At 36.1% G+C, this 288,358-nt stretch overlaps 1 protein-coding gene and 1 non-coding gene across 4 annotated transcripts; both read right to left on the reverse strand.

Moving 5' to 3' along the window:
- Window positions 1–17,532: 17,532 nt before the first annotated feature.
- SEMA3D (semaphorin 3D) lies at window positions 17,533–213,575 on the reverse strand. 3 transcript variants are annotated; one of them, XM_036105527.2, is made up of 18 exons: window positions 213,167–213,575; window positions 146,569–146,754; window positions 125,892–126,052; window positions 104,088–104,150; window positions 94,791–94,910; window positions 89,787–89,880; window positions 86,879–87,007; window positions 76,988–77,130; window positions 63,011–63,125; window positions 61,544–61,613; window positions 57,996–58,140; window positions 45,010–45,232; window positions 42,561–42,649; window positions 40,684–40,725; window positions 37,732–37,889; window positions 35,239–35,303; window positions 28,000–28,139; window positions 17,533–20,042 (listed from the first exon to the last, which is right to left on the reverse strand). In XM_036105527.2, exons 2-18 carry the CDS (start codon window positions 146,717–146,719, stop codon window positions 19,617–19,619), a joined length of 2,334 nt encoding a protein of 777 aa, XP_035961420.2. In that variant the 5' UTR covers window positions 146,720–146,754; window positions 213,167–213,575; the 3' UTR covers window positions 17,533–19,616. The 3 variants fall into 3 exon arrangements, with proteins under 3 accessions (XP_035961420.2, XP_035961419.2, XP_077916225.1); XM_036105526.2 differs by lacking the exon at window positions 213,167–213,575 and adding an exon at window positions 212,489–212,591; XM_078060099.1 differs by lacking the exons at window positions 125,892–126,052; window positions 146,569–146,754; window positions 213,167–213,575 and adding exons at window positions 95,890–95,940; window positions 97,440–97,533 and having other exon boundaries at window positions 104,088–104,141.
- A 38,177-nt stretch (window positions 213,576–251,752) lies between these two features.
- On the reverse strand, window positions 251,753–251,855 carry LOC118544036 (U6 spliceosomal RNA). The gene has a single exon (XR_004921375.1). It is a non-coding gene; the product is annotated as a U6 spliceosomal RNA (small nuclear RNA).
- Window positions 251,856–288,358: the final 36,503 nt, after the last annotated feature.

Consider the following 288,358-nt stretch of genomic DNA (forward strand, 5'->3'; position numbering starts at 1 on the left):
CATCAGTAGAAATTAATCTAATGTTATACTTCAAATTGTCTTCCTCCTCTCACCCAGAAAATCCTTATCACTGACCCTTGACCCCAGTGAATGTGGAGTAAAGGAATGAAAGCATTGTGATGCTGTGCTCAGAAAAATATATTTTACAAGTAAAATTACAGTCCATACTTTCTGCATCCATCAATGTCTGGTAAAAACAAAATACTTTAATGTCCTTATTTTTGCCATTGCTCACTAGTTTAGATGAGATGGATAAAGACTGATTTCTTTTTAACTGGCATGTTATTTAAATGCTTTCTGAGCTACAATTATGGACCTTAAAAAATGAGAAAGACTTTGGAAAGTATCTATCTTCTAAATGTGTATAAAACTGACATGAAAAATGTGATCCAAGTTCAATTAACCTTGTTAAACACATTGTCCCCCCGCAGAAAAGTAAATTGCAGCCTTAATTTATTTACAAATATGCACTCTGAATTTTCAAGATAGGATACTAAAAAAAACAAACAGTATTTCCCAAACATATGTGATCAATCAACCCCTTTTCAATGACATATCTGTTAAATTTCTAGAGGAATATTTCAAAAAGCACTATTTGAGAAACATATCTATACCAACTTTATCATTTTCATGAAAGAAATCTGGCAGAGATAATGTGATGTGTCCATAATCTGTTAGTGTCAATTTCCAGAATAGTACCCAAGACTCTGGTTTCCAGGCTTATTTTCCTGCTACATTGCATACTTCAAATATGTGTATGTACCACCACATGACAATCATCATTAAACACACTTCACTGTATAAAATTGTACTGTCTATTATTTTAGAAAATATTAAGGAGTTGTTTCATTGTTTGATGAATTTATAGTCAAGTGTATAATCCTAAACTATCAAAGTTGCTGTGTTTTATTCTTTGTTTATATTTAACTATCTTGCCAAATACATATGTATACTTTTAGTATAAATCAAATGATACAAGACTGATAGGAATCAATATAAGTTGAATGATTTTGTTTAAATCTTTGGTTATAGCCAGCAAAATATAGTCAAGTAGCTCAAGTTGGCCTATCATGTTTCCCTTCATTGACATGACAGCAAATTCAATCTGAATCTAATGTTTATGTATCTACGGCATACTCTGAATAAAGAATTGATTGAAGTTCCTTTTATAAATACACAGCTTTGTTATTAATCAAGTTAAACATTTCAATAATACACAAAATTGTTATTTTCTTGGAAGAAGGTATCAGTGGTGAAGCCTATTATAGGAGTACTTAGCTCAGTAAATAAGAGTAGGGTGGAATTATAACTTTTAAGGATTGAGTCAGAGGGAAAAATAATACTGTTTTTATGTGAAGGACTTTTGGAACCCTCTGGAGGTCTTGAAAACTATGTGGTAAATTGAATAGAAAGAATACTTTTACCAAGCTGAAGATAACTTAGAAAGTAAAATCTGATTATTGCCATTACTAAGAACTGTTATTTTTAAACCAAGATAAAATTTGGTTTAATTTACCCATCTTGTACAATAATTACATTGCTATCATATTTTCACAGGGAATGCAGTAATGACTGTTTATTATAGAAATATTTTTGATTCTAGTATCACAAACATTTATTCTAGAAAAAAATATATCAAATTCTAATGGAACTTTAGCTGTACATGAAAGGAACCTACTTATTTTTCTTTCTTGTGATTCAGAGGTATGGGTTTCTGGGTCCTTGAAAAACCTGGTAGCATGCAGTATAGTAGGGAACAGAAGCTTTTTCTTCCATATTTCTACAGGTATGTTGCTCCTCAACATGTGTTTTCCTTCTACATTGTCAAGATCTTTCTTTCTTCAAGTTCTTTTAACTGTCCCAACTAAGTATAATTTAAAAATAGCCTTAGCCCTTACAGATCCCCTTTCTCTGGAATCAGACTAAAGAATGCGACAACAAGATACTACTATACACCCATGAGAATGGCCAAAATCTGGAACACAGACAACACCAAATACTGGTGAAGACGTGGGGCAACAGGAACTCTCACTCATTATTGCTGGGAAAGCAAAATGGTACAACCACTTTGGAGGACAGTTTGGTGGTTTCTTACAAAACTAAACTTTTTTTAAAAAGATTTTATTTATTTATTTGAGAGAAAGACTGAGAGAGAGCATGAGAGGGGAGACGGTCAGAGGGAGAAGCAGACTCCCCACTGAGCAGGGAGCCCGATGTGGGACTTGATCCTGGGACTCCAGGATCATGACCTGAGCCAAAGGCAGTAGCTTAACCAACTCAGCCATCCAGGTGCCCCAAAACTAAACTTATTTTTATCATACAATCCAGCAATTGTACTCCTCGGTATTTACCCAAAGGAGTTGGGTAAACTCATAGCCACACAAAAATCTGCACACAGATATTTATAGCAACTTTGTACATAATTGCAAAAATGTGAGCTCAACCAAGATGTCCTTCAGTAGGTGAACAAATAAATAAACTATGGTACATCCAGACAATGGAATATTATTCAGCACTAAAAAAAAAAGTAGCTATTAAGCCATGACATACATGGAGAAAACTTAAGTGCATGTTATTAAGTGAAAAAAGCCAATCTGAGAAGGCTATATACTGTATGATTCCAACTAGATGACATTCTGGAAAAGGCAAAACTATGGAGACAGTAAAAAGATCAGTGGTTGCCAGGGGGTAGTAGGTGGTGGGGGGAAGAGAAGAATAGGAAGAACACATAAAATTTTTAGGGCAAAGAAATTGTTCATTTGTCCAAACCCATAGAATGTATATGACCAAAAGTGAACCCTAAGGTAAACTACAGACTTCGGATGATTATGATGTAGGTTCATCCTTGGTGAACAATACACCATTCTGATGAGTGATGTTGATAATGGAGGAGGCTGTGCCTATGTAAGGGCAGGTAGTACATGGGAGATCTCTGTACCTTCCTCTTCATTTTGTTATAAACCTACAACTGCTCTAAAAATTAAGGTCTTTAATAAAAAATTATATCAGAAATACCTAATGTTGTGAGTTTCCATTCTGACTCCACATATATTTATAAAAACATTTGTAGTGTAAGTTATTTTGAGACGTGACACAGGGATCTTTGAAGAGAAGGACAATATCAGATTCATATTTGTGTCCTCAAGAACTGACCAGTGTCTGCCAACTAATTGGAGTTTGACAGTTAGAGTTTTAATGAACAATAGATGAACACTAAATTAACACTGTCTTAATTTGCAAATCCAGTATGCTTCAAGATATATAATTTGTACACAGGGTGACCAAACATCCTGGTTTGCCTAGCATTAAGGGGTTTCCCATGAGGTAGGGCTTTCTGTGCTAAAACCAGGACAGTCCTAGACATAGAATGGTTTGTCAACATATCTGTACATAGGAAATTTGAGACAGTGAAGGGAAACTGGAAACCCTCACTAGATCTGAAGGAAGGTAAGGTCTGCTTCTGTAGCCTCCCATGTAACCCTTCTGTTCTTAGTTACTCCTTGTCAAGTTCCCCCTGACTAGGGGCTCTTGACTCAAGCTACATCCTACCTCGCCACTTCTCCTCTTTCACTGACCCTACGCCCCTTCCTAGGACACAGAAATCCAGATGGCAGTGCCCTAGCCAGCTCTCCCTCCAATAATATTTTTCTTCTTTCTGTTCATTGAAACTCACCTAATTTATTCTATTTCTTCAGAAATTATACTCGTATTACAATAAATAATGCTGCCATATATTTTAATCCCTGCATACATATGTTTGCATGTTACTCATTCAACAAATATTTATGAGGTACCAACTTTGTGTCAAGAGTTATTCAAGACCCTATAGACACAATATGAAAAGACAGAATAACAGCCCTCAAAACATTACATATGGACATGCAAACAAATAAATATACAGTTGATTCTCATTATTGGCTGTAATAATGTTTTATAAAGTCACTGGTCAGTGCGAACATGAAATCACAAATACTAAGCCATTGCTCCCATGGGAAACACACAGGGTTAGTTTCCTGTCAGTTCCCAGTCACATTTTCAAAAACCAATCAATACATAACTTTGTTTTATGTGTGTTTCTGTTTAAAAACACTTCATTTAAATATATCATTGATTCACTGAACTCAAGACCAACAGCACTAGCACTCATGCTTGTATGAAGATTATCCACATGTCTGCAAATGACTGTGAGAGTACTGTATGACTTCAGGGTTACAAGTTAATTTTAGTAAGAAGGCATATTCTCAAAAACAGAATCCCAAATGATAAGGATCAATTATAATTCAATAAATGGAGCTATTCTGAGAGAAGAAAAGAAAGCATATAAGGATGACGGCTAGATTCAGGGCTGGATTCACCGAGAAAACACTGTTTAATCTGAGACCCTATAGATGTGTGTTTGCCAGGCAGACACAGAAAATTGGCAGTCTCAATGGAGGGCACAGAATATGTGGGTGCACAGAAGGGAACCTGCATGTACTGTCTGAGCATAAAGAACGGGGCAAAGGACTAGTAGAAGATGAGCTCAAATGGCAGGAAGGGGCCAACTAGGTAGGATTTACTGTAACATGAAATGTTTGTGAATCATAATGAAGTACTGGAGAATTCTGAGGGAAAGCAATGGAGTTATCAGAATTCCCCTTTAAAGAAACTTCACTGGAATCCAGTGGATAGACTGAAGAAGCTTGGCACAAGAGTCAGGGAAACCAGAAAGTGACAACAATTTGGCAATCATTCAGGGGACAAGTGGAGGTGCTGATATTAAGGCAAAACTGAGATAATGAGAAGATAAACATAGAAAGTGTTTAGGTTCTCTTCTGAGTTAGTAAACAAGAGTTAACCAGAATAAATGAATGACAGTTAATGTCAGATTTGGGACCAAAATGGGGAGAGGGAAAATTTTGGATGTTGCTATCCACCCAAATAAACAATATGAGGTCACATGTTCAGATTTGCTTCTGTTGCTTTGAAATGAATGGTAAATCCTGAAAGTGACAGCTAACAGAAATTTTAGCCTAAGAGTTTAGGAGAAGAGTCTTAGTACAAGATGCCTATTTGGGAATCTTTAGAGTTGAAACGGCAGGTAAAGCTGAAGGCATAAAATGAATTGCCCATGGAAAATGATAGTTACAGTGAATACTTACATTGCATTATATTATGATATTGGTGTTTTCCTCAATTTACAGGTGGGCCACAGAAAGGATACATAACCTTCCTCAAGTCAAATAGTTCTCAAACAGTACATGGATTTGAACCAAAGGGATATGGCTTCAGATAACTGATAGTCTTCCCTGGGGTATGTCATAATTTAAGAACTAGACAAGGAAAGAAGAAGCTGAAAAAAGACTTTAAGGAGAACAGCACAGTAAAAGGAAAAAGCAAAAGAGACTCATGTAATAGAAGCAAAGATGAAATTAATTTGATGTCAATCATCAGTGCCAGAGGTAGTAGAGAGATCAAATAGGAGAAGAGTAAAAAGTATTGTCACCTTTGAGTCACTGGTTATCTTAGCAAAACTCCAATTCTTAGTGATTTGCGAAATATGGGAAAAGAGAAGATATAGATGTAGAAATTGTACTAACTTTACCTTTAAGCCTAACTGTAAAACAAAAGAGATTGGAAGAGATAGGAGAATATAGTTGAGGAAGAAGTGATGTTGAAATAGAAAAAAAAAAAAAAATGATGTAATGAGTTCTTGGTGAAGATAGAAATGGATGAGATCCAAGAGTACAGGTGGACAGGTTACCTTCAAATTCTAAGGTACAGTTAAAGAGATAAGAATAGGTGCAGGTGTAATATAGATAAGAAGGAGGTTGAAGAAATTTGGACCTTAGAGATTTTTCTTTGAGAAATAAAAGATAAATATATTTTCATTTGAGTTTTTTTCCAAAGGAGATAAATGGCCTTATACTTAACAAAAAACAAAACTTACATTTCTAAGAGTAAAAATGTTAAACATCATGGCAGATGAATGGAAGGAATGGTTCTTTGGTCAGAGGGGAGTTTGTAATACACTGTATCACGTTGTCAAGATGATTGTCAACTACACCTGGAAAGGAGTAGAATCTTGACTAGAACTTAAGTTATTTTGAAAAAAAAAGATCAGCGCTAGGAAGATTTCCTAGGGATGTCTCACTTTGGTTATCTTAAAACAGAGAGTCCCAATCTTACAGTGATGAAGGAGGGACGAATGAGGTCTCCATTCGTCCACATGGCTTTAGTCCCAACCTTCATCCTTTCTTGCCTTCAACATAATCCCCCTAGCCTCTGTCACCTGGATGTAAGAAATATCATCATTTGCTTTACTTACTGGCTTTCATTCCATTTTCACTAGGGTCCCTCTAGCTGACGATTATTTCTTCCCCTGGAGTAAAAGTCTTTGCGGACCCTAACTCCACCATAGTTCATATAATGCTCCCTATCTGTCTAAAACCCCAGATTCAGATGTTTATATTACTTCCAAATAAATCTCAGAAATTGAGTGTCACCTTTTGAGCCTCTTTCTTTGCTTTCTTTCAGGACTTTCACTCAGCTTCTCATCCAGGTTTTATTCCCTGTTAATTTTCTAGCTGTAATCTCTACTACCATTTGGCTTACCAATTCAACCTTCCTTTTTCTCCTATCCTAGTCTCCTTGGTCTGTTCACCAGCCTTCACTTCTTCACTTTGCTTCTCTTAATTCTCAATGGATCACAATCTCATAACATCTGTTAGATGTAGACACACTATGTGTGTATATAAATGGGTATAATGCACAACTAAACATGTACTTGATACCCACTCCACATTGCATGTGTTCACACCTACCCAGGAAGGGTATGTATTAAGTCAAATGAGTATATGATTGAACATTTTTGACAGGCTAAACTGTGGAGACACATCCAGGAAGCATATTTTTAAAGTTTTCTTAGGCTAAAAGAAACTATAGAAATCATATAGGACATGATTCCAGGAAGAGCAAGAGACAAATCTCTGTCAAACTCCTAGCATACTGAGATCCTCATAAACAACAACAACAACAACAAAAAAAAAACCCCACACTTTTCCATTCATTGTTTGCTTCTTTTTCCCTAGCCAGATTAATTTCTTACCTCACATATCTTCAAAGCAGAAAAAGTCAGAATGGTGAGTAAAGGTTGCCTACACACACACACACACACACACACACACACACACACACACATCTGAAGACTTTAGATCCTGCTTCTAAAGAGATTATTGTTCTAATGGAATATGTCTGATCCTATTGGTTTAGGGATCTCTGCACTTCAATAATGACATGGAAACTTCCACAAAGAAGTCTGAGGGGAAAGAAAGGATACAGTTTAATAAACCCGTGTTGCTTTACTCTTTCTTAAAATTTTGGAGGATTATTTAGTATATATTAATCCACAATGTGTTCATATAATAAATCTTTCTTAAATAAAAAAAAATTGAATAGGACACAATTTGAGATAAATAATAAAGTATTGGTGGAGTACTGCCAGGCTCCCACTCACCAGAAACTTATAAATTGGAATATTATTAATCACTTCTCCCTTTACCTTTTACTTATTTTTTCTATTTTTGCTCCTAGTCTGTCAAAGTCTTAACAAAAGTATTCACTGCTGTACATTGTTTTTATAAATACCCATTAGAGTAATTGCCTGCAACTTCCTTTTGGAATCTATTCTTCGGTGTGTAATGAGTCCTGCACCTTGGTCAGCAGAGAATATACAAATGCTGTTCTGGAATGAACACAGCCTGCTCCTCTTGATAGTGTTACCTGACGTATGTCCTGATTACGAACTTGGCTCCCTGGAGAGAAAGCAATCTGTGCCAAGGGGAAAAAATGGAATTGAGTTCTCCAAGCCTCCAGCAGAGGCTTTCTCTCTAATATGCTTTCTAAAATGGAGCCATAAGTCACTTCAGTTCTGCAGACACGATCATTCTTTACTTCTATGCAGAAGAGCAATAACTTCTGACCAAAAGACCCTCTCAGTCTTTACAAAGAGCCTTAACTTGAGATTGATCTGATACTCTGGAAACCACAATTGTTTTAGCTGAAAGGCTAATGCTAAAACACAAAAGCAACTAAATATCTACGAAAGGGAGGGCTTCAATTTCATAAATGTGAAAGAATAACTAGAATGCTATTTAACTGAATTTATGAGCATAATAAATAATTTAATTCGATGCCACAACTACCACCCAGTTCATTCCACACCATCTTCTAACTCCATGATTGCGTTTTCTAAGTCTACGGGAATATATGAATTTAGAAAATCATAGGAATGAGACATCATCTCAGGAGAAAGAGAACAAATCCAGTTAATAATGCTTATGCGGCCACATGGAAAATTACTATAACTATTCTATTTTTGTCATCCAAAAGTCATCCTAAAGTATAATTTCTTGACTGTGATAATGTAATATGTATTGCTGTTCCTAGAACAGAGTTTAAGGGTTGAGCTTGATAATCAGTATTTGCTTTTATCAATTTGCAGCTATAAGACAACACAGAATGATTCAAGGCCAACCAACTTGGGTTCAAATACAGTCTCTGTCCGCATGTGCCTCAGGCAAGTTATTTATTCTCATGGTGCCCCAGTTTCCTCATTTGTAAAATCTGGGTGAAAACAGTACTGGCTTCACAGGAAGCTGTGGGAATTAAATGAGTTAATATTTCTAAAACATTTAGAACTGGCACAAAGTATGTCTATGTTAGTACGTGTAAAATAAAATATTGGAAAGTTCATTTAATCTCTGGAATTCTGTGTTTTTTCATTAGGAAATGTAAATTAAAGAAGTATTTACTTTATTAGGTTGTTAATAAAATTTAATACAGATTGCATTACATAAACACTAACTTCCATAATGATTAGCTTTTAATAAAAAGAAAATGAGAACACTTATAGACATTTCCAATTTACAAGTGGGCCAAGAGTCAGTATTTTTATTGTTAAGAACTTGGAACTTAGAATCAAACAGCTGGGGTGCGAATCTCAGTTCTGCCCCTTACCAGCTTTATAATATCTGTAATGACATTAGGTCACACATTTATTCTCTGCCCAGTCTTAGCTTCTTCTTCTGAAAAATGTGGACAATAATTCCTATGTCTAAGTGTTGCTGTGAGCATTAACTGAGATCATGTCTGCAAAAGAGCTGATGCATTGGAGGCATGCAATACTTGGCAGGTATTAGTAACTTTCATTTGTGTTGTGTTCCAAAGTTTGAAACTCAAATCACATTTTCCCCAGGAAGCTGTATTTCAAATTGTGGCCAATATCTTGGGAAAGTCCATTTAAGAATATTACACTCAAAAATTAACTAAAATAAAAGCAATATTACAGTGAAAACATAGCAACCTAAAAGTAGCCATTAGGAAATCTGGACTATGGCTACCTTCCAAGGAGGGAGGCCCTCTTGTTACAGGAATATCCATGGTGAGATGTTTCTCCATGAAAAGGGAGATGTGCCCATGGACCAGAAGTTCAGTAGCTGCTGTGTTCTGCTGGTCTGCTCAAATGCAACACTCTTTCTCTCCCTTGGTAATCTCAGCTACAGAGGCTTGAGCTGATTACAGTTCATAATTCAAAACACACTATTATCTTTGGTTCATGCAAGTCCACTCTCTTTGTTTACTTTGTCCCCGAATCTAGGCTAGTCCGTTACATTTGCAGACCTGGAACAAGAGTGTAAATGGATGCCTCAGGCATCAGGCCGATGACTCACTCTATCTGCTTCCCGAACTTCAAGGGGCCTCCAGTATGTGCATGTGAAAACTTCAGCTACACATCTGTATTCCATCCTCCACCAACTACCCTCCTTCTTGGGCCGTGGGATGTCAAACTGACAAAGACTCTTTCCTTCACCAGTCTTTACTTAGGCTCCCCTAAGCCCTCTTCTCAACTAGACTTTGATCTTAGGCTTCAGTGTCCATCCTGTAAAACGTGCTGCATGGCCCAGTTTCATAAGAATCTTGTCAAGTCAGTTTATCCAGAATGCCCTACCCTCAATATCTGATCACCCCTGATATCCCATCATTTCCTCAACCTTCACCGTCTCTAAATGTTACCTGACTACCTTGGCCTTCCTTCCTCGAGAACCCTGTTAAGTTGGTTTAACCAGAATCCTCTCTTACCCCTGACATTTCCTCTTCGTAATTTTCTCGCCACTGACACTCACCGGCTTGCACATGTTAATTTGGGATTGAGTCCAGTTTGGTGGGTTTTTTTTTTTTTTTTTTTTAATTTCAATAGAGGTGTCTTTAACTTAAGACATATAATCCTACTAATTCACTGTTACTGATTCCTTACACTTATCTATATCCCCCCACCAGTAAGAGAAGAATAGAGCACACTTTTATTTCCCTTTGGTCCCCATCACCCCTCACACCATTATATCAATACTAAGAGGGATGAACTGGAACCTTATCCAATTTGCCATCTTGGCAAGAGATACCACAAACCACTTCTCCATATTAGTCACTCTCCTGGTAAGATAAAGTGGAAAACAAAGGAGAGTTGTCTAAATTTGTGCGGTGTGGAGTTCCTTTTTAGATTCCTCAGATGCACATCTATATCGTGTAAATCTCAGACAACTCTCTACTTTCTCTAAAATAATTACTTTTATATTTTTTTACTTAGATCATTTGTATACTTGATATGTAAAATACTGTTGTATAAATACATTCACAAATAGTTTTAATTTATATTGTGTGTGAGAGGAATGTAATTTGTTTTGTTTTTACATAATCACAAAGAAAGCAAATAGTTCTAAACGTTACTACAGCTTAGGAATGTTTGTTTTTCAGGCATGGGAACTTGAAGAGCTGATTTCTGCAAATTACATACATCACCCTGTGTTCAAATTAAAATCAAAACTCTGTATGTCAGTATTTCACTTTTAAAACATATAATGCTCCTTAAGTAATGCACCTTAATAGTTCCAAGTGACAGAAATTTACTTCACTGTTTAAGAGATAAAATCTGTAAATGTAACCAATATACCTAATCCAATCACATTTTTAGGTTTGAAAATGGATAAAGAAACAGTGTTATAACTTTGGTTTGCTTTTATTTAGCACTTGGCTTTAAAGGTCTAGTAGAATGTTTTTCCAAGAAGATTTCATTTAACACTTATGCGCTCTTACATGTAAATCAAACAGGAAAATACTACCACAAAAATAAAATATTAGTTACCAAAGAATATCTGTCAGAGAAATCTATATTATTGACTATGCTATGAATTTAAATCTTTCAAGTTTTCTTTAAAGACCTTTTCAAAGTCCTGTGCTTAAACAAACCATCCATTACAAATTATATGGACCTTCTTTCTATCAGTTTAAATCTTGTTGTTTGTGGCACTGAGTCCACCTGAATCAGAGGAAAACCCCAACACCAGTTTGTAACTGTTGTTTAAAACAGACGAACATTCAAAATGAAAATAGACCTTCATCAATTTACCAATTTAATTTAAAAAGAAGCACATGGGGTAGGAATTTTTAAAAATGCTTCCACTTGGTGGAATTTTTTTCTTACTAGTTCCCTAAATAAAGAATCACAATAATTTTGAGGGAAACTCTTTTATTCTAAGTGCTGCTAGATATTAAGAATAGAGATTTATTTCTCAAGCAATTTAGCTTCTGGTGGAAGAAATAAGGCAAATTCATAATTTTGTAAGCTTTTTGGTACCTAAGAAATATCTCATTAAAGTACAGAGAAATTAATGATAACTTACATCAGGATACACACTAATTTAGGCTCCAAATTGACCACCCAGTTCTGCTTATGTTCACTGCATTCCCTATTACATTGCTTCTGTCATCTATGCCCGTGACCACAAAATAATTCCAGCTCTCATTTCTCCTGAGCACCAAGCCCATATTTCAAATTGCCTACCAGACACTCTTCAAATCATCCCCAACTCAGTATTTAATGTTGAAACTGTGATCTCCCACCCTAACCCTTTCAGTAATCCCCCCTTATCAGTGAAAGATACGTTCCAAGACCCCCAGTGGACACCTGAAAATGCAGATAGTACTGAATCCCATATATACTATGCTTCTCTTTTCTTTCTTTTTTAAGATTTTATTTATTTATTTGACAGAGAGAGAGAGAGACACAGCGAGAGAGGGAACACAAGCAGGGGGAGTGGGAGAGGGAGAAGCAGGCTTCCCGCTGAGCAGGGAGCCCGATGCGGGGCTCGATCCCACGACCCTGGGATCATGACCTGAGCCGAAGGCAGACGCTTAACGACTGAGCCACCGAGGCGCCCTTATGCTTCTCTTTTCTATACATACATACCTATGATAAAATTTAGTTTATAAATTAGGCACGGTAAGAGATGAAAAGCAATAATTAATAATAAAATAGAGCAATTATAACAATATGCTGTAATAAAAGTTACGTGAATGTGGTCTCTCTCAAAGTATCTGATTGGACCGTACTCACCCTTCTTGCGACGATGTGAGATGGTAGAATGCTGGCGGAAGAGATGAAGGAGGTGAATGACGGACGCAGGCGACGTAGGCACTGTGCCCTAGCGTTTGGCTAGGAATGAACTGCCGGTTGGTCAGCGGAAGGATCATGTGCTTCCGGGTCATGGTTGATCAGGATAACTAAGACCAGGGAAAGTGAAACTGCCCGTAAGGGGAGACTGCTGCATTTCTTTCTTTCTTTCTTTTTCTTATCTTTTTTCTTTTTTAACTGTCATCTACCCAGTTGCAAAACATGGAAATAGGTCATTTATCACTTTATGTTTATTTCTCATATGCAAATTCGAGGAAAATCTCATTCTGTCATTTCTCTGCTAAAAAATACCAAAATGTCCTCCTCTGTCTACAGGATTAAATCTCTATCTAGTCTGAATCATAAAGTTCCTAATTATCAGACCCTTGGCTTCTTGTCCAGCTTTCTATGATTTTCACACAGGAGTTAAGTTACGGTAATTCTCATTCTAAACTGCTTGTGGTCACTGAAACCTAAGACCGCTTCCAAATGTCTGTTAAGACTAACTACAGCAACAGCACAAATTACAACAGGCGATTCTATGGTTTTGTTTATTTGTTTTTCAATAGTAAAAATAACCTGTATGAAAGGACTACAATTAAAACACAATTCAGTAATTGAAGATAATTACCCAATCATACTTGTTTCAATATATTAAAAGCTTAGAGGGATATGGCCCATTAAATAATCCTTTTCCTGATTCTAAATGATAACTTCCCATCCCGTAAATTGGTTTCATTTGCTTCTTTTCCAGTTTATGTACTTAAATTAAGACTCTCTGAGTATGCCCCCCCCATACTCCTGCAATACATATTTAAACACATTAGCCCCTCACTAACAGGACTCAATAAAATTGAGAATTTGTAAAGGGCAAAAATGTTGGGCTACATTTTGGCCCATCTCTACACATAAACAAAACATCCATAGTAATTAAAAGGGCAAATTGTATTGATATAAAATCTTTCCTACAGAAAATAATGATTTGTGGGATCATTTAAAGACATTTTGCAAGTTATAAACATTTTCTTCCTTCTTCAGTTACCTAAAGAGCGTAAGTCGGTTTATAATTTTGATATGTAAGCCAGAAAGAAGAAACTGTATATTTTAAATATCAACCTTGAACAGTGTTCAGTACAAGAAAGGCCAACTCAGCTGTTTGGAGTCTTTTTGGCATATTAAGCACATAGTTCCATATCCCAGATGCCTTAGGCATTTCCATAACAATAAGGTGTTGCTTTGAAAACTAGACATTATCCTAGGGTCCCTGAGGCCAACCAAGGTCCTAGCTGTCACGTTTTTTAAAAATAATCAGGGTGTCCAGGAAAGTACATAATGTAAGAGTAACTGGAAGTGGAAGGCTGCATCTATTATGATGGCTGAATATCTAGTATTTCTATATGCTATTCTCTCTTTCCCTCTCTCTTTCGAATTTATTATTGAGTAATTTGTTCTGTGAGATTTAGATCCTTAATTTACGCTTTATTGTGAAATATCTGAAGCACACAGAACTGTATTGAGAGTAATATATTTAAATTGCAATCCAATGCCCAACTTTGTCAACTATTAACATTTAAATATACCAGTTCCCACAAATATATGCAATATGATATAAGTATAACATTGGGTTTAGATATGTTTTTTAAGAAAATAAAGTATTATTAAAACACTAGTAGCTCCCTATATCCTCATTCTCTTTTTTCTTGAGGAAAATTTATTTGAATTTGGTGCTTAACTTTTCCAGAAGTGTTTTTTATATGTTTACTACTTACATATGAATGTTATCTATCCATAAGCAGTATCATTTGCTTCTTTAAACTTGATATACCCAGTATAATTCTGTTTGCATTCCTACACTCCTTGATTTTACTCATTTGACATTGTTTCTGAGATTTTTCTATATTGATGCACACAGATCTTTTTTGTTTCATTTAAACTTCTGTATCCATTTAGTGACTATACTTCAATTTATCCATTCTCCTTTTGTAGAACATACAAATTGTTCTCTTTTTTCTATTATAATTAATCCTATAATAACTATTTTTGAAAATGTTTATTATTGCACATGTGAAGAAGGTTCTCAAGGGTATGCACTTAATTGTGAAAAGCTGGTTCTTGGAATATGTGCATTTTAAACTTCATTGGGTATGCCAAATCAGTCTCCAAGATGTATGTTTGTACCAATATACACACAAAGGAAAAGTATATGATCTTCTGAAAGAAACAGTAAAGTTATCTGCAGCTTCATCTTCCTGGGCAAGACTTCCCTGGGCTAGGAAAATTGTTAACGCAGGTAATAAATTGTGTGGTTATAGATGCTTTTAATTCTCAACCTAAATGTTAAAGTCTTGTTTCTTTTGTCTTGAGAATTACTCATGTACTTTTCTACATTCAAACAAATACAATTGGAATTTTCTCCATTATTAATCTTGTGTTATGTTTTATTTACAGTAATGACTTGGACATGATCTTACTAAGGTTCTACTAAGAGTGCCCCATATTAAATTATTTTTTCTTTTAAAGATTATACATTACTATAAACTCTCATGTTTAAAGATTGTCAGAGCACCCACAAAACTTGACATACTTCTGTACAATATCTCTACAAGCTATTTCATAACCAGGTTGGGGGGGTTGTTATATATTACCTATTGCAAATATAAAATATCCTTCACGGGAATATGCCAAATTGGCAAGAAATATAATTTTCTCTAAAAGAAATTTCTTTCTAAAACAAAGACCTCAGCTAACTTCTTTAATAAATTATGCTCATATAGCTAAACATACAGATGAGTACTTTCAGATCTCACTTATAGGATGATCATTGGAAATCTTAAAAGTAGTTACTTGCAATAGTAATATTTATGTCAGTTTGCCAAAGTCTAAATTTAGATCACAATAAAGTGTAGCTATATAATTGTATTGATTGGGGAGACACATATATTCCTTTCTTTCATAAGAGAAATTACTGCATACTTAAAGTGCAAAACATATTTACTGAATGTTTTCAGGAAATATTTTCTTAGGTATTTGATTTAGTGCAATTCCATGTCAAAAATCTGGTTACCACGTTTAGGGTTTGAAAACAAAACTTGCACACAAACGAACATTCTGTTTATAACCATAGAACACTAATGTTTGTGTTTTATTATAAGACAACCAAAATATACATTTGACAATTTTCGATTATTTTAGATTACAAGACTACATTTCTTTTAAAATAGCAAAACTGTAATTCAAAATTGATTGGTAGCCACTTATAATATCGGAATTAAATTACATGATTAACTGATAGATTGTTGCCCTTCCCCCAAAAAATCATCTATCTCAAACTTACCATAAATACACTATACTACAAAATATTTAAATGAGAGGTATAAATCATGTGCATGTTCCTGTCTTTGCACTGTCAATATGTAGAATGTTGGCATTTTAGATCTTATTTTTTAACCTCACATGTAAGCCAAGTTATTTAAATATTTTGGTTATTTCCTGTGAGAAAAAATATATTTTTCTATAAAAACACTTCAAATATCTTTTTTCTAAACTGTCCATTCCCAATAAGACTAATCCATTTTCCAACATGTTGTCTAAGACAAATGTAGCATTCTAAAGAGAAGCTGTTTCAGTTTTAATTTCCCTTTGTATTTATGATATATATGAAATATAGCTTATATTTAAGTTTAAAATATCAGTGTTTAATTAATGCTATTGTTCAGCTTAATATTTTGTGGACATCTGGATAATAGAAAATCGTCTTTGAAAGCTTACTTTTGATAATGTTGAAAAACAGGCACTGGCCACTGTAAACTTATTTTTTAATCGAGTCTATACAATTCAGCAGGAACAAAACTTAATAGCATAAAAGAACTGAAATATAGACAAAAGCAGAATTCAAGAGTAATACCATTTTGTAGGCAGCATATTGTAAATGAACATCAGTTAGCCAACCGATTGATGAGATTTGGTGTAGATTATAATTCTGTTGTAGCTTTTGCAAATTTCTGAATTTCTCTATGACTATTTTTCCATCTCTTAGGTAATTTGGTTGGTTTTCAGAAATGTTTATTCAGTAATATGAATGTAGTGTGTTGAGTTCTTTGGAGGGAAAAAAAAAGGTTCTACATAAATTAATTACGTAGACTCTTCATTTCCAAGCAAACTCTTAAAATTCCCAATAAAGTGAATGTAAATGTATGCAGAAAGGCAGGATTCCATTTAGCAGCATAAATAGCTGGAATGAAATGCAGGCGAGAATATGCAAGTTAAAGACGTATGTATTCAAAACAGGGGAGAAAAATATGAAACCAAGAATAGGCAGACATTTTAAGACCTCTCCATAGATAGCTAGTTTCTTAACAAACATATCTGAAACTATTAACTATAATTTTATTTTTCATTATTTCAAGGAAAATTTGGTAAAAGCTTCAGTGGTGAGGAAGTATATATCGTGTCTCATCTCTAGACTTAATATATTCATACTGTCCTTGTAAGTGTTCTAGGCAATTAAAAGGTTAAAAAATTAAATGTAGCCTAGATGTCCTCTATCTTTATAAATACACATAAATCTTTGCCCATATGTTTTTTTATTATATGACATTTTGTTTTACTCAATATTTACTCAATATTTCAAATATATTTAAGCAATTATCATAAATTAATGTTTTAGATCCAAAGCAGCCAAAATATTAGCTGTAAAGTAAAAAAAGTTTCCCAAACTTTATCTAAATAATTAAGATTAGAAAGGAGTAATTTAAAAATGGCTTGAACATTCATATTTTGATGAAAACCAAATTTATTACACATCAATCTTAACATTTGAGCTTCATGTAATTTTCCCAAAGTCACCTATACTTTGATCATGACTGTTTGACATACAAATCTTAGGAAATCTTAAAAATGAAACATGCTCCCATTTATTTACTTTGAGCTTGTCATGAGTTCCTGGAACAATTAAACCTGGCAAGTCAATAATTACAAACACTCTCCTTATGATATTCAATTAGCAGCCTGATCCCGCCCCCTCCCCCCCCGCCCCCCCGCCACAGCTATTCTTCTGCATTACTTTTTTAAGAGTGATTGTTTCTGGTTCACTTTAAAAAACAAAAAACAAAACAGACAAAACAACAACAACAACAACAACAAAAAACCTTCAAGTTTTCCATCTAGTGAAACATCTACAAATATTTACGGGTATCATTTCAAAAAAGGGGTACCTAACCTCATACAGTCGTGTGACTACTTTGAGATAGGTAAGGAAGGCAAAGAAAATGAACGTAAGATTGAATGTTCCCAACATAAAGGCAGTCACAGACATGATACCGAAACTCTTCATAAGGCACCCTCTAACCACACAGGTTCTCACAGGCTCTTCTTTCAAGACATGCAGAATGCATGCTAGATGAGCAATGTCTGCTATTCAGTTTTCTGAAAGGCTGCCTTCCATGTGAGGAAGTGACTAATTTTTCATTTCACACTAAAAAGGGCGTGAAGAGGCAAAACAGAAGAAGGCAAAGGGTTTTGTGTTCCAAGAAGGAAAGGTGAGTTCTGCTCCAACAGGCAGGAAACATACCATACGTCTGCAGAGGGAAAGTCAAATTGGAAACATTTGAAAGTGCTAACAAAATATGAAAAATGTTTATGTTAATGCTGTGAGTTTGGTTTCTTTACATGCATTAGGCTTATTTATTGTTAAATTACTAAAACAATGCTACTTGAATTACAGCATACAATCTTGGGAAATGCAAAAATACCGTGTGAAGAAAAGATGTCAAAGAGTTAATTTAACCCTTTCCGTTGTCAACATTTTTGCATTTGTTCTATTACTCAACAAATATATATCCCCGCTCCCCACCTCTGTTGTCTACCTAATTCTATCTCTCTCTATATGTATATATTGTTATTTTCCTATTCACTCAAATAAAATCCAATAATCCAATATTCAGGAGAGAATAAAGACAGTAAATGGAAATAATTTACAGAGTATAATGAAATTTTAGAAAAAGAGAGAGGAAGTACTACTGAAGTCCCATTGGTTGTAAATAAATTTGTGTTCATTCTTCCCATGATCTTTTAGAAAATTTACTTTTCCTCAGACTTTCGCTAGCAGTTTGTTATAAGGTAGAATTTTTTTAACAGATGGATTACAAATTGGCAGCTACTCATACTCTAGTGAATAAAGCTACATAACATTTTGCCCACTTTATTTGTGATCGTTCTTCCTTTTTATGGGGATATGAGTTTTCCCCAAAGCCAAAATTTATGGCTTTCTTTCTTTCTGTCTCTTAACAAATTCCATCTGCATGCCTTCCCATTAGGACGCAGTATACATCATGGTGTTTCCCTTATTAAAATGTTTTCTCATATATTATTAAAATATTTATGAAACGTTCTGTCCCTGTAAAGCTCAGCATATATTCTAAAAAACACATAACCGAGCACCAACTTCTCTCTGTGAACCTGTTACTCTTGACAAGGCATAAGGAATCCCGGGAGGACCATTTACATCCTTCAGTATATCACACCGCAGTACACCGAATGTAACCTCTGGGGTCTGAAATAACGCACCTCTCCAAATTCCTAAACCCTGCACCAAGAGTGAAGGGCTCCCTGGGAAAGTTCCTGCTGATAGCGTGAGCTGTATGAATTTGTGTCTTCCCTCCAATTCCTACCACAAGGTAGCCAGTTCTAGAGTGGAATGATGTATCTGTTCCTAAGAACACATATATAGCACAACTGCATGGTCAAGTCCATGCTTAATGGCCATACAAGGGAAATAAAGCACCTTATTGCAATATCAAATTTGATGCTCGCTCAGCTCAATTATTTACATGACATAATAAATTCAAAAACTCAGCACATCAAACATTTACAAATGTAAAGCCCCGATTTTGAGGATAATTCTGATACTTTGCAGGTACGTGTTTAGTTCTTGGAAAACTGGTCCAGCTGAATTATTTGCCCTTACTATGCCATATTGACCATATATAGTCTTATTCAGATCACTGTTCTTGTGTTCTTTGCCTTAGCAAAACTCCATGGAAAGCTCTTATGAGTTAGTATACGGGGTGTACAAAACAGAAGACGGTATTTTTGCAGGTAAAGAATTCCTTTCTTTAAATTAAACAGACAGCTACGTGTCCATGGCTCTAGGAAGCTCGTCCAGGTCTCTGTGATGTCTTCGGTTTCGTTTCTTCTTCATTTCCTGCATGTGCTTCCACTTGGGGCCGCCCTTGTTTCGCTGTCTCCGCTTCTCCCGGTACCACATCTGTTCACAGTACTGGTCGAGGCTGAAGTTTGGGCTGCTAAGGATTTGGATGTAGTCTTTGTATCTCAACCGTGACTCTGCCAACAGATCCTTGACCTGCCCCTCCTCGTGCTCTGCCCTCTGGGTGTTTTCCATCTGTTCATTCTCAATGACATTCAAAGTCAGCTTCACTATGGTGTGGATAAAAGTGTGTTCCTGTGCTTTGCAGTAATACGTCCCAGCGTCCTTCTTCTGCAGACTTCGAATCAGTAGCCCATACTCTGTTTTGATGATCCTTTCATCAGGTTTCAACTGCAGAATTGGAAAAATGTAGGTAATAAATGAAAAACAGAGAGGGCCGTGAGCAAAGGAACAGAGGCCACATAGTTTTACTTAGATGAACCTAAGAGATCAATCCCCATCTCTGTCATTGAGCACAATATTATCAGCCATAGATGAAGAGAGTAAAAAAAAAAAAAAAATTCCACTAAAGTAATAGCCCCCAAACATGCATGTTTGCCTCTCATTATTATCTAACTAAACCTCTGGAATATAGTTAATTTTTCTCCCAGTCTACAGATAGGAATGAAAAGCTAGAAAAACCACTGAAGTAAAACTGGAAACTATCAACTAACTGTCTTTACAGAGATTTCAGATACCAAGTAGTATACTAAGAACACTAATTGGTATTTAAATTTCAGAGCTAGAACTGGACATGGACAGCCTTTGTGCAGAAAAAGAGCTTTTAGGGCACGCTACTACCTGTAATGGAGAAATAGAACTACGATCGCAAAAGGAATTTACTCTCTTTTCTGGATATCACCCAATAAGCGAGCTGAATATCATTTGGAGACTGTTAAGTGGTGACTTGTTAAAAGTCTAATGGAAAAGCATGGATACAGCTTTCTGGATGTTTGAGCTGTAACTGAGTAGGACCATAGTCCGAAGGTTAGCAACATTTAAAGCTGAATTTCCCTTTTTACTATGGATTGAATGCTGATACTGTGTGTACGTGTGATACTCGAGATTATGACATTTGTGGAAATATTTGCCATACCTCGGTATACTATAACGTAGTAATGTGATTTCAAGTGTGAGAAAACTCAGTGAACAAAAAGAACCCCTCCTGAAATGTGATGCTCTTTACCCTTTGAAGCAAGAGTACTGAAAGACAATTCAAACATTTGAGCTTGCCTGGCCCACAGGCTGGTGTGAAGAGCAAACCTATCTTCCATAAAGCTGGAGGCCTGTTTCGCCACATCAGAGCCCTGTTTCATGTGGGATATTGTTGAGTGTCTCGGCATTAAGTAGAATAACAACAACAACAACAAAGAAGTCTGGAAGATTTCCCAGTTTACACATCTGCCCCTGTATTGTAGACTTTCAGCCGATGGAAATCAAGGAGGCATAAAGACAGCTAAATTCAATTTATTCACAGTGGGTGGACTCGACTCCGCATCTTTATGTGAAAAATATGTAGGAAAAAATCCCTCCAATTCTGGAAATATGAGAAAAGGAAAAGAAACATCTCTGGCTACCGGCCCAGTTAACTAACCACCCTCTATGCCAGAGAAATGCAGCTGGTGGGGTACCACTCGAGGCCGAGGCAGGTCACAGCGCAGATCCCTGGTTAATGAGGCTGAATGGTCTCAGCCTGCTTTCCTCCTAGGCTGAATCCACACCATCGGGGTTTTGTTTGTTTGTTTCCCTTAACTTTCCCCATTTGGTGATTTGGGTGTGTACTATTTTTTTTTTTTTCAGAATGGATTTATTCTAAAGGCCCAAGCATTTTAAAATCCTGTTGTAATACACGCTAATGTTGAATTCACTTACATTCTCAGAGATTTGGGGACCCTCATGCCTAAAGTAAATGTGAACTTGAATTGGGAGGATTCTCAAGGGCCAATCTTAAACAGAAATATCAAACTCAAATTTAACACACTACATATACCTTTTCCTTTAAATAATTTTATTGTATGAATTATTCTTTAAATTTTAAATACATCTTAGATCACAAAACTCTGACTCCACAGACGAGGATCTGGTCTTTATCGGCAGACTCTGCTTCCTATGATTACTCATTTATCTTCCCTGATTGGTCTTCCATTTATCAAGTTGGTGACATAGCATATGGTGTAATTGGGGGGTTAAAAGTAAAGCTCTTTGAAGGTTAAAGTGTGAAGTATTATTAGCAACATTATAGACGACTGCCATGTTACGGGAGAGCTGGAGAGGTGATGTTCTGAAGCCTTTATTTTTTATTTATTTATTTTTTTCAGTTCTTTATTTTTTTTATTTTATTTTTTAAATTTTATTTTATTATGTTATGTTAATCACCATACATTACATCATCAGTTTTTGATGTAGTGTTCCATGATTCATTGAAGCCTTTATTTTTGTAAGTCTCCTAATAGAAAATGGCGCGTGGTTATTAGCATGACAATCAAAGTGGGTGACTTCAGTTCCAGTTCATCTCTAGATTTCCTTTCCATCACTGGGACTCTCGCTAATGCTTAAACTGCACTTCATGTGGCTTTTAGAGATTGTCACAGCTCAGACTCACTACTTTTTATTGTTTTCTTTAATCTCCTGACAGGAAGAAATTATGACTTTGATTTTGCACACATTATGTAACACTTCATCATTATCTTTGCTATTCTCTTTCTGTATCCTGTTTATCTGTTTTACTCTGAAGTCCGGCTCCCCTTCCCTCCTTCCCAGACTATGTCCATCGCTACAGGACTCAGAGTTTCATAAACACCTAGCATCTCCTTACTCCCCTGCGGTCCTTCCCTTTTCCTTTCTTCCGTGGAACACTTAGTTTTTCTTTGTCTTTGGACCCATAGATATAAAACTTGCTTTAATAAATTTCTTTCTGGATTTATCTAATGTTTATTTGATCACTTCAGTGTTTTTTCTTTCTGAATCTTCAAAAACAGGTGTTGACTGAAATCATATCTCTAATAAAATACAGTTGGGATTGATATATTTTCCTAGGATTTTTATTTTTGCGATTTAGAGACAGGAATCTGCACCGCCCAAATTAAGCACTGATTAATGTTGGCCTACTTTACATTCCCATTCTCTGTGCTGCTTTCATTCCATGCTGGAAGAGGATGCATTACGCAGACTGTATCTGGACAGTGACATCTCAGCACAGTCCATTTAGAAAATTCAGCTCCTTTACAAAGAGATAATGTAATCTCTGGCCACTGATTTAAACTCATGGAATTTTCTCCACTCTAAAAGTGATAAGTAAAAACCGCTCAGCTAAATCAAAACCATGCTTGAACTGGGGTCGACTATTCATTTGCCTAATGTGAACAAGAATAACATATTTGGCATTACTAAATGTAGATCTTCAGTGAAGGGCAATTCATTTAAAATGAAAAGAGTAACGTGGAGAGGGACAAAGGACATTTAGGTACTAAGCAGCAGGTAAAGGTCGGGGACTCTGCTCTCCGATAATAGCAGCCTAATGGTAATTCCTTTGCAGATAATTCACCTGTCAGTTCCCTCATAGCTAAAGCATTGCATGTGTCTTGGAAGTGACTAGGCCTTCAAGAATATCTCTTCTCTGCAACAAACATAGAAGGAAGACTTATTTAAAAGTAGTGCAGAGGCAACTCCTTATTTAAAAGAAAAGAAAAAGTGAATATATACATATTTAACCCCTAGATTAATTTGGTATCCTCAAGTAAGTGTAAAGAGAAAATGTAAACTGCAATGGTAATAATAACATCATAAAGTAACTAGAAAAATACACATTTGCTGTTTCATCCAGGAAGGAGTTTCTAAGCATAATAAGTGAGAAATCATAGGGATATAAATCTATAGATTTGTCTATATAAAATATAAAACTCTTTTTTGTGAGGAACAAAAAAATTTAGAGACATAAAACATAATAAGTTACTTCCAATATGTATAACATTAGATTGTTGACATCGATAATATATAAAAGGCTTGGGAAAATCATTTTTAAATGAATACTTCAATGTAAACTAAGCAAACGATGGGTAAAGCACTTCACTAAACACAACTGAAATCAACAGCCAAGAAACATGACAAGGTAAATTCACATCCACTAATTTTCAAAGAAATAGATATTTACAGGGGCACTTGGGTGGCACAGTTGGTTAAGCGTCCAACTCTTGTTCTGGGTCAGGTCGTGAGCTGAGAGTTGTGAGATGGAGCCGTGTCGGGCCCCGCACTCAGCACGGAGTCTGCTTAAGACACTCTCTCTCCCTCTGCCCTCCCCCTCCCCCTGCTCAAATAAATAAATGGATCTTTAAAAAAAATATTTACATAACATGTTTGCATAATACGACATTTTTCATATCAAACTAGTAAGGATGTTCTTAAATTGTAATACGCCATTTTGCCTCAGGAGTTCAGAAAAAATACGAATGTGGTGATTTTGATGAGAAATTAGCAACATATAGTTGTTTATCAAAAGCCATAAAGATAATTAAAGACTTTCACTCAGTTATTTTACTTCAAAAGATTTATCCTAAGAAAGCATATAGGAGAGCAGAGGAAGATTTAGATATCAAGAAGTTGACTACTTTTTTTTAAGAGGAAACCTGTTATTTAAATAACATGGAATAATCATGGATGACTGTGGCATCAGGGTAGTGAGTGTAAGGGACAGGAAAAATATGGTATTACAATTGAATGATAAGGAAAATGCTCACAGTGTAATGGTTAGTGGAAAAAAAGCTGGAATAGACATCATTAGAGGCCTCATAATCCTTTACGTGTCACTATATTTTCAAAACTATTTATATTGCTTTTATAATAGAAAAAACAACAATAAAACAAGGACCTACAGAGAGAAAAATACAAATATTTGAAGATGTTTTAAAAATAATTGTTAAAAGCCACACACACACACAAATACTACCGCAATGGCATAAGGTATTGCCTCTTCTAGTCATTCAGACCCCAAAAGTACAACAGAAGCTCAGGGACTGCCGATTAACTCGCTACTTACAGCATAAACACCATCAATTTCAAGAATAGCTTTATAAGGAAGTCAGCAGATAAGTGACTCATGACCTCTCCAATAGCACCCAACTGTGAAACAGCTCAGTAAGGAAATGTTCTCCTCCTGGCAGAGAATAAGCTGGTGACAGGCTCTGTGCCACAGGAGATTCTAGTCCCTCCCACAGGCTTTTTTTCAGTGGGGGAAAGATTCCAAACTGTGACCTTCTTGGTAAGGAGCAGAAGGTAGCCTGCTGGGAAAAGTGCTTCAAATCTAGTCTGGATCTTGCCCCTTTCCTCAGCTCAGGAAGCAGGATCGCATATCCTGGACAATGTGTAACTACCTACTTACAAAGGTAGATGAAAATACCAGTTGGAATATTATAGCTAGGATGCTTTGAAGTAAAATACACGATTTCTGCTCCATTAAAATTCATGGAGCATGGTACCACCATGACTGGGTGATACACTCTTAAAAGGTACATTAAAGTAATTCATTGCCTTTTCAGGAAGATAAAAGATGTGAACGCAAACATGAATAGGCAAATGTATACACCTATAACTTGGGGTAAGAGATTATCCCAAGCAGAGTACCATATTTTTTTTAAAAGTCATTAAATTTGCCATGGAAGAAACATAATTATTAAAGAATAATGTTTAGCTGAGGAGAGGTTATCAAAATTTATTGACTATAAAATTAAAATACTAGTTTGGGACGTTTAAAAGTAAAATATTGCAATGTAACTAAATATTTGCATGTTAAAAAAATTCAGAAAACATTCCTCCTGTATTTCTTTGATAAAACGTTAATGCTTTATGTTTCAAAGTTACATAATTACTTCCAGGTCATATAATACTTTAATATACACTGGGAAAAAAGGGGCCCGTAAAATAAATCCATATTTAGCATAAATATGGATATGCCATAATCTCAGAATTTATGGATGTCAGTAATGATGAAGAATCAAGTTTTATTGGAGAAATCTGACATAACGAACACTGGAGTATTCCCTTGGTATTAACTATGTAGAGTCAATATTTTATTTTATTATTATTATTTTCAAAAAGACTTTATTTATTTATTTGACAGAGAGAGACACAGTGAGAGAGGGAACACAAGCAGGGGGAGTGGGAGAGGGAGAAGCAGGTTTCCCGCTGAGCAGGGAGCCGGATGCGGGGCTCGATCCCAGGACCCTGGGATCATGACCTAAGCCGACGGCAGACGCTTAACGACTGAGCCACCCAGGTGCCCCAGGAGTCAATATTTTAATTAAAAAAATTGTTCTCGGGATGCCTGGGTGGCTCAGTTGGTTAAGCGACTGCCTTCGGCTCAGGTCATGATCCTGGAGTCCCGGGATCGAGTCCCGCATCGGGCTCCCTGCTCAGCAGGGAGTCTGCTTCTCCCTCTGACCCTCCCCCCTCTCATGTGTGCACTCTCTCTCTCATTCACTCTCTCTCAAATAAATAAATAAATAAAATCTTTAAAAAAAATTGTTCTCAAAGATTTCAGATGAAAAGAAAGATCTTACCACCTTAATGTAATGGTGGAACACATCTTTACATCAATTTCTTATGATAAAATTTGGTCCTTCTACTGCAAGGCTTCTCAACCTCAGCACTACTGAGATTTGGGGCAAGAGAATTCTTTATTGTGAGGGATTGTGAACTGAAGAATGTTTAGCATCATCCCTGACCTCTACCCACGAGATGCCAAGAGCACCCTCCACCTCCCCCCACCCCAGTTGTGATAACCAAGAATGTCTCTAGATATTGCCAGATGTGGACGGTGTAGCAGCAAAATCTCCTACGGTTGAAAACCACTATTTTATACTAATGTCTGACTGCTTGCATAAATTATTTTATTTTTTTTAAAGATTTTATTTGTTTATTCAAGAGAAGAAAGACAGAGAGCGAGAGCATGAGCGGGGATGGCAGGGGAGGAACAGAGGGAGAGGGAAAAGCAGATTCCCCGCTGAGCAGGGAGCGTAAAGCGGCGCTCCATCCCAGGACCCCAAGATCACAACCTGAACTGAAGGAAGACACTTAACTGGCTGAGCCACCCAGGTATCCCTTAAATGTTTATAGACTTATCAAGGAGGTTGTATTTTAGAGCATTCGGTTGGCCTGTTTATATGACAGAGAAACTGAGTGTTAGAGAAGTTACAACCTGCTCATAAATCCTCAGACATCAACTGAACATGTGATCAGTGCTAATTCGTATTTCACACATCTTCCTGATAGAGAGTATCTACAATTTTATATACGTATTTTACATTTGTGAATAATCCTCTGCTTTGAAATTCACATTCTCCTCTGTATTTTCTCATTTTATTTTCATAGTAACTTTTGTATTTATTTTGTTCACGTTATTTAATTCTGGCCCATGCAGACTCAGTGATATTATCAAAGGACCTAGGACAGGGATTCAATCGAACATCTAATTCTGAATCCTGAGTTCATTGCATAACTCATTACAGTGTCTTCAGTTTAATATTGGGAATATTAGAACTCTATACTGAGTTTCGCTGGTTTCTCTTAGGCACTGAAAGAGAAAAATAAAAACCCTGCCAATTACCCTTTGTTTCATGGCACTCAAATAATAAATACAGGATTTCTCAGGCTACCCAAAATTGTCCCATTAAGTTCAGTAACATACTTAACCTATCTACCTCACAAAATTTCTGTGATTGTTTCAACCCCTATGTATGTCCTAGAAAGACTGAAACAGAAAAAGTCAAAAGATAAAGGGAACATCCACGTTACTTTTCCCTCTGTTGATTTAATTTTAATACATAAGAGTGAAAAGGTACATGTCCAGCTAGTTATCCAACTTGTTCATATTATATGATAAAGATAGATCTTTCTGTTGATATACGTATTCAACCTGTTTTATGATATAAGTTAAACACAATATGAGTTAAAATTTAGTCCTTATCCTACTGTGGGGGAAAATACTGTGTTCTTATTTTTAATCAGGGAATTGTTCTAAAATATAGACAATCTATGAGAATGAAAATTTGAAAAAAATTATGTAAATTTCTTATAAAAATTCAATCTGCTTTTAAATATACTTTATTAATGTATCTGTAATAAGTTGTCCTATTTTTATCTCAAATGCATTAAGTTTCATGTTAGTGAGTATAAATTGTTATTTTCCTTTTTATCAAATAGTGGTGAGAGCACTGTATGGCACTGAACATTGGACATCTCTCTCAACCAAAACTTGATTTAACTTTAACAACACTATTTCCCTCAAGGTGGTCATTCTTTGATGACTATAACTCACCTCCTCTCGATGCTCATCTCCTGACCGCTGGATATACCACTTAATAGATGCTTGTTGGGATTTAGGTATACATTCCAGAAAGGTTGAATTAAATTCAATGCCAAAAATCACCTTTTCATCAGCAGTTTCATGACTAATGCCTGAAACGCAAACATGGAATAGAAGATTAACCTTGACCTTATTTTAAAAGCAATGGGAAAATAGACTGATTTAGAACAGATGCTATGGGGGAAAGATTCATTTTACATTATTAAAGAGAGAGGAAATTCATGATATGATATTGTTACCTAAGAGTCAAATATTATCTAATAGATTGACTTTTAAAACTCTATCCCTGCATTGCAATTTTTACCCTTTCATGAATATATTAACTATTTGCAACTGTTTTTTTTTTTTAAATAAGAATTCATAAGACCTAACTCTAAACATTGAATCTCTTTCTCTGAGCTGAACTGAATAAAATTTTAGTGTCTTTTAATGCTTCACACGTTTTAATTTGTATAAAATATAACCAATTTAGTGGATAGTTCCAGAAGAGGAGTTTACTTCATCTTTTAAGAGAAATTCTATCATGAATTGATCCACAGGGCTGACCATATAACATTAAGACATTTTAATACCAACAAAGTAAGTACAATGGTCTGTACTTGATAAACTTCTATAAAGATGATATTGAGCTAGATGCTCTAATACTCTGAATGTGGACGTTATCTGTATTATCTACCAAAAAACGGTTCTCTTTTATTCAAAGAGGGGTACTTAAGGCCAACATGCATTTGCTATAAGATAGTTAATGGGATGCTAAAGGAACAGTGTCTCAGACACCTTATTCTCGTAAATCAACTGCAGCATCTGAAATACATTCCATTCAGAGTAGCCAAAGGCTGTGTCCCATGTGTGATCTAAGATCTGTAGCTCAAATTTGATCAAATAAAAAATGACGGCTGTTCAGCCTGGCCCAAACATGCACTTTTTCATCATATATTCAGATGTCTCAATTCTGCAGATGGGCCTACTTAGCATTTTAGGCATAAACGAAGAGTAAGGCTTAAGGGACCTTTGTGAATCCTAAATGTAAGCACACAAAATTATCAGCAAATGGCATGAATGCACATTTATCCAATAGTTAGACTTTCCTTTGAAGAAACTTCTTTTGAACTTGTTTGTGTTTTACCAGCAATGATTAAGTCAGGCGTGCTGACACCATTATGAATTAACCTCATCTAACTTTCAAAATGTGTGAATTCCATTTGAAACTTGTAAGATATCCACTATCCCTGCCAATTTAACAGATTATATCTATGATTTTCACAGTTAATAAATTCCTAACACATAGAAAGATCGCCAGTGCCAATCATGGAAGAGAAAGACACGCATTATTTCATAGTAACAGATGCCATTCTCCTGAGAAAAAGGAGTTTGTGAACAAAGCAGGGAGCTTGCAGGCTGATTGTCAGGTGATGGGGCAAGGGCTGGGGAGAAGCTAAATTAGACTGATTCAACCAAAGAATCGGTCAAGTTAGTAAAAGATAAATTAGCAAAATCAACAAGAAAAGTGAAATAGCTGATTGTACAGAATCCTTTTTCAAATCAGTAAAAACAGTGACCCTTCGACACAAAGTCATTCCTATGTCAGTTTGACAGGAAATTCCTTTATTGTTGTCACCAATAATTTTTGTTTCATTTCTGAGTTTTAAATTTCCTATTTTTTAACTTCTCATTTACACTTGTATCAAAACTTAACTAAGGAGGCGAAACACCTGCACACTAAGAACTATAAGGAATTCATGAAAGAAACTGAATAAGGCACAAGTAAATGAAAAGGTATTTCATGCTCATGGATTAAAAGACTTAATATTGTCAAATGTCCGTACTACTCAAAGCAATCTACAGATTCAATGCAATCACGATCAAAATTCCAATGACATTTTTCACAGAAAAATAAACAATCCTAAAATTTGTATGGAACCATAAAAGACTCCAAATAGCCAAAGCAATCTTTAAGAAAGAAGAACAAAGTTGGAGGCATCACATTCCCTGATTTCAAACCATATTATAAAACTATAGTAATTAAAACAGTATGGTATTGGCATAAAAATAGACACAGATCAATGGAACATAATAGAGAGCCCAGGAATCAACCCACACATAGATAGTCAATTATTTCACAACAAAGGAGTCAAGATTATACAATAGGGAAAGGACAGTCTCTTTCACAAATGGTGTTGGGAAAACTGGACAGCCACATGTCAAAAAACGAAACTGGACCACTATCTTACACCATACACAAAAATTAACTCAAAATGGATTTTAGTCTTAAATGTAAGACTTGAAACCATAAAACTCCTAGAAGAAAACACAGGCAGTAACCTCCTTGACATCGATCTTACTGATGATATTTTTAATTTGATGCCAGAGCACAAGCAACACAAACAAAAATAAACACGTAGGACTACATCAAACTAAAAAGCTTTTGCACAACAAAGAATGTTATTAACAAAATGAAATGTCAACCGACTAAGTGGGAGAAGATACTTGCAAATCATATAAGCGCTTAATATCAAAAACATATAAACAATTCATACAACTCAATAGCAAAACTCCCTAAGTAATCCAATCACAAAATGAGCAGGGGAACTGAATAAACATTTTTCCAAAGAAAACATAACAGATGGCTAACAGGTACATGAAAAGATACTCAACATCACTCGTCATCAGGGAAATGCAAATCAAAATCACAGTGAGATATCACCTCATATCTGTCAGACTGGCTATTGTCTAAAAGACAAGAAATAACAAGTGTTGGCGAGGATGTGGAGAAAAGGAAACACTTGTGCACTGTTGGTGGGAAGGTAAATTAGTGCACCCACTATGGAAAGCAGATTAGATGTTCCTCAAAAAATTATAAATGTAACTAACATATGATCTAGCAATTCCATTTCTAGGTGTTAACCTGAAAAAAAAATAAAAACACTAACTTGAAAAGCTATATCGCCCCACGTTCACTGCAGCATTTTTTACTATAGCCAAGATATGAAAACAACCGAAGGTGCCATCAAGGATGAATGGATAAAAAAGATGTGGTATATATCTACACAATGGAATATTTTTCTGTCATGAAAAAGAAGAAAATCTTGCTTTTTTGTGACAACATGGATGGGTCTTGAGGACATTAGGCTAAGTGAAGTAAGTCACAGAGAGAAAAATACCACATGATCTCCCTTATATGCAGAATCTTAAAAAAAGCAAAAAAAAAGAAAAAGAAAAGCTCATAAATCCAGAGAACAGATTGGTGGATACCCAAGGTGGGAGGTGGAAGGTGGGTAAAATGGGTGAAGGGGGTCAAAAGGTACAAACTTCCAGTTATAAATAAGTCCCAGAGATGTAATATACAGCATGAGGACTGTAGTTAATTATACAGTATTGCACATTTGAAAGTTGCGAAGAGAGTACCTCTTAAAGGTTCTCATCACAAGAAAACATTTTTTTTTGCAACTCTGTGTTGTGATGTATGCTAACTATACCTACTGTGATTGTTTCACAATGTATACAAATATCGAATCATTATTGTTACATACTTAAAACTAATATAATGTTATATGTCAATTATAACTTAACAAAAAAATTCCTTAAGATTGCAAATACTTTAGTTTGTAAATACCCTCATAACTTCTACCTGAATCCCCAGAGTTGATTCTCTGTCTCTGGCTTCTCCTATACAGGGGTCAATTCTATTTTTTAAACAATGATTTATCTTAGAAATATGAAATAACTCCTTATAACCTGCAGGACAAACATAAACTCACAAACTTAGCCCAACGTATGTGAGGTCTTTCTGATTTCAATTATTGGTGCTTCATCTACTTTAAAATTTGTCTTTCCTCTCTTAGTGCAGCTCGAATGCCGTCCAGCTAAGTATCCTTCCCTTTACCCACGCATTACACAAACATTCTTGTGTGCCTACAACACAGTATACATTCCAGTGACAGAGACAAAGTCCTCAAGTGAATGAAATAGATAAAGAATATAGTATTTGGCACTGCTGTGCACTACAAATAAGAATAAAGCCGATTAGAGAGTAAGAGGTAGAACGGGGAGAAAGGTATTTCAGATAGGATGGTGAAAAGAGGTGTCTCTGAGAAATTAACATGTTAAACATAAAATTAAATGGCGTGAAGATGGAGCTGCTTGCAGGAAAGCGTTCTTTAGGTACAGAGGAAACAAACAGAAACCTAACTGCCACAGGAACCAGCCTGGGGCTTTTGAAAAAGAGAAAGCCAGTGAGTGAGCCATGTGACTGTGACGAGAGAGAGGCTCAGAGCATGTACCAGATCAAGCAGAGTCTGTAGGCCATGGTAAATGCTGTGGATTTTTTTCTAACTGTTCTCAGAAGCTAGTGACAGATTTTGAGTATGGGAATGATGTGATCTAGCTGAAGTTTTTGAAAAGGTTATTCAGGCTACCAAGTGGGATAGAGATTGACCAGGGACAAGCATGGAAGCAGGAGAACCAGATAAACAGCTCCTGGAGAGGTATGGTGGTGGCTTCAGTTAAGTGGACGTGTACGGAGGGGATAAGAAGTAGGTGCAGTTGCGACCATAAGGACTTATTGAGAGGTTGGTACTAGGATGTGAAAGGAAGAGAAAAATAAAAAGATGACACCTAGCTGCTTTTTTCCCCTAAACAGTTGGGTGAATGGGGGTGCTATTTATTAATATGGGAAAGCCTGCAGAACAATGAAGTCTGCAGGAAAAGACACCACAAATTCTTTCTCAGATATAATTTGGGATGCTTATTAGGTATCTAAGAGGAGCTCTTGGCTGCCCATACAAGTCATACAAATCTGGCACACAGGAGAGGGTTTGGAACTGGCCTCAGAGCTGGGGAGCGAATTGCCTCTGATCATATTGAAATTGATGGTGTTAGGCAGTGAAGAGGCAGAGGTTTTCTGTTTAGACGGTGGGATGAAAAGGACAGATGAAGAACACTCAGAAGGAGCAGCCAATAAAGTAAAGCCTGAAGGATGTGGGGCCATGAAGCCCACGGGTGTTGGGACACCCACTCTTTGAAAACAAAAAGCCCTGATTTGTAGTGCTTGCTCATTTTCCTGGTGTAAAAACTCCCACTATGGCTGAAATCAAGCCACCGATGGTTTAAAACAAGCTCACAAAATTCCTAAATAATAAGCAATCAGCTCTCATGGGACCATAAGAACTGGGACAAACGAAGAATGTGTTTCAAGGAGGAGGGAGTTAGACATTTTAGAAGTAAAAAGGAGAACTGAAAATTGGCCATTGGATCCAGCAAGGAGGAAACTGCTGGAGACCTTGACAAAAAATGGATTGGGGCAGTGATGCTGATGATGAGCAAAGCTGGGTGTGGTGGGTCGTAGCAGGAACAGGATATGGCGAGTAGCTCTCTCCACCCGATGCAGGAATTGTTTTGTGTCACTTTCTTTACAACACTTATCACTATCTGACAGAGAATATATATATATTTTTTTAATTAATTTTTTTTGATGTGGTGTTCCATGATTCATTGTTTGTGTATAACACCCAGTGCTCCATTCAGTACATGTCCTCCTTAATACCCATCACCAGGCTAACCCATCCCCCCACCCTCTCCCCTCTAGAACCCTCAGTTTGTTTCTCAGAGTCCATCCTCTCTCATGGTTTGTCTCCCCCTCCGATTCCCCCCCCTTCATTTTTCCCTTCCTGCTGTCTTCTTCTTCTTCTTCTTTTTTTTAACATATAATGTATTATTTGTTTCAGAGGTACAGGTCTGTGATTCAACAGTCTTACACAATTCACAGTGCTCACCATAGCACATACCCTCCCCGATGTCTATCACCCAGCCACCCCATCCCTCCCACCCCCTACCACTCATATCAGTGAGATCATATGATACATGTCTTTCTCTGATTGACTTATTTCGCTTAGCATAATAGAGAATATATTTTACTGTTTTTTAAGTTCACCGCCTGCTCCCTCCCCTAACACAACTTGAACAGAAGTTCCACGGATGCGCGGGTTGTTTTCTTTATTTATTGCGGGTGTATCCGCAATACCTATAATGGTTCCTGATAAATCTCACGTGCACGAATGAAGAACCGTATCAGAGCACACGGTTACAATTGCTAAATAAAACCCTGGACGTGACAGGGAGTCTCCCACACATTAAAACGGGGAGTCAAACATACAATGTTGGACCCGAGCTTATTTTCCAGAAGAGTGAAATTATGAATGATAAATAATTGATTTTAAACTACAAAACTTTTAGGCCACCAGTTACAGACTATGAAGTTTGGGTTGTTTATTCAGTGCGGGGCCGTCACTAACAGTGTGATAAGGCAGTTTCCTTCCTCCAGTTGAGTGCGCGCGTGTGCGCACATGTGTGTGTGTGTGTGTGTGTGTGTGTGTGCGCGCGCCCGCGCACACACGCAGGCAGGCACATACACTTTCTGTCTGAAGGTAGAGCTTGACAGTGGAACGCAACCAAAGCTTTGGAATATATACTCTTACAGGTTCTTTTCTCTGTTATCAGACTCGACAGAAGTCCTCTCTATTCTCCACTCTGTCCCGTTCGTACTCAGGCTCTCAAAATCTTCTATGAAATTTTCTCTGAACAATGCAGCCTCTGGTGATCACTCTCTTTGTTAAACTCCCATTTCACTAATTGTGCTTTATGACATCTCCCCAAAGAATCTTAAGCTCTCGAAGGAGTTGCTTCGTCCCAAAGTGTCCCCAGGACAATTATATGCACATGGAAATCACTTACTAAACATTTACTGATTGAATGAAACCATGAATTAATACACGAATTCAAATAATGCATAGGCTAACTTTCTAACAAGTGCCTACACGCTCATCAGACTTTTCTGGGAGGGTCTCCGAGTTTACCCTAAATGTCCATATGTTTTGGACTATATCCTGTTTTATCTTTATTAGCAGTTTTTAAACTTTACAAGAATGGATAAGGCAGTAAAAAGTACAAAAAAAAAAAGGACAGGAATTTTAAAAGACGTATGAAACAAATAATGATATAACAAAGGATTATTCACTTAGGCATGTAGACAGGGGGTTGATTTATAAAATCTCCTGTTGCTTTTCCAGAACATACACATTATATCAAATAAGAGCTTCCTATATAATAGATATTTTAAGTCATATAATAAAAAGACACACAAAGAATAGGCTTAAAATTTTAAATGGGAAAAAAGCATATTAAAGCTATACTTACTGTCTTCTATGTCCCAGCACTGGGTGATTGGGTCTCCATACTTTACATCTTGCCGTCTAGCTCGCCTATGGAAAAGGGATTAAATGGTTTAGAACATCAGGCATGAGAGCCGGATTATATAAACTCTGCCTCTAACACTGATAACAGTGGCAGAAGCAGAACGATGTTTGTCTTACTGCTCAGCTTAAATACAGGGCAATATTCCCATCACTCTAACCTTAATTCAAATACTACTAACAATAGAGTCCTAACAGAGTGAATCCTGTTTTGGAAATAAGTTGACTTGAATTTTATTTAACTCCTCTGACTTTTGACAAATGATTCAGTAGAACAGGTTGACTATAAACAGAATCCTGGTTTCAGATCCATCCAACAGGGACAACTCTCCCTACCCTCTTTTTTTTCAATCAGTCAGTGGGAAAGTAATAAGATATAAGGGCTTTAGTTAGTGGGTAGGAAAGTAAACATAAATACACAACTCCTCACCATAGGAAGATTCATTATTACATAGATTTGATTAAGCAACAAGTTAAATATTGTCACCACAAATGGAAGTACAAGTTTGATATGGCAGGAATGGCTCAAAGTCACTCCTTGTGCTTTATGACATCTCCCCAAAGAATCTTAAGCTCTCGAAGGAGTTGCTTCGTCCCAAAGTGTCCCCAGGACAATTATATGCACATGGAAATCACTTACTAAACATTTACTGATTGAATGAAACCATGAATTGTCACCAGTTAAATATTGTCACCAGTTAAATATTGTCACTGTCTCATTGTCACATTGTCTCACTGCTGAGAGCTTGTTCACATTGTTTTTCCGAGAGTAGAGACAATGATAATAATAAATAATGGTGGTGTGCATTATTGTTACATCTGTTCCTTAAGAGAAAACAGTAGCTATTGCTTAAAAAAAAAGCTGCTAGATCAAAATTAAAGAAGTCTTAATCTCTTATAGCATATTCTCATTAGCTTTAGCTATTTTATGTTGGCACTTCAGCAACTATAAAAGTCACAGTAAACTCTGCAATATCTAGGGTGTTCCTTAAGGGCAGTGCTGACCAGGTGATAACCCCATACAAGATTCATCTATCATATACATTTTTTGGCTCACGTGCACGTTATGTTAAGGTAAGGGAAAATATCACCGTGGCATGTCTGCAAGATCAGAGATACAGTCTTGGGAAATATAAGAAGAAAAATTATGATGGTATAAAGTGCATAAGGTCAAGAATGTTTTTAAATCTTGGCTTCTTGAGAAACAGGGTCAATTCGTCAAACTGAAGGTTCATTACCAACTAATGAGCACTCTTGTTTTTTAGCTCTAGAAAAGAAAAATATTCCCCAAGGACTCACTATCATAAGTATATTCTTAGCCAAAAACTATAATAAAATATTGGGGTTTTTTACTTTCGACTTGTAATAATAGTATCTCTCCATTCATATCTAATGAAGAAATTTCAGGGAATATAGAATATCTCCTAATTTTAAGCAGTATCTGCTGTTGTACTCTACATTCAATCTGTGATTCCTGGAATTTGAAATTTGACTGATTTGTCAAACAAGAAACAAGTGTTGTATGCACTAGTGGGACTAAACTATATATTCACCTGTTACCATCGTATTTTGTTAATACAGACCTAAAGATTAAAAAAAAAATACCATATACAATTTGCTGACATTTTACCTAGAGGAAAAACACACTTTGAACAATACTATAGGAAAAAAAAGTTACTAAAATACACATTTAAAAAATTATTATCATTATATATTTAGCCAGTATCAGTCATATTGATGGCATTCAGGTTCTTTCCAATTATTTCGCTATTGAAAACAGTGCTGAAACTGGATCAGTGCTTGAATGACTTTGTGATGCTTTTGCCCATGTGTGTCTAGAAGAAATTTCTAGCTGGGTGTTGTTGGCTCAAAATAGGATGATTTTTAAGAGCACATAAAGCAATGAACAGCAAACAGCAGGGCAACATTTTGACATTTAAAGTATATCTGAGTGGCAGAAGCTGACCAAGTTAGAGTTACTGTAGTAAAAATAAAATTGTACCCAGTCACTGGGATGTGCTGTGGGCTGTATATAATCCACACTTTCACAAACACATATATTCATACATTGTTTGCAAAACAGTAAGGCAAAGTATATACATATTTAAAAATAAGGGAAGAAGGGAGGAATGAAAGCAAGGGCAAAGTACTCGAGGAAAACAAACCTGTAATAGTATTTAACATAGATGAGGGAAAAGAATATAAACAATTTATCCGAACTTTTAAAGTTCCCCATTTCAGAGCTTCAGAACACTCTATTTTATCCTCCTTCAACACTGAGTTTTATGCACACGTGTGAAACAACACTGAATTGTAATAGTCTTAAAGCAGACCATGGTTTGCAATCTATTTTCTCTTTAAACTCTGACAAGGTATTCGTGTGAGATATTCACTGTGTAGAAAAGAAGGCTATCCCTTAACTCACTGCGCCTCTTACCTCTTTGAAGTGGGTGCGTATCGAGAGCATGCATTTCCATCCCAGGCACAGTAGGGGTCTCTGGCCAGACAACAGTCTGCACAAGCTTTCCCATACGTGTCGCATCTGTGCAAGGAGAGCTGAACCAACCCATCGCGGGAGCCAATGTACAATTGTTGCTACAAATCAGGCAAGACAAATGAATTGGAAGCATCTTTCAGACTAGTCTTAAAAACTTCCCTTTCTTGAATACCACACCACAGACCTCAATCTGTCTCGTCAAGTGTCCCTTATACAGAACACAAGCACTTGTGCAGAAACATAACAAAGAGTAAGGTAAGTCAATCACTTCTACTCCTGGCAGGATGGGGGTTGGATGATGTTGACACTGGAATGGACAGTGCTCTAGAGCTAGAATAACCTTGGCTGTAATTTAAGAAGGTCAAAAACCAGCTGTTAGACTGAGGAATTAAGACGTCAAATTCTTTCTCAATGGTTGAAAATACGCTTTGGTAGATTATATCAAGCACAGATGCTTTAGGCAACACTGATGGTCTTCCTCTGCTGTGGCTTCCTCCATGAGAGATGACTGAAAAAGGATTTATAAAACTTTCTTGTGGTTTGAACCATCTCACTTGCTAATGAAGTATTTGCTGATCCCTGAAGGAAAATGGGTTATAAGAGGGAGAGAAAATATTTAGTATTGCCGTGAAGAAAGTATTAAGGAGGCTTGAAAGATGCCGTATCACAAATGAAAGGCTGCAGGATAGCACATAAAATCCCATTTTGAAAATAAGTCCTGAAAATGATGCACTGCTCTTTAGATGCATTCACTTAAGTGTATGTGCTGGAGGACGTAGGGAGAGGGATGATATAGTTAAATAAGCCAGAGTCTGTGCCTTGGGGGAACTCATGGTCAACACTCCTGGACCATGTCAAACATTTAACAAAGGGGAAAACTTGAGAAATAAATATTGACATAAACATCATACATGTACTCAGCCTGCAGAAATCTGTCTTATACCTCTCCAGCCCATGACAATGTCAGTTAGGACTTCCCGGTTGCTAAATGCAATGCCCCCTGTTCAGTATTTGTTTTACTTAAATTCTCTGTGGTGTTTGACGCCAAGAATGACATCTTCTTTGAAACTCTCTTCACTTTTCCTTGTGCTCCGTCTTTATTCCTGCCTAAGACTTTGGTCTCCTTTGATGATTCCTTTCTTCGCATTAAATGTTAGGTGTCCCCTCTTTTCTATCCTCATTCCTTTGCCTTTCTTATTCTCCAAAGAGTCAGTGGCATCTTGAAAACAACACTGAGGTGGACATACTGATTGCCCTCAATCTAGCCCTGCTACCCTGCCTTGGTGAGATGCACGTCCCCAGTCACCCAGGACACAAAGGGGGCAGTTGTCCCTGAGTCCCCTCTCTCTCAGTTGGCCACCATATCTATTCCTTTCTCTTACACAGAGCTCTTGACTTCCTTCTCTTCCTCTCCACTGCTTCTGCCACTGTCACCACCTTAGTCTTAATCATTTCTGTCCTGGATTACTTATAAGTGTCCTAGTATTTCCACTGGCTTCAGTCTTGTTTTCAACCCCAGGACTCAGCCCATCCTGCCACACTGCCACACCACATCGACCTTCCTAAGAGGAAAATCTTATCACAACACATTCCTGCTGAAAATATTTAAAAGTTTTCATTGTCCTTAGATAAAATTTTTAAACCTCTTAGGAGGACATAGAAGAATGCACCTAATCTTGCTCTGTCTTATAATCCCAGATTCATTTCTAGTCTCCTTGCCTCCTGCATACACATAAGCCCTTCGCTCTAAGTGTTCACAAACTTACTAGAAGAAGCCATGGTCTCTCGCTCTTCACACCTTTCCAAATGTTCTCCTCCTCCCCTTGACATAGGCTTCCTCATCCCACCCTCTTTGAATTTATCTGGTTAACTGAAACATCCTTCATAGTTTGGGTACATGGTCTTCTTTGTGCTGTCTTCCCCTGCTCCACCTGGCTCCCTCTTAGACTCCCCTGTGTCCCCCCAGTATGTGCTTCCACTATCGCTCTGCATTGTCAGTGTGCTCCCTCTTCATCTCCTGGTTCCACTGTGAGCTTCTGGAAGTTAAGGGCTATGCCATTCATTCATTTCTGTACCCTCCAAGGGCAGTAGTAGACCTTCAAGAACTAAATGTTGAGTGGAGAAATTAATGGAAAAGACCAAAGAAGAAACCTGTTTAGATCTTTTCCCTAATAATCTCTGTATCATTACTAGGCATAGTAGATTAAGACAGTGTTGGCAACACCTTATGGTTCAACACATTGTCCCATAACTTTCTTAGCCTCATGCAAGTCTGAACCTCTTGAATCAACTAGGATTTGGAGTATCATATCTGAGAACTGTGGAATCTAATAAATATTATTATTAGCTACCATTTACTTTACACTCACAATGTACCAACTCTCTGTCTAGAATTTTGCATGCAGCATCCATTTATTAGGAGGTGGATTTTATTTCCCTAACTTCACCGTTAAGGAAATTGATTCCAGGAGTCAGATACTAAGTGGAAGGATGGAGGTTGACTCTTGGGCTCTTCGCCACCACAGTCCATAGTCTCACTTCTAGATTCCCTGGTTAAAAATCATTTTTAGTGATTAGGGCTGGTATTCTACATGAATTTCTTATGGCCTTGACAGAAACACATCCTCAAGAGACAAAGAAAGTGAGCTCAGTTTTCAAGAGCCAAGGGAAGGGGAGAATATATCATTCACTTAATGGTACTTGGTTCTACTTCTCCTAAAACAAGATTGCCACAGTGGCCTCTAATAGGTTATAAAAGAAACAAATAATTTAGAGCTTTTTATATTATTTAAAATTTAACTTCCAACTTCAATAGATTTTTCCTAAATTGAACTTGAATTCGAGGAACTTGTTGCTTTGGTAGCTAATATTTACACAAAAATTAGAAAGTACCTGCTTCAGAGACAACTCCATGTTCAAGATGATTGATGAGTGCTGAAAAAAGAAGTCAAATGTTAATAAAGATAACCATTAACAGTCTTTTATAGTAGCCAATATGTTGTTTCGTCATGTGCCAAAGATCACTGAAGTAAACTTCAAGGGTCTGTTACACAGGAGGGGAAAAGGATCTTAATGTTTGCTATTTCCTTCCAATGTGTTGTAATTCTACCTTAATAGAAATTATCAAAATAGTTATTTTAAAGTATCTTATTACAGAAAAATTACCTAAATGTATGAAGAAAGACTCTGCATTGAAAATCACTCCCAGTTACCCACAAGGCTTCTCCTTCTAAATCTGCTTATCTTAACTGCTTCCATATAATTCAAACTAGTGTTGACAAGAACATCTCCATAATTATTTATTACCTCGTCCTGCTCTTACTTAGATCAGTAGTTCAAAAACTTGTTCAAGTAGCAGAGTTCTGAAAAGTTATAGTGCTCCTTGTGGATGAGCATATTCTTTATGGAACACTGCAAGCTACTGATGCACATGATTTTGTGATATGCACTAAGGCTAGCTTTATTTGTAGAAATTATGGCTTTGTGCATGCAATATAAAATTAGAAATATGAACACAAAAGCTACCAAACTAAAGGATGGCATGCTTTAAAATTTTTTCATCTACTTATCATCTACCTATTTACTATTCATTCATTTCTCACTGGCCAATATTTTCAAACCAATAAACAGAAGCAGATATCAAAAGTTTAAGAAAATACATAAAAAAGGAAAGGAAGATGTTAAAATGAGAAAGTTCTATCCAGTAACTTTTTTTTTTTTAAATGAAGAAAACAGATTCATTATTTAATCTTAACAGTGGAATCTGAACAATTCCTCTTGATCACTAACAGTCAATAAGTAAACCTTATTCTAATGTGCCCTAGGTATTGTGGGAGTTTTATTTTTGGCTTCTGGGTTCACACGTATATTTGACATCGGCTTCTCCCTCAGGAACCACCCAAGACTGTTTTTGGTAGATGCCAGATAGCAGATCTTGTTCTAGTTAACTCCTTGACCACTATTATCATCACAATGTAAACAGGATCCTGGGGAACTCAGCTAGTTAATTACCTTGCTTTCCTCCCCATGGAGGGCTCTACTCCATTTTAAGGCAATAGATGTTCACAGGGAAACAGCCCATTTTAACGAACCATCTCAACAAAAATGTTACGAAAGGAACAACATATTTTTTAAAGGCTCCTCTCAGAAATACAATTTTATTTCTAATGTTATTCCCAGAAAATAATTTTAAACTAAATGTCACTGAGCATCTACAAAGAACACCACAATTCAAATGTACTGTTAAAAGTCAGACATTCCCCAAATCCGGAAAACTATTATTTTAGATCTAGTAACTCTTTAAGGGAATGTAGCATACATAAAGAATGAAGACTTACGTATCATACAACCTTTAAAAAAAAATTCCTTACAAAAAAGCAGGGACGTGTGATTTATACACTCTTCCAGTTTTCTCAAATTCAATTGAGGAAAAATTGAAAAGTAGAATTTATAAAGTAGAAAAGCATCTGGATAGTCAAAGAGACCCCAGGCTTTCATCTACTGTGGTGATTTGTCTGACCATATGCTTAGAGAATAAAGTAATGAGGGGCAATCCCAGGAGCCCTGAATTTAGTGGTATTCTACAGGGAAAGGGGAGTCCCATTCTCAGTTGCTTTTAAAACTTTTTTTCCGTTGCCTAAGGAGAAGGAAAGTAAAGGAGCTAAGTGCACAGACATCTCCAGGAAAAGTGATAATGTATTTAAATATACTGTTCTATACCAAGAGCTGTTAAGTTTCACCATCTCTTCTGTAACTATGGACTGTCTTACCTTGAATATCTGCAACTCCTCCAATACTACTTCTTCCATATTCCACTTCTCCTTTGAAATGCTGACCACTTTGAGGACTGTCCCAATGTCTGAAAAAATACATGACCTATGATCCTGCTGTTTCTACTTCAGTGTTTGGCTGTAAGTATATGCTTAGCAACACTTACATTGTTCCCCTCATTTTTCTTTCAATGCCTCTCAAGAATCAGATTAAATAAAGCATGCAAGAAGGGAAGCTTAGTGGACTGGATTCTCTCCTTCCAAAACATGATAGTTTTTAGCTCATAAAACATATTTATAAAGAAAATATTAAAAGACATGTAGTTGAAGTACATTGCTAGCAAAAGGAATATATAGGTCTCATTTAAATATTGGTTGAAACTATAACTAAAGTGGAATGACCTTTTTGTAACTTAATTTGAAAGGCGAAAATATACTAAAATATATTTTTTTCTCTCTCTCAGTATAAGAAATATTTAGTTAGTACTTATATCCAACTTACCACGAAAGGTAGGATATATACCTTTTTAAATCATGTTAACAAATGATAGAGAAATCACTGAAGCCATCTACATGGGGAAAATTGTAGTGCACTCATCAAACATATTTTATTTACAGAAACCTTATTAATGGGCTAGAAACTGAAGTTTTGTTTAAAATTATTTTAGTTTAATTTAAAAGAGTAACCCAAATTTGAAAGACTATAAACCAAAAATTGGCATTTAGTAAAGATGCCTTAAATACAGGATCTTCTATTGCAGTTTCCAAGGTGGCATGCTATTGCAGAAAGACAATCAAAAGAACGTTTTAGAAAAAACAAAAAACAAACAAAAAAGCCTCATTTGGAAATTAACTTATACAAAATAGATGCTTTTAAATTCTGGCACTGTGGTTGAAGAATATTCACATGTATGGTAATGATCCTATTTGCACAAAATAGTCTGAATTATTTAACTCTGTTTTTAAATGATTCTAGGATTTTTGAAAAATATTAAATATACATTTTCCAAATGTCATAATTGAAAATCTATCCATCTTATTTACCTTATAATTTTCTCAGCAAGAGTTAGGTAGTACCACCTAGTGGCTGAATAGCATTTACAGCACTGGAAATGACCTAGGAATGCTTTGGGTGGCTCTGCAAATCAAGGGGCAAACTCCTTAGAATTCATGAGAGATTAATTATTTCAAATTTTGTCACTTCAGTAGTAATCTCTACAGTCTTGAAAGCATCACTTCCTTTCCTGGGTCTTGGTATTGCCATCTGCGACATCATCAGGCTTGACAACGAGTATTCCAGAAAGCCCTCTAAGTGTGTGACACACACACTCCCTGATAAACCCTACGTTTGTAAAACTACGTTTAAAAATAAATAAATAAAACTGTTCTGTAGTTCTGAAAACCTATTTCAATAAAAATGTCCATTTCTTGAAAACCCATTAATTTCTATTTCTTTTTTTTTTTTTTTTTTAAGATTTTATTTATTTGCGAGAGAGAGAATGAGAGACAGAGAGCATGAGAGGGAAGAGGGGCAGAGGGAGAAGCAGACTCCCTGCCGAGCTGGGAGCCCGATGTGGGACTCGATCCCGGGACTCCAGGATCAGGACCTGAGCCGAAGGCAGTCGCTTAACCAACTGAGCCACCCAGGTGCCCCATTAATTTCTATTTCTTTATGCAAGGCCTGATTCACTAAATCATACAACATTTATCCACGATGAAGTACTTTTGTCTAAATGATGCATGTTAACTCTACTGCCATTAGAATTCACATGGTATTATTAAATGATACCTTTTTTTTTTCTTTTTCCTGTTTTTTGAGACAGACTATATAAGCAATATTTCTTTTTCTGGAAAAATATTTTTTAATCATTTTATAATTACTGAGTTGACAGACAAAAAAATTAAGTAAAATGGGCTCTAATAATGAAAGTTATACTTAATCCACAAAATTCAAAGACAGGAAAAATGATTTCCAACAAGTTTCTACTTAAAGATTTTTACAAACTGTTGCTTAATTTTTTGAAAAGCATCTTAACTCAGTCAGCGATTCTCAAAATTGGGTGAAGGGATCCTATGAGGGGGCTTATCAAAAATCTCCCTAGAGAGAGGAAAATGTGAAGTTTGAAAAGAAACATTGCTTTGCCATACTTGTTTAATTTTAGTCCATAGTCAATCAACAAATATGTGTTGAGCACCTAATCTAAGCAGGTATTTTGTAGTCATAACATACAAATATATTTTGAAACCTCAAATAATACCAAAGGAGGTGGGGAGATATTTATAACTGTCACTTAAAAGCATGTGTTATGTAATGGTAAGAAATACTGACTAGATATTAGCTAATAATTACTCAGCTTGATTTTTACCAACAATCTTTTTGAAGTTTTGCTTTCTTTGCCTAATAGTGAAAAATTCTTTTGGAAGAAAGCATAATCTGGTTCCAGCATACCTGTTCCAAGGAACATTACATCGTATTGACCATCTTCTGCAACAACATGATCCACCACGATCTGGGTCAGTCTGTAATCCACATTGATCCTCTTGAATGTTGGTCCTCCCGCAACTGGGTATACTGATTTAAACATCACAGGGTGCCGCTTGATGAAACTGATGACATCATCCGGAAAATCTCGGGTGGATTTAATTAGTGGATCATAGGTTTTGCTTGGACACTGAAAAGAAATGTGAAGAGGAGTAAAGACATTGTTCATGCACCTGAGGAATTTATACTTACTTATAATAAGGTTTTTAAGACTTACCATTGATAATATTAAAGGAATGGTCAACAGGATCAATATAGAATCACATGTCCTTGTAAATAAAAGCAGTTTACCTTGAATATATTTAAATCCAGTTTTCTCTCTCAAAAATACTTTAATTATTAAAATGGAATATTATTCAGCCATAAAAAAGGAACGGAATTTTGTCATTTGAGACAACAAGTATGGACCCGGGGGCATTATGCTATGTGAGATGAGGCAGACAGAGAAAGGTAAATACTGTATGATCTCACTTACATGTGGCATCTTAAAAACAAAAACACCAAATTGATAGATACAAAAAACAGATTGGTGCTTACCAGAAGCAGGGAGTGGGAGGATTGGCAAAATGGGTGAAGGGGGTCAAAAGGTACAAATTTCCAGTTTTAAAATAATCACATCATGGGAATATAGTGGATAGAATGGTGACTAAAGTTAATAACACTGTATTGCATATTTGGAAGTTGCTAAGAGAATATACTTAAAAGTTCTCATCACAAGAAAAAGAATTTTGTAACTATGTATGGTGATGTATGTTAACTGGACTTATTGCATGTTTTTCAAGATATACAAATATCAAATCATCACTTTGCACATCTGAAACTAGTATGTCAATTATACCTCAATTCAAAATTGTATATATTTTAAGTCCTTTATCTATGCCTATTTGGGATTTTGCTTTTGAAACACTCTTTTCAGTTACACTAGCACGAGTGAAAATTTATAATTTCAATTCCAAGGCAATTGTCTTTCCTTCCAAAAATTCTGACCTCAGAAAGCTGACTATAAAACCCCATGCTACATGTTTCTGTTGTCTTTTGAACTGTTCTCTTCTTGAATTAACTTTGCATCCCCAAAGACAGCTGTCTCTGTTTGTTGGCAGGTGAAATGGCTAATGGTCATCAAAGAGAACCTAGTAAAACAGATTATCCTTGCTTATTCAGGCTTCGCAAGTTTCTCAAAAACTTTCTAAGTTATACATATTTTTCTATATTTTCTAAAGTTCCCACAGTGAATTTGTTAGGAAGATTACTGTTTCCTGAGAGGATACATGAAATTTGAGTTGAAATAATTATGAAGAAAGTGATCTATAAACATGGGAATATATGAGAAACCATTATTTTCAATTTCTTTTCATTCATTTATGATTGCAGTTTTAAATTAACCCATGATTATTAAAAATTAAATGGACCAAATCACCACATCATAAAAATTACTTATAAAAGAGCTTTAATAGTTTTACACTGTAATTAGTTTTTTTTATAACTGGCGTGAAAATTATGCTGTGAACAATTCAACAGCTCTTTCCCTGAAGGATCTGTGCAGAAACCATTCAGGGAATTTTTCACTTCTGTCTGAAATTGCCTCTCGTGTGCTTTTTGTGTTCACTAATTCAATAGTTAGCATACCCTGCCCCCTGGTGGTAAAACACAAAAGTTCAAACTAGTACAAATTAAATGAATTTGATGTGCCTTTATCCAAAGAACATGAATACAAAGAGAATTCTTTCATAATTTGATTTTTTTACCAAATATTTACCCTTCCACATACCAAACCTATTTTATTATTTCAAAATATTATAATTCAGAACGTTAATTCAGAACAATTCTGTCATCACATTTGAATTCTTAATGGACTAATACATAATCTTGTGGAATGGAAAACTTTGGCTCTATGTTGCAGGTGTAGAGAAGAAAATGAGTGACACTAAGGAAAGTCTATAAGAAAGCTCTGCTTTCTCCCTGTTTTCATATTTAGACAAGTTGGAAACATAATCTCCCCTGAACTGAGCCATTTATACCAGGCTCTAACTGGAATTTTGTCAAGGCTTCAAACTTACTTCTCAGATCCTTGAACTCAAGAGGATCATTCTCAGGGAATTAAATATACTGGAATTAGTCACAATATATGACCCTGAGATCCAATTTTATAGGAATAAAATCATAATGGGTCACTAAATTAGAAGAAATCTCAAAGAAGTTGTACTAAAAACTGTTAATGATTTTCCATTTGTAATTTGAGAATATTTCTATCTTTTACAGAAATCTCACATGTCTGGTCTTAAAAAGAACTAAGCTTTTCCTGATATCTATTTATTTGTCCCAGGTCTGCACCAAAGAGGTACAGAATATTAGCTATTTGGTAATTACTTAGCATATTCTTAACTGGCTGCTGGTCTAAAGATCTAAGTGTCTTTAGTCATTGTTTCTAGCACTTCGCCTCCAGCCAAGTGGAATCTGTCAACTCGATAATGGAAGGAACCCTATATTAAAATAGATTAAGCTACAACTCAAAAGGATGTGGAGCTCAAATGATACAAAGCTCTTGCCCAATTACAGGCTGCACGTTTGATGCTCCGTCAAAGGCGACTCATAGTGGGCTTATGGCTTATACTGCCTGAGGTACAATCTGGTTGGTCTATCATTAAAATCAAAGCAAAAGCATGATTTTGCTTGCATTACATTTTTGAAATAGCCCTCCAGTTTAAGAAAATTTTTTTTCTTTTGACTTTGCAGCTCTAGTTATGCAAGTAACCAATTTCCAAAAGAAATATCATGACATTCAAGCCACAGTTTTTGATACCAAAGTTTTCAATAATTAGGAATTTTAATATGTGTAAAGTATAGAGGAATGAAGACATGAACAATTTAGCAAAGAAGCAAACATGACCATTTTCCTCCTTGCTCACCTCTGACAAGAAGGGTGAAGGGTAATAAAATCTAAGAAAAAAAGAAGAGAAGGAAAACCTGGTTTCTATTGACTATTATAAAATGATCTTTGGAAATGTATTTTTTTGTATGGCAGCTTTTCCATCTGGCATGCTGCCAGTGTTTGGATAAGATCTTTATCCTTTAGGTTGCTGTGCGTGATCTCTGAGGTCCGCGTCTCCACTCTGCTTTCACAAACGAAAGTGATTTGGTAGAGTTGCTCCCTGAGGTTTAAGATAGTACCGTTTGAACTAAATATTGTTATTTTAGCACATTGAAAACAGTAGAATTTCCTTTGATTTCATACAGCTGTGTAGCACACAGATCTAAAAATAACGAGATGCCAAGCAACCTAAGCAGGTAAGACAGTAAAGAAGGAAAGAAAAATCCCATAAAGGAAAAAGAAAGTGTGGGCAAGCGGTGCCTGGGTGGCTCAGTCATGTGAGCATCTGACTCTTGGTTTCGGCTCAGGTTACCATCTCAGGGTCGAGAGATCGAGGCCTGCGTTGGGCTCTGTACTCAGTGAGGAGTCTGCTTGAGGTTCATTCTCTCCTCCCTCTGCACTTCTCACCACTCGTGCTCTCTCTAAATAAAATCTTTAAAAAGAAGAAGTGTGGGAAAATGTACATCTGAAGTAAATGATCCTATTAGTTTCCTCCGAAAACCCTAGGAAATGTTCCTATTGAAGCTCTACATCTCAGGTATTAAAAATGTCGTGAATTTTTTGTCTGTATGTCCTCTTAATTTCTACCTAGTAACACAGTCCATCTGACTCTATGGTAGAGAATCATTTATTTGCGGCGCCAGCTTTCTTAACATTTGCCTGAGTTCTACCACTTCAGTTCCTGTAGGAAATAAATCAGGGAACTTATCTGTGTCTCCACCTACTGTGTTGAAAAACTCTTAAGATAGTTTAAATTTTGAGAAGGAAAGAAAAAATCTATACCAAAATTTGAAAATGTGAGTGTCTTGCTGGAAACAATAGCAGCACAAGAGTGTTCCAGAAAAGGGACCTGCCCAGGCACACCGTGAGAGGAAAGGGGGGAGCCCACCAGCAGCCAGCCCTGGTTCGGCACCTATCTTCCAGGGCTGGCTGCACGCACGGCTGGTGCCGTGTGACCGTGTTATGCTTGGCAGATCTGCCTGTTTGTATAGTGCCTTTAGCAGTGCGGTGGGAAGCGACGGATAAGAGGAGAAAAATAGGTTTTATCCAATGAGAGAACTTTGCCCCTTGGCAAGGCACCAGACAGCTGTTAAAAGTTTTCTCCCCCTGCTGCTTCAGGCTGTTCTCTACAGGTTGCACTTTTCCTTTTAAACAAATCAGAGGATTGACTCATGTGAGGGAAGAAAGACGTGGCACATGGGAAGACTAAACCAGGCTTTCATTTTCAGCAAGCTGAGAAAACTAAGCTACATATGCAAAGGAAGTCTGATTTTTATTTATATATATATAAAAAAAAGGCGATTTCATAGGTGCCGTCCTATCCCCTTGCTGATTCATCTAAAAGTCAGTTTATAACACGGATGGGGAAAGATCCTGTATTTAATGTCAGAGGCAGAAAGGCCAGGGCTGCAAATACACAGGTACATTTGTCTCTTTCTCTATTTTGTTTTTGCAATTAAAAACCAGCTTTATTGTTGTTATATCTGAACCTTGAATATTCTGCTATGTTTAAAAGGTTAAAAAAAAAATCTCAAGTTTCCTCTTTATTGTTCAGTGTCTAATAAAGCAATTATGTTTTCTAGCATTTGAAGAAATGAATTTCCTATCTGCAAATATCCATTCAAAATTTTATTTAGTACCAGCAAATGAATTTTAACCTCTGGACCTAAAAATGTAATAGTAAGCTCCCCAGCTTAAACGAAGGTTGGATTCTGTCTACCCTAACTGGGTAGTAATTTAAAGATGACAATTAAGCCAACAATTTTGGATCATTTACTTTCTAAGTTAAATAGTTTTAAGCTGAATTTAATCTTGCGAGACATTTAACAAAATACGGCTGTAGCTCTTTCTCTTTTTTAAAGTTTCCTTTCTTTTAGAGGGATTTCTATACGAGAAAAAGGAAAACACTATTGAACATAGTAAGTGGCTTGGGATTTGGACAACTTCATTTTAAAAGAGAATGTTGGCTCCATGGAAAAGAAAGCTGAACGCCGGCTGAAAAGAGTAATTGAGAAATGTTAGAAATCGGTTGTCTCTCAGGGTTTCAGAGAAACACAGCCTGTTTACGGTTAATGGAAAATGAGTGATGTTTTGTCATACGCCCTTGGTTAAGTGTAGTCAAGATTTGGGAACTTGAGGCCCAGATTGTACACCTGCCTCTGCTGCTCTCTTCTGGAATCAAAAAGCTGAAGGGATAGAATTAAAGATAGCCCTGGTAATTTAGGGGTGGTGACAAAGTAACAGTTTGTTATCCAATAAGAGGAAGGCCACACAGTGAACAGATGTTGGGAAGAAAATAAAACTGTGAATTTAATATAATTGAGGCTTCTACAAGCTAGCGGTGCATAAAATGAGATTTTCCCAAAGTTTCCCACAGATTTTTAATGAATTAGGAAAGCCTTACTTAAAACAAAACAAACAACAACAAAATGTTACCCATATTGCGCAGGGGCCTAAATGGGAAGCTAGCGTGAGATGCCGTGAGGGAATTCTTCCATTATTTTTCAGTCCCATTTGATAAGACTATCACAGTCTAACACTATATAAACCAAAAGGAAGTTTAGGATACTATTTTTTAATTAAATTTTTAATTTTAATTCCAGTATAGTTAACATAGAGTGTTATATTAGTTTCAGGTGTACAATATAGTGATTCAACAATTCTATAACTTACTCAGTGTTCATCATGATAAGTGTGCTCTTAATTCACATCACCTATTTCACCCATTCCCCTACCCACCCTCTGGTAACCATCTGTTTGTTCTCTACAGTTAAGAGTCTGTTTTTTTATCTGTTTCTATCTTTTTTTCCTTTGTTCATTTGTTTTGTTTCTTAAATTCCACATAGGGGTGAAATCATGTGGTATGTCTTTCTCTGATTTATTCTGCTTAGCATTATACTGTGTAGCTCCATCCTTGTTGTTGTAAATGGAAAGCTTTCATTCTTTATTATGGCTGAATAATATTCCATTGTTTGTATGTATGTGTGTGTATATATATATATATAAAATGGAAGCACCCCAAGTGTCCATAAATAGATGAACGGATAAAGAAGATATGTGTATATATATGAATATATATACATATACATATATACATATACACATATACATATATACATACATATGTGTGTATGTATATATATATATATATATATATATATATATATATATATATACACATGTCTTCTTAGCCCAGGTGGATATGCCAGGACCCACGATTGGTCCGTGGCAGCATATTTGATAAGACAGTGTTTCCAGAGGACCTGGAATCAAAAGAACTTTGTAACTTTTCAATGTCTTTTATAGTGTTAGAAAGTTTAATAATTTGGTGGAAATAAATAAGGACTGTTATACATATGCACACTCACCTGGTGAGTGTAGGAGGTTTTATCTGATAGCAGAGAAGAGAGACAATAAGGGGCATTGGGGTGGGAAACGTTTAAGCTTTACCTTTGATTTACTCTAGAGAAAAGCCCATATGAGGAGTTGTACACGATGGGGCTTCTTGTTCAAAGATTTGAAATATTATAGAAAGGGAGAGATTTCATTATTTTACATTTGGTGGTGGTAGTTGAAAAATTACTTGACATTAAAACAACATTAATGTTGACATTTTGTAGTGGGTTGGTTAAATGAAATAGCTAGTTGATTAATCCATGGATAAAAGGAAAAAAAGATGTTAAATTTTTCTAAAGATCTAAATTCCTAAAATAGAATTGAAGAGGGGGGATATGTTTACTCAGGGATTATTTGAGATTTAACAATTCTTAGTCAAGTTTTTATAGGCTATGAGGGCCAATAAATAGGAACAAGGAGGTTAGCTTAGTTGATTTGATATTTCATTTGACTTAAATGCATCCATAGTATAATCAAATTATGGAATTAAAAGAGTGCCATAACAACCCCTTTTTGCTCCCTACCAAAGAATGGAAACTTAGTTGGGAAAATCATGTGTAAATTTCGATCTTTGAAAGTAAAGCTAAAACATTTTATAGTAAAAGCAGTAAGTATTTAGGGGGAAGTGGAATTTAAAAATGAAGTTCGTTTTACAAAATTAGAGGTTTAGAAATTGTCAAAAACTGTGGCAAAATGATTTGAGAATAGTGAAACAGACATTTCTTAAATATTTGAACTTCAAAAACAAGTCCTTTCCACATTTTGGCTACTGTCCATAGTGCTGCAATGAACATGGGAATGCTAATCTCTTTTCAAGACCCTGATTTCAATTCGTTTGGATAAATTTCCAGAAGTGAGATTGCCGGATCATACGCCAGTCCTGTTTTTCATATTTTGAGTACCCTTCATACTGTAGGTGGAAACACTCTAAAGGTCCATCAACTGATGAATGGGTTAAAAAAATGTAATATATACACACAAAAGAATATTATTCAATCTTAAAAAGGAGATCCTTCAATATGTGCCGTGTAGATGAATTTAGAGCACATTTTGATAAGTGAAGTAAGTTAGTCCAGAAGGTAAAAAAAAGACCCTGCATACTTCCGTTTACATACATAGTCAAACTCATAAAAGCAAAGGATAAAACTGGTTGCCTGGGGCCGCAGGGAGTAGAAAGTGGGACGTCACTCATGAATACGTATACAACTTCAGTTACTCAACATGAATAAGTTCCAGAGATCTGTTGCACATCATTATCTACAGGCTACTGTGTATTGTGCACTTAAAAATCTGTTCAAAGTATAGATCTCACAGTAACTGTTCTTACCACAATAAAAAAAAATTTAAAATACTCTCTTCACACCTTTTTTGATAAGGGAATGATTTACAAACTGAAACTCACTTTCAAGTAAACATTTGTTAACATTTTACGCTCCGGCATAGATTATAAAATTCCTCATCAACAGAGAATAAAACTACCAAGTAAATCTTTTACAATAAATCAAATATCAAAAATGAAATTTTCTGCCTTTAAAAATCTTCCTGATTCTGAGTTTTCAAGCAGGCTGCTACTGTTGGCCTGACCTCAGTTTGGTTTCCATTTCTGACCTGTGCCGTTCATTGTGGATTCTTCCATATTTTATTTCACGTGGAACTTATGGTCAAGGCCTAAAATTCAATAATGACTGAAAAAGTCCATCTGAACAAAATACAGTTTGTTCAGGGATTCAGTTTGGACACCAGAGGGCAGGAGAATCCCTGGAAGTGAAGGAATGGATCCTTGTCGTTGGTGAGTTTCCAGGCTGGCTGACGTTGTAATGATGTCATGGTAAGGCCAGGAGTTTAGGTTTGACTTTTTGTCACAGGAAGTACAGAACTCTGTCAAAACTAGAAAACAAAAGTGGCACATGGAGAGTCGTAGTGTTTATTTCCCTCGCTGATAATGTCAGCAGAAGGCCCAGTGGGAGCACAACTTATGAAGCAACCTTGATGAGAACAAGAGTGGGAAATGTAAATGCAAAGGAGGTTTTTAAAATAATCTATTTTAGGGCGCCTGGGTGGCTCAGTCGTTAAGCGTCTGCCTTCGGCTCAGGTCATGATCCCAGGGTCCTGGGATCGAGTCCCACATCGGGCTCCCTGCTCTGCGGAGAGCCTGCTTCTCCCTCTCCCACTCCCCCTGCTTGTGTTCCTGCTCTCGCTATGTCTCTCTCTGTCAAATAAATAAATAAAATCTTTAAAAAAAAATAATAAAATAAAATAAAATAATCTATTTTAAAAATTTTAAGTTCAGTGTAAAATGGCGTTCAGTGGAGATTCGGACATTTAGTAGAAAGCAAATTAAAGTAAGATGTGTGCCCCAGAATTAGAAGAAAAGAAATGACAAGCACAAGAAGGTTTCAAAACTGCATTATTATTTGTGCAGAGAACAGATCAACCCTTGGGGAAACAATGTGGGGTTCTGTTTGGTTGTTCACTTTGATCTCATTGAAGGTAGAGTGGTGCAGAGATTAAGAGCATTTGATTTGGAGTCAAGTAGAGTTAAATTTAATCCCTGTCTTACCACTTCAGAACAACAAGAAAGAACCCTACCTTTAACCAAAAGTGTAAAGCAAAAATAAACAACTTCTGATGGTAACTAGGATTGTCATTTTTATGTCTCTAAATTCTATAAAAAGGACATAATCTTCCTGATCAAAGAGAGTGCTGTTCTGCTGGAGTTTTTCTGGAGTCTCTTTCTGTCTCCATTAGCAATACTGGCCCGAGCTCGGGCTATGAATAAAAGTTTACAGATCTTTCTCGACTTACAGTGGGGTTACGTCCCAGTAGACCCATTCTAAGTTGAAAATATCGTAGGTCGCAAGTGCATTCACTACACCTAACTGGTCAACATGATAGCTTGGCCTAGCCAAACTTAACCATGCTAGGAACACTGACATTATTAGTCTATAGTTGGGCAAACTCCTCTAACACAAAGCCTGTTTTATAATAAACTGTTGAGTATCTCATGTAATGTATTGAATACTGTACTAAAGTGAAAAATACAATGATTTTAAGTGCATGGATTGTTTACCCTTGTGATGGTGTGGCCGACTAAGAGCTACGGCTTGGTACCCTGCCCAGCTTCACCGGATTCTCGTACTACATATAACTAGCCCAGGAAAAGATCAAATTCAAAATTCTAGGTACAGTTCCCACTGGCTATGTATTGCTTTCTCACCATCATAAAGTCAAAAAATCAGAAGTCAAAACTTCATCAGTTGGGGACCATCTCTAGTAACAAGGCATAATTATCAAACCTTAGCTACAGATTTGAATGTGCTTACACATGTAAAAAAACATGGGGATTTCTTGAGAAATACTGATGTTTAGAAAGGATAAAGGAATAACTGTTAAATGACACTTTCTTATGCCTGATATTTTTCCTTTTCTAAATTTTTAAAAAGAAAAAAAAGGCTAAGTATCTCTGTGATAGTGTGGATCCAGCCTATTCCCTGGATAATTTCAAACTCTAAGAAAATATGTACAGTGTAAACACTGTATATTTTGAGTACTAAGGAGCAAAAACTGGTGTGTTTACTGCGATGGGGCGCTTCTTTTCTCATTGATGAAAAACTCTCCTCACTGACTCTTATGCATGACTCTTGGTAGGGAAAGGTCACCTATTCACATTTCAGAGAAGTGGCTGTGTTCTTGTGAGGACAGTATTGTGACACGTGATTTGTCTTTTTTTTTAAAGATTTTATTTATTTATGAGAGAGAGAGAGGCAGCAGGGAGGAGCAAGGCACAAGCAGATTCCACACTGAGCGCAGAGTCCGACGCACCGCTCAATCTCACAACCCTGAGGTCATGACCTGAGCCAAAACCAAGAGTCAGATGCTTAATGGACTGTGACACCCAGGCGCCCCGACACGTGATTCATCTTTAAGCCTCCCATGGCATTTCACAGCTCTTCAGGCAGGAGGAAGGAAATGGTGACAACCCCCTCGGCGGCACCTCTAACCTACACTGTATTTGGAAAAATATAGGTAATCTGGATGCATTGGCATGTGATCATTTCATGATCAATTTCAATTTTTTAGTATAAGAATCAGCTACTATATATATGCATGTAAATTGTTTTCTGTAGGGGCGCCTGCACGGCTCAGTTGGTCAAGGGTCCCACTCTTGATTTTGGCTCAGGTCATGATCTCAGAGTCGTGAGATTGAGCCCTGCATGGACCCTGCTTATGATTCTCTCCCTCTCCTTCTGCCCCTCCCCCCTCAAAAAAAACAATTTTCTGCAGTTAAAATGTAGATGGTTTCAGTCCCAAATTCTCCAGTAACGTCTAGATGATGGATAGTATTTTTTTTTAATGGCCTAAATGGTCATAGTATTTTTAAAAATAAACTCATGTAGAAGCAGCTCCAAATGTGATAGTCCATGATACTTAACCCCATAATCCTAGTGTGGTGAAATTTCCCCAACTAGAGTTCCCTCTGAATTTTAACTATCCTCCTCAAAAAAGCCCCAAATATATATAATGTAAGTTGAAATTCTATGTATATTCATTATATATATATATGTACACTACAGTTCAGTATACACATATAGAATATATATTCAGTAAAAGGTATTCTATCAAAGGGGAAAATAAACATAAATTAACATAAAATAATTTTAACATAGATAATAGTACAAAGACTAAAGGCTTGGATTCTGCTTGGACTCTGCTGCCAGAGTATCTGGATTTAAAACGCAGGTGCACCACTCACGAGCTTTGTGACCTTAGGCAATTTACTGCACCTCTCTGTGTCGGAGATTGCTCACCTGTAAAACGGCATTAATAACAATAGCACTTGCTTCTTAGAATCATTATGAAGCTAAGATTTGTAAAACCTTTAGAAGATTACCTGCACACCCTAACCTACACCTTACGTTACTGTTAAATAAATAAATAAGACAAGTAAGTACAACTTTGATGTTCAAAGATAATAAAAAAGTGAATCCCATAAAGAAGATGTGGTATATATACAATGGAATACTACTCAGCCATCAAAAAGAATGAAATCTTGCCATTCACAAGGACATGGATACAACTAGAGGGTATTTTGCTAAACAAAATAGGTCAATCAGAGAAAGACAAATACCATATGATTTCACTCATATGTGGAATTCAAGAAACAAAACAGATGAACAAAGGGGAGGGGAAGGAAAAATAAAATAAGATGAAAACAGAGAGGGAAGCAAACCATAAGAGACTCTTAACTATAGGAAACAAACTGAGGGTTGCTGGAGGGGAGGTAGGTGGGGGGATGGGGTAACTGGGTGATGTGCATTAAGGGCACTTAAGGTAATGAGGAGAAGGTGTTGTATACAACTGATGAATCACAAAATTCTACCTTTGAAACTAATAATACAGTATATGTTAATAAAATTGAATTTAAATAAAAAAATCTTTAAAAAGTGAATCCTGAAAATCATATTATTGGCAATTTTTTTCCCATGGAAGTGTGATCACCTTATAAATCAGTCCAGAAAACATACTTGAGACATATTTCTATTGAGGAGTTACGAAAGGGAAAATAGACATTGTTGTAAAGTGTGTTTCCCACATTTAATTAGGTTATGTAACAGGAAGATGAAAAGAGAATTCAGAAAGCCTGGCTACCAACTGTTTCCTGTTTAAGAACAAACATATGAAAAGAAAAAATTCAGTAGAATTGGATGGATTAAGTTAATAATTTTTCTCAGACATTTTGATGATTACTTTAGACCTCCTGGTAGAAATATTCATATTGAAACTTAAGGGAAAAAAAAGGCATTTATTATGTCAATTAGCCCATCCTAAAATATTTAAATAACTTAAACTGTTTTAATCACATCAATGAAAACAAAACAACACAAAAACTTTCTATTTAAAATGCAAATACAGATTTTACACAGCAAAGTGTTTTTTTTTTTAACAGATGTAACATAATAAGGAAATAAATGAACCATTGTAACTGATGTAGTCATTGAAAAGTAGAAATGAGGACCTGAAGACTCTAGTTATATACAGAGCTGTACGTGGGAAATAAATATTTATTTGACATTTTCATTTAACTTGGAATATTTGTCATTCTAGATATCAAATCATCTTGATGATTCGGTAGACTTACTGAAGATTGGCACTATATTTTCAGCAGAGCCTGCTCCTTATTATATAATCCATTGTTTCCTGTTAGTACTTAAAGCTCTTACTCAAAAGAAAAAAAAATGTCAAGTTCCAGGGAAGTATGGAAATGCTAATACATCACCGTGAATAAATAATAGGTATTTTAAAAACCACAGTATATGTTGCTGTGGTAAATAGCATAGTTTATTATAATAGAATTAAGAAGAGGATATGGGCTTCAGAAAATAATTTGATTATGAAATTGGATACATACTGTGCCAGGTCGGGGATAAGGAATTCTTCCATCATACTGCACCCAACGATGGTCTGCACTTTCCTTATGAGCATATGGACCATTGAAAACTGCTCTGACGTCAGCCATGCTGTACACACAAACAGCTGAGCCTTTGAAGATGGAGCTGTAAAAAAGCAACATGATCCAATCATTCCCCGTACAACAGTCACTGTACACTTATTTATTGAGCACATATTATAACCAGGTGTGTGGACAAACTTGGGCAGCACATTCCATCCGATAGGTGCTGCAGACGAAATGTGTGGATGTGCTTAAGGAGCTTATAACCAAGTAATCCTGAAAAAGGTGTGATAGCAGTTACATTACAGATAATTACAGTAACAAGCGAAGCAAGCATGCAGATGGGTCCCCAGTACAGGGCTGTCTGGTAAGTTTTCAGAGAGTAGGTGGTGTCTACATTGACACCTGATGGATACATGGGAAATACCTAGAAAAACTGAAGGACAGAAGGAAATATGCAGAAAAGAGTATCAAATTTATATACATGCTTTTGAATTTTATTTGAAGTTCTTACAGCATAGTGCCTTCTAAAGAACTTATAAAAAAGTTACATTACCTATTTTTTTATAGAGGAACACTTTAGGTATATAAATAATAAATATCTCATTTAGGTTTTCTTTTTTTTTTTTTTTTTTAAGATTTTATTTATTTATTTGACAGCGAGAGATAGCAAGAGCAGGAACACAAGCAGGGGGAGTGGGAGAGAGAGAAGCAGGCTTTCCGCTGAGCAGGAAGCCTGATGTGGGGCTCAATCCCAGGACCCTGGGATCATGACCTAAGCTGAAGGCAGACGCTTAACAACTGAGCCACCCAGGCACCCCTCATTTAGGTTTTCTTAAAGTGAGTGAATGTCCATAAACATTGGCTATTAATAATTTCCTCATTCAATTTTTATTAACTCGAAAAAAATGTTGAAATTCTTTTGTGCTTCTCCCCAAATTTTCGAATTTCTTCTTGAATTTATGTATGTAACCTATGTGATACTTAAAATTAATCTTAATTACACAGGACTGGAGGACACATAATCAAGAAGCAGAAAAGCGCCATGGGAATTTCACAAGTTTTTGCAATTTAGTGGTGAAAACTGTTAACACTATCACCAGATGTCTCATTTTTTTTTATTTTTTTTTTATTTTTATTTATTTATTTATTTATTTTTTTTTTTAAAGATTTTGTTTATTTATTTGACAGAGAGAGACGGAGTGAGAGAGGGAACACAAGCAGGGGGAGGGGAGAGGGAGAAGCAGGCTGCCCGCTGAGCAGGGAGCCCGATGCGGGGCTCGATCCCAGGACCCTGGGACCATGACCTGAGCCGAAGGCAGACGCTTAACGACTGAGCCACCCAGGCGCCCCTCATTTTTTTTTAAATTTCTGGAAAATAAAAGACATTTTCTCTGCATCCAAAATTTTCAGTGATTTTTGTTCATAAAAATGAGATCACCCTTTATGACCTAAGAGACATATCATCTCAGCACTACACAAGTGAGCCAAGGATTCTCTAGCATGGGAAACTGAATCATTAATATTCTTGGAATGAGGGGAGCCTGGGTGGCACAGTCAGTTGGGTCTGCCTTAGGCTCAAGTCATGGTCCCAGAGTCCCGGAGTCCCAGGATCCAGCCCCGCATCGAGCTCCCTGCTCAGCGGGGAGTCTGCTTCTCACCCTGCTCTCTTGCTCTCTCTCACTTTCTCTCTCAAATAAATAAATAAAATCTTAAAAAAATATAATCTTGGAATGACATTAATGGGAAGCAACGGGAGCTGATGACAAACAGGCAGCTGGAAGAAAACTCTGCTAAGAAGGGAGGTGATGCCCCCATAAAGATCACATCCTCTGCCTAGGATATTTTAAAGGAATGATACATCACACTTTATGGTGTTTCTATTGTTGCAGATTAATTACATCTTCTTATTGGACAAAGGATGTGACACTGCTTCCCAGTATTACCTCAGTCCTTGGGGCGGCATTAAAAATAGAATAATAAAGTACACCAAGAGCAAAGAGTTGACTTGTAACTTCACACTCTGGGTGGGCAGAGTACTTGGTAGGAGAAAAAAACATAACTATCTTGGGGCTGTATTTCCCTGGCACATGTCTATGCCTTGTGTTGGAACACACAGTGACTTCAAAGACAGTTCTGTGAATGGAAAGATGCCAAGAGAACTAGCTCTGAGATACTTAACTTGAGTAACTACAGGCACTTGCTTTTCTTGCATCTTTTTAGTTAAGATATAAATTAGCCGGAAAATGGGGTCCAAATAGCAGCATTCTTAGGGTATCTTCTTTATTTTCACTGTAAATATTCACATTCTCTATCTTACAATGAACCAAGGAGCATTTTGTTTTCTGATATCGTCCGAACCACACTATTGGTACAAGGTGTAAGGTGAACTGAATGAAGGTAATGTCACATAAAAGAAATTATAATTTGCCTACAGATTACTTTAATAATTTATTCAAAAGGAGGCAGTAAGACCATTTCTCTAATACTAATACCAATACTGCCAATTCTTCCAATACTAATATCAATATAAACAACGGTGATAGCAGAGCTGTGGAAAAAGTAAAAAAGTAGTTCAAAGAAGGTGTTGCAGGGAGTAATATGTAACAGGAATAAAGCTGTCCCATGTTCAAATGTAAGTTTCTGAATTAAATGAAATTAATATTACATAAAATTATGTAAGGTCCATATATTCTTTGAGAAAGCTTCACAGATGATAGGACAACTTTTAAGGAAGTCACAGAGTCTCGGTGACAAGTACAGGACAGTATTACACAGAATGAAGACAAAAACACAGGGGTGAAAATTAAGAAAACACCTTTGGTTCTAGTCCCATTTTTACTACAACTTGGCCCATCTTCTTGGCGCAAGTCATACAAACCTCCTTTGCCTAAGTTAGCAGAGCAATAATGATATGCTGGTAACAGCCAAACTCCCATCTTTGTAGGGTAACGGAAGGGTATCTAAGATTGTACATGATGACACTTTAGAAGTCAAGAGTGTCGCATCTTATGACTGCAACCTAAGCAATGACTAAGGCATGTATTTCTTTCATACTACTTCTATGTCATGCAGCTTAACCTATTTATTATGGTGAGTATATGCATACACCTTTGCATCCTGTAACTTTAGTCTGGGAATTTAACTCACAGAAGTACTTGCTTACTTGCTCACACAGAGAAATAGCCATATGTACAAGGTCAGTCACTGAAGCGTTATGCGTACCAACGAAGACCTGGAAACAATGGAGATGTTATGTATAGGAAACTGGCTAAATGAATTGTGGTAACTGATATAGGAGTGCTCTGCTGGCATAAAAAGAACAAAGGACATTTTATGTCTTGATATTAAAAGAGTTCTAGGAAACACTATGTGAAAAAATAAAATGAAAAACGGGTATTTTTTTTTCACACAAAAGGAAGGGACAAAAAAACATATATTTCTTCTATAGAAGAATTACAAGTGTTGTTTTTGTTTTGTTTTGTTTTGTTTGTTTTTTAACTTACCTGGTTGTGGTAAAGACTCCATAGACTACAGGATTTCTTTCATCTCTTGTGGGGAGTAAGTAAATATCCTCTATTAATGGGAAAAAAATAACAATTCAATATATTTTTATATTTCAGTATTACATATTTGCCTTTTCTTTAAGAAATACAGTAGTTCTGAGACACTAATAGTATATAAAATTAACAGTGAAAGTCGTTACATTATGACATAAGAAATTAAGGGTAAAAGACGGGTTTTCTCACTAGTCATGTGACACTGAACTGGATATCTAACCTTTCAGGTGTCTACTTCAATCACCTGTAAATGGGATGATTCGCTTGATAATCTCCATGACTATTTCCAGTCAGAGGTATGTGATTTCTTACAGAATAGAAATTAAAAACATAGGGTGTTTTTACCTTCCAATGTAAAAAAAGTCTTGTCCTGTAATTGTGTCAACTTACTAATAATTCAATTATCTATTTGCTAACAATATAAAAATAGCTACACAATTAATTACTTGTGCAGTATTACTTGTGTAACTTGCTCAGTATTTTGTAACTACTTGAGCAGTATTGACACCAAAGTATGTGTAAATAATATTCATTAAAAGATCATTTAAGATGTGAGCATGCTTATATACAACATGAGGAATCACCCATGAATATTGAATATATACTTTAAATACTGTATGGCAAAATCATTCAGTGATAAAATCATTTTTACACTGCAAGGCAAAAACAAATTCAAAAGATAAGATTTGATGATGCTAACTTCATATTTAACTGAAAAAATTCCTTCTAGAATTAGCTTTGAGGGGGTAAAGAGGGGAAATGAAAGAGAATAATCCGTCTAACACTTTTCTGAGTATTCTTTTTCTTAACAAGTCGGAGGGAGCGAGTTCACCCAATCTCTCGTGCTCTCCAGCAGAGGGCAGTCTCAGAATAAAGAACCCAAGTTCTTGCTACCTATAGACTGTTACGCATGTTTGGAGTTAATTTCCAATTTGCATACTTTGTTTAGAATTTGGGAGAAATTTTTTGAAAGATAATTGTCAAATTATTGGAAATTTGTTATAATGGATAAAACACTGTCATATAAAATTCATATTCACCTCTTACATCAATTAGACACATTGTTGCACATGATTTGACTTACGTTAATTTTGTTTCAATAATTAAAACAATGGTAAAACTTAAAAAAAAAAGTAAAAGGCCACATGGAGAGTGGATGGGTTCTTGCTAGTAGCTTTTTGTCTCTTGCTGCAGCTTTATTTCCTCATAACTATGAGGATGCTTACAAAGAGACGAATTGCTTCATTACAATGTGCTCTGAAACCTAGAGCACCTCCATGTTCTTTGTGTGTGTGAATTTAGTAATAACACTCCTGCAAGCTGTCCTGGGTATATTGGGGGCTAAAATAAAACAAATGCTGAATTTATTAGGCAGTAAGTAATTTTTAAGAAAAAAAGGAGCATGCAACTTACGAAGCTCATCAAAATGAGTATCTGCCCCATCATTTCCAGGAATGGAGCAAATCAATCTGGCTTTAAGAAAAGTCGTCCATTTGTTTATCAGGCTGCGTTGTCCTCCTACATCATTCTGGAAAGAAAAAAAAAAAAGGAAAATAACAAAGATACAGATTTAACGCAATGGTTTACAAAGACAGGAAACCTACATGTTTAAGGCCTTGAACTTTCAAATAAGGGAAAAGGCAGTTTGGTCCCTTAAGATTACATGCTTTTCTAATGGTTGAATGAACGCAATGTCTACAACATGGCTCTACCTAATGAGCAGATGCAGACAGGGCTATCCAGTAAATGAGTGAGGCCTGGAATCAAATCTCACCTCTGTCACTTTTTGCTCCATGGCCTACAAAAGGCTATTTAACTCTCCAAGTCCCTGTTTCCTCATTGAAAAAAATACGATTAATGCCTTGAAATTGATTATTTTTTTTTAAAGATTTTTTATTTATTTATTTGAGAGAGAGAGAATGAGAGGGAGGAGAGTCAGAGGGAGAAGCAGACTCCCTGCTGAGCAGGGAGCCCGATGCGGGACTCGATCCAGGGACTCCAGGATCATGACCTGAGCCGAAGGCAGTCGCTTAACCAACTGAGCCACCCAGGCGCCCTTGAAATTGATTATTTTGATAATTAAATGGAAAAATTTGTGTACAGTGCTTAGCACAGGGGCGGACAACTTACGTTCAATAAATACTAGCACTGACTTGTATATTATACACATGATGAAGATCGTGATTTACAGCCTTTACAAATATGCTATAGACTTAAAAAAAAACAGTCTTTTTCCAAAATTAGTGCCCTACTAATTAAGCAATAAGGCAACATAAACATACATATAAAACCAATCTTGTTTTAAATGCTAATTGATGTTTTTCCATACTTTATTTGACTCTGAAATATTTCACTAAAATGTTCTTTAGACACTTACCAAACACAGGCATTTAAATCCATTCAGTAAAATAAATTCAAAAACTCACCGTAAAAAGATCTGTTTCTTATTTTTAATTTAATATGTCCCTGTGAACACTAAATTCATACAATTTGTTATCTGACTGGACTAGATCAGCTATGTTTGTAATAAGTAAGATGAGATTGTTTCATGGCATAAATAACTGTAAGTACTTAAACCAAAGTTTCAAAAATTACTTTTGGAGTTACTATTTCCATTAATGTACTTACATCTAAATGTAAATTATATGAAAATTTTTATCCTTCATGCAATCTATGTTTTATAAAATTAATAAAGAGTTCACTATCAAATACTAACTCTGAATATTTAGGAACTGTATTCCCTGTGCTTCTTTTATCTCTGAAAATTAAATGAAATTAGAGAAAAGTATCTAAATGACTTCTCCAAACAGGGGAATTCAAAGTCAGAGAAATAGCTGCTATTCTTCAAGAAAGGGGGGAGGAAGAAAGGGAAGGGGATGCAAGACAGAGATCCCTTTGAGTATTATCTTGGGTGATATGGAAACCCAAATTCCAGATGATATAATCTTAGTAACAGAGCAAAATCTCAGAAGGCTATAGATTTGTAGGAAAGCTCAGAAGGCAATGAGGTCCTTGAGACCAGGGACTGGAGCCATCTTTATAGCCTTAGCACCTAGCACCAGGGGAGTACCAGGGCACCCAGAGTGATGAATCCCATTTTATTTTGCTTTGCTTAAAGATTTATTTATTTATTTGAGAGACAGAGAGAGAGCATTGAGGGGAGGGACAGAGGGAGAGGGAGAGAGAGAGTCTCAAGCAGACTCCCAGCTGAGCACGGACCCAGACGCAGGGCTCGATGCCACGACCCTGAGATCATGACCTGAGTCAAAATCAAGAGTCGGACGCTTAACCAACTAAGCCACACAGGCACTGGTGAATCCCATTTTATATCCCCCTCTGCTAAACACGAGAATACTTTTCAGTAATAGCTCTGTATACATAAGTAATCATTTTTTATTTTCTTGATTTGTTCTTTAGGTTTATAACAATGTAAAAAGAAAAAAATTGAAATTTAAAGACATTTACATTCAATAAAATATTTCATATATGAACTAAAATTTGCACTTGAACAAAATATCGCACCTCACAGTTTGCACTACATCTCGCTGTTTTAAATTTTAAATGATCCAAATCAATGTGCACTTAGTCTTGGAACACATGTGTAACTGAGTTCATGTGTGCTGGCAAATACAGAATATAAACTTCATGATAAGTACAGCAATTGTTTGGAAACTGGACCAACAAAAGACCTTTCTGGCAATAGTATTTTGACACTGATACTGTTTAGAATTGCTGACACATGGTGATAATACAAAGCAAAAAAACATTTAGTTGATTTTCTCATAATTTTTCATTCTTCCCAGAAAATGCACTCCCTATTCCTTTCATCCAACACCTACTGTATGTATGTCACTAATGCTCTGCTTATCAGGTGTTTAATTAGTACATTTTTGATTATTAGTAACTAAAAATACAAGATAAAATTGATAAATGCCCTTTGAAAGTATAGCTAAATGCCAAAGAATTTAAGTCTCCTCTGAAATGTCTTTGTAGTGGAAATAATGAGGACAGGCATTGCTGTAGAGTTAGATTCAATATTGTTCTTAAAACGAGAGGTGAGTTCAGACATGCAGAGATTGGAATACTCAGGAAATATTCTAGGTGCTAGAAATTAGAGGGAAAGGACAATAGGTGAAACACTTCAGAACATGTATGGAGAACCAGGACAAATTTGGTTTAGATGAAGACTGGGATAAATGAAAATAGTGGAGGAAAATGTTATAAAAGGAAATTTGAGTACAATCCAGGAAGGCTTTAATACCAGACCAAAGCATTTATATGTCATTTAGTAATACGTCATTTAGTATAAAGAATTACTACAAAGATGTGAAAGAAAATGAATACATGATATCTTTCATATACTAACCCTCTAGAAACAAATGTGTCTATAGTTGCTATAGAATTTATGTTTTGTATGTGGTGCTTCTATTGTTGCAGTATCATTGCTCAATAATAAAAATAATCAATATTTCAGCTAGCTATTGGATGATTAATGATGGCTGCAGCTGTGAAGACAGATTTATCTAGACATGACCTTTATTTTTACTGCTAACATCCTCAGATCATTCAATAAATATAAATCCAGATGTTAATATGAATAGGCAAAAACACGGATACTTCCTTCTATTAATGATGAACTCTGTGCTAATGTTTATTAGGATTCCAGTGAGAAAATATGTTATCTGGGATCACTCAGAAAGAAAGAGATTTTTAAATAAATTTAAAAATAAAAAGTAAGATATCTTCTCATCTTTCTCATGAACCCTGATTCACATATGTGTTCTTTTATATTTTTATTATAGCAGAGCCTACTTGTATAAGCCAAGCTCTAGTTAAAACCTTTCAATCTTAATGCGCTCTTACATATTTATAATATTTAAAATTTTTCATTGCCCATATTCACATATTTTGAGTCAGCAATGAATACTAAAAATAATGTTGATTCAATATACATGAGGAAATACATCAGCTATTGTGAATTTAATGCCAGGAACTATGTTTGGTTTACTGCTTTACTCCTAGCAGTGTAGGTGCTTAAATTATTTTGTGAATTGAATAAACAGATATATCAAATATTTGCTCCACGACATTCCTTTAACAGGTGTATACATCACTACTTCATAAAAATTAGCAATCACATTCCCTTTTAAACATTTTATGACAAAAAAATAACAATAAATGTCCCTTTTCAAACAGCATCCCCCTTTCTATTTGTGATTATCATCCATATTCAAGACAAACCATGAAACAATTCTAACTATTCTACTAGGTTCAAATTTGTTGGACAGGAAAGAGACTTATACTGTAGCCTTGCATATATATATATATATATAAACCTGACAAATGGAAATTACAATCCTTTGAACAAAAGAATCCTTAAATGTTCTTGCGAATCCATCAAGCAGCCTTTCCTGGCCCCTCAAGGAATAAAAAGATAAAAAACAAGCAAAAAAAAAAAAAAACAAAATCCAGGTCAAAGATGAAAGCCACCTGCTGTCAGCAGGGAAAAGAGTATAATTTCTGGGATAATGGTTCTCAGGGATGGATTATAAGCATTTAATGACTGGATAGTAACTCTTACAGACATCCAGAAGCATGACCTGGCATGGCAAAGTTCAATTCACAAGAAGTTGTATTTCTCCTGTAGGTAAGTGTCAGTTGACTGACTGTTGACCGGCTCTCAGTCCCTGGATTTGTTTGCAAATCCACAAAATCCCCCCTGAGAACTTTAAGCCCAGAGGAGGGCTGAAAGGGAGATAACCATATTTGTACTAAATTGTCACCTCCTTGCTTATTTTTGTGAAGTTCTAAGGAACAGAACTATCTCACTAACACAATAGATTTATTATTGAGATGTCAGAATCAGCAGCTTTTAGTCACCGGTCACTTCTATGCCTCCACTCTATCACAGCTTCTTTGTGGTCAGATTGCCAAAAGCCTTGACATTCTCTACACAAAGAAGCAGATGAAAGTAACAAAGAAATTAAATGTAAATAAGCCAGACTGCGTGGGTTCCATCTGGGTGGTGAACGCACAGGGTGACTGTTTTTTTATTCTCTGTAGCTTTGTATATGTTTGTGACAGTTCTTAATTTTAAAAACAGAAAAGACAAAAGACGAAACAAAGCACAATTTAGAATCTTTCAGCAGCTTTAAAATAAACTCTCTCTGAGTCAGGTGGTTGAGTGATGGCTGCATATTATGAAATAGTATGATTTCCACTCATAGGCTTCTAATGGGTAGATGAGTCGGAAGGCAGGTTAATGGGGATTCCATTTTGCTTCTACTGTCCCAGCAGATTCAAGTCCTTATAAATCTTACATAGACATGTAGAGTAGCTACAAACTGTCACACGTGAACTTTTATTGAGTATGTCTTTTGACCTTTGGGTCACTATGCTGGATTCATCTGCTAAACACAATTTTATCTGTACACATCGTCCTCTTCAAGGATCTCTTAGCACTTCATAAATACGGTCCTTTTCACCTATATCTTGGGAAACAGAAGCTCTTGGAAAATATAAGAATTGACTTTCAGCTCCTATGCTCTTGACGCCTGAAGACTTTATAAATCAACAAATCACCAAGACATCTTTGAACATGTTGTATTCCACTGAAATATGGATTTAAGTTTAAGGTGAAAGACACCAGGCTTTTTGAATCAACAAACACTGAAGAATGACACATCTTAAGCACTTAGAAAAAAGAAAAAGAAAAAAAAAAAAAGGTTTGCTGCAGGAGTCAGACTGGTTCATAAATTCTTCTTTGCTTAAAATTAGTTCTTTTGCCTAATGCTATTCTGCATCCTCATGCAGGCAAAAGAATGGAATTCCCTGAAACACTGTGAAAACTATCATCTGTGCATCTTTTATGCATACTTCTCCCCAGTTCTAGCGATTAATGACATTTAACCTCAGAGATTTCAGTTTGAATTAATACAACCTACTTCTTTTGAACTGTAATCTAAACACTACAATATTGTAAACCAATAAACATATTTTTTTCCATAACTGAAACTGAGGTAAACACACAGGCTTCTCATTGACCCTTTTTACACAGTCAGTATAAGATTAGGGCAATTTAATACTTTGGCGTTTTCAATGTAATGCCTGTTGTATTTCAATACATCATTCATATTCTTTATCTGATCTGTCATTTATGGTAACAGCTGTCCCTTGTGGGTTTTAAACAGTCTCGTGCTGAGATATGCCTCTGAATCGCTGAAGACCCATTACACCAGCAAATGCTGGAGATAGGACCCCAGCAACTGACCTTTCAGAGCAACTGTCCAACGTACTTCTCCCTGTGCTGCCTCAAGCTTCACACAGTTATTTCTAGGGATGGATTTTAGAATCTTTGTAAACTTATTACAGATGGTCTGTATGGGGCTGTGTAAGCAAATAAAAATGATAAGGATAATCCAAACACAGAATGGCCTATTTAGAAGCTGGAAACTATGATCATGATGTGATAGAAACAAAAAGTAAAATCTGGAATAAGAAGTTCCAAGAGCCTCACTAGGAAAGCATGCCATATACACTAAAATACAGTGTTATACTGAGAGCAAGAGCTTAAATGGGGACATTTTTAATACATTAAATAAACTAATGGAAGACAGTGAAGTTACATGGACCAAATCAAATGAGAGAACTATGTCATTGTGCTTTCCATTTTAGTCTGGATCTTCCTTTGCAATGTGTTGTAATCACGTTTCATCTAACTGTTTCATTGAGATAAAAAAAAAAATAGTAATAAGGTTATGACCACTAAGAAATAAAAACAAAATAAGAAAATAAGGAGTCTTCTACTTCATCTACAAATAATCTTGAAATCCCTTAATGGTAAAAGAAACAAAACTATGCAAACTCAAACATCTCAGACAAAGGGGAGAGGAGAACAAAATAAACAGAAAAACTTGTGTGGCAGGTGTTAAGCACAGTGATTTTTAAGGGATCTATTCTGAAGAGGCTTTCAAGACAACCAATATTTTTTTTTTTCCTAAAAGGGACTCTCACGTTAGAGATGACTGTTTTCGATTTGCTATTGGAGAATCAAAATGGATAACATGTTTTTCTAACTACTCCAAAAACTTGTAAAAATTACTGGAAACACAGAACCTGATAATACACTATACTAAAAAGTTCAGTTTCTAAGATTTAATAGGTTAAAATTAGGTAAATCTAGGCATGGTAAGCAGTTTTTGTTTTGTTTTGTTTTTGTTTTTCAGGTAGGATCAGAGCTCAGTAAATTAAAAAAAAAAAAAAAAAAAAAAAAGCTACAGCCAACAGTGTAAATCCTTGCTTAGGAATTTCGGACAGGAAAACAGATGGAAGTGAAGCAAAAGCACATCTGTAACTTGTGGCTCTAAATCTCTCATTTAGGTTGTAAGTGACACGTTGAAAGTAAGCAAAAAAACCCCCCACAACTTGGGGGAGATCAATAAATACGGAAAGTGTCATCAGCCTAAAAACACAAATCTTCAAAGGCAGTAATTGTCCAAATAGGACCATATATCAAGGTAGACAATGCAAGTGGAATCGAGGCAAAGGACTATTAATTAGACCCCCAGGCGAGTTATGTGAAAGGACCATCCAAACGGAATTCCTGGCATGGACCAAAGGAAATACTGCAGAACAAAAAAGAGAACTGGCACAACCTACAGCTGGAATTCAGAGTGGGCTAGCCTAAGGAAGCTAATGGACAATGCTTCCAAAAATGAATAGAATCCAAAAGTAATGGGAAACAGCCTTGAGGCGAAAAGTTGCAAGCCAGCCTCCCTGAAGTGACTGGTATTTCCACACTGTAACTTACAAGGGTGGGTCTTGAAGGGACACACACACACACACACACACGTGTGTGGTAATAAACACCACACAGACATCAATAATAGTATCTGAAAGGACTATTCAGAAGGTTTATTTCAGGCTGTCTCACCTGTTCTTTCAGTTAGCATTTATTACCTCGCCATGGAGATCTGTGTAATTTACCATTTATGAGAGCCGCCCGGGGTGTAAGGTGTGCCATTTGGTGCTTGAAAATATTGACTATATGACAGAATAAAGAATTATAAAGTCTGACAAGGCTTTAGAAATCATCTAGGTTAAGCATCTTATTTTAAATATGAGAAAAATGGAGTAAGAAGTTTGACCGACAAGTAGGGATACCACTGAAAAATAATTCATGAGTAAATGTGTTCTGCCGTATACAAAGATAAACATAACTGAGTGTGAAAGCGATTCTTTAGATGAAGGTACTTATTCTCCTGAGGCTGTCATTGAGCAATACCGTCCTATGAAATGATACTCTAATTCAGCTTCTTTACTGCTTTTAGTGTCTCTCCCTGTCCACACCTCTTGTCTAAAGTTCGCATTGTTCAAATTGTTCACAAAATCTCCACCAAACATGTCTCCAAATTCTTTTGACTATGTTCAGAAATAAGATCCACCCTCCCAGCACAAATATTGCTAAAAATGAAGGCAAAATAATAACCATAATTTCAAACATTAAAACGAGTTAAGTATCATCGCTTCCCATTAACTTTTAGTAACTGACCTATCTCTAACCAACCCCTGTCCCTAATACACACACACTACCACTCTTGCACTCCCAAGCACAGTTAGTTGATCTGGCTCCAAAAGTGTGAGTGTGTATGCATGATACGTTGTGTGTGTGTGTGTGATTTTTGACATTTAACTCTCTGTTGTATGACAAGGAACTTACATTATTCACATGTCACTCTTCTACATTGTTGACTGCTTGAAAATAGAGACCCATTTAAGTCACTCTTGTTTTCCAGTACCTTCCTCAGTATCTGCCACATCCAGATTCATATATCTCATTTAAGTCTTTCATTTGCTCGGTAACATCATCATGGGAGAGACAGGCACCCTCATTTCCTAATTTAAGAAGCTGAGCTAGGGGGTGCCTGGGTGGCTCAGTTGGTTAAGTATCTGCCTTCTGCTCGGGTCATGTTCCCAGGGTCCTGGGATCTAGCCCCACGTCAGGCTCCCTGGTCAGTGGGGAGCCTGCTTCTCCCTCTCCCTCTGCAGGTCCCCCTGCTTGTGCTCTCTGTGTGTCAAATAAATAAATAAAATCTTAAAAAAAAAAGAAGCAGCAGCTGAGCTAGGAAGTACATGTGTAGAGCAGAGATGTAAGCCTAGATCTACTTTCACATTGAATATTCCTATCATTTGAGCAAAAGTTATTGGTGATATCCTTACTGCCAAATTGAACACCTGATTTTTAATCATAATCTTATCTGACTTCCTTTTGGTGTATGACATTACTAACAACTGCTTTCTTCTTGAAACAGCTTTTGTCCTTTGAGATGCCACTCTCATCCAGTTCCCCACCTAACTATCAACCTATTTCTTCTCAATTGTCATTTTCCTCTGTTTTTTTTTTTTTTTTTCTTAAATAAATATCATTGTCCCTCGGGATTGTGTCCTTGGTCATTGATCTCACACTACCTATTTACTTGGGCGATTTCACACACTTCCATGACTTCAAGAACCACCAATATATTGGTGATTTCCAAATTCATGATTCAACTGGCTGTTTTGGCAACATATCCTAGAGCCAGGTCAAGTTCAACATGTCCAAGTATAAAATCTATGCCCATACACCATTTCTGGTATTTTTTTGTCTCAAATATCGGAAGATATCTCTTTGTGAATTTTCCTAATCTCTGGTTATCTTCTGGAAATCACAATTACTAAGAATATAGGAGTCCATGTCTACGGGCAAGTATTAAAGTCTCTGGGACAGGAGTAAGGAAGAACTAAAATGCATCGAGGATCCAATAGGACAGGAACCTGTTGCAGCCTTTCATATACATCATGATGTCAATATCTGCAATATCAGTCAGTCCTAAATACAAACGGGGAAGATAAGAGTTCTTAAGAATCTTGAAATTTCATGTATGTTTTAAAGGGGAACCAATCACTATCCTATTAATTTTCCATGTACTTGTTATGCTCCCATCAGAGCAAAGCTCTTTCGAGATCATTTTTTCTTTTTTAAGATTTTATTTATTTGAGAGAGAGAAAGTGAGAAAGAGAGAGAGAGAACACGAGTGGGGATGGGGGAGAGGGAAAAGCAGGCTTCGCACTGAGCAGGGAGCCTGACGCGGGGCTCGATCCCAGGACCCTGAGATCATGACCTGAGCGGAAGGCAGACACTTAACCAACTGAGCCACCCAGGCACCCCTTCGATTTCTTTTTTTTTTAAAATATTTTATTTATTTATTTGACAGAGAGAGAGACAGCGAGAGAGGGAACACAAGCAGGGGGAGTGGGAGAGGGAGAAGCCCCCTTCGATTTCTTAAATGCTTTTCCTACCTCCGAGATTTCACATATGCTTTTCTTCCTGCCTGGAAGATTCTTCCCTATCCCTGTCATCTTTGCCCTGAAACTTCCTAAACATTTTCAATATCTGGTTCAAAAGTTACTTTTTCAGACAAATCTTCCACAGTCAATCTAAAACCCACCTATTTTCCTAACCACACCCTGTGGTTTTTTTTCCCCATTTTAGCACTCACCACACTTTCCAATTATGTATTAATCTGTGTGTTTTCTTGTTTAATGCATATATCATTTATTAGGTTGCAAGCTCAGTAAATACAAGAATCACTTTTTTCTTTTTATTTTCTATAAAACTACTGTTTATTTAGCATAGTGTTGTGCACACGGTTGTTAAGTAAATGAGTACTTTGATAGTCTATATTTATACTGTAGCCACTAGCCATGTGATACTACTTACTTATTTTTATTATTTTAAGTTTTTATTTTAGTTCCAGTTAGTTAACAATACACATGATACTATTTAAATTAAAATTCATTAAAATTAAATAACATTAAAAATTCAGTTCCTCTGTCATACTAATCAAATGTTAATACTAATAGCTACATGGCTCTATGTTGGAGAGTGTGCAAATGGAACATTCCTATCATCACATAAAGTTCTATTGGACAGACTAGTCTACAGTAAGCAATTAATAAAGGAGTAGTAATAAATTAAGGACTTACTAGACATCTATATCTAGATTCTATGCATTCTATTCTATTCATTCCTATTTTCTTTAAGGAGCCACCTAACAGGTCCCTAGTCACAAATATTTCTCAATCCAGATGGTTCCTCAAATTATTGCTAAGTATATCTACCCATCAAGTCACTTCTTTTCTAAAAAACATTGATAACTTCTCATTGCCTACAGGATAGAGTTTGAACTCCTTAATATGGAAACAAGACTTCTTATCTTCCAATTTATCACCCCAATCTTGAATGACATTGCCCCCCACATACGCCCCTCCAGTTCCACTTACAACAAGATTTCACCCTTCTGTAAACCAAATATACTGTCTCAATGCTGCCTGAAAGAGCTATCTTTTCCTTTCCTTTCCTCCTCCCTCTGTAGGACTCAATTTTTGAGCTTCGCCAAATATGCAGCATTCTCAGCTCTTACCTCTGTCACATTATATTGTGATTATCTGTTTATATCTCTATTTCCGTCACTGTATTATGAGATTTCAAAGAAAAGGGACAGTGGTTTACTTACCTCCCAGTGTCCAGTATATTGCATTTTGTACAGAACTTATATTTTGTTATTATTGAAACAATGAAATGATATAATAGTGAGTAGTTACAGAATTGAAAAGACTCACTCTTATTCTATAAACAATTCTTTACTAATTTTTGTGAATTTTTGCCTATTTCAAAAACCTTCTCCCCACCAATCACGATACACTACTCAGTCTAATAGTATTATCTTTGACAGGTCAATAAAATGGCTTTTACTTTAGTTTAGTAGCTGAAGATGTAGGGAACTCTTAAATTGTCAGCAGTTTGGGGTCTGAAGCTCATCAATTACAAATGGAAACAAATAAAAACAGCAAAACCAGAATATTTCTAAGCAAATGAGGCTTTAGGAATATCCTGGTAGAATAAAGACTATAAAGGACTCCCACATTACAAAAAGGTTTTGTAAACTCAGTAAAGTGTACACAGTTCACTCTTAATCTTCTCTAACATAATCTCTCACTTCTTGGATACTATGCTTATATCTATCGAACTCAATTTTGTTTCATAGCATAGACACACATTTGTTATTATTTCTTGAAAATTGAAAAACAATATTATAATAATCCCAGGGGGGTAAAAAAAAAAAAAAAAAGAACCAACAGAGAGGAATATGTTCTGAATAATGTCAGAAGAACATTTTTATGTGAAAATAATATATAACAGCAACAATGATGATGCTGAACAGTTTTTTTAATTAAACTTGTTATTGTTTTGACATATTTTTTAAAAGATTTCAAGTCATTTTAAATCTTGTCCGTGAAATTTCCACTTATACGTGCTCACTTTTTGCCACACCTTAATCCTAAATTATTAAGTAAAGTTCAAAACTGTCAGGGCATGCTGCGATTAAGAAATTTTAAAGATGTATGCAGAATCAAGTATTGTAAACATTTGACTAATGGATCATATGTGTAGTGGGAAATTCTGAAGATGGTACTAACTAGAAACAGTGATTGAGTAAAGAGATGTAAGAAGGACCTCCATTATATCTTTTTTTTTTTTTCCTAAGGAAATTCATCCATCACATGTCCTTATTTGATCTCACAATTTGTTAGCTTTTTATCCAAACACAATGGCATTACAAATCTTGCTGTGTGGCCTTCGAGTTTTTTGTGGTGGGAAGATTCCTGTACTACAATTCTTTCAGCCTTTTCAATTCTATAGGAGTTTGTTCATAATTAAAACAAAATATCCCAGGGCTGATACTTAAGAGTCTACATTATATTTTTAATATATAAGTTTCTAAATGGAGCAACTATATTTTTAATATGTTCTTCCACCTCTAACTTAGCTTTCAGTATATTTAACAATAGGGTAAAAATAGTGTTTTGTAACAAATGATTTTCTATCAAATGCATTAGACCTATGAAGAAATGAGTATTGAAGTCGTTCACAAAACACTCACTTGTTATATATGTTCATCAGAAAGTGACTTGTAAATCGTTTTTGACATATTTAATGTAGCTCATTTATGTAAATGATGTCAATCCACAGCCCAGCTTTTCAGGGTCAGGATACTGTTGTTATAAAGCATGCTTCAGTACTAACACACCACGACTACTCCAAGCAATGGCCATTCATCTCTAGGCAAGAGGCTTCAAGAGAAATTACTGTGAATTCTTGGACTCTGAAAGAATGAGGATGCTTTTTAGAGAATTCTGTCCCCTGGGGGTGAAGGGATCAGTGGGAGACGGCATCATTGGCAAGGACACTAGGTAAAGAATGATGTGTGCTCACAAGCTGGCCTCATTCAAAAGCCATGTTTTCGTTAGCACTTTTAAGTGCTGTGATGGTTTGTATTTCTGTCCCTGGAAGTGTTCAAAAGCCTGAGGGTACAGATTGAGAAAAAAAGTGATAGGCTCAAATGGAAGAAAATGAAAAGTTTGTACAAGACCAAAAAAAAAGCTTCCTATTGAGAGTATTTATTAACTTAACAGCAATTCTTCCTAATAACAGAGTTTATGCGGAAGGTGTGTGGCTATTTAAGAAAAGTTATTTCAAGGAAGATAAATCCAACTAAAAAAAATAATATATTGAAGTCAAAAGTGTGATTCCAGAAGCATTATTGTTCTATAAAGCTTGTATTCACTCAAATAAGAACTTGAATGGAACAAAATGGAAATGTTTCATAGAATTCTGTTTTCCTGTAACTTATATAAGATGGCAATCTTAAAAAATGAATTGCAGTGTTCTTCACAACAAATTTTTCACATTTTGGTTTATTTTTTTCTTCTTCTTATCTCATTTATTCTCAAAACCTAACCTAGATAAATGCCCTAGAAAATATTTACGACAGTATTACTATAACCATATTTTCAACTTATTTGATTCCTATAAAGATACATAATTTTACATGTGTGATGTGTTTTCATAAAAATACCAGATCTGATTCTGTTAGTGTTCAAGTTACTCCAGTGATTATATTACTTTCAACTTCAAAATCAAATTTAACGTACAAAAGCATTTTAATTTCCATGGACCAGGACAATGCAGTGATCTTACTGGGAATAGTGAAAATGGGCAAAGGGATAACCCTTTGGCAAGCTGCCAAAGAGATCTAACTCAAACCTGGGTAACAGTTCACACTGGGAAAAAAACAAAAAAAAACAAAAACAACCAAAAAACCCCTAATACTGGAAAAATTTGTATCTTTTTTTTTTTCACTTTTGGATCTTAAAAATTATTCATGTAAGATAGTGTGAATTTATCCTACCACTTATGAATGATGGACATTAATTTTTACTTCAAGATTATATAATTAATTGTTCATACATATACATACATGCCACTTAAGTAAGATAAGTATATCTTGCCTTACAAACTCTTCCAACTCGAGAAAGGATGGTCTTATCAGAAGTAGTGCCTTCTTGAGATGATTCACGAAAGAAGAAATATATTTTATCGTCATCTGGATTATAGGTGTCTGGTATAGGGAAAGTTCCAATAAATTTTGCTCCTGTTTGAAAGAAAAGAAGCTATAGATTAAAATACTGAGACAATTCAGCCAGGATAGCATTGGTGTCTTTGAATGTGAAACAGTTATCAGCAGAATAAAAAAAAAAAAAAAAAAGAACCATTAACTGAATGTGTGAAATGAGACATACACAAATAAATATGACACGAGGTAGAAACATGTATTAGCATGCAGAAGTCTCGAACAAGTTCTCTAGGAACTTCAGAGAGCCAGTGAAAACATTATTGGCTGATATTCACAATTGTTACAACTCAACCAAATTACTTAGAAAGTACTTTCAAACCTGGAGAATCTACGATTTTATATTTTCCTTTTATTTGATGGAGTCACTGTTTTTTAAATCACAATGTATAGAATGAAGAGCTTAGGGAAAACTATAAACATGTCCCAAATTTTGATATGTTATTTGCTGCATTTTGTGTAATTGCTAAAGGGAAAAAGGAAATTAAAACAACTAATTAACAGAGCTTGGGTTGACTCCAGTGAAGGCTCTGGAGACAGTCTTTGCAGGTGTATATCCTATCTCTCCCACTTACTACAAGGGTGACCTTACGTGAATTTTTGCCTTCTCTATGCCTCAATTTTCTCATGCCTAATATGAGGCTACCAATCATCTACCTAGTAGGATAACTGATATGATAACCAAGTGAATTAATATGTGTAAAGCACTGCTATCTGGTAGTGCCTGACACATAATAAGTGTTCAATAAATGTTATTTATCATTAAATAAATCTTCAGGATGATAATCATTATTACGACCACTAACAAGAGAATGATAGAAAATTTAGCACATCCACACACTTGATCGAATAACAGGTAGCTGATAAAAACGAAGAACACAGTTCCAAATGTACTGGCATGGAAAGATGCCCATAATACATGTCAAATGAAAAAAATATTAGCAACTCAACTAACCCCTTTGCACTGCACCAATGACAAGCCAGTTTGGGTTACTAATTCCTTCTTTAAAAAGTATTGGGCCTTTTTAAGTTTAGGTTTTATAGAATTGTGAATGAACCAGGTAACAGATCTGTAATGAGGTGATACTAATTCGGAAATAATTCTTTTGATTAAGGCAAACTAGAGACAGTGGTTATTGAAGAAAGAAGGAAGAACCCCAATGAAGTAGAAAATATGAGATGCCTGGAGGGAAGCACAGAGCCATCTTTAGGAAGTAGAAGCAGGAAACAAGAGAAGACAAAAAAGTTTCAAACCACAATCACCAGCACATAACAAAAACAAAACAGAGAGTTAAGAGGTAGGTGAAAAAGATCAATATTGCCTTATTGTCATGTACCCCAGGAGTCCTGAAAATCATCCCCCTGCTAAAGTAGAGCAGTAGGTCAATAGCCCAGTAAACAGGATTTCCTAATAGCTTCCTTCAATAAACAAAAGTTAATGTTTGATTCCAAAGTGATGGGTAGTTCAGTCTTCATTATCCCAGCCAGGCTGGGTCAACCAGGGTCTCTTATCCAATTTCTTCTCTGCTTAAATGGGAAACTTTGAGAGGAAAAGTGAGGGGGAATTATGTGCATGAACTTTCTCCCCTTTGTTCTTTATTATTTCCCTGTTCTTTCCCTGAAGTTCAGAACTCCAACGGATTCTTATGCTCTTGATAATCTCACTTTGATATAGTCCTAGGTTACATAAAAAAAAAAAAAAATTAGAAAACCATGTAAGGTTTTGGGAGGTGCCTGGGTGGCTCAGTTGGTTAAGCGTCTGCCTTCCACTCAGGTCATGATCCTGGAGTCCTGGGATCGAGCCCCGAGTCTGGTTCTACGCTCAGCAGGGAATCTGCTTCTCCTTCTCCCTTGCCCCTTCCCCGGCTTGTGCGCTCTCTCTCTCGCTCACACTCTCTCAAATAAATAAACAAAATCTTAAAAAAAAAAGAAAGAAAGAAAACCATGTAGGGTTTTGGGGCCCCTGGGTGGCTCATTCCGTCAAGCGTCCGACTCTTGATTTTGGCTCATGATCTCAGGGTCCTGTAATTGAGCCCCCAAATGGCCTCTACACTCAGCAGGGAGTCTGCTTAAGGATTCTCTCCCTCTCCCTCTGCCCCTCCTGAGTAGGAGTAGGACACAAAAGGGATAAAACTGAAAATATACATAAGTTATAGGAATATGATTGGCTTGTTTTATCTTAACAAATATTTGAACTTAAAAAGGGGGTTCACACAAGTAGAATTTATCATAGCCCTCAAATATAATTTAAATAAAAGTTCTACATGAAGCATGTCACCCTTGTAACATTTAAATCCTATCACTTTAATGATTGAGTTGAATTTATAATTTAAAAAATAACATTGTGGTACAAAATTTAGTCTTCTCTCTCTAGAGAGGACATGAGAATTCAGTGATGTGAAACTGATAATCATTACAGATAAAAGGAATTCAAGGGTGAGAGACAGAGTGGCTTGTAAAGCTTTCCTCAGATACTCAGATGGGTGAAGTGGTCCAGAGGAGCCAACTGTTAGGTTTTCACTTGTTTACCGAGTTCAACAAAAAAAAATCAATTCTACGACAACGCAGAATGTAGATGGTCTGCAAGGAGTCCAAATAAATATGACAAATCCTATTATCCTATTGCAGAAATACACAGAAAAACCTACTTTGGATATTGAAAATACTATCCAAGTGCAGGTATCACCATTTGAAATGGTCAAAGGTAGAATACGACACTAGTCTACATTCCAGGAATTTTATCTATGACATCAGTGGGAGAAAATAGAGTAGATACTTTCCCAATTTATATTTCTTTCACCTTTCAACTAATATATAACACAGATGATCAACAGACCCTAGATGCTCATAGATGAACAATCACTTATATTCAGCGACTGTTGATTTTATTAGATTCTGTTTTAAATGTTGGTTCTCTTTGAAGTACTACAAGACAACCATTTTGGAGTACTATAAGAAAATTGAATGATAGGGGTTTTTAAGCCAAATGTTTATTATAGGAAGAAATCTAATTATGAAAAATGAGTTAGTATCAAATAGTACTCTATTGTGTGATTTAAAGAATAAGCATACTCAAGAGGTAAAAATAAATACATTTCAAGAATACAAAATATCTTTCTTGCAGATTCAACTGAGGTCCTGTCTAAGAATATTGATGCTAGTATTTTAATATAGAAACTCTTTCCTGAGTTGCTGCCAAGTTTGAGTAAAAATAGTTATCATTTAATCAGTGTATGACATGAACAATTGTTGCACTAAATAATTTAAAATCATAACAACAGACACCTGGGCTTTATTATAATAGCACATTTTTCTCCTTCAGCATTTAAAAGACATGCTCTAATAGGGATAGAGTTTGAAATCATGCATTTTCACAAATGAGCTATTAGCATGACACTAAGAGGCAGTGCCTAATGAAAATGGCATCAACCCACAGAGCCGAGCCTGCAATATGCATCATGAACCTCTTTGCACCCGGATGAGCACAGCTACACCATGATTTAGCAAATAGTGACTTCCTTACTTTCGTTCACTTCTTCTTGCAATATCTTCTCGCTACCACTTTTTAAAAATCTTACCCTTTCGAGTAGAAAGAGAATTTGGAGACAACAGAACTTACCAGGAGAAACTTCAAATGAAAACTGCCTCCATATGTTAAAAATAAAAATTTAAAACAAAAGTTCTCATCTACTCCAGGAAAGAAAACAAAAACATACGCATTTGAAGCATCATTGTTTGTTTTCATTTTCCAAATGGTCATACTTCTAAGCTTTATCCTAAAATTCTCACAAAAACTCAACTCAACAAAAACTCAAGGAATTTGAGTAACCACTCTGACTTCTACCTACATTCCTATTTCCTGATGGTTCTAAGATTAAGTTGATAAAGAAAAGTGAAAAAGAGAAGTGTGGGACCATCTAAGACTTCATCCAGAACTGCCCGTGGTATTGCATCTTTGCAATTTTTCATCCTCCTGGTGAGGTATTTAACAGAAGGATTAGTCTCTCTAAGAAGGAGTCGGGATTCATACTTCTTAAGGCTACTGAAGCTGGATTAGATAAAGTCCTGAGAAATTCTGACAAGGATCCTTGGATTTGTAAGTGAAGAGGATAGCTGATCTTGCTCTGGCTAATTCCAGGCAGGGCAAAGAACAAAATATGGCATACACACAAGCATCAAGGAATTTATGGACCTAAAAAAGATTCACATAGGATCATATTTTTTAAAAGGTTAATTATTTAAACACACTCAATTGTAAATTCAATTTAATTCTTGTATTTCACTTATTCTAAATGTAATATCAATTTACATTTATAAGAGTTTAATCACAAACATGTAAAAAATAGGATTTTAAACTAAAAGTGAAAGTATAGAGAGCAAAATTTAACAGGAAAAAACTTTGAAACTTGTCTAACCAGAAATAAATAACACTATGATGTTACAATATATAGAAGAAACTGATTAGACATTGACATCGACTCCATCATTTGAAATATCAAATATCTGTCAGTTCTTTCTTTCTTTTTTTTTTTTTTTGAGATTTTATTTATTTATTTGACAGAGACACAGAGAGAGAGGGAACACAAGCGGGGGAGTGGGAGAGGGAGAAGCAGACTCCCTGCTGAGCAGGGAGCCCGATGTGGGGCTCGATCCCAGGACCCTGGGATCATGACCTGAGCTGAAGGCAGATGCTTAATGACTGAGCCACCCAGGTGCCCTGTCAGTTCTTTCAACCTGGCAACAATTTTATGAAACTGAGGCGTGAGTTTCACATCTAAATGCTAAGTGAACAGTAAAGAAAATTTAGACTTGTGTTGCATTATTTGATTGTGAGCTACTGCACATAATTAATAAATAAGTACACTTTAGACCAGCACTGTCTAATACAAAACGCTGTGATGATGGACATGTTTTATATCTGTGCTGTTCAATAGTCCTTAGCCCATGCGGCTAGTGAGCACTTGAACTATGTCCACTATGACTAAGGAACCAAATTTTAAATGCATTTAATTTTAATCAATTTAAATGTACACGTGGCTAGTGTCTACTATATTAGTGCCGCTTTCGAGCAAATAGCCTATGTCAGTAACTGCTACATCAGGTCCAGTGTTAAGGCAAAAACAGCCTCTATTCCCGTAACTGTCACCGAAAGGGCAGTCAAACTTGTGATTCCAGAGACAGGAGACACTATTGCCTTTCAGAAGTTTGGTACTGGAATGGAATGACAGGCTTGGGGGCTAACAGACCTGGACACACCTTCTTCATGCCGTCTTAATTTATGGAATATAAGGTTGAATAAGATCATGTCTATGATAACCTTATTTGCAGTAATCTTCACAGTTCCTCTTTCACTGTATTTCGTTTCCATGCATTCCCGACTCCAGCCAGATGATCCACTGACCTCTGTCTTTGGACCCCAGGTTGATTCTATCTGGAAAATGGCCACTTCTCAGAATGGAAAACAGAAATGCTCCCTAAGCAAGTCAATCTTTTGCCTTAGCCAATCAAGTACTTCCTCATTACAAGAATCTCATATAGTTTCTATAATTTCTCCCTTGCTGTGCCCTAGTTTCCAGGGGCTGAGAAGCTCCTCGGCTGAATGGGTCTCCTGAAGCATCGTGTTCTTCTAATTCTGGCCTACCTGTCCATCAGCAAACATCTGATCTGATGGCCGCACTAACCCTGACTTCAGAGATTCTGCCGAGGTCTTCCACATCACTTACCTAACCGCACGTTCTCTCTGGGCTCTAGTGCCTACGACCAAACCCACATCCTCAGTTTGCTATTGCACAACATAGCATGTAGGCATGGCCTCTGTCTGAAAATGAGGCTCCAAAAGCAGGGAATGTGCAGTCAGAAGAGCAGAATTTAGGTTGATCATAAAATACATCATAAAATGTCAAGAAAAAAAGTGTCTAGAGCAAAAAAGACATCCCTGAGTTTCAGTCTCCCATCTACTAGCTATCTATAAACAATATATCTGACTTCTAATCTAGCCCCCAAATGTAAAGTGGGATTAGTAATTCTCTCAGGATTATATCAGTAAATAAAATAATACTTTAAAAGTGCCTAAAATAGTGACCGACGTGGATGCTATATAAAATAAATTTGAAGCAGAAGAGATCAGCGATAGGAAAATGAATTAACAAACAATAAAACAGTGGCAAGAACCCAGAGATCAAGTGATGAAGACCTATAGAAAGATGGCCATGGAAACAACAAGGTCGATAGATATTTTGACGGAAGTAAAAGCCCCTAGTGACAGATAAGATAAAGGGGGTGGGGGAGAGGAAGGAATCCAAGATAACTTCAAGGTAACTGGGTGGATAATGTTTAGAAAGTTAAGATAGATAGAACTCAGGAAACTGGTATTGAAGGGCAGGTTAGAAAGGGAAAACAAGATAATTTTAGATTTTAGATTTTTAGATCCAATTAGTCTTTTATGTATCTCTAACTATATCTGTATCTGCATATATTTAAAGAAACTCAAGCAAAGGATCACAACTTAAACAACTTGTAAAAAAAAATCAAAGCACCTTAGTGGCACAATCAGGGTGAAGGCTTAGATATCTTTATTTGCATACAAAACAATCAGCTTCTTTCTTGTGATCTGGGATGAAAATGTAAGACACCCAAATAAATATTCTTAAGGGCTCTGAGTTGCAGAAAAAAAGGCTTGGAAATGTAGTTTCAGGAAATACTGGAGCACAGGAAACAGTTGGAAATCTGAGAGTGGATGAACTCACAGAATTATGAAATGCAGAGAGAGAGAAAGAAAAGGTGGTCAATAGTTACAAATGCTAAATAGATGTCAGTGAACCACAGAGACTTTGGTGTTTTAGTCCCACCTCCTGCCTTTTTCACCTTCAAGAATAAGGACAATGATGTGATGAAAGCACTGACAACTGAACTGCTCTTAAAATTGTCTTCCGGGGGGGCCTGGGTGGCTCAGTTGGTTAAGCGACTGCCTTCGGCTCAGGTCATGATCCTGGAGTCCCTGGATCGAGTCCCGCATCGGGCTCCCTGCTTGGCAGGGAGTCTGCTTCTCCCTCTGACCCTCCCCCCTCTCATGTACTCGCTCTCTCTCATTCTCTCTCTCTCAAATAAATAAATAAAAATCTTTAAAAAAAAAAAATAATAAAATAAAATAAAATAAAATTGTCTTCCGTCAGGCTTCCCAATATGATCTTCCCTATATGATCTAATTTAATCCTTAAGAACACCCTGTGAATAAATACTATTATTATGCCAAATTTTTTACAAAAAAATGTAGACGCACAGAAAGGTTTGACCAAGGTCACAAATAAGTGATATTCAGGATTTAAACCTACGGAATTAAATTCCACAGAAACAGAGCTGTGATTCTTGTCTAAACTAGGACGCTTTTGAGAGCTACAGAAAATTAGAGGGACTGGAAATGTCCAGGGCAAACCGGGTTTTATGGTCCCCTGGCCATTAATCAATAAGCATTCTGCCTTGAATGTCTTAGAACCATAAACATTAGTTCTAATTCTTAGTCATCTGCCTGCATTCAGTCCATTGAGACTTTCCAAATGTGTATCCTTTCTCCCTTCTTCCTTTCCACTGACTTCTCTAATCACAAAGTTTTCTCAGTATCTAAAATGTTCTCTTGAATTCCATCCTCAGATCCTTGGATTCTTCTATTCCCAAATATCTTCTATTTCAAATATTTGTTGCTGTATATTCTCACATCCGTCTCAACTGCCAATACCTCTGTTCTTGTCCCACATTTTCCTGATTCCTTGCTATGGCTTCTTTCTCTATCCTCATTCTCTTTTAGTCTTCTCTTCATACTACTGTCAGTTACTTTATAAAAAACAAAGATCCGATTCCCTAATTAAGATCAGGTTATGGATGAAGGGGGTGAAAAGGTACAAACTTCCAGTTATAAAATAAGTAAGTCATGGGGATGTAATGTACAGCATGGTGACTACAGTTAATATACTGTACGGCACATTTGAAAGTTGCTAAGAGTAGATCTTAGAAGTTCTCATCACACACACAAAAATACTTCCAACTTTATGGTGACAGATGTTAACTAGACTTATTATGATCATTTTGCAATATATACAAATATTGAATCATGATATTATACCCTTGAAACTAATATAATGTTATGTGTCAATTATACCTAAAGAAAAAAAAAAAGAACTAAACCATACTTCACTTCCCCGTGATGTCAGGATAATATTTATAGCTTTCCAGCCCCAACTCCCACTCTCTTCTAATGCTTCCGGTAGTCACCCCTGAGTTCAGTAACCCTCCCATGTAATCTTTGCAAGCCCATGAGTAGAACAGCATTCAGTATGTCAAGGGTCCTCAAAAGTTGTTATTAAATGTTAAACCAATGCAAGGCTTCCTACTTTGTAATTCTCTTCACACAGCATTTAAGAAAAATATGCTAGTCAAATAATAGTTGAATAAAGATTTCCTACATTTATTAATTCAGCAATGCGGCAGACTTCTTAATGGACATGTCACTGTTAAGGAATAAATAGAATAATCTCCAAAAAGAGTGGCAATATGATGACATTTGCCATCCCAAGATTAAGAAATACAATCTATACTTCATTTTAAAGCCATAAGTATATCTTGCTACCTAAACAGATGGGTAAGTTTTTCTATTTGGTAAAATCCATGCACTCACTCTCAAACCAAGTATTTCCACAAAAACCTCACAATGCTCAAGAAGATAGTCTTGCCTTGTCTGAGTGTAGAGAAATTAATGAGTAATCACATAGTTGGGAGATCTTCTAAATTTGTCTTCCCCGTTAACAGGCTCTCTTTTGGTCAAGGGAGATCCCATTGTTGTGTAAACAAATGGATCTGGAGGTTCTGACTAAAGAAATGTTTTAAAGCATTTTTCCCTTTTGTTTATGTTGTCACTGCTTAAATGATACTGAGAGATAGAGAGATAGCCCCTAGGAAATGTCTACCCAGGCCTCCTCCACCAAAACCCAGTATTTATGGTGGGAAAGAGAAATGTTGTTTGTCTGCTTAAATGGCAATGTTATGTTATTCTGCCACACTTTATAATAAAGTCCTATGATAATTAGGAAACATTAGACTATCATGATAAAACCTGATCTGCTATAAGGCAGGAGAACATAAACAAACATAAATTAATTAATTAATCAATTAATTCATTAGTGGCTTTTTTAAAACTCAGAATATTGTATCACCTCCAAACAAAAAAGTAATCAGATAAACTTATGTCAATATTAATATGCTTAAAATTTTAGAAGGACATGTCAACCCAAGTATAAATAACCTTTCAACAAAAGAAGTTAGCATTACAACCTATCCCTTTGTTGTTAGGCTCATAGACAGTATTTGGCTTAGTCATTAAAAAACAGACTTCAGGAGAAAGATTGCTGACTTAAACCCCAGGGTCTACAACTGACAAGTTATAAGAACTTGACCAAATTTCTCAACTTCATTCTGTTTACTCATCTTAAAAAGGCACATAATAATAATAATGCATACCTCATATGTCATTGTGGACATTTAAAAAATCAATTAGAGCATGGAACAGCGTCAAGGACAATAGCACACTTTCAGTAAGTGTCAGCTATTATTATTATATACACAACAGGTTCTGGAGATTTGTCTTAGTGGGGAATTAATCAAATGCATTTTATAATGTTAAGCTAAACCACTTATTCCCAAACACATTTGAATGAGTAATAATGAGTTTCTTATCTATCCAAAAGCCAAGGCAAAAAAATGAAAAGAGAAAATGACTAACCATTGAGCCAGTAGTGCTCCGAAATGTCGGTTCTGATGTAATGATGGTCATGAGTAGGCCCAAGGGACCGCGTGAATGCCGTGTCTTTGCCAAGGAAATCAGACGCTGTTCCAGAATAGAGGTACTCATCTGAGAGGGAGAAGAGAATACACAGGACTTCTAAGAATACAGCAGCAGATACTATTTGCAATATACTAATTTCATTGTGTGAAACCAAAGACGTTTCTTGCTTAACATGAGAAGATACTGTTTCATAAATTTCACGTTCAAATTTTGAAAAATTTGTAGAGTCGAAGACAAGATAACCCAATGAACTTTGGTACGCTGGTGCTAGAGACCTGAAGATAAAAATGGCCAAAGTCTTCTGAATTCATAATTGCATATGCATTAGCTTCTCTTATGAATAAGCTCTTTCTCCTTTCCCCTCTCCCTACAAATAACTCAAGGACACATCATAATTAAGAGTTTGTCTTCGTAGCAGCACAAAAAATACTAAAAAGTAAATGCCATAATGAGGAATGGATTGTGTAATTACTATTTACTTAACCAATACAACCTCAATGACCACAACTTTTCTCTGCCTAACCTCTGCTGAAAGGGAGCTTTCAGCACTGAAGTCATTCTTGGTAATTATAACATGTTGCATTCCTTGTAGCTAATCACATCTCTAATGGTTCTGATAAACAGGAATTCCTGAAAAGGAAAGATGTGGCTATTACTGCATACCGAACTTCTTTGTCCTGTTATTTATGTAAAATGCATATCCATGTTTTACCAGAAAGAGAGAAGTGGGGGGGGGGAACGCAGGGTGGGGGTCAGGCAGAAGAGAAAGGAGAGAAGAAAGGGGGGAGGTGTAAGAAGGGAAAGAGAAGGATGAGAGGAAGGGGAGGGAGAAGGAAGAGATCAGGGAAGAAGGGGAAGAGAAAAGGATTGAGGGAGAGAAAGGGGAGTGGGGGCCAGTGTTCCCTAATGCTAGTCAGCACTTGGAGGGGGGAGAGACAAGAATGTTGTCCCTACAGTAGAATATATTGCCCCTTCGAAAGCTAAGCCTCTATTTCAAGAAATCTTTATAGTCAATAATGTTGAGTATACGTAATAGACCACAATAAAAAAAGAAAAGGCTAATCTCTATAGAGCATTTAGATTTTTAAATGGCTAAGTATAAGATGAGTGAAAGACACTGTTTTATCACTAAAATCCAATTTTCCTCAGAAATATTATCTTTAAAATTCTGACTTTCTATAAGTGATTGAAATACTTCCTAAATCCTCTGATTACATCCATCTAAATAACCTTTTACTGAACTATTTGAGTCAACCAATCTAAATAATGGCAAGAGTCAATTTCCAAAGGTAAACAAAACAAAACAAAACAAAACACAAAAGAGAGAAACCCAGTCAGGTAAAGTAAATGTAGATATGATACCACTTCCTTCTCTTAAAGCAATCCCCTAAAATAAATGGTAAATTTTTAGACAATATTTCATTTGTGGAGCAAATTTTTAAAAAACAGAAGAAAAATAACAACATCAATAAAGACTCTTACTTGGTAAGAGTAAAGGAAACAAACTATTCGTTTGAAAAAAAAAAAAAAAACTGTGGATATTTGAACATATTGTTTAAAAAAAAAAAAAGGTGTGTTTCAACCTAAAAACTGTATTTGTATATCCAGGCTTTAAAACTGTCTTCTTTGTATTTAAATCACTTAGGGATTTGTAAGAGGGCTCACCAATGCCCATAGTCCACTGTTTTTATTAAGGGTATGTCAACCCCACTTGACAGATCAGAATCCCAAATCATCCATCTCCCTTTCTGAGGATAATGACTGAACATCAGTCATACAATTTTCAAAACACACAAAAACACGCATGCTTTCACTTCAAAGGAAGATCACTAGTTCTCACTAAGTGAAAATTAAAATGTCATGGTGCTTCACTCTTATCGTCTATTCAAACATTTGATAGACAAGTTCAATAAAAAGAGAGTAAAGTCATGAACCAAACCAAGACAAAAGGGGTCCTTATAATGGTTAAAATTCAGAGGTCGTGCCAACATTCCTCAGAACAGACTTCAGACCACACAGCACTGCCTTCTTTAAACAGGATAATCACCTCACAAGCGAATTTAAGATGTAGACAAAGCAAGAGAAGACTGAATGTGCTAGCAAAAAATTCACATTTCCATTACTACAATCAGGTTAATGTGAAATTGAGGGGAAAAGATGTTATAAAATTCTATTATCTGTATTCTATGTTATCTGTATTCTATCATTTGTTTTATTAGTTTATCCACTACATCTTACTATTAATCCTTCCACTCAAATCTTCAACATATTTTGTAACCTATTATGTTTAAGGAATTGCTAAATTTGACTTCCGTAGTAAGCCAAATAGGGACATAGCTTCGTATAAGAAAATCTGAGACATCTAAATATAAAATTACAGAACAAGTAAGTATGTGTCATTTGCATTAAAAAGAATTCAACCAGAAGTTCATTTAAAAACTGTGTAGAGGGGCACCTGGGTGGCTCAGTTGGTTAAGCATCTGCCTTCGGCTCAGGTCATGATCTTGGGGTCCTGGGATCACCCCAGGCTGGCTCTCTGCTCATCGGGGAGTCTGCTTGTCCCTCTCCCTCTGCCTTTTCCCCTCCTTGTGCTCTCACTCTCTCTTTCTCAGATAAATAAATATAAATAATAATAATAAAAAAAAAAAACTGTAGAAATGAAGGATTTGCTCGGGCTTCCCCTGATGATAAGGATGCTAAATATAGAGATTTGGCACTAAAATACTATAATCACATAGCCAGTGAAAGAGTAATCCCAAATAATCTTTAACTCAATAAGAAAATGTGGTTTAGTCTACACATACCTTTTCAGAAAACCACCTAAAAGCAAGGCCATTGATCTTACCTGTCATTACCGAGGCAAAAGGCTGCTGAGGATCAAAAGGACATTTCAGTCTGCCAGACTCCAAATTATGTGTGTCTAGTTTGAATATAACTTCCTGTTATGAGAAATATTAACACAAGTGAGATTTTTTAAAATAGCAAATCAGCAAGAAGATAGGAGATAAGAACTAAATTCTAACTCATTAATTCAACAAAAACTGATTGAGCATATAGCATGTGCATCACGCTGTGCTCCTTAACTCTTTAGCAAATATTATTTCTGGCTAGGCTCAATTCCCATGTTTTGGTCTGTGTTTGCCCAAAGTAGTAATGATAATACTGAATGAATTTTTCAATTGGAAGTAGTGATATAACCATCAATTCACTGAGTCTGGACCACTCTCATTATCAAAATCACCATCAAGCGCACACATTTCTTAAGGCTAATAACAAATTTATTGAGCCTAATAAGCTAATTTCCTCATCTAAGAAATGAATTTATGGGGCGCCTGGCTGGCTCAGTCCATTGAGCATGTGACTGTTGATCTCAGGTTCATGAGTTTGAGCCCCACGTTGGGTATAAAGATTGCTTAAAAAAAAAAAGAAATGAATTTACTAAAATAATTACACTTTCATTACTATTGTGGTTTATTTACTCACACATCTTCAACTAAACCAATATAGGCCTTGTGACATTTTGTGATTTTAGAGACATAAAAGCGTGCTAAGGCAGGCAGTCCATTTACAGAGCTGTTGATACATGTGGGCAAAAAAAACCCAAAAAACAAAAAAAAAACCCAACAACCAAAAAAAACTCTGTTGTAGTATTTTCACTATTATGAAAACACTGTACACATTAAAACCACATAGTTATTTTGGCTGAAATATCTATTTTTATAATAGTGGCCACAGACAGAATGACATTGGCAGACTTATAATATTCAGGAAAAAATAACATCTTAAGTTGAACTTTCCAAGAAAAATATGAATGTATAATGAATATGGCCCCATGAGTTTGAGTGTTTCATAACAATGACAACACTACCATCCAGCAGAAAGGCTGATGACTCACCCTGCATATGCACTAGTTAGAGAAATCTAGCATTTCAGATATTTTCTCTAGACGGTGTATCTACCAAGTTGTATCAGAACACATGCATAATAAGAAAGGAACATTCAGTGCTACTTATCTAGAAAGTAAGCAATGAAGCAAAAGTGATAGAGGGAATTGGATTGTTTGTTGTACTGTGTTGTCATTTCAGATTTGTTTCTTCTGAACAGAACCAATAGTAATGACCACCTTATTAAAAAAAAAAAAAAAAAAACAGTGGTAGTAATTTAAATAGCATGATTGACAATGGCTATTTCATAGTTTTAAGTAAATGCACTTTCATGCTAACAGGAATAGTCCCTGCCATTAGGTACTAACTGTGGGCCCAGGAAATTTATGTACATTGTCTCATTGAATCCTCACCATAAGCCTAAAGCTATAGCTACTTTAAGAATTCCAGCTTCACAAGAGGAATATTGAGGACAGAAGGGGTTAACTGTCTTGTTCAGCAGCACATAGCTAGTAAGAGGCGAAGCAGTAGCTTGAACTCTCAGGGCTGTCCCCAAAGTTCATGCTGTTAACTAATCTCACCTCAGAATTTCAAACTCATGGATTTAAAAATGTGTTAAAATCAATTTATAGACTCACCATGACCATGTAATATGATCAAATCCAAGTATGTTTAGTTGGAACAGGCCAGCTAATGACAAGCTGTGATAGTGGAACCTTGGCATGGAAAAGGTACAGTGAGAACCCATTTAGGGCATGCTTCCCAACTGCGAATGAGGCTACAGAGATGTCAGGGAAAAAAACACCTGTAGACAGTGGCACTCGTGTGTGTTTAAATATCATTAAGGGCACATTATTTCCCACAGATCAAACAGAACTGTTGACTCTAAAGCCTATAATAAGATATTGTAATGGGAAAAAGTAAACTGAATCCCAGTGTGCCAGAACATTAGAGTAGAAAGTTAAAAAGGAAAGACCAAGAAAATAGGAGAGTGTCACCGTTGATGAAAAGTACTAGATAAACCCTCCTAACTGTACAGACTTCTGTTTTTAAGATGCAACATTTCATTACATTCTCAAGATAAGCCCATAACATTGATATCTTGAAGGCTTAGGACAAGGTCTCTCTTATAATCTCCTGGAGAAAGGAATTATCAGGAAAGAGAGTTTCCTTAAGCCAGAGTCAAGGACACTAAGAGGAAAATTCTGTAAAAAATAATGGTTGACTGAGTGGACGTTGGGAGATAAACTGACTGAATTACAGGACACTAACTTTTGAGACAACTTCAGTTTTATAAGAAAATTCCTTCAGCGTAATTAAGTAAGCAAAACATACCAACGTATATTGTTGAAGTAAAGAGATGAGCATGATAGGAAAACATTTAGTTATCAGGGCAACTAGGCAGAGTTATTGTTAATACCACCCCCATTTAAAGATGAGATTTCTGGCAGCAGAGGGGAGATCCCAGAGGAGAGAACATCCTTCCAGTGTAATTACTAAACAAACAACAGGCATTGCTGGTATCACAGAATCAATGTATATATTTACACACACACAATATATATATATACATACACACACAAACACATCTATACATACACACACATGTATACACACACGCATATACACACACATTTATACATACACATACATGCATACGTACATCGCAGACATTATTTTTCCATGAAGTTTACATACACACTTTCCAAATCCTTGCCTTGCTGCCTTTCGTGCTCCTATTGCCTAGTACGGCTGAGTCGTAAGTGGTAAGTGACTGGAATGAAGCAAGGGCTCCGCCAAAGCCCATACAAGCATCTTCTCATTTTATCCTTCAAATAACTCTGTGAGATAGTTACTATTATTATCATCCTCATTTTGCTGAATAAACAGAAGCTTCAAGAGTTTATGCAGGGCGCATAAGACTACGGAGCTGGTAACTGACCGAAGCCATAATTCAAACTCTGGCTGCCCAGGCTCCAACGATTAGCTGTTGACACTGCCCTGACTCCTGTCCTGAAATCCGGATCCAACCGCCGGCTTGGCATGACCTAACCGAACATTTGCAAATGCAGAACGTACAAGACTCACTCACCGTTTCCCTCGCAACTTGTTACTATTCTCACCTCAGTAACACCACTCTCTAACTCACTGCCAAGGACAGAAATCTGGGATTCATTTGAGCTTTTCTCCTCTTTCCTCTCACTGTCCCAGGATTTCCCAGGAAGGGGACTTCCCACACTTCCCTTCTGCGTCCCTCTTACATATTGCCGGTCCCTCTTTCCAGCCCCATCAGGAGAAACCTTATCTATTTGAAAATGGAAGAGCCTTCTAAATTCCCTCTGGAAGAGCAATGATTCCTGGGACTAATAATTCATTGAAAAAAGTTAACAATCTTCAAGCAGCGTTGCCATACAATTACCTGTATTCCTGACCAGTGGAAAAATCACCAGGCTCACCTCCCAGCTCACCCATAATTCTCTGAGTCACAGACCTTGTAAATCTGACTGTCCCAGGCCCTCTTGACAGCCCCAAGCTAAGTAATTAGCTCCATCTAAATTCCCTTTCAGCACTTATGACTTTCAGGAGTTAAAGAACACTATTTGCACCCCTCAGCAAGTTGTGAGTTTGGCCTTTAGCCTCAGGCCTCAAAACACATCCAGGCTGTGGGGCTATCTAATATAATTACACCCTATGTTATATATTACCCTTCATCAAAGCTAGGCAAGAGAACATTACACCAGCAACAAAGAATGATGGATTCAAGTTGCCAAGTCTCCTAGTGGTTCGGAGATTTAACTATGAGGGTTGCTTTATTTTCAAACAGTTGAGAATGGGCTGGTTAGACAAGTTGGTTAGAGAGGAAAATTAATCCAGCCACAGCTGTGGGTTTGATCTCTGCATGAATCAGTTAAATCAATGTAAAGAAACCTGTTCCATAAGCCCAGACTTTACTTTCAAACACACAGTGAATTATCCTGGAAATATGTGTGGTTATTCACAAGTAGTATATACATAAACATAAGGATGACAGTACAACTCATCACACCCATACAAAGAAACAATTTAGAGTATGTACTCTAAAGCTCAGTTGGGCATGCTTGCTCTAGAGACAGACTGCTTTGGTTCAATTCCTTGCCAGACCACTTATTAGCTGGGTGATTTTAGGCGTGTTATTTAATTCCACTGAGACTCAAGTTTTACTAACTTGTAAGTTGGGACTTATAAAGGTACTAACTTCAATTAAAAGCGTTGTTAAATTTCAGAGACAATCCATGTAAAGTGCCTGGCATAGTCCATGATACAAAGAAGCCACTTTAATGTATCAGTTATTAATTAAACTACTGAAATCTGCATGTTTCTCATTTATTAAAATGCTCATTGATAGCTGGAATATATTCCTCTTAATTTAGTACATCTTTATTTGCACTATGGCAATTCGGCCCAGCAGAAATAATGAATTCAGTGTGCTAATGACTATGTATATAATTTTAAGAAAAAAAAATTATCTGTACTTAGTGTGCACCACTGTACTTAGTGTGTAACCACATATAACAGGTCAAATTTGCTGGATGGGAAAAATGAAATTATTTATAAGATACAATTCCACTGCAAGGTCATATGGGATGTGGATTTTTACTAACAGCAACTAATATAGATCTAATTACAATGGAAACTCAAACGAAAATAAGAACATACACAGAGTCTATAGAAAACAAACACTTTCAACATTTTACACTTTTAATTTTGATCATCTCATTAAAAAACTTCTAATCAAAAAACTTTTTATTGGGTAGATAGAGTGTGTAATCAAAATGGCAATCTATAAGGTGGTTGGGAACATGAGTTCTTATGTGATTCATAAACTATATGATTCAAACTTTATATTCAAATCTGCCTGTTTTATGTCAAAGACATTAAGTGACAAGGTATTATAACTAATTGTTTTCATGCTATTTCATTATTACCTCCTTGTAGACTCCAAGATCAATATAACCACATATTGGATGAAATGCTCCAGTTCCACACACATAAATGTGAGTTTTGTTATAGGGTTGAAGTACGCGGACAAAATTTGCACATTCTGTCTATTGGACATAAAAAAAAAATAAAAGCATTAGCACGCAATTCATGTTGTTGAAAGATTATCATTCATACCACCTGTTTTCCAAGTAGATAAATCATCAAGAAAAACAGCAAAAATGAAAACGATTCATGAGACATGCTTAAACATCTGACTTAGCAAAGGAGGCAAAACAAACTAGAAACTGTGGCTTAAATGAATGATTGAAGCTTTTTTGAAGTTTTACAGGTGTTGAACTAATCAGAATGCTAGAGTGCACATCTCTATAGGTATTCAGCGGGGCCTACGGAATGGATATCAACAGAATGAGATATCCATACCTTCTTTCAGGAATTACCTAAGAACAAAACCTGTCATGTTCTGATGTTCCCACATTGTCTATCACATTATAGATCCACTGTTGACAACATCAACTGTCTCAGCTACACTGAACAAAACATGAACACACTTGTGTATTCCCATATATGTATTCCATTTTTATTGGATGGAATGCACTACCACTTTATTCCCAACTATTTTTAATGTCACAGAGCCTTTAAAAATCAACTTAATTTCTCTTTTTTCCAAGAATCTCTTGTTCTTCCCCTGCATTTTCTAACACCAAGTCAAATTTTTGAAGAGACTTTTATATTTCTGCTTGCTTTGCATATGCTTGGTCCTAAAAATATTTCTTTGCATTATTATCATTATAACATATATTATCTATCCCCTAGTTAGTTACAAGTAGTGACTCTTAATTTTTCTGAGTAGTCATTCCTGTTATTATACATTATTTTTGATTTATCTCCCCTAAGTAATTCCTTATCTTTACATGATTATTGGCTTCATGGTTCCTGGACCCCAAAATCCCTGAGAAAACACCGGGCTGGAGTATACTTTTATTCTGGATTGACTTTATCTAGGAGATGGGGAAGTGTTCACCAAGAAAGGTATAAACCTAAGAAACCACTGGGATTCATAGAAAAAGTCTAGTTCTTCCCTACCTGAATGGCCATGCGTTCCTCAGCAGTCAGACGTTGACCTAATGGGTCACTCTTATTGTAAGAGTTGTTAAGAAGGAATATATTACAAAAGAACCCAAAAGACAAAAAACAATGACCTAACTGGTAGGGTGGTTTTTAGAATTAAATACAATTTTCAGAAAGCAGACAGCAACTTAACTGACAGGATGAAGTTAAATAATATAATATTAATAATTATTATTTACCCTGATTTGGATCTATATAAAATATCAATATCCCAGTGGCTATTCAGATTTTAGAGTGAAAAGCTATACCTGCATAACTGTGGTAAAGAGTTCCTAGTCTCTAGTACTTCCCTTCGCCAGCTAGCCTTGCAATTTTATGTCTCAAGAATTCATAGATCCCAATTAATAAAATGTGTACATTCTACCACAGAAGAATGTTACAATGAACTCATTGAATCTTCTGTTCTCTGCTTTCTATAAACAAAGCAGTTGCTTCAGATTGTATGAAAGGACAGCATCATTATTGGTCTCTCAGAGAGCTACACAAGGAAAGGATGTTTCTTTATCAGGTAGGCAGACTTAGCACTCTCTAATAATGGCACTGCATATAGTTACTTAGGTTGTATGCCAAGGGGAAAAAAAAGGCACATCTAAGGATGTGCAAGTTACACTACAGACATCTTTATTATCCTGAATATTTTCATATATTTTGTATATGTTCTCAAATATTCATTATATGCAGTCTCTTAAGAAAGGAACACTTTAAATTCACTAAGACAGTTTTCTGGCAAATAGTCTTGTTTAACAAAAACATATTATGTCAGTTTTCCACCTTTCTGTCAAGGTGTCTGATGGAGAGAAATTATTTTCTATTTGCACAAAGGCACCATAGAGGACTACTTCATATTCTTTAACATCATGTTAGGCAATCTCAGATGAAAATCTAATTCAGACAGTACATATGTCATACTAATGATTTTGAACAAATAATAGACACACCATAATATGAGAAAAGCCAAGGCAAAAAGTTTAAAAATGTCTGTGATCACCAGATAAACTGTAATTATGGCTTCATCACTAGAACGAGAGGTTTTAATATTCTCCAGCTTTTATTTTACTCACTCATGCTCACTGAAGGGACTTTTATTTCTTGGTCTTTCCCCCACCAAGAGCTTTATACAAGGGTGAGATCGATACCAGGAACAGTACCCAGGGAGGGGAAGAGTAGAATTACATTGCTGGAGTGAGTACGGACTGACTCGCTGCCCAATTATTTCATCATTTTTTAAAAAGCTGTTTTAACAAATAGTCATAGAATTTAGAGGGTAATTGTTATGAAGGAGTACTTGTGTCCTCTAAAATTCATTGGTTGAAACCCTAACCCCTCGCCCCCCCAGAGGGATGGTAATAGGAGGTGGGGCCTTTGGAGGTAATTAGCTTTAGAAAAGATCCTGAGATCGGGATCATCATGATGGGAAGAGACAGAACTCTCTCTTTCTCCCTCTCTCCCCCTCCCTCTCTTTCTCTATCTCCTCCCCCCCCCCCCCCCCCGCCATGTGAAGATACAACAGGATGATGTCCATCTGCAAGCCAGGTAGAGAATTTTCATCAAGCACCAAATCTACCAGCACTTTGATCTTGAACTTCTCAGCCTTCAGTACTGTGAGAGATAAATGTCTGTTGTTTAATGTCTGTAGTTTATGAGATTTTGTTACAGTAGCCCACGCTATGACAGCAATTTTACAAGATTTTAAAATAAATATATGTATAAAGAAATAAAACAACTTCCTTTCCAGATTATAAATTATGGAGTCAGAAAGATGAGGGACTATGAGAGACACAGCACTGTTTTTAAAAAGGCTAATAAGGCCCAGGGTGAAATTTTATACACAGAGGAGATATAATGTTACTGATTATAAAGAAAAAGCTCTGAATCACACCTAAAATATTTCACATCCTTTAACTTTTCTAGGAGTACCTTATTAAAATGCAGCCAGCCCTGGAAAGTAATTTATTATGCTAGTTTTCTGACTTGGTGAGATATTCACAAGGATTTATGAAATTCCTCCATCTCCCAGATTGGGGTGACATGGAATAGAACAATTTATGGGTGAGTCCTGAATTGTCTGACACTTTACAAAAAAGTCAGTTCTGCTCAAAGTGTTCTGTAATGAAGTTGGTAGAGGGTGGTTCTCAAAGCAGCCTGGAGGCAAGGAAAAGGCACCGGCTGCCTGACGGATGAGGAACCTCGGAACAGAGATCCTACAAGATCAAGTCTGGCTTAAATAGCAGGAGCAATGATTAACTTGATTTAATTCACTTAGCGTTCTGCATGGCTATTCACGGTAGTGTAATTCTGTGAGGCATGAAAAAAGATAATTTTGAGAAGCAGCTTTTCGAACTTTCCCTGAAAGCTGGCTTATTTGTTAGCTATTCCCCACAACTGCAAGTGTGGTTGCATGTGAGCAAACATTTCAATTTAGCGAGTAATAGGCTCAACTTTGGAAAAATATGAATTTCTCCTTCTTTCCTTATTCTCCCCACCTACTCCCTTCCCCACCTACCAACATTCCCATCGGAAGAAAGAGAGAAGGAGAAAATTTAAAACTAGTATCGACTTTTTAATTCTCTCAAGTAATGCTTCAATATTTTACCTCACATATACATTTATACACTATATGTAATTAAATAAATAAGACAGATGTAAAACTGAATTAATACTTGGAAGAAAAGGCTAATATGTGTTTGTATTATGTATTAAAACTTGGAATTCTAGTTTCAACCTAGATATGTGAAAAAAAAAAGCAACACAGAAATTCTCTAGACTTATATATAGTCCAATTAAATCTAATACAGCTTTATATATATTTCTGATAACTTATAATTGCTAATTTTAATTTATTTAGGTTATATATGAAGAGACACTCATGATTTAGAAATATAGTTTGTTTTTATTTTTAGTCTATTTTGCAGAATAGAGTGATCATCAAACATTTTTGGTCATCACCACAGACTTTTCACAGTGCAACGGTGCTAACAGACCTCAGAATAGAATCCAGTCTACAGGGTGTCTGAGTGGATCAGTTGGTTAAAGGGCCCACTCTTGATTTAGGCTAAGGTCATGATCTCAGTGTCCTGGGATCAAGCCCAGCTTTGCTCTGTGATCAGCAGGGAGTCTGCTGGAAGATTCTCTCTCTCCCTATCCCTCTGCCCCTCCCTCGCTCACACGCACATGCATTCTCTCTCTCTCAAAAAGAGATAAATCTTAAAAAAAATTTCCAGTCTTTACAGGTATCTGCTTAGGTCTTAGTGTTGAAAATATTTTAATGAGTTGTCCACACTTCAAAATAAGTACATGATAATCCCCACATTACATTTCTCTCTTAAAAATGGAAGATCTAAAGTAGAAATTTCTACAGAGCAAAAACTAGCTGTCATGGCAAGACAGAGGAAAATATTTTAAAGAAAAAAAAGAGAGGTATGCCTATTTAAATATGTAAAAGTGTATATATCAAATAACTGGGAAAAATATTTTTAAGTAAGTTGATCACAAAGTAATAATATATTTTATACACATATATATATCTTAAATATGTATAATAATATATTTTATATATATATATATATCTTGAAAATCTGTAAATAACCAGTAAGGAAAAGGCAAACACTAAAACTTAAAATTATAAATTATAGGGATATGATATTCCAAAAAATAAGCCCTAATTTTACAACTACATAAAATATTTAGTATTTATAGTAATGAAAGAATTTCAGGCAAAAATAACAAAAATAATTTTCCTTTTGTTGGCAAAGATTAAATACATTTATTTTATTCATTTACGTATTAGCATTAAATATTAACCATATGTTGTACCCACTATTATTAGCAAGAGTATGGCAAAATATACCCTCTCATGAACATGCACTGCTGGTTAAAGCACAGAATGCATAAACTTACTGGAGGGTAATTTTGCAATGTGCAAAAAAAATTTTATGTCCAAAAAAAAACCCCAAAATTATATCCTTGACCAGTAATTCTACTCAATATTCAAAGATGTTCGCAGTATTTACATATAAGATTTTTCATGTGAAGCATCACTTATAATAGCTAAAACCTGGATATAAACCAAACTTCTAACAATAGAGGATTGATGAAATAATATATAAAGGAATGCAGTGTGGCTATTAAAAGTAGTGTTATAAAAAGAAATTTAATGACATGGGAAAATGCTCATGGCAGTTTGCAAAGTGAAAAAAAAATGTTTTAGGGGACTATGTATACAATGATTTCATTCTGAAAAATAGTAAATAGATAAGATAGAAGAATAAACATCAAATTGTCACCAGCTATCTCTGGGTAATGTTCATGGGGGAGGAGATATTTACAGATGACTTCCGTGTAATTTGCAAACTTTCTACAATGAGCACTTTGTTTTGCTTTTAGACGTTCTTTAAAAAAGAAGAAAGGAAGAATGTAATCATAGAACTTGGGCGATGGAAGATCCTTGAAGTCTATGTCATGTCTCCATTGACAAGGTTGTGTGCCTCTGGGGTTAAGATGACAAACACAACCCAGGCTGCCCACATCCTGTGCGTTCTTTTGCCTGGACTGAGCTGTTGTCTCTACTCTTTATAGTCAGGACTAAGGACATTTCTTTAGTGACTTTCTTTTGAATAATATTCTAAGCAGAAACAAAATACTATGGAATAGCTTCCTGTCACTATTTCCTTTCTTTGGACTAAACTGGAGACTGTGGTCAAGAAAGGGGAATAGTTCTCTTTTGTTTCCTCATCTTCCACTCCCTCCCCACCCCAATTAGCTAACTTTCATTATGGTAAATAATTCACTATTTTTCAGTTATATAGTACCTTTGTGTAAAGGGACAGTCTTTCCAAACACTTGTTAATCCTAAAAACACTCTTGGGAAGTAGGTAAAAATTACTAGAGAGAAGGGAGGAGAGAGGGGAATGCCAAAGGTAATAAAAGAGGTCAATAAAACCACACACTTGTCTCAGTTTTCTGTCGGCTGAAATCTATGCAACGCTATAAACTGAGGATCTCTATTATGAGGATAGTGTAGAGAGAAGTGATTTGAGGGGGACAGTTTGAGGGATAAGGTTTTCAGAACTTATACGTAGAGATGATGGACTCTGAAAAACAAACTGAGGGTTCTAGAGGGGAGGGGGGTGGGGGGATGGGTTAGCCTGGTGATGGGTATTAAAGAGGGCACGCTCTGCATGGAGCACTGGGTGTTATACACAAACAATGAATCATGGAACACTACATCAAAAACTAATGATGTAATGTATGGTGATTAACATAACAATAAAAATTAATTAAAAAAAAAAGAACTCTAGGCAGTTCTTTCCAGAGTGTGAAGTACCAACAGGGGTTGCGGGGGGGGGAGGGGATGGGACTTTGACGTAAGGAGGGGTCAGGTTATGGAAAGCTTTGTGTGACAAGCGTGCCTGGGTGGCTCAGTCAGTTAAGCGTCTGACTCTTAGTTTCAGCTCAGGTCATTATCTCAGGGTCCTGAGAACGAGCCCCTCATTGGGTTCCTCTCTCACTGTGGAGTCTGCTTGTCCCTCTCTCTCTGTTCCCCGCCCCACTCACGCTCTCTGTCTCTAAAATAAATAAATAAAATCTTAAAAAAAAAAAAGAACTTATACGTAGAGTTCAGGCCTTTATGTGTAGATCACAGTGCTGTGTAAGAGCACCGATTATGGGGCAAGACTTCTGGATTCAATTTCTGGCTTCATTATTTACTAGATATGTGATACTGGGCAAGCCATTTAATTTTTCTGGCCTCAGTCTTCTCATCTACAAAATGAGGAATAATAATAAAATCTAGCCTGTAATATCGTTATAAGGATTAAACGAGATTATAAAGCACTGGAAGCTGTTCCTGGAACAGGGTAAGTGCTATAAAAGTGTTAGCCATTCTTAGTAATACTAAAATATACTATTATTTTAAAGTGACAGATTAAAAAGAAGGAGACAGAGAACTGTATTATCCCTACATGATTCAACATCAAACTTTACAGTTTGCAGTGAAAAGAGAAAAGCTCCCCATATCTCTAATCCTGAGCTGGCAGTAGGTGTGCTTAAAGGTTAAAGGTGATTAGTAGCTCCCAAATACAAATGAATTGCAAGAATAGGTTCCATATACTCGGTCCTACAGGCTCCAGGATACCACCTCCAGAAAAGTTTATCACCCTTTGCTTTAACTTAATCAGAGGGGCAACTGAGTTACTATATAACCAGATTTAGTGAACATACTGAAATGAGAACACTGTCACAATTAAAACCTCCACTGATGGTTTGACCTTGAGTGTTTATCCCTCATCTACTCCATGGGAACATGGGCATTAGTTTATTGGATGAAATTTAAACCACCTTTTCCTACTTGCCTCCTTTTTAAACAGTCAATACTGGTAAAACACAAAATATTGAAGTGTTCACGCTGTTTATGGCATGTTTGTACTGTTATTAAAATAATTTTGAAAACTCTCATAACCAATGCACCTTTTTTTTCCCCACAAGTCCAAAAAAGTATTGAGGATTTGCAGACCTGAGCACCTGCTCAGTTAAGATATTGAACAGGGTGAAGAGATTAGAGACATGGGAGGAAGAAGAATATATTATAGAATAGTTTGATCTTTTTCATTTCAAGTAAAATAAATGTAAAAACTGTTTTCTGTTGCTTTTGATGCTAATACCCTCTGATATATTTCTGTTAACATAAATGTGCTTGAAAAGATAACATTTAATACTGAAAGAAAACAAAATAGGGCATAATCAAAAGTTTCTTTTTTGATCATTTTGTTACTATGTATTAAAAGCTCCATGATAGTAGAAACTGTATCCTTTCATACACATATTTATTTACATATTTAGGTTCTTAATAAATATTTGTTGAATAAATACATACATGAACAAATGGGTGAGCAAACCAGCTGTCTCAAATTCTTAGTTTCCTAAACCTTCCCTCAATTATATGAGGCATCATGTGTCACATTGTTTTATTTTTATCACATTGATAAAGTGAGAATTTTTGTATCTAATTATGCTTTCCTATAACACACACTCTTTGTTGTTTTTAAATATAAAGGCATTGCTCAGCTTAATACCCCTGGGTTACTGTGTTTACAGCAACATTAGAGAATGTTGCAAAAGACGCCTCAAGATACCCATGTTTCTGAAAAGTTTTGAACCTCTTTTCATCTTCAGTTACATTCAGGAAGTAATTTACTTTGCCAAAGAAAAAAAAAAAGAGAGAGAGAGAGAGAGAGAGAAAGCAATTCTCCCTATCACCACAGTGCAAGAAGTCAGGGCAGAACACAGAGCATCTGGAGATGAGGAGAAGAGGCAGAAAGAACCACAACACTCTTCAGTCATTACTGGAGATAAAACAGACAACACAATGTGGGGGAGAATGCAGGACAACTTGGACAATGTGAAAGCAATTCAGACAGGATGCCTCCAAAGCAATTAAGTTGGTTGCGTGTATCTATAGGTTTTCTCTGACCCTTAAGGCAGCTTAAACCAGAAGTTTCTATTAGAACCCCATTATTTATCCTTTATAAGTTATTTCATGTAATTATGCTTAAGCGAATTTTAGAGTAAATTATTGCTAGTTCTTATTCCAGAATGTTATGTCATTCATTTGCACCCAATTGTTCTTATTATCTCTATGATGTCGACTCTTGAATTTTTTCTTCTGGATGCTGTAAGTTTAATTTTAATCCAAATTAACTTAAATATCACTCATATGTTTGTGATGCTAAAATACTCATGATTTTGTGTGCATTTGCAAAATACAGGCATATAAATGAAAAATATACAATCCTATAAGTATATTTTCTGATGATTTATTTTTTAATATTTTAAGTGCATTTCTGAGATTTGTGTGAAGAAAATAATAATATCCAGAATTAACACTTTAGAAAGTCTAGTATTTCTAAATTTCTGCAGTCAAATGCTCTACCCCTGAGTTATACCCCCACATACACAGTATTTCTAAATTTCTGAGGATAATGGCATTCCTTTTGGCAAGACAGAAATATTTTATATCTTCTTAATCTTTACACAGAATGTTTATGCAGTCTTAAAAATAATACACCAATGCCATTAATTCAATAAAAACCAATATAAATATTTATTATCATATCAGTACCAGTTTAACAAAGATATTTTTAAAGTCTCATACTTACATTGGCATCTTTCCCAGCTAATTTACATAATTCCACTCGTTCCTTTGCAGCGGACCAATAAATCTGTAAAACATTTCAAAGTGTGTCAGCAGAATCTGAATATCTAAAACACCCTACAATTCTAATTAGGAAAATGAGTGTGTTGAATTAAAGAGTGGGTATCAGGTTAAAACTATGTTAGATATGACGTAACACTTTTGAGATTTAGATATTTTCCAAAGCCACGCTAAAAAAATTTCTAAGAAAAACTATAGAACCATTCATTTGTATATTTCAGTCTTCTAATTTCTTTTTAAATGTATTTAATAATAGATAAATTATGTTGAGAAGGTCATAAATTCTTATCGTGACGTTGATAGAATTTCAGAATAGCATTTGCTTAAGCAAGAGATTCTATTTACACTGTTTTTCTGTACTTACTCAGAGTGGTGGGGCATTATAAATGTGTGCAGGGGAGTGTGTGAAAGAGCACTTTGTTACAAGCATAAGTTATCACCCCAAGTCAAAGACCAGTGTGGATTTGCTGACAAATTTAACATGTATAGAGCTCAGATGCATCTGTCACTTAGTTAAACATTTTTTAATGTATTATCTTATTTAAATCTCACAATGACCCCATGAGATGGCTGTATTTACTCTCCCCATTTTCACTTCAGAAAACTCATTCATACAGCCATTAAGTAACATGTCAAGTAACATGCCACAAACATAGTCACCGGCAAAGCCAAAATATGACCCAAGTCTCTCTGAAGTAAGGGGTCTCAATCACCACATAGTAATTATTATTTGGGCAAATGATTAAGGATAAGGGCAGCAAATCCCTTGGTTGGTAGCTTTTAATCATGTTTTAACTGTCTTGAATTTATCACACAGGTTTTTCTTTTGTTTTTAACAAAGTTTAGCAACCCTTTCAAGAAGGTTTTGCAAAATAAGATTCAGTTACTTTACTCCATTAGCTTAAAGAAAGAAACGCTCTCTGCTAAGCTACAGGCAAGAAGAAACAAGAGTTAGTTCTGAGTTGCTTATAATATATGTTCCAAGAGTTCCTGACAAACTTTGATTATATTTCTCACCAATGTTAGCAGAAAATGTCTTAATAGGGTGAGGAAAAAGGAAAATATCCTGAGGGAATGCACTGAAAGAGTCTTGTTAAACCTGGAATTCACAAATGACTTAGAAGTCACCAATATTTATATGGATTATCTTCATAGTAAAATTTTAGGGCTTTATGTCTCTGAATAATAGAGACATAGAGAAGAATAGAGAATACCACTCAAACTCTCTTAATAGACAAATTCAATAAAATTACTATGATTTTTAAATGAAGCAAGGTTGTTCATTCAGAGCACATTTTAACAGGCTGCAAATTATAGTCCAAAGATGTATCTACGCAGGTTGGTAGAGCCAGCAGTAGGCTCAAGTGATGAGCTAACATTGATGTGGTTCGCAATAAGGACCTAAAGATGCCATTTATTCAAAAATGGCTTAAATCATGGCAATTATACTTTCATACAATTTTGAAAATTAGCCAGCCATAGAATATAAATAGACTACAGCAATAAAAAATAGTATGGGTGGATCTTAGCAATTTGTTATTAGGTAAAAAAGTACAGTCCCCCAAATTACAAACAGAACGATCCCCTCAGAATAATGTTAAAAATAAAACTAAAATAAAATAGACACTTTTAAGGTATATGAGTAGATGGAATAAGTAAAAAGAAGAACAAGAGAGTAATGAATATGGGATTCAGAATGATGGTTGCCCCAGATTGGAAAAAAGAAGGCTTAAATTGTGGTAAGAAACAGTTTTTACCAGATCTTAGCTTTTGTTCTGGGTGTTGCCTTTTTCAGGTATTTGATGCACAATTTAAAACAACTGAGTAATGCAGATTAGTAAATAAATTAATCAAAATGGGCCATGCATAGGCTGATGGACAATAGTCAATCATCAACCCAGAATCACGAGGTCCTAAATAAATGAATGAAGAGGAAACATAGAACACCACAGCTGGTGGGAAAGTTGAAAGTTTCTTCCAGTTGCTTTTTTTTTTTTTTTTAAGATTTTATTTATTTATTTATTTATTTATTTATTTTTAAAGATTTTATTTATTATTTGACAGAGAGAGACACAGTGAAAGAGGGAACACAAGCAGGGGGAGTAGGAGAGGGAGAAGCAGGCTTCCCACAGAGCAGGGAGCCCGATGCGGGGCTCGATCCCAGGACCCTGGGATCATGACCTGAGCCGAAAGCAGACGCTTAATGACTGAGCCACCCAGGCGCCCCAAGATTTTATTTATTTATTCATGAGAGACAGAGAGAGAGGCAGAGGCAGAGGAAGAAGCAGGCTCCCTGCGGAGCAGGGAAGCCCGATGCGGGACTCAATCCCATGACCCTGGGATCAAGAACTGAGCTGAAGGCAGAGGCTTAACCGACTGAGCCACCCAGGCGTCCCTCTTCCAGTTGCTTTTTAATTGTTTGTTTGCTTATTTTTAACCATTAGTAGCAAAAACACTGAAGCCAGTGTCCTTTTTCTCTCCTATAAAAATGTCATCTTGAATTCATGGTAGTTTGCTTCTGATTTGGGTTTGTGAACTCAAAGCACCCTCTCTCAAGGTATTTTTTTTTCTTGATGATTCATTTTTATTATTATTTTTAATTGTGATAAAGTAGACATAACATAAAATTTACCATCTTAGGCATTTTTATAGTTCAATATTGTCAAGTATATTCACTTTGTGCCACCAATCTCCAGAATTCTTTCATCATGCAAAACTCTAACTCTATACTTGCTGATTCTTGAATATTATAGTAATTTTACAAAGGACAACCTTGTATCACTGGACTGAAAATGAAGGGTATGCAGAATACATATCCATGATCTGTCAGTTTAACTTTTAGCTCATTTTACTTGGTCTCTAGTCTAGATTAATACTTCTTTGAGTCTTTTCAATATGTCAGATGCTATTCTTTTCTGTTTTTTATGATGATAAGTTTCAATCACATTTCAGAATTAAATTTAGAACAAATAGTTATAGATATTTGTTCTGATCTAAATATCTTATTGGTATGAATTCTATAAAAAAAGAAAAGGAAAATACAGAATTCTTCTATATTAAGTAAATAAGATTTAAAGAGGAGGAAGATTATCACAGGGTTCTATTTTTTTTTTTTTTTAACCTTGAACCAGCTTATTGGGTGATGAGTTAAAGCAAATCATGAGCTAAATGTTTCTAAAATGGATTTTCAATACATTTGTAGAGGCTTCAGAAAGGAGGGAGTTACTTAAAGAGTGATGAAACGTGGAAGCAATTTTTATGTCTTCTTTGAAATCTAAATGAAAGTTCCAAAGTTAGCACAGAGTAGGTATTGTTCATTAGTTATTTGTTCATTACACACATAATTTACAAAGGGCTCTCTGTATGTCTGGCAAGGTGTGGCACTGAGTTAGGAAGGTAGTTCTGTAAAGAGATAAGGTAACTGCATAGAGATACGAACTGAGCAGAGAGCTCAGAGGACAGAGCCACCGTGCTCAGGGAGCACTAAAGGGCCCCGAGCGGCTGACCAACATACAGAGCCCGACTTTCCACTGTTTTCAATTACTTGCTCTTAATAGTTTTGACTCTAATTTTTTCTTAAGAACTTAACACTAAAAATAGTAGTTGCAGATTCCTTTCTTCTCTTTGCAAAGGAATACAAATCTCTAAAAGATGTTTTAATGGTTTTGTTGTACATTTTCAGCTATTAATTGTAAGTCATATAATTCTAAGTTGAATTGATTGTTCAGTCACATAATTGTAAAGTGAAGCGTGTCATCGTAGTTAATGAAGCAATAAAACTAAAATTACAAGCATCAGAGAATCAGGTTTTTGATTAGTGGGTAAGTGTTCTGAAAAGATACCCAAGCACTGAGAATTTGTTGAGCACCAGAAACCAATTTTAATAAATCTTCTAATCTCTGTTTATAGAGGATATTTTTTTCCCAAAATGTTATCTCACTGTTCATCATTTATCTTCAATACCATAATGTCTAGACCCGGTTAAAAATAGAAATTATCCTTTAATCATTATTATCGTACAGTAATTCTAAGATAGTATCACAAAGATAATTTAACTTCTTAAGATAACATAAGCCTTCAAAACAAAGATTCATTAAGATTATACACTGGCTTATTCTGACACAATGCTGTCAAGAATTCACAATCACAAATAGAATTACCTAATAACAACAACCTAGGAGATACCTGATTATCTTCCAGACCTGAAACATTTACTTAAAAGGGGGAAAAAAAGAATCATTGTAGTTGTGCCAATATTTAAAAGCTATCATTTTAATTATGATTTATAGTGGGATTTTCTTTTACTTACCACCTAGTCATTAGAATAAAGCGTCTTTTAAAAAATACTCCTTTTAATTCTTTGTTGGTAAAGAATTTAAAGAAGCAAAATTTCACTTAATTCAATCTAAAAATATAATCAAGCAAAACAATAAGTAAAAACAACAAAAAACCTCATACTTATATGGGGTTGGCAGAAATATGTTCAAGTGATAGTTTGTTTTTCAATGTTTTGAGGTGGCATATATGTGACATATAAATCACTATCTCTATCTCTCTATATAAAAGTTTTCCACCATTTTCATGTTTTTCTACTCAAATTGTGTGTGCACATGTGTGTGTATATATGCACATGTGCATGGTGTGTATGCATGTGCATATATGTGTACCTTTGCAAAGATGATACAAATATTCAATCCATATTATTAGTTTTTTTAATTTTTTTAAGCTTTTATTTATTTATTTGGAGAGAGAGAGAGATGGAGAGAGAGAGCCTAAACTGGGGGAGGAGCAGAGGGGCAAGCAGACTCCCTGCTCGGCAGGGAGCCCGTTGTGGGGTTTGATCCCAGGACTCTGAGATCATGACCTAAGCCAAAGTCAGACGGTTAACCGACTGAGCCACCCAGGTGCCCTCCATATTGTTTTTAAAAAAACAGTAAGGGTAAAAATACATACATGTATATATATATATATATTTTTTTTTTCTTTCAGAGTTATAGAATATAGATTACCAGTATAAGAGATCATTCTAATGAAATGAAAATTGTGCTCAGTGTCACTTTACATATGCTCAGCTGTTATAAAGTTATATTTTAAACACATTTTTAAAAGAGATTTAATATTAATTTCCTTATGAAAATATAATGGGAGCTGCATGCATTTAAAAATAGAACCTATGATCTGATTATCTTATATTGATTTTATTTGCTTATCTCTATCCAAAATCCAAAATATCTTTTGTTTGTTTGTTCTCTGAAGCAATTTTACTTCCCTTTGAATACAAACAGGTTAGAAAAACTCACAAGTAAATACTGCAATGTCTCTAACAATTATTGTTTCATTCATAATTTATAAAACTCATTAACAGTTATCACTCAGTAAGGTGAAAATGTCAGGCACTTTATTTTTAATTATTTAATCTTAGGCAAGTTACAGAAACATTCAAATAATGATAAGGCCTGTAACGACATCTTAAGGAAATTCTAATTATATCTGCTCTTTGTTACATCTTTGGAGAAGCAATTTAATTGACTCAAGTTAGCCAGTCCAAGGTCAGTCAAATGGCCCTTGGCCTAATTCAGAGATGCCAAAACTGAAAGGAATACATAGAAGGGAAAGTTACAACTTGTTCATAAAACCTAATTAAGGACAAAAATTCAGAGCCCTAAAAATGCAGATGGACATCTCTATCAAATAACAGGATTCAAGTATTTGAATGGTTGTGAAAAAAAGTTGGGAAAATGTTGGTCTAAATGCCATATGGTAGAGGATTTGAATAACCAAGGGAGCAAAGACTGCCTTGGGTTCCAGGAATAGAGAGGGGAAGGAGATCTGAGCTCAAAGAATGAAGTACTGAAAAATAAGGGTAACAGCACCAAAAATAGAGCTTGCATAATTGAAACTGGCTGGTGGGGGCGGGGGGGGAGGGCAATGGGGTGGGAGGGGGAGAGTGTTATGGATGGGAGTTTGAACTCTTAAGTTTGGGTATGATCTGCCCATGTAGCTTCCTGCATGAAGTCTTGGGTGAGAACTGTCTCTCCCTTTCCTTTTTTCAGGACTCAGCTCAAAGCCTCTTTCACATTTAGCCTTCTTCCACCCAATGTCTCTGAATGCTAATCCACTTGTGTTTATCATATCCATCTGCTACTTTCCTTTTGCAAGTAAATTTAGTTTGGGACCCTTTCCTGGGTGTAACGATCAATGAAATGCAATGGAATTAGAATACTAAATTTGAGTACCTAGTTCACTGCTCATGAGCAGCTAATGCAGTGCTTTCAAATATTATCTCAATACTATCCTCAGAATGAATCCGTTCTACTTGGAATATATCTGACCTCCTCTGGATGGTCCTTTCTTATAAAAGTCCATTTTAATATCACTTCCCCGGAAAAGCCTTCTCTGAAGACCAGCCAAAGGAGTGTTTTCATCTTGCCATTTGCAGTGACGCGGATGGAGCTAGAAAGTATTACGCTAAGCGAAATAAGTCAGTCAAAGACAAATACCATATAATTCTACTCACATGTGGAATTTAAGAAACAAAACAAACAAGCATACGGGAAAAAAGAGAGAGAGGCAAACAAAGAAACAGTGTTCACGATAGAGAACAAACTGATGGTTATCAGAGGGGAGGTGGGCAGGGGATGGGTGAAATAGGTGGTGGGGATTAAGGAGGGCACTTGCTATGATGAGCACTGGGTGTTGTATGGAAGTGTTGAATTAGTATATCATACACCTGAAACTAATATTACACTCTATGTTAACTAACTGGAATTTAAATTGAAACTTAAAATGAATGAATGAATGAATGAATGAATGAAGACAGGTTTTTTCCCCAGGATTACCACCACAGTTTTTAACAATACTTAAGTGATATTTTCTTTTTTGTTTCCTTTTTTCTTCTCCATCAAACACTCCCTTTAGAAACTGGAGGCACCATGAGAACAGAGACCTAACCAGTTTTATTCTCCCCTGGATGCCCAGCATCTGGAAGAGTGCTAGAGATGTCATAGGAGCTTAATAATCACATATTGCATGAAAGTGAGAGGAATGCTAGTGTATCGTGATACCTAAAAGCAGTTTTAAGAAATCCACAGAGGGATTGGTAATTTTGAATTTGTGGTGCAGTCACATGTGAATGGAAGTGCAATTATGCTTGTGGATAGATTTTATCATTCTGTACAACATATAGGTCACAGTGTTCATTATCTTCCTAAGCGTACGACTTAAATATATGACTCACTGAAGCCTCGTGACTACCGATCTTGAGTGACAAGGAGCATTGCTTCTACTTCCCCCCCTCTTTAGTACCTGGCTCAGTATCACATGCGTAGTAAGCACTCAATAATTATTGAAAAGTGATCTGCAAAGTTTCGCTTAAAATTAGAGACAGAAAAGGAGTTCTTGTCAGAGTTCTGGCAGAAGTCTGACAACATCCTGACAGTCCGTTACAGGGACCAGATGGGACCTGCACATCAGCACCCAGGCTGGGGGGCCAGCACACCCATGAACGAGGCGATTGTTTTACCTCTGTGGTTACTAGACAGCATGTGCCCCACAGGAACAGATTAATCACCAGCACACTAAGCAGGGTGCCGTATCACAAAAGTTAATTTATTGGGATGTTCACAGGGTTTCCAATGTTTGTATTTTCTTAATTTCAAATATTCACTAGGAATAAAAAACGTGGCAATTCTCTTTTATCAATAACTTTGATTTTAAATGAGAAGTTATTTATTCTGAGACTTTCTCCCTAAATAATTGATTTACAGGGTAAAGCATTAGAGGGGAATGTCTTATGCAGCCATGATATGAGTTAATAGAACTGGAGTCAGAAGGTCATTCAGACGTCGTATAAAAGCATTTCTGCTTATACTCAGTATAAAGCAAGCAAGTACAGGATCCTCATGTATGAAAACCCTCTTGTTTTAGATTTCCTTGAGGAAAGGGAAATAACAAAGCGCTTTTCAGGCATGCTATGCAGAGAAGGGTGTTTAAATATTCCACTAAAAAATTATTGCATTTAAAATTACAAACTCATTTAGCTTGGTTATTTTCTTAATATAAGTGCTTAAAAACAGGGGTACAGTAATGAACTTTAAGTAACTTAATCTTCACAATCACATACTGAGTTGATGTTAAATAAGGAGAAAAATAGTACAAAAATTGCATTATGATTTTTAAGTCGAACAAAAATAACTGTCACATTTATAAACATGGAATTACTTTACTAACATTCTGCTAAAAACAATACAAAACAAAAAACAATCTTCTTGAAGTGTCCAAGTTCTAGCTTAAGTGTGTTGTGTTTATGTTTGTCCACTGTTTTTTTTTTTAAATAATTCCAATTATTTTGTGGTTAAATAACCAGCAGAGTCAAGTTCTCAAGCAAATGTGGGGACCTAAGTTTTAGCAAGGCAAAACCAAGTTGTGTCAACTTATTCCACAAAACTATGGGGTTATCTTAGGTAGGCTGTGTAATGTATATATTGCTTTTGTACAATGCTTTTTCATTTTAAAATCCATAGGAAAACTTCCTTCCCCCCAAAAGATATTTAGTATTTTTTATATTAAAAACAAACATAAATTACTTTAAACAGAAAAATTTTAAGTATTATACTGCTTCTTCCTTGAATGCTATAAGGTTAACTAATAGATTTTAAGTTTTTGGTGGGGCTCATTAAAAGATCTTACCTAACACAGTAATGCTTTGAACATTTTATTTTATTTTATTTTTTAATATTTTTAAAAAGATTTTTATTTATTTGAGGGAGAGAGAGAGGGAGAGAGCACGAGCAGGGGGAAGGGGTAGAGGGAGAGGGAGAAGCAGGCTCCCAGAGAGCAGGGTCCTGGGAACACGACCTGAGCCAAAGGCAGACCCTTAACCAACTGAGCCACCCAGGCGTCCCTGAACATTTTATATATAATATTTAATTTTGACACAAATGAGTTTCATGGGAAATGATTTTTAATTAGTTAAAAAGGAACAAAGATGTTAAATATTATCTCAAAATGAAAGTAAACTATTTGAAGATCAATTTCAAAGATCATTGAAAAATGGAATCAGATTGTAACAGAAATCTATGGAAAAGCATGGGAAATAAGATGTAAAACAGCATATGTTCTGTTTGAGTCTATTAATAGTCAAAAGGTAAATACTACTACTAAGAACATTAACATTTTTCTTTTGGTTGCCTCCATGGTTCTAATTTGTATACTTCAGGAATGATATATAATGAGGATGCCCATTAAATTTGGAGGTAAAACAACATCCTTTTGAGGTCTCATTTTATGGCTTTGGTAGTAAGGCAAAATGTTAAAAGGGAAGTTTTAGCTGAGTAAAAATCCAAAAATGAGATGCTAGGTCAAGAAGCAAAAACTTTCTATTAGGCGGCCAAGAATCCTAAGGATAATTTCACCCATGTTCAGCTATAAATACATGGAAACTGGAGATTGGAAAGTTTTTTCCTTTCCCTAGAGAAGGATATTTCACCTGAGACAGTTCTATAATGTGTCCTACAACCCCCAAGGTGAGGAGTAGGTGCCAGGAAGGGAGCTTTGACGGGACCTCAAGAAGTACCTGCTGCTGAACATGCGGTTGGTGGAACATTTTAGACGAATGTCTAAAGGTGAGAGAGAGACTGACAAGCTTCAGGGAAGACAGAGACCAGACTCAGTGGCTATACTGACATCAGCCTGAACTTCTAGAGTGTGTCCAGGAAAAGACGCATGATGGTTTTCTATGGAACAGATGGGAGCCATGCTCGCTCAAAAATGGGATGGCATGAGGTCACCTTAGGTCCTGTTCAAGAATGTTGAGTGAAAAGACTTCATAATATCTAGTCAAAGTGCAATCCATCAGAGGGTAAAAAATGGGAGCATACCAGTCAGAGAGGAAATGTAGTCACACTTATCCAGAGAACTGCAAGGGAAAGAACTCCAGAAAGAGGAAATTCCCCCCAAAACTCACTAAGAATGACTTGGAAAGAAAAGTCACCTTTAAACATCTGACAAGGCCAGAAAGTTGAGAAGTGAGGTCCCTCTGACAATGACAGTAGAGTAGACACTTGTCCAAACCCCTCTCCTCCTCCCTTCTCCTGATTTGACTAGAGGGGTCATAAACTATGTTTAATAAGCTTCAAGAAGAGGAGGAGTGCTAGATAGGGACAAAGGGAAGTCTCTGAACATCTCCCTGCCCGGAGCCTTTCCTCACATGGCTTGTCCAAACAGGGAAAGGTAGAAGGAACAGAGGTTGAAAGTTTTATTACATCAGACCGGACCTTTTAACTGTTGGATGACAACCACCTGTACTACCCGAGAGTGACCTCGAAAACCATGGTTGCCTGCTGGAGTTACCAAACAGATCCAGAGAAGGCTTCCACAGAATAGACTGAAAGGAATTGTGGGAGGTAAAATAAAGTTGTTTATGATTACACTCCATTAGTTGACATACCAGTCACTGTTAGGTTAGTAGGTAAAATAAATAATAACTGTAGTCTCAGAGTAAGTTTATTTCTCATTAATCTACTTGTCTGCCTTTATAGCCCACTTGAAAAAGGAAAAAAAAAAAAAGAGAGAGAGAGAAAGAGAGAGAGAAAAAAAAAAGCAAAGGAAACCAAGAAACAAATCCTTGAATAATATGAATACAAAAGCAGTACTTAGTCTAATAAATCATCCCCTTTGTGACCTGTTTGCTTACATCCTGGTTTAGAGACTCACTCCACCCATGCATGGTTTGAACTGCTTCCAAAGTGAGTAACATTTTCAGATGGAAGGATCCCAACAATTCATTAACTCAGAAGTCCAACTAACTAACATAACCAAACAGAGTACTGGAGATATATATATATATATATATATATATATATTTACTGTTAACTATGACTACATTAAAAAAATGAGAGAGAGACAGAAGGAGGAGAGAGGGAGAGATTTTCAGCTTATATATATAACTCCTGGAGTTTACATAGAGAGAGCTCTGGATTTTATATGGATTATTACTAGGATAGCTTAAGCCTGGTTGGGGTAGAGAATGTTCATTTGTAGTCAAAGTGCCAGATGCCACGTAGTTAAGAATCATTTGTTTAGAAACCATAGGGCCTTAAATTATCTAGTACAAATGTCAAAAACTCATTATTATTATGTGCACATGAACAGGTTTCTGATGCATCACTTATAAATTAATGATAAATGGATGTAAATGTCCGTCCACCATTGACCATCTTTCTTGAGGACTATTAAAATTATTTTTTCATTACTTCCTCTGACTCTAGAGATGGTGTAGGATGTTAAGGGCTAGGCCAGGGAAATCTAGTTTCTTTACCTTGAATTGTGAGAAATATACACATGGAAATATATACAGGGAAAACAACTTTACTCAGTTTCTCAAACATGTTTTTCCTCCATCCTAAATGAATAAGGAAACAATGGACTGCAAGTTCCAAATATAAATGCAAACTATTTTTTTTTTTTTTTTTATTTGAGAGAGAGAGAATGAGAGAGAACACATGAGAGGGAGGAGGGTCAGAGGGAGAAGCAGACTCCCTGCCGAGCAGGGAGCCCGATGCGGGACTCGATCCAGGGACTCCAGGATCATGACCTGAGCTGAAGGCAGTCGCCCAACCAACTGAGCCACCCAGGCGCCCCTAAATGCAAACTATTTTTAATCAACCAGTTAACAACAACCCAAATTTTACCCACCCATCTTGAACTAGTTCAAATCCCATGCACATATGACAACAGTAGACACTCAACTGATTTTTTTAACGAAAAAATGAAAAAGAAACATTGACTAAGTAGAACAAAAGAAGAAAAATATACAAAGTTCAGTCACTAAAAAGTATCCCTGGGGGTGCCTGGGTGGCGCAGTCCGTTAAGCATCCCACTCTTGGTTTTGACTCAGGCCTGATCTCAGGGTCGTGGGTTTGAGCCCCGCGTCGGGCTCTGCGCTTAGTGTGGAGTCAGCTTGAGTTTCTCTCTCCCTCTCTCTGTCGCCCGCTACTCTCACTCTCTCTCTCTGAAATAAATAAATCTTAAAAAAAAAAAAAGCCTTCCAAATTCTACTTCTACAAATGCATATAATTGGTTTCAACCCCAAAGACTGACAAAACCAAATCAAAGGAGCATTATTTGGGGTATAATTCTGCTAAGATATATATTCAAAGATGCTTAAGAGATACTTAGTTATTTGATTTAAAAAAATATATTCTCTGTACATTATTTAGTAGATAATGTTAATTACTGGTACTACAGAATAATTACGTAGTCTTTAATTCTTTGAGTTCAATTATAATCTTACTCTCTCCCAACAATGTCACCCCTCCAATTCTTACAATATTGAAGGAAGAAAACTTACAGAGTATCAGAAAATCTGAAGAGCTCTGCAGCAGACCAGAGTTCATAAAGCTTATACACATTAGAGAGTCACAGAGAACTTTTATAGTGGCAAATGAACTCTTACATAAGCAAGAAAAGTAAAGGTCAGCCGATTTTTTTATTTTCACCATGTAGGGTGGAGAAAAATAAATTACCTCAGGATGTTTACTTGTAATGAATACTTTCCAAGGCTATCTCTTGAAAGAAAAATAAATCCTCCCAGGTAAGTTCCTTGCAGAGCTAGCTAATCTTCATAATTCTCTCCAAATAGACAACATATACTCTTCTTGTTGACTGGAAGGAAACGTTTATGTTTGCCTCAGGTAGCCTAAGTTAATGAGAAAAAAGTGAGTCCCCTAAATAATTTTTTTCCAGAAAATCTGTTTTTTATTCCCTCTCTGTAAGTGTAGTGATCAATGTGAATGATCCTGAACATTTCTTCTGCCTAAGGTAATTGATTGATGTAAGCAAATCATGGTTACAGCACCCCTATTTTGAGTTCAAAAATTGGAATTGACATTTTCTGGCCAATGAGATGTGAGGGTTCAAGAAAGGTTTCCTTGCTGCTAAGAAAGAGACATAATAAATGATGATCTTTAATCCCTTTACATTTTCTTGTCTGAATGTGACCCCTGAAATTGTCACAGTCATCTTGCTACCAACCTAAGGATAATGCCAACAAAGAATGGCAGACAGAAGAGACAGAAATAACTGGGTCCTTGATAATGTCATTAAGCAGATGATATTCCATCTCTGTATCCATCCAAACTCTGGACATTATTCTTATTATAAAATATAATAAATTCCTTAAATTTTAGGGGTCTTTTATTCTAAGCATAATACATTGGTCTCACAATCAAGAGAGAAAAAGATAACAAAATTGCCAATTCAAAAAAAAAAATGAAGAAACGTATTCTGTAGTGTCTTTTGCCAATTCAAAAAAAAAATGAAGAAATGTATTCTGTAGTGTCTTTTATGTGTAAGACACTGTACTATGTGCTAAAGGAGAATCAGAAGTGCATGGAAAATAGCTCACTCCCCATTCAAAGATGGTATAATTTGGATGGGGAATAAATTTATTTATGCCAATGAATAATGATAATTCTATCAAGTAGGACAACTGACATTGATATTAAAATATATAATGTTCTAGTAAACAAAAAGAATTGTCACATCCCCTAACATAACAGGGAGCCTTGGGGAGCAAAAGGCAATAAAAGGGTAAAATTTGGTAACTGCCTTCGAGAATTCAGAGAGTGAGATGAGCAAGAAAGTGAATGGCAATTTCAGGAAGCTTTAGCAAAGGCACAAAGCTAGAACGGAATTTATTTTGAAAGGAACTAACAGAGCAGACTGAGTAAAAGAATGAGAGAGAGGAAGGGAGGGAAGCAGAAAATAAAGTGCAAGTGAGGGAATAAAAGAACAGTGGATAAAAATAAGACTGGAAACAGGGAAAGCCTTAGAAGTTAATAGAAATCTGGAGTTCATTCAACTTCATTGGAAATCAAGAACTCCAGAAGTGTATAAACAGAGAAGAAATATGGTCAGATTTTTATTTGTTTTAAGAGATAACACTGATGGTCATGGTGAATGGATTAGATAGGGAGAAAAATGGAGATTCCCTTTTATAAGATAAACTCAGTTGAATAATGGTATTATCACTTACACTACAGGGAAATATTGAAATGCTTGCCACCTTATCAGTTTGGCCTGTCAGCTGAGGCTTTACTAGGTCTGCATCACAGCTCAGTTCTTTCTTTATCTAATACTACTTCCCCAGTGGCCCTCTCACACGTGTTGATCCCCAGAACACTCCCTTACAAATACCTCTAAACTAATCTGCCTCTCCTGGTTGGCTTCTGGGGGAATTTAACCTACAGCACAACAGTAAGAATGGTTCCAGATCCACGTCCTTCTCTTGGAATGGGATCACGTTGGGCTGGATCTGATTATTCCATTTTGGTCTAATGTTGGGAGAAGGAAATGTCCAATCAATGTGCATGTCTATCCTGAACCTGTCCCACAGAGGGATCCACAGAGTATACCCTAGCTGAAGAGAGAGGCCTTATGGACGAACAGTGGAAAAGCCTACTTGAAGTGAGAGGTATCCCATCCCATGTGTGCTTACCGTTGCCCCTAAGTCCATTAAATCCCTATAGAAATAGTCCTTTCCTTCAAGAAAAGATCAGAATCTTATCCCTCTACTATAAACAACAGTAAAACAAAACAAACAAAACAAAACAAAAACACCCCCAAAACACAAAACAAACCAGTTGGTGTACTTAAATTTTACTTTCCAGAGAGGAGAAATGTTCTGAAAGGTCTAATTTTTACTTTCTTCCTCTACAGTCACTTACTCAAAGCTTATTGAGCATATAACTGTACAATTCATTGTAGAAGAGTCAAAATTTCATTCGAACAGAGTAAAGATAATACGAAGGATATCTGCAAATATTTGTTACTGAATTCGTTTGGTTAAAGATGTTGCTATAATCCCGGTGATTCCACACTAAAGGCCTGTGGCAAATATGAAGTAATGATGGCCATTTTTCAATAGGCACATCCTTGTTTGTACAAACACTTTTAAGTAAACACATATCCTAAATTTTGACACTTCAATTGAATACTTTCTACAGATTTTTTTTTTAACTTGCCAGAGGAAAATATCCCCAACCAGTCACTCCTAACTCAATTACGTGTTGTAGATTGCTTTAAGTCTAGAGTGTACAAAGGACATCCTTCAGCCCCACAGAGTCCCAACATGTGTGGTTTCTTCCACAGAGAAGTTTGGATTTTTGCCGAAGGGGTAGAGCCAATGCAAACCACGTAGGTCTAAACACTGCTAAAGCACTCCATTTTGACACTTAAACTTGCTACTGTGGAGTACCTTTTAGCACTGGAGTGATTTATATAAATTTTCAATGTGGATACCTACATAAATATAAGTTATTTCCTTTGTATACATAACCTCTTCTTGAATTATACATTTTATAAAGACAAAGGAATATCAGTCGGGCAGAAAATCTCTAGCATAGACCTTAATTTTACAATGTGTTCAAATAACCATTTATTTCAATAGTATCATGAGGGAAATCAATATTTCATAAACATTTATTTTATTAAATATTAGCACATTTCAAGGATGGAATGCAGCCAAAGAGAGATTTGCTTAAAATAGTCACAGAAGGAAGTTATGTTATCAGAATTTATTTTAAGCAATGATCTAATACACTCATTTCAGATAAATGAACTTTTTCTTCTAATCCCTGAAGGCAGAGAATAGCACAAGGACAAATTCCCTTGAAAGTATGAATTGCTTTTTTCTATTACACTAAAACTGAGACATATTTGGAAAAATGCTTTGTTAGTTATGTAGCAGCTCTTAAAGCAAAAATGTGAATCTGACTAGGATTTTCTTTGGTGGCTTTCATAAAAGGAGTTTTCTCTTGATATATTTACTGATGAATGAGATATTACTTGATACCATCAATAGGCTCTCCGATACAAATATTTTTTAAAAAAATTACTAAGGAAAAAATATACCCTTAAAAATAAATGAAATGGAGCATGGAATGTTTTTCCATCTTTTTGTGTCTTCTTCAATTTCTTTCGTGAGCTTTTTGTAGTTCCTAGAGTATAGATCCTTTACCTCTTTGGTTAGGTTTATTCCAAGGTATCTTATGGTTTTTGGTGCTATTGTAAATGGAATCATTTCTCTAATTTCTCTTTCTACAGCTGCATTGTTAGTGTATAAGAAAGCAACTGATTTCTGTGCATTGATTTTCTATCCTGCGACATTACTGAATTGCTGTATAAGTTCTAGTAATTTGGGGGTGGAGTCTTTGGGTTTTCCACATAAAGTATCATATCATCTGTGAAAAGAGAGAGTTTGACTTCTTTGCCAATTTGAATACCTTTTATTTCTTTTTGTTGTCTGATTGCTGTTGCTAGGACTTCTAGTACTATGTGGAACAAGTGGCAAGAATGGGCATCCTTAATGTGTTCCTGATCTTAAGGGAAAGGCTCTCAGCTTTTCCCCGTTGAGGATATTTGCTGTGGGTTTTTCATAGATGGATTTTATGAACTTGAGGAATGTTCCCTCTATCCCTATACTCTGAAGAGTTTTAATCAGGAAAGGATGCTGTATTTTGTCAAATGCTTTTTCTGCATCAATTGAGAGGACCATATGTTTCTTCTCTCTCCTCTTATTAATGTGTTCTATCACATTGATTGATTTGCAAAAGTTGAACCACCCTTGCATCCTGGGGATAAATCCCACCTGGTCGTGGTGGATGATCCTTTTAATGTATTGTTGGATCCTATTAACTAGGATTTTGTTGAGCATTTTGGAATCCATATTCATCAGGGATATTGGTCTGAAATTCTCCTTTTTGATGGGGTCTTTGCCTGGTTTGGGGATTAAGGCAATGCTGGCCTCATAGAATGAGTCTGGAAGCTTTCCTTCGGTTTCTATTTTTTGAAACAGCTTCAGTAGAATAGGTATTATTTCTTCTTTGAATGTTTGGTAGAATTCCCCAGGGAATCCATCAGACCCAGGACTCTTGTTTTTTGGGAGGTTTTTGATCACTGCTTCAATCTCATTACTGGTTATTGGCCTATTCAGGTTGTCAATTTCTTCCTGTTTCAGTCTTGGGAGTTTATAGATTGCAGGAAGGCATCCATTTCTTCCAGGTTGCTCAATTTATTGGCATATAGTTGTTGATAATAATTTCTAATAATTGTTTCTATTTCCTTGGTGTTAGTCATGATCTCTCCCCTTTCATTCATAATTTTATTAATTGGGTCCTTTGCCTTTTCTTTTGGATAAGACTGGCCAGTGGTTTATCCATCTTATTAATTCTTTCAAGGAATCAGCTTCTAGTTTTGTTGATCTGATCTACTGTGTTTCTGGTTTCTAATTCATTGATCTCTGCTCTAATCTTAATTATTTCTCTTCTAATGCGTGGCTTAGGCATCACTTGTTGCTTTTTCTCTAGTTCTTTAAGGTGTAGAGTTATTTGGTGAATTAGGGATTTTTCTGTTTTTTTGAGTGAGGCTTGGATGGCTATGTATTTCCCCCTTAGGACCGCCTTTGCAGTATCCCATAGGTTTTGGACCAATGTGTTTTTGTTCTCATTGGTTTCCACGAATTGTTCAAGTTCTTCTTTGATTTCCTGGTTGACCCAAACATTCTTGAGCAGAGTGGTCTTTAGCTTCCAAGTGTTTGAATTTCTGCCAAATTTTTTCTTGTGATTGAGTTCCAGTTTTAAAGCATTATGGTCTGAGAATATGCAGGGAATAAGCTCAATCTTTTGGTATCGGTTGAGACCTGATTTGTGACCCAGTATGTGGTCTATTCTGGAGAAAGTTCCGTGTGCGCTCAAGAAGAATGAGTATTCTGTTGTTTTAGGGTGGAATGTTCTGTATGTATCTATGAGGTCCATCTGGTCCAGTGTGTCATTCAAAGCTCTTGTTTCCTTGTTGATTTTCTGCTTAGATGATCTGTCCATTGCTGAGAGTGGAGTACTGAGGTCTTCTACAATTAACGTATTGTTATCAATATGACTCTTTATTTTGGTTAACAGTTGGCTTATGTAGATGGCTCCTCCCATGTTGGGGGCATAGATATTTACAATCGTTAGATCTTCTTGTTGGATAGACCCTTTAAGAACGATAGAGTGTCCTTCTGTGTCTCTAACTATAGTCTTTAGTTTAAAATCTAATTTGTCTGATATAAGAATTGCTACCCCAGCTTTCTTTTGAGGTCCGTTCGCATGGAAGATGGATCTCTATCCCTTCACTTTCAGTGTGGATGTATCTTTAGGTTCAGAATGAGTCTGTTGTAGACAGCATATGGATGGGTCCTGTCTTTTTATCCAATCTGCAACCCTGTGCCATTTTATGGGAGCATTTAGGCCGTTCACATTGAGAGTGATTATTGAAAGATATGAATTTATTGTCATCATGTTAATAATTCTTGCAGGGCCGGCATAGAGGTCACATATTCTTTCAGTTTCTGCCCGTCTTGGAAGCTCTGCATCTCTCCATCCATTCTAAATGACAGCCTTGCCAGATAAAGTATTCTTGGCTGCATGTTCTTCTCATTTAGTACCCTGAATATGTCTTTCCAGGCCTTTCTGGCTTGCCAGGTCTCTGTGGATAGGCCTGATGTTATTCTGATGTTCCTCCATCGGAAGAATAAATATTGTTAAAATGTCTATGCTACCCAGAGCAATCTATACCTTCAATGCCATCCTGATCAAAATTCCAATGACATTTTTCAAAGTGCTGGAACAAACAATCTTAAAATTTGTATGGAATCAGAAAAGACCCTGAATCGCCAAGGAAATGTTGAAAGAGAAAAACAAAGCTGGGGGCATCACGTTGCCCGATTTCAAGCTATATTACAAATCAGTGATCACCAAGACAGCATGGTACTCGCACAAAAACAGACATATAGACCAATGGAACAGAATAGAGAGCCCAGATACGGACCCTCAACTCTATGGTCAAATAATCTTTGACAAAGCAGGAAAAAATATGCAATGGAAAAAAGACAGTCTCTCCAATAAATGGTGCTGGGAAAATTGGACAGCTATATACAGAAGAATGAAACTGGACCATTCTCTAACACCATACACAAAGATAAACTCAAAATGGATGAAAGACCTCAATGTGAGATAGGAATCTATCAAAATCCTAGAGGAGAACATAGGCAGTAACCTCTTTGACATTGGCCACAGCAACTTCTTTCAAGATACCTCTCCAAAGGCTAGTGAAACAAAAGCAAAAATGAACTTTTGGGACTTCATCAAGATAAAATGCTTCTGCACAGCAAATGAAACAGTCAACAAAACAAAGAGGCAACCCACAAAATGGGAGACAATATTTGCAAATGACACTACAGATAAAGGACTGGTATCCAAGATCTATAAAGAACTTCTCAAACTCAACACCAAGAAAACAAATAATCAAGTCAAAAAATGGGCAGAAGACATGAACAGACACTTCTCCAAAGAAGACATACAAATGGCTAACAGACACATGAAAAAATGTTCCTTATCATTAGCCATCAGGAAAATTCAAATCAAAACCACATTGAAATACCACCTTACACCATTTAGAATGGCAAAAATTGACAAGGCAAGGAACAACAAATGTTGGAGAGGTTGTGGAGAAAGGGGAACCCTCTTACACTGTTGGTGGGAATGCAAGTTGGTACAGCCACTTTGGAAAACAGTGTGGAGGTTCCTCAAAAATTTAAAAAGAGAGCTACCCTATGACCCAGCAATTGCACTCCTGGGTATTTACCCCAAAGACATAGATGTAGTGAAAAGAAGGGCCATATGCACCCCAATGTTCATAGCAGCAATGTCCGCAATAGCCAAACTGTGGAAAGAGCCGAGATGCCCTTCAACAGATGAATGGATAAAGAAGATGTGGTCCATATATACAATGGAATATTACTCAGCCATCACAAAGGATGAATACCCAACTTTTACATCAACATGGATGGGACTGGAGGAGATTATGCTAAGTGAAATAAATCAAGCAGAGAAAGTCCATTATCATATGGTTTCACTTATTTGTGGAACATAAGGAATAGCATGGAGGACATTAGGAGAAGGAAGGGAAAAATGAAGGGGGGAATCGGAAGAGGAGATGAACCATGAGAGACTATGGACTCCGAGAAACAAACTGAGGGTTTTAGAGGGGAGGGTGGTGGGGGAATGGGTTAGCCCGGTGATAGGTATTAAGGAGGGCACGTACTGCATGGAGCACTGGGTGTTATATGAAAACAATGAATCGTGGATCACTGCATCGGAAACTGGTGATGTCTTGTATGGTGACTAACATAATATAATAAAATTAAATTTAAAAAAAATAAATGAAATGGAACTATAATGGCAGAATGAAGGTAAGCTTTTCAAATTCTAGCACATAACTCACTGCTTATCAAACTACAGAATAATATTTTTTTTTAAGAAGATAATCTTATGAGTTTGTAAGTGTATTTGGATTTTCACAAGTCAAGAACAACTACTGGCAAAATTTTACCCTCACACTTTCTTTTAGAATTGTCTAATACATGCATATACATTTGCATTTAAAGACTATTTTTTTTATTAAGTCTGAGAATTCATAACAGATATCTCCTTCTTTTGGTGGACTTCAAAAATAGACAGAAGAACTACTTAAAAATTAAATTATTAAAAGGCAAAAAACATTGCTTCTGATACAGGCATTAATTAAGCAATATTAACACATATGGAAATAAATATTTTGCCTATGTCCACTAAAGCCCTTAGTCCTGAATGATATTCAAATAACTGAGCAATGAATAGTTATTAAATGCATTTCAAAGATTAGAGGTTTAAGATAAAGTGGTCATTGTAGGTGAAAGCTATTTGAAGCTTTGAAGTCCTATGATGACTTATAAACAGCTCTTTTTTGAATGGAAAGAATCCTCTATTAATTCGGTATTGGAGATTATTGACCTGAAATCTTGTAATGGCTCCTAGCATTTTTTTTTTTTTAGCAATACTTCTGAAAAAGGAGAGAAAGAAAAAACAATCTAAGATGTCTTGTAGATGCAGAATGGGTCATGTATTATGTCTTCTCATCATTCAATCCTTTCCAGTCTTGGCATCCATCTTGGCTTGCACAGATATTGGTATTTGCTAAAGTACCAGTTGATCATAATTTATAAGGTCTACAGTGTGGCACTCTTTCCTTTGGGCAAAAGGAAATTTTCAGTTTGCTAACTGAAAATGTAAAGCACAACAGCAGTTGCCTTTTGTTTTTTCTATAAGTAGCATATATTTTCTTTTAGTGGTAGATTGTTCTTCATGAGCCCATAGTTGGGGGTATTATTAATCTTCACCCTCTCAGTGTGATATGGGCCATAGGAGAAAACTATTCAATTAAAAAATAAACGTGTGGAAAAAAAAAAAAAACAGTGTGGTGTTAAAATGCCACCATAGTCACACTGCCAAATTAAAGTATTGATATTTGTTCATTGAAAGTTAATAAAAACTTAATTTTACAATAATTGCTATAGGTATAAATGTTAATTATTAATGAATAACTCATTTGCCAGCTTTTCAATCTAAATCATTGCATTTCTCTTGTATAATCTCTTTCATTCATATCTTCAAAGGTTTTATTACTATGCTTATTCACTCTTAACAGAGAACATGTATATGTACTTAAATCCACAAAAATCTAAAATGTGTATCTGAAGCAAGGTGTTCTTTTAATGTGTTCTTTTTGGACATGTAAGTGACCTAGTGCATTTGACACTGAGTCACTTAAAACAAAAGAAAGGCATGGATGAAGATAAATGCATATTCAGTTAACTACAAATAAATAAACTAACCTTCTTAAAATTTTTGTTTAAGTCAACCAGACTGAGCAGGAAGATGTGGTCCTTGGCTCCTACAAGCAGCCTGCCCCTCTCCTCATCCAACAGGATGGTTTGGAAATCTAGTCCTTCTGATGAACCCAAAAAGGGAATGCAGCTATTTGAAAGCAGCAAGTCTATGGGAAAGTAAAAGAGAAATAGAAAGAAAGAAAAAATTAATTAGCAAAATATTTATTTGCCTCAATACATACATTTTTGCACTCTGTAAATGAATATATACAGCACAAATGCTCCAATTTAGATATAAGCAAACAATATACAGTTTTAAGCACACATTCATTTAGAAATCAGTGTGATTTATGACATTTGTATTTTACTGGTACAATATTGATCTTACACATGAAAAAATGCAAGATACTAAAATGAGTATTAAAGCAATTAAATGCAAAATATTTCACAACTCTGGTCATCTTTTTAAGTTATAAATTAAAACATCAATCTACAGTACATTTGCACACTGGTTAAATCAATCAATATATGCAAAATAAGCATCAAACTAAGTGTGTGATAAACCTCAGAGCATTTCTCTGCCCTCTACTTTTGATAATGCTAAGATTCATGACTGTGTTTGGAGGATTATAATGTTCCTATTTTATGTATTTGTGAAGTAAACAGAGAAACCCAAATGCAAGAAAATGGATTCTGAAAGATATATGATCCTGAACCAATAATGGGATCAAATTGTAAAGCAGGAAGGGACCTTGAAAATCAATTAATACAAATTCATGATTTTATAAATGAAGGTGTTTAATTCCTCCAAGGTGAAGCCACACGCCCTAAAGTCACAACATCACATGGTGGTAATCTCAGTCCCAGTCCCCATTTCTTTTTGACACTTGTCTGTATGTCCTAATTCTTTTTTTCATTCACAGTTGTGATATGGACCGACTCTTATTTAAACTTAGGTCTGGGTTTACAGAAATCCAAATCTTTTCAATAGATTTTGCCTCAAGTACTTGTCATACCTTCTCATTTTCTACAACTGTATAATATTAAATACCAATAAAGTAATAATATCACTCATTACTTATTAAAGTCCATTAGATGTTTCTGGACTTTAAAACTAAATCATTATTTTCAAGTAAGTCATTATTAATTGATGAGAAAAATATAAAGAGACAATGTCTCAGAAATAGGTATCAAGATACTTCTAAAATGTATTATGGCAGTTTTCAACCCCTAATAAAATGTATCTTTGGTCTTTGAAATTTAAAGCCTATATGTTCCACAGATCAACTGTGGGCTTTATTATTTCATATTTTTGAGAATTCCCTCACTCTTTCCTAATTTACAATGGTTAAATGTTACTTCCCTTATTCAGCAAGACAGATTTTGATCTTAGTTTTGACAAACCAAAAGGCTGTATGCTCAAGAATATATGATACCATTTGATTTCTCAGGTGAGGGTGGTCTTATTAATGTTTATGAATCATGCTTTATGTACACTGGATAGAAGTCTGAACTCTACACTAATTATTTTCTATTAAGCTAGATATAACTTTAAAAGTTTTTCAGACCAGAGACACATTCAATAATATTTTCTAGCATCTCCAAATACAGTAAGCTTATTTTTGTAGGACTCATATCCAATAAACTTTCCATACTAACTATAAAGCAGAGCTGAGGAAAGAATAATATAAGCTATTAATAAATCATGGAGGTGTGAAGAATAAAGTACTTAATATACGATCAGCATTGTAATGGTGCCTGGAAAACAGTAAGTGCTATATAACTATCAGCTATTACAATCATGATGATGTATTTTTTAAATTTTCTACAAAATCTATAAAAAGGAAGTCATTATATTTCCCAACTCATATAAGTGTTAGGATGATTAAAGGAGATAATTTACTTAAGGTTCTTAAAACAATAGCTTGAAGATAGGAAAAGTTCAATAAATATTAACTGTTACTTTGAGTATGATTATTAAATTCCAGTTTGGGAAAAGTAAGTTCTATCAAAGAAGAATGTTATCTCGTCTTCCATTAAACCTGAGTCGTGAAGATGAGAACTTCTCTGTATTTTTTTTATAATACTGGACTAATATTAAAAAGCTATTCAGGGGGTGCCTGGGTGGCTCAGTCAGTTAAGTGTCTGACTCTTGATCTCAGCTCTGTCTTGATCTCTGAGTTATGAGTTCAAGCCCCACACTGGGCATGAAGCCTACTTAAAAAAAAAAAGGTATCCAGTCCACTAATATTTATAAGAATCTATTACATGTTAGGTATTGAGCATGTAGTTAAGGGTGTGGTCCTGACCAAGCCCTGCCTTCAAGGGGCTCACAGAGCAATCCATAAATAGATACATACACAAAATACAATATAAGTGAAATAAATTCTAATACAATTATACACAAAAGAAATATTTCAAGTAATTGTGCATCACCGTATAAAAGAAGATGATAATTGACAATAGTGTTGAAAGACAAATGGAAGCTTTACAGGAAAGATATAAAGAGAAGTTTATTCAAGGCAGAAGAACACGGGAATGTACAAGGGCATATATCACCATACATCACATTTACACACAGCATTTTAAAAAATTGTTTTAAAGATTTTATTTATTTATTTGAGAGAGAGAGAGAAAACAAGCAGGGGGAGGAGCAGAGGGAGAGGGAGAAGCAGGCTCCCCGCTAAGCAGGTAGCCCAATGTGGGGCTCAATCCCTGGACCCTGGGATCATGACCTGAGCCAAAAGCAGACACTTAACCGACTGAGCCACCCAGGTGCCCTCACACACTGCATTTTTAATATGCCTCCTACTCTGCAGTGTGAGCTCCTTCAGCACAAAGACTATGTCTAACTAATCTTTGAATCCACAGCACTAGCTCAGTGTCTTGGAGACAAATTAAGTACTTATTAAATATTTGTGGAATTGAAGTATAGTTTGGTATGCTAGAACATACAGAATATGTGAGGCTGGACATCAAGGCAGCCTCCAGATAATCGAGCCCAAAATGGCACGCTGGGGAGTTTGGTTATCATCTAGGTAACAAGAAGCCACTAAAACATATTACACAGAAAAGTGACAAAAACTTTAACTGAGTGTTGGAAAAAAAGTCTGGCTGCAGTGTTCAGGATGGATGAGAATTGGAAAAGTGGGAGCAAGGAGACTACCCAGAAGTTTCTGAAAGATGGTAAGTCCCTGAATAATAGCAATGCCAATGAGGGGAGCAGGACGTTTAAGAATCTTGCATCTCATTTGTTGTTTCTACTGGTACCACCAGGAAAATAAACTTAGGTAGTCACTTGCTTTCTTTTCTTTTACTATAGCCAATTCTATTGGGTTTAGTTTCAAATGTGACAAGGAAAAGCAGCTGCGAAATAGTGACTAACGTAAAGTATTATCATTTCAAAATGATTTAATGTTGCCTTGTGACAATGTTAGCATCCAAACGATTAAAAGCATGCTTCACCAATCCTTTGTAGCCAAACTAAATAATTAGACTTAGGATTACATATGAAAATTTCTCAGGCTGACGCATACATTTTGAAAAGACCTTGGGACAGGGATTGGAACAGGTTCCCTCTTCCCCAAGCAGCTTATCTTTCTTGCATTTCTGCCAAACCAAGCAAAGTCATTTTTGTTTCCACAGGATCATCAACTAAAGCCCGGGAAAAAAAAAAAAAAAAACCCACCAGAGGGGGTGGTCGTTAAGTCCAGAGCCCGCATCTTCACACCTAAAGCTAATATACTCCCAGGGTTTCTGGAATCAGAAATGGAATGCTGGCTCTACAGACTGGAAACTCGTGAACGTTAAAGACTAAAATTTGGCAATATATTTCAGAGCTTTATTTTTTTCTTCTCCTAAACTGGCAACTCTCAGACATGTAATTTTTAAGACTGTCCATAGTTTATTTTTTGAACAGAAACTCTGGATGGTGGGGTGAGCATGTTGCTTCACACATGCCATTCAGAGAAGGCCTGCCCTGTACATCCTCAGCCAGCCTCACGTCTCCACAGATGACAGCAGCATTTGCCTCTAGTCCTAACTGCTTTCTTTGTTCTCCCTAAACCTTTGACCTAATCCACCATAATCACTCCTTCTAACTGCTCTTTTAGCAATTCATTGTCCTATCACCTTATTCTCAGTTTGTAGTGTCACTCAATGTCCCAGGCCCTCAAATTCCCACTCTTGGTCTAGCAATATACTTTTGGAAAAGCTACAAGCTGGTTATTTCTGAAATAAATGAAACAAGGGTTATTAATTTATTCCACTAGGGTAAACATGGAAATCATTTCCATGATGGATTTTAATCAAATGATGACACAGACAAAGTGTTCATGCTCCATGATCGATAAGCCACTGCAGAGCAACAGGATGGTTCTGAGGATCAAAAACCCTATGAATAACATGATTTTTCCTATGTCTGTATGTGCGTGTGCATTTTTCTGAAGGTTATGTCCAGAGTCTTCATCAACATCTCCTGATACCTCTCCAAAAGTCACAGAAACTGTGTATTTCCCACCTGTAGTTAATAACCATATTTAGAATAATTTCTCATTTCTAGCATTAAAAAATATGAGTCACTACCTTTATGAAACTTGACCTTGAAGGCAAACTGACTCACCTAAGACCACCAAGTACACTGCATGTGTTGCAAAGACTCTGATAGCAAGTTCCACTCTCATGGATCTGACAGCCTAGTGCAGAGGAAATGCTCACCCACAACAAAAATGAAATATGCTTGTGATAGAGGACAAGAGTACTTAAAGTCGTAGACTGTTAAATCTTTAATAGTAAAATGGAAAGAAATTCCCATCTGCATTTCTTTTAGCAAGACAAATAATGCTCCTTCGGGTCTCTCATCATTATGTGTGGGTGGAGACACAGCATGGTCTCTAAGCTCCTTCCGATAATCGAGTTCTATGGCATGAGAACCTTATGCCTAACTTTGTTAAAATTAAGGAGGTATCAAGTAAACTCTCATCCACATCTATTCCTGGGCATTGCTCTGTTCCTTGGAGCAGATCGCCTCTACCTTTGGGAAAAACAGAAACAGAACATAAAGAAATTCCAACTAAAAGGAAATTCATTCTATCAATGATCCTTGTTGGACTCACGTGTTACCAATGCAGTGAGGTCCAGAACGGTTAAGTGGGCCTCACAAAACCAATTTGCTCTTAATGGTGAAGCTCAGCAACAATGAAACTCCTCACTCACAGTCAGATGCCCCTCTATATGAGGGGAAGGCTCCAGATCCCATAATCCCTGCTCCTATTTGAAATAAACATCTGTTCTGAAAAGAACTCTTTGTATCTCCCTTTTAGTGTCCCTTAATACAATTGTTCATTCAGCCTGAAGAACATTTGACCTGATGGTCTACATTCTTCCTCTTCACCCCAGAAAGGAAGGGAGTGGTTGGTCACTTTGAATCTAATAAATTTAGGATTAAGCAACACAGACTTCCTCAATGTTTGACTGTTAAGTGTACAAGATCCCATACCCTTGAAATCACATTTATTGCTAGAAATCCTGAACTGGGTGGAGATGACAGTTTCTCTCACAAGAAGACTACATAGCTAAAAAATGGCTTCCCACATCCTTTAAAGAAGAACACTTGACATTTTTTTTTAAGAAGATAAAGTTACTAAAGGCAGAACTTTGTGGGGTAAGAAGAAAATCACCTTTGAGGAAAGTCAATTTCTAATCTACTCCAATGTAAGGAATAGAATTCCTCAGCAGAGAAAGCTTCCAACCCAAAATGGACCCAGATCAAAACCCGATTGCTTTTCCCTACCATCTAAAGATATTCAGCACAAATCCTTGCCACATCCACTCTTATTTTTCCTGAAAGGAAATCACCATTATATCAGTAAGGCCGTTCTGAGGTTTCTTGAAATATGGTCACCTCTCCAGTGTGTTCTTTGAAAAGCTGTCTAAGTAAAGAAGTAAAGGAGTTTTTATTATTGTCTTCCCCATAAATTCAGCTTTCTTTCCTTGATCTCTGAATCCCCAGGGCTTTCATGCTGACTGTTAGTATCTAAAGATTCCTTCTACGGAATTCCTTCTTCCCATAGTTTCCAGAAATGTTTTGGCTACCAAACCATTCCCCCCCAAAAAAGCCTGTTTTCGGTTTGGGTCAGGAGTGGAGTAATGGGAGCTAGCTATTCATTCCAAAATGAAAATTAGTCCCTAATGTTGTGGCTCACTGAGTTCCTTTGGCTCTCTGTGCATTTGTATTTGCTTCCTCAGTGTTTGGTCCAAGGAAAGACATGGATTCTGTCTTGGAATCAAACTTTGGAAATTAACTCATCTTAAATTGGCCCCACCTGACTTTCAGTTGGTTTTCTGAGGCTTGAGATCATATGAAAAGATTTTGGTTACCAAGATAGCTCACTTCCACCTATCAAAACCACAAATTATTCTCTGTTTAGGTACAGTCTCCATAGTTAGCTGCTCAAACAATATCAAATACACAAAGAAAAAAATTTAAATGTAAAATCCTTACAAAAGACTACTTCAAAATGATAGGTATTTGATTATCTTTATACTTTCCTAAGTGAGAAGTCCAGCCCTGTCTTCTTCCTTCAAAAAAAAAAAAAATCAGATTATCGTTTGCTCTCTTGCAATGGAATATTGAAGATCATTCTGCTCGTTAGGTATTAGAACATTATCTATGTCAATAATAAATCAGATGGTACCATGTAGGGAAACATAAATTAGAAACAAATAAAGCCTATTATATCATCAGAGGTTTGTTCTTGCCAGGACAGGATGTGCAGTAGAGTGTGGCAATTTTACACTGTCACATTTCCATCGACATCCAGGCTTTTGAAACACAGGTTTATTCTTAATTGGCTAGCTTTCAACAGCAGATGCTTTATATAATCCATCACACGTGAGAGTCATAATTTATGATTATGAGTCCTTTTAAATTCTTACTTTGAATTAGTTCTTTTAAATTCTCTAAAGCTTTGCTATGATAATTTTTCCCACTGACCTATAAATAAAGACTAACATTGTAAGTACCTAGTATATTTCCAGAAAAACAAGGTTATAATAGAACAAACTTCCTCAGAAGTAGTTGACAGGATAATTCCGGGAAGATTGATTCTACTGTGACAATTATTTTCTTAACTCCCTTCATAGCCTTGAGATTTTCTCACTGTTCAAATTTTAAGGAATGTTTAAAATCAAGACACCATGTCACAAATGAATATGGATTGGTTTTCAATCAAGTATGTAAATTTAATTTTTACAAAATCAGAGGGACATACCATAAAATACCACCTACTATGGATTCTAAATAGCCAGGCAAATATGATAGGAACAAATAATTCCTCAAGCTAAGATCACGACAAATTAATGTACAGAGCAAAGAGCTATGAGAATAACTTTTAAAAAGGACAATATTCTCTAACAACATTACTTTTTTTTTTTTTAATTTTATTTATTTATTTGAGAGAGAGAATGAGATAGAGAGCATGAGAGGGGGGAAGGGTCAGGGGGAGAAGCAGACTCCCTGCTGAGCCGGGAGCCCGATGTGGGACTCGATCCCAGGACTTCAGGATCATGACCTGAGCCGAAGGCAGTCGCTCAACCAACTGAGCCACCCAGGTGCCCAACATTACTTTTTAAAATTAATTATATTCGTCAAAATTAAGTATATGCATACCAAAAAGTAACATTAAAAGGCGTAGGTAAGGCATCTGTCTCCTCCTCTGTCCACCTCCAGTCTAGTCCCCATAATAAAACATTTAGTAGTTTACTTTCTATTCCTTTTTATATTTCTTTTTTTTTTTTAAGATTTTATTTATTTGTCAGAGAGAGAGAGACAGAGGCAAACAGAGGGAGAAGCAGGCTCCTTGCTGAGCAAGAAGCCCGATGCAGGACTCGATCCCACGACCCTGGGATCATGACCTGAGCCGAAGGCAGACATTTAACGGACTGAACCACCCAGGTGTCCCTCCTTTTTATGTTTCTAAATAATATGAATATACTACTATCTTTTAAAACATTATTTTCAGGGCGCCTGGGTGGCTCAGTCGTTAAGCGTCTGCCTTCGGCTCAGGTCATGATCCCAGGGTCCTGGGATCGAGTCCCACATCGGGCTCCCTGCTCGGCGGGAGGCCTGCTTCTCCCTCTCCCACTCCCCCGGCTTGTGTTCCTGCTCTCGCTACCTCTCTCTCTGTCAAATAAATAAATAAAATCTTTAAAAAAACAAAACAAAACATTATTTTCAGACATTTTCATTGAATTCCCATTTACAGAAGCTGAGAATTTTAGCTTTCTGATGCCAACTCTTTCCCTCCAGCCAAGCTCCTAACATAATAACATGCCCATTTTCATGAGAGCTGTATTCAGTGATTCCATTATTATCGCAATGTAAATATTCTTCCCTACTGAGAAAAGTAGTTTTCTGATTATACTTACTTTCTTGAAAAATACTGTTGCTTTACTTAATAATTTCCCAGTTTGTGACATTTGCTTAGTTTTAAAATCATGATCAAATCTTTCCACACTTTCTGAAAAGTGCCTCCATAAAATTTTCATATGATATTCTATCAGATTATTGTTTTTCTCCTGAAGACATCTCTACCAGGCCCTTTCTTCTTCTCCCTACAAACTGGATTGGCTGTTCTCTCACCTGAGAGACAGCTTTCTCAAACTTCCTTCTACCTCTCTCCTATTATGAATCCCATCTTTCCTAGATCCTGTGTCTTCCTCCCTGATTTATTTTCTTAACTTTGGTGAGCACATCTCCAGAAGCTTCCGAAGAGAGGGTGACTGAGACTTAAATTTTTGAAACTTTCCATGTGTAAAAATGCCTCTAATTTACCCTTATTAACAGGTGGGCTAACTACAGAATTCTGGGTTGAATAGCATTCACCCTCAGTGATCTGAGGCACGTGAACACGACGTTCTGGGTTTCAAAGTCATGATTGAGAAATCTCATGTCATCGTATCCCCAGCCTTTGAATATGTCTTGATTGTTTCTGGAAGTTATTTGAATCACCTCTTCACTCTTGCTATTATGAAGTTTAAAATAATTGGACTGTATATGTCTTAGGTTTTGTTTGTTTTTGTTCCTGTTTTTCATTTACCATGCTGGGCACTCAGTGTGACATCTGATCTAAAATTTAATTTCCATTGATTCAAGAAAATTTTAGTTTGGTTTTTCATTCCCAACAAACAGATGTCAATTACCAGTAGAATTTTTCTCTAGATTTTCTACAGAAAAGGTCCTCTATTTACATGCTCAAGGAAGATATTCCTGGTAGAGGTGTGCAGAGACTATGCATTAAAATATGCGCACAGACTTCCAAGAGGGAGATTAAAAATACAGTCATAGAATAATGTTTTCCTGAATTTCAAGCCATATTCATAGGGCATAAGCAATGAAATAATGTTTTCCATTTATAGTTTCCTATAATTGTTTTTGTCTCACAAATCGCTAGATCTCTGCTGATGAATTTGAAATAGACACCTAAAACCACACTGCCTCTCTCAAATCACAGTTCAGAATTTCCAATAGCCTGCTTCATTCTGTTGTTTTCCCCTAATCAACTGATCTTACTGAGTTTAATGACTTAATGACATGACTTAGTTCCCAGGCTGAAAAAATCAGAATCCTAAAGTGTTCCTTCCTTGGTCCCTTACTCTTTTTTCCTGTATTTAAATAATTGGTACTTCTAAGTCTATTTCACTTCCCTCACACCAACATCCAGCTAAATTTAGTCTTACATATTTGATCATGCAAATTTTCTATTCTTCCTTCTCAAATATTTATTCCTATTGTCAGCCAAGCCAAGATCCCTATTACTCCTTCTCTAAATTACTATAACTGGCTCATAAACAACTTTGTTCTATGCCCTCCTCCCTCACCAATCTCTACCACATGATGCTGTCTATTCTGTTTTTTCCTCCTAAATCACAATTAAGTTAGGTCAATTTCATGACCAAAATCCTCCAATGCCAATATATACTTCATTCAATAAAGTCTGAGTTTGGTCCAATGTTCAAAGTTCCATTTCATACCCAATCTTATTCAAAATTCTTCAATGGCATTCATTTCAAAAAATATCCTAATCCTATGGCATTAATATATTTGCAATTATTTTGTCCCTTAAAAAAAACCTAGAAGCCCTTGCAGATAAGAATAATGTCTAAATCAATGCTGTAATTCATCACCACTTCTTGTACATAAGAAGTCTAATAAACACTTAACTAACAATTTTTCAAACTAGTGATTCTTATGTGTGTTGGTTTACCTACGTTCCATCTAAATCAGAATTTATTACAGGCTTATTAATAATTTAGAGAGGTTAATGTGCCATTAGGAGACCCAACTGTGGCTCTAATGCTTTGCAGTCATTAAAGGTTCCTATTGTTATCTCCAAATGCTTGGGGGTGGAGGGTGGGGGGCGGGGAAAGAGAAGGAGGTCTGAAACAGAACACTCTAGAACAGGGCTTCTTAGGATTTAACATGCTTTCAAATCAGCTGGGATTCTTGTTTCTCATTTAGAAGAGGGTGAGGGGCTGAGTTTGTTTATTTCTAACAAGCTCCCAGATTATGCTGATGCTATGGATCCTTGAACCAAAGTTGGAGTAGAAAAGCTGAAGTGCAAAGTGACCCCACTGCACTGAAGAGAAGAGCTGGACCATTCCCTCTTCTCCACACTAGAGTTCCTTGCAAACACTTAAAACAAGGCATGTGTTAATTTATGCAAGATGGCCAGATTGGTTTTTTTTCCTTTACAATTCTACGTTGGTCAAATCTGCACATCCCTAACTTATTCTAAATTAACCTAACTTAAATTATAACTAACTTAATTGCTTTAAGTGATAAATGACCTGCTTAGTTTAAATCAATGACATGTGAACTATTTGCCCTCAGTTTTCTCTTACAAAGAAGGGAAATACATATACTTAATATGCATTAACCTGGAAGGAAGATGCAAAATGACAAATAATGATTTATTCTTGACTTTCAAGTAAATTTCCTGTTACTTGCAGCAGCAGAAATTCTACCAGAGTTGCCTAAAAATAACTGTATTTGTTAAGATCTTCCATTTTTACATCAATTAATTCAATAACCTATTGTTTGGACTCTTTTTGAAACCTGTCATAAAATTCATTTTGTGCTTTGTAACACTCAATGAGCTTTCCCTCTTTTATTTAATTTGATCCTCAAGGAACCACAGGATTACCACTATTTTCCAGATGAGAAAACCTAGACTCAGAAAGAGCAAATCATCATTCTAATGAACAGTACATGCCAGAGAAAGAGCTAACATCTAGGTCTTCTGACTTGAAGCCCCGTCAACTATTACAGCTATATTTTATATTTGAAAATTTAGCATTTACTTAGAAAAACAAGATTCTTTTTCAAAACACTCTACTTACATTTTTACGGAATGTACCCACAGACAAATTCTATTGCTTCTTCCAGTTCATCATGCCACTGGGATTACTGAAATATTTATCTTATTTTCTAGACTGTGTCTGGTTCACTGTGACTTCAGTCAAACAAATCTCTTTATGAGTATCTTTCTTTGGAAGTAAAAAAGCACTTAGTTCTAATTTATGCCTCTTTTTAATTAATAGGATTAAATCAGCATGTTTAAAGGACTCTTACAAAAGTGCAAAATATATATTACTAGTTCTTGCGAAGCAGAGAGGCAATTTGTCAAATTTTCTATGAAAAAAAAGACATTCATTTTTAAAATGACCTTAAATTTTTATTTTTACACATGTGTTGAAAGAGTCTCATTGTAAAAATTCCTTTAATAAGACCCAAGGAATTAGAGTCAAATTTTAGGTAAGTGAAGTCCTAAAACAAGCAGTTGCATATACAAAATTTTATCTCCTTAATAATTTATGGAATAGTAAACCAACCACATATAACATCTGTTTAAAAGGAACTTTTTTAACTGAAAAAGAGATGATGGGTTTAATCCCAGAAAAAAAAATTGCCTTTACTTAAGCAATGACCATTCTAATGTCCCTTCCAGGGTTATGCATAGCCAAAGACAACCAAAGTGTCTCATGATGTTGCTTCTCTTTCACGCTGCCCGGAGGACATTGCTGAACTTTGTAGACCTCAGTGATTTTTATATTATCTTCTTAATTCCAAGAACATTTTTTTGTGTGATATTTCTATGGTAATATTACATCGTATGTTGTATCTTACATTATTGTGTAACTTCCATCACTTTGTGAACCTCCACAATCAATGTTTAGAACAGTGCTCAAATACAGTGTTAAATAGATTTTAATTATTACAAATTAATAGGGTTAGATGCAGACAAACCGTAGTATAAATACCATTGACCTGAAAAGCAGGAGACTTGGATCAGTGTTTTTTTTTTTTTTTTTTTTTTTTTTAATTATCTCTTACGGGACCTTGGGATTATTATTTCACCTTTCTGGAGTTTTCTTTCCAAATCTTTATTTATCAATTTTCTTAACATATATACTACTTAAAAACTGTATCACTCGGGGCACCTGGGTGGCTCAGGCAGTTAAGCATCTGCCTTGGGCTCAGGTCATGATCCCGGGGTCCTGGGACTGAACCCCACATCAGACTCCTTACTCAGTGGGGAGCCTGCTTCTCCCTCTCCCTCTGCTGCTCCCCCTGCTTGTGCTCTCTTTCTGTCAAATAAATAAATAAAATGTTTATTAAAAAAAACTGTATCACTCTATCAAACTGAACACATTCCTCCTTAAACATAGTTTTTTATCTGTTTGACCTCTCTTTCCATCTAGACAATAGCTGACACTGACAATGACCCAGATAATAGTTCAATATGCAAAATAAGCCAGTTTCATTAATATTTGTTCTAAAAGTAGCCTGGGGCACCTGGGTGGCTCAGTCAGTTAAGCATCAGACTTAAGTTCAAGCTCCACACTGGGCTCTACGCTGGACAAGGAGCCTACCTAAAAAATATAAAATAAAATAAAATAAAATAAAATACATAAAAGTAGCCTGTTTTTACAGAAAAGAATGGAGTTTCATCAATATTTTCTCCAGTAAGGTATGGATTATCCCACATCTCTCCTGAATCATGGATTATTTCTCTCCTAGATTATTTTAACTAGAATATAAATATGGTGTTATTTAGTTCATGGAAAAAAAAAATCTCTTGATTTTATTTTCCTTCCAACTACTACTGCCCATGTCTCCATTACAGGAAAAACCCCTGAAAGAATTATCTATAATTGTCTACAGCCCCTGAGCTCATGCTTTTAAGTATCCAACCTAATTGTGCCATGGCCCCCACACTCAAAGACACTGCCTTTATCAAGGTCAACAGTGAACTTTTGTTGTTGAATTTAATGTTAATTTTTACTTGTTATCTTTGAAGACACATTAGCTGAATATGACACTGCTGATAATCTCTTTTCCTTTGCTTTCTTCATTGACTTCCTGTGCACTAAAACTCCTGATTTTTCTCCTACATTATTTTTCTGGGCACTTCTTTTCAGTTCACCCTGATGCTCATCCTTCTTTTCTCTACTTTCCTTGCTTGAGAGAATCCCAGAACTCAATCCTTCAAATTCTTCTACATCCCTTAGTTATCTTATAGAGTCTCATGGATTTAAAAATTTCTACAGGCTAACTGCCAAATTCATACCTCCAATGATATGTTGCATAAACTCTAGCAATTATATACTCAAATGCCTTCCTGGCATCTCACTTAGACATCCAATAGTCTTATCTTCTCAAGCAAATATGTCCACTTGATTTTCCCCCCCAAATCTATTTCTTTCACAGTCTTCGCCATCTCAATTATTGGTATCTCCATCCTTAAGTTAAAAATAAAACAGAACAAAAGATGGAGTCAGATTTGACCCCTCTATCTTTTACTTCATATCCTACCCATCAAAAAATCCTATTGGCTCTACCTACATATCATCCTCTTCTCCTACCTCCACTACAACTGGTCTGGCCCACAGACCATCATTTCTCACCTGCATTATTACAACATGTCTGTTTCCCTGAATTCTCCCTTTCAGTGTATTTAGAACACAGAAACCAGAATGATCCTATAACAATGAGTCAGATTATATCACCTCTGTGCCAAAATTCTCCAGTAGGATTTCCATAACACTCAGACTAAAAGCCAATGTTTTAACAATGACAACAGTGGAAGGATCTAATCTTTTTTCCCCCCTCTTATTAACTCTCTGATTTAGTCAAACTTCTTTCCCCCATCCAACTGTTTTTCAGCCATACTGTCTTCCTTAGGATCCTTAAACATGGCAGACCCATTTTCACCTCATAACCTTTGCATTTGATGTTCCTTTTGCCAAAAAATGTTGCTTTCCCAAGTATCTGCATGATTTGCAACAGCAATTTCTTTAAGTATTTGTGAAAACATGACTCTCTCAGTGAGTTCTTTTCCTTACCACCGTACTTGACTACCATACCCCCACCATTCTCTAGCTAACTTTCATGATTCGTTTCTCTCCATAGCACTTTTCATCTTCTATTTTGCTATGCAATGTACTTATGTATGATCTGCCTTTCTATATCAGCATATAAACCACATGATGACAGGGAATTTTGCCTCTTCTATTTGCTGATATATCCCCCTGTTGCCAGAATAAGGCCAGAAATGTAATGGGCACTCAGAAACTATTGTTATTAACTGTTTACAGTCAAATATCTCATACACAATAAGATTATCCTTGAACTCTTAAAACCACAGAAGCCCAACTGAACAGCCTCAGTTTAGAGAAAATACATCTGGGAAAACAAGTGACTCCATTCAAATATGGCACATTTACCAAAATTAAACCATCAATGGCTTGCTTTATAGAAAAATACATATATTACATGAGAATGCTTACTATAAGATTGATAATGCTTCTTCACTAAGTACTTAGGGAGAGGTATTCAGAGCAAGCCAGCTTCTTTTCCCATGAATTTGACAACAAAAATGCCCACTTTAGATTTCATCATGTGGTCTGAAACCCTGAGTGATTTTACGATACATTTTAACCCACTCTGAGGGCTACCAAGCAATCAAAGACACTACTCTTATCAAGGCCAACAATGATCTTTTTAACTGTAAGGGCTTATTAACTACTAGAAGACCACAACAGTAAAAATACTGGAAAATACCTTTAATAAATTCACAATCTGTGGGTGGTACTTAACTGCAGGAAACTAACTCTAGTAGAAAATGCTTTGGGAGTAAGTGGAAGCAATTTTAATATGTGTTATAAACAAGAGGGAGCTACATAATATTTTTCAAATTGTTTCCAGAAGGAAACCTTTGGTCTGTAACCATTCACTTGGAGCAAGATAATAACATTTCACAAAAAATAATAATTGATAGCATTTATTAAATGCTTACTATGCCAAACACGGTTAGAAGTGCTTTACATGGGTCAACACACCTTGACAATATCCTGATTGGAACTGAATAAATTAATGCATTTAGATTTACTGTTACACTTACTGTGTTACAAATAAGAAAAGGGCAGCACAGAAAATAAACATCCAGATATCTCACAACTAGTAGGAACAGTTAAAACCTAAGCAGTTTGGCTTTCTTCACTATTACATCATGCTGAATCAAGATAATAGAACTAATGTTAGACTAGTCAAATCAAACAAGTTACATGAGTCAAATAACCATGAATCTCTTCCTGAGACACATGCTGCATTTCACAGCTAAATAATTTATAAATAAAGAAAAATATACAGATTAATCCACTCATTTCCCAGAAGATTCCAACAAAACAAAGAACTATTCTATTAAATACATTGTTTTAGTTATACAATAGAAGAAAAAAAATTAAAGGTGATTTCAAGTTTTCTTGTCTATGAAAATACATATAACTTTTGGAGGATCAAAAAATAGTACTTTGATAGTTATTGAGAAGAACATATTGCCAAAAAGGTAATGGTGAAAACTTATATATATTTTTTGTATCTTGATATCTGTGTTCTGAATAATGGTTCCCTCAGGGACAACAGGTGGCAAAAGCATGGGCCTTGAACTACAGAGATAAAAACACACAACTTAATTTTGCCACTTAATATATGCTTCTTGTTTTGGGGCAAGGCCTTCAGGCTCTGAGTCTCAGAGGTTCTTATCTAAAAAATAGGTTCAAAAACAATGGTTTTCAGGGCATCCTCAAACAGATATAATAAAGTCCAAGTAGGGTCCTTGGAGCCTGTCACTCTCTTGTTTTATATTCTTTTTTTTTTTTGAGATTTTATTTATTTGACAGAGAGAGACACAGCGAGAGAGGAAACACAAGCAGGGGGAGTGGGAGAGGGAGAAGCAGGCCCCACCGAGCACGGAGCCCGATGTGGGACTTGATCCCAGGACCCTGGGACCATGACCTGAGCCAAAGGCAGACGCTTAATGTCTGAGCCACCCAGGCGCCCACTTGTTTTATATTCTTTATAGCACTTCCCACTATTTGAGATGATATTCATTTATTTGTTTACCTGCTCTTTGTCTCTTTATCTGGAAAAGAAATTCAAAGGGAACAGTGACTTTTCTCGGGCCTAATGAACAGGTGGTTGTTCCATACATATTTGCAGGATGGGTGACTATATGGTAACTACTAAGTGGGTTAGTTTCCTTCCTGGTGTCTAACATGTGGGAGTTCAGTGTTGACAAGCTGGTGTTTTATGGGTTTACTGTGATTCTTTGAGATAGCAAGAGTTTTAGGGTGAAAATATTCAAATGGAATTGATAGCTGAATTCTCTTTATGCCAGGTTCAAAAGGATGTGATAAGAAAAAAGACTATACGTATGAGATATATGCATATGCATGTATCTTATATATACATATGTGCAATATATATATATAATAAGCCATTCACATGTAAATTAGTATTAAAATCTAAAATTAGGAAAGGAAAAAGAAAGGCTAAAGAGACTATGCAAAAAAGAAAAAAATATGAAAAAAAACCCTACAATTCATCATAAGAAATGAGACTTTGTATATTAGTTAACTTCCATTTTTTTTCTCCTGTTCCAAAGTTTTTGTCCATTTCCTCTTTATGTTACCTACGTCATTTTCTGGTTTTTCAAACAAATAATCTTGCAGATATTAATGATTCCTGGGTATAAATATCCTTAACCCATATGAGTTCCTTTGTGATGATTATGAAATACAGAATGTTTACACTATTATGGGACTGAAATAGGTCATCTCTCAAAAGTTATTTTTATTACATCTGAAGTATAAACTGTCCACATGACTGTGAGAAGCCCACCTTGTAGGGCAAAATATATATAATAAACTTAAAACATGAAATCCAGAAATATAGAACATCCTGATCTTCAAGGTTCCTTACTTGTTATTCAAGAAACAGATTTAGTATGCACACATGTGCAAGAATTCAAAATATGCAACTGAAGGGAAATCTCTTTGCAAAACAATAGAACCAAACAAGCTCCTGTGGATTCAGAGGTTCAACACTAAGTCTTTATCAAAGAGCATTCTTTGGATAAAATGGTTATTATATTTTCTGTTGGCCTTTAAGAAATCCCTCAAAATAATCTTGCAGCTGTTCAAAGTAGCTAACTCTACGGATACTGGCTGCATCTCTGGTCAGCATCTAAGGAAGCATGAACCACGGAAAGCAAAGTAAACAAAGCTAAGTCTGTGACCATAAAAATTATTTTTGAAAACAAAATTAATTTTTCACTTTAGCTGATTTTTCTAACCTCACATTCTGGCAGTGTTTTAATGCCCAAAGCACAAACTTTAAGACTCTTCCAAAGCTATCTAAGCAATGGGTGGTACTGGCTGATCTCAATTCATTAGTCAGGATCAGGAAAGAAGGAAGATGCCAAGAGAGACTTATGAACATTATCTCAGAAGTAGGAATGTGGTATACAGGCACTTTTTGTCACCATAACCCCAAAGTGGTAGGAATTTTGTATGTCATAACTATATATTCTGTAATAGCCCACTTAAAAATAGTAGGATTTGACCTACTTTCCTCCAAAACTTTCAGATATGATATAGACAAGGTGTACAGGGAAGCTGTTCACATGCTTGGAAGTGGATGGGAAATGTGGACGTGGTAGGGCTCAACAGATGATTTCCAAAGAGAAGATGCCATATTCTTTAAAGTGGAAAGAGGAGTGCCCTGTAAGGGCTGTGAATACTTCTCCTAGCAAAGATGATTACTCTATTATTAGCATACAATCTGGAAATTAATGGCTAATGGTAGCTATGGGGAGCTCATAGGGGTGTGTGTGTGTATCTTTTGAGAGTGGGTCAGGAGATATCTGTAATTCCTATCCTGCATTCAATCCTTGCTACTGCTTACCAGACTTTGACATGTAAATTACCTAAATGTAGAGAAAAACCTAAAAAATACAACACTGAGAAAGTATAATATAAGAACCATCAAAAGAATAGTTCTTACTGCGTTTAATCCAGCACTTAATTAACCAGTTCCCTTTTTATATAAGCACTAGAGGCTGAGAGGAGTGACAGTCGATACAGAAATAACTAAAACAAGATTTTGAACTCATAGGGTTGATTCCAAGTCCAAAAACACATTCATACAAAAACAAAACAAAACAAAACAAAAAAACCTTTAACTAGATGAACTAACTAGTAACAGCTGTACGGAATCATTAATGATGTTTTTCTATCTGTAGAGATTGATTTATTTTTCCAATGATCAACTTACCACATTGGGGTTAATATTTTACAGTCACTTGTATGAAATTATGATTATGAACTCAAATGATCACAATGATAATCTACCTTTTTCCATACATTTATCCAAAGGCACAACATCTTACAAGTCTGTAGATCTCTTTTGGCCACCCAGTGATCTTAAATAGAGCATGTGTCCTTCTTCAACTCTTAACTCTGTTAATTTTGACAACTGAAAATTATATCATCAGTCAAATACAAGCATGGTGCTTCTGTAAATGTTGAAGTTCACTCTGGTCGTTAAGTGCATCAGGGAAGAACTGCTAATGACCAGGACCTAAGAAACAGGATCAGGCACCTGGGCTCTATGCAGCATGAGGCTGACTCAGGCGCTGAGCCATGACCCAATCTGAGACCCTTGGCAAATTTCTCAGTTTCTCAGTACCTCCGCATCCTCACGTAAGGGAAGGGGATGATAATAATCCCCACCATACCGGGTGGTGGTGAGGATGAAAGGACAACACACAGTTCTTATACCAATGCTTCACTCATAATGAATCATCAGTGACTGGTAACTACTAAAGTGTCTTTGCAAGCCCAATTTATTTTGCATTGTTCACACGTATCAGTGCAATGTTCTAATGTTATTCATTATATCATAGGAACCAGAGAGCGTTCCCCCCTCTTTTTTCCCTTCAACCTCTTTATTTTCAGAATTGCTGCATCTCTCTTTCTCTCTCTTTTTTTCATTGTTTGGAGTTTAATATTTGTTTTCTGTTCCTTTTCTTAAGGTGAATTTTGAATACAGGCAAATGAACAAATCTGACTTTTGCAAATGATGGGTTGTGAAAAATCCACATAATTGAGTAATCACATCCCTTATCAGGATAGAGAACTCTTTCCTAATCCCAGAAATTTCTCCCTCATATGTCTTCCCTGTTAATCCTCCCCTCAACCACACAGAGGCAACATTCTGTTTTTCCTTTTTCACCTGTTTTAAAAATCCTAGAAAAATATAAGAACTCAAAAATAATACGTTGCCCTAACTCTTTAATTCATGAGATATAAATTCCAAACAAAGCCAACACATGAAATGTGTAATGGATTGTATAATGCTAATTCCATTTCCACTTACATTCGACATCAAGTTAGGTTTTATTATTGTTATTTCATTTGAGTTCAGAAAGTAACTTGTCTTAAAGATCAGAGGATATTAAAACTGCAGGCAAAATTTTTTCCTCCCAAGTTCAGAATAAAGGAGTATAAAAGTCTCCTACATTCCTCTCATTACTTGAAGTATTAAAGAAGCCAAGAAAAGAAAAGAAAAGAAAAGAAAAGAAAAGAAAAGAAAAGAAAAGAAAAGAAAAGAAAAGAAAAGAAAATATCTTTAAGCATAAAATTTGGCCCGTTCTCTCTCTCTGTGAATATGTCTATCTATATACACAAACATACACATACATAAGTTGACTAAATATAACTCATATAAACTTTACTTTTATATTAATTTAAACATTTAAAAACAATTAGCTTAGCAGATTTCATTTCTTAAATAGTTTTTCATCTCTATATTTCAAGCCTTTCCCAGGGTCTTTTTAAAATAATAAATACGTATATGTTTGAGATCTTAAAGGAATCTTAGTGTGATAATTTTTTTAAAGATATCTTACTGTTTTTAAATATAAATTGCCTTGAACTAGGGATAAAATAATTAGTATAAACCATATGAAATTAATGTATTTCTATTTTTAGGGATTGATTTTTTTTTAATACAAAACTGATTATAACCAACAGACCAAAATCTCCTAATTATGCTAATCAGTAGTTGATCATTGTAAATAATGAGCTGAAAAGTGTACATGAACACCTTTGGCACCATTTCCCTCACAAAAATAAGAAATAATTGGGCTTTGTGTTCTATAATAATATTTTTATTAACTGATGCCAATACTATAAACATTTCACTGAAGTCAGTATGCATTTCTAAATAAAAGAAATACAGTAATCAAAAAGACAATCTGAAAAACATTTACACACTTACCCTTGTAAGTCAGCTTGAGTCGTGGAATATTTTGCTTAGAAGTTCCAATGACTGGAAGAAATAGCATGGTCATGCTTAGTATCATCAAGGCATGAAAAAGGTGAAAGTCGTGGCTCCTGGACTTCGGTCTCTCATTTTTATTAGCAGTCATGATGAAAACAATGTCCTCTTTCAAAGGGTGTTAATCTAAAAAATAAGAAAATAGCTATTAATATAGCAGTTTGTAGATTTTCCTAGATGTACTAAATCATAATTTTCTGAATGTGTATAGATTTTTAAAAAATAATTGCTCCTCTCTTGTTTATCTTGCAAATTGTTACAAAGGAAAGAAATCAGAGTTGAATAATAAAATTCAGGTCTGCCTTTACACAGATGCAGAGATCAAGCCATAACTAAATTTCAACTATTTATGATGATTAGCATTTCTTCCTCTATTAAAGTTTGCTTGTTTGTTCTAACACAAATGCAGAAGGAACCAACTCTTTCTAACTTGGTGAGTTCTTTACTCAGATAAGAATACCGGTAGAAGCCCATTCTTTCCCCATATCATCCCCGAGGAAAAAGATTCCTAGGCAAAAGCAAATAAAAGCTGTTATTTTCAGGGAGTTAATTTCTTGTTTCTGATATAAAGATGTTTTAAAAGTCTACTTAAGGGGCGCCTGGGTGGCTCAGTCGTTAAGCGTCTGCCTTTGGCTCAGGTCATGATCCCAGGGTCGTGGGATCGAGCCCCGCTTCGGGCTCCCTGCTCAGCGGGAAGCCTGCTTCTCCCTCTCCCACTCCCCCTGCTTGTGTTCCCTCTCTCGCTGTGTCTCTCTCTGTCAAATAAATTTTTAAAAAATATCTTTAAAAAAAAAATAGTTTACTTAAGGGGTGCCTGGGTGGCTCAGTCAGTTAAGCGTCTGCCTTCGGCTCAGGTCATGATCCCAGGGTCCTGAGATCAAACCCGGTGTCAGGCTCCCTGCTCCATGGGGAGCCTGCTTCTCCCTCTCCCTCTGCCGCTCCCCCCTGCTTGTGCTGTCTTACTCTTTCTCAAGTAAGTAAATAAAATCTTTAAAAAAATAAAAATAAAAAGACTACTTAAAATTGGAAAAATTAGGAATGGTTAGGTCAGGGCCACCACTACAAATTTTAGGCCTGGGATGATGCAAGCTTTGGTTGCCTTTTTTTGTTTTTGTTTTGTTTAAGATTTTATTTATTTATTTGAGAGAGAGCACAAGAAGGGAGAGCGGCAGAAGGAGAGGGAGAAGCAGGCTCCCCGCTGAGCAAAGAGCCCAACGCGGAACTCAATCCCAGGACCCTGAGATCATAACCTGAGCCGGAGTCGGACACTTAACCGACTGAGCCACCCAGGTGCCCCAGTTGTCTTTGTTAAGACATGGAATAAATTAAAACACATATTTCAAACTAAGCCATATAATAATAATTACAAATAATAGTCATTGAATATTTATATGTACCAGATACTTTTTGTTTTAAAGTGCTTTCCATAAATGAAATGACTTAATGCTTTTAAATTAACAAGGAGGCCATTAGACTCAGGCAGCTCTGATGAGGTGGTGGCCTCCTTAAGCAAATGGAAATCTAAGTCTATAAATGCCTCAAAGTCACAAAATCAAAACATTAGGGATAACCAACCACAACCAACCAACTAGGCCTTAGGCTACAGCTAATTCTTTCTTTGCTTCAGCACTTTCTCCACACAAGTCTGTCCCTGACTCCTGAAGGCAAAGCACTGCTAACCACTTCCAGTTTGGCACTACATGACTGGAACCAATTTTTGCTCAAAAAAACTTAAAATTTTAATATGTCTCAGTCTATCTTTTAATAATGCTACTATAGCCATAAAGGATAGATAATTATTTACCTCATTTTGCAGATGAGGAAACTGAGGTATAGAGTTAAATGGTTCTCCCAAGGTCACGTGGCAGATAAGAAGTAGATAAAAATATGTGGTCAGGACTTTAGCTAGAGTTGGCCTCTTAAAACCCTAAGTCTTTGGGTGCTTTTCAATATGGTGGAATCACGTGATCTTCAACTCTTGCAGTCTTCAACCTCTCTTCTTTCTCCACAAAGTTATCACTGTCTTTCTAAGAAATAGACCACAGAAAGGATCTTGCTATGCTTACTTCCAGGCAAGATTCCAGATGTAGTACCTGCTTTAACTTCTGTCCAAATAATTTCTGTGCTTTCTTGGTAATAGCTGTAGCTATAATAAAAAAGTCTTATACTTTAAGTAATTTTCTAATTATTTAATATCAAAATATTCTATGTTTATATGGTTTAGTTCTTTTTTTTTTTTTTTTTAAGATTTTACTTATTTGACAGACAGGAGAGGGAACACAAGTAGGGGGAGTGGGAGAGAGAGAAGCAGGCTTCCCGGTGAGCAGGGAGCCTGATGCGGGGCTCGATACCAGGACCCTGGGATCATGACCTGAGCTGAAGGCAGACGCTTAACCTACTGAGCCACCCAGGAGCCCCTATTTGATTTAGTTTTAAGAGAAGGTCTAATATGAGTGAACTTTCTTATGAAAGATCAACTCTTTAGTAAATGCTTATGCATATCAAGGATCTAGCTACTTTGAATCTCAGAAGTTAAGATCTAGGAAAATGAAGTAAAATAAAATTTAGGGATGTATTGATTTATTGTTATACTTGACAAACATTTTAAGGACACTACAAATTTTATGTTTCTTCATGAAATGTTGAATATGAGTGCTTATTAAATTATATTTTTATATATATTTATTTTTTAAAAATAAATATTTTTATATTATAATAATTTACTTTAATCATCTTCAAAGATACCTACAGGACTTACCTAACTATTCTGTCTTGTGTGTAATCTGTGCATATTTAATTCTTTGATTTAGAAAATTACTGCATATGTAAACAATCAAGGTAATTTAGATACTCATTTAAGTGTGACGGCTAGGTGGCTCAGTTGGTTGAGCGTCCAACACTTGATTTCTGTTCAGGTCGTGATCTCAGGGTCCTGGGATCCAGCATGGAGTTGGGCTCCACACTCAGTGGGGAGTCTGCTTGAGGATTCTCTTCCTCTGCCTTTCCCTCTGCCCGTCCGAACCCCCTCCCACCCCACCCTCCCTCATGCATGCTTGCTTGCTCACTCTAAAACAAATAAATAAATCTTTAAAAAAAGAATATTGTACTAAATATGCCACATATTACATATTTTATTCACATTTACTTGACATTCCTTGAGCAGTATTAATTAGATATAATTTGAGAGAAAACAAGAATGTCCTTCTGACCAAAAAGATCTATTCCATCAGTAGCACTTTACGAAAATTTTAGTTTTTAAAATTTCATTAATGCATAAAATAAAACCCTAACAAAGTCCTTCTTTAAATAATATATTTAAAATAAATTCTTAAAAAAATAAAGAACTGTATTATTTTAAAGCTAGCAGGACAAAATGTTTGTTACTGCCACAAAACAGTCACTTTAGCTGGTCCACAGGAAAATTTATCAGGACTAGTTTTAAATTATGTGAGTTTTAAGTTACTCAATCTCTTAAGAAATGAATCTTGCAATTTTTGAATTTGTCATTTATGCCAGTAAAAAATAGATACATTCTTTGACTTACAGGTTCTCCTTAAAAACTTACTACTTTCATGCAAATAAGAATATATGTACAAGAATATATATGTAACAGTCATTAACATCACAGCTAGTCCCCATTTGTTATGATGAGGAAAAAGATAAGACTCTTTTCTGAAAGAAGTGGTTGATTACATACAAATAATTAAAGCACTATGAAACGATTTCTAAAATCAAGATATTTTTGGGATGCTATGGAAGATAGCTCAAAGGAGTATCATATAGATTTAAGCAAGACAAGGATAGTTTCATGGAGGACAGTGAAAGGAGAATGGAAAGCAAAAAGAGATAGTTTCAGAAGAGAGTGATAACTCATTAAGGGTTCTTGAAAAGCCAGAAGCATTTTAGACTTGGTTAGACTGCTATGCGGAGAAGGGATATAATAGCATAATCCAAAAAGATGGAAGAGAGAGGAGATGAACTAACTGCTAAATGTGCCTCATGCCCGTTCTGGTACCTAATATATTATGACTCGGATAATGCCATTACTCCACACTGCCTTTGATATTAGATCATATGTGCTGATTCTATTCATATGCATCAGTGACTCTAATCCCATTTGCCTATTCCTTTCATTTTTCCCTCTATCTACATGTTAGCAGAATATGGGTATCTGATTGCAGAAGATCCATAGCCTTGGCATACATACGTGTATTCCTCCACTTATCCTTCCTCCCACTTCCCACTCCCCCCCCCCCGCCAAAAATGAAAGGTAAATTGAATATAGAGTTTAAGTGTATTAAATTTCTCATTAGGCTTAGTTTTTCTGAGCTTCTGGACATGTGAAATACTACCTTTTTCTTCATGACATGCAACAATGCATGTAACGTGAATGTATGTTTAGGTACACAGGCAAAAAGAGAGGGAACTTTCCATGTGTGCATTTTATTAGCAATAATGACCTCAGTACAGGACCTTTCTTGGGAATTAATGACCAGTTGGGGTTAATGGCCCTTGGCTATGTATTGAGATATCTACTCCTCCAACTGATCATTAATCGCTAAGACATGCCCTGTGCCTCCAACACTATAACTTAAGAAGATTGATGTTTTGGTTTTCAATGAACAGTAGTCATACTGTTCCTTGTAACCCAACTCATTAATACTGTTAAATAAGTTAAAAATCAAAGTGCTGTTTTCCTTGCTACATGACATTCCGATAAGTGCATGCACGTGCTGTTACATAGGCTAAGGGTGAGGGACAAAATAAAACAAAAATCCTGAAACTGCCGGAACTTTTTTTTTAACTTTAAATATTTTTCTACTATAAAACAGTCACTCTCCATAATCTGCTGTTCCTGATTCATTGTTTTTCTTCCCAACGATCCTCTGAATTCAATAGTTAATCTTTTAATTGGGGTAATTTATGGGTTAAATGTATAGCCAACAACCTCTCCGCTAATCTATTGATATTTTGCCATCTTCCTTCCAGTGGATGTGGATGTGTGTGTGTGTGTGTGTGTGTGTGTGTGTGTTGTGTACGCGCACGTGTGGGTCCTGCATCTGGGAGGAATTACAGAGAGAAGTAGGTGTGATTTAACCTAAAGTGGGTGGATTTAGTGAATTGCACAGGTTATACTGCAAGCTACTGTCTGTAACAAGCTCGACCTGGAGCCAATTAACTGAATGTAATCTATTCCAGATGTTCACTGGAACAAACAGCACTCTCGGGAATCTTCAGATGTGGAGCCAATGGAGAGTGTTCTGATTATGAGAGATTTTTACACACTGTTCCACTAAATCAGAGATCCAAATGCATAATCTCACATTCAAGAAGGCCTTGTGCCATTTCCCAAAGGAATACAAAGAGTCCAGGACTTACTGGATGGATAGTAACTCGTCAAAAATATTATTTGAGGAGCAAGGGATATAAAATTTGTATGTGAACTTTATTGATTTGCCTTACTTATTTATATTCATCTATTCCAAATGTCATTAAGATAATGTATAATTATGGTGGAAAAACATATTCTATGCACAGGACAAGAATTATAATATACAAGTCTTGACACATAAAAATCTGAACACTTAGATTTAGGATTTTTTCTCAGGTGTGTGTGTGTTGGGAAAGGAGGCAAAGAATCCTTGATTTTTTAATTTATAAAGAGCTATTTGTTCCTCATACCTTCATGGTACACATAAGGTCAGTTGAGACTTTTTTACTCATTCAGGAGACATGAGGAATCATAACTACACCCAAATTAATAGTATTATCTGTATAAGCTTACTTTGGCTTAACTGTAGCTCATATTCTTGAATCACTGTTTGATTAGATGTTTTTTCTGTAGGATACACAAAACTGATAAATTATTAGTAACATGACTTCATGGTAAGGATATGGACAAGAAACCAGATAGAAATTACAGAAGAAACTTGAGAGTCAAAGAGACAATATAGGCAAAAAAGAGAAGCTTTTGTTTGCAGAGGGCTATCTTATATTCCATGGATTGAGTACAGTGATAACAAAGCAGAATGCAAGTGGTGTGTATGAAGAGCCACCAGGATGGAGCCTGGAATGCTAAAACTTTTATACAGTATTTTATCTCATCCATTCTAAATTTCTCTTTGCATGTTTTCTAATATATTTAATATCCTACAACTTTAGCACAGTCAGGGGTATGCAATCACTGCCCAAGTGTACAGGACTATCACCAGTGAGTAGAATTTATGGGGCAGCAAATTTTCATTGAAAAATTTTAACCGTCCATTAATGGACTTCATTGTTTTAAGATATCCTGAATTCCTCAACAATTAATATATTCCCATAGAGTCTGAAAGACCATCTGATTTTTTTAGAGATCATGAAAAACAGACTTAACATTTAATTAAATGTTAATTTACCTCCTTACATCCTTATGGATATTTCACTATATACCAAACTAAACATGAATATCATCAGTAATCAGCTGTAAAGTTGAGCTGAATTCTTTGTAAGTAAAGATATATTACAGTAGTTACATTTTTATTTTGCAGGGGTTTAACCACAATGTCTACGTTTCTAAAATACACTGAAAATATATGGTATAAATACCTGCTCAACAAAGCCCCATTGTTGCAGGTTACTTGGGTTCGCATGTCTTACAGCCTTATACTTATGGCCACACCAAATTATTCAGGATCTCAGCCCTAATGAATCCAGTTCAATAGAAAATAATAGTAAGACTTTAGCACATACAAGTGTAACCTGTTAGGATTACTATCGTGGGGGGCACTTTTTCCTGAACATAACAGTAACAACAAAACAATGCTTGTAAAGGGGTCCTAAAGAAATCAAGTGTCCCTAAGGTCCAAATTGCTCAAATAATTAACACATTTACAAAAAAAATAATAAAACACTACTGTAAGTGCCTTTATGCTAATCATCTTCCTTATCCTAAATTTCATATCATTTTGCTACTCAAAGAAGTACAGTTACCATCTCGTAGGGTCAGAAAAAATACCAATAGCATATCTTAGTTGGTCTCTCCTTAAATCTGATTAATCCACAATTCAAAGATTTAAGGTTTTTCTTTCCAAATTCTCATACTCTAGAGAGTGTTTTAATCGATGTACCTTCTCATGACCAAGATCATCTTATTTCTCACCTTTTAGGATTCTGATATACACTTTGAGAATTATAGAACATTTATATTCTATGGAAATATTTATAGAAATTATAGAATACTTGGCAAATTTCAATGTCTGCCTTTTACATTCAAAATATAAATGTATAAAACGGGGTGGTGGGTGGCTCAGTTGGTTAAGTGTCTGCCATCTGCTCAGGTCATGATCCCAGGGTCCTGGGATCTAGCCTTGCATTGGGCTCCCTGCTCAGTGGGGAGTCTGCTTCTCCCTCTCCCTCTGCTTCTCCCCCTGCACATGCTCTCTCCCTCACTCTCTCTCAAATAAATTTAAAAAATCTTAAAAAAAAAATAAATGTATGATTATTTAAACTGACTGTTTTTTAAAATTTAACACCTCCACCTCAAATTTTCTGATACTTGACTCTCATGGTTTAAAAAAAAATTGTTTGTTTTTTTTAATAAATAGATTGTTAAATAAAGCAGAGTAGGAATTACTGCAATTAAGATGGCAAAACAATTGTATTATCTTGGAATAATAAAATAAGAATTAGCCATGTGTTTATTATCGAGAGGATCTTCTAATTTATTTTACTGCTTTTAACTTTAAGGAATGTCATTATTATCAAAACTGAGCAATATTTTGGTAAAGATCCAAAAATTGTAACTTCCTTTCCTGAAATAGACATCTAGTTATTAGTGTAGACATTGAGCTATATGTCCAATAAAGATTTTCCCAGACTTTATATTTATCTAATACTTCTGCTAATGTGATCAGTAAATGGATTTAAATCTTAAACTGACTCTTTAATGATAAAATGTACAAATATTCTATATACAAACTAATGTAGTATCCCGATGGTCTCTGTGTCATCCGAAATAACCAAGCACTAGGAAACTTGTCTTTCAAGGCAACATAGGTATTTTATTATATTAAAAAATATTATCATGGTGCTTGCTTCAGTAGCTGCGTGGTGGTCCTGGTCTTTACAATTTTCACATGTACGTTACATTTTCCAATTAAAAATATTTATTGAAATAATTAGTTATGTCAAAAAAAAGGAAATGTAAAGAAATTTTTTTATTACTTAATGCATACTTTCTAATAAGACTGTGAAACAGGAAATTCACCATACCCTCAAAAACAATATACAGAGGTTATTAATTGCCAACCTATAAAAATTATATAAAATCATTTATGTATAGCAAATAGTATTTAAGTAATTTCTACAGTGAGTCTAAATTAAAACATGGGTTTGCACTATAGTTAATTTAGAATCTCAAGGCCGTAACTATTGGAAACTAGTAAATATTTACAAATGAATTAAGTCATGTTTTAAGACATACAATATAGGATAAATATAAGGATTCTCTGTAAAACTCCTCACTTTTAAATAAACAGACCAAGAAATCCAATCAAATCTACCAGTAATTCCAATATTTAACAGCAAACTTTTTAAGCAAAAAAAGGCTTATGGCAAGAAAAATGTGACCTTGAACTTCATATTCACATAAATTCTCTAGGAACGCATGTACTTTTAAGATCAAAACACTTAAAATAAGTTAAATGACTCCTCTACAGCCCCCTTTTTTTTTTTTTAAGATTATTTATTTATTTGACAGAGAGACACAGCGAGAGAGGGAACACAAGCAGGGGGAGTGGGAGAGGGAGAAGCAGGCTACCCGCAGAGCAGGGAGCCCGATGCGGGACTTGATCCCAGGACCCTGGGACCATGACCTGAGCCAAAGGCAGACGCTTAACGACTGAACCACCCAGGCGCCCCTATAGCCCTTTTTTTTTTTTTTTTAAGTAAAAAAGATGTACTAAACACATTAACACTACTTGTTTCATCACTATTTAATGAAACACCTTAGGGAAATAAACTTTTCTAGCACCATGAGGCATTCATTCCAACTGCATAGAGAGGAGAGTTTAAATAATTCGCTTCATAAATAGCACTACCTGGGAATAAAAATAGGCAGTGTGTGAAAGGAAACTTAGTGTCATACACAGACTTTAGTAACCCAGTCTTCAAAGTAGATTTGAATTTCATGATATTTGAAATTTCGTGACTCAACTGGGCTATATGGGTGATGGGCATTAAGGAGGGCACCTGTGATGAGCACCGGGTTTTATATGTAAGTGATGAATCACTAAATTCTACTCCTGAAACTAATATTACTCTGTATGTTAAACTAGAATTTAAATAAAAACTAGAAACAAACAAAAATAAATAAAATAATTTTAATGTGATCAATGTTATTTTACTTATTTTTAGCACATTGAATTCAAAACAACTGATGACTATGAAAACAAGGCAGCTTTTCAACAAATAAAAAATTTTCCAGCACTTTTGGCAGTAATAGTTTTTTTTAATGATTACTGTTTATATTTTTAGTGACGATGACAGATGTTCATGGATTTCATCTTGGTTTAAAATGTTTCATATGCAATTGTTCCAATCCACGTATTTTTATTTTCACTCAACAGTTTTGAGCTTGGCAGATGAGGAAACTGAGTCAAAGAGACAGTACCTCAGTGGCCAAGGCTGCTCAGTCAGAATCAGATGCAGGGTCAAGTTACCACACACATAGAGCTCCTCCAGGAATGCAGGTGAGGTGGATCGGGGGTGGGGAGGAGAGCCTATCCTGGGGTCCACATTGTCTAGGGAATGTGTCTGGAGATGGAGAAGGGGTCTCAACCCAGTGGCTATGACTGCTGGCATGCCCCCAGTCTCTCTTTGGCAACATCCAAAAGAACATTTGCGATGAGGACAATGCTCTGTGTCTCGTCCAATATGGCGCAATGATCCCACATGGCAAGTGAACACTTGAAAGGCAGGCGATCTAGAAACTGGATTTTAAATTTTATTAAGTTTTAAGTTTAGCTTTTTTTTTTTTTTCTTCTCTTGTCGATGTGTAGGTCAGGGGCTAGTCTATCTAATCTGGAGTAGTAAAAGTAGTATTTACTAGGTAATAATAGCAACCTTAGTTCTGGGATATTAAATGTAAGCACAAAACAAGAGAGGGAGGAAACATTTTTTTTTTCTTTTTTTCTTTCTTCTTTTTTTTTTTCGGGTAAGAAAATCTAGGCATTGACTGAAAGAATTTATAGGCACAATTTATCTGTTTTTTAGTTCTGAATGGAAAACTAATAGAGATTAACCTTAAATATTTCCATTTTCTTTCCCTTAAACTTTTTTGAGTATGATGGTGACAAAGGTACTTTTTCATCTTTTTATTTCAGTGGCATTGGAAACTATTTTTTACAAGCTAAATAGGACTAATTCTTGTTTATAGAAGAGCTTATTTCTTTTTCACTATTTGCATTTCTAATTGTGTCTTTCTTAAGTGTCTACTGCAAAATAAATTTGCACATGCTCTTTGTAGGGGGGCTGCTAGTCCAGAAAAGGGCTAGGTGCCTGGAAGATGGTTATCCATAATAGAAGTCTGTGAAATTTGTCACAGATTCTTTACCAGCTACTACCAGAATTCAAGAGCTCCCCAAACCCTGACCTACTCAATATTCTCACATTTGGTTTAGTTCTACTATTAAAACACTAAAAATAATTTAAAAAATAAAGTTATAACTTTTATAAATAAACTGACATTATAACTTCCATTTTTCTACACTTAGAGGGTTGCAATGTTAAATCTCTTTTATTTACATTTCTAAATGGCCCCAGGTATAGCTATAACTCCTGTGGGACATGTCACAAGTAGAGAAGAGGTAATTAAGCACTCAGGCACAAAGCCCAACTCTGCCATTTGCCTCCTGTTTATCAATAAAGTTACTTAACCTTATTGTGTCTCACTTATCACATCTGAAATAGTAAATAATAAGAGTATTTAACTCATGTGCTGTAAAGATTAAAAAACCATGCTGTAAAGCACTATACCATGCCCAGTACATAGTAAGTGATCAATGAGTATTAGACTTTGTAAAATCATTATATTCAATTTGTCTTAATTTTCCACTAACATTCTTCTTAAGTACAAATGCAAATTGTGGCATTAAAGACATTTAACAATGACCTGAATGTATGTCTACAAATTTTAAGGCCTGTAAAATAAAGATGTCTTAGGAAAATAACATATAACCTCCAGGAACATGAAGACAAATGAAGAAAATAATTAGAAGAGATCACTAAAAAGGACAAATGAATATGCCAGCAAATAAACAAATTCCATTTCTATGGTTTAAGAGGGGGCTATCAGGGATGGTTTGAATTTTGTCATGAAGGTTAAGACATTGTATCTCGAATGCTTCCAGTACTATTCATTTAAATTAAATCATGTAATTTATCAAGAAAGGGAAAATAAATAAATACCCAATAAAATAATAATTTCATATAAATCTTAAAATCAAAGTAGAACAAGCTTTGGTGAGTATGTTTAATACTTAACTTTAAGATTATCACTTGTATTAAAAAGATTAAAAGGATTAGGCTTCTTTTGGTGTTTTTCCAGAAAGTATACTAGCTTCAAAGGGGAAAAATAGGGAATTTAAATAACTTTGTGGGCTACGCAGAATTGAAGGATATAGTATATTCAATGGTAAATTCAAAGTATAGCAATAACATATGTCTATAATTCAATATATCCTTTTTTATTGGATCTTAATACATTATATATTTTTGGATTTTTATGCAGCTATCCATCCTGTTTCACTCAGTGTACTATTTTCCATTCCAAACACTAGCCTTTATTTTTAAAATGGGTATAATGATCTTTCATGAACTTAGTTCTTTGTTTTTCACATTCTTTAAACAATTTACTCTGCCTAAATATGATGCCACTTTAGAAATTTACATACTTTCTATTTGGTAAGTTATGATATCCTTTGACATGTGTACAGGATTATTTTAAAAAGTTAATTTAAATAATTTTCCTTCATCAAAAAATAACTACATTTAAATGCAGCTATATTTTATCCAAGATCAATTTTTACAAGTATTTTTATTTACATTAAAATTACTAATTTACTGGGGCACCTTGGTGGCTCAGTCATTAAGCGTCTGCCTTCGGCTCAGGTTATGATCCCAGGGTCCTGGGATCGAGTACCATATCCCAGCTTCCTATTCAGTGGGGAGTCTGCTTCTCCCTTTACCTCTCCCCACTGCTTGTGATCTCTCTCTCTCTCTCTCTTTCTCACGTGCTTTCTCTAATAAATAAATAAAATGTTTTTTTTTTAAAAGTAACATACAAGTGCCTAGTGCATGAGCAGTATGCCTGTGTAAAGAATGAACTGGGTGCAAGGTGCCTAGGTGGCGCAGTTGGTTAAGCAGCTGGCTCTTGATTTCAGCTCAGGCCATGATCTCAGGGTCCTGGCATAGAGCACTGCCTTGGGCTCCACGCTCAGTGGGGAGTCTGCTTGAGGATCCTCTCTGCCTCTCCCTCTGCCCCTCCCCTTGCTGGTGCTCTCTCTCTCTCTCTCTCTCAAATAAATAAATCTTAAAAAAAAAAAAGAATGGACTGGGAGCTACCTTATGAATTTCTTTATCAGGGAGCCCAGTATTTCTATACACCCTCTGGTGCTTCTCATGTAAACTTATTTTGCCCCCACCCTTTTTTTTTTGGCATAATTTCTCTTTTGAAGGCCGTTCTGAATTTTTGGCTACCCAGTTTCCCTTCCACCCTCACCACCATCCTTACCTAGTTCCCTATTACCCAATATCAGTTTCTTTTTTCTTCCTTCTTTTTGAGATATAACTGACATATAATGTTAGATAAATTTAATATCAGTTTCTGGGCTGTGTTGAATTCCATCTTAACACTCTGCTATATTTGAAGAACTGGATTTAAATGGCCATCCCAGATCTTTCTGCCTCATTTAGGATAAGCAAGGAATTCCCGTGTTTAGCACTCAGCTACAGATGGACATTTCCCCATTTTTATTTTTTACATATTTCTCTACTAGAGAAAATGTTTTATCTACATGACCTCTGAAGTTTCCCTAAAAAATGAAACTAGCACTGTAGTCTGGCTTTTTAAATGCAGAATTCGCTTTAGGTAATCTATCAAAATCCTCAATAATTCATTTATTTTTACCACGTGTTATAGCAACTGAGATAAAATTCTTGAGTCTCCCAGAGGCGACACAGCTTGAGAAATCAGGCCTTGGCTGAGCGATGGTTTAGGTTGCAAATCCCTTTTCGCTACTTATCAGCTTTACACCCTAAGAGAATTCACTTAATTTCTCTAAGTCCAGTTTCCTCATCTATATAACTGGATTTTCAGTTCTTATCAAATATGATTGTTGCAAGAATAAAATGAGATATGCAAGGAAAGCACTTAGTACCTTGTCTGGCACATAGCTAGCTCTCAAAAAATATTAGCATAAAGGTCTTTCATTTTTGCATGAACTGTGATAGCAACTATTTTTCTAAAGATAGTAAGTGAATATAAAACTGAAAAGGAAGCCTGAAAACTCCCATGGACTCCTATTATGCTTGCAAATGTGTTTGTATAACTTGGCATTAAAGTTCCCAACCTTCATTCCACAATGTAAATTTTTTCAGTGCATAATCAGATAAAATCCCTATTAAAGTAATAATAATACATTATTTTCTCTAAGCTTCCAATTTGTTGAGCCATATGCACTGCCAAAATGAAACCCTAACCAAAAGAACACACTTAATTGCTTTATTAGATATGGAAATGGTTAGAAAATAAAAACAAAGGCAAAGTAAAACAGAAATATTTTTGTTTGAGAACATTCAACTTGGAGTTACCAAATATGTTTGCAGAAAAAGTCTATGGAGGAAGTCTTAGAAGTGAGATTAATATTTATAAACAGTTTTGACAGTAAGCCAATCTAAAGTTACTCCCAAAAGCTTATTTGGATATTGTTAAGAGCCAAAAGAGTTTATATACATAAAGAACTTTAGCTTTAATTATAACTGCTCTACTTTTTCAGAGTATTCAAAACACTGAACTGTTATAGTAGAGTAAAACCACAGTTTAAAGACCTTTCCAAATAATATTTAGGCCATTCCATACATCTCACAAGATTTGTATTTGTACTTTCCAGAACAAGTGTAATTTCCATCTATGGACACTTGTACTTTTTTCAGCCACATGAAGGCAAGGACATCAATCACATTACATTCACCACTCCATCACCAAAGCCTAGCACAGTGCCTCGCAGAAAGTAGGAGACATGCATGTAACTGTTTAACAAATGAAAGAAGCAGTCAATCTCCTCTTTCCTTTATCGGTGCACTTCTATTACATATGGTAATAAGCAGCTAAAATCTGTATATCATTCCTGTGTGTGATGTCATGACAACTCAAAAAATCTGGGGAGCCTCAAGAGTCCTAGAATAATATGGGATCTTTTGGACCAAATTAGAATGACCCATAACTGTTACAAAGAGTCATATAAAAAAAAAAAATAAGAAAGAAAGAAAGAAAAAAAATTAGGAGGAATGACTGAGTGAGTCAGAGACATTCTTGGTATTTCTGGGTATCTTTTTTTTCAAGAGTGTTCAGAATCACATTTTTCTTTAACCTCATTTGAGAATGTTACAGAAAACCCCTGTATGGAGAAAGAGGCCATGAAATGTGAAGAATGTGAAATTTGGAGTCAGGTAAGCTTATGTATGAATTCCAGTTTTACCACTTTCTGGACAAGGTTTTCTTTGAAATTTAGGAAATGATGTCACCATGTTATGTTATTCAATTTGAAATAATATATATTAAAATCCCTACCCACACAGTGGGTGTAAAGTAAACATTAGCCATTATGAGGATTATTCTTTATTACAGTTAATTAAGATAGCTCCATTCTCCCGGTTGAGTGTGGTTTGTCCGTGAACCCTGCTGGTACTTAAGATTTAGAAGTAAGCAAATGCTCATTAACTATTTGGAAAATTCTAAGATTCACCTCCTTCCCCCATTCCCATGGTCTCACTGGAGAAACTTTCATAACAAAATGATATTTTAATGAGATTCTTTCTTTACTATCACCTTTATACTTCCTGTTTCTATCTTTCCATCAGTTACTGAGCTTTATCTAGAAGACAAAGCATAAGATTGAACATAGGTAGAAATTAAACACATATTCAGAATTATCCATTAAGGGGCACCTGGGTGGCTCGGTCAGTTAAGCGTCTGCCTTAGGCTCAGGTCTTCATCCCAGGGCTCACTACTCAGCAGGGAGTCTGCTTCTCCCTCTCCTTCTGCCCATCCCCCACTCATGCTCTTTCTCACTCTCTCTCAAATAAATAAATAAAATCTTTTAAAAAAAAGAATTATCTGTCAAGCATTCATTCCGTCTTTACAATTTCCACATTCCTTGAACATTCACAGCACAAACCTTTTCCCAAGTAAATGTACATCCAGATTAAAAGAGGATGGGAGAGCAGTGTCTAAGTGGTAAAATATGCAAACCACTTAGAGAAAAAAGTACAGAAGTAAAGATTATTGCTGTCTTAGGCAAGAAAGAATGTGAAGTTCAATTAAATTACCACATGCATGTGTCTTTTGGAATGTCAAAGAATAGCAAAGAATTCTTGATCATAAAACAAGGAAAAAAGATATCTTCCTATCCTTGGCACTCCAAAAATTCAGTTTTTCAGACATCTCTTCAATAAAACTCTTGTATTACATTACTCTGATAAAATTAAGAGTTCTCTTTTCAAAAGTTACCTTGTGTACTATTTTACTTATTCACTCAAAAAGGGCTGACTGCTATGGACTATGATAAGCATCAGTATTAAGCAGTCATACAACTTTGATTTTTCAAATATTGCATTTGATTCATTTAAACAAGCATATATATCATCTATCTGGTGCAGATTTGTAAATTCATACACTTCAGGAAAAACTGTCACAATCTATAAAGGGTATTTCAAGACTAAGGGTAGAACAATTAAATTATGCATTTGTCTATAATACTGTCTTACTTCAAAGACTATAAAAAGGGTAAAATCATTACCATCAGAAGGCAAATTATGCCTTATTGTTGCTAAAAATAAATTTACATCAACTATAAGAAGACATTTTCAGTATTCTGCTATTTACAGATTTTTGTCACACAACTTCAACTATTAAAATCTGACTTTTAAAATATATGTCAGCTTCTCTGGTTATAATTTTATAAAGGATACAGAGAACATGAGCAATGATGAATCACATTATAGCAGAAAGAGCACTGAGTTAAGAGCCTAAAGACCTGACTAAAATCCTGGCTTTATTTTATACAGGACATCTTGTCTTTAGGAATTTAGTCAACCACTCAGAGACTCCTTTTACATAAAGTTATGTTGACATGTCATTGACCTAACATGGGTATTACGTAGTTTTCATAAAGTGCACATAAATATTTCAAAAATGGTTAACAGACAACATATATATAGACCTAACACCTTCTTTAAAGGGATTAACTTTTTCCACTTAATTTCAGAAAGGCTGTTTTTAGATCTATTCTAGTTTTTTTCTTTATCAAATAGACCAGAATACACACACACCCACCCCAAGAGGGCAAGGTGAGGAAATCTCTGTTACATCTGTTCTTTAATTACAAAACAAGTTGTCATCTGTGACAGTGATGCCATTTCATAATGTACATGCTATTGAACCTCTGGGATTAATTTTTTCCACTCCATTTTCAAGGCCACTAATGGAGCCTGAGCTGCTATGACTGTAAGCCTGAGTTACTACAATTGGTATTCGGGACTCTGCCTGTGCTCCAATCCAGGCAGTGCCTGATGTTTCCAGATTTGTTTTCTTAAAGTGCTTGCTTTCAAAATGCCATTTCTAATTTAAAATATAAACTCCATAGTTTGGCATGCCAGTTCCCTCTTTACATAAATCTCTGTTCCTCAATGTGCACTCCCTGTTCCAAGCAAGATGGTCAACAAATACATGCCATCCAAGTGATGTTCATTTCCTTCTCCCTGTGCATGATGCCCTGCCTTCCCAGATCCAATCTCATCCAAAAAGCATTTCTGGATAAATTCCAGGTCAAAACATTCACTCCCTATCAGGATCACTATAGTACATTTTTCTCTACCACATTAACTTACAGTCAAATTATCTTGTATATGGTTTGAATTGTGCACACCTCTTATCTCTCCAAAAATGCTGAAAGATGCTTAAACACAGAAAATGTATGTATTTCTTAATCTACCTCAAATAGCCCTTAGAACCTGATGAGGCCCTAAGAGGAAGCCTAGTAAATATTATTAGATAGATAAGACATCAACCAATTATAAAGGGAAACCATAATAAAAATATCTTCCCTTCTGGCCTATTAAACACTAAATGAATTTAGGGGATAGAAAACTCCTCTTTCCTGTTAGGGATACAAATGTAACCAGCCCTGAAGTTGAGCAAGGCACATGGTAGAAGTTACATTTCGCATCCTTTCTCAGAGCTGGTGAGACAGGGTCAATAAATTCTCACTAATTCAAAGTGATGTGTATAATGCCCTTGACATTTCTTTAAAATAAATTGCTTACCTCCATTCCCTTTCACGTCCTATTCAAACAAGCTAGAACGTGGGCCAGGTGCTTGTAAGCCAGCTGTGCTCACGCTGCACCTGAAGGCAACAGTCGGAGGAACTCAGGGCAAGAAGACAGAATCTGAGGGCAAAGTAGAGCCACTTACTCACCCTTTATCTGTCCTTCTGCACAACAGAGAAACATGCTACTATCTCGTTTGAGCACTGTATTTGGGGGTCTTTTTGTAGCAGGAAAACAATGCATGTTCATTTTATTAATAGTTTTTAATATGGGGTGCTTGGGTGACTCAGTTGGTTAAGTGTCTGCCTTTGGCTCAGGTCATGATCTCAGGGTCCTGGGATCGAGGCCCACATCCCCAGCGGGGAGTCTGCTTCTCCCTCTCCTTCTCCCTCTGCCCCTCCCCCCCAACTCCTGTGTGCGAGCGTGCATGCTCTCTCTCTCAAATAAAATCTCTTAAAAAATAAATAAGTAAAATAAAACCTGGTTTAAGGATAGGTTTAAAACCTATAGATACAAAATCTCTGATAGGATTTGTATCCTCTACTACTTATCACACATTTCATAATACAATTATTTTAAAACAACATAAATGTAAAATATTTGCCCTAAAATCATTAGCAAGTAAAGTTTTAATATATCTGCCATGTGATCAGAAGATAAGAATTTACAGATGAGATTCTCTTCCGTCTTTGTAAAATTCCATCTCTCTCAGCCATACATAGTTGTACTTACTCAACAGTCTCCTATGTTTGTGCCTTTCTTTGAGAATACAGAAGCTCTTCCTTCTTTCTCTATTCATTTTTGCTATGGAATCTCACGGACATGTTTACTAGCAACTACAAAAATAATGCTACTGCTGAAACACTAGTTCATAAGCTGTTAATAAATGTGGATCAAAAGTCTGAAATGATAACTGACATGGAATTGATAAGAAGGTAAAAAAGAAAGAATGGGAAAATAGAAGGCATGACCTCATTTTATGGCTAACAGACAGTGTACGTGCCACCTGTAAACATGATAAATGCAGCCTAACCCTACTCAGTGAAAAGAAAAGTTCACTGTGGAATTATTTTATAAGTTAACCTTGGAAAATACTACTCTTGTTCACAAAAATATAGGATGCACTATAACTAAACATCTGTACTTAAATATCACAATAGTTATAATACCTTTCATTTGTGTTTATTTATTTATACATATAACATTATGTTAGGATACCTATGTAATATATAAAAAATATTTAGTAAATATGTAAATTGACATTCAACATTAAAATATATGGGAAACTAATATTGGACTAAGTAGTAATACTCACACTCTCTGAATACCTCTACTTCAAAACATATTTAGTGTAATCAGCATAGTCCTCACACAAGGGAAAATCCAAGAAACTTCATTTTCAGCCTCTTAGAATTTTTCATTCTTTTTAATAACAACCATAACTGACAAACATCTTTTTGTAATGATAGAATGGTATTTAATTGAAAACATCATGGTATAAACAAACATTTGACTATCATCTGAAGAAAGCAGTATCATCATGGATTCCTGAAATTAATTCGAGGCCAGATTCTGCCACCAGCAAGCTTTTTCTTTCTTTTCTTTTTTTTTAAGATTTTATTTATTTATTTGACAGAGAGAGACACAAGCGAGAGAGGGAACACAAGCAGGGGGAGCGAGAGAGGGAGAAGCAGGCTTCCCGCTGAGCAGACAGCCCGTTGCGGGGCTCGATCCCAGGACCCTGGGATCATGACCTGAGCCGAAGGCAGACGCTTAACGACTGGGCCACCCAGATGTCCCTGAGCTTTTTCTCCTTAGGTAATTAATGTGACCTTACTATGGTCTGAATGTTCATGTCCTCCCAAAATTCATATGTTGAAATGCTAAATGCCCATGGGTGATGGTATAGTAGATGGGATCTGGGAAGGTACTTAAATCATGAGGATGGAACCCCCATGAATAGTATTAATGCCTTTAAAAAAGAGGCTCTAGAGAGATCCTTAGCCCCTTCTACCAAGTGAGGACACAGGGAGAAGATACCAACTAAATCGGGAAGAAGGCCCTCAGGTAAAGGCAACCATGTTGGAGCCTTGATATTGGACTTCCAGCCACCAGAACTGTGAGCAATTAGTTTTTGTTGTTTATAAACTACCCAGTTGGTGGTATTTTGTAGAGCAGCCCAAACAGACTAAGACAGACCTCTCTAAGTTTTACTGTTCTTTTCTTTAAAATAAGGAAGCTGGAACCATTGGAATGCTAGGGTCTCTTTTAAACCTAAAATCCCAGAATGGCAGATCTGGTCATGTTGGAGTGTCTCCCATTTCCCCAAATTAAAAAAAACATACAGTCTGAAAGAAAAGTTTATTGGTAACAACAGTGCTTACCTTTATATATAGATTCTGCCCCCATAATCATGACATTTACTAGGTATAGTGTTGAATATGATTTTGTCAAAATGTCTGAGTGATTTAAAAATTTCAGGTTTACTCAAGAAAAATAAAGTATATCATAGACACAATCAATCAAGAACTCCAAGACAGAAACAAAGCCCAATGATAAGTTTCAATAAGCACGCATAAAATTTAAAAAATTGCTTTTCAAATAAACCACTTTTCTGTAAACCTTTAAAAAATGAAAACATTTTACTTTGCCAGTGTTTCAAACTTAAAGCCGGAACGACATGACATTGATGTAACAAGATACCTATTCTGTTTGTATTTTGAGGGTATTTTTGTTTTTCCCACACGAAAAAAGCCTACAGGATGCAAAGTTAAAATATAGTAATTCATTTTTATAATTATTATTGTCAGCATAATCTCCAATCATATTTGGAATGGTTGGGTATTTATAGCAAAGAAAACAAAGGGGCATCTCTAAATAGCTAGGCAGGCTATAACTAAGGGTTACAGAAGGGAGGGGGTGGGGGGATGGGTTAACCGGGTGATGGGTATTAAGGAGGGCACGTGTGGTGATGAGCACTGGGTGTTATATGCAACTAATGAATTGTTGAACACAACATCAAAAATTAATGATGTACTATATGCTGGCTAATTGAACATAATAATAAAAAAATATTAAAAAAAGAAAAAAAAAGAGTTGTGCAGTAAATAAAAAATCAACTGCCATTCAAATCGATAGCTATTTTTACATGCTTTTAACAATGGAAGTACCATTTTACATCAGCAAATGCCTTGTAACAAGACAGTAGTTCTACCTTTCTCACAAAGTCTAAAGAATAATGCTTTAAATACATTGTGAAAGCATTTCTAAGAAAGCAAATTAATATTACTTACTATAACTTACTTAATCCAATCTAAGACACTATGATAATATATGTCATTATGTTAGGTCTCACTAAGACAAAAATGTTGCCAAACCATGACATGCCATTGATTATATGATGCATCCTGTTTTCAGAATTGTTAAAATGAGAAAAAATACCCATCTAGAATTCATGAAATACTATAGAATTATCTCTTTTTTGTGGATAGACTAAGATCTATATTCTATTTCTTTACTAAAAAATGAGACAAATGATAAACACTATAATTTATAGTACTTTTTGCAAGATAAGGCATTAATCTCATCACACAACAATAGCAACAAAAACACTAATCATCACCTTTTTTTCCCCTGGGTGAAAATCAACTCTGTAGAGTTAAACTATCAACACAGCAGAAAAAGTAAGAATGATCAAAACAGGTAAGATTAAATAAATGGGTTGTATGCTGTAACTAATTATTGAGCAGTTAACATATTATTATAGGCTACTATTAGTAAGTGTCCTATAAATTTTAAATGTATATATATGAAAAATATTTACTAACCTATTAGTAAAATTAAGTTTATAAGGTGTGTTTTATAAGAGATGACAGAATGTTACTACACCTGAAATCAATTTTACCATATACATTAACTAACTAGAATTTAAATAAAAACTTGAGGGGTGCCTGGGTGGCTCAGTCGGTTAAGTGGCTGATTCTTGATTTTAGCTCAGGTCATGACCTCAGGGTCTTGAGTTAGAGCCTGCATTGTGCTCCATGCTCAGCGGGGAGTCTGCTTGAGGATTCTCTCTCTTCCTCTCCCTCTGTCACTTACCCCGCTCATGTTCTCTCTCTCTCTCTCAAATAAATAAATACATCTTAAAAAAAAAAAAAACTTGAAAAGAAAAAAAAAAAGAAATGACAGAATTTTACAAATACAATACTAACATACGGAGAAAAAATATTCTATTTTATCTGATTTAAAATAATCATTGAACCACTACTGTGAATGACTATTAATTAATTTATTCAGTCAAGAAAATATTCATTGAGCACCTTCTAAGTATCAAGCACCTTTTCAGGCATTGCAGATTCTAAATGAACACAGAAAAAAGAATCTCTATTTAAGCAGCTTATATTTTAGAAAAAAGAATAGAAAAAAAACAGAAACAAAAACAAAAAGGAAATGACATATGTATCAGAATGTGGGAAGTGCTAAGGAGAAAAAACAGAAGCAATAAAAAGGTGGGATGGAGAAGTTGCCATCTAAATAGGGTAACTTATTTAAGTGACATTAAGTAGGCTTATTGTGAACATTTCAAACATTTCCACTCTTTTAAACAGAGTAATGACATTAAAAGCAAAGACTTAATTCTCATTTGGAGCATTATACTTACCGGGCATGTAAGGTTAGAACAAAATCTTATTTCCTCCACTTTAATTGGAAAGACTGATGCTTTTTTTTAAGTGAATAGAAACTGCCTCTGAACTCTCTTTTTTACCTGGTATTGCTCCTCTCTGAATATACCAGGTAGGATGGTTAAAATGTCAAATTTATTTTCATAAAATGGTTACATACCATAATATCTCAGTTGACATGACGATTGAAAAGAAAAATGCAAAACAAGCTTTTGCAGAAGAGAGCAAAGAGTTGGTTCCTTTTGAAATCCAAATTAGAGTGAAAATATAATCAGCCTATTCATATTCAATCAATCTTGAATGAGTAATAAGTGACTATTGGGACTTGTAATTCTTACAAGAGTTATATGTTGTCTGAATATGGTAGCTAATTGAATTAAATGGCATTATATAATGCCATATGTTATATAAAGGGCTAAAGTAAACTCATAGCATCAATGGAAATGAATTGATGTGTCTTACTGTTCTAATGTGTGCAAGATCACTATGTTAAAAAAAAACAACCTTGAGACATTCTTCAACATGATGTCACTTCAAATATCAACACACAATTTTGTTCAACTCTCCTGTTACAGCTAAATTCTTATTTCCTGACTTTGTCATATATCATTTATTGTATATAATCAACAGTCTAAAACTTGCAAGACACAAACACATTATTAACAGTTTCTGATTAGCACAGAGTCCTTATTAAGGGCCAAATCTATATAATCCAAGTTTCAAGTTTTCCTTGGGTAAGAGCCTAGTGTTAAATGAATGAATGTGTAACCTGACTAGGGATAGGAGGGAGGGAAGTTTTTCAAACTTTTATTGAGAGCAATGTTTTGGTTTTATTACATAAAAATGATAAAATTAAAAATACATTTAGAATTCTCAAAAGAAGAGAAAAATCTGCTTTAATCTATCTCTTGTTGTAAAGAAAGAGACTTGATACTTTTTAGCAAAGTCTGAGTATTGTTCTTTGTATCAACTAGTTTACTCTCAAGAAAAACAAATTGTATATCATTAAAACAATCTCTTGGACTCTACACTGCAAAACAAAGACATAAGCCCCCGGCACTGACTAAAGTCAAAGGGTTCTTTACGTTCTCTCCCAATACACAATATCTTAGTGTAAAATTCAAGGTAAATTTTACTGCTGCTTATTTTATTAATAATAGATTATAGTTATTACAAAAGTAGTATCCTTGCATCCTACACAGTTAAACCACAGATAAGCAGAAAGAAGAACATAAAAATATCATATCTCTATTCACACTCCACTCAGAGACTGTCACTGTTAAAATTTTATCTTTCCATATTTTTCTATGCATGTACACAAATATACTTTATCACAATGAGATTATATCAAATATTCTATTTTGTAACCTACTTAGAAGTTAATTATCTTCATTTTGCCTGTCAGTAACTTTTTATTCCATTTAATATCCATTCCACATTAAAATTTTCAGGATTGTCCCCAAACTGTTCTTTATATCTGGTTTGTCCAACTTTAAGATCCAGTTCCATGTGACACATCATAACTAGTTGCTGTGTCTCCATCATTTTCAACCTAGAGCACAAATCATCCCCCTTTTCTCTTCATGACATTAACTTGTTAATGAGAGATAGGTTCGAGTTATCTTTCTCAAAATGCTTTAACCTCTTCATAAATTTCCGTGTTATCAAGAGTTAATAAGTTATTTGAAAACCATGTGTTAACTAGCTGCACAGTATGCCTATTTCTCAAAGCTTTTGTTGGAATCCAGAGAAAATTAATCACTGTGCTATATCGGGGATACTGTGCTAATTTTTAAAAGATTGAATGTTCTCTTGATCTTTCTCCACTGGGAGAAGGACATGATGCATGCCTCCCTGACAGAGCGGTACTGCCCTTAATGAATGAGCATGAAGGTTCTAAAGACAGAATCTTAACTATTACCTAAATGCACCTTTTTGTGGTCTGTACAAAGCAATTTCCCCCATGTACTTCTTCACCCATCAGAGGAAATCTAAATAAGAGCGTATTCCTGTTGGGCTGAGTAGTACCAGTTTACCTAAATTAATGTTTATTTAGTATTAATAATGTTTTCTATAGAGAGAAGCTGGGCTCTGTTTTCTCAAGGCTTTTGCCAAGTCTCATAAATCTGGGAAAAAGTGGTCAGTGTAACCCCTCCTAATAACCAAAGTGGCCACACACAGAATAAACAAGGGCTTAGTTTATAAAGTCGTCACTGCGAGACCCTATTGGAGTAAATTTGGATTTCTCAGTATTAATTTATGATGTGTGCAATGCACTTTGCACTCAAAGAAAGAGAATAGGAAAAGAGTTAAAAAATGCGTTTAAACAGAGCTTTAATATATTAATGCACTATTTAAATTTAACAGCCACCCTACCCTCCAAAAAAAGAAAAGAAGAGAAAGAATGTTTTTCTGTGAATTACTTGGAGGTTGGCAATGCATTTGAGTTGGTCTGATTGTGTAAGAATTTCTAAACAATGATATACAACATCACTAAAAACATACAATTTGTTGGTTACTTCTTCCCTGGTTTTTAAATTATACGAGTGCTTACTTAAAACTTGAGATGGCATTTCTTTACCAATATAACTGATTTTTGAACCAAAAATGCCTCCTAAAACATTGAGAAAGTTCTGAATAGTTTTATCTACAATTTCAGTATCAGCTAGAATTAATACTATATGAATTTTGTTGTTTTAAAAGTCAAAATTTATTTGTCTGGACACGAAATTACAACCCGATTTAAAACGCCATAATAAAAACTTTCTGAAGATGTAATAACTTATTTATAAAAGACAGAGACCACATTAGGGAAATAAGGAATCTAACTGTCTCATGGTGGTCCTATTTTTATGTAATCGTTCTCCATAGTAATACAACATTTTTCCCAATTTGCATTCATCATGGATCTGAGAGAGCAGGATGTAGACAAGTTTTAGAAAGAATAAAGGCTTTTGGTATTTGTTTGGTTTCAGAGATCCCAGAAAGAGGTTCTTCATAAGAAAGGAAAGAGGGATGGCATTTCTTAGTGTCTGAAAATCCTGTCAATGTTTTCTTTAATTTTATGGCTCCTTTTGTTTTCTCACTAGAAAGATTCCCAGACAAGCAATATGATGTGAATGTAATAACCTTTTCTCTTCTGGCTGAGTGATGGTTTCTCAAAATAAATATAACCCATCTTATATATCTTTTTTCCTGAGTATTTCTCTCTTGAACCATACCCACAAATTGAAAAGACTTTCTCTGCGAATGCCAAGTGCTAAGACATCGCCCCCTTAATTAGGAAAAGTAAAGTCAAGGGCAAGTCTACATCAAGATAATTTGCTAAATTTTTCAAAAGCTACCTTACTGGAAACTTGGGAGTCCTGAAAATACAACTCATAGAAAAGAACTTCCATAAAAGGAACAGGACATTATCAGGAGTCAGTCTCCTCACGGAACAAGATAATAGAGTGTATTTAATAACTACCACAACAAAAAATCTGTTGGGGAGAAGGCCCTATGTTGGGGGAAAATTGTAATGTATTTGCAAAGAGAAGTTATTTTTGATGACTTGAATACAAAACTTTGAGAGATTCAAAACACATACACATAAAGAAAGAGCACTTGGTATAAAAGGATAATTCAATCTACTTTATATTTGTATAGTATTTCGTAGTTTTGTTGTATAGACATACAACATTGCATTTCACATGTTACACTATTTTAAATCCCTTACTTAATTCTGCATTTAAGATAGCATGTCATGGTACTGATAAAAAAAAAAAAAAGAAGTAGTCATATTTTCAAAATAAAAAACCCAGCATAGTGGCAGATATCATGGGTGAAAGAAATGGAGGAAAGGGTTGCAAAAACCAGTCTTCTCATATATTTACAAATTTATATAGGTGGAGAAATGCAAAGCAAAATTTTCAGATGCTTTTGATAACATGGCAGCAGACTTTTGAAGCAGGCTACAAAAGGATGTTGATAATCCGTGTGGGTGCTCAGAGGAGTAGCAAACTTAACATGGACAATTCCAGGGAAGAGCCTCAGGAATAGAAAGGCCAAAAGAAGACATTTTAGTATACCAATTAAGATGAAGTAAGTGAACCAGGAAAACATTCATCCCTCCAGGGAAGGGGTTTGTCATGCTGCAATATTGTTAACCACAATGTTAACATGATTTGTTCATGGGCACAGGGTTTCTGTCCATCTTTTTAATCATCCTTATTTCTAACTATCTGTAAATATGTCTCTAACTACAAACCTGTTACCAGCCACCTAGCTAGAAAACAATTCAGTACCAATCACAAAAAAAAAAAAAAAAGTAATGCCACCATCAATTTAGAGGCAAAAAATGGACACACACTCACATATAGGTACACATACCATACACAGAGAAACAAGTACTTGTGTTTCTGACATTTAGGTGGTAGGATTTCATGAAATGAAAAAAATAAAATCATTTTTCTTCCACTGTCTTATTTTTACATGTTATTTCTTTCTCCTAATATTTTACTTACCTAGATATTGCACATCACAGTATTGGCTAATTTATTGCTTTCTGCCCATGTAGTTGGATCTGAAATAATCAGAGTCAGTCCTGGACATATAACATAGGTGACGTGTCCTTCCCATTACCTTCAAAAAACTTTCAACCATATGACCAACTCCCTGTTACATCTCCCTCTAGATTTTTAGAACTCTTTGAGCTGAGAGAATTTAGAAGGTCCCAGACAAACCAGCCTGCTGAACACTACTTCTGGTTTTTATTTCCTCAAACACCTACTGTCTAGTAGATGGAAAATGATTTCAACCAGTGAATAAAAATTAAAGAAATTATCCCTACTACTAAAGCCTGCTACTAATCTGCTACCACAGCAAAACATTATGATAATCTATTCTTTAAAGGTATGGAAACTTTATTGACAAAGTGTGTAGTAGGAAATTAGAATTGAAAATGAACAGGTGAGAAAAAAATTAAATCAAACTTTGATTTCAAAATCATAAGAATTTCAGTGACAAGAACTAGTATCAACATTAGCCTTAGCCCTGTCCTAGATAAGTAAGAGTTCTATGCTATTACATTTTCTGTTTTTCTTTTCAATTAGAAATTGATTTATATTCTTCATGATTCACTTGATTATAACTTGCTTTAGTTTTCTGTTCTGAGCCTTCAGTTGGGGACACTGATAGCTCTCATGGCTGATTGTGAAGGAAACAAGTATGTACTTTAAAAATTCTCTTATGTGATTTCTTCTAATAATCCAGATAAGATCCGCTGAGTTCCTTAGCTGAGGGTAAATACACATTTCTATAAGATATTTGTTTTTAAAAGGAAACTATGTTTATATAGTTAACTGGGTTACTTAAATGCAAAAATGAGATAAAATGGAAAATTAGTTCAAATCCTCTGACTCAGAGCAAACCAGGGTTTATGTGCAGTTAAGATATACACTTGAGAACATAGAAACTTTACACTCAGTAAAATACATCTCATATGGATTGTTAAAAAAAAAAAAGTAGTGCTTCTGAGTGAAAAGTATCATTAGAAATGTTGAAAAACATTTAGTCCAACTCTTAAAATGCCACATCAACATTTTAAATGTCCTAGCGGACACTGATAACATTATATTCTTAAAAATACACAAGTAACATTTGCCTCAAGCCATGAGGATGGTACCATGCATCATAACTGTGTATTCTAACATCAAATTTCCAAAGCCACAGAAAATTATACTGTGAATCCTGAGACATATTCTAAGTAAGCTGAGAAAATGAGAAAATACTGAGATCAAAGAATAAGATATGAGATTTTAGAGTTGGTTTACAGTGCTTTCTATTCGCTTTCACTGTGGCAGGAGCTTTTTGACTTTTCAATTTTAAGATTCAGGGGCTATGATTCATATTAGCAATAAAGAGTTTAAATTCATGATTCCCAAAGCATGTGCCAAGGCACCCAGGAGCACTACAGTAAACTCGCCCAGGATGCTGGGGGGGTATTTGGAAATTTCATGATAAACACAACATTTGACATCTATCAGACACTACGCAAACTACCATGCAAGGTATTTCACAGTTTCGACATTGGAGAGTGCAACATTCCTTTCAAGGATGTCATAGCTGCGTGAAACTGGGTTTCCAGGAGGTGATGTGATGAAAAGCGAGTTCCTCCTGAAAATCCATGTGGAACAGGTAATGAAGTTGGCAGCATTCTGTTCCTAAGGTTTGAGAAGTTGCCCAACACACATATGCATACACACACACACACACATTAATAAGTAATTGTGGTTATTCGCGAATGAAATAAAAATATTAATTTTATTTTATTTTTTCAATTTAGCTTAACACGACACAAATAACTTACTAAGTTGTTTGGCCTTAACTAATAAGCCATTTGGCTGCAACTATTTAATAAACAGAATTTTTGGTTTTTGTCTGTTGGCCTAGTGGCGCCTTAAAAATATTACTGAGCTGCTAAGGTACCATGAATTGAAAAACTGAAAAACTGAAAAACTCTGGAAACGTCTAAGTGCTTTTCTAGAAAATTAAAAAAAAAAGTTTTGCTGCAAGTAGGATCACCTACAAAATCATCCTGAAAAAGAATCTGTGCGTGCTATCGACTAATCAGTTCACCACTTAGATCTTCAAGCTTCATTGTGGTATCTCCTTTACTCTATTCCACACTTTCCAGCTTTTGCTAGATTTAAAGCCAGAAGATTATAGTCATTGAAGCTTTTCTATATTGCTGTTTTCTGAGTTTATGTCTGAGTTCACTCGGTAGGTAGAAGCCTGGTATAACAATGTCCTCATTGTAGCACCACAATTAAGCCCTGCTGGAAAGAGTCCAAAGCTGACTTTCTTCACACCAACTTGCCTCTGTGGTAATGATGTTATTTTGTGTTTCCTGTGAATTCCTTTCATTGTAAAGGTGGAATAAACAAAGCAACATTTCAAAATAATGTTCCTAAGGTTTTAAAAATAATCTAACCCAGTCATAACATAAAAGTTTAATACTTGAAGCCTTCTTCAAATGCTAAGCGAAATAAACATTTAAATAGCAGTGTTACCTGCAACAAAGAAATACACACACACACACACACACACACACACACACACCCCTATGGAATTAGAGAGGTGATTTGATATTACTGAGACTAAAAGGCAAGTAAAGCTACATAAAAAGGAAACTGCCACAGAAACACCGTGTAAAAATTGAGTAGAGGAAATAAATTGTTATCTGTGAAGTTTGTTGATTTTTCTCATTCCCTCTTTTCGTCCTGCATAGTCTGTCTTTGTTCCTTACTTTGGAAATCTCCAACAAAACCAGGTAAACTTTGCCATGTTTATGCATATATAAAAAAATTCCTGGAAATCTTTTCCAATCCCAAGTTAAAACAAAGCAAACACACAAGCAAACAAAAACAGTGTGACATGCTTAACGAACAGTAATAGATTATTTTCAAAATCAGTTCCAAAAAGCATATAGTTCTTCATCAGAAGAGTTAATAATTAGACAAGAACATATTTCAATATCAGTTAAAATTGAGTTTCATAATGGATTTGTGTGTATATGTGATGATCATACAGGCATGCAGTTTTTAATTTAATTATTATAGTTTGTCTAGATACTATTCTTCTACATCCTCAAAGCATCTTGCATAATGCTTTTTGCATTAACATTCTATATTCAGTTTATTTTATTGAATTGAAGGTTCTGGGACATCTTAAGCTTTTATATTAACCTTTTCCTAAAATATGTCAAATAATTCTTAATTCATACTATAAATTCACAAATTTTAGATCCTCCCTAAAAAAAATGAAAAGTTTTCGGAACTTATTTGATCAAAATAATGAAAAAGCCCAAAAAACTAATTTGCAAAGAAAACCTCTTACAAATATGGTATATGCCCTGAGTGCTTTTCTTTACTTCTAATTATATCAAATGTTCATTTTCATATGTATACTATGGCCTGATAACAAAATATAGGAAAATATCATCACTGTACAATTTTCTGCTTCCTTCTGACTTATTAACCATTTATTATCATCATCATTTGATCCCTTCCTTGTTTTGTTTTTATGTTTTATTTTACACCTATACTTACTTGTAGGAAAGTATTCGTTTATCCAAAGAGTGCTTTTTCATCTTAGGTTTTTATCATTTCAACTACCTGTTGGACAAATATTTTATTGAAATGTGCAAATAAGTAATGACAGAATTGACCTCCTACTGATTTTTTGGCTAAGCCAAAGCTGTATATGAAAGGATCACTGTTATCCATAAGCAAGTAAAAGGGGTATCAATATATGGAACTAAATTTGACCTCAGATAAAAAAAATAAATAAATGATTTGGTAGCCAAAAGACATCCCTGTCCTTGCCCAAAAAAGAATAGTTTATAATATGAGGACCACATAAACCTATGTCAGGTTTGTGGAGAAGACAAGTTGGCAAGGATGAAAATGATCTCTGGCAGAGCAAATGTTTAAAAGGTTAATTATATCTTATAGTAAAAGAAAACTAGGAGCTATGGAAAACAGTGGCACTGTGGAAAACAGTAAAACTACAGAACATTAACAGCATATGATAATTAGGAATAATTTAATAATAGAAGAGCATTGCTTACATTATACAGCAATGATATGCCTTCAAATATGTATTGATAATCTCATTATCAAAATAATTTCTATAAAAAAGTGTGTTTTAGAAAACAAACACAACTACAGATCCCCATGAGAAACTGACCAATTGCTTGTAGCTCAGATAGCAAATTTTATTATTCTATGAAACTAATAAGGTAGCAGAAAGCCCTGGCACAGTTTTTAGTCTCTTGCTCTGGTTCCCTTGCAAATCAGTCAAGTAACCTCAGAAATTGGGATTGCAACTGCAATTGTTCATACTGAGCAAATATCAGAAAACTGCAATTGTTCATACTGAGCAAATATCGGAAAGCTACGGCTGCTAATTCAGAGAGAGCTAAGTAACTATTTACAGGTCATTTCTAACCTAGCGACAACATTAGAAAGTATGTGACAAATAAGACCCAAGGCATCCTAATGAGTTCACACTATTTGTTTCAGTGCAAAACAGCAGTAAAAAGTTAGACAGCAGATTCTCAAACATCATTGGCAATCCAAGATCTTTTTGAACTGATTAGTTCTATAAAGAATATTGCAAGTGGTATGGACATATATTATCCAAAGACAGCTAGCCTTGGTAAAGTATCATGTAAGACTGTCTCCTCTCCTTCCAACACCTCAGTCCAATGAGACCCTTCCCTTGCTTCTCCTTTTCAGCACGGAGTACCTACTGCTTGGTCCTGACTGCCTGGCCTCTCACCCGCAATCTCCCCTGTAACCTGCTTAATCAAGAAATGTTCAGACATCGTCGACATCAGGGAATTTCTGAGCTCCAAACCCTCCCCATGCCCCATTTTCTTAGGACTATCTAGGATACACATTACTTACAGCTCAGATAGCAAAAGCCCATGGTGGTTGATAACATTTACCTTTTAATGAGACACCTTGAATATTTTATTTTTAAAAAGGTGGAACAAGACCTGAAAGAAGAGAGGGGACTGGACAGGGAGGTACACTCTTGATATCCCATCAAACCTCACACAAATATCACCATGTGGGGGGTCTGCCACTTCCTCTGTGCCAAGACTGACCAGACTGTTACTTCTTAACACCGTAGAAATGAGCATGTATGAAACGCACTTGCCCAATTTATTTGTGCTTTTTATTGCAAATGAAGTAATGGTCAGTGTGGCAATGATTTGAAATACAGTAGTGCAGACTGTTTCCTTGTTTATAGGGAACTAGAAAGGCAATATAAAGTGCACTTTGTAAATGTACCAGAGAGAACCATAAAACTGAATAAGCCCATTGACAAGAATACAACACAAGGTGATAACTTTAGGTTAGACCTAAATAATAGACAACCATAAAAAATAATTAGGTTTAAACACATAATCTAGAGAAAAGACTAAAAACTTTTTTTCAAAAAAATGCATACGTCTAAAGGGAATTTAAAGTTTAGATTTACTTAAAAATACACTTCTCATTTTAAAATATGGCATAGCTTGTCTTTCTACTTATAAGGAATTAATTACGTCATGTTATTATTGGCATCTCCCTCCATGTTTTATCACACTGATTGCTTTAAAATGATGTAATAGCCTTTCTTATTCTGCAAATGTTTTTCCAAAATTTTATTATAAAAATAATCAAACACACATAAAAGTGTACAACAAACATCCATATCCTGACACCTGAATGCTGTAAGTAACATTTCTCTGTACTTGATTTTATGCGTATCTACCCATCCTGCCAACCCATCTCATTTTTTAAATGTTTTTCAAAGTGAGGTGAAGATATTAGTACACTTAACCCCTAAACACGTTAACATTATATAAATACTTTAATTTTCTCTTATAATTTAAAAAATATGTTGCTAAGAGATAATGATAATTAACAAAATATATTTCTTACTGTGCACTGTATCACTAGGAGGCTAGTTAACTTGTCCATTAGAGCTTAGTGCTTATGAGGCTATGGTCTTAGTTTTAACCTCCCTAATGGGTCAATTAGCTATTTTCTTTTCCATGGGTACATATTAAACCTCTAATAACACTTAGTCAAACTGAAACTTAATATATTTTCAACAAGGGAGTAACATGCAAGAATACAGGAATCTTTAGTTACACGCAAATTGGTGAGCAGCCCCTATTGATGATGTTAATTAAAGACATTTTGTGAATGATTCATTGTGTATTTAGTGACTGTGAAACATTTACTATTTGAAAAAGTATAATAAAATAATTATAGCTTTTTTACCTTGGAAGTATATCATATTCACAGACATGAATGCTTTATTTTAGATATTTATTTCTGAAAGAGAGTGAGAGAGAGCATAAGCGGGGCAGGGGCAGAGGGAGAGAGAGAAGCAGATTCCCTGCTGAGCAGGGAACCCAACCTGGGGCTGGATCCCAGAATCCTGAGATCAGAACCCTGAGATCATAACCTAAGCCTAAGCCAAAGGCAGCTGCTTAACCGACTGAGCCACCCAGGGGCCCTGATATTTATTTATTTCTAATGCAGATTAGATCTTCAATAGAATGCAAATTATTGAAGAGTCTAATATTACCAGGCTGATCTTTGAACCTATCATAGGACAAGTAAACAGTTCTTGATTTTTCATTGAAAAACAGAGGCACCTTAATGAATAATTTAATGTTGAGCTGTTGAAAATAATGAATAGTATAACTCATGACACTTATATAATTCCCTTTATTTTACCTAATGTGCTTTTAAGTCCAAATTTATCTAGGTTTATTCAGTTATTTTGATCTCTCCTCTTAAGATCGGTTGTTTTTATCACCTATTGCTGATACATATATATATATATATATATATATATATATATATATGCTTAGAACTGCTACATGTAGACAAAATAAGGTATTACTATACTTATATTTCATATTATGCCATAAGATAAGTAATTCTTAAAATAATAAAGCAGCCTTCAACTTCCATGTATTTCATAGAATACATTTGATTCAACAAATGAAGGAATAAGTGCATTTTCAAGAATGTAAAGTTCCAAAATTATCTCTTGAGAAAAACAAATCTCTCTTTAAGACTTAGGATCTTGATAACATTCTAATTCCATATGGAAAAATTGTAAGATGCTTACCAATTTAGAAGCAAACTCCATCCCCTTATGGTTGTTTACATGTCCCTCAAAAGTTACCACCTATATGTCATCCATATTCATTTAGTATAAAGAATTCATAAAAAAAATAACAAGCAAAAGTTCAGAAATTGACTAACATGTCTACCAAGAAAATCATTAGCATAAGAGATAGTAAAAAAAAATAGTTATGCCATGTGGCTATCTTACAGACTACAAACCGTTCATGGAAATTCCCAAAGGAAACCTATCACATATAGCAATCGTTCTAACACATTTTGTTTGGAATAATGATGCCATTAACACTTAGTACCACAGTTCCCAAATGTAAGATAACAGTTTGCTCTTTATAAAGATAAACATAGTAAGTCACTGTGTAGAGAGGCTGACATGCTTTAGGAATAAATGCCACTTTAACATACACAAAATCTCACTATCCCTGACACAAGACTACCTTTTTATTTAGTTAAAAAAATCTGAGTTTTGATTATGTTTCTTTATTTTATAAGAATAAACACTGATTCTTATTTGCTTAGAAGTATAAAGAAAGTCAATACTAAAAATATGACAGTAAATAAATCATGTTAATATCAAACAAGGTAATAATTTTGATGTTAATGTTAGAATACTGATGTGGTTTGAACAAAAATAACTTGAAAGAAAGATTAATACTTTCAAAATACTAATAGAAAGATTTTTAGTTTATTTCCCCAACTGAGACCAAGTTCCTAAAAAGATGTTTCTATGAATAATTTAACAATTTGGTACAGTTTATGTGTCTTCCCTCCAACATTTGGCTCTTGCCCCAAACTTTATGTATGTTATCTAAAGTGCTCACTCTAATATTCTCATGCTGGGTCTTTTGCAGTGATCCAAAATGATCTGCCATTTACTTTTTTTATTTTTCTTTCCCAATACTTGTACGTAAATGAAAAGCATCCATTCACAGCTATACCTGCATCACCATTAGTTGGGAAATGAAAACCAAACCAATAAGACAGCAAAATCTCTGCTGACCAGAGGTGTAGTTCCTTTCCCCAACAATATTCTGTCCTCAGCTTTTCACTTCAGTTGCAAAGCACACTGATTTGCAACATCACTCAGAAATTTTTCTCTTCTAAAAGCAAAAGCTCAGACTTCCTCGGTCTCTCACAAATTCCTTTCACTTACTTCTTTCACCCATTCCCACCATCTGTGTCCACTGTGTCTACCTGCTCTGTTAACTAAAACACCCCCCCATTGCAGCCATCGGATCTTCCCGGGTTGATCCTCGTCTCTATGAACCCCCTTTGGCTATCCCTTTTTTTCCTACTCACACTAGGCCCTAAGATTACCTTATTTTGACAATGACTGCTCTTTCACCTTTTGTTACAATTGAGGGGATTGTTAACGATTAATTTCCACACTGCCAGCTCCAACAATCCATACCAGCAGGTGACAGAAGGGGGTTCAGGAGTCTAGATTAGCCATGAAAACACTCCAAGTGGTAAAACTGAATACAAACAATTTCGACCAACCAATCATTTTAAAGTTAGCTCCCAAATCCATGGGACTAAACTCAAATTTCCTCCGTGCTCCAATCCTTATTGTCTTTATTCTCTAATTCCTGGACTATTGCAACATTTCCCTAGCTCGCTTTCCATCCTTCCTCCCCACTTCTCCACTTGTATACAAACCATATTCATACTCTGAAGGTGTTTTGATAAGATTCATTGGGCAGGCAATGAGAAGACTTTCACTGCTTTTACACACAGCTTTTCAAGTTTTCAACATCGTCCTCAGTGATCCTGAGGATCCAAAACTTTATTTGGGATTTATCTCTCACTCTTCCTATAAGCTGTGAATAAAATGTTATCTTATTCTCACTTAGTCATCATATTTTTTTTTAAAGATTTTATTTATTTATTTGAGAGAGAAAGAATGAGACAGAGAGCACGAGAGGGAAGAGGGTCAGAGGGAGAAGCAGACCCCCCGCTGAGCAGGGAGCCCGATGTGGGACTCGATCCCGGGACTCCAGGATCATGACCTGAGCCGAAGGCAGTCGCTTAACCAACTGAGCCACCCAGGTGCCCAGTCATCATATTTTTGAACCCCACTCCTGTTATATACGAGGACACAAGTGACAGAGTGTAAGTGATTTGATGTAGCTACGCAGTAATCACTGTTAGAGCAGGGTCTAGAATACAGGTGCTGCATCCCCTCCCTCACACTAGCCTGCAGATGGTAGGATTTCAGTAACTATCATGTGACTGGAGGGAAGACGGAGAAAAGGCAGGAAAGAATGGAGTGAAGGAAGAAAGAAAGAAGACTAACTAGTATTTAAGAAACACAAGCCATAATTTATATTGTAACTATTCCAGAGATATCATACCTATCACATGGTTCCCCAAAATATATAATTTATGGATAAAAAAAAACTGAACCAAATGCTATTTTATTAAGTTGCAAACAGTAGTATTAAAAATAATTTATAGCTCTATTCCCTGAGCAAATGTGGTAAAATTAAATTTTCAAGACTAACAGAATAATGCCAAACCACTTATCAATTTGATTTCAAAAAACAAACAAAACAACAAAAACAAAAACAAAAAATTAAGACATTAGATAAACATAAGGGAATAAGTGTATTCTTTCCCATGGATGTGTGAAAGAAGTTGATGTGGTTGAGAGATGGATGCATGTGCAGTCAGAGTGGCAGAGATTGCTATTAGCACCAAGTATGAAATCATGGAACTGGGAAGACGTCAGGTTAATCAAGAAAAAGAGAGGAAAAGGGAAATAAACAGACAATTACATCATGAGTCTGGCAGGATGAGTAAAACAAAAACAGTAAGAACAACAGAGAGCTAAAGAGTTATGGGGAGAACTAAAGAGCAAGAAAATGAGAGAAATTGAGATTTCACTCTGGAAAAAGGATTAGCCAGAGGGAGCTGCAGGAGAATGGGGGAGATGGAGAGTGCTGACTTTGCTTGTAGAGACAGGCATCGTCTCTCTAATGAGTACCTCAGGGAATAAGAAGGCATCATAGCAGTACTGGAGGCAATGGGACCCTCCTAGACAGGACTGGTGGGGCTGCACCAGGTGCTCAGACTCAGGCACCTCATTATCCAGAAGGTGCAGAGAAGCTGGAAGGAGTTCAGAGACATGATGGAAGAATGATTAAGATGCAGAGAAAAAATGATTTATGATGCAAGATTAAAGCACTAAACAAACACTAAGTTTGGCTGAGCAACAACTTGATGGGCAGAGTAGCTATCTACAAACAGACAGAGATATAAATAATCTGGAGGAAAAACATTATTACTTAACCTGGTACCAGGAGGAGCAGTTTATAGAGAACAATTGCTATAAGGAAGAAAAGAAGGCAGCCCTAAGATTAGGAAGGGAAGTATAAACATGCAAGTGATAAATCTGTTTGCCTGATAATGGAACAAGGCACTGTCCTGGGAAATAGCTGGTATCAGTCTGTATGTATAAGATACAAGCAACTTGACCACACAGATGTTGCCATGATTCTAGAAAATACAATCAACAGAATAAAATGTTAGAAGCATACTAACAATTCAAGCTCAATTCTCAAAAGGACTAAAAATATTAGCTTTTATCCTCCACCTCTTGTCCATACAATGGTCTTATTAATGAATGACTTGAAATGTACAGTAGTTCAGCAGTTTCCAGAAAGGAGTAAAATAAGTTAAGTCCTTTCAATATTGCTTCCAATGATTCTATGTGTTGGTTTGCAATACGGTATTTGTAAAGATTAAAACATAAATGAATCACTTATATAATTAGACATGTGGGTAGATATAAAACCTTGAAATCACCACCCTTGTGGGAGTGAGATGGCTCCTCACAGAAGGAAGCAAAGGATTCCCAGCTGGAACTTCATCCATAATAACACATGTTGCTGCATGTCCATGGAGGCCATCCGTGTCTTCCCTATGAATCATACTGGCATACCCATCCTATCACAGGAAGAAACTGTGAACTATCCACACAGGTATTATTTTTGGACTACGATCTTCAGGTCAGCAGAACAAGTATGGTACCCACCCACCACCTCACACACGCCAATATTCACAGTGCTACCTAGAAATTTTCTTTTATTAAATAAAATCCAAGGTACAGATTTCAATATTTTAGGAAAACTGATGCTCAAGAACTAAATCAAGTAAAATTCTCATACTGATCTAGTCATACTTTCCATTTGTTTTCATTAAAATTTTTATGTGCCTGACAAACTTTCATCTCTGCACTTTAAGAATCAATATTAATCATCTGTACCTGTTGGGTAGCAATTTCCAATTTGTAACACATGTGTGAACTTCTTATCTCATTTGAACTTCACCTTCGAAGTTAGGTATTATTAAACCTCCATTTTTATAAATGACAAAACTGAGAATTAGAGGAGTTACTGAGAAGCCAGTCAGGTTGACAAGAAGAATCACCAACAGCAAAGACCAGCATTTTCTGACTGCATGCCCTGTGATCTTTCCACTACACTCTATTTCTGACGTGATTCGTGTCCTCAATCACAGCACCAATTAACATTTAGAGTTCTCATAACAGCAATTATTGTGTAAAGCCACAACATCATGAGTTTCTGGGGAGTCATCATAGCAATTTCCTTAAAAGTATTACTATAAAAGAGGAATGAAAGAAATAGATGAAGTAGATCAGGTAAAAAATAAGCACAAAAAACTTAGTCGCTTAAGTTTCCAGAAGGTGTAGCCATTTGTTTTTACAGAAGGGCATATCATAGTTGATTAAAATATAGCTCTTGGGGCGCCTGCTCAGTCATTAAGCATCTGCCTTTGGCTCAGGTCATGATCTCAGGGTCCTGGGATCGAGTCCCACGTCAGTCTCCCTGCTTGGCGGGAAGCCTGCTTCTCCCTCTCCCACTCCCCCTGCTTGTGTTTCTGCTCTTGCTGTGTTTCTCTCTGTCAAATAAATAAATAAAATCTTTAAAAAAATAAAATAAAATATAGCTCTTGCCACAATGGAAAAAGACAGTAGAAGGTTCAGGTAGATTTAAGCATTCGGAACAAGAAGATATTCTGACATGAACTGGGGTGGAGAGAAACCAGTGTGGCAGAGGTGTACTAGGAGGGTGAGGTGAAACTTGAGGAAGAAGAATGTGGAAAAATAGTGGAAGCTCTGACAAGTTTCCAGGAACTGAAAAACAAGCATATGCACAAAAAGAAACTTGGCACCTTCTTCCCAAATGCACCAAGGAGCAATGTGCACAACAGAAGTTTCCAGTAGCTGAGAGGAAATACACTTAGCAGAGGCAAACATCATCTTGGAACTGACTGAAAGGAAAATAACATTTAAAATGTTCAGATTCCTTGGAAGACAGAAGTAAAGGAACTGAGTCAACTATGGAATATCACAGGGCAGAAGTTTAGAGGCTGAGGACATCCCAAGCAGTGAGCTAATGACCTGGAAAGAATAGGGATGTGGTATGAAAGGCGATGGACAGGAGAGGGAAAAGCAGTACATTCTAAAAGGTAATTTACATTTTGAAGGGAAGGGGACAATTCCTAAGAGTAATGTGCAAAAATTAAAATATAGAGAGAACAAAGAAGAAATTAAAAGGCAGCCTTTGAAAATGCCTCTCCAGGGTGCCTGGGTGGCTCAGTCGGCGAAGTGTCTGCCTTTGGCTCAGGTCATGATCCCAGAGTCCTGGGATCGAGCTCCACATCGGGCTCCCTGCTCAGCGCGGAGCCTGCTTCTCTCTCTCCCACTCCCCCTGCTTGTGCTCTCTCTCCCTCTGTCAAATAAATAAAATCTTAAAAAAAAAAAAAAGTGCCTCTCCATGAAAGTTAGTATTTGTGCGTTTGAGAACCTGAATCAGGAAACAAACTGTCTGGGTCCATATCCCATCTTTGTAGTAGGAGGGAACTTAGGCAAGTTATTTATTCTCTTTGTGCCTCACTTCCCTCACCTGTAAAAAGTAGAAAATAGTATCACTCACCATACAGTAGAGTAATAACTCAGTAAGAGAATTCTTGCAAAGAACACAGTGCTTATGAGACAGCCAAGAGTAAAATAAAGCTAAATTTCAAAAAAAAATCATGAGTATTTAGAATAGTTAAAAAATAAGAAGTGGAATCTAAAAAAAAAAAAAAAAAAACCAGCAACAACACACACACACACAAAAAACCCCAAAGGTTATAAAAATGGTAAGCCTAAGTGGAAAATAGGAAAGAATCAAGTGTCCAACAAAAATGATATAAAGAGAGTGAGAAAGATTAAGATTAAGGCTGCTCTTTTTTAAAGTAATGAAAAAAATGAAAGATGTTACTTAAAATTTATCTGATCCAAGGCAATTTACTATGAAAAATGTAAATTCATGGAAAATGGGCAAAGCAGCCCCTTATTTCTGAAAGAATCAATTCAGAAATCCAGCTTCAATCATCCAGAGGTGCCCTTATTCTCATTCCCAGAATTGCCTTCAACTAGCCAAGTGTTTCAATTCTGATTCAAGTAAATAATCAAGCATTTCATGTTGGAATGCCCTTTCAAAAATACTAAAGGAAAGTAATTCCTGCCTATCTTCCAAATATAAATTGAATTAAGTCATAGATGCCTGTTCTAACAAAGAAGTTTTAAGCTTTCACGATGTTATAAATATTTATTTTTGAAATGGATCAATAATAACAATAATAACCAACTTTTTAAAATGCTCATTATTATGTGCTAAACCCAACATATTTCATTTCAAGCTCCTACTGGTAGACATTATTTTTAACCCAAAATAGGTTGTGATAAAATTGATAATCAGTGCAGTTTAAACTAGTACTTCATTTAGGTCATAGAGTCCTCAGTAGTACAGTATGGATTTCAATAAAGGTCTATCTAAGTAAAAATCTGTTCTTTTAATAATGTTTCTACATTGAAGCCTTTTTTGAATAATAACTTGAACTGAGCCACTACATCACATAATACCAGTCATCCTAGATTTAAAGTAGTTATTTAAACCAGTATTTTTAAAATCATTTTTAATTTTGGTAAAACAAATGTAACATGAAATTTACCATCTTAGCCATTTTTAAGTATATAACTCAGTATCAGCATGTCTATTCACTTTGTTGTGCAAGAAATCTCCAGAATTTTTTCATCCTCTACAACTGAAACTCTATACCCATTGAACAAGTTCCCATTTCATCTTCCCCCCAGTCCTGGAAACCACCATTCTACTTTTTTTTTTTTTTAAGGCTGAATAGTTTTTCATTGAATATACATGATACTGTGTTTGGTTTGGCCATTTATCCATTGATGGACAATTGGGTTGTTTCCACCTCTTGACTAATATGAATAATGCTGCAATGAACATGGACATGCAAGATCCTGTTTTCAAGTCTTTGGACATATACCCAGAAGTGGGATTGCTGGATCATGTTATAATTATATTTTCAATTTTTCTTATGGAAACTCCATACTGTTATCTTAAGCTGCTGGATCATTTTACATTTCCATTATTAGTGCACAAGGTTCCAATTTCTCCACATTCTCATCAACACTTGCTATCTTTTTGTTGTTTGGAATGTAGCCATCCCAATGGGTATGAAGTGATATCTCATTGTGGTTTTGATTTGAATTTCTCTAATGGCCAGTGATGTTGAGCATCTTTTCATATGCTTGTTAACCATTTCTCTATCTTCTTTGGAGAAACGTCTATTCAAGTTTTTTGCCCTTTTTTCAAGCAGGTTTTATTTTCTACTGTTGTTAATGAGTTATAGAAGTCCTTTATATATTCTGAGTATTAACTCTTTTCAGATATGTGATTTGTAATTATTTTCTCCAATTCCACAGGCTGCCTTTTCACTCTGTCATCTCCTTTGACAGACAGAAGTGTTTAAGTTTAATATAACCAAAACCAGCATATTTTTACCCCAACCTGTATCTATCTATCTATCTATCTATCTATCTATCTATCTATCTATCCATCCATCCAAACTCTTGTGAGTATGAGCAACCACATGTCATCAAAACCAAGAGGATAGAGAGACTTTTTGAACCATTTAGCTTTTAAAAGATGTCAAGGAAAAAAAAATGAAATGCCCTTAGTCATTTTCATTTCTCATAGTCTGAGCATCTAACCAAGCTGTATTTGATTTTCATGTTTAAAGATGCACGGATTTTGTCATACAAATCTAAATATAAGCCTCTAATCATAAGCCAACTACTTCATCTGTTCTGAAGTGAAGGAATAGTGACTTGATCCAATGCAGAAGGAAATTTTCAGTGTTACTTGTTGTTGAGAGACTGAACGTCAGCCCCTGATGTGGCACTCTGTATAATATATTTTATATCTTACTTTTGCAAATTTTCAGGAAAATACTGACAGTACATAATAAATACTGACTTTGGAATGTAGAACCTATGTAAGATTCAACTGTATTGTATTTGTTTATAACTGGCCAATAAAATGTAGCCCTTTACTCAAGGAGATAACAATGTAATTAAAAAATGTATATGGGGGCGCCTGGGTGGCTCAGTTGGTTAAGCGACTGCCTTCGGCTCAGGTCATGATCCCGGAGTCCCGGGATCGAGTCCCACATCGGGCTCCCTGCTCAGCAGGGAGTCTGCTTCTCCCTCTGACCCTCCCCCCTCTCATGCTCTCTGTATCTCATTCTCTCTCTCAAATAAATAAATAAAATTAAAAAAAAAAAAATGTATATGAACAGCTATATTTTAAGCAGAATGCAAGTGGTATAAAGATATAAAATATAAATGAAATAGTTAAAAATCACGTCCTGATCGAGATGGGAGGGAAATGGAGTGGCATAGATGAAAATTTCATAGTAGGGATGTTATTTAAGCTGGAATTTTAGAGTGAGTAAAATTTTAAGAGACATAAGATATGACATAAGAAGAGAGGTGATATCATAGTTTTATGTGGCTAAGATCGGCATGATCTAAGCTGCAAAATGAGATCACAGCCAAAGACATTTAGACTGGATTCTGCTGTCACTTAGGGCAAGGATTGGATGACAACAGTGACGTCTGAGCATGATAATGAGGGGACCATATTAGCAGGAGAAAATCATGCCTTACCCAGAATGGTGTCATTATTTGTGGTTTTTCAGTAACCTGATGCACATGTACATCAATATCTAAAAACTCACAACATTTTAAGTCCACTTCAGGTCATTTTCTTTTAACAAAAGAAGAGCCTCAGCTATTCCTGATCTCTCTCATATAAAATAAGAACAAATGTATAGTGTAGGAATTGCAAATTATGAAGATAATATGTGGTAGAAAAAAATAGAGAGAGAGATATAGAGATATGTGGACATATGTCAAGGAAAAATACAAACTGATTCACAAGTTTTTTTAAAAAAACTTACATCTCCATAACATAAAATTATATAAATACATACCTGAGCATATTACATGTGTCAGTAGTTTTTAAACAACAGAAGAAGGTGCCAAGAAAATGGTTAACAACATAAGCAGATTTAATAACCTTGAGTATCTAACTTGGTTAGAATGAGGTTGCTTTTGCTTTTATTTAATACAACATTTCATTTACATAAACACATATACATACCCATACACACACACCTATACATATATACACATAATACTTAATGTTTTAGTTTTGCTTAAATTTTATATTTTTGTATAAGACCTTGATGCTGTCAAACACCATTGTTCCTAACAAAGATAAAGATTTTGGAATGCAACATCCTAAATTTGTTAGGATTTATGATTAAATGAGAACAGGAATAAAACTTAGGAGACTATTAAAATAATTCAGGCAAAAGATCATGAAGGTCTGAATCATGGTGTTGGCAGTGAGAATGGAAAGAAGGGAAATTTTAAGAAAACTTGATGAACTAAGTGGAAACAGAGAGCAGAGGAAAGTGATAATAATAGCAGCTAACATTTATGCAGGGATAACTAAGAAACAGACACTATCCTAAAGTGTGAATTCACTGATTTATTTAATCCTCACAGTAACCTATTCAATATTCTTATTACCCCATTTTATAGATGTGGAAACTAAGAGAGATAAAATAAGGTGTCCAAAGCTATAAGCCAATAAAGTGACAAAGTCAGGATGGGAACCCATGTCGACTAAGCCCAAGATACATGTCCTGTATTGCATTAGAGATGACTATTGTACGAAATTTAGGTTATTCATTGGATCATGGTAACAGAAATAAAGAAAAGAGGTTAAGAAGTTCAGTAAAGAAAATAAAATACTAAAAACCCCTGTTTTATTTTACACATTTGTGTTAAATATGCAGAAGGCCAGAAAGATATGTAGATTAGAAAACAAGAGAAGGAGGTTTTGTCCGAGAGGATATAACAGATTATGACCAAAGCAACTGATTATATCATTGTCTGAATAATGGTGTACCGGTGTTGTGAACATTGAGTATAAATTACCAAAATTTCAAAAGTTGGATGAAAAAATATCCTGAAACACAACACAAATGAATTGGCCCTAGAGAAATATCTACCAAAGGTGGCTGGTGAACCAGAAGTATTTCATTTGCTACAGGTAAATAGAAACCACTGTGGTGATCACAGACACAAACCAGATTATGCCCCACTGCACAGGAAACGACATCAACTACAACAAAACATCAGCATATGAGATGTACAATAGGCTGATTTTGTTTTGTTTTGTTTAAGATGCCTGACCTAGAGATCTAGGCTGGATACATGGACAAATGAAACTAAGAGTCTCTGGAAATACAGAGTACAGTCAAGGGTAGAGGAGGCACAAAAAATTTCAGTAGAAGTAAAAAAAAGATATAAAAGAGCTAGAATAATGAGTTTCAATTATTATAAGTTTTCACCTTTAGATGATAGTAAACTTTTTAAAAAGATTTTATTTATTTATTTATTTGAGAGAGTGAGAGAGCATGAGTGGGTGAGGGGCAGAGGTTAGAGGGAGAAGCAACGGGAAGCCCTAGGCAGAACTGGATCCCAGAACCCCTGGGATTATGACCCAAGCCCAAGGCACATACCCAACTGACTGAGCTACCCAGGCACGCCAATAGTAAACTTTTCTATGAAGCTGATAATACTGTTGGAGATCCACTGATTATATTTTAGTAGGGAAATGATTATTTCCCCCTAAAATTCCCTAGATTTGTTTTTATACCACCACAGAAATATCCTCAGGAAGAGTTATAAGCACTCAAGCTCTACCTGTATAGAGATACAATCAAAAGACCAATACATTTAAGAAGGAAGAATGTATTTTCACATCTATTCGCCAGTTTAAAAAATATATATATATATATAAAACTCAGGGAATTATTATTCCAGGAAGGTTGGAATTTCCCTCTACAGGAAAATATCCACAACTGAAAGATGTAATGCAATAAATAAATACATGATTAAGAGAAAAATAAGACTGCACATCTGCTTCCTGGTAGAATTATGATGAATACATTGGGAAATGTTGCTTTTGGTTTCTATTATTAAAGGTGACCACATCAAGAAAGCATGATATTGTGTAAAAATGTTATCTTTCTTTGTTCACATCCACATGATAAATGGACAGTGGCAACACTTTAGGTGAGTCTATACCTCCTACAAAGAGCTATAAACAACAAACCCATAGCTTCACTGCAGAATGTTAACATGAATATTTTTGATGAGGACATTTATTTTGGATTAAAGTCTACCCCATAGTTGAACGGCTTGACAGCATTTTGTGCCAGAGCTGCTTATTTAACAAATGTGGAAAAGGATGCATGTCTGCTCACATAGTCTATCCATTACTTAGCATTTTGGGGTGGGGGATGAGTACAGTCAGACGCCAGTCCCACCACAAGGGCTTCATCCTTTCTACAAGCTACTCAGAACAAACTGCACAAGGAATAATCAACAGCAAATACTACTTAACTTCTAATGCTATTTAAGTATGATCTATTTGTTTTTAATTTTAAAATAGTGGAGATACTACTAAAAGTCTCTCTTTACAGGTGAGTTATAGAATGTGCATGAGCATGAGTTGCCTTCAAATAAATCCCCAAATAAATCTATCTCTTCTTTAAACCTAAAGAAGTTATCCTAAAACTGATAGAAAACAACAAAAGTCGAGGGTAAACTCAAAAAGAAAAAGAAAGCAAATCAAAGACTCACACTTTTCAAGTTGTCTCAAGAATCTTCCTGAATGTCTGAAACCAGTGAGAGCACTGCAAGAACACTTCAGACATTCATCCCGTACAAAAATCATTCATTCACTTAATACTTGGTGAACATCTTCCATGTATTTATTAGCACCATAGTGATAACATGGTGATCAAGACCTATTCCAGCCCTCATCAAGCTTACATTATTAATAGAGGACACAGACTAGAAACCAAGCAATTTCAAGGGAAGAGCGTTTCAACTGGGAGAGTTTGACTCTGCATGTGATTTCCTGTTATTTACTGTTGTAAAAACTCTATGAGACACTAAGGTTTCCCTCTTTTGCCTCAGTGCTTTGATTCTTTCATAATAATTTTTTGAAAATTTATTTAATAAGTTTCCAAAACTTTATTATCACCTTATCTCTACCATCTAACATATTAGTCTTATAGATACACACATATATAAAAGGCATCCTATGTATAATATAAAGTATATGTAATCATACACAGAATACATGTAATATGTAAGTAATATATATATATACTAAAGGAGTAACATGTTGCATGACATATATATGCACAATATAGAGATTTTAGAGAAGGAAAAATAATTTTCCCTTTATCCTTCTAGGTCCTTGTCTGAGACCACCCTGTAATAAAATGACGCATAAACAGGAGAAAAACCAACAAAAGTTTAATAACTTGTGTACCTCTTGTATAGAAGGGAGATACCCAGGAAAATGGAGTAACTCCCCAGAGGACCCATGCCACCACCTTAAATATTATCTCCCCATAAAGATAAAAGAAAGATGTTGCCAAAGGGGGCAGGTAAGGGAGGTTACCAGGAAAAGCACAGTGAATAAGGGTATGGTTGTTATGCAGATTTAAGTCTAAGACTTCTCCATTGATAAGAAGTTCCCTAGAGATTTAGTCATTGTCTCTTCCAAGTACAGAGAGGGAGACACCTGCACAAATGGAGATTTCCCTTCTAAAAATAAATTTCTCAGTCGCCTGGGTGGCTCAGTTGGCTGGGCGACTGCCTTTGGCTCCGGTCATGATCCTGGAGTCCCGGGATTGAGTCCCACATCGGGCTCCCTGCTCAGCAGGGAGTCTGCTTCTCCCTCTGACTCTCCTCCCTCTCATGCTCTCTATCATGCTCTCTCTCAATAAATAAATAAATAAATAAATTTCTCTTACAAAAGGATAACTTCTAGATTTTCAGAGCTTCTCCTGAATCTGCTATTTCTTAAAAATAATCAAGTCAGGATAATCCTTACACCAAAGCAGCATATTCTGGGTGATATATTTTGCTCCCCTTCAGATATATACACATACATATGTATATGTAGCGGTGTGTATACATAGATATATAGTTAGAAAATTCTATTATGTTAATAAAAGGTACATATTTATAAGTATACTCTTATTTTTTGATAATGAAAAGTAGCTAGGTAGAGACTAGATCAAGGGCAGCACTATAGCTTTGGAGATCATAAGCAGAATAAGAGTCTTAGGTTATCAGATAAGAAAATAATTTGTTCTCTTTTGGAAATGGTCATCATTATGTGACTACTAATCATCACCTTGGCTAGGTCTAATTGTCAGTTCTGGTAGAACACATTATACTTCTTTTCTAAATTATTTGTCAATTATTTGTAAGAAGTAGGATGCTTTCCCTGATAGGAGTGAAGAGACTTCAGTTATAATCTCAGCTTTGTGACTACTCAGTTGTATGCATCCAAGCACACTACAATTACTATTACAGACACGGAATATGAATTTCTCAAGCCAGGGGCTATCCTCCCCAAACATTCAACACTGGTCTTAGAATACGGAAGTTGTTCTTTCATGTTTAAGGAAGGAAAGAAAGGAGTGAGAAGGGGAAGGAAGAAGAGAAGATAAAGAGGAAGGGGAGAGAGAATTCATATTACTTCATCCTCAATCTTCCCTATAAAATTAAGAAATTGGACTAGACATTCTCTGTTTTTTTAATTCTGAAATATCATGAATCTATGAGACAAATGAGACAAAAAAGTATTTTATTATTTATTATTGCTATTTTTTTAATAGAGAGATTTTCAATTAAACATTCTGAGATTAACCATTTATCAGGGTTACACTCTGATTATTTCCAAGGCTGGAATTAAAACAAACAAACAAACAAACAAAATCCCACAGGTACTAGTTTGGTTAAATAAGTTTTAACAAAACACACCATGTTGGAGAAAATGCAAAATTCTGTACTGGATATGCACAAATTCAATATATTTAGACTGTAATACAGAATTTTAGGAATACTGTTTTCTGAACACTAATAGGTTGTCTGTTACTCTCACACAATATTTTTTGTTAATATTATTCTGAATGCAGATAATTAAAGCCAAAATGAACTGATAGTAAAGAGGCAAATAGTGTATTTGGCACATTTTCCTAGCTTATTAACTTAATAGTACATAAGGCTATAAAAACCTCATCCTAGCATCTAACATTTTTTTAATTAAATAACTACTGCTATCTTATGAGACTTATTTTAGATTCTTTGATTGAGAAGAGACAATCAAAGACTTCCTGATACTTTCTAACTAAAACAGAAAAAGAACAGCTTAAGTATGGAATTTCATTATTTAAACAAAATACTATTTTGCTGATGCTACATTTATGACTTGGGATCTTATTTTGGGCTCTCTCAACTCTGATTTTTTTCTTTCATTTGCAATTAAAAATCAACAAAGATCGATTGCTAAGCTGGATGTCACAGATGTGGACAAAGTCTCTATCTACCCTAAGGAGCTGCTAGTTGGCTAGGCAAATAAAATGTATCCATATAAACTAATATTAAATTAAAATAATTTATTATAAAATGTGAATCTGTGTGACGGTGAAAATAAGTTACTGAACTTATTTATGTTTTGTGAATTGTTACCCTGATAAAGAAGGTGAGATTTGAATTAGCTTTTGAAAAATGGACAGGATACTAAGAGATTAAAAAAAAAAAAAACAAGAAAAAAAGACAAAAGGAAGGAACTCTATTCAGGATGATCAGCATGAGCAACACTGGACACCAAATACTAAACATATGTGACAACAAAATAAGGATTTACTATTTTACTTCACAAACTATTTAGGTAAGATTGTCATAGGTTCTACTACCAGTTTCATGATATCTGCTTTAAAGTTGCTCTCTACACAAGCTCTCCATCCTCTGTATCTAAAGATTATTTCAGTGGGGCGCCTGGGTGGCTCAGTCTGTTAAGTGTCCGACTCTTGATTTTGGGTCAGGTCATGATCTCATATTTGTGAGATCGAGTCCCATGTTGGGCTGCGCACTGGGCATGGAGCCTGCTTAAGATTCTATCACTCTCCCTCTGCCCCTCCTCACTGCCCTGGCTCTTACTCACTCGCTCCCTCTTTCTCTAAAAAAAAATAAATAAATAAAAATAAAATAATGTTTAAAAATTATTTCAGGAACCTAAAATATCCAGCTTCCTTTAGCAGGAAAAAATTCATTAGGTATTCTATATCCTGTTGGAATCAAGTCTGACCTCAGACCTTCTATGTGGGAAGATATTACTTGTTCCTTTGTGAATTCTGGAAATAACATACATTCATTTCAAAAAGTGTAACATCAATGAGAAAGTTTGAAGGTTAACACATCTAGGTCCTGAGAAAAATATAAAACAGTTCTAAGTCAAACTGAGCACCACTTTCTTGTTATAATAAAATGCTTTGAATAAATAGGGCAACACCATGAAATATACAAATAACAAACAAAATACACAAATTACAAAAAGTAAGAGTCTGATATAATAGTCTCATATTTCTCTGGTACCTTTATTTTCTCTTCTCATCACCACTGTGTTAGTTCTATGAAGAGTCTCTTAATTGGTCTCCTCGAAAACTATTCCTAGGTTTATCTTCCTAAAACACCAAATCTTGGGTTATTTCATAGTTCAAAAACTTTCTGGGGCTCCTGATTGCCTATGAAATAAAATCCAAGGCATTTCAAGACTTTTGCAACCAACAGAATAGCTTACTGTATATTGGTGAAAAGAAATCAAACTATTAGTGTTGTTTTTTAAAATAACAACAGTGTCAGGCACTGGGAGAGGTTCTTTACCTACTTTTTCTCATTTAATACTCACATGTGTTTTGAACACAAAACTCGGTGTGTTTACTCCAATTCAATATGAGTATACCAAAGCTGATCTAGTTAAATAACTAACCAAATTTTCCCAAATAATAAATTGTGACTTCCAAGTACACTTCTTTTCCACCACAATATAGTGTAAACACTTGTGTGTACAAAATCACAACCACAGTGGAAGAAAGCACATGGTGACATCATAATAAGAGTTTAAACTGCTTGCTCAGTAGATGGTCAATAGACTTAAATTAGGACCTACTGGAAAAAGCACTAGCAGAGTGACCAAGACCAGGAGGGAGTTCAGGGTTAATAATTTATGTGTCTTTCCCATTTAAATAATAACTGAAATGAGGAAAGTGAATGGATCAGTGAGAAGAGTCTGCAGAAAGAAAAGACAGAACTGTAGGCAAAGTGCAATTAATGGGAGGAAGAGAAAGGGGAACCATGACCGAGCGGAAGAAGGAGCGGTCAGATACAATCCAGGAACTAGAGGGACCCCCAAATAACAAGCTGCAGAGTAGCTCAAGGGTTTTCCCACCTTCCCTACCTGTCTTCAATCCTGGGCTACAGTCCTGAAAAAAGAATCATTACCTTAACTCAGATCCCTCTTTTTCTAGTGACCCTGGAACTACCTGGAAAACCCACTACTAGTCTGGCTGGTCCCTATGAATGGTACCTAAAAGTAATGATCTGATAAAGAAACCTTTCTTGCCCCAGCAAAATATATAGAAAAGTAATGTAAATTATTGCCTTTATTTAAAATTCAATCAAAAGACAAACCAGCAGATTTGTAAATATTCATTCACTAAAGTAATTAAAAAACACTAGGAATAAGAGTAAAGTTAAAAAATAAAACAAACTAAATTGACTCTTGATTCTATTCTTTAAAATTGTTCCTTCTCTTGATTTGCTCTAACAAAATTATCCTTAAGAAGTCATAGAATAGAAAATGCCACATTCTAAAGGTATATATACTGAGAGAGTGATAGATATAGAGAGAAAGTGACTGGCTTTATGATTATTTAGCAAATATTTAGAAATTATTTCAAATAAATCCTATTTATCTGATCTCTGAAACATTTTATTTCTTGTGAAATAGAATACGGTTTTATAAATTATTATTGATACAAGATATATAATTAATATAAGATACATAATTTATAAATTATTATTAATATATCGATGAAGATTCCTATACAAAAGTGACAATTAAGGGAATAGACTAATATGAAACAGTACCAAGAAAGGCATTAGACAAGTATTTTCCCATAAAACATATTCAGTTTCACTTCCACTTGTGCAGAAGCTGAAGTGACCTTTAAGTTCAATTTCTGGAAACTATCATTGATTAACATACTTGCTGTTCCTATTAGTTATATTCCAGAGAGCTGCCAAGTAGATGAGGCAACATGAGACAAAGATGCTCTTTCCATGTTAGATTGCTTACAGCGAGATGTGGGAGTTACTTATTTATCTCTGGGCTCTTCCTAAACTTCCTCCTTGAGAGAGATAAGGGCTTAGCTTCCCTTAGTGAACTTCATCCCTAAGTGCCGTACTGCAGGTTTCTGCAAGGTCCCCTGGAGTCCAAAATTTAGGGAGTAGGGATCCTGGGCTCTCTTAGTAGTTAGATAGCTCAAGTAGGGCAAGTTCAGCACCGGTATGTGGTCTGGAAAGGGTCTGGTCCCTGGGCATGAGACCGAAATTCAGGAGAATGTTGCAGGGCTGATTTCCAGCCCCTCTAGTGGTGGGCAGTGAATTAGGTCACTTTGTTTCCCTTCACTCCTTACAAAGGGGACTAAAATTGGATATTCTGAAACTGGAGCATAGTGAGAGCATTCATTGAAACATTTCAAGAGCAATACCTCATTAGGAGAAATATAGGGATAAGCTAGTGGAAGTAAGCTGTGAGCAAGGGGATCAAATCGGCAGCAGGCCCATATTAGAGGGCTAAAGAAATACCTATGCATTGGGTAAAAGAAAGGAGGAAGGGGGAGGAAAGCTGTGTTGAGCAAATCTGTATTGCTTACTTGGGGATGGAGCACAGCAAGGATGTATGAAATGTTACAAATCCAGCAGTAGACAGCTAAATGAGAAAGGTGGGATGCTAAGAAATAAGTCTGGAAATTTAGATGGGGTGCCTACGGATTTTATTACTTGCTGTTTAGCCTCTATAACTAGCTGTTTCTTCTGTGACAAAACTAGTATTGATGGGTTCCTTTGCCCTGGATTCTTCACATCCTTGTATCATGGTCTGTTGCAATTGCTGCCAAACTACAGTTTGCCCTTGAACAATGCAGGGGTTGGGGTGCTGATTTCCACACAGCTGAAAATCCTCATATAACTTTTGACTCTCCAAAAACTTCCCGGCTAATAGCCTACTGTTGACTGGAGGTCTTACCAATACCATAAACAGTCCATTAGCACACATTTTGTATGTTATATGTATTATATACTGTATTCTCATAATACAGTAAGCTAGAGGAAAGAAAATGTTAAGAAAATCATAAGGAAGAGAGAATACACTTATAGTACTATACTATACTTACTGATACTGTAAGTTACATCATCTCTTTATAAGATGAATCGTCTGTCAGCAGCTGCATCAATATTCTCTCATATGGTACAAAACACTGTAGATATTACAGTATTACTAACATTAGACATCAAAAATGAAAAGGTAATGTGAAAAAAATTCATATTTATTTACCGGTATAACAACTGATGCACTGATAATGAAGTAGCAGCTATATGATTGCTTTATGGCAGTCTAGTGTAATCAATATAATTATTCCATAGTAGCCTAGCCTATACACCAATGAATGAATTGTTATAAAATTTTTATGGCATACAGTATTACAGTCATTCATAATACAGTATTGGAAATGTTGTTACATTTTTTAAACCACTTACCTGTGATGATTGGTGAATACACAATTCCTCCGTTTACCAGAGAGAGAGGCATACTGTATGGTAATATAATTCTTTGAAAGCAAAGTTATGAACAGCAAGACAACTGACACATTATTAACTTTGTATTAAATATTACTCACTTTATGCACACGATGTTCTACGATGAATACAATGATAATGACACAGAAACATCTCCTACAGTTCTTGCCATACAGTTACTAGATTTTCAATAAAGATACACATGTCCACAACAGATAGGTTTATTAACTATACAGCATGATTATTTGCTGCTCATTAAGTGGAAGTGGATCATCATAAAGTTTTCATCCTTGGATCCTTATGCTGGGTAGACTGAAGAGGAGGAGGAGGAGGGGCAGTTGGTTTTGCTGTCTTAGTGTTGGCGGAGGTGGAAGAGGTAGAGGAGGTAGAAGGGGAGGCATGAAAGGCAGGCCAACTTGGTGTAACTCTATGGAAATACATCATAATTTCTGTCTGATTTTTTTTTTTTGCTTTTTCATTTCTGTAAGAAATTTCTGTTTCTATACAGTATCAATCCTTCTTCTGCTATTTGCTTTACTTTCAGTGCCCTTATCATAGAAGAGTCCATGCTGTAAAAGAAGTCAAAGGCAGTCTTGAATAATTGGACCTCTTCTGCCAGATTGCCTAATGTCAGCTTGTTTTCTGCACTACTTCTTCTGTGTCTTTTTTTCTCACCGGTCTGGCACAGGTACAAAAATACTCATCTTCATCAAGTTGTCTTCTGTTACTCTTCTGGTGTAGTGTCTATTAGCTCTTCAGTTTCTCCAAGATCCAAACATATCTTGAAGCCCTTCATCTCCCCCTCCCCCACCTTTTTTTTCCATATCCACAATTTCTTTCATGATTTCCTTGATTGGCTTTGTCATAAATCCTGTGAAGTCATGCACAACATCTGGACACAGTTTTTTTCCAGCAGGGATTTATTGTTTCAGGCTTGATGCCTTTCACAGTTCTTTTCTATAAGGATGGCATCTTCAATGGTATAATCCTCCCAGACTTTCATGATGTTCTCTATTTGGGTTATCTTCCATAATGTTGACAATCCCTTCATGAGGGTGTCATGTGTAATGAGCCTAAAAGTCCTTAAGAGCCCCTAATCTACAGGCTGAATTAGAGACATTATGTTTGGGGGCAAGTAGACCCCTTTGATGCCTTTGGTGTTAAGTTCATGGGGTGCTGGGTGGCTAGGGGAGTTGTCCAATATGAAAAGAACCTTAAAAGGCAGTCCCTTACTGACAAGGTACTTCCTGACTCAGGGACAAAGCATGGATAGAACCAATCCAGAGAAAGGGTTCTCGTCGTCCAGGCCTTGTTATACAACCAAAGACTGGCAGCTGGTGTTTATCTTTTCCCTTTGAAGGCTCAGGGGTTAGCAGCTTTATAGATAAGGACAGTCTTGATCATAATTCCAACTGCATTTGCACAAAACAGTAGAGTTAGTTTATCCTTTCTTGCCTTAAATCCTGGTGCTCACTTCTCTTCCTTACTAACAAATGCCCTTTATGGCACTTTTTCCTGGAATAAGCACTTTCATCTGCATTAAAAACCTGTTCAGGCAGATATCCGTTCTCCTCAATTTTTGTACTGGCGTCTGAGAACTCAAGTGCTGCCTCTTGGTTGGCGGAAGCTGCTTCTCTTCTTCTTATCTTGACATTTTTTAAGCCGAACCTCTTTCTGAAATTATGAAATCATCCTCTGTGGCATTACGTTTTCCAGCTCTAGATCCTTCACCTTCTTTTTGCTTTAAGCTGTCATATAATGACTTTACTTTCTCTCAAATCCTATTAGAGTCTATAGGTAAGCCTTTCTTACAGCAACTCTGCACCTACATAAAAGCCATATTTTCTTTTTTTTGCTACATTTTCAATAAGAGTTAAAAAAAAAAAAAACACTGTTCTGCAAAAAGTGGAAGGTTTTTTTGCACTTGCTGGTATGGCTGCAATGATGGCCACAATTAACTTCCTTTTCTTTTTCCTACAATGGTCCTACACTGGATTCATTGATCTTGAAATACCGGCAACCACAGCTACAGACCTCAATCTACGGTACATATCCAGCATTTCAACTTTTTCTTGTAACATCATGACTTTTCTCTGCTTCCTGTGGGTACTTCCAGCATCACTAACCTTCAAATGTTTCCCATGGTTTTATTTAAGGTTTACGGTATTGCACTAAACACAATGAATACGCGAGAACCACAAGAGGTGGTTTTTTACTATGATACGAAATTTACTGAGGAGACAAACTGTTCACATGGAGATGATCAGTGTCACACCGTGTTTTTAGTGGATACTCCCAACACTTGAGCTCACTGCAATAGCAACAGGATGTGGCTACAAAACTGTTTCAGTAGTACAGTATATATTATAGTTCATTTTCTGCAGTTATGATTTAATACTGTATCTTTACGTTTGTTTACATTTCTCTCGAGTATGAACGGCACCATGATAAATTGATACATTTTAACTTTTCTAGTAGATTTGTGTATATTTTATGGTAAATGATAAAATAAACTAGTATCTACATATATTTTATGCATTCACGACATAACTTCTTAATTTTTTGACTATTCTATGCTATATGAGCTTTTTCACATTGTTGTAAACCTCTGAAAAATGTTCCGATATAACTTGTTGAAAAGAAATGTGCATATAAGCGGACCTGTGCCGTTCAAACCCATGTTGTTCAAGGGTCAACTGTACGTCTCTTTAAATGCACTTCTGTGCAAAATAAGGAGGTGGTAATAGTCAATCCTAAAATGTCTTTCTATTATGCAAGAACAAAACAGTGAGGTCACCAAAGGACTGTACTTTGAATGAGATGAAGGGAATTCAGCAGATAAAGAACAAGAAGGCAACTAGAACAGTTTGTAGATGGTGTGAGAATCTGACCTGATGTGCAATTTGCATAACCTGAGTAAGGATAAAGAAGAGATAATACTCACAGATATTGCAATGTGCTGTACAGCATTTGATTTTCCTACATTAACCCATTTAATCCTCACAATGCCCCTATGAGGTTAGCACTTTCATGAACCCCCAGCTGAAATTCGGGAAACAGGTATAGAAAGGTCGAGTCACTTGTCTGAATCACACCACTCAGATGTGACAGAACTCAGACCTGAACCCAGGCTGTCTGCTTGCACAGGGCAGAGTCTCAACGATGGCACCACATTCTCTCCCACACTTTAAAAGCCCCGGTTTAAAGTTACACTAATCAAAGACTCTGAAACTTTCAGCTACCAGAGAAACCTCCTTTATAAGTGGCGTACTGAGCAATGAAGGCCAATCCACAAGCACTGAAGTGGTATGGTGCAATAACTGAGACCCAAGAGAAAACTCGGGACTCGAGATGACACTTGGGGCATAAGCACCACAGAGAGAAAAACAGAAGTTAAGGAAGAAGATGACATAATTTTTAAAAAGGCCAGGCTCTAGACCAACAGTATGAATAGAACTTCTGTTTATTGTATTTAAGATCCTAAAGAAATCTGATGTGACCCATAATGATCATCAATTCTTTTATGATTGTCCACTTGAGGGGAGCCATGTTTTTCATCTTTCATCAGTGACTCTCACGATGCCCAGTGCAGGCGCTGGATAAATACTTTGCAAGAGATGGAAGTAGAAGGAGAGTTAGGATGGCTCAAAAGTAATATGGATACGTGTGAAATAACCTTTGTGATGAAAGAAGGTACACGTGAAATGAACTTTATGATGAACTGCATATCTAAAGCAGTGACAAGAGGAAAAAACAGAGGCAATGGGTTCTGAATGGAATAATTTCAAGTATCAGAGATGGTGTACCTATTACACACAAAACTTGGTGATATGCTATGGGAACATGAACGATGTCACAGTAACAACCATTTGATTCTTATCCTTGAGAAACTTAGTCTTGTGATCCTAGAAGTAAGAGAGAGGGTAATAATTACTGGGGACTGGAAAAGATCTTAAGGACAAGGGGGTGGAATTTGAATGAAAAGCACTTTCTCAGGCAAGAGTTAGGGAACGCATGTGAAGGTGGTAAGGAGAATGGGCAACAGTGAGGGGCCAGGAGAGGTGGTAGCAGTAAAAGGCAAAATTCTTCCAAGTGAAAGGAGAGATCAGTGCAGCCAAAGCCCCATGAGGAAGGAGTAGAGAGAACGTAGGCCCATGGGGTTGATTCTGTCTTGTCCTGCTTATTAATTTGGGGCATTTACAATACTTTTTGGTTTTGCTTGTCCTAATACATTATGTACTTAGAGCACAAACATTTTCAACACTGCATGTACACAATAAAGGAAAAAAGGGAAATTCTACATCTTCATTTTTGATTATTGGACATAACCAAGGGTCACAAACATATAGAAAGGACAACTGTTGGCTGTCACGGAGGTGATGGTTGTGTGACTGATAAATATTAGGGAAAAGCAGATCTGAATGCAATTGTTGTTTTTAATAAATTTCAAGTGAAAGTGCACAGGATATGAAATGACCACTCACTATACTCTAATAACTTTAGAAATATGAGTCCAAAGTACCATTTCTTGGCATATGAAAAGGCCTCTGTGATAGTGACACAACAAAAGGGCTCTAAACAGTCAATATCTCAAGACAGGGGGTAGGGTGGAGTGAGGAATCCATAATATCTCAGCCCAAGTTCTCTGAAGGGTTTATTGAGTGCACATGTGTATGCAGAGCATTTCTCTTCTATGCAAGTCACTCCTGCCAAAAACTTGCCCTTTTTAAAACCTGAACAATGAACAGTCCCTGCCAAACCTCATCACAGCACAGTCTAAGACAACAATCCCCACAGCTCTGTGAAATGAAATGTTATTCTCTCATCTGTATTTCCAGCACAAATGCTTTTGAACAGCTACTTTACAGGTGATAAAAGTCTTAACTTCAAAAGTTGATTTGTATTAACTTCCCACTTTAATATCATAAATAATATCTTACATGATTTCATCATGCAAGTACTTCTGCAGACAGACTAGTCTGGCTTTAACTTTCTACCATCCAGTTTGGAGAGCAACTTGTAACACTAATTCAATTATAATAAGGGACATACATGAAACTACAAGACAGACGCTAGTGGGGCCAAAAGAGTGAATTCTGAATCAGAATATATGTCAATGATAAAATTAATAAGCACACAATTGCACCATTTAAAGATTTTATCATCTGACACTGAGTCAAATCTCAAAATTGATAAGGTTTGAGATGATTATTTTCATTTATGAAGATTTTTTAAAAGGTACTCTAGTTATGTATTCACAAGTCATCGATTACTTGAAAATACATTGATAGGAAGTGAAAAAGGAGAAGACAGGATAGTCTCTGGTATGCATTTTAAAAGATTTTGGTCAGAGTATTAGATTTCTCCATTCCTCTTTCTGACTAGGTTAAATTACCATAGGCAGGATCTCTCTTTTTTAAAAAATGTATTCAATTATTTTGTGTAACAAAAATGAAAACCCTGAATCTAAGATTCTACTGAGAACCCAGAGCATATTAGTCATATTGATCTGGGTCTTTCTCAGATGCTTTCATCATTTCAGGAAATTCAGTGGGGTCATACCAAAAAAGAGGGCTTTTAGTCACATATTCTGGGATTGGTTTCCATGACTTTTCCTGAACAAGTTCTTCAAATGTGTTTTTTATGCTATGACTCATACAAACTAGAAACAGAAAAAAAAAAAAAAAGCAGAGCTAAACTTTTCAACAATTGCCACAGTAGAACACAAATTCAGCAGAAACTATAGTTAACTATAAAGCACAGAGTCAGATAACTCTTAAATAATTATAAATATGAGGTAACACTCAAAAATTAGACACCAGTATAAAAGCTTAGATAAGAAAGGTAACATGACAGGACTTTCAGTCCAACTGTAAGAAGAGCTTACTCCAAGAGAGTGAAACTCAGATTTTTTTAAAAATAGAAACAATTTGGAACACAGGGAAGAGAAGAAATAATGTGTGATTTATAGAGAGGGAAAAATGAGAAACACTACACACACACACACACACACACACACACACACACACATATAAAGGGAAACGGCAACCTGTGTATCCTCCCTATTCTACATTGGCCGGAACACAGGTGAGTCTCAGCTTCTGGGAGTTTTTTTGGGACATAGAGGCCTCCTAAGTATATTTATAATTTTCAAAATAGTAATGATATGTGTATTATATATATAATATTTGATAGGGAATAATATTTAACATACTTAATGCAGTAGATGAACTTGAGATTCAAAGAGGGGTAAAAAGAATAAATAGTCATTGAGCCATTCTGGCAAGAATTTTGGAAGCATAATCATCATCTAGAACTGAAGACATCTGGCACGGGTGATGGATCTTGTCAATATCAATAAAATAGCAAGGGCAGAAGTAGAAAAAAGTTTGCCTTTTCTTTTAATATCTAAGATTGATTTATAGGACGTGACTAATACACAACTTTCTTTGCACGAAAACCTATAATAATGGTAATCTGAATGTTTTTTAGTAATCCAAATATTACATTTCCTTTCAAAAAAGTAATTATAAGAAGAGCAACTCATTCAAAATATGTGTTTACCATAATAAGATGCATAATATTTAGTATCAAAAAAAAGGCAAAATAGTAGTACTTTGAACTAGGGGACTAAATTAAGCATTTAACTGAATGACATTAGCCTTGCTGACCAGAGAATGGTTCGCTTCTTATACGTTTTCTCACCATGCTTAATCTATATGCTTTCAAATACAAGTTTTAAAAATAGACTTTATTTTTAGAACGGTTTGGGATGTACAAAAACATTGAGAAGATAGTACAGAGTCCCCCTAAACCCACACCCTACAGTAGTTTCAGCTATTATTTTTATATCTTATGGACATTTGTTATAATTAATGAACCAATACTGATATATTATTATTAACTAAAGCCCATAGTTTATTCTGATTTCCTTAATGTTTACCTAACGCTCTTTTTCTTTTCATGGATCCCATCCAGGATATCACATTACATTTAGTCCCTGTCTCTTTGGCTTCCTTCCTCCTGCCTGTGACAAATTCTCCGACTTTCTTTGGTTTTGACGATCATGACAGGTTTGAGGAGTACCGGTTAGGTATATTGTAGATTGCCCCCCCCTTGGAATTTGTCTGATGTTTTTCTCATGGTTCTATTGGGGTTATGAGGTTTTGGGAGAGAGACTGCAAAAGTGTCCTTTTTATCCCATCCTATCAAGAGCACATTCTATCACCTATGAACTTTAGGCACTAAGCGTCACATATAAAATTTATTTTTCAAATAAATTTCACGTTTAGTAAGTAAATAAATTTCATTTTTAAGCTAAGAATTAACATACGTTTGTAGGTTTATGAATGAAGTTTTACTAACACTTCTCTATGCTTATCTATATTTTCCAGTTTTTCAGTAAGGATCAGGAACTATATCTGTGATGAAAATCATTACTATAAAAATATGATTTACAAAAAAAAAATGTGCCCCTTTCAACAAGAAAACTCAAATTAGTATCAATTTCTATAGACCCAGTATTTAGCATTACAAGTAAACAAAGAATTCTGGGATTTCCAAATATCTGTCTTTGAAATGAAGTGTTATATTTCAAAATTGAGAGTGTTTCTCCAAATAAGAATAGTATTCATTTTAGAAAATACTTCTTTCTTTCACAGAACAATCAATTCAGATATGAAGAGCAAACATTTATCCAAAAGTGACAATAATAACAAATACCAAAACCCAAGAATTCCTGAATTTCACGTGGTACAGACTGGCCTTTACGATAAGGGTAAGAAACAAAAAGTGGGAGTAAGAGTCTCACTGATTTTGTATGTTCTATCACAGAAAACCAGACTATTTAAATACAATTTGAAATTATACATCATCAGGCATGGGTTCAACTGTCAACATAATATGTAAAAAAAGCCTTCTGTGGAACTATTTAAGCAACTCATTTCCGAACCAAATATGACATCAAAATACTTAAACGCTGTCTAAGATATGCAAAAGATTAACTGAAAAGGAGACCTAGTAAAATGCATAATTAATATAGAAAAAATAAATCAGACATTTATCTGATGGTAGATTAATAATGTCACCTTCATATACCTACACCATTTATTTTCCATGAAAGAGTACTATATTTCTTTTTAAGACTCTCAGTACTTTAGACATTTTTGCTTATTTTATTGACTTTATTCTTAGCAGTAATATTACCATTTAATGATGCTTAATTCTATTTAATTAGAAAAATATAGCAAATGTTTCCATTTTTCCTGTGATTTGCTAGTAAAACCCACTAATAGAAAACATTATTAACCACCAGTTTTAAAAATATAAAATTTGAAGTTATTACATTAAATGACCTATAGAAGAAAAAAAGAACATAAATTATTCCTAATTTCTGAAGAAGACACCACATCTTAAAAAGATGATAGATTCAGACTCTGAATCTATCGCACTCTTCTAGGAACCCTTGGTCACTTAATTCTCAGTTTATTTTATGCATTTCTGTAGGAGGGTAATACTTGTATTTTATCGAGCTTTGCAAAAGAATGAACAAACTGTCTAAATTCACCAGTGAAAGATTAGTCAATTTGTTAAAGGTACCCTGGTCTGTGACTATTAGAAATTACTAAATATTATTAACATGGAAATAAAGATATTAATGAAGATAGGTTAAAAGTTATTAAAATCACTTAAAGTCTAAGTATGAATAGTATGCTTCATTACATAGGTTAGCTTCTTTAAGTACTTAACTATTTATCTGTTTTTTAATAATTTATATTTATAATTGTCTATTATTTAAGTATATCTCATTATTATGAAATTTCAAAATCATTTCAAAGGCATTACATTTGCTTATCAGTGTATTTCCTGTTTATAGTGAATTTTGCTTTAGCTATATCCTTCTTTCTAACTATTACTTAGGTACTTAAAGTTAAGGTGAACTAATATGGACACAGATGATGTAGATTCTCATGTGTTAACTGGGTCCTTTTAAAAAATACAAGAAATTTAAAAATAAAAGAATTACTTCTTTGTAGCATGCAACAATTTACAAAGTTCTTATATACCTATTTCACACGATTATTACACCATTTCTGTATGATATGCATTATGATAAAACACTCAGCATTTCACCACTTTTTTCTATGAAAGGGTAAAACTCAGCTATAAGAGAAAACTTTCCTTCCTAAAATCTCAGAAAAAGTAAGGTATAACACCAAAGATCTTTAATCTGATCTTTTATAGACAAAAAGTGATTCAAAATCACTGTATTAAATGTTTAGTTAATGAATTAGACTTCAGTATGTGTTAAGCATCTAGAATATGTTTAGCATTGTACTAACCTGAAGGTATAAAAAGTTAAAGACCAATTCTTTCCTTCAAGCTTCTTATGATCTAGTCAGGGATCATAAACAACAAAAATAAAGAAAAAAATAAATTATTGGAAACTCAGAATATTGGCTGAAAGGTATGATGTGATATAAAAAGAAAGGGATTTTGGCCAAGGTTTCCTGGGTTAGTAGAGTATTTTTTTTAACCAAATTTTGAGGTCGGAAGAAATGTGATTAACAAGTTTTGCCCATGGTCAATCATTATTATTGCTATTACTACTTATTTCACAAATGTGGATATTTCTTTTTTCTTTCAAGGAATATGTTACTCACTATTGAAAAACTTACTATTTTATTGGGGTAATCTGTATAGCTCCAGGTATTTATGGAAAGAATAATAATTTTTCAAAATAGTGCTATGATTACTCTTATTCATTAAATAAATCATTTATTAATTGACAAGAGTGCTTCCCAAAGAACATATATCAGCACACCATTATATTTTCCAGACAGAACAGTAAAGTTGAGAGTCACATTTGTTTTTCTCAAAATAATGAACCTGTAACTAACAACTTGAAGACATACTAATATTTATTAAATCAGCACCAATTGGAATGTTTTCCTCTTGAAACTGAAAATCTGATATTCCAAATACTTAAAAATGGGGATGGCTTAATCCACTAACTCTGCACGAGCAGTATACAAACACTGGTGGACAGAGATACTTGCCAATTCCACAAGACATCATCAGAAACATCTTCAGGTCTGTGGTAAACATTTCTTCGGTTAACAAATGCCCATGTAGAATGAGAACACAGTATGAAGAATAAAAAGGAGGTACCCTGAAACTTCCTGCCTCAGTTTAACTCCAGCCCCAAACAATGTATTTCCTACTTTTGGAAAAGAAACGATGTGAGAGTTATTCAGCTTCATGACTCAAGTTCAAACCTATAGTTGATCTGTTAGCCTGTCTTTGGAAACAGTACATGTGCTTACTCTGCCTTGTAATTGTTTATATTCCTGACCTTCCTTGCCACCAAAAATAATTCCCACCCCCATGCTTACCAGCCCTACACACACACACAGAGATTAAAAATTCAATTTATCTTTGTGCATTTTTTCCATGCAAAAATATATAAAGCAAATTCATTAACTAAGATGTACCTATAAAGGCAGTTCTGCAAGAAGGCAAAATAAAATCCACATAACTATTTCTCTACCTTTTACCCTTAGTTTCTGCTGCTATTGATTATGGTTTCCTGATAATTCCAAAACATTTTGCACTGCCAGATACTTTTCCTTGACCTCCCTCTCTCAGAGAGTCATTGGGAAGGTAAAAGGAGTCACATTGTTAGTTCTCCTAAATGGATGGACAACAGATTTTACAAAGGTGAACCAGTGGTGCCAAAACATGAAATGACTTTTTAGGTCATGAAGGCAATAAATAGACTAAGGAAAACGTCATTAACCTCAGGAAATTTTCTCAATATAGCCATGGGATTACTATTTGACAAAATATGTTTCTTTTGTTTTCATTTTTCCTTTACAAATATGATTAAAGCCACTAAAATTCCTATAAGGTACAATAAGACCTGTGTAAATATAGATTATTAATATCACGTGTATATGATTCTCAGCCTACAGACTTGATGTGGCTTGTACCAACCCTCAATCATGGATTCCATTTAAATTCTTGGATGTTCTTCCATGGTAAATTATAATATACAGACGCAGTATCAAACTGACCTTAGAAAGGTCCTCTCTTTAAGTGGGGTCACAGAAAGCTTCCTGAAGGCCCTGAAGGGTGAGCCACCTTAAGGTAAAACAGTTCCGGTCTCAGCTCTGCCCCTTACTAGTTTATATTTGGACATATCAATTAACACCTTTATATTTCACTATTATCATTTCTAAAATGAGAATAACTGCTTTGTCTACTCCCCTAATCATCCATCCCATTTTTAAGGATGATCATTTGTTGTTAGTACTGCAAAAACCAAAATGGGACACCACCCATTTCTAACTCTCTGTGTCTTTGCTTTTTTCCATCTAAAAAATAAGGAGAATAATGACACTTTGTGTAGAACTGTTGGGAATCTTAATCGTGATAACGTATAAAGCACCTAGGATGCAGTAGAGTGTTTGATAAATGTCCCTTCCCTTCACCAATTTTCCATTTCATAAATGGGCAAATTCCATTTGAAATGTTGGCAGTCCAAAGCAGTACCGTTTCATTGTCTCTCAGCTACCTCTTGACCCTATTCTTATCTCTTCCCACATCACCTTCCTGTATTTCCTGGCCTTTCTCTTCCAAGGGCCAAGGTCTTTACCCATCTCCCTGACCTGGACCGTCACTTTGTAGCTTGTCAGCGATGCCTCCTCTGGCCAGTTCTAGCTGCTGGGAGGAGTCTCCACGATTCCAAGGCTGAACAGAATTAAAGCAACTCCTGCCTGGGACTGCTCACTTCCAACCCCAACCCTTCCTGCTCATCTCTTCGATGTCTGGCCTCGTAACTGCGGGAGAAGCGAAGGCATCACTGGAGTGATGACATGCGGCTCTCTCCCTTCCCACCCTTCACATTTTTCCTTCCACGTGCGGAACCCATAAGGCTCTGACCGCTCTCGCCCCGGCGGTTGCCATGGTTACACAACAGCAGCACCAGACCCAGGAGGGGGTCTCATCCCTTCTCTACTTCCCCATAACCCTTTCCTCTCCTCCCCATTCGGGCCTCCCCCACAAACCCAGTCAGGAAGAGAAGCTTTTGCGGCTAAACTTGAGACTTTAAGCCCCCCTTCCTTCGCTAGTGCAAACAGCACTGACAAACTAAGGAAGGGTGGGAGGGGCTTTGGTGGAGAAGAGTACTCGCTTCACTCCCGACTTAGGGCGAAAAGTTCGCCGACTTAACTCGGATCTCCGTAACCAGGAATTTGGGACCTCATTGGCCCCGGCTGTTGGGCGCGCGGCTCGCGTCCAGTCCCTTGGATTCCAGCTCGCCGGCGACAGCGTAGCGTCTCCTCCTCCTGTCAAGTCCCTTCAGCGCTGGGACGGAAGCAGAGCAACTCAGCCCACGAGGCTGAACACAAGTCACCAGGGAAGGAGAATCTGCCAGTGCCGAAAACAGCCCTTGCGCTGCCAGGGCAGCCCGTTAACGCTTCGAGTCCGGGCGGGCTGGGAAGGGGTCGGGAGGGGACACCCGGGGCCGGGGGTCGGGGAGGGGGTAGATCCACTGCGTTAAATTCCCAGCAGGAGTCAAATCCGGGCCTTTCCCGCGCGAGCCAAGCCGAGGCTACCAAGGGATGCCCCGCTCCAGCAGCAGTGCGTTTTGCAATAACCACATTTCCCAGACAGCCGGCTTCGTGGCTGGTGTCTGACTCCAACCTTACCCTCGGGGTCTAGAAGGATGCACGTTTCCATCAGAGGAGCGTCGCGATTCCTTCGCGAGGAAAAAGGCGTCGCCCATCCCTCCCGCAAAGCACCACAACAGAAACAACCGCTACGGTCTCCTCGTCCCCTCCCCCAGCCCGCGGGAAAAGGAGGGAGCGAAGGGCGCAGATACCCTTGGTCAAGTCCTCCCCAGAAGGTCCCCACCATCGCGTCTCCCAATGAACCTGCAGCCGGCGGAAGCCACAGAGCACGTTCAAACGCGCTCTCCTGCCGCCTTGGCCGCGGAGGGAGCGAGGAACAGAGTGAAGTTCCCGGGCGCGTCTCAAGAGGAAAACTTTGCTCGGTTTTGGCGGCGGGCGGCTTGGGCTGAGGAGGCGCCCGCGGCGGCAGCGGGGAGGTGGGACTGCGCCCCCGCCGCCACGCTGTCCCCGGCGCAGCGAGCACAGGCCGTCCGCTCCTAAGCGCACTGATTTCCAGTCTGTTCCCCCGCGCGCCCACCCCACGGGCGCTCCGCTCCGGAGCGTTTTCTTCGTCCCCGGACGGTTCCTTATCTCCTAGGGCTGCGCATCCTCACTTCGGACCCACAGCCAGCCCCCAAATTCAGTCACCCCGCTTAACTCTGCGGTCCCCAGCGCGCCCTCCCACTGGGGTAGCAGGTGACCAGACGCCAGCCTTACCTGCCGCGAACTCTTCTCCCCCTCTCTCTGGGCCAGATGTCCTTTCAGGAAGAGAGGAAGGGGATGCAGGCTGTGGGCGTGCGCGGCGGCGACCCGGGGCACCGGCGCGAGCTCCTCTGAGAGGCAGCCCTGGCTGAGCCGCGGAGCCGCCGGCGGCCCTGACGGAGCGCCGAGGCTGCGGCCGCAGAGGCCAGACGGGGAGGCAGGGGGCGCTGCTGGCTCCGGAGCGCCGAGACGGGACAGGCGGGGAGCCAGGCACCAGCTGGAGCTTTGGGGAGGCGAGTGTGGCGAGGAAAGGCACGCTCCGAGCGGGAGGGCGGCTTTTAAGTTTGTGGTGTGACCGCAGCAGCTGTCCTGGGAGAGACTCAGTCTTTCTAAAAAGGGGATGCTCAGAACGCCGGGGATTACCTCTCCCCTTCCGATCTCCTCCCCCAGCCCTCGGCCCCCCTTTCCTCTGCGCACGCCAGTCCTCCCCAGCGTGCCGAAGTCCATCCCTGCCGGCGCGCAGGCTGTCAGCAGCGTGGATTAAATGTAGCTCCGGCCACGCTGAGGCATGTTTTTCCGGGCTGGCCATCCTGTGCACTCTGTCTGTGCGGCAGCCTCGGACGTTTGCGCCCGCCCGCGCCGGGCTGACTTTGGGACCTATGTATTCTATACCATACAGTCTGTAAGGACCCCCCGCGGAAGAAACCGGACAAATAATGTCCAAAACACCAAGCCTCAAAAAGAGTACCTGTGTTCCAGTATTAAAACCCCGGGCCACTGGCCTTGAAAGAGCAGGCATTAGGATGAGCCATGGAAAACAAATCTCCATTAAGGGGCTAGCACGAGGAAGGACCAAGTAGAGGGGGAGGGGGAAATGGGGGGGGGCAGAAAACCCCCCAGGATGTAAATCTTCTTTCCTCTTTACCTTATACCAGGCCAACAGGGATATGTCATATATTTCTGTCAGGAGTTTTCCTTTATAGATTTGTACACACCTTGGTCGTGCAATAGGAAACTGAAGTTATGGGGACCAGGGATGAATCCACATTTTGTGGAGCCTGGAACTTAGACAATTTGAAGGTGGGATCCTCTTTAAGAAAAACAATGCAGAAATAGCTTAATTTCTACAGATCTTACAAAAACGACTATGTGAATTTATTGTCAGGCAGCCCTCAGGGTCATGGAAAGGGCAAGTGATGAGTCCCGAAGCTTGGGCCTCATTAGCTGCGCGGTAAATCCTTCTGTGATTGGTACTCTAGGTCTGGAGTCGCACACCTTGCACTTATTAGTCCCAAACATAAAGCTGACTTGAGGGTAGAGCCAGAGGGAAAAAAAGCAGCCACAGGGTTCTGCATTTGTCAGCTTGATTTAAGAGCACAGCTTGTAAGGTCCCAGGGTTCCTTTGGCAAATGACAAGTGGTGTTTTAGTTTGGGGGTAGTGAGCAGTCAATGGCAACAAAGGGAGAACTGGAAGGTGGGAGGAGACTCTTCATTCAGTGTGTCCTCTGCTGCAGAGAGCTGAGGGCCACCAAAGCTAAATGAGTCATTTCAAGTTGCAGATGGTTAGTGGCGGAGCCAGGCTCAGGAGGGACTCAAGTTTCCTAACTCTGACCAAGGTTCTTTCCTGTGTCTCATGCTGCCCCATTTCTGTAACCTTGGTTTTGACTTTCCACTAACCAACCCCATAATTTTCCTCTTTAGATGCAGGAAAATTTAAGTCCCTACAGACTATTCTGACCTATAGCAACTTTTTTTTTTTTTTTAATGCTTTGTATTTAATGTTATAACACTCATTTTGTAACTAACCATATCCTTGGTGTGTTTATTGCATTTTTCTATATATTTTATATTATTTTATCTGTTTATGCCATTGCCCCTCAATCCAAATTCCAACCTTGTTGTAAGGACAATATACCTCTCTTTCTCCCACAGCACAACTTAGGGCTTTGCACGTAGGAGGTTCATGATAAGTAGTTTTTGACTTTTAAAAACTCTCTACTTATTAATTGTCTAATAATTTTGTTAGTTTATTGGCCAGAATATTGTGTTTAACTAGAATTGTGGTTAACTGGATTTTCCCTTTTTCCCTCCTGTCAAAATCCTATCTTAGTATACTCAAGCCAAAGAGCATCTCCCTTTGCTACTATTTCCACCTTTTCCATGAAGCCCCTACAGAATTAATCATTCCTTCCTGTTTTCCCAAAGCACTTTGACTTCACTTATGTTATAAGCCCTTTTCAGTTATGTCATAATTAGTTAGGCGTGTGTCCTCATCTGCTGTTGGCTGTTTTTGTTTTTTGTCTTTCTTTCCCAAGCCCCTAAAACAATGTCTATGAATTTGTATTGAACTGGTTTAGTTTGAAATATCCTGACTTAACATTTAGGCTGCATTTACTAGGGCATCCTGAATGTACCATGGGAAGACAACATCTGGAAACTGGGTTCTGTGCTTTCCTTCCGTTTAATTGCTCTGAGCACGCAGCAGGCAGCGCAAAGTTGTGATGAATGACCTCAGCTGTGTCCAGGGCTTTGTAATCCTTAGGGTACTTCTCTAAGTGTCTTGCATACGGTAGGTGTTTAACAAATATTTAGGGGTTAAATTAGGTACTGAATACAGTGGATAGGATGATGATAATCAGTCACTGCATTTATTTCTGAATTTCTACTAAGATACAGGATCCCATCAGTATTTCTAAGAGTTTGAGATTCACTGTCATCAAAAGCAGTTTGGTAATCTGTCCTGTAGGACTGATACCCTATCTAAATCCTTGCAATAATACCGAGTGGGGAAAATCTTTTTTACATTAAGTTTTGTTAAAATGTGAGGTGTATTATACAGTTTAGCATATCTCCAAGGGTGGCTATTCAAGATTCAACAAGTGGTCCTTAATTACACTGAAAGAGATGTGTATATCATCAGTTAGAACTACCTAATTGCTGTTCTATGCCTGTTTCATTCTGAGGGGGAAAAAATAAAAAACAGAAAGAAAGGAAAGGAAAAAAAGAACAAAGTACTGTCTAGTTTCCAGGTGCTTGGAAAAATATTTGGATAAGTGAATTTGTCTTGAGGGTCAACCTCTTACTCTGTGACGTAGTACACCTCACCCATCCCCATTAGGGCTCAGATGGAATTTGAGTAAGTTGTTCTTACCGCATGGTAGTAGATCTGTGTTAGATTATATGAAACACACTCTCTCTCATAGGATTACATTTTAATACTTAATGAAGCCAAGGAATAATTTCTAATTGTACAATTTCAAGAATCATCAATCTATGTTGGGAACCATAAGTGAAGGCAGCAGGGATGGCTAAAAGTAGAATAGGTATATTCTAGGCTTCTCCAACTCCACATATAGCTACCTTTGCCAAGAAGACAGGAGAAAGATAATTACTGGGTCCAGGATTTAAATGTAGCAGGATCTCAGAGGATTTGGCTGCAGTTTCAGCCAGAAGGTAGTAGCTTGTTGTTCTTTTCCAACAAAAAGCTATAGTCTTAGTTCTCTCTGTTCTATTCACAAAAAAAGGAAGTAAGGAAGGATGGAAGGAAGGAAGGAAGAGAGAGAGAGAGAGAATTTGGTGAATTTAAAAGAAAAAAAGGAGATCCATAAAAGAAACTGCAAAGTTCTATGTACAGAGACAAGGAAAATGGAGATAAAACTCAAGTATTTAATGTTCACATCTATAAAACTAGTCATAGGGGCGCCTGGGTGGCTCAGTCGTTAAGCATCTGCCTTCGGCTCAGGTCATGATCCCAGGGTCCTGGGATCGAGCCCCGCATCGGGCTCCCTGCTCGGCGGGAAGCCTGCTTCTCCCTCTCCCACTCCCCCTGCTTGTGTTCCCTCTCTCTCTGTGTCTCTCTCTGTCAAATAAATAAATAAAAATCTTTAAAATAAAAAAAAAATATAAAACTAGTCATATGTTGGTCATATATAAAACCTTTCCACCTTACAATAAATACTACTTTATGAACGTTTTCCCACTTACTAACATATCAGTACTGACAGATAAATGTTGTTATACTCATTAGAGAAAACTAGAGTATATATTGGTTTGTGTCTAATTGGAACAAGTGATGGCATGAGTTGAAAGCAGCTCACCCGCCTCCTAATCTTCTATCAGGTGTTTTCCCCTTATAAACTTCAGATATTTTTTTTTCCATTTGTTTCATTTGATCATGGCAATCCACTTATCACTGGATCATTAGGTAGTTACATATTAAGATCATTAGGTCATGGTTAGTGATGGAAAAGAACACACCTTTCATCTTTATTTCAGTATTAATTATACATAGAACTCTCAGAAGTAAATGTATCTCTGTTTCTCATCTTTAAGTAATGGCAGAAGATAGTTTACGGTGAGTTAATCGGAATGTAAAACTGTCAGAACTTTGTTTAATGTCTTTGAGTTTTAAACTCTTTTTACGTCATAAGTGATCATAAACATTCAGAGTTAGGAGAGGCCTCAGAGACCTTCTAGCCCTCATGTTATATATGAGGGAACCAAGGCCAAGAAGATGGAATGATCACCCAGCTCCTCTTAACTCCTGCCCTATGCCCTCTATGATACACTACCCTGCTATAGAGCCTTTACTTGAAGAAGAAGAAGAAGAAGAAGAAGAAGAAAAAAAAAAAATCAGCTATTTTTCAAAACCTATCCAAGCCAGAATCTTAAGGTTATATTTACTTAGCTGGTTTGGGGTGTGGTGAATAATTAAATTCAGCAGGAATGCACTTCAAAATAAAAATAAAAACACAACCCAACCCCTTTGGCCCAAGTCCTGAGACCTCGGAAAAGAAAACCTCCTTGACTATGAACGTTTGCTAGAGGCTGGAAAGCCTTTCTGAGCCTGTATCACATAGCTAGTGCAGGATGGAGGAGTTTATAGTCAAATAAATGACTCTTTGTGGTTTTTTGTTTTGTTTTGTTTTGTTTTTCTTTTTGTAATAGTGTTCTTAGATCAACAAATAATCCCCAAGGAAGGATTTTAAGGAAAAATAAACACCTTTCTTATATATCATATAAGAAAAAAAATCGTCTTTGAGTTTGCTTTTCTTAATACCTCATGCCACCAACACTCCACCCTTAGAGCGTACTTTAGAAATAGTGTATTCTTCTAAGAAAATGGGGGAGGGGAGGGATTCCTGTGATACCTAATCGAGGCAAGCCTTATTTGTATAAGAGTGATGAAACCAAGAAAAATATGCCCTCTTGTGGCTTATTTGTTCTAGTTCACAACTAATCAACAGTACTCTATTATTTCCTGAAACTCAAACATACCTATATTCCAAGTGGAATTAAACTATTCCTTTGTGCAGTAACTGGAGAGAACAGGTCCATGCAGACAGCATGAAGGCATTCCAAGATTTCTGCTTTGTTCAAGGTCATATGCAGCTACTTAGCCACAACGAAATCAGTATCCCTAAAAATGGGGGAACATTTTCCAAAATAACCCACAGATTCTTACAGATCTTATAAAAATACTTTTCAAATAAATGCATTGATAGAATTTCTTTCCTAAATAGTGAGGTTTGTTTTGGACAGACTTAAACTATGAGTTTCCACAAATAGGAGAAAATTCATAATTTCCTGCCCTACTGTATTTGTGCCTCTAATATTTCTTTAGCTGTAGGATGATGCTTATTTTTCCACTGAAAAAAGTAAAATATGCAGCAGTTAAGAGAAAGCTGATTTTCATTCTGTGCGTACTTTTTTCTCTTCTTTCCTCTTGCTTTACTCAGAAATGAGGCTGTAACAAATGTGTTACATCTGTGATTTACAGAAACATTTAATTTCATTTTATGACAAAAAAATGCCCAGCATGTTTTCCTGAAACCGCAAAGTGGAGATGGGTTTAGTGGAAAGTGACCTCTGGTGAGCAAGAGAAAGACTTTCCCATAACTGTGTTTTAAATAATTTAGTAACTAAGTGAGTGTCAAAGGTTTCAAACAGGCCAGATTGTTAATGTCTTAGTCTAATCCTATCATAATAATAATTATTATAATAATAATTATGATTAACATTATCATTATCATTTTACATACAGAGAAACTTTAAGTGACTTAAATAACACATTTTTCATTTGCCTGGATCTACTTGCGTGTGAAGGTGGCCGGTGAGCCATCTCCTTACCTCAGCACCTTGCTGCAGAAGTAAACCGCATTGAATCTTACTTATCAGAAAAATGCAACTTTCCAAACTGCCCAATTTAATACATGGAACTATTATTTTTCTAAGTTAGAAGCTAACATGGGATCCTGTTCTTTCAAGTTTATGATCATTCTGACCCCTGAAGCACAGATATGCTTTCATTTGTATTACCATTTGAAAAAACAATCATAAAACAGTTCAAGATTTTAAATTTTATTGACTATAAATTTAATGAAGAAAAATGAATCACTATAATATAATACTACTAACAAATTGCATTCTCTTTCTACTCAGTACCTCAGTAAAATTATCTTTCCTTATGTATAAAAAGTTTTACTTCCCAGATTTTATTCACGTGTTTGCCAATAATGTCTACCTTAAAAGTCTATGATTATACATATATTTAAAAAATTATCTCAAATTTTATTGTACTTAAAACTTCTAATTCTAAGAATAGAGCCAGTTTTAGAAGACAAAAACATGGCCATTTTAAAAATGTATTAAGAAATTAACATTTAACTAATTAGAATAAAAGACAAGCTGTCCATAATAATGGAAGTCAATATTTTAAGTATATTATTGATAGCATGCCCAATGTTAAAAATGATGACCTGCCAATATTAGCTATTAAAACATTATATTTTTTATGGTATTAAAACAGTGAGGTACTGTTTACTGAATACATAACCAACCAAAGCAATTAGAAATCTAGAAAACAGATGTAGGTATATTATAACTCACACATGTAATGGGAATTTTGTTTTCTGGCTCCAAACTTGAGTGGACAATAAATGCTTTCCTTTCTAAAAATTACTTCTGTTATGTAGCATTTCAAATACAAAAAATAGCACACACACACCCCCTCACAATAAAACAGAACTCACACTCAAGAATATGTCACCCAGCTCAAGAATTAGAATATTACAAGTATCTTCACAATTATCTGTGTGTTCCTCCATGATTCCCTTTGCCTACCACACAGAAATAAACAATATTCTAAATTTAATGCTTATTTTCTCTTCCTTTTTGCCCACATATGTATATGGCTCTAAATAATGTATTCCGTGATGTGCTATAAAGCTATAGCTTTATAGAAATAGTACCAGCTTCATAAAAATGGCAACTTTCTGTGATTTTCTGTGATTTTCTTTGCTCAGCTCTAAGATTCGTCTTCTCTATTGTGTATGCTGTTGTTTTTGTTCTCTTTTATTGCTTTTAATTATACTATTGTGTGAACATGTCATGTGTTATCCATTCTTATTTTGAGGGCCAGTTGAGTCATTTCCAATATTTTGCTATTAAAACAATGCTTCATGAACATGCTTGTATATGTCACTTTATTTTTCTGTGGCCCAACTTGAAGTCTGTCTCAAGCTCTCTGTGAGCCAGTTACGAATGCAGAAATCAGTCCAAGTATGTCAAACCAAAAGGATTTAATATAGGGAATTGAGTGATAAGATGTTGCAAAGAGCCACAAAAGAGAGAAGGAGGGAGTCTGAAGAGTAAAAGGAAAGGAAGAATGTACTTGAAGACTGGACACCACTAATGCCCCAACGAGGAAGGCTGGAAGTCCAACACTGCTGGGCATGAGGTTCCAGTATATACTAGATCTGCTAAGATGTGTTGCTTGACCAGGTCAGATGGCTGGAAGCTGTTATCTCTGCAACGCTGGACTTGGAGCACCTCAACCCTGTTACCTCTCCATTTGCAACTACCAGAAACCACCAGCACCTGCCTCATCCCGAGAGCCAGAAGTGTAAAGCATTTGTGTTTCTCTTGCCTGCTGATCTTCTGCAAATTTCTTCTCTGGACAGAATCTAACCAAGGGCCAGATGGCAATGTAGTACAAAGTGAAATTTTCAGCTTCCCAGGCCCAGATGGTGTATAAAAGAACAGACGTGGCATTGAGAGAGAACAGGTAATACAAGCAACAGAAACCTCGCTTCTTCCTGAAAGCAGAAAACTTAACTTCATGGTTTTCAGGTAAACTCAGCCACTGATTTCTCAGTCTTTTAACATTTTAATAATATTTCATTCCAGAGTTCTGCAATTTTTTACTTTCTCTCAATTCTAGTGTTTAAGTTCTAAATTCCAAATCCAGTAGCTGAGAAGTGGACTAGTTTGCTAGCACGACCATAACATGTGCCGCAGCCTGGGGTGGGTTAAACAACAGAAATTTATTTGCTTATAGTTCTGGAGTTTAGAAGTCTGAGATCAATGCATCAGCAGGGATGGTTTCTTCTAAGGCCTCTCTCCTTGTCTCGTTGGCTTGTATATTGAATACAAAGTCCCCTCCTGGAATTCATCCTCTTTTCTTCTATGTCTGTTGAATACCCATCACCCAATCCTAAATTCCTCTCAAGTTGTTCTTTGTTCAAAACGCTAGGCTCTTTTGAGATCACCAGTCCCCTTTCAGATACTCACATGCCATGTTCTTCCTTGATACTCCAACATCTGTGAAAAATAGGGGTTTGGGAGTGATGGTTACTTTCTTGGGTCCTCCTGTGGCTAAACATGTTGGTCTCTCATTCTACTTACTGACTCTGCACCATTGTATTATGGGACAAAACCGTGAGGCTGCCAGCTCCAGAGGTTCAGAAGCAAGGTACTAATCCCCTTTACTATCACTTTACCGAGTATATAGAATATCCTGTCATCCCCGGACTTTGTCAAACACTGGCAAGCTGGAAGAAACACATATTCCCATCTAATTGTTTTGCTTCTTCACCTCAGTGACAACTTCCCATAATTGTCAAAACTTTATACAGTCCCTGAGTAGGGATAATCTGGTTTTGTTTTATTTTGTTTTGTTTTGTCAATTCTCTTTCTTCTCTCTTGGTGATGGCATATACTTCATTACTTAGGATTTACAAAGTTGAAAACAAACAGACTTTTTTGTGCAAATGCAAAGCCTTGCTTTTTGAGATACTGTTAGGAGTTTCAAGAAATCTGTTTGGAAATCTTAAAGCTGAGAGTGGACTCTTTATTTCCCCTTGAATTCTTTTGGGTCTTCCTTTCAATTAATGATCCCATAAGGACATAAAATACCAGTGGCTCAATGAATGGTGGATCCTGAGGTAACCAGGAAGTGCTGAAATAAAAATATTTGTACCCCGAAGTTGTTCTCTCCAAAATATATTCTACATATAACCAAAGATGGTCTTTCAAATCAGTGAAACAAAGAAAAACAATCAGTAATTATTAGAATATAATAATTAAATATTGAGATAATTTAGCACCTTTTTTTTGCAACATTCTCTCAAATAGAATGCATTTATGAATGTTTTGAGTGTAAAAATGAACCAACAGATTCTCCAAAAATTGAAGATTCAGAATTAAAATAAAAATGAATCTAGAATCCTCCTTCATACCTATACAAAATAATTACAGGTTAGTTTCAGATCTCAAAGTGAAAGGTAAAATAATAAATTTCTTAGAAGACAACGTGGGAGAACATCTTCATATTTTGGAGTAGATAAAGAGAGCTTAAACAGTACGCAAAACTGATAACCATAAGGGAACACCTTATAAATTGGACAATGTTAGGTTAAGAGTTTCTGATCATCAAAGACACCATTAATAAAGTAAAATGCCAGGCCATAAGGCCAGAGAAAATATATGCAATCCATACATTTCACAAAATCTCATATCTAGAATACGTAAAGGACTTACTTAAATGAATACAAAAAAGATAGACAATCCAAATGGTCTGAAGATTTGGGCAGACTTTTCACAAAAGAGGATATTCAAAGGGCCAATAACTTCTGTAGTAATCAAGGAAATGCAGATTAAAACCACTGTGACTCCTACATACCCACCAGAATGACTAAAATGAAAAAGACAAAATATCAATAGTTGCTGAGGATGTAAAGATCAGAACTCTTATACACCTTGGGCAGAATTGTCAATTGTACAACCTCTTTGGAAAACTCTTTAGCATTACCTACTAAACCCTAAATATATGCATACCCTATGACAAGCAATTCTATGCACAGATTGTGCCTGAGAAAAATGTATAGGTATATTCACCAAAATAAATGTATGATAAAGTTCATGGCAAAATTGTTTGAAATAGTCTCACACTGGAAACCATGAAAACTATCCTCAACAATACAATGGATAATATATTGTGGGCAATTCACATAATGGAAAGTTATATAGCAATAAAAATAAACAACTGTACCAACAATGTAAATTAATTTTAGAAAAGAAATAGTGAAAGAAGATAGACAAACATAGTATGATTGATTGATAGTCAATCTTTTTTTTTTTTTTTCCTGGAGGTAAACAAGTTGATTCTAAGATTCATATAGAAAATAATCATGCAAGATTGGAAGATTTGACTCTTTATGATCTTGACTCTTCCAAACCAATAACAAAAAAAATCATTGCATTTGTTCATGTTTATTTCTGTAACTTTCCATAGTGTTTTAAAGCTTTTTCATATAGGTTTTACACATTTCTTAGTAACATTACTCCTAAATATTTTAGTTTATTGCTAATATTGTAAATGAAGTTTTTTTATGATATCTTCTAACCAGATATTGTTTTTATATGTAAACAATTGCCTTTAAATATTAATTTTATACTCAGCTAATTTTCTGAATTCTTTTATTGTTTCTTTACTTTTATCATGAATTCTTTTTTTCATGAATACTGTCATATAATTATCATCTGGTCTATGACGTTTTGGTGAAAATTGTTTTGTTTTGGTGAAAATTCTTAACAACTTCTTTCTTCTATAGGAATTTAACCTTTCTATCACTGATGGGATAAATGTAGGTAAATTTTATTTTCCTAGAATTTTATCTATTTCATTTAGGTTTACAAATTTATTTGCTTAGAATCAGACTAATAGTCACTTTTCATTTTTTTGTTTCAATGGCTCTTACCAGTTGTAATTTCTTACTATGTTTATGTTTTCTTTCTTTTATGTTTTTTCTTATTTAGAATTCATTAATTTTTAGCATTACATTATTTATTTTCCTCTTTTTTTACGGTGTCTTTTTTTAAACTTTTGTTTAGGGAGTTTAAGTTAATCATGTTCACTCTGATTTTTATTAATATATATATGTGAGGCTATACATTTTCTTCTAATTATCATTTAATTAGAGACAATAGTATCTGATATGTAGGGTTGAATTATTATTTTTCAGAAATTCTGTGTATTTTTTATTTCGTCTTTCTCTGGTGAACAGGAACTTATCTTTTTTTTTTTAATTCCAGGAGAAAGAAATATTGTTATTGTTTAGTTTTAAATTTTGCTATTTTCCAAATCTATTGTATCCCTGTAACAAAATGTGGATTTATGCTTTATAGAAATATGGAGGATTTGAGGGATGAAGTACATGGTCAATTTTCATGCCTATTTTTTATGCACTTGAGATGAAGGCCTATTATTCTATATATTTCCATAAAGTCTGTCCTCTAGATTATGTTGCTTAATTCTTTAACTTTTTTTTTCATCCACTTGATTTCTGTCACACTGAGTGATAGTTTCCTGCTTTTAGTAGTTCCCTATTTCTTTTGTATCACCTGTAGGTTCTACTTTATAAAGTTAGTTGTTCTGATATTTGGTCCATAGATAACCAAACATCTCCATTGTGTTTTTTGGTCTTTAGTATTATAAACTGTCTCTTCGTATGCTTTTTCACCTAGTCTACCTTAATCATTATCAGGATTACAACCAGTGCTTTCTTATAATATTTACTTTTCCTGACACATCTCTGCCCATTCTTTTTTTAGTTTTCTAAATAACATCATTTGAGTTTGTCTCATGAAACAGCACATGATTGACTTTTACTTTACCTGCCAATTTGAAAACGTTTATCTTCTAATTGGGAGGTTAAACCCATTTATTTAATGTGACTAATTTATTCTGACAAAACTCATATTATTGTGTGCTCTATGTACTATATATACAATGTTATATTTTTGTAATTTTTTTCTTTATGTTGTCTGGTTTCCTTTTATTTTGTCTTTCTTTTTTTTTTTAAAAAATATTGTTTATTTTGAATAGGAGTGACTTTCATCAGCTGAAATGTTTTGATTTTCATTTTCCGTTTTCTTTTCAGAATATATATATATACATATATATATAAAACTTAGTGAAAAAAAATATATATATTTGCTAACTTCTCTTCCTTTTGAAAGAACAGATTCTCCTAAACCAGTTAAAACAGGCAATTCTCTATGAGGAGTTTGGGTAAGGTGATTTTTACGTTTTTAGTTCTAAAATATACTCTTCTTTGGTTCAGTCAAAGGTGGTTTTATTCATAGATGGCTCCTTTTATTTCAAGGGTGAAGAGGATGGGTAATTCTTCTGATTTTGTAATTCTCCTCTGCTCCATAGGATGCTTAATTTATACCTTCATTCCCTTCTGTCCCGCCGGCACCAATCCCTCTCTCCCAGAAGTTGTGCCTTTCCAAAACTAGTAGTTTTGGTCCTGAACTTTTTAAATCCCTTCCATAATTCCCCAGCCTCCATGCTGTGACCCGTGCTCAGTGTCCAAGCACGAAACTCTTTCTCTCATGGGTCATTCATGTTTCCTGCCATTGCTTGCCCCACCACCCTCTGTTTCTGCTCAGTCTGCTCCTCACTGTCAGCTCCAATGTGGGCTCCAGATCAAGTCTTACTCATTTGGGGATGTTTATTTCCTTCCTTATATGTAAATTAAAGATTGTGGTATTTTCTGTCTCCTAGTTAAGATCGAGGAATGAGTTAAGGGTGGTTTCATGTACGTTCTTTCTTGCTCTATAATGGGTTTTTAGAGGCTGGGGAGAGAAATTCCGATGAGGTGGTTGCCATTATTCTACAAAAACCCAGAAGGTTTTCTTTTTTTCCATAAAAAACAATTACAGTATGGTTTTATACTGATGGAAATTATATAGTAGAGATAGAAAGATATATGATTCTGTAGAATTAGAAGAGAACTTCTGGATGGGGCACCTCGTGGCTCAGTTGGTTAAGAGTCTGCCTTCAGCTCAGGTCATGATCCCAGGGTCCTGGGATCCAGCCCCTCACTGGGCTCCCTGCTCAGCGGGGAGCCTGCTTCTCCCTCTCCCTCTGCCTGACACTCCCCCTGCTTGTGCTCTCTCTCTCTGTCAAATAAATAAATAAAATCTTTAAAAAAAAAGAAGAAGAAGAAAACTTCTGGAATGATATCCTTGCATAGGCAAGAGAGAATAAGGTCTAGTACCCAAGTAGAAAAGTTATTGTTAATAAGAACAAAGAGAATTTGTGATAAAATGAAAGAAGGCAGAGTTATGTGTATTGAGAAGCAGGATCAATGGGTAGGAGATTTGGTGCGAGCTTGTGGAAGTTCTCTTCTTATTGCCTATTTTTCTTAGTAATGTAGGATTAAGACCAGTAGCTGAAGTGAAGACTGGAGTGGGTCTAAGAAGGAGAGACTGGAAGTATGCAACAGGGATCCAGAAGACCATGGGTGTGCTAAAAAGAAAATCAGCATAGTTGTATGTTTTTATTCTAGTTCATTTTGGAAATATGAATATATTCATATAGCATATGTTTTCATGAGATGATTAAATGAAGTGTTAGATTTAACCAGAATTGTAGTTTTGCCATACTTGTTGAAAATAGAAGGGGATATTTCAAAAAAGACTAAACATAAAGCTCTGTTGGAGTTCAGAGGAAAAAAAGACCTAACTTAAGATTGTGCAGAAGAGATTATAAAGTTAAGTGTGTGGATAGACTGCAGTAGAATGGCTTCTGAGCAGGACGAGCAGAATATAAGCATCTGGGAAGTATGGGGTGTATGTGGGAGAGGTTGCAAGGTAAGGCTCTTTCATGAGAAAACCATGTGAACAGAGTCCTGATGTGGGAATATGGACAGCGTGTAAAGGGGAAAATAAAATGCCCAGTGTTCCTGGAATGAGGATGGATAAAAGTGTAGGGTAGAAAACAAGACTTGAAAAAGTAGATGTGCAAGATATATAGCAGATTTTAGAGGCCTGTCTAAGAAAGCTAGGACTATACAAATTGAACAGGAGAGAGAGATTGAAAAAAACAAACCAAAACAAAGCAAAAAACCAAACTTTGAACACAGTAGTGATGTCAACGCTCCTCACTTTAAGAAGTGGCTGCCCATAACACGTGTCAGGGAGAAATTAGAAGCAAGAAGTCCTTCTAAGAGATTATTACAATATTCTAAGGTAATGAGGGTCTGAATTCAAGGAAGGACCAGAGACTCAGGGCAGGGTTCAAGTTTGAGAAATAGTTGAAAGTTATCTGTTTTATGTAATCTAGATTAAACAGAGAAAGTAGCTTTAAAAATAAACACGCTTTTCTGTATAACTAATTCATAATAAAGAAGACTTTTTACAACCTTTGAGCTCTTAAAAGATAAATTCATATTTTGGCATTGGCTTAAGAGGCTTGGTAGACTTGAATAGACTATTACTTAATTGACCTTTTCCGCTTTAGTCATCTGAGGGCAGTGACTTTTCCAACTTGCTAACGGCATCTGAAATTGACTGAGCATTATTCCAGAGCACTTGAATGAATAGACCTTTGAAATGGCAGCTATTGATCCAATATGGCAAAAAAAAAAAAAAAGACTGTCAGCAACTTAAAAATAGTCTCCCAAAGTCATTTAATTGATTTGGTTAGATTTAGAAATTAATTTTTCCTAGAAACAGCCCTCAGACCTAGGCCAGTGCAATACAACCTAAAGTGGCTAAAGAATAGCTCACATTTCTATGGAGAAGGCATATTTAGTTCTTTCAATGTGGGATGATGAGAGGACTTCTAGCAATGAAGGGGTTGGGTGCTTGTTTCCTCCACAGAGTAGACTTAACATGATAAGGGAGAAGAGGCTTCTTGCACAGGGGAGGAGGCTGGATGTCCTGAAAACTGGCTTTTGGAAGTAAGGAGATCACTGGAAACAGGGTTGGGTTTCCAGTCTTGCTTGATATCTTCTTCCTGTAACCTCAGACCCTGAGATAAACTTGAAGATATTTTGAAATTTTCTAACGAATTGTAACATCAGTAATCAGAGGGGAATTAAAACAAACAAACAAAAAATGTTCCTGTTATCTTTTCATTCTTCCCATCTCTTTCACCCTTTCTTTGCCCCCCCCCCCTTGCTCTTCAATTATCTTAGCTAAATAAATAAATTTAAACTTTCCTTTTAAGTTGTTTTCAGTCTCTGGGTAAAAGAGCAATCAAACTCTGGGACAATTTGTCCCTGCCTTCACCTCTTTCCCTAAAATCATGGACTGGTGCTTGTGTAGCCTCAAGGCAGCAGGAAAGTGCCAAAGCCCTGGGATGTAGCGTCTGTCTCTGGCTTTTTCTGTCCTACAGAGCATCCCCCTTACCCACATGGGTGAGGCTTATCCTGTTGGCTTCTTCACTCAAGCCCATGATTGGAGCAGCTAGTGATGTTTTGATTTCATCAGGCCCAGTAACTTTTCCTGACTGTGCCAGACTTACCTCAGCCCTCACCAGCTCTGTAGGCACTCTGAGATCTTCTTCCTTTATCCTGTAGCCACAACTAAGGCAGTCTCCTCCACAGCAATCAGTGTGGAGTTTCTCCCTACACATCTTGACTTTTCTCAGTCTCACCAAACTCTTACCTACATCTCTTTACCCGGTTCCCATGAGGAGTAGAGATCCTGAGGAAAATGACATCTCAGTGCCTCCCTCAGACAGACCACCAGGCTGACGTGAACGAGCCCCGGTCGGTGCATGACTGGAGGCATGGCCCCCTTCTATACTGCCTTATCCAATAAACGTTCCCCTCTCCAGGCCTACATTGGAATGTGCTTGAGTGCTTCCTGACTCTGCTTTCCTTCTGTCTTCTCCTCTCTAATCCCCATGGCCTGGAAATCACCAATATTTTCCTTCCTCTCTTCTTCGCTCCAAATATGTATAACTTATTTTATGTAACACTCTTCGGTTCAGCAAGCCAAGCTTGGCTCTGAACATGTTAAAGGGTGAGGGGGAAAAAAAATAGACAACTCTATTTCTGGAAAATCCAGCATCCAAAACTATTGTTCACTGCAAAGTCTTATCATTGAACATCAGATGCGGAATGTTGTTCTTTTTCTATGCACAATTTCTGAAACAAATTATAGGGCTCCAGGAAAAAGACACTGTGCGTAGACCAAGAGAAGCCCAAGGGCTCAGAGAGGTAAAAGGGAAACACATGAAGAGCTTTGAAAATTTTCCTTTTGTTACATATACCTTAGCATAGATGCTGATGAGGTATCTTTCAGATCTAAAGATTAAATTTGAATACGCAAATGCTTAAAATAATATCACTAATTTGGGAGAAGATGAACAGAATATCATTCTAAATGGCATTTTCTCCTCAGAACGTGGGCAAGCCCTGACCCTGGCCAGGAGTGGGAGAGGGAAAGACAATGTACAATATGTGGTCATTCAAGTTTAGCTTCGGACTCCATGTTTGACGCAAACGTGCTCTTTGCTAAATACCTACTTCCCCCTGATTGTTGTTGTATCTGAACTTCTGCATGATCAGTGACTCTATGATTAATAGACTGTCACCATATCAAATAAATTCTGTTTCTGCTTCACCCACAGATTTCTGATCTCACAAAAGTAACAATACTCATAGGGTGGAAATTTAGTATTCGTTATACAATTGTCATAGATAATAGAACAGACACAGTGAAGTTATGATTAATTGAGAAATCATGACCTTAATTTTTTTCACAGTCTTTAGTTATGTGTTTAGAATGTGGTTAAAGTGACCTGTGACAAGAGTACCGGTCATAAGCAGAAAGACAGTGGGGTGTTTTCATCATTTTCCTTCAGCCAAACTCCATAAAAGAAGAGAGGTTTTATAACTGCCTTGGCATTTATTTGTGCAGGATGTTCCATAAGACAGAATAGCAACTCTCATATAGAAAAGAATGCTCAACAAATGTTTTAATATAGCACGTTTCAGATAACATATACTAAATAACCTCCAATGTTGCTTGCAGAGAAACTAGTCTGCTGAAACTAGCTGTAGTAGAAATCAAAATGATATTCTTTCAGAGTGCAAATGTTTCTGATGATACTTGCCATTATGATTCTACCCATCATCCCACCCTAGGAAAGATGCTGAATAAAGTTTACATTCAATGAAAGTGGAGATCCAGGTGGAGTTCAGAAAAGTTATTTATTTTTATCTTGCATGCTGATTGCTTTGATGTGTTACTAGATATCTAGATCCAAGAATTAAGGATTTTTTTTTCAAGTGATTTTGTGGAAGAAGCAGGTACATGCAAATATGAATAAAAATATAAGCTAGGTCAGTCATGTTAACTTTGTGAAAGTATTCAGTAAGTATTTTTTGATTTTTAAAAAATTTTTTAATCTGTGGATTGTCTCAATGAAGTGTCTTTATCACCAGACTTCAGATTCTGGAGGTAACATGGAGACAGGTCTTTATCTTGGTCATATACTTTAGGAAGAAAAATAGTTTAATAAATTAGTCACAGCACCACCATTTACAGTGCCCACTGACAGAGCTAGATGAAAATATGTTGTTTCTTTTACTGACCTCAGAAGAAAGTGAACATCTACCTTTCAAAGTTTCAATTTAATTTATTTAAAGAATATGCTAAATGTATCCTAATTTACTCAGATTCAATTTTCAAAATTACACACGCTAATTTATAAAAGAAAGTTCAGTAACTCTTTGTCAATTACAAAACATCGTAAATATTTGATTTACATAGTTACATTTATCAAGTAACTACATCAATTGTCAAACATTGCATCAAAACAAGTTGAGCCGGGGCGCCTGGGTGGCTCAGCCATTAAGCGTCTGCCTTCGGCTCAGGTCATGTTCCCAGGGTCCTGGGATTGAGCCCCACATCGGGATCTCTGCCAGGCTGGAAGCCTGCTTCTCCGTCTCCCACTCCCCGTGCTTGTGTTCCGTCTGTCGCTGCGTCTCTCTCTGTCAAATAAATAAAATGTTAAAAAAAACAAAACAAAACAAGTTGAGCCACTCCTTGCCTTATTTAATCATTGTATTATGATCATGATAGAAGCAGCAAGTATCCTATTTGAGCTTCCTATGAGACTGCAAACTTATAGTAGGGTGACTGCACAAAGAAACTAGGGGCAGTGCTAATAAACTGGCACATTATAATGTCCAACTTAAAAAAAAATTAACCATTAGAGTTTTTTGGAAAATAATTTTTAAATAGTGTTTCCATTTTTTTTTTCTTCTTTTTTAGGAGTTGCTTCTATGCTGATGAGATTTGGATTTGGCCTAATTTTGATTTTGCTACTTGTTCATTTGGCACTTCCCCAAATAATAGTTCAGCATATCCTTATCACAAAATCAACACATTGGAAATCTGAGCCTGGAGAAGCCACAGTGGGGACTGAGAAGATGACAGGCTCTCCTTCTGTCTCACCTGCTCCATTGGGTCTCGCCCACACTGCCCCTGGGAAATGTGAGAAGAGAGGCGGGCTAAGTGAGAAGTAAAAGAAGGCACGCATAAGCTCTATCCTTCTCTGGCACACATTTATAGATAGCTTTAAATAGCAAAGAAAATCCACATGTCACTACCAATCATCGAGGTATGTTAATCGGAAGAAGGAGATTTTGTTTCTGACTGGGAGTGACGGGTACCTCTGAGGAAGGACATGTCTGAGGTGTGTGAACATCTCAACCGAATGTAGCCAAGGACAGTTGGCCCTTTTACACCCCCCCTTGTCTTATTTAACTCCAGATTCATACAGTATATTGTCAACTTTCTAATTTAATAGGTAGTAATAACAAAAATATAGTAATCAAAATTAGAGTATGGAGTAGTCTGAGCATGAAATTTCTTTAACAGAACAAACTCAAAGTAGATCTACTGATATGATTGATGGCAAAACAATCTGTGAGAGGACCATTTATTTTTATAGTGTATAAAAGTGTATGTTTTAAGTAGAACACACACACATGCACACACACAGAAATAGACCTGGTACAATAGTGCCAAAGCTTTGTGCAAATTATAGTCATCCACAGCTTACATGCACCATCTGGTCCCCTGGGTAGATGCTCCTTAGGCATTTGTGAATCAGGAGGAGGCCTCAGAAAGAATAAGGGAGAGACAACACATCACAATGCCTCACTGCTGAGTAGAAGCTCTGTTTCTCACCAACCAATTACCTAAAAGCTTTTAAGGGCAAAAAGAATTATTATTCTTTATTGATCATCTCCTTTTCCTTTGTCTTATCCCCTTCATCCCCACCTTTTTGTGATATTTTCTAATGATTCATTTATTTTTTCCCAAATAAATTTTTGTATCTACTACCAACTGCACAAACTCTAAAACTCAGGTGGTTCAGTTCAATATAGTAAGATTTTTCAATAATAAATGATCAACTAGTGTTTGAGCTCTTAGGCTCTAAATATTTTGTATTTCATGTCTACATATTTAATTCTCAAGATCAACAAAATATGTTTTCTTTAAAACAAAACCCAAAACTACTCTTTGCTGCAATTCTCACTCTTTGTCTGGGTTATTATTATTGACAGTGTGTTCAAATTCTCCATTCAAAAATTTGCAAGAATATCAGAACTGGAATGATAACCCCTGGGGCTGCCATAGAAAACTATGAAACTTTAGGTTTGGAATTTATTGATCCAAACTGCTTATTTGCAGTTGAATAAAATGAGAGGCAGATTGATTTGCCCAAGGTTACACCATTAGCTAATTGAGAGATCTTGAACTAGATCTCTAATTAAGTAATATCACAAGCCTTCCTTTTGATAACAAAACATACATTTCTACACCTGAGAAGATAATCTATTGATTAATCTTGCCTTTGTTTCTCCTATCAAAATATTGATTACCATTATGTAGTCATAACACAAATGATTTTTAAAATGAAGTTATTTTTAAACTACTTTAACTATACAAGATAGGTGTACTCATTTTTATGTAGTTTATGTTTTTAGTGATTTCCTCAACTCACAATCACTTGACACTCTAAAGTTAACTGAAAATCATTCATATGTACACAAACATTTAGGATCATTCACAGTTCACATAGGAAAGGTACAATGAAAGATTCTGCATAACTAGATGCAAAGCAGAAGTCTGAAATGAATAAAATTATATCATGGACTATACATTTTACATTAGTAACCAGTTCAAAGAGCTAAGTAGCATATTCACAATAGATATAAAAATAAATGTTCAATAAGAGTAAAGAGTTGCTTGAAAGAGACCCTATTTAGAGATGGAAATTATTTTATCTATTCTAGAACAACAGAGGGCAAAAAAATCAAAAGCTGTTATGCTAACTCATGGCGAGCATTACTCCACCAATTTGTTTGATCTGTAAATACTGTAAGATATGAGTCAATATATGATCTACAGGGCTGTTAGACTTACTGCTTACTATGGTCTTCAATAGGATTAAGCCAATGGATTTTATCACAGGCACCTCAGCATTCATTTATTTCTTCATTAATCAAATATTACAATGAATGCTTATTGTGAGTCAGACGGTGCTGCCGATGCTATAGATAAGTGGTGAGCAAGAACAGTCTCTCAACTCATGGTTTCGTTGAGAGACAGATACTATCAAATTAATTCCCAAATGAGTGTAAATTGGAACCATGATAAGTGTTGGGAAACATGGTGCACGTTGCTAAGAGAGATTAAGTAGGGAATTCCCTGGTTCTCTACCGTCCTATCTGTCTCCCACACAGCACTCGTCAATACTGCTTACCAAAGGAGGAATTTGGTAAACCAAAGTTTAAGGAATTTCTGAAAAACTGAGCCACTGAGGTCCTAAACTGGGTGAAAATATAAAGAGAAGTAGGACCGTTTCTAAATATGTGTTAACTTTGTTTCGCTTCTCTGATTCTCTTCCGCTGTTCTCTGATGTCTGCTGAAGGCCTTTTCCAGGTTGAATGCACCCCTTCCTTCCTTTTCTTTACCCATATATTTTAGAAAGGATTCCTGCAGCCCACATCTTTAGGTGAAAATAGAGGGACCGAGCATTTTCTTTTGTAGGATTCTTGGATTCTTAACATCAAGCACTTCAACAGAGCAAAATTTGTGTTTGCTGGAAAACCCTCAGCCTCAGAACAGCAGGGCCTACCTGTTAAACTAGTATTTTTCCTGAAGCAGACCACAGGGCTAATCGGTTCCAAAGTCTGGGAAATAAGGAACCTGTGTGATCTCTCCCATTTTTTAGCTTTGATATGGGCTTAGGTTTTTTAAAAAATTACTCTGCCTGTGAATTGTGTGCACGTACGTGTATGTGTGGGTGTGTTTCTGTAATTAGACATTTGAAAAATATAAAAATCTTGTACAGTTGGAGTTAGTTAATCATTATTCAATGATTTATCAAAGATAACATATTTGATATTGAAACTTCACTTTGGTAACAAGGTTTTCTTCCAAAATCTAATTTACAAATTTATATTATTATTTTCAAAATATGCACTATTTATTATCCAATTTTAGGTATTTTTCATTTTCATTCAATTTATAGAAACTTTTTATCGTGTGATTACATTTCAGGCAACATATCTGTTAAGTAAAACCTCATGTACTAATGGTTTGTACAGTGTAGAATCATAGACTTGCCAAAACTTTGCCCATAAGAAAGCTCATTTTGTCAAATATTGGGACAACTATTTCATATTCTTGCAGATTTATTGTAGAGGTTATAAATTATCAGTTCACAATAAAATATATTAGAATGCATTTAGGGGTTTTAATACCAATATTATTACAAAATCAGTTTTTCCAAGGTGGTAAGCAATGTACAGTACAGATTTTTGTATAAAAAATTACAATTGTCGGGCGCCTGGGTGGCTCAGTCAGTTAAGTGGCTGCCTTCAGCTCAGGTCATGATCCTGGAGTCCCGGGATCGAGTCCCGCATGGGGCTCCCTGCTCAGCGGGGAGTTTGCTTCTCCCTCTGACCCTCCCCTCTCTCATGCTCTCTGTCTCATTCTCTCTCTCAAATAAATAAATAAAATCTTTAAAAAAAAAAAATTACAATTGTCATATTGTAAGATATGGTCCTTGTCTTTCTTGTAACCTATTTTATCAGTAAGCAGTTTATTAAATATAGTGTGTTTAGTTTCTAAACACACATATAAAGAATTAAAAACTCTATTTAAAATAATAACATATAAAAAGACTTTACCAGACTTCTGAATAATTTCTACAAATGCTAAAAGCACCCACAGAGATACTAAGCTTTAACAGTTGGAATTGCTTTGAAAATGTAGTCTCCTAAATTCCAGTATGACATTTTTCACTTCATTTATATGTTATCAGTGAGTAACATATAATCACAAGGGGAAAAAAACCCTGCTTTCCCATAAGTTTCAAATGAGAGTATTATTATTATAATTCTAGAACACGAGTTTGCCTTTTAAAAACTCACTCTTTAAATTCTGTTTCTCCAGGGAACTATTCACTAATTAGTATATCGATAGTTCCCCATACACACCACAATCTATACTTCTTCACCGTTGGATAAAGGATGTTCTTCCCTTTAGTGCTGTCTTACCCTTTAAGAACATAAGAGAGGATAGGGGCGCCTGGGTGGCTCAGTCGTTAAGCATCTGCCTTCGGCTCAGGTCATGATCCCAGGGTCCTGGGATCAAGCCCCGCATCGGGCTCCCTGCTCCACAGGAAGCCTGCTTCTCCCTGTCCCACTCCCCCTGCTTGTGTTCCTTCTCTTGCTGTCTCTCTCTCTGTCAAATAAATAAATAAAATCTTAAAAAGGAAAAAAAGAACATAAGAGAGGATAGTATTCTGCGCCACTGAACAAAAGCTGCTCTCTTTAATACACTTAATATAAGTGCATGATGTTTTTAACCTTTGTGACCTGTATTGTTTGATCAGTCCCCAAACTGCATTTGAAACATGTGTTTTATTTTCAATTTTTATTTTGTTTGCACAACATTCTGCTAAACTTAATTTAGTCGACATCAGCAGCATTTCTAGATGTGGCTCTCTTTGGCTGCCTTTCAGTCTCATGGGCTATATAAAAAATACATAAATTATTAAGTTTAGCATCATTGAAAACATGTGCATCTATGTAAAAATGTCATACATTCAGTGGCTCCCATCTGTGGCTGTGGTAATACAAACCCATAAACGTGCACAATCTTGTATATTGATTCAAATAAACAAAATCCGGTTGGATGCATAACCTGATATTGTGGTTTGGGTAGGTACCATTTTATTTTGTCGAACATCAAATGGGAAGAGTAATAGAATACACATATTGTTTGGGTAAGCCGGCACTTCCTTGCTCTAACAAATGTGACCCACCCTTTAAAGTCAAATCACTAATTCAGTGTTTTGGATTGGTAACAACAGGACCTTTTCCACATTCCAACATCTGTCATCATTAGAAAGTAGGCTCTAGATGTATACGTTTTATAGTAATAAAATGTTTGCATTGTTTTTTTAATTGTTCCTAGGGTGACCTCTCTAGTATCATTTGTTAGGGAAGGGAAGAAATAAATGACAAAAAGAGAAAGATGTTATTTAACTTTAATCTGGTGAGAGTGAGATGATTGTTGCCCTATTAAATTCTTTTAATTTAACCTGTTTTTTATAATCACAATTTAAATGGTTATTTCTATGTGTAATCCTAAGTCAAGCATTCTAAGGACTGGTCAGACTATGCACATATACACATTTTCCTGATTCCTTTTTTGACCTGTTTCTATGAAAATAACCTAAATATTTTTTCTATAGAAAGAATAGGGAAAAATCAGTCTTTTCTCTAGCAAGTTTATTTTAAATTTGTATTTCATAATTGATAATTTAGGAAAGGTTCCTTCAGTCTTATAACTTGCTATAGCTAAGGTCATATAAATATTTAGGATGTTATCCAATTGGAGGAAATTCTACTAAGTTTCTTTTTTTTTCCATATAAAAGCTATAAAGTTTCAGGACATTTCAGATTTTCTTTAACGGTGAAGAATCACTGCTCTCCTTTGTCCTGCACTCATTAACTAGGGCCTTGAAAGATGCCTGTACAAATCCCAGGGCTTTAAGCATAAGCTTTATTACATTCATGTTACATCTACCTCTGTGAAGACCCTATGAAATAGATGTTGTTATTTGCATGCCAGAAATAAGGACGCCAAGTCTTAGAAACATCAAGAGATTGCCCGCTAAGATCACAGATCAAGTGATCTGGAGCTTCTTGGGTTCAGATCCAATTTGTTTAATCTGACATATGTACCTTTTTATTCTCCAGTTGCCTACACTTCTTTAGCTCTAGTGCTGTGATTTCTATTTATTTCGAGGCCTTCAAAACTTAGAATAAACTAACATTTATTTTTACTCTGTCTAGATATCACTAAGTGATAGTGGCATATGCCTGTTATCACACCAGACTAATATATTCAGTCGTTTATTCATCAAATATTTATTTGGTAACTGTCAAATGTTTACATACTCCTAGGCTCTGGAAAGATAAAGATGAGTGAGAAAGATATGGTCCTTGCTCTCACACATCTTTTAATCTAGTGAAAATAATGATGAGAGATTACAGACAAATGAGAAACTAAGGTACGTGTTCTGGGATACTTAATTCAATAGACAAGGAAGACCGATAAGTGGAAAAAGTCAATATCATAAAGAAGTGTAAGACTTAGCCAGTAAAATAGAGGGTAGATAAATCAGCGTGTTCCAACTCCCAGGGATCAATATGTGAGGACCCTTTTTGTTGTGGTGTTTGTTTGCCTGGGAATGTCCTTTGCCAAGAGGTGCTTAACCAAACACCTATTTATTTGCCAAGGACCAGTAAATATGTTATCTCTTAAAAGGCCTTTTATGACCCTGCCAAGCTATTAGTTTCCTTGATGTAGGTGTTTTCTCATTTATATATGGAGAAAATAATTGCCTTTAATGAACTTTTAGCACAATGTTTGCTATAAAGCTGTCATTAAGTTATTGTTATCAGTTATTGCTACTACTCTGTGGTCTCATCATTTTGGGGATTCAATCATAGCACTAATAGCCTCATATGCTTTAATAATAATCATTAGTTAGCTAATTATTTTTCCATTTACAGATTTGCCCACAAAGCAGGAAGTCATTCTTGGGCATGACTGAGTACCTGAATAGTGCCACCTGGGTAGGAGTTTCAAAGAAACAAAAATTGTTCATTTGAAATAAAAGGGTATTCAGTTATTCTTCTTTGAATGAGTTTCCTGCATAAAAAGAAATGAAGACTTTTTGAAGGAATATATCCTTTAATTGTAAAAAAGCAGAGGTCTCTAGACTTCTCTGATTATACACCTTTTCGAGTGAAAGCTACCTGAATACATCCCAACACATGTATATTTATTTATAAATAAGGTGCATTTATGATTGTACTAACACTTTATGCACATTATAAACATTCATGAAATAGGAATTAGGAATAAAATAATTTTTTAAAAGTTTTTAAAAGATTTTGTTTATTTATTTGAGAGAAAGAGGGAGAGATAGCAAGCAAGCACCAGTGGGGGAAGGGAGCATGAGAAGCAAACTCCCTGCTGAGCAGGCAGCCTGATGTGGGACTTGATCCCAGGACCCCAGGATTACGACCTGAGCCGGAGGCAGATGCTTAACCGACTGAGCCACCCAGGCGCCCCAGGAATAAAATAATTATCAAATAAATAATATTTCCATGTACTTCCAGTATATCATTAACTCTCTTTGAGCTGACTCCATATTTTAAATAGTCTTAAATTTTTTGATCTTTTTATATGGTTTTTTGGCATATCTGATGACATCATCATTGATTTTTTACTTTATCATGCATGGTTCAAAGAATTTATACTTATGGAAGACAAGTCAGCTCTGCTTCTCTTTTGCTTTTATTTTTATTTTTTTTGTATTTCATTTGTGTTTGTATTTGTAGTATAATCTTCAGTCTGAGCCTTAACATGAGCTAAATTAACTCTCCACTTATTTTGAAGATTAATATTCATAAAATATGAAATATTGTATTTCTGACATGACCAAGCCAGGATTGTTTATCTATTTGGAGATCAATGTCCTGGAATTATAATTACCAGCTATAATTTATGACTATATAATAAGATTTTGAAGCAGTTTTTATCACTTAGGAGGGTTTCTTAAAATATGGAAATTCCCAGGTCCCAACTACCATAGATTTGATTCAATAGATTAAACTCAATTTTAATGTACTCCCCGAGTGATTCTAAAACACACTTGAAATTGAGAAGTAGAGGATATAAATTCCAGAATTGTCTGTGCACTTAAAAAAAATCTCCCTCTTTCTTAATCATGGCTAATTGTAGAACTGTTAAGTAGAATACGGCCCATGTTTACATTCTGAGTGGTAGCAAGTGGCTTACAGCTTATAAGCCCACATCCTCTATAAACCCAGGCTTATGTGGTGAAGAATCCTAGGGGAAGGAGTTTGTAGTGCCAGCTGCCAGAGAAAAATACTGTAGATTTTTTTCTAGAGTCTAGAAAGAAAAGGAAAAGAAGAAAAATCTAAGAGCCCTGTGGGGCGTGAAGTGATTCCTATTAATGAGTGGCAGAAGTGGTTATGTTTGCTTCTCTGACAATGTCCTCAATGAATTAGAGCTTGGAGTGTGCACTGATCATATTTTTTTTTTTTTTTAAAGATTTTATTTATCTTTTGACAGAGAGAGACACAGCTAGAGAGGAAACACAAGCAGGGGAAGAGGGAGAAGCAGGCTTCCCGCTGAGCCAGGAGCCCGATGCGGGACTCGATCCCAGGACCCTGAGATCATGACCTGAGCTGAAGGCAGACGCTTAACGACTGAGCCACCCAGGCGCCCCATGCACTGATCATATTTTATTTGTGTTTATATTTCAAGTGCTTTATTCATACATGGTACATGTTAATAGTAATTTAAGATGGAGGACATTTTGGTTTGCTCAGCAATGTGCTACTAATTCTGTAGTTATTCTCTATCATACGGTAATTATACGTGAGTTTGATTTCTCTCATAGATGCAGTATATCTAGGAAAAGTAGTTAGATAGTTACATTTAAATATTTATTTTTAAGTAAGATTCCTAATATAAGTATGCAGAGTCATAACTCTTGCACCCAAATACAGCATGTACTCACAGGAAAACTTCCAGAATGTAGAAGTCTTTCAATGATGTGAGTATAATCAAAATATATGCTTATTATTGGAGATACAGTAATACTGGTAGAAGATTTGCATAATTCTGTAAGTATACATGCAGGTCTCATCATATCACACCTAGCAATATGGTTTAACCATCTCAAAAGAAATAGATAGAAATTACTATAAATAAATAAAAATAAATATTGTAATAAATATAAATTATTATTAATATTTTTAAAGATTTTATTTATTTATTTGACACACAGAGAGAGAGCACAAGCAGAGGGAGCGGCAGGCAGAGGGAAAGAGAGAAGAGGATCCCTGCTGAGCAGAGAGCCTGACACAAGGCTCCATCCTCGGACAGAGGCCGATGCTTAACTGACTGAGCCATGCAGGCACCCCAATAAATACAAATTATTGAATGAGCAAGTATTTGTATAGAAATAAACACCACATATAAAGTCTCCCATAATTGACTCTTAAGATTTTAATCAATATTATTCCAATTTCGTCAATAGGAAATTTCAGATCAGCCAGGCTTAACTGTGCACTCTGATATATCATTAGCAAATTATCATTAAACTCCTCCACAATATATTTGTTTGCTTCTGACTTTAATAATACAAAATCAGTACTTTATTTGATTTTTTTTAGTACTTTATTTTTTAAATTTACTTTATGTCCTCTTTTTCTTTCAGGTATTATATTCTTTTTTTTTTTTTTTTAAGGTTTTATTTTTTTGAGAGAGTGAGCAAGAGAGAGAGAGAACAAGCAGGGGCAGAGGGAGAAGCAGACTCCCCGCTGAGCAGGGAGCCTGATGCAGGGCTCGATCCTAGGACTCCGGGATTGTGACCAGAGCCAAAGGCAGACACTTAACCGACTGAGCCACCCAGATGCCCCTCAGGTGTTATATTCTTTATATTAACAATTGGTAATATATCCTAGATGTTCTGAGTCAGATCTGAACACTGTGTGTCGTGCCTCCCCTATGTACCTAAACAATTCACTTTTCTACTGACACTTTGGTTTCTTAGGCTGTATCAATAAGTAACCTAGAAATATTTTGGTAAGAATAAATATGAGTGACGGATTCAGAGTCTTTTTAAATTTTTTTTTTCTCTCCAGGAAAAGTTCTATTAATAAATTTATGTTCAATTTATCATTTTGTTATTTCTGGCCACAATTTCTCCCCAAAGAGAAAAGAAAAATGTTTATTGGTACTGTCTTCCTTCAATTTGATTCACATTTTATAAATGGCTCAAGTCATTAATTTATATGATTGAGTCATATGATTATTGGAAGAAAAAATATTCATGGTTTCTGATTCCAAAAACGTGAGGTTTTATCTCACTTCTTTACCCTGCCTACTGTGCAACTTTGGGCAACTCATTTAACCTCTCTGGGTTTTAGTTTTCTTGTGTATAAAATTAGAACAACAGTAACACCGCCTTATCTGCATTATCTTATTGGTAGAAGGGACTAAAAAGATAATAGATATACATGGACTTTGTAATGCTTAAAGATGACTACAGATTTAAAACTAGTGCTTCACTTTTGCCTGAAAAAGATACAATGCTGTTTGAAAGACAAGTATTGAGATGGTGTTTACACAGCATGAAAGGATCTCTCTGGTTCTTTGATCCGAATATAGTGATCATTTAAACCCATCGTACAATCAGTTGGTTCAGGTCAGAGGGGCCAGGACCTGATTATAGAGAATCACGTTGCACAAACTGTAGGACAAAGAATTCAACAGAAAACTGCATCAGAGCAGTAAAGAAGTGGAAGCAGCAAACTGCACTTTTTTTATATGTAAGGGTCAGGGTCAGGTAAAAAAGCAATGGGGAAGTCCAGAAGGCCTTGGCCTGAGGTCTTTTCAAGAAGACCTGTGCTCCAATATTGTGACCCTAGCTGAGAAACAGGCAGAATTAGCATGGAGCCCATTGAACCATTAGAAAATACATGATAAGTCCGCATTTAAACTGTCCTTTGTTCCACCAGTGGATTTCATTTTGGGAAGAGAGCAAACTATGAGTAAAAAGCAACTTAAAAAAAAATGTGATTAAAATGCAAAAAAACATGGAAAAGGAGACAAAAGAGAAAGTTAGATAACAGTCCATTGTTTGAAGTAGCACCCTCACTTTGCAGCTGAGAAAACCAGGCCTTGAGAAGGTAGGTCATACGCCATGGTTCACACGGACCCGGATCTGGATATAGTTCTGTCTGGTGTTAAACCCTGTGTTCTTGAACCCTACATCATCAACTACAAGATGATTGTGAAGATGTTCTCACTTGGTGGTCCCCAATAACAGTTTATTATGCTTAGTGCTCTCAAAATATAAGTGAATGTAAAACAGATAGCTGAGTATGCAATAGCTCACTTTTCTCGTATTGTCATCACTCACATGAAATGTATACACAAACACACACAGACAAATAAGATGTCTCATGGAAAATGTCCAAGAAGGTTATGGGTATCTTTAGGAGAGAGCAGGAGGGAACATCTATATTAAAATAAACTTCGTAATCAATATTATAAATAACACCAAAAGAGTGAAGGAATAATAGCATTGACTTAAATGTCAAATTCTCTTTTCATAAAACCCACCTTCTATCATTAAAGAATTCCAACCTGGATTATTTTGTGCCACTCAGATTCATCACATGTAGGTTAACAGCCATCAAACAAGTCTTTCCTGAAGGCAAGACACAGAGGCAAACATAATAATCACTGCAATTGATAATAAGACTGCCCAAGGTTGCAGCGAGGTTTAGAAATCTCCAAATTTAACTGTCTGTTCTCAAGATGCATCCATTACCAGTCCAATTATCCTAATGTGTATTCTCATTTATAGAATACACACACCTAAGACTAAAACAAAACAAAAAAACAACACACATCTGAAAGTCTTTATCTCTCAAATTTATTTTGCTACCGCTTTCACCCCCTGAGAAACTAAACATTTCCTGGTGTTTAGTCTTTTGACAGTGAGTTGACATTTTATTTAAACAAAGTCCTTTTCTAAGTAGCGAGAGATACAACTGGAATTTTGTATTTCAATGTCAAATTACTTTAATGGAAAAAACTACCTAAGGTGGGTGTTGGCAGATAGATAGGTAGAAATTAATAATTCCAGCGCAATACACATATTAATTAAAAAAAAAAAAACTCCCTCTCTCTCTCCTCTCTCTGTCACACACGTGTGTGTGGTGTGTGTGTGTATCTACTAATGGCTAATGTTTAAATTGACACATCATTTTCCATTTTTTGTTAAAGATGAATTCAGGTGATTCACTTTTTTGTATATGGAGGATCTGAGATGTTATAAGGCTATAGGCAGAATTAAATGATGCTTCAGAGCTTAATTTGAGAAAATTTTCATCTTCCCACCCTTGACTAGTCACGGTATAAGCATCCCTTCCGTCTCTCAGAAAGAAAGGCATTGCACTGTATTTCAGTCTCTAGGGGAGCTCCTGCGCTGGGAGTACATCATCCAGGAGGAATGTGACTCTGACCTTGGGGCTAGGAGCTAACTATAAATTTGCACTTCTGTTGCCTCTGCCACATTGTTCACAGAGAGTTTCCTGATACTACAATGATAAGTGAGGAAAGGGTTGGCAACAATGTCATGGTCTCTTAAAAATTATTTATGAGTCAACAGATTTTTGCCTAACTTCTTGATAACACTTTATAAAGGAAGTTTTATAAAGAGAGTTTGTTTATGCCCTTTACGTAGAAGCACACTAGTGATATTGTTTTCTATTTCTATAAAATGTATGCAAACTGGACTGTTGATAGGTTTGCTGAATATTAGGGCTTAATGGAAATCTAGAGATAATTTTGCCTTTGTTTTTACCTTATCGGTGAGGCAACTGAAGTCCAGAGAATTTAAATAACTTTGCTGAATACCTTCCACTGTCTAGAATTAGAGCAAACCCTGGAGGACTGTCAGTGCTGGGTTCTTTACTCGAAGACACACTTCTCAGATACATTAGTGCGCCTTGTAACTTAAAGCGCCTGACTTCATGCGTTAGTGGAAATACGGAATGGGAATATTCTAGCTGAAAGTAATTACAGAGTTCATCTAGTGGAATTTTTTCTTTTGCAAATAAGCAAACAGGCCCACCAAACTTGCGTCAAGTAAGAGCATACTTGCCTACAGCAAGAACGATAGATGTGGATCTGGAATCTGCATGTTTTAACTACTAGTCTGGTGTTATGATAGCATAGCTGAGTATATCATTTTGTCCACACACTAGCAAAGTCCAGTTACATCTATGCTCATCCCTTTTCCTCTTTTTTCTTGTGCTCTATTTTTTCCTTTGCTCAAAATCATTATTTTTGAGTATTATAAAGAACTCTATTGTTACAGTAATGATAATTTCTTAAATAATCCTCAAATCTCCATGCCTTAATACAGAAAGTAAGAGTAACAGCAACAACACCTACATTTGTATGTGAATCTTTGTAAGCCAGACTGCTGTAGGGAATATAGAAGGCAAGGTGAAAGAGACTCTTTATTCTCTGCAGATGGGAGGGGGAGACATGAAAGCTTGCTGTGGCCAAACTGTAGGATCGCAGATATTAGAACCATCTCACTCTAACATCATTTACTGTTGGTGTGGGGCAACACTTCACAAACAGACCTCATGTTTTTGAGAGACGCACAGCATCCTACTTGAAAATTTCATGGTTACAATTCATAACATAGAGAAGTGCTTACAAAATTGAGCTTATCATAATTCAGAAGCAGTAATTCAGGAGAATGTTTATGTTACTAAAAGTTCAAAGACATACAATGTACGTTAGAGAAAATAATGGTTTACATCTCACCTGATGCTTACTGACTTTTTTCCAAATTTAGAGCAAAAGAAGAAAAATGATACAATATTGTTTTGGTCTGTTGAAGCACCTTTGTATTCTGGATCTAACATAAAGAGGGTGTACCTACTTTCAGGAAGTCACACTCCTCTGTATGTAAGTTACAACAGCACCCTTAACTCCTCTTGATAATGTGTTGTTGTTTATAACACAAACACCTAAACCAATTTATAGAAACTAAATGGTACAGAATGTAGCTACTAATGTTGAAATTTTCTGTGCTCACAAGAAACATTAAAATAAAAAAAATATTTTCCTGTAATTTGTCATCACCCCCCTACTTAGTAAGCATTAAATTAATATTCAAATTAATCTACTTGATCATACAAAAAATTTAAGATGTACTGTGATTCAAATTGGTCTAGATAGGTGGAATAACATTTTTCTAGTAATCACAGTTTTTTTATGCTAGAAATCAGGATCCAGAATTTTTATTTCTTTGGTTTTATTGCAATGGCTAAAGAGAGATATCAATTTGCTAAGTAGTCCACTGTGTACCTACGGCTCAAACTAACACATGTCACAATTTCTTTTCTTTTCTTTTTTAAGATTTTATTTATTTGAGAGAGCGAGAGCGAGAGCCAGAGAGCACGAGTGGAGTGAGAGAGCACAAGCAGGGCGAAGGGCAGAGGGAGAAGCTCAGCGGGGAGTCCAATGTGGGGCTCCAATCTCGGGACTCCAGGATCATGACCTGAGCCAAAGGCAGATGCTTAACGACTGAACCACCCTGGAGCCTCATTTGCCACAATTTCTTGTACAGAGAATTTTATATATGCTCAGAGACAAAGTTTCTCCCTTTACTTTCCCTAAGTTTTCTTATTTTTAAAGGTAAAATTCAAAGGATTCACTTAGTGCTTAGTTTAATTTTAATCTTTTCCAAGACTTAAATCACTCAGCATATAAATTGAGGTATTCTAGGATGCTTTTTCAGATGTCTTTTTGGATAATTATAAATAAGAAGAGAGGGCACTTATGTATTTAGCTACAAAGAATATTAAGGCATACTATCTTTATTTAAAGAAAAGAAATAAAATTTTCTCTTTGAGCCTGGAATAAGATAGAGTTAATAAATATTTGTTGAAGAAATGGAGAAAGAAAATGAACAAAAAGATGATTTGGAGAAAAACAACAAAAAATAAACATAAAACCAATCCTAACCCCAGAACATAATGATATTTTAATCTATACCCAATCAGACCTTTTCCTATATACATATGCACAAATATATAGATACATTCATTTGTTTTTTAAATATAAAATCACGTTCATGTATACTGGCATATACTAGGTTTTCACTCAAAAAGACAAAAAGCAGTTATCAATATCCCAAATTGTTTTTAAGATCATATGATATCCCATTTTATGACTGGGAAATAATTATTCATCAGTCTTGTATTGTTGGACAATACAAAAACAAGAAAATGGCTTTCTAAATAACCAATCATAGATTTCCCCACAAATATCCAGGTACCTTCATTGTAAAAGAAGTTTTATATTAAACATATATGTACATATATGTAATGATATTAAACATTTATATACAGTGATGTTAAACATATATATATATATAGAAAGAGAGAGAGAGATTAAAAGAGAGAGAGAGTTAAAATTTAAGGCCATCGAGGATTTCATGCTGTTGTATTATTTAGGGTCATCTAACGATCTTTCACCCTGTAGTATTAATAAATATTGAGTGGAATAAATCCAGTAAACAGTTATTCCCTAAAAACTGAGATGTCTGTCTTCTCTGGTGATATTTTAAAATCCAAGCTTCATTTGGATAAATACAAAAATCTCACTTTTTCCTCCTCACTGCAGGATCTTAACCTTATCCAAGAAGATTTTGTCTGGCTTCATTTTGACTAGTTTGTATCTTGAAAACAATATATTTATTTCCTACTCCAAGTACAGAGTTATATATTGGCTATGGTTTTCAAACCACGGAATCTGTGGCGTTTCCTTTTTGAGAATGACCGCTGTCGATTTTCCAGTGGAAAAAGAGCAAGCTGTGTTCTTATGATTTGTGAGTCTTTCTCTTCCCTCTTCTCCTTTCCCTTTCCCCTTCCATCTCCTCTTCCTGAGCAATTCTGCCTTTAGGTGGGACAGAGCACAATAAGCACCTTGGGGTGGGCCTGGTGAGCAATGTTAGTAATCAAAGCAGGATGAGGAAGTCATCCCTATGGAAAGGGTGGGATAGAAAAAGGTGTGGGACATCCCTGTGGAGGGTTGGCCTGCTGTGGGGTTTCAGAGTCCAAGGAGGGTGGGAGGATATCTATATGTGGTGTGGATGAGTGTGAGATATTAAACCCGGAATGAGGTGAAGGTGGTGTTTATCCTAGTGCAAGAGTTGATAAACAAGGTGTCCACACAGGGGATGAGGGGCTGTGGTAGTGAGAGATTGGTTAGTATAGAGGGTGAATGAAATGTTAATAAATTAAGAATAATGGGACCTATGTTTCTCACTGTCCAAGAAGGAAGTTACAAATATGGAAAGGGAGAAAACTAGAATGGACCTTGAGATGTGAGTGGAAGTGGGGTGCGAACTCATGGATTCCAGTAACTATAGATGTAGAAATAAATTTAAATGCAAATATGTGGGACGCCTGGGTAGCTCAGTCAGTTAAGTGTCTGCCTTTGGCTGAGGCCATGATCCCAGGGTCCTGGGATCGAGTTCCACATTAGGGCTCCTTGCTCAGCGGGGAGCCTGCCTCTCCCTCTGCTCTCCCTGCTTGTGCTAGCTTGCTCACTCTCTCTCTGACAAATAAATAAAATAATAAATGCAAATATGTAATATATGTCCATATAAATGTAATTATGGCTATAATGACGTAAGTACGTAAATATCAATGCAGTTTAAATGTGTACAGTATTTATTCATACATATACTGTATCTTCTCATGAACAAGGCCTTGAAGCAGTAAGCTAGCTTGCATCTTCCATATTACAGGAAACTGAAGTCTGACAGCAGATGTTTTAGACTTCTCATTCCCTTGTTGATCTGGATAATTCTCATGGGTCTTTTAAAACCATTCCAAGCCTCACCCTCTCTGGGAACCTTCTTTGATATTCTCCAGACTGTCAGCTGTCTATTTCCATGCTCCTGGGCCTGCTTCTATCAGAGCATCTATTGCTTTGCTTACTCTGTCCATTTCTTCTCGATCCTACACCACTGTGCTCCTCCCTTGTTTATTTTCTAACCGGAGCTAATGTAGAATAGACACTCATCAGAGTTTGTTCATCACAAATTTGAGGGTGTATGAGAGAAAGAACACATTTCAGGTGAAAGAACACAAGCTTTGATACTCATAAAAACTTGGTTAGCATCTTTATGCTGTAACTTACTGGTTTTGGAAACTTGGATGCATTTCCTAATTTCTCTGAGCCTGAGTTTCTTCATCTGTGAAGTTTCAATAATAATACTTCTCTTATCTTGCAATGTGTGCTTTTTATTTTCGGGGATGTAGAAGAGTAAGTATATAATAAATAGTTATATGAAATTTATTTCTAAATGTTAATTGAGTGTTATGTGAGTAATGATTTCTATTCCATACTGGTTTCTATTCCATGCATGAAATAATAACTTGCTTATGAATAGACATTCAATAAAATGGTGGCTGGTTGACTATAGACACACATTCAAAAATTCTCCCTTTACACTGTGGCGTTATTTTCATTTACTCTTTTCATATTTTGAGAAATATCTCATTTCTTAGTTTTTATAAGCACTCTTTGGAGTATGAGTATCTTTCTAAAGAGGTAAGTATTTTCTAAGAAAGAAAGTGAAACATTTTGTGAATTACATTTCTCAAGACATGAGTCTGTTTTTCACCCTTTATGTGATCTTTATATATACACACGTACTTTTTACTTGAAAATGCATTGAATTGGCTATCAACAAGTCATATCTAGCCAAATGGAAAGTGTAAAAGCTGTTCTAGATAACTATCAGCATTTTTGATTTAGATAATTATTCCCTCTAATTAACTGAAAATTGTGATAACAACATCAGTTGTCTAAGTCGGCTTGGGCTGTCATAGGAAAATACCAAAGCCTGGGTTGCTTAAACAACAGAAATTTATTTTCTCACAGTGCTGGTGGCTGAGGAATTCTGAGATCAAGGTGTCAGCAAGGCTGTTTTCTGGTGAAGGCACACTTCCTTGATTGTAGATGGTCACCTTCTTGCTATGTCCACATATGGCCTTTCTTCAGTCTGTGCGGGGGAGAGAAAGCAAACAAACTTCTAGTGTCTCTTCTTGTAAGGATACTAATCCTATTGGAACAGGGTCCCACTCTTATGACCTCTTTGAACCTCAGTTACTTTAGAGGCTCCATCGCCAAATAAAGCTAGCTTAGTGTTTAGGTCTTCAACGTATGAATTTTAGAGGGGGCACAAATTCAGTCTGTAACATCAGTATTAATAGGAATTAAATTATTCTTTAGTTGTGCTTATTAAAAAAAAAATCTATCAATCTCAGAAATTTGCAGGCAATGGATTGAATAAATCTGATATATGGACATCTTTAGTCAAATTTATTTTCACAGCCAGTATTTGCCAAAGATTTTATTTCTAAAAATTTATCTGACTAATATATTCTAAGAAGTTATAATGATACATATGTTCAAGGATTTCCATTTCAACATCAAAGTAATAAGAAAAGACTGGAAGCAACTTAAAGTTTTATTTTTGACTAAATGATTATGTAAGTTTTAATATGTCAATATGATGGAATAATATGTAGCTGTTCAAAAGAATGTGGGACATCTGTATGTATTGGCATGGAAATATGGCTAATTTATATTTTTACTGCAAACAACATAGTTGAGGAGAGTTATTTGTTTAAAACAAATGATGTATGTATGTACAGTGGCAATACTAAATATTAGCAAGAAAATGTATGTAAATATAATAAATATCTTAGAAGGAGACCCTGGAAGGAAGGAGTTAAGTGAGAGATATTTTGCTTTTTAGCCTATATTCTTCTTTAATTTTTAAGTTATGTTTACCATGAGTATATATTACCTTTCAAATACTTTTTCAAAAGATTTTCTATAACTGGCTAGAATGAGTAAATAGAAGGGAGTGGGCCTTGAGGTCTATTCTATAAAACCTACTCTATTCAGTGGCTTATTTAGGTCAAACACACAGATTTATTATTAAACACATATTTAATAACTACTTCTTTTTTTTATAGTATATTACTTTTTAAAAATTTTTTATTGTTATGTTAATCACCATACATTACATCATTAGTTTTTGATGTGGTGTTCCATGATTCATTGTTTGCGTGTAACACCCAGTGCTCCATGCAGAACGTGCCCTCTTTAATACTCATCACCAGACTAACCCATCCCCCCACACCCCCTAGAACCCTCAGTTTGTTTTTCAGAGTCCATCATCTCTCATGGTTCGTCTCCCCCTCCGATGTCCCCCCCTTCATTCTTCTAAAAGATAGAGCTGTGAAGTTATCCTAAGATTTGTAAAATAAAAAAAATTGTAAAAAACAAGAATACTATTAAGGGCACAGAGAAATATTGGTAAGCAATGCATTTATGTTACATCAAATTTCTCAGTGTAGATTGAGTCTTGAATTTTACTAGAGCACATTGCATCAGCATATTTTGAGCCCTGGATGTTAGCATGTGTTTTTAAACAAGCAAAAATGGATTTATGATTTTATGCTGCAAACATAATTTCTTAGGAAATATATTAACAATATTGCCTTAAAAGTTTTACTTACTATACTATACAAATGTAATACATATACAAAACTATAAAAATAGGTTTGTGAAACTTCCACATTGCAGTAATTTTGATTTAAAAGTAGGAGAAATTTTCTTTAAATTACATTTCTCTTTTACCAATTCATCATTAAATTGTCAAAATCCTGGGCACCTAGGTGGCTCAGTTGGTTAAGCGTCTGCCTTTGGCTCAGGTCATGATCTCAGGGTCCTGGGATCAAGCCCCACATCGGGCTCCCTGCTCAGCAGAGAGTCTGCTTCTCCCTTTCCCTCAGCCCCTTCCCCTGCTTACTCTCTCTCTCTCTCTCAAATAAATAAAATCTTTTAAAAAATTTGTCAAAATCCTTATTTAGCCCTTCCCCACCAAATACCCATATTTTTCTACAAGCATTAATAACACATTTCCCTACAGTATTAACTCCGTTTAAAATTCCATGGTTTTCATGTTTTATTCACTCTCTTCTGTAAATATTCTTTCTCAGCTTGAATTTGAATTTACATGACAGTCAAACATAAAGTTGTTTTTTTTTTGAGAGATGAGCTCAGGAGTTCAGTTTCGAAAAAATCTAAGATATACCCATTCTATTCTTTTTTTTAAATTTTTTTAGGTTTGACAAATTAAAACAGCTACTTCATGTTGCAGGTGAAAATTGTAATCACTGGGAATTTTTTCAACTTCAATCCAGAGACAGTTCAGTACCCTTATTTTTATAGAATTAGTTCACATTCTCCCCTCTCTCCCCTAATATGGAATGCGTCACGAATTTACAGGTCATCCTTGCACAGAGGATCATGCTAGCCTTCTCTGTATCATTTCTTTTTTTATATATTTTTTTAAGTATATGTGCTGCTGAAGCGAGCACTCACATTCTTATTAAATGACACACTTGTATCCTTGGTGACCTCTCTCTCGTTACTTAAAGATGGAATTAAACTATAAATGATAGCAAATATTCCTTCAGTTTCTGTGGTTGTGGAAGAACACCAGATAGCATATTTGCAGACTTTGTGGTATAGTTTTGGTATCAAAAACGATTTTGAGCTCATAGTTTGCTTTGATGAAATGACTACACGAAGGGAAAGGCAGTTTTCCAGTTTTCACATTAAAAGCCTAAGATACTGATTTTTTTTTCCTGTTCCTATCCAAGAGAAATCTTTGTGCCATAATCCAAAGATTTGCATCAAATTAGTATTGTTTAAAGGAAAGGTTGAACAAAATCTCTTTTTTGGTATAGAAATATTATAGATGGCAAGTGCAGATGTTTTCAGAGTGCATGCCATGTAGCCTTTTATTGAGTTTATATTGTGGAAATTTATGGTACTGTAAAGATTTATCTAGACATCAGTAAGTAACTGATCGTAAATGAGAAAACCTTATAGTTCCTTATGAGGCCTGTGCATTAAGCACAATGACCTTTGTGCTCTTTCAAATAAAAATAAAATATGATCATAAAAACAATAATTGAGATCCTTTCTTACAGTCCATTTTTTTGAAAAATGATATCGAGCTAATTGACTCTTTATCCTTTGTATTTATCTTTTACTGCAAAGTATTTATCCTGCTGGAAAATATTGTTTTAAAATTGTAAGTGTTCTGTCTATAAAGTGTGAGGATTAGGGCTGAAAACGTTGAACAGGATAAAAATATTCATATCACTATCTTTGAAGCATTATCAATTTATATGACATATAATTTGAAACATATGTAGTATCTGTATGAATACATGTAAAGTCTACAGATAAAAACTTTGTATTTTTTTAGCAGAAAACAAACATATGATGATTTCATAAATTAGAGTTTTGTACCATTTTGTAGTGAAGAAATTTTAAAGTAAGACCTCATTACTTGTAAGTGCAATCTCTCTCGGATTCTTTGTACAATAATACAAAAGTCTTCCATTTGCTTGTGATCATTAATATAGTTTTCCAAGACAAATCACATTAAAAATAATGATTAACATTGGCAATAAATATGTGAATCAAATAATTTATAAGTTAAGAAATTGTTCTTGTCCACCTTGTTAATTTTCCTATAATCAGCTTGGCATAGAGACATAGGAAACCATTAGTTTCTAAATTTTTATTATATGTATTAAATTTGTAGTAAGCACAATGTTTTACTGTACTTTTTATATATTTAGTACAGGACAAATTAAATGGAGTCAGTGTCTTGTGACCTATTTGTTTATAATGTTGGTAATCCTTGAGGACCCCCGAATTGTCCAGTTTCTACAAAGCTTCATAACATAGTGGCCATAATATACTCTGTAAGTTTTCCATAATGTAAAAAAAAAAAAAAAAGCACCTGGACTTGTTTCACTGTTTTGGGTTTTGTTTTTAATTTGATTTACTCCTAAATAAAATGAAACCTCGATTTATCAACTTCTCTTTATGAACTGCATTTCTTATCTCCATTGTATTTATTTGTTTTCTTATCCAAGCATTGTTCACTATAAAAATGAGGAAATGTTTGGTTATAAAATAGAGCCTCTCTATTTTTAATAGAAAGAAAATATTTGTTGTCATATTTTAGAAATCCTGAAATTACATATAATCTTAAACCTTCAGAATATAAACATCTGTTAAAAAAAAACACATTAGTTTGTGAGATAATCCTTTTGTCTTAGAGATTTCACTCTCAGAGTATGCACAATACTTTTCAAAATATGCTTGAAATACTGCACTGCTCAATAAGTGTCTTGATTCATTGCTAATTAAAATTTTTTTTTTAATTTAAGTAAACTCTACATCCAATGTGAGGCTTGAACTCATGGAGACCAAGAGTCGCATGCTCCTCTGACTGAGCCAGCCAGGCGCCTCAATTCATTGCTAATTTTAAAAATGTCTTCCAATAACTGGATATTTTGGTTCAATAAAATCATATGAAAATATTTCCCATATCTAATAAGAACATTTGACGGAAATAAGATTTACTCCATTGGATCTTGTCCACAAAAATAGTCATTATTTTTAATAAAACAATTATTTGTAATAAAAAGCATTATTGCTGAACTCCAAATATTGCACATTCTTATTTGGTAATATATGTCTAATATGAGCATATCTTTAAGTGTCTTTGATGAAAAATCAAAATAAAGTGAGTAAAATTTTATAGTTCTATTTTCTCCTGCTAGCATTTCAAATGGAACACTGGAAATAATACAAAAACTCTTCCAATAACAGAATTTTACATATTTAACATATTTAGGACTTCCCCTCTAACCTGTCTCATCAAGCCTATTTCTAAATCTTTTAGTCCCTTATTCCTTTTGATCATTCCCTCCCAACTATGTACCTTTCCAGCCTACTACTTATTTTCAAGCCCATCCTTTGGATCCCAATTTTAAATATAAGCAAGCTCCAGTGTACATTTCCTTTCCAAACAAAACAAAACGACAAAACAAACCTCTTAACTGCTTTAAATAAAGCCTAGTTATCTTGAGTGGCAAAACTGGGACATCTTCTGTTTCCGTAGTTCGTTTACTGACATCCAATCAGTATATTTTTCTTTTCCCACCACCACCTGCAGATCATTGTACACAGCTTCGACTATCCATCTGTATCTGTGCATCTTAACCAGTGCCCTTCTTTTCACATTGCTTGCTCCTTTCATTCTCTTAAACCTATTTTTGCCACTGTGAGGCTCCTCTGTGTCTCATTCAGTCTCTCTTCAGTAAACTTTTTAGAGCCCTTAGCAGAATCACATGCCTCTACTATGGCCAGCAATTTCAACAATGATATTGCTCAAACTCTAAAAATCTCTTATTTCCTTCACTTACTTTACCAAAATCAAGACCTAGGGTATCTCTACACAACATTTTCTGTGCCATTAGTTTTGGGCTGCTCTTTGGGCTCAGTGAACACGTGTGGAATCAGTCCTACAAGGATCCTCGATTGTGAAGATCTACCGAATTACCAAGAATGTTGCAGATCACTTGTATATTCTGTAATTATGCCCCACCCTTTGCCACGGCTGTCAACATATCTCATTACCTACACTGTAGAAACTGAAGTAATCCGATGTGAGGTGTTTTAATATCTCTCCTCCTCGATAACCATTTTCTAGTTTTTCTTATTAAGATTAAAGTCCCATTAATGTGCCAGGTCCCCCTTTGCTCATTTAATTTGAATTTAATTCATAAATGATCACACTTCTTCCAGGTATTCAGATCTTCTCTCTTCCTTGGCTGTTTGCTTTTCATGCATGCTTAATTCACCCCTACATCAAAATGGCTTCCTTCAAACCTTCTACTTTCTCAGGTAGTCATTAAACCACTCATCTTCCTCTCAATGTCAAAGGGCACAAAGGAGTAATTCCTACTTGCCTCTTGAATTTTCCTATCCCCACTCAGCTTTCCTTTCATCTCCTGTTGCCCATTGCAACAATCTCAATAAGAACACCAGCTTCCCCCTCATAGTGTGTTTTGGTCCCAGCCTTTGAGCACTTTGAGCTCAGTTCCTGTGATATTTTACACCTTCCCCTCAATGAGGAGTGTTCTTTCATTGATATATTGGTTGTTGCTCTTATAAATCTTTTCTAATTCTCTCACTGTGACTTTTTTTTTTCCTTTCATGCCTTCATAGGTTTCTTTCCTTTCTCTGCCCAAATGTACACATTCCCAGGATTCTATCCCCTGCTTTTTCTCTTTTTCTCTCCAATCCTTTTACTAAGTTATAATATTTACTCCATTGTCTATATCCATCACTTCTGTGTAGATTTGTTCCAAATACATTTCCGGGCCAACTTCTCTCCTAAACTCCAGAAACGTATTTCCAAATGGCTGCTAGAATTATCCATCTTGGTGTGTTGTGAGTCCTGAGAACTCAAACTCTATAATTCCAAGTTAATCATTAATTTCCATTTTTGTTTTTTAAAAAACACTAAAAGTTTCCTAAATATTTAAGACTTGTATTCCCCATCATTGAATTCTTTCAACCCTCACATCAAAACTAGCAGTAAAGTCCCCTCGTATCAATCTTCACTGAGTTTCCAATGTCACAACATAATATGTTGAAATTTTATTTTTTATACTTTTTCTGTCTCTTATTTTATTACATATGATCCTTCCTCAAGTTATTCAGAGGCTTCACACTGGGCTGAGGGAAAAGTGGCACTGTTACATGCAGAGTAAAAAGAGGAAAAACAAAATTCCTCTTTTTCTTAAAAAATGAGGTCTCTGTGTATCAAAAGGAACAGTAGAAGAAAACAGAAAATAGATTAAAAAATAGTTGATTTAGGAGGCGCCTGGGTGGTGCAGTTGGTTAAGCATCCAACCCTTGGTCTTACTCACAGGGAGCCCCATGTCAGGCTCTGTGCTCAGCGAGGAGTCCACTTAGGATTCTCTCTGTCCCTCTCCCTCTATCCCTCCCCCCCGACTCTCTCTCTCTAAAATAAACAGATCTTAAAAAAAGAAAAAGAAATAGAAAATAGTCAAACTGGGAAGAAAATGAAGATTCTTCCACTCCACCTGGTGGACTAGGAAATGATTAGAAGATTATGTGGCCTGGGTCAGGCAAGAAAAATAGAGATGGGAACATGACCTACAAGAAGGATTGTCAGAGACAAGAGAAGGGAGCAGTGGGCACTGGGAAGGGAAGTAGGGTAGCATCAGACACTGTCCCTCATACTCAGTACTGGTGAATCATGTGGAAGCTAGGCCAATATCTGCTGAACACATGTCACTGCTTGTAACCTCAGCAAGGTTAGTTGTGGAGTATGAGCTCAAATCACCACTACATCATCCAGCAGAGCAACCAACCACGCAAACACTTGGCTAACCCTCATCTGAATTTTCCTTTTTTTTCTAATGACTCAGGATATTTCTAAGAACCTCTAACAAAAGATGGATGCAGATGTACTTTTTCCCTAGAGGCGTGGTGACAGCGTGGGAAGGAAAAGCTTGGTATCTATGCTTGAGTAAAGGGAAACATCCTCTTACAAATGGGCCATGATACAAACACCATTAAGTTATGAATCTTCTGCCACTGAAGTTGCCTCACCCATAAATTCTTACCAGAAGGCAAACAGAAAGTGTGTACATATATGATGTGGTTGGTTGATCTGATGAGGGTGCACAGTCCAGAGGATTATTAGATAAATACTCTGGAAGTAGGTTAAATCTGGGCTCCACACTGTTTACCTGGACAGAACATCCCCCTGTGCAACTTTCACACTTACTAATCTTGTTCAGTTATTGATTTTGATGTGGAGAGGGAAGAAAGGAAAGATATCTGTAGTAATCTTGCTAGGGTGGCAGCCTGGGGACAGGGCGCTAGTTCTACCAGTCCTGATGGCTGACGTAGAGGAAGAGATATCAATAAGAGCAATAAGAATAAAGAAAACAATAATAAAGTTTCTACTCCTACAAAACTGTAGGCCTGGGCTTGATACCAAGATACCATGGTTGTGAAAGACAAGGAAAGGTTGCGGAAGTCTTCTAGATCAAAGGAGACTAAAAGAATATGGCAACCAAAGGCAGTTAAAGGGTCTGAACTGGATCCAGATCAGGAAAATGTCATAAACGGTATCATGGAGCATCTGTCAAGAAACTGAATGAAGGACGAGTAATAGGTAATAGTATGTCATCAATGTCAAGTTCCTTAATTTGATCATTTTACATTGTCAAATGTAAAAAAATGTTGTTGTTCTTAGATATTACAGAAATATATAAATATATATAAATATAAATATAAAAATCTCAGATTTTTAGAGGGGAAGGGAACGCCATCTACAACTTTTCTCTTAAATGTTTCAGAAAAAAAAAAAAGCTTCAAGGGAAGCTTTTCAAGCTTTTGAAAGTAGAGTAAGTGTGGTTTGCCGAGAGACCCCTGAAGGGCCACCTGGGAAGATGAAGGGCTTGGTATCTAACTCTTTTCTGTTATCTTTGTAATGGCCCTGGGCCTACCCCGAAGATTATGATAAAGAAGAGAAAGCTGGAAGCTTCAGTAAAGTGTTGGAAAAGGGCAAAGAGATACAAGCCCAAACCTTCTGTGAGATGAACCAGAGTAGATTCATATCATGCTGTCCACCAGGATATTTTCCTTCAGGGCTTTGGGGCCTCAAAAAGAGGCAAGTGTGAAGCAGAAAACATTGGAAGATAAATAAGAGATTGTGCAGAGATCAGCAGATCAGCGGTCCTATTGCCAATGACCACGTCACTGGAATTGCTCACTGGCAAAAATTTGAACGGTCTCCAAAGACAATTGCTTGAGGGCTGCACCTATGGAGCTTAAGCCTAAAAGAGCTTAAGAAAGGCTCAGAAAAATTCCTGAAAGGCTTATAAGTTAACATTCTTCCCTCTTAATCATGTACAGACAGAAATAGATATCTAACATAAAATTTATTTTCACAGAAATCATGTTGAAAGATAAAATAGTTATTATTAAAAAAACTAAAATTGTTTGGCAGTTCTAAGAAATAATGAGGTAAATAGTATTATTCATTTTGATTCTCCCTCTTAGAATTTATAGATTGGCAAACAAAGTCTGAAAAATAAGGGGAAAAGTGTGTGTGTGGGGTGGGGAGGGTCCCTTTGCATCACTGTCCAATTCTCTGTCTAGATCTGTCTGGGCAGAGACTCCCTCACCCAGCAATGGCTAGCAGCCCTCAGGGGCTCAGATAAATACTAATTCCTAAGAAATTTCTCAGCTGTTTAGGGAGTGAGCTGAGCTTGATAGGAGCTGACACAGGTGTGCATGTCATTAACCTCAGCAAGGTCTTTAGACAGGCCATAACTGCCCCAGGGCTGCTCAATAGCACATTTGGGCTTAGTAAGGAAGAGAGAACTAATAGTGGTAGTGGAAGGTGTTATTTTTTTTCTGTAGAAAAATTCCCTGTCTGAGATCATCCACAATTTATCATCACTATATATATAAAATGTAGTAATAAATGCATAATTTAATTAATAAATAAAATAAAATGTATTAAATATATATACTTCTTTTCCAAATTTACTTATTGTTAGTCCCTTTGGGTGTGTGAAATTATTCTTCTCTAGCAGAATTTGAGTTTCCTACTAAATGTGTTAGAATAGGGTATTTTATAACCCAAAGAATGCTCCAATCATCACGTAAAAATTCATTTTTTTCTGAAAACAAATCTAAATACCTGAATGGACATTATAAAAAGGTAAGTCTAATCATAGGGGAAGGGAGGGAAAAATGAAACAAGATGAAACCAGAGAGGGAGACAAACCATAAGAAACTCTTAATTTCAGGAAACAAACTGAGGGTTGCTGGAGTGGTGGGGGGTGGGAGGGATGGGGTGGCTGGGTGATAGACATTGGGGAGGGTATGTGCTATGGTGAGTGCTGTGAATTGTGTAAGACTGATGAATCACAGACCTGTACCTGTGAAACAAATAATACATTATATGTTAATAAAAAGAAAAACAGATAAGTCTGGTAATTTTACCTTGTACTTAAGGAATCTCAATTTTATGGCTATTTTTCATAGAGCAAAGGAAGGGAATGTTTAGAAGATATATATTCAAGGGAAGGATTTTTTGTTTGCTTTTTTTTGTTTTGATGAAAGAGATCTGAGCAGGCATCAGCTAAGGATAAAGAGTTGAGAGGGTTAGATCTATGACATGAACTAAAGAGAAAATAATTAATACTGACAAAGTTTTTCAAAAGAAGTAGAGTTTGTGATCTTGAAGCTCAAGTCTGGAATAATGAGACACATCTTTTAAAAAGATTTATTTATTTATTTTAGAGAGGGGGAGAGAGAGCACGCGAGAGAGCGTGCGAGTGGGGGGAGGGGCAGAGGGAGACTCTCCCTCAGACTCCCCACTGAGCATGGAGCCTGTCGCAGGGCTCCATCTCACGCCCCTGAGATCATGACCTGAGCTGAAATCAAGAGTCCCACGCTTAACCAACGGAGCCACTCAGGCGCCCCAAGACACATTTTTAATTGTGTACCAGAAGATGAAAATGGTGACTATGTAGGCACAGTTCTATGTGAGACGTGTTTTCTTTGGGAGTAGCAAGGGGGGCTGTGGCAGCCCAGGAAGCCAGCCTGAGGAGGGCAGCAGGTGAGGCCAAGTCAAAGTTAAATGTTTGTATTTTGTTATAGGGGCATTATAACTCCTTCAATCTCTAAACTTTAGAATTATTTATCCTTATTAAAAAACTCTTAGATTAGGAGTTTCTTTTGTACAACTAAGATTTTGTGAGTTTCACGCCATTCTGCAATATTTACCTTAGATTTTCCTGTATGGCTTCAGATACCCCACCTGTTTGCAGCTGCAAGTTGGCACCTCAAACTGGCTTTCGTATGCCAAATTCAAACTCCTGTGAGCAAATTCGTCACATTTCAAGCGACTTCCTGATGCCACTCTGCAGACCAAGAACTTATCACCGTATCAGCATCTCTATCAGAGCACTTTGCATTTGTTCATAATGATTTAAAACTTTTAATTTTTCAGTGCTTTCTCGAGTTTTTACAAAATAAATGGAATATAGAAAAATAAAAGTGATATCACTAGTAATAAAAACAGGGTCTCATTAAATGAATATAATGAGATAAAGGTGGAAATAATTAGGTATTTTGAAAAGAGCAAACCTTTGACGAACAATTGTATTCTAATTTGACTTAAACCAGTCAACTTACCAATTTTGAGTAAAGTACTGAAGAGAAATAAAAAGGCACAAAATACTGGAGATATGTAATTAAAAATTGTCTAAAGAAGAAGTTAGAGTTAATGGATTTGTATTTTGAGATCATTTTTTAAAAGACTTTATTTTTGAGAGAGGGAGGGACGAGCATGAGCGGGGCGGGGGGGTTGAGGGGGGAAAGGGGCAGAGGGAGAAGCTGACTCCCCGCTGAGCAGGGAGCCTGATGCAGGACTTGATCCCGGGACCCTAGGATCATGACCTGAGCCAAAGGCAGACACTCAACTCTCTGAGCCACCGGGGCACCCATGTATTTTGAGATAATTTTATATTCATATGCAGTTGCAGGACATAGTAGAGATACCCAGTGCATTCTTCTCCCAGTTTCCCACAGTGGTAAATTTTGCTGTACTCTACTACAAAATTAAGCCAGGAAATGGTCGCTGGTACAATTCACTGGCATTCTTTAGATTTCACCAGTTTTATATGCACTCACAGTTACTGGATTTTATAATTTTTTTTTTTTTTTTTTTTTTTTTAATTGCAAGTATAATCTTTGGCATATTTCTACTTTTTTCTGGTAATTACTTCCCATATGTTCTTTAGTTCAATGTATACTTCTTTTTTTTTTTTTAAGATTTTTTTTTTATTTAGTTATTTGTCAGAGAGAGAGAGAGCACAAGCAGGGGGAGTGGCAGGCAGAGGGAGAAGCAGGCTCCCCGCTGAGCAAGGAGCCCGATGTGGGACTCGATCCCAGGACTCTGGGATCATGACCTGATCCAAAGGCAGAAGCTTAACCGACTGAGCCACCCAGGCGTCCCGGATTTTATAATTTTTTTAACTAAATAAAAATGCAATCTTTCAAATGAAACATGTAAGTCTATGGAAAGTTTTAAATATTTGACTTGTAGCTCTTTTCAGGAATGCATTATATCTGAAAAAGTATGATATGTCTTTATCTTGAATTTATTCTAACATCCTCTACTGTGGACTTTGCCGTTTCAGAATTTCTTATTTTATAAATCACATCTGAGTAATCTCTTATTGGCAATAAGAATAGTCAGCAACATTAATGTTCTTTATAGGTATTCCTTTTAAGAAAGTGATTTATTAATAGATAAGTTATAGGGATGTAATAAGCTTAGAATATAATTTATTTTATTACCTAATGTACTTTTAATGTATAGTTTCTCCATTCTTTGTAATAATTTTGTGTTTATATGTTTATGCTTATAAAACATTCTTTACCTTGGTGCAAGCCACATATAAATGAGGAGAAAATAAACTGCAAAACTCTCCTTAGGAATAGTCCAGGGTAATATCTGGGTGTCTGAAGTAGGAAGTAACAAACAGTGATGGGTGGGGGAGGGGTACATTTCAGGTAACATTCAAACCGAGACCATTAATCTTCCAGGAGAAATCCTGGGTGATCCACACAATCTCTTCTATTACTGAAGCGAAGCATGAGTGACAAACCTTCCTTTTTAAGGAGTGTAGCAGCAATTCACAGTTTACACAGTCTGTTGAAAATGTATATGTGACAGTTGGAGACACGGAACCTAAAGTGTGAACTTCGGAAAAATAAAAAACCCTGATTCAAAAGCATTATGATTCAAAACCACACGGTTGGAAAAAGGAGTGGTGTGAAGCCACAAAGAAGACTCACTGGGTAACGTAGAAGCAGAATGACTACAGGACAAGCAGATCTGCTGAGGCTGAGAATAGAGATTCAGTGCCTACATTGTGACATACAAAATAGAAGAAAAATCCCCTACAGAACAGTGCCTGAAAAAAACACTGGTAGAAATGTGAATATCGGTTTCCATGCAGTCAGTTCAGGTATCTGTATGCCTACTTTTTTTTTTTTTTTTTTAAGATTTTATTTATTTATTTGACAGAGAGAGACAGAGAGAGTGACGGCACAAGCCAGGAGACAGAGGGAGAGGGAGAAGCAGGATCTCCGCTGAGCAGGGAGCCTAATGTGGGGCTTGATCCCAGGACCCTGGGATCATGACCTGAGCTGAAGGCAGCCGCTTAACCGACTGAGCCACTCAGGCACCCCTCTGTATGCCTATTTTTAAGAAATAGCACCAAGAGAGAAAAAAATCCTAAAAGCTTTAATCAGCTATGTTTGACTTTCTCAAAAAAATTTTTTTCTCAATGCTAGTTGAATGCCTTCATTGTGTTTACTTCACATTAAATCAAACTGAAATTGCTGTAACCTTTGGTTTCCCATCTTTAGTACACACATGAAACTTAAACATTTGTCTTACTTAGGACACAGTTAAGCTTTGAACTGACTAGAACTAAAAAAGGTGGACTGATTAAATATGTCAGCAATTATCATTCTTTTACATAACATGTTTTTGTTTTACAAGAAATAAAGGACTAAAACAAAAATACTATTTTAAAAGCTATAGATTATTTCTCACTGCGTTTTCTCTTAAAAAAGATTTCTTTACTTAAGTTATAATTAAGTATTTCTCACAGAATAACAAAACATGTTTATACTGTCTAAACTTGTTATCTTGCCTTTGGCTATGTCATAATTTGAAACAACTAGGTCACATTGGAAGAATAAAAGATAAACCAGTAAATCTGCTGAAAATTAAGAATTAGTAACATAATATAAGTAGGTATCTAAGATATAGAACATATGGGTAAAAACCAGTAAAATTGGAATAGATGTTAATAAGTACATTCAGTACTTGTTCCCATCACAATACACAAAATTCAGTATCAACTTTGTATGTTATAAATACATTCATTTGTGCCGTAACATTTTGGTTTTGGTAAAGCCTATGTAGGAGCCTTCTTCACATTTCCAATTTGTGGTGGGAGCTTGGGGAAATCTTCTCCAGGAGTATATATTTTAAGACAGCAGAAATAAGATTATTTAAGGCAGATTGAATTACACTTCATTCTCATGAATTGTTATATTCAATAAGTGAGAACAAGAGTGCAACTGGAACTATTTCACATGACAGAGTTATAGAAGTTTTCTTCATAATTTTATAAAAAATTAAGGAGGCCTTCAGGAACTTCATCCTCCTTCAGTTTTTCTTCTTGGAGATTGTGAACCGTTTTCTTCAACAGATAATGTAAATGTACCATTGTAATAAATGAAGATCCCCCCAATATTGAAAAATGAATGACCCACAAATACATAAAACTATAATAAACCTCATTGGTAATTAGGGAAATAAAAATTAAAACCATAAGGCTTGCATATGTAGATATATAGGATATATACAGATATATATAATATATATATCTTATAAGATACATATAAATATATCTTAGTAGATACATATCTGTCAGTTGGTGTAAGTTAAAAGTCTGAAAATACTAAGTGCTCGTGAGGATGCGTAATAATAGAAATGCTCATAAAATGAAGACAGGAGAGTGCATTTTATAAACACTATAGAAAACAATCTAATAATACCTGCTAAATTTGGAGATAATTATTCCCTATAGCCTGGAATTCTACTCCTAGGTAAACACATCCATCAATGTGTCAATAATTTTAAAACTTTGCAAACCAGATCATAACAAGTATGGAGAGCAGAGTATATCCTTATAGACTATTGTTTTTATAAAGCATAAATGTATACAACCACCCTGGAAGGAAAAAGTGGCAAAGATAAAAGTGCACATAGTCTATGACCCAGCTGATTCTGTTTTTACATGTATTCGTTGGAGTGCTCTCACACATGTACACAAAGAGACATTGAAACATTGTCTACAAAAATAAATAAATAAATAAATATAAAAATTATATTAAAAACTTAAAAAAAAGAAGCATTGTCTACAATTTTGAAATTTTAGAAGTAACCTCACTATCCATCAATAGTAGAATAGTTAAATACATTTTGGAGTATTCATATAAAAATATAATAGAAGTTGAAACCCATGAACTAGAGAGGTATACATTTTCAACTTGGATAAATCTTAAAAATGTATTGAATGATGTGATAAGAATGGCACTTTACCTCTGTGGTCTTCCTCCCAAAACTCATAACCCCAGCTGAATCATGAGGATAACATCAGGGAAATGCCAAAGGGGGAACATTCTATAAAATATCTGATTAATAATCCTCAAGATTGTCAAGGTCATTAAAAAAAAAAAAAAGGAAAGTCTGGGAAACTGCTTCAGCCACAAGGATCCTAATTAGATGTGACTACTAAATGTATGTGGTATTCTGGATGGGATCCTGGGATAGAAAAGGACATTAGGTTAAAAACTAAGGAAATCTGTAGAAAGTATGGTCTTTAGTTAATAATAATGTATCAATATGGGCTCATTAATGATAACAAATGAACCTACTAATGTAAGATGTTAATAATAGGCATTTTCTGAATCCTTGCTTCAACCACCACCAACCCCGTCCCTTGAAAACATCACAACTTCTGGGGCACCTGGGTGGCGCAGTCGGTTGAGGGTCCTACACTTGTTTCATTAGGCTTAGGTAATGATCTCAGGGTCCTGGGATTGAGTCAGGTTCCACAGTCAGTGGGGATTCTGCTTGAGGATTCCCTCTCTCCCACTCCCTCTGCCTCTCTCTCTCTCAAATAAGTAAATAAGTCTTTAAAAAAAAAAAAAAGAAAGAAAAGAAAACATCACACATTCTTTAACTTCTGATTTTGAAAAGCAATGGCAGATTTACCAATTTTCTATTTAAAATGATTCTGTGTTCTCAGATGAGTGAACATGGATTAGTATGTGGTTTTAGGGAGAACCCAGAAATAGCTTCATAGCTGAAAGACATGAAAGTCAAAAATATAATTTTCCCTATTGGGTTCTTAAGATTCAAGACTCCCTTCTCTTTCCCAGAAAAGTTCTCTCAAATAACACCTGGAAGACATCAGGGCTTTAGTAAATTAAATAAAAATTAAATTCTCCAAGGGATTATATAAAGATATAATTTAGTTGGTGTGAAGGCCTAGCAAACTTGGTTAACTCTCTCTTAGAGTTATAACTTTTTTACATAACTTGTATAACTGAGTATAAAGCCATAGGCAAATAGGAGGATTATTAATGACTTAATGCTGTCAACGTGTACCCATAGGTGACCCAGAAGCCCATGTGAACTTCTGTATCAGAGAAGGGGTAAGCTCTTAGAGCTTGGGTTTAAGCATAGGGTAGGATAGAACTCTGTGATTTGAGGCTACTTAGGTTTAGGTAGTATTGTGTTGTGGCTGGTATTATAGGAGTTATACATTGGAAATTAAACTCCAAATCAATTTATAGTACCTTTCCTTCCACCTCCTTGGTGGTTATACCTTTACCCAAGATGTAAAAAGCTAAGAGGCAGCTAGGTAAAGAAAATTTCATATGTTGCTGAGTGTCTCACCAACCCCTTTGCTTTTTAATACAGTATCAATAACTTCTAAGAAATATGTAATCTAAATGAAGCTTTGGTAGGCCTCAACACCAATGTTTTAATTAATAAATTTTATTTTTTTAGAGAAGTTTTGGGTTCACAGCAAAATTAAGCAGAAAGTACAGAGAGTTCCTATATATCCCTAGTTCCCCCAATACACACAACATTTCCCACTATCAAACATCCCTCGTCAAAATGGTACATTTGTTACAATTGATGAATCTACACTGATACATGGTTATCAATCAAAACCTAAAGTTTATACTAGGGTTCACTCTTAGAGTTGTACATTCTATGGGATTGGCAAATACGTGATGGTATGTATCTACCATTATAGTATCATATAGAATAGTTTAACTTCCCTAAAAATCCTCTATGTTCTGCCTACTCATTGCTCTCTTCCCTCTAATTCTTGGCAACTACTGATCTTCTTACTGTCTCTCTATTTTTGCCTTTTCCAGAAAGTTGGAATCATAAACCTTTTCAGATTAGATTCTTTCACTTAGTTATATGCATTTAAGCTTCCTTCATGTCTTGTCTTGTAATTTTTAAAAGATTTTGAGAAAAAAATATGTAATATGAGAGAAGCAAGGTAAAGGAATGCATTTTACAACTTTTAGGCAAGACTGTCTCCACTTTGACATAGAATCTGCACAGCAATCCTCTCTTGCTACTTTTTTTTTTTTTAAGATTTTATTTATTTATTTGAGAAAGAGAATGAGAGTGAGAGAGCATGAGAGGGGGGAGGGTTAGAGGGAGAAGCAGACTCCCTGCTGAGCAGGGAGCCCGATGTGGGACTTGATCCAGGGACTCCAGGATCATGACCTGAGCCGAAGGGAGTCGCTTAACCAACTGAGCCACCCAGCTGTCCCCTCTCTTGCTACTTTAAACAGAGCTCACAAAACAAGAGTCAGAGCATAGTAATGTGAAGTTTGAAGAAAGATGAGTTCACATTTCATGTTTGTTTACTTGTTCTAGATATCCAAATAAATCAGATTGTGCTAACTTTGAAAATAGCAACATGTACATACATCAAACCTTGCCGTGAAATCTACTCCTATTGTATTCCCTCCTTCTGTTAGTAACATCACCAGTCACCAATATCAGACACCTGATACTCATCTTTGACTCTTCTGCTCTCACCCTTCCCATGTCAAATGGTCACCAAATCCTGTCTCTTCTATTTATTACCTACTATCTAACCTGTCACGGTCTCTGTAGCCCAAATGCCCCTCCCATCGTTCAGTTTCTCATCCTTTCTTAACTTACTGGGAACATAGTAGTAACACTTTAGCTGCTCTTCCTCTCGGCAGTGCATTGCTCCTTTGACACTGCTTCTAAAACTAGCTAGCTAAAAATAAAATCCAATATTATCACTAACTTGAAGAAAATACTTCAAATATTTAGTATGATGTACAATGTTTCTAATGATTTAACTTTTTGCCTTTCATTGTTTTGTGCCCAACCTTCACTATAGACATATACCAAACTGCCTTGCAGTTCTGGGGATATTTGATGGTCCTTCCATATCCATTTACTTTTACAATGTGAATTTTGTTCCCCATTTTCCAGTTAGTGAACTCTTATTTGTAAAAATACACTCATTCAATTAGTCAACAAATACTGAAAACTTACTCTGTGCCAACCACGGTTCTTACCCTGGGACTATCAATATAGAACAAAATTGAGAACACAAGGTAGAAAAAAACCACATCAAAATCATGGTGTTTACATTCTAGTTTGGGAGACCAAGAACAAATAATCATATAATTGTACAGTTTTATATGATGCTAAAATAGAAAGTCAATGAATTCTGTGATAGAAAGTATCTCTGGGCATCTGAGGGCCTATATTTGATATAATGGTCAGGGAAGAGCTTACTGTTAATTGAGCTTAAAACTAAATGATAAGAAAAAGGAGTCATGCAGAACTTAGGGGCAAACTCTCCAGGTAAACAGAGATGTGGAGCGAACTGCAACACATAAGCACTGATGCAGGAGGATCTCTACCTGGTGCTAGGAACTAAGGGCAGGCTAGTGAGTCTTGGTGCAGTAATTAAGAGGGAGTGGCATGGCATGAGGTGGTAAAGGAAACCAAGAGACAGATCACACAATCTTGTGAGTTATAGTAAGGAATTTACACTTTTCCAAGTGTAGATGAAAGCCATTAGAGGTTCATAGAGACAATATGATCTGATTTATATGTTAGTGGATATTCCAATTTCTGTATGGGGAATGAATGGGAAGGGAAAATGACATAGAAATGAGATATCAGCTTGAAAGTAATTAAGTGTAGTCTAAGTGAAATGGCAGGAAATGGCAGGAACTAAGCTAGTAGCAGCAAAAATAGAATGTATAGATACAAAGTATATTACAAAGGTAGACACAAACTTATGGTGGGAAATAAGGGAGAAGGTAAATGGTGGCAAAAAAAAAAAAAAGGAAAAAGAAAAGAAAGAAAAAATAACTCAGTTTAGGGACATTATAAGTAGGGGACTATATGTAACACCATTTACTAAAATGAGGAAGAATAAGGAAGAATCAGATTGAGGCCTAATCAAGGGTTCTATTTTGGATAACTTTGAGTTTACCTTAAGATATTCTACTCAAAATATCAAAGGGTCAGTTAGTTATAAAAATTTGGATCTCTGAAGTGAAGTCTTCATCAGAGAAGTAAAACTGTAAGTTACTAGCATGTAAATATTATTTAAATCTGTGGGAACAGAGTCATCTTGCAGGTAGAGAACGTAAATAGACATGCCAGGAGGTCAAGACTGCACTATGAGGAACTCCAATATGTGTAATTTGAGAAAAGGAGATTTAGCCAGCAAATAAGCATCCTGGAAAATTGGAGGCAGGGGGCGCCTGGGTGGCTCAGTTGGTTAAGCGACTGCCTTCGGCTCAGGTCATGATCCTGGAGTCCCGGGATCGAGTCCCACATCGGGCTCCCTGCTCAGCGGGGGGTCTGCTTCTCCCTCTGACCCTCTTCCCTCTCGTGCTGTCTCTCATTCTCTCTCTCAAATAAATAAATAAAATAAAAAATAAAAAAAAAAAAAGAAAAAGAAAATTGGAGGCAAATCCAAAGATCATGATATGAGAGACAAGAGGATTTCAAAAAGGAGCAAAAGGTCAAACTGTTACGTATCACACTGAGAGTCAAGTATGATGATAACCAAATAATGTCACTTGAATTTTGCAGTATGGTATGCAAGTCACTGGAGATTATGACACCCATGGAGTTGTAGAGACTGAACATATACTGCATTGTGTTAAAGAACAAATGAGAATTTGTGAAATGGGGTCAAGATGTATAAACAATTTTTAAGTGGTTTTTTTTTTTTTTAGAATGAGAACCAAAGAATTGAGCAGTATCTGGAGGATGATATGGATGGGAAGGAAGAGTTATGGTAAGTACTGGAGCAAATAGAGTATGTTGACAGTAATATGCCATTGGAAAGGATGAATTTGAAGATTCTAGGAAAAGTTTGAACATATCTTTTAAGAAGTTTGCAGGAAATGGAGTCTAGAGTAAAAATGCATGGTCTGGACTTCCCTTTGATAGATGAAGGGACATTTTCTTGTTGGAAAACCTTTGCAGGTGCAGTTTGACTTGCAGATTTGGTTTTGAAAAGATGAAGGAATTCATGTTTGAAGTATGAGGTCAGCAGCAACAAGGTTGGGTGAGGAAAGGAAGACTTCAAGGTTGGAGAACATCATTTTCATTATAAATGAATATTGAATCAATTATTGAATATTGAATATTGAATCAATAAATTGAAATTGCTCACGGTGGGGCCCCTGATGGGGCAAGAGGTTTGAGGGGAGAAGTATAACTTACTCATACTGAAGCATAGGAATATAAAAGCTTATGAAGAGACTATAGCAGGATCTCCCTCTGGCTGGTATTGTTCGCATGCATGAAATCTGTGATAATTTAAAGTGAAGTCAGTCATCTCAATTTCTTAATTTTTCTCTGGAAACATTTAAAAGCCAATATGTAGGCCCAGAGGAGGTGGATAATTGGGTTCAGGTCCAGGTGGGTTTTTGTTACATAATTATGATACAATTAGAAGACAAGTGTACTAAGATTATCTTCAGTGTTGTGATTATAGTAACAGATCATAGAATTCTAAACTGGACAAGAAAAAGAGGAGGGGCTGATGGTGAAAAAAAATGGTGAACTCATGGTCATGAATAATCTGCAGGAATGGAGTGAGCAGTGCCAGAACATGTGAACTGAAAGAATAAAATTACTAGGCCAGAGAATAGGATGAAAAATTTGAGATCATAGATGTGACATGATTTCTGGTAATAATGGTTCTATTAGGTATGATGATAATGGAACTAAGTGATTATGGCAGAGAAGGTAATATAACCCTCCATTAGCGATTTGTCCTTCATTCCTTGTGATAATAAAACTCCCAGGAGTCTTCACAACACATAGCAGCCCAGCTAGAAACCTGTTTCTCTGCCTCCCTTTTATCTTACTTTAGTCTGGAGAATAAATTTGTGCAAGGGACTATAAATAGAAGTTAAGTGGACCACTTCAGAGTAACGTCTTCCAAAAAAATATTGTCTGCCTCTACTTTTCATCTTCCCCCTCCCTGTGGATTAGCATGGGGACAAGGTACTAGTGAATGTGCTTTGATCATGATGAGTTGGATAAGCCCTAAGGGATGGGAGAACAAAATTTAAAGCAATTGGGGTCCACATCTGATGTTGCAGAACTGAGCCATAGCGTCAGCTATTGCTGTTAATGCATTTGTTTGGGGGTGGGGGTGGGGAACAAGCTCTGTCTTCTTTGAGCTGTTATGTGGTATGGAGGAATGAGGTAGCTTATTCACTCAGGCTTCACATTTTGTAATGAAAGTGGCAACTTGAGGCAGCCTTGCATAGTAAATTCAACTCAAAAATCCCCACCTACCCCTACCCTCTGCAAAAATCAGCTCAATGGGCTACTTCTTCCTTGCCTTTGTAGCCTCTCCAATATTACAGCTATCAAGAGTAGTAATCATGTGTTTACTTGTTTGTGCAGTAATGCTCTGTGCCATCTGAGGGCAGGGACTCTGCCTGCTTTTCACCTTTGTAACCTCAATGGCTAGCAAATGAAAGGAGTAATTTAATATTTTTTTGAGCACCAAAAAGAACACAAAATTGTGCTAATTGTTGGAAGAAACATGAGTAAGACACTGTTCTATTCTCACAGATTTTATAGAGCAACGGCAAAACTGTAAGAAGGGCAGCCAGGAAAATGGTAACAAGAACCAGCTCAGAAAAAGGCTTCTAATTCTGCACAGTGGAAGAAAGAAATAGATATTAATACTGAGGAACCCTGAGATCCAGATTCACAAAATCCATTGCCTAATGTATATATATGTATTTGGAGTTCCTATGACACCTCACATGCAACATGTCACTCCTAGTTCAGCATGCCCTGTTTTGGATGGTGTTTTCACCATCCAATTTTCTGTAAAAATAAGAACTTGGCAGTCACCCTGTATTCTTCCAACTCTCTCATCTGTAGCCACTTAATGGGCTACTGAGTTCTGTGAATTATACTTTACATATATTTTATAAATCTGTCCTTTCACTTTCTTTCCCCAATACCATTTGCATAATTCAGGCCCCTGATCTTTTTCCTGTGGATCATTTCACATTTCTAGTTTCCCAGCCTCTGTTCTTTGCCCTCCAAACACCTCCCCAAATTTATTTCTGACACTATCCCAGAGTGTCGTTTCTAAAATGTAAATAAGACCACGTTCCTTTGCTTGGTAACTCTCACTAATACTTGGCCATATTGACATAAGGATGTGTAAGACCCTTTGTAATTTAGCCCTTGAATTTGGCTTCACACACTCTAAGTATCCCAGTCCAATTTTTACATTTCAGCATTACTGGATTGCCTCTAATTATGCATCATGTCCATGTGATTATAGCTTTAGTTCTATCTCCACCTGAAACTACTTATAGTCTGAAGCTGACTTCCCCACCACTCCCATTCTTGTGCAACCTTACTCTTCACTAAGTTTCCCATATTCCCGAAAGACTTCTATGTGCTTCTTCCATAGTATCCTATGCATCTCAGTGTTTACTAAAATGTAACTGAAATTATTTGATTACTTGTATGCCCTTTCTTCTAGATAAGCTCTGTAAAGCAGGGACCAAGCCTATTCATTGTTTAAATATGCCAAACAAGAATCATGGGTGTTCAAATATTTGCCAAATCATTACAAAATAGTATGAAGGGTCATCAATGAGAAGAAAAGGAAGAGATCTGGTACCCAGCAACTTTCTTCTAGGAAAAATTTGATGACTTTAATATTGATTAACAGTGAGATATTTACTTGCTATATAAAATACTCATTAAGTCCACTTAAAAATGTATTCCTCAGTGTTAGTTTTTGGTAAATTATTATTTTAATACCTTAAAAATGCATCCAGTTTAAAGGTATATGCATTTTAAGAGTAGGCTTTTGATTGTGAAACTATTTCAATAAATAGTGCAAGTTTTACTTTCAAAGAGTGATGCTAGTTGCCAGGAAATTCGGAAGACTCATCAGGTCAAATCACTTAGATAATTTACTTTTCTATCCTAATATTTATAAATAAAAAGTTAGCAGTTTATGATGGCTAATTAGCCCAATTTTTTAATCTGCTTAATTTTTGAAAAGCAGAAAAGAAAAACAAGGTCAAAACACACAATCATAAAATAAAATAGGGAGACAAAAGGGTATCAAGAAGGTAAAATAGGAAAAGCTGTAATTCTCATGCTTTAAAAATGATTTATATTTTCCATGAATTGAATAAAAATATTTAAAAGTTCTTCATATAAAAATGGAAACATTTTGCGATTATTAAATACAACATTAGATGTGAATTTGTGTAGGTTAATTAAATTTCAATGAAAACTTGCTTATAAGACATTATCTGATTAGACTTCAGAAAATCTTGTTAGGAATGTTTCCAGGCATGTTTTTTCATTAAGTTCTACATTAGGTCAGAATTTGTTTAGACTTTTTAAATCATGTAGCTTTATTATACTAGAAGGGAAGAACATTAAGCAGTGATTTCTAACATGAAAATCCCCACAGAACTTCTGTAGCTCTTCTAGGAAATTTTGAGAATGTTTGTGTCTAAGTATCCGATAAAGTAGCCAGTGTGATTCCTGAGCAGCGCGAAAATGTAAAGTCATTATATTAAACGAAGCAAGACAATCCATAAGTAAGAGTGCGTAAACGGGTTTTCCCCTCTATCTTAATAGAGGGGGATGAGCTAAGACTTTCAGGGTATGGGATCAGCTCAGGGCCACACCCTGCATACCAGAAATTACTTTACAACTAAATCTTTATTCATGCTTCACCCTTAGGAATACAAAATGCTCTGTACCTTTTGGGTGCAGAATGACACACCAGCAGAACCCGTATGACACCATTAAAAACATATTAGTAAAACAAGCTGTTGCATGTTATGCTGATAAAATAACAACTTAGAGTGAGTGATGACTAAATGCTTCATTTTTCTTTCAGATTATCTTGCCACCCAACACACCCTTCTCTGAACTATGCCAGAATGCAGTCAGCACCCCTCAGTTATAACAGCACACTTACATGTCTCTTAAAGGGGAGCGCAACCCCTCCTCCTTGTCAGAGAATCAGCGGGTGATTTCCTATTGAAGATTCTTTACCCCTGGCAGACCAATGTTTCTTCCTACAAACCTACCCCCTTCCAAGTTGCATAAAACAGCATATGCGTACTTTTCTGCCTATCTCATGTCCCTGTTGGGTGAAGCTTGCTGTATTTGAAACAAATTCAAATATGATACCAAATGTAAAGAACTATACTCACAAGTGTGGTTCGTATTTGCGTATATAATCATTAATTCCCAGTGATTAAAATTGAAATGGAATTATGATTTACATCCCACTCTGTATTTAGGACAAGATAAATCTATACACATTTTTTATGGAGACTGCTAATATCACTGAGATAGTCAAATAATGATTTGGGAAAATTGTTTACCTTATAGATCTTTAAGTGCCTCCAAATTAGCGAAAGTATTCCTTATATAAACAAGAAGAGGTAATAAAACAGTCATTCACAAGATAGAGAGACAGCAATCAGTAACAAAAAGCAAAATATGGGGAGCAAAGGACTTCACAGAAATATCCAAAACAATGATGACTAAAAGAACCATGAAGTATCAATTTTTTCATTAACTAGCTCGTCAAAGGAAGAGGAAGTTCCATATTGATTGTGGGGCTATACTCAGACAGCCTTTCCAGGAAGCAACTTGCTAATGTAAAACCAGAAATATAGCTATATTCATATTCTTTACCAAAATTGTTATGTGTATCCTTCGGAAATATGGGGAAAATATACTAATGTAATTTTCCTTACAAAGAAAATGGAAATTGGCTTTGAATTCTAAGATTGGTGGTGGCTAAATAAATTTGGAGAGATCTGATTAATGACAGCATATTACCTTGCCACTAAATATTATAGCTATTATTTCTGTTCTTATGACATGAAAATATTTATTTATAATATTCATTGAGAGAGTAGCATTCCAAAAAGTTCGCATTCTTAATTATGAGCTACATCTATATGGTGAGGACAAGCCAGAGGGAAGTGAACTCATATACTATTAATAGATAATATAATGAGGGATTTCAATTTATTTTTCTTTCTATTTTCTTAAAGTTAAGAGAAGGTGGTTATGGTATTCTTATATAATAACAAAAAATAACTAAACAAATAGAAGAAAATAAAAGTATAGTAAGTAGATTCCAAACGTAAGAAAGAATTGACTAATGCTGCATTAACACAGTGTTAAATTGAACTTACTCACTAATAAATGCATAATGATGACAATGTTTCCATGTTGACTTGATAGGATTTAATCATCAGTTCTTTGGTTTAACACATTTTAGATTCTTTCATCACATACTGTAAATAGTTTATTTAAAAATGCATTCCTTTGCTATGGGGAGCCTGAGTGGCTCAGTTAGTTAAGCATCCAACTCTTGATTTTGGCCTCAGGTCCTGATCTCAGGGTCCTGGGACGGAGCCCGGGTGGGGCTTCACACTCAAAGAGGAGTCTGCTTCTCTCTCTCTCTTTCTCTCTGCTCCTCCCTGCACTTGTGCGCTCTCCCTCTCTCTCTAAAATAAACAAATAAATCTTTTAAAAAATGTAATCCTTCGCTTTGGATTGAATGGAGAGAACAGAGTTCAGTAAACTTAGTGAATTATATTTTTTAAATTTTTATTTATTTATTTATTTATTTATTTTTTTTTTTTAAGTAATCTCTACACCTAACATGGGGCTCAAACTCATGACCCCAGGATCAAGAGTCACATGGTCTTCCAACTGAGCCAGCCAGGCACCCCAGTCAGGGACTTTTAAGTGATGTTTATATTTTTTCCTCACTCTTCTCAACCCGCCACTTTCCCTCCTCCTCCTCCCTCACTCTTTTCTTTTCTTCAGTCCTTACTATGCTATTGAAATTCTATAGACTTCAAAGCACACAGGCCAAAGAAACTGGTATTAGACTTCTGGTAAGAATGCCACCAATATTGCCAATAAAATATTATTTAAAAGTTTATCGCAAAGTATATTTCTATCATGTTTTTTTTTAATCATAGTTTCTTTGTCTTGTCGTTCAGCTGGAAATTTTGGCTTCCTTGCAAGGGTTGGAACAATAGAAATCAAGGACATGCTCTACTAAAATATGTCTTCTAAACCATAATTATCATGCATTAAATGTTCTAGTATATTTTCACTTAGAGGATCTGACATCATACAAACAAGCATGAGGAAATGTTCCCACCAAAAAAATTCTTGCTTGCTTAATACCTGCTGAGAAATATAAGGGGCTATCTCTTGTTAATGTCTATATTTTAATTTTGTGGATGTCTATCAGATCCACATTTTTCATTTATACTCTAAAGTAAGAACTGGGAATCTCTAGCAAGAGGAAAAAAACAGCAGCTAAAATCAGATCACATCAACTGTGTTCATATTCACAAATTTCAAGGTATCTAATTGTACTTAACTCCAGAAAGTTCACCATTTTGCTCTTATGAACTGTGGCAGGCTACTAAATTAATACAGATCCTAGATAGACATCAGGGATTTAGTCATAATTTCAAGAAGGACATTTCATACTGAGACTTACTTCCCTTAGCCCACCCACTCTGGATCAAAGCTAAAGTATCAAAAGGTGAATTTTAGTTTCTAAACATCTCTGAAAAATATTTTTCACTTTGAGGCTGTGGGTCATCATCTTCAGAGATTTAAAGGTTGTGGGAGTTGGAGCTTATCTATTCACAATCTCTCATTTCACAAACAAGGAAATTAAAACTAAGGGGGAGTGAAGTTTGCTGTTTTTTCTTTTTTCATTAAAAGCTATAAATCTTTATTTGAAAGTAAGCAACTTTTTAATTTTACAAATGAACTCATCAAGTGGCACCCGGTTGGCTCAGTTGGTAGAGCATGTTACTCTTGATCTCGGGGGTCATGAGTTCAAGCTCCACATTGCGGGTAGAGTTTACTTAAAAAAACAAAAACAAAATGAATGCATCAATATTGCTCTTTGAATACTTCTTTTCCCTAAATATATATGTGTATCTAAGGAATAGTAAAATCTAACTGAGAAATTATAATTATTTCACATAAAAATTAAAAATACAGCTCTAGGATCATATTTTCTGAATTTTCCAGATAAATGACTTAATGCATTTATGGCTATAGTCAGCTTCTTTTTTTTTTCTCTTTGCCTGTTTATTATCCATGCCCAAACTTTTTCACCCTAGATAGATTTCCTCTTGGGATGATGAACCAAAGCAGCCCTGTTTTCCTGGCAAAGGATTCGTCATATGTCTAAAGCTAAGTCAATCAGACTCACTTTGGAATTTGATTCTTGAGCAGAGTGTCTCAAGGAAAGAAAACACTTGCAGAAGATATATTCAGAGGGTGGTGGCCTGATGACATTGCCTTTTAAATCACAAGAGCTTCCCTGGTTTTGATGTTTTGGAAGCCTGTTGTTCAGCCTGTTTACCGTCCAGTAAATCCTTGGGTTGCTTAAGTTAGCTAGAATTAGTTTCTGTTACTTGCAACCGAAGAATTCTTTATAATTCATTTTCATTCACCCTTCTCACTTTCCCAGGTCTATTTGAAATACGGGACAGGTACGGCCTAGCAAAACTCTCTTGCCCTTACCTGAGATAATCAGAATAGAGGTATAAATAAGAGAAAATATAGAGCACCCATAAAGTAAGTGCTACCGACTGAACCTTTGTGCCCACCACCACCCCACCTAATTCATCTGTTGAAACCTAGCTTCCAGTTTAATGGTACTTGGAGGTGATTCGGTCATGAGAGCAGAGCCCTCCTAAGTGGGATTTGTGCCCTTATGAAAAGGGACCCCAGAAAGCTCCCTTACCCCTTCTGCCATGTGAGGACACAGCTCGAAAATGGCAGTCTATTTATGAATTAGGGCCTCACCAAATGCTCTAACTGCTGATGCCTTGATCTTGGACTTTCCAGCCTCCAGAATGGTAGAAATAAATGTTTACCGCTTATAAGCATCCCAGTATATATTTTCTTACAGTAGCCCAAATGAACTAAAACAGTAAGTATTAAGTGACGTATGATAACTGAACTTCCACGGACTCCCCAGATTCCACATGTTCTAAGTCCTTTATCTTACTTGTGACTGAAGAGGTGTAAAGATTTTGCTCACTGACTGTGTTGCTTACTGCACGCTACCATCTTCTTCCTTATGTCTTAGTTGTGAATATTCTCCCGTTGGACAGAACAGGAATCCTCTGTTTTGTGAATGGTTTGTGAAATTATTTGAAACTACTTTGCACAAAGGAAATGTTCTGTAATTATCTTGGTAAAACATCATCATTTTTTTTCTCCTCGGGTGCTGTGTTTTGTTTTGTTTTGTTTTTTTTACCTCCCCTTGGCTTTCTATTGAGTACTGTTACTGCTTAATCTTATGGAGGGTCACTTGTGATTTCACTAACAGGCCCCTCTTTTCTATGGTACCATTGTATATGTATGTGTTTTTATCTTCATGCCCCCAAAAGGAGGTAATCTAAGTTATCATAATTATTCCCATATTACAGATAGGAAAACTGAAGTTTAAGAACCCTTCTAGAGTGGTGCTTGGGTGGGTCAGTTGGTTGGGTATCCAACTTGATCTCAGCTCAGGTCTTGATCTCATGAGTTCAAGCCCCATGTTGGGCTCTATGCTGGGTCCAGAGCCTACTTGAAAACAAAAACAAAAACAAAAACAAAAACCCTTCTAGAGATCAGTAGTGATTCCAAAATTTTAACCTACATCTACCCAACTGCAAAGTCCATGGCTTTATCTATAGTCAAAAAAGTCAGAAACTGGAGTTAAGGGAAGTCGGATGATCTTCAGATTATTAAATTTAGAAAAGATCCACATAACATTCATGTGATTAGACCTCTGAAATAGTAAGCAAACCAATCTCTGAAAACTCTAATTAAGGTCATTGAGGAGTCAAGATTTGCATGAATATATTTAGTTAACCCTAATCATTCTTATTTTGAAAGAGACAGTATGGGGAAAGAAAAAGAGGTAGTTAGCTAGGAATAATAAAAAGAAACCCTAAGGGGACTAATTGGTAATGTCCAAAGAAGGAATGACCAGAGCATAGGGTGTTCAGGTCAAATATACAGCCCACGGGGAGGGATATGTTAAGTTATTGAAATCTGGTGCCATTACACATGTGAATCACAAAACGGATTCCAATTATTCTGATTCCAGGCTCATCTAAGTACTTTTTATTTTAATTTGGCTTTGCATGTATCATGACAAAAAAACAAAATGGTCAGATGAGGTAAGCATTCTGAGGTAAGCCAGAACTACTGTTACAAATGACTGAAATATAATTGAAATTGTCTCAGAGAAAAAGAGATTAATGGAATCATGGAACCAAAAAAAAAAATCTAAGCAGCTAGAGTAGCTATAAATCTGGGCCAGAAGAAGTCATCAGGACCTGATCTCTCTACTTCTAGGCTCTTCCTTGATCTATATTGGTCTCTCTCAGGCAGCTTTCCCCCAGTGGTGGCAAATATGTCCTCTGATAGATGCACTTTATATCCCACCCGCTAGCATCTGTTTCCTGATAGTTTCGGAAAGTCGCAGGGGTGAAGACACATTTGCCTGTCTTTGGTCATGTGTCCAATTATGGAGCGAGGCTTTGGCTTTGGCTTTGTCTCATCTAAAGGACTTTTTAGGAGGTTGAGTTCTCCAAAGGAAAATTGAATTGTTTTTGTAGCTAGCACGTGGGGGAGTAAGAGCACCTGGCTCCGGGGGTCCCAAACAGACCAGGTTTGGCCACTTGCTGCTGACAAAATCCGAAGGCAGAGAAAAGAGCCGTGGTCAAACAGGAGAGGAATTTATTTCAGGGAGGCCAGCCAGGAAGACATCAGACTAGAGTGTCAAGGCTGTCTCCAAAGTGCTGAAAACACTTCCAGGTCTGTATAAGGAAAACGTGGGACAAACGTGGATGGGTATGAGCAGGTAGGCCAAATTTGAAGGTCAAATCAATCATTGTCTTAGACTGAATCATGGGTGAGGTCTTGTTGCTCAGGGCACTCCTTATTGCTTGAGGGGGTAGTTTTGGTTTACATCATGGGCTATTTTGCCTGAGCCTAGAGACAAGCTGGAAAGAAGAACCCACCTAGAAAGTATGAGGTCAAAATGGAAGCGGCCAAAGTCCTCTTTCATTTTTACCACAACCTGGGTGAAAGTGACAGAGTGTAGGCAAAGACAGCAAGCGTCCTCTACAGCATGACATTTCAATTTTTCATTATAATTAAAAATATTCTGCATTATAAATAGCAGTCTCTATGAGCTTGACTAACATGGTTATATATCTGAAAAATGAAAGTATATTTTACAAGTTGGGTACAGTAATGAACGCCTCTTATACTCCAATTTTCTCAGCTCCACCCCCCACCCCACACTATCTCCTATCATTGTTCCCTCAGCTGAATGCTGTATATCTTGCTTTATGTCCTGTGGCTTCTCTGAGGTAAGGCCTCAGTGAGTTCCCACTCGTCACTTAATGTACATGAACCTGGAACCTGAAAGTTCTTGGACCCTATTCCAGTGTATGTGTACAGTCTCCAAAACCAAGCAGCAATTCTTGGGCACTGCAGGGTGTCTCAGTTCAAACCAGTTCTGCCACTATCTACCCAGAGCTGGAATCAGATTCCACAGGTGAAGTGCTCAGTCTCATAAGACCACCCTCTGCTTCAAATGTCAGTTGCAAGCCCACGTTGTTATCTGTGCTTCTGACTGACTGGCTATAAGTCAGCACCTACCCCTCAGGTTCCATTAATTTGCTAGAGTAGCTCACAGAATTCAAAAAACATTTTACTTATTAGATCACCATGTAGAGGCCACTTTTAGGCAAACAGGCTTGAGCAATGGAATGTAGAAAGGGCCCACAGCGACCACCTGGCTGAAGACACAGGCCCATCAGGTGACCCACCTCAAAATATCCATAGACCCTAACTGACCAATGGGCTACTTACAACCAAGCACAGTTACCAAAAAAGGGAGAATTCTGTATGTTGCCATACCTCCTCATCTTTCCCCTTTTAAAAATGGCCCCCACCCACTGCCTTGTTGCAGACAGCCTCTCTACTGTCCTGCCTGATGTGAGAAACAAGGGCAGAAGAAAAATTATTAAATTTCCTTACTACCTAGAGACCACTGACAAGTCCTTGAAACAGCAGAGTGACATTCCTCTAGGGACTCAATTGTCTTGATGTTAACACTTTGCTAAGGGCAAAAGGCAATCCTAGCCCAACCCCTCCCCTCCCTCAGGATCCTGTAAGTCTACTTTAACATATAAAAATTCCTTTGGAAACTTCCTTTATCTCTAACCCCCCCCCCCAAGATAGGGGTTGGCACTCATCCCCCAAGCATATGGCCCACCGATATACATATGAAGGGTCTCATGACTAAGGTTTTATTAGACAGCAATAAGTGACCTTTTCCCAACAGTAGCTAGCCCCCTCAAGGCCCTGGAAACCTTGCTTCCAAAATTTTTTAGAGACTTGCGTTATCCCTAACTCCCTCCAACTTGAAAGTATATAATGGGCCACTCCTCATGACCCCAGTGCAGCTCTTTCTGCCCACGGGTCCTGTCCCCGTGCTTTAATAAAATCATCTTTTTGCACCAAAGACATCTCAAGAATTCTTTCTTGGCCTTTGGCTTCGAACCTTAATGTCTTTCCTACATCACTGCCCACAGCTTCCTTGTCGTGTATTCAGTAAACCTTGATCTCCTTTGTTCTGCCTCAAGTGAATTCTTTCACTGCCTGTGCCACCGGCTTCCACTCAATCATTGCACCCACCCCACATGTGGGGGGCCCCCATCCAATCGGGAGAGATACCACATTTAGACACCACACACCAATTTATTATGAAAGGATTAATTCAGGACCAGCCAATTGGAAGATAAGCATTGGGCAAGATATGCAGGAAGGACACAGAGATTCCGGACACTCTCAGAGAACACCATTCTCTCCAAATCATATGTTCACCAACCGGAATCTCTCCTAACCCAGTCCTCTTCATTCTAAAGGGAGGCTTCATCACAATAGCACCAGTGGTTAAATCATTGTCCCCTGACAACCAAACTCAATCTCCAGCCCCTCTCCCCTCCCTGGAGCTGGGGGAATAGGAGGTGCTGACCATTCCAACCCTCTGATCACACAGTGGGTTCTCCTGGCAACCAGCCCTCATCCTTAGGTTACCTCAGGGCTTTCTCAAAGTCATTCATAAACATAACAAAAGACACCTTTATTGTCCTTATCACAGGAAATTCCAAGAGCTCTAGTAGTGAGCCAGAAATGAGGGGAAAACCAAATAAATATGAGATAAATTTCATCCGAACCATGAAATAAGAACTACTTATAAGTCACTGTATTACAAGGTGTAAAAGACAATGCACGGGGCAATCCTTGATCAATGAAGCAGACAAGTCTGTGGCTAAATACTCTGCTCTTCTGTCCCTGAATTCTTAGGATTCCTGTAGGACTCAGCCTCAGTTGCCAACAGAATGACAAGCTTGTTAACACATCTTTGATTGAATTGGCCTTCTCCTCTCCAGTTATTCCCTGGGATGCTTCCTTAAAAAAACACCTGTACAAAAGCCCTTGTTTCAACTTGTGTTCTCTGGGGGAAACTTAGGCCAAGATAGCCACTGGGCTAAATTCTGCAAAGATTCACAGAAACTAAATGAGAGGCAGCTTTTAGGCCACAGACTTGAGCAGTGGAAACTTGAACAAGGCGACAGGGCCACAGTGACCAAGGAGCTGACGAACACAAATGGCCTCATTAAGCCATAGGTCCTAACCTACCAATGGGCTAATTACAACCTAAGATTACCAAAAGAGGGAAAATTCCATACATCTCCACACTCCTTCACTCTGCCCTATAACTATAGCCCCTCACCACCACCTCCTGGCTGACAGTCTCTTCTTTGCTCTTTTGTCTGCCTTGCAGTGTATTCAATAAACTTTTATCTCCTTCATTCTGACTTAGGTGAATGCTTTCATGGCCGGCGCCGCTGGCCCCCACCCAACTGGGATGCCCCACGCTAAATAGACCTAACTTTTGTTTAGCACATACATGGTGCCAGACTCTTCCCAAGCACTTTGCATGATATATACTGACAGTTCCCAATGAATAATGTTTAGACTTTACAATGTTGCAAAAGCAATATACATTCACTAGAAACTACTTCAAATTTTGAATTTTGATCTTTTCCCAGATGAGTGGTTATCTCTACCATAGTCTCTTGTGATGCTGAGCAGCAACACTGAGACTCAGCTCCCGTTTGGCCAGGTGATCACAAGGGCAAACAGCTGATATACACAATCATTCTGTACCCATACAACCATTCTGTTCTTCCCTTTCAATACAGTATTCAAGAAATCAATCATATTTAAAATTCAAAACAATCCTTCAAAAGAGTTGTTGTCATTATTTCCATGGTAAAAATGGGGTATTACAGTTTAGGGAATATTGTATTCCCTGGTGCTGTTGTTAAAATATCTGTTTTTTCCTAATTCCACACTGTCTAAAATCGGTTCTAATCTTTTCAAGTTCAGCACAAGTACATTCTTTATCCTCCACTACATCCACAGGTTTTCCTTGTTCATTACTATGATCTAGTACTTTCTTCCTGATAATTGTAGGTCTGCCGTGATAATCCCCCTCAGGGGTTATAGTCTCCTGGATCCTCAGGATGGGGGTCCCAGGGTCCCAAGGGTTTATCATCCCTTAAATTTAAATTATTCATTGATTTGGCCTTCCTTATTACTTTATTAGCTAGCTCATTGCCCCCTGTCTGTCCTGGTCTAACTGCAAGATGGTTTCCCTCAGAAAGATGGGAACTTCTGCAGTGGGCGCCCGGGACACTAAGGGCTTTACATTTTTAGGATCCTTCGGATCCATGATTACATCTCCTGGGTCCTGGTTGTGAGCTTCTTTCTAACTTCTAACTCTGTGGGGTACCATGGGTCTTCTACACAAAGTATGGTGGTGGACCTCTTGGCTCTTTTCACCATCCTTTTTGGGCATTTACCCAGTGCCCACATCTTTCTTCCGTTTTTGTAACTTAGCAGCTGCTATATACAATTTCCTAACCATGTAGAGCTCTATTTCTACCTAGGATATTTGTACAGATTTTTCCACAATTTTTGTTCAAGTCTTTCTGCCAAGTTATAGATTAATATCCCCAGTAGTGGCATGTATCTTTGCAATGTCTCCAAATGGTTTAATTTTGTATAGCCCTCCAAGTGCCTTTCTGAGGTAACCTCCCTTGGTCTTGGCTTTGGCTAGTTCCATCTCATGGCCGGCATGCAAAGGGTAAGCTCCAGACGCACTTCCGTTGCCCACTGCTCCCTGCGTAGAGCCAGTCTCCGTTTCACCTGCCTGTGACAATACCTTAGGATTCCACTCTCAGTGACATGCCTGGAAAGTTTATATTCACATAAATTTATTCCCCAAGTTATTATTTTTAGTTCGGCTGTAGTGAATTCAAGCAAGACTTTAGGAATCTTTTCTGATTCTTCTAAATTTTCTAACACATGATGAGTCAAGGACATGGAATCCTGCTGACTATGCCAACTGTCATGAGCACGCTAGGAGGGCGCACACACGAGCTCTGTCTTTCCACAATGTCAGCTTTAGTCAATCATAAAGCAAAGTTAAATCACAATTATAAAGCAGGTTCAGGATTCCAGACTCAATGACATCTCACCATGGGATTAAACTTGGCTTCTCACACAGCACACAGAGCTTGGCAGAAGACAAGCCACATAACAAACAAGATAACAGAAGGGTGCAGGAAGTGAATGAACCAAACGTGAAGTCAGTCTGCGGGCGTGCAGCTGAGATCAGGCCTCGGTCAGGTCCAGGTCAGCTCTCTGCACTTACTGCTTCTGATGTTCCAGCAGGGAAGGATCTCAGTTCTGTTCAGAGATCCATGGGCAGAGCATCTGGCAACAGTTGCCTTTTTTGTGTGGTCAGACGTAGAGGGGTCATGTCTGAAGAGTAGGACAGTTTGCTGCCAAAATCCTTCCCTTTTTAAAGGGATTTAATTGGTTTTGGGTCCCTGCAGACCTCCTCTGGTTCTGCTCGTTATCAAATTCTGGGGTGTTAGCTGACGTTGGTCCCGGAGGTATCTCCTAACTGCAGAACCTTAACTGCTTGCGTCATCGCCTGACACAGACTCCTGCTTGACGTGAGAGACTCCATTTTGCTCTCTACACACACTCATGGTAGGATTCATTTCCCTGTACCTTCTGGACCTGGGCATGGCTATAGGAAGGGTGGGAGACTTTGCAAGTCAGTTTCTTGTTATTCACGTACTCTTCTCACTGCCACATTGCAAATGGCAGAGACTCCAGTAGTCTGTCTTTGACAATGAAAGAAATGAATTTGAAATCCTAGCCAATCTGGTGAGGACTTATAGTATGAGGGAATAAACCTTTACTTTTTAAAGCCACTAGATTTGTGAATTGTTTGTCACTTTGGCTTAACTTAAACTCTCATGACTGGGGTGTGGATTTGTACCCAAACAGTCTGAATTTAGAAATTACTCTTTGAACAGCTATATAACTCTTATAGGCCTTGAAATGCACACTACAACATAAATCAAATTTAAGTAGTTGAAAGGGGTTGAAAATTTTCCAATACAAAGGAAGAGTAAGTATATCACTAGACCAAACTCAGGAATGTGGCTGGCAAGAGTAGAGTTCAGGAGGTTGGTGAGATAGGTGGAACCAAAGATTTGTTGAGGGGGGGACCCTAAGTTATGCTTGGTGAGATAGGATTGGAGCCAAAATAGAGAGGGCATTGGATGTCACCCTATAAATTATATTTAAGAGTTAATGTGAAGCTTTAAAGTTGTTTAAGTAAGAAAAATTACAGGTATTATGAAATTATTGAATCTATTTGTATAAGGCATGTTTCAAGAATGCTGAGAAAGAATTGTTTGGTTCTAGGGTAAAAGACAGACAAAAAGGTCAGTAAGGAAGCCTGGGAATGAAATGTGAAAATGGTCATAGTAACAGGAACAGAACCATTTTGAGAGGAAAAGAGAGAGCATTTTTCTATTGACTATGGGGTAAGAAAGGAGCCAGAAATTACAGATGATTCAAGAGTTAAGTCTGGATGTCTAGAAGGAAGTTAAGGGTAGTATTACAAAAATCAGGAATCCAAAAGAATGATAATTGGGTATTAAAAAAGAATGTCTTGAAAATTTTGAATTGGAGCTCAGGACAAAAGTCAACACTAGAATATAGAATCGTTATTTCTTCTGACATGGTGCCTGGCTTTTGTGAGCCATGTATAAAAAGTGATTTGAACGAATGGACAAAGAATAAATCAAAGGAAGTAGGCAACTTCTTCAAGGCAAGAACAATCCGCCCCCCCCCCAAACTCTAAGGGTATGAAATATGATATTTGTTGTTAATCATTAAACAGAAAGAGTTAAGTTTATATGACTTGGTTATGTCTGTCTGATTCCTAATTTTAGTTGAGCATGTATCATAAGTCTAAATCAGTGAAAAACGGAAACCCAAAAAGCAGCTCTATTTTTTTTCTAGCTCTGTGTCAACTAGAATACCATCTAAAAATCTGAGAATACTTTGTATTAAAAACTATCTTTTAATTATATGAATCTCAAATTTTACTTCCCGGTTATTTTATATTTAAACAGCGTTTTCCTCTTCAGGTTTTGTATAAGGCAAGAATTCTGTTTATACTTAAGTTCTTTGTCAGGTAGAGTCAGTCTTAAAGATCTGAAAGTTATAGTCGTGAAAAGGATAGGGTAGCAAAGAATGTCAGCACTATTGTACTGGAGATATAGGAGTGAGATTAAAACAAGAACCCCTGTTGGCAACATCAACTGAAGCTCAATATACACTCCTTTGTTTTCTCATTGTTCTCCCAAAGGCCAGCAACCTTACCTCCCATTAATCAAACGTGTTGAGCAAGTCTGGAGACAGCTTTCATAGATCCCTCCAGGCTCCTTTCACATTTGTCCTCAGGGGAAAAAAATAATTATGCTCTGCTCCTATCCAAACAGGTACCCATTAACCTTTGCTGGAAAATAGCAATTTGCAATCAGATACATGCAGAGATCTAAGATAAGTGGCTTTAAAAAATATTTCTGGGATCCTTGGTAAAACTTCATCTGTTGGATCTTCCATACTCTAAGTAGGTATGTACTTCAGTAGTCATTTAAAACAGGTGGGGCACAGTGGAAAGGGAGCTGCATTTGTAAAAATGGGACAATTGCAATGTTGTAAAATTATCCAGTTGTATTTAAAAAGCAAAAGCGAGAATTCTATCTTCGATCTTTCAGATCCCAAATCATAGAGACATTTGACCAAGAGTTTCTACCAAAAGAAAAACATGCGATAATTGTGCAAGGTGCTGAGAATCCTAAAATGAGAGAGAATGACGTTCTCTACGGTGGGACACTACACGGTGAAGTAATACAAGGTCAGGGCTAAGATAATGTCAAGGTTCACTCAGGGGAGTTTAGGTCACTATTCCCACACTTTACATACTGAATTTTACAATGGAGTTGAAAGAGGAGAAGAGTCACTTAACCTCCTTTTATGCCTTGTAATCTATAAAGCAGTACCTATAGTTTAAATTTAATGCAAGGTAAACAAGTGGAAACATGCTGTCGTGGAGTCCTGAGACGTAGATTCTAGATTTCTCTCTGCCATATCTCACTAGGTTACCTTAGACAGACTACTTAAAACCATCTCACCTGTCCAGGAGTGAATTTCTTCACTTGAAAATTTAGAGGTTTGCATGAAGGGATCTCATATATCGCTTCCTATTCAAAGGCCCAAACGTGGTGGTGGTTGTTGCTGTTTTTAAGAACAAGACAGAGGATCATAGGGAAAGGGAGGGAAAAATGAAACAAGACGAAACCAGAGAGGTAGACAAACCATAAGAGACTCTTAATCTCAGGAAACAAACTGAGGGTTGCTGGAGTGGAGGGGAGTGGGAGGGATGGGGGGCCAGGTGATGGACACCGAGGAGGGTATGTGCTATGGTGAGCACTGTGAATTGTGTAAGACTGATGAATCACAGACCTATGCCCCTGAAACAAATAATACATTATATGTTAATAAAAAAAAATTAAGGGGCGCCTGGGTGTCTTCGTCCTTAAGCGTCTGACTTCAGCTCTGATCATGATCCCAGGGTTCTGGGATCGAGCCCCGCATCGGGCTCCCTGCTCTGCGGGAAGGCTGCTTCTCCCTCTCCCACTCCCCCTGCTTGTGTTCCCTCTCTCGCTGTGTCTCTCTCTGTCAAATAAATAAAAACTTTTAAAAATAATTTAAAAAAAGAAATGTATTAACAATTACATCATTTATCAGCAAATTAATTTTGAGTGCCACAGGTGCATAAATTGTTCTCATGGTTGGGGTATGGACTACACTCGCAGTAAACTTATAATATATGGGTTTCCAAAAAAAAAAATGTGATGAAAAATGTCAATAATGCCTGTTGGGCACAGATAATGTTGTCTACTGCATTTTATTGGTGTACTAGCTAGTAATCCTCAGGAAAATATAAAATTAGACAAATAAATTCTGGTTTGCAAACCCATAAAAAAAGATTATTTTAGATAATTGACTTTGGTCAATGTGTAAGATCTGGGATGGATTTTGAGTACCTGCTCAAGGTGCAAAGTCTTAAAGACTATAAATAGGAAAAAATGAAACTAACCACTTCTAGAGTTACAAAATGGAAATCTTTTCTGAAA

This window comes from Halichoerus grypus, chromosome 12 (genome assembly GCF_964656455.1).
Source record: "Halichoerus grypus chromosome 12, mHalGry1.hap1.1, whole genome shotgun sequence".
Lineage (NCBI taxonomy): Eukaryota > Metazoa > Chordata > Mammalia > Carnivora > Phocidae > Halichoerus > Halichoerus grypus.

Bases quoted from the DNA above. Each gene is read 5' to 3' on its own strand.
- SEMA3D (XM_036105527.2), bottom strand. From the start codon at position 146,719: ATGACTGCTAATAAAAATGAGAGACCGAAGTCCAGGAGCCACGACTTT. The intron at 42,650-45,009 runs GTATGCTGGAAC...GTATTTTTTCAG, and splicing joins TGTAATGTTCCTTGGAACAG to ACATTGGGACAGTCCTCAAA. The intron at 37,890-40,683 runs GTACTTTCTAAT...CCTGATTTGTAG, and splicing joins TGGAGTTGTCTCTGAAGCAG to CAACAATTGTACATTGGCTC.